Source organism: Sphaeramia orbicularis, chromosome 16 (genome assembly GCF_902148855.1).
Source record: "Sphaeramia orbicularis chromosome 16, fSphaOr1.1, whole genome shotgun sequence".
In the NCBI taxonomy this organism is placed as follows: domain Eukaryota; kingdom Metazoa; phylum Chordata; class Actinopteri; order Kurtiformes; family Apogonidae; genus Sphaeramia; species Sphaeramia orbicularis.
The window spans coordinates 11,211,611-11,499,968 of record NC_043972.1 but is presented as its reverse complement, the minus strand read 5'-3'; the positions used below and the strand labels follow the sequence as shown (position 1 = coordinate 11,499,968).

The 288,358-nt window shown below is 36.9% G+C and overlaps 2 protein-coding genes and 1 long non-coding RNA gene across 3 annotated transcripts; all 3 read right to left on the bottom strand.

Annotated features, from left to right (window-relative positions):
• Positions 1–49,064: 49,064 nt before the first annotated feature.
• rspo2 (R-spondin 2) lies at positions 49,065–204,500 on the bottom strand. Its single transcript, XM_030158927.1, has 5 exons — positions 204,388–204,500; positions 142,305–142,493; positions 114,976–115,119; positions 112,621–112,809; positions 49,065–50,234 (listed from the first exon to the last, which is right to left on the bottom strand). Exons 1-5 carry the CDS (start codon positions 204,485–204,487, stop codon positions 50,119–50,121), a joined length of 738 nt encoding a protein of 245 aa, XP_030014787.1. The 5' UTR covers positions 204,488–204,500; the 3' UTR covers positions 49,065–50,118.
• LOC115436168 (uncharacterized) lies at positions 71,279–88,930 on the bottom strand. The gene is made up of 3 exons (XR_003937780.1): positions 88,815–88,930; positions 85,098–85,101; positions 71,279–71,290 (listed from the first exon to the last, which is right to left on the bottom strand). It is a non-coding gene; the product is annotated as an uncharacterized LOC115436168 (long non-coding RNA).
• Positions 204,501–216,979: 12,479 nt separating the features above from the next.
• eif3ea (eukaryotic translation initiation factor 3, subunit E, a) lies at positions 216,980–286,472 on the bottom strand. Its single transcript, XM_030158918.1, has 13 exons — positions 286,359–286,472; positions 283,543–283,660; positions 282,408–282,525; positions 278,568–278,610; positions 276,106–276,210; positions 262,736–262,861; positions 262,284–262,408; positions 253,526–253,652; positions 251,586–251,687; positions 237,879–237,988; positions 226,885–226,987; positions 223,537–223,671; positions 216,980–217,158 (listed from the first exon to the last, which is right to left on the bottom strand). Exons 1-13 carry the CDS (start codon positions 286,446–286,448, stop codon positions 217,123–217,125), a joined length of 1,338 nt encoding a protein of 445 aa, XP_030014778.1. The 5' UTR covers positions 286,449–286,472; the 3' UTR covers positions 216,980–217,122.
• Between the last annotated feature and the right edge of the window lie 1,886 nt (positions 286,473–288,358).

Sequence of the window (288,358 nt, the reverse complement as noted above, 5' to 3'; positions counted from 1 at the left end):
ATCAAAGTCTGAATAAATAACAAATATAGGTTGAAATGGAAGTAGATTGTACAATTTCTGAATAATTAGGAAAGCTGGAAAACTTTAAAATCAATATCATATTTAACATGTTTTGTCGTTGTTTGTCTTGATTTCTATGTTTTTTAAAGCAAATGTGAACCTTTATTTATCAGTGTCAACTTATAAAATCCTAACATCTACCATCGATCAAAACCATCTACTGATCTAAACTGTTTAATACCTGCTGATCCACTAATCCTATCAATACATGGAAATAAATGGTGTAAAATACAGTTCTTCATCTTTTAATGGTCATTAGATATGACCCATTTGGACATTCAGAGGCTCCGTAGTTACCGTGGAAACACCATCATCTTCTACAACATTGATTCACCAGTAACACCCAGGGAGTTGGATCAGTGACAGTGGATGGACACACTGGGTTTATGTTCAGATAATGCAGTGGTTTCCAGCCTTTTTTGTCTTGTCACCCCATTTTAACAGCACCAGTTTCTGGCAACTTCAGATATTCGAAATGGAGACATTGTTTTTGGTTTTTTTTTTGCTAAAATTAATTTGTTTTTGATCATGTAATAGTTTGCTATACTCTGTTTCAAATCCAGGTTCATTTTAGAGGACATTTAGTCTATATAATGTATAGTATTCTGGACAGAGGCAGTAAATCCAGGTGTAGATTACTGCACAAAGAGAGAATTGGATTTTCCTTGGTCAGCATATGTACAGTCAGTCCAGCTGTGATTTACAAAGCTGACAATTAATACTGAACAAACAAGAACTCAAACTATGAATTATGAAAGAGCTGCAGCATCTGAAACCGACCACAATGAACATGTGAAAGACAAACAGAACCACAGATAAACAGAACCACAGATGAACAGAACCACAGACAAACAGAACCACAGACAAACAGAACCACAGACAAACAGAACCACAGATGAACAGAACCACAGATGAACAGAACCACAGATAAACAGAACCACAGACAAACAGAACCACAGATAAACAGAAACACAGACAAACAGAACCACAGACAAACAGAACCACAGATGAACAGAACCACAGATAAACAGAACCACAGACAAACAGAACCACAGACAAACAGAACCACAGATGAACAGAACCACAGATAAACAGAACCACAGACAAACAGAACCACAGACAAACAGAACCACAGATTAACAGAACCACAGATAAACAGAACCACAGTGCTGCAGTTTCACAACCACAGTTTGTTTGGGATGGATTGAGATTGTCTCTGTCAACTCAACATAGATTTTTTATTAATGATTTTTTTTTTTTTAATCAATTACTAGAAATTCCAGGTGACCCCACATGGGGTCCCGACCCCAAGGTTGAAAAACACTGAGTTCATTACAGATTTTACAAAAAAAGTCACTTTTTCTCAACTTTTCTCTGTTTTTGGTCTGATAACCCTCAAATGTAATCTCAGTGTGATGATTAAAGGTGCAGGAGACTTTTGTCACCAATGTTTCCTCAAATCTGTCAAACTTCAGTCATATCCTCAGTTTCATGAATCTGTAAGTCTGTCTGTCATTACTCACCTGAATCTCTTGCATAATGGTGAACAGTTTCTTAGTGCCATCCACCAGAAACAAAACATTTGTTTACAAACAGAGCTGGGAGGGAACTCTGGCATCTTCAGAATTTTGTCGCGACGTGCATTGTGGGAAACGGAGGTTCGTGCAGCGGCAGTGGCAGTACAACCATATTATATTTTATAGATGAAACAAACACGACACGGAGCTCCAGCCGTTTCCGTGTTTCAGCCGTTTCTGCGTCATGTTTGTTGCATCCATATAATATCATATGGTTGCACTGCCGCTGTGCGAACCTCCGTTTCCCACAATGCACGTCACGACAAAATTCCGAAGATACCTGATTTACCTCCCGGCTCTGAATGTAAACACATGGTTTGTTTCCAGTGGATGACAGTTCAAAACTGTTCACCGTGATGGAAGAGATTCAGGTGAGTAATGACAGACAGACTTATAGATTCATGACACTGAGGATATGACTGAGGTTTGACAGATCTGACGAAAAGTAGGTGACAAAAGTCTCCCACAGCTTTAAAGCACATGATCAGTAAAATAAACATAGGAAAATACCTGATTTTCACTGAAAAAATGGAAAATAGAGAAGATAATATTATGAAAATCTGGTGATCAATCACTTAAGAAAGTTTAAAGAGAGAAAAATTTATTTGAGAGCTGACACAAAAGTAGCTCTGGGTCTGTATGGGATAAAAGACAGAAAAAAAAGATTCACCAGTAAAACCCATGGAGTTTGATAAATGACAGTGGATGGACACACTTGTATCTTCGTTAAAAAAGTCATTCTTTCCTCAGTTTTTACTATTTCTGATATAATAACCCTCAACTTTAATCAGAGTTTTTATGAACATTTACATGATTAGTGAATTAAATAGAGGAAAATACATGATTTACACTGAAAAATTTAACACGTAGAGGATAATATTATAATAACTGATAAATCACTTTACATGAATTCATTTACAAAGACATTTCTAGGTCTTTAAACGTCACAGAAACACTCTCTTGGGTTCATATCTGACTTAAATTCCTTTTCCTTGTGGGTGATGTTCTCTTTTCCATCCACCAGATGGTGGTGCTGTCGTATCAAACACCGCTTACTGTGGCAGCAACCAAGGGAAAACAAGCTCACATCATTATCACAATATCTGCAAACTGTGGTGATGGTTCAGTAACTGTGAACGCTGATATGCTGCACATTGTTTCAATTACTCCAAACGGTTCTTCCAGAACGTTCCATAGGAAAATGCTCAAAATACTCCATGTTTGATCTTGTGGGCTCTTGTGAAACTGGAAATGAACGGTGATTAAGTATAATGATGATCATCATGGTCAAAGGTTTAGTGCCACAGGTTATTTGACTGTGAGACGCTCTATGTCAGGGTGTCCAACATACGGCCCGTGGACCAAAACTGGACAGACAAACGGTCCAGTCTGGTCCAATGAGGAATCTGTGCTAAACAAACCACTAACATTAAAGATTAAAGGTATTGGACTGATTTTATTTCAGGGGCCTGATGAGATCTCAAGTAAAATAATAACATAAGAATTTATAAAAGTTATGACAACTCTGCACTGCAAAAAAATTAATATCTGACCTAGATAAACTGACTTGAATGTCGGATATTTAACTGAAAGATAATTTTTTTTAGATTTATTTCCTTATTTAGACTTAATCCTGTTCATATTACTTGACTTGTTCCAAGAATTTTCATCTTGTTCTACCCCACTGAGATATTACAACTAATTTTAAGCAACATGTATGAGAAAACCAGCTCCATTGTTGGAGGATGAGTATGGAGGACACAGGAACTGTTTACCCTCAACACATTTGGACTGGTTTATGCAGTTTTAGCCATAATTACATATCTATGGAGTCATTACATCTTCATAAGACCATATACTGTATGTGTATACACACACACACACACACACACACACACCACTGATTAAAAAAAAATTACTATGAAAACTTGAAACACATATATCCTGTTTAAAATAAGGATTTTAGTATTCTATAATCCTTAGATTATATTTTCTTATTTTAAGAAAATTTAAGTGCAATTTTCTTGCTGCACTGTCAGGTAATTTTACTTGAAATAAGACACTTTATTCCAATAATGAGCTTAAATTTCTTATTTTTGTACAGGCCATTTTTTGCAGTGCAAATATTGTCCTTGGTTTGTTATGAAAAAAGTAAAATTACATTATGAAAAAAATTTACATTTTTCACACTACAATGTGAACAACTTGAAATTTCTTTTAAAAAAATCTATGTAATTTTACCAGTACTCCACCTGTTTCTGTATGTTTTGTGTATTTGTAGATCTACTGGGACCTATAAGTTGTGTTATTAATAAGCTGAGACATAATATTGTTGAAATTGCACTTATTTTTCTGAATACGTTATACGTCAGGTTATTCACATTTTCAAATAGTAAATATGCTTGTTTTTCTACTCTAAAAGTATTTATTTATAAATATACCAATATTATTTGACTGCTGTATGTTGGCCCTGAACTAAAATGAGTTGGACACCTCTGCTTTACGCCGACCAGGGGAAAAAAAGACTATGACTGTTAGCGACGATTTAGGACTCGACTATGTTAAATAATTATGACACGATAAATGTTTGAGACAAATGCATAAGAGCATCCCATCAGAGGTAAATGTCCCAGTGTTTTTCCTTCTGACTGTACGTGACAGTCGTTTGTTCTGCCTCTGTTTGTGTGTAGTAGTGTTGTAAAGGGAGGTTCCGCGGCGTCGACCGAGAAGACGAAGGATATGGCTATGATTAAAGCAGGCACTAAAGCAAAGGTGGTAATTGGGATCATAAACACTCACTTACTTACATTTACCCTCTAGTGAAGTGTTCTGTTTATTCTGAGCAGCTGCTTCATCAGAAAACACATCATCCACCCTGAGCGGAGAGTTTAGACCAGCCTTCATTAGAAGGACGGTGGAAGTACACGACAAAAACAGGATTACCTTCAAAACAACACACAAACAACTTCTCAAAATTGTGAATAAACTTTGTAGACATTGTCCCAAAGATACAAATGAAATTAGAAATGAATCCGACCAGTAGTTTCAGAGATGTTTGAAGAAATTGCTAACAAATATGACAATGATGGAGACGACAATGAAGAAGGCGATGATGATGAAGACGACTATCGGTGATGAAGATGACAATGATGAGGATGATGACGGGAATGATGATAACATGACGACGAAGACGATAATGGTGAAGACGGCGATGGCAACGATGATGAAGATGATAAAGATGAAGACGATGACGACAAAGAAGGTAACAACGAAGATGACGATGATGAAGACGACAATGAGGATGATGACGGCAACAACGATAACGAAGACGACGATGACGAAGATGATAATGACGAAGACGACGATGACGAAGACGACAATGAAGAAGACGACAATGATGAAGATGACGACGATGTAGACGACGATGATGAAGATGACAATGAGGATGATGACTGCAACGACGAAGACGATGATGACGATGATGACGAAGATGATGAAGATGACGATGACGAAGACGACGATGATGAAGATGACAATGAGAATGATGACTGCAACGACGATGACGAAGACGATGATGACGAAGACGATGATGACGAAGATGACCATGATGAAGATGACAATGAGGATGATGACGGCAACGACGATGACGAAGACGATGACAATGATGATGAAGATGATAGAGATGAAGACAATGAAAAAGATGTCGACGATGACGAAGACAACTATGATGATGATGAAGATGATGATGACGAAGATGACGATGACAAAGACGATAATGATGAAGATGACGATGATGAAGACGACAATGATGAAGACGACAATGATGAAGACGACAGTGAGGATGATGACGGCAACGACGATAACGAAGACGACGATGATGATGAAGATGATGATGATGAAGACGACAATGAGGATGATGACGGCAATGATGATGACGAAGATGACGATGACAAAGACGATGATGACGGAGATGATGGCGATGAAGATGATGACGATGAAGATGACAATGAGGATGATGATGGCAACAACGATGACAAAGACAACGATGACAACGTTTATGAACAATGAGGAAGATGAAGACAATGACAAAGATGATGACGAAGACGGCGACAACAATGACGAAGACGACAAAGGCGAAGATGACAATGACAAAGACGGTCAAGACAACAAAGACAAAGATGACATAGATGAAGGCGACGGCAACAAAGATGACGACGACAACAAAGACAAAGGTGACGACAACGAAGATGATGTGACAATAAAGACAACAACGACAATGACGAAGACAATTATGAGGAAGGTGATGAAGACGACGACGATGATGAAGACAGAGCGCCTTCATAATAACTCGTGGTGCATCAGCCAGTGAGATAAAGCTCCAGTTTCAGCTTCATGACTCTAGTCGTGTGCACAGTCATGACCACCGGCTCCTCATTTTTCTAGTGACCTGTTGACATTTGAACGGCGTCCCCAACACTAAGCCTCTATGGGTTTCAGACATACTCCATGTGAGGGTCCTCATGTTCTCTTCCACTTCATGAACTCATTGACTTGGACATCAGCAGATCTGCAATCAACCACTCCAAGTACTTTCAGGATGTACTATTTGACATAAATTATAAAAAACTTATTGAACCTGAAACAATACTGACCTGAATTTACTGTTTATAATTGCTAAACTTACAGAACCACGTGTCAGAGTTAGTACCAGGTAAAAGGAGGGATCAGCGTTAGTACCAGATAACAGGAGGGATCAGAGTTTGTACTGGATAACAGGAGGGATCAGCGTTAGTACTGGATAACAGGAGGGACCAGCGTTAGTACCAGGTAAAAGGAGGGATCAGTGTTAGTACCAGATAACAGGAGGGATCAGCGTTAGTACCAGATAACAGGAGGGATCAGCATTAGTACCAAATAACAGGAGAGACCACAATTAGTACCAGATAACAGGAGGGATTAGAGTTAGTACCAGATAACAGGAGGGACCACAGTTAGTACCAGATAACAGGAGGGACCACAGTTAGTACCAGATAACAGGAGGGACCACAGTTAGTACCAGATAACAGGAGGGATCAGCGTTAGTACCAAATAACAGGAGAGACCACAATTAGTACCAGATAACAGGAGGGATTAGAGTTAGTACCAGATAACAGGAGGGACCACAGTTAGTACCAGATAACAGGAGGGACCACAGTTAGTACCAGATAACAGGAGGGATCAGCGTTAGTACCAGATAACAGGAGTGAACTTTGTGGTGGTGTCTTTCCTCAGGTACTCAGTTGTCACTGTGGACATTGCTGGTTTTCTGGCTGATGTAAAGTCGACAGTAGCTGCTGTAACGCTGGGACTCGGACAGAGCAGATCTAGAGCCAGCCTGACTGGCAGCTCAGAATCCTAAATATCAGGAGGGAAAATTCACAGCTGCTTTTCTCATCAGGACGAGGGTGTTTTTCATTAGTGGAGAAAAAGTCCCACGTTCTATTACGACATTAACCCATAAAGACCTGGTGCTACTTTTATGTCAGTTCCCAAATGAATTTTTCTCCCTATTTAACCTTTTCTAAGTGATTTATCAGCATTTATTATAATATTATTCATTGTAATTTTCTTTTTTTTTCCCCAGTGAAAATCAGGTATTTTCTTATATGTAATTCAATGATCATGTAGATGTTAAAAAAAACTTTGATTCAAGTTGAGAGTTATTATATAAGAAACAGAAAAAACTGAACAATGGAACCGAGGGGCAGCAAAGAAAACAGGGTCCAGAATAGAACCCTGAGGCACCCCAAAGCCTTCAAATTCAACTGTTATTATATCAGAACAGAAAAAAACGGAAGCAAAAGTGATGACATCCTGCAGATAGTCCAATAGAACCTGCACAGAGGCTTTAATATTTACTTCAAGGGGCAAGTAGATTAGCACATCATCCGCAAAATAATAAAATTCGATGTTGCAATGTCTAAAAATGGAACCCCATCAATTGTAATAATATCCTCTGAAGTTTGTAATTCTCTCAATATTTATTAATTTTTCTGTATTTAATTCACTGATCATCTAAATGTTCATAAAATTTAGGTTATTATATCAGAATGAAGAAGTTACTTTTTCAACACTCTCAGCAGCATATACAAAGAAAACAGGATCCAGAACAGAACCCTGAGGCACCCCAAAGCCTTCAAATTCAACTGGTATTATATCAGAACAGAAAAAAACGGAAGAAAAAGTGACTTTTTCAGCAAAAATATCAAGTAAACAACCAGTTGTGTCCATCCACTGTCATTGATCAAACTCCATGGGTTTTACTGGTGAATCAATGTTGTAGAAGATGACGGTGTTTCCATGGTAACTACGGAGCCTCAGAACGTCCAAATGGGTCATATCTGATGACCATGAAAGATGAATAACTGTATTTTACACCAAATATTTCAATATATTTCTTAAATTTTCTTCAGTTTGTGGCTTATTTTGTTCTTGTTGCTTTTTTTTTTTTTTTTTTTTAATTTGTACGTTTTCTTGATTACTTTGGCTGTTCTGGTTCATTTTGTTGGCTATTTAATTAATTTTCCTTCATTTTTGTTTGTTTTTCTTGATTATCTTGCTTATTTTTCTACATTTTCTTGCCTATTTAATTATTTGTATATTTTTTCTCCCCATGTTGTTCAGTTTGTGGCTTATTTTGTTAACGTTCCGTTTTATTTTGTTGATTGATTATTTGTTTTTATTCTTTTATTCATTACTTTGACAGTTTTTGTTCATTTTGTTGCTTAATTTATTTATTTTAGTACATTTTTTTTCTTATTTTTTCACCTTATTTATTATTTTTTAGACTTTTTTTCTTCATTTTTCTTCATTTTCTCCACTGTCATTGATCTAACTCTATGGGTTTTACTGGTGAATCAATGTTGTAGAAGGTGACGGTGTTTCCATGGTAACTACGGAGCCTCTGAATGTCCAAAATGGGTCATATCTGATGACCATGAAAAGATGAAGAACTGTATTTTACACCAATTATTTCAATATATTTCTTCAATTTTCTTCAGTTGTGGTTTATTACCTCCACCAAGGAGGTTATGTTTTTGCCAGGGTTTGTTTGTCTGTTTGTTTGTTTGTTTGTTTGTTTGTTTGTTTGTTTGTTTGTCTGTCCATTAGTGTGCAACATAACTCAAAAAGTTATGGACAGATTTGGATGAAATTTTCAGGGTTTGTTGGAAATGGGATAAGGAAGAAATGATTAAATTTTGGTAGTGGTCGGGGGTGGGGGGGCCCACGGGGGGGGGGCCACTGATCAGCCTTGGTGGAGGTCTGCGCTCTCCGAGTGCTTCTAGTTTTGTTCTTGTTGCTGATTAATTTTTCATTTTTTTGTTCATTTTATTGATTACTTTGGCTGGTCTGGTTCATTTTGTTGGCTATTTATTTAATTTTCCTTCATTTTTGTTCACTTTGTTGATTATCTTGTTTATTTTTCAACATTTTCTTGTTTATTATTGACGATGAAAAGTTGAAGAACTGTATTTTACACCAAGTATTTCCATGTGTGGATAGGATTAGTGGATCAGCAGGTATTAAACAGTTTAGATCAGTAGATGCTTTTGGGTGTTTGAGGGTTAAACCAACCTTTTAATGAAACGTGTCCTGCATCTTGAATGTTATCGATATGAGAAGCTGCTCATCATCCACGGGTGTATTTACTATGGTTTGACAGCTGTTTTATTATGACTGGATGTGTTGAACTAAATATTCCGCCCACCTTCTGGCTGCTTCCATGGGGATCTGGTTAACGTTCTTCTCCCTTAAATGCACTGGTGTCAAACTCACTTTAGTTCAGGTTCCACATTCAGCCCAGTATGATGTAAAGTTGGCCGGACCAGGAAAATAAGAACACAGAAGTAACTAGCGTGTTGACCTGTGGTTCCTCACAGGTTCTAGATCCTCTGATCCAGTTCATTCTCTCCTTTCTTGGTAAATTCCACAGTCTTTTTCAGTTGAATAACCTCTCAGCTGACATGTCTGTTTCTGCACAGGAAATCTGACACCATGGCAATGTGGACATATTGTTTATCTGTTGCTAGGTAGATGTTCATGAAAGCTCAGATTAAAGTTGAGGGTCATTATGTATTATATATGATAGAAAATGGTTGGGTTTCCTGGTGTGTCCACACATACCACGACACGTTTCTTTTAAAACTCTTCTTCTTCTTCGCTTGTTGTAACATCTGTCAACATCCAGGTTTTTAATTCACGTGTCTCTAGTTGCGGAAAAAAGTCATTCCAATGCAGTTTTGTGTGATATACCATTTGTGCTACGAAATGCACCCGAAAAAGCACCTCTTGCCGGTGCAAAAACTTTTAATAAAATAAACGAGAGTTTTGGCGAAATTGTCGTTTTTCCGTTAGGAAAATTTTTATGTGCAAGTTATATTTGCGCAATTTGAGGGTCAATGGAAAAGCAACTACTTTGACTATTTTTATGCAGTTTTGCCTATAAATACATATCTATTGAATAAATAAGAATAATAAATAAGAATTGTATCAATCTATAATCCTTAGATAAATATTTTCTTATTTTAAAAAAAACTTTATGAGTGTAATTTTCTTACTGCACTTTACTCGAACTAGGACATTTTAACCCGATAATGAGTTGAATTTCCTTATTTTTTTACAGTGTAGGTCATCTGCATTTCCAGTCAAACCTACTTTTTGAGCCTAATTCTCTTCAACTTTGCCGCTCACCCCGTACAAGAAAACATCAATTTCTCGTAATCCTTTTGAAGAGACGACCTGGAGGAAGAGTCTCTCCAAGTCCAAATGCTCCGTGGCACTTGCGAAAAAAGGTCTTTCCATTACAGTTTTGTGTGATATACCATTTGTGCTACGCCTGAAAAACCACCTCTTGCCAGCGCAAACATTTTTAATTAAAAAATGAGACTTTTGGCGAAATTGTCATTTTTCCATTAGGTAAATTTTTTTGCCAAGTTATATTTGCGCAATTTGAGGGTCAATGGAAAAGCGACTATTTTGACTATTTTTATGCAGTTTTGCCTCTAAATACATATGTATTGAGTCATTACATATAAGAATAATAAATAAGAATTGTATCAATCTATAATCCTTAGATAAATATTTTATTTAAAAAAAAACTTTATAAGTGTAATTGTCTTGCTGCACTTTACTCGAACTAAGACATTTTAACCCGATAATGAGTTGAATTTCCTTATTTTTTACAGTGTAGGCCATCTGCTTTTCCAGTCAAACCTACTTTTTGAGCCAAATTCTCTTTGACTTTGCTGCTCACCTCATACAAGAAACGTTAATTTATCGTAATCCTTTTGAAGAGATGACCTGGAGGAAGAGTCTTTCCAAATCCAAATGCTCCGTGGCACTTGCAAAAAAAGGTCTTTCCGTTACAGTTTTGCGTGATATACCATTTGCGCTACGCCCGAAAAACCACCTCTTACTAGTGCCAAATTTTTAATCGAAAAATTAGACTTCTGGCGAAATTGTCATTTTTCCATTAGGTAAATTTTTATGCGCAAGTTATATTTGCGCAATTTGAGGGTCAATGGAAAAGCGACTATTTTGACTATTTTTATGCAGTTTTGCCTCTAAATACATATGTATTGAGTCATTACATATAAGAATAATAAATGAGAATTGTATCAATCTATAATCCTTAGATAAATATTTTCTTATTTAAAAAAAAACTTTATGAGTGTAATTTTCTTACTGCACTTTACTTGAACTAAGACATTTTAACCCGATAATGAGTTGAATTTCCTTGTTTTTTACAGTGTAGACCATCTGCATTTCCAGTCGAACCTGCTTTTTGAGCCTAATTCTCTTCGACTTTGCCGCTCACCCCGTACAAGAAACGTTAATTTCTCGTAATCCTTTTGAAGAGACGACCTGGAGGAAGAGTCTTTCCAAGTCCAAATGCTCCGTGGCATGTTTGACACGACCAATGAAAGGAATAACACAGACTGTCAGGTAGGAAAGAGCCAGGACGGCGAGGCCACGGCAATCAGCACAAACTGGGTCCGGCACCAGGCATGACTTCAATAAAATACCTCCAGTCCTCCTTTTAAAAGCATTAGTCCAGGGCAAATTAAAAAGTAGAGTGCAATTAAAAGAAATCACTGTGTAAATGTTAGCATGTGGAAGTTTTTCTTTTCCTTTTCCTTTTTTTCCCTTCCTCCTAGCTGAACAAAGAATGCCCCAGAGGCAGAACGGTGCAGCTGCTGAATATTACTACGTCCATGTGTTTTAAATAAGACACCATTATAATCAAAATCATAAAAAAGGTAATGTGGTTCTCCTAAACGTTCACATTTAACTTAACCAGTGGAGAGTTCAAGACTTTGGGAGCTTTTTTTTTTTTTGTTGCTCCTAATTGAATAAATCTTTGGAAGAAACCGATAGAGTAGTCGTTATTTGTTACAGTCGTATTATTCTATTGAAAAGGTTTAAAGAAACAGTATGAGTTAATGAAACCGAAGGAGTTTAAGGCTCTGCAGTGAAAAAGTAGGATTTAAAGACAGTTTAGAGATAAGAACAAAACTTTTTTCTTGTCCAGCCCTGACAAATTTTTGGCTATTTTCTTTCAACACCATGTCCAAGGTATTTTTGAAAACTATTGACACTTCACCACACATCGGTATTTTTGATCTCCCGGAAAAGTAAACCCAATACCCTGCTGAAGAATTGGAAGTAATAGCTTTTACCTCCCTGAGGTTGTGTCCTCTTTAAAAGTAGAGAAAATTAGATATTCAAAACGGGGAAACTTGAACAAATTCTACAATAAATGGCAACCGTTTATGGATATTTTTGAGATAATGTAATCCCCCCCCCCCCCCCATTATTATTTATTAATATTTATTTATTTTCTTATGTTTATGTCACCAGTTTAATTATTTTATTCAGACTGTGTCTTAGTTGCAGTGGCCCAGAGGTGCAACAGCCCAAAAAATTATGCATATAAGAAAAAAAAAAAGAGAACAGCCCAAAAAATTATACAAATGAGAAAAAAAAGAGACCAGCCCAAAAAATGTATCCGCTAGCCCAAAAAATTATCCACTATAAGAAAAAAAAAAAGAGAACAGCCCAAAAAAATTATCCACTATAACAAAAAAAACCCCATCATCCACCTTTTCAAATAGGGGGGGGCGCTGTTTACCCAAAAGGTCTCTTGCTTTAAAATTAAGGCCACCAGAAAAAATAAAAGCATAGGCTGAAAATTTTTAAGGCCTTGAGCTAATGTGGCAAATGCTAACAAAGTAACCCACCGGAAGTGGATAATTTTTGGGGCTGTTCTCTTTTTTTTTCTTATAGTGGATCATTTTTTGGGCTGTTCTCTTTTTTTTAAAGTGGATCATTTTTTGGACAGTTGCACCTCTGGGCCACCGTACTTAGTCTTCTTTTCATTGTATTGTTTGTCGGGTTTCATTGTTATTTGTTCCTAAAAAATATGCAAATGTAAAAGTACTGGTGTTTACAAACCTTATTAATGTTAACATCAGTGTGCCATGGTATAGGTATGCACCTTTAATTCTCTTGTATACACATCAATAAAAGTATGAAACAAACAAAAAAAGGTAAGTACGAAACAACACAGACTCTGTAGCTTCACAATAAAAACATGTAATTGTTTTGCATCATTTCATCAGGTATATATTTACCTATGTTTTATTTGTTTTGTACTTCCTAGATATATAGTTTTGCACTTGGTTTTGTATCTATTTTGTATTCATTTTGCATTATCTTTGGATGTAGTTTGTTTGATTTGTCTGACTTTATACAGTGTGATTTTTTAGTTAGTTGTGTATGGCTAACCATTAAGGCTATTATTATTTAGAAGGGGGCAGGAAATGTACGATTTTCTTCATCCTGTTCCTTTTCAAGCATGGGTGTGTACATGTTTGTTCACTTGATGATTATTGAATGTCTGCTGATGAAATGCGCAACCATGAATGAAATAAATGAAATGAAATGTCGTTAGCCTCATAGCGTAATCGGTTGACCCACACACAAATAGACAAAAGTATGTGGACATGTTGAATTCAGGTGTTTCTTTTCTAACAGAGGTCTGAAATACAAAATAATAATGACTAATGACAGAATGTATAATATCAAACTCTATGGGTTTACTTGGTGAATCAATGTTTCTATTTTTTAATCATTTTTGTTAATGTTATCACTTATTTTCTCAGTACTATTTATTACTTTGTAACTTTTCTCATCTGCTTTTGTTCTTTTTGTTCATTTTAGCTATTATTTTCTTGTTTTTGTTCATTTTCTTGCTTGTTTTTTCTTCTTCGGTTTCAGTTTTTTTTTTTTTTTTTTAAATTTAGTTTATTTCAAATATGCAACAAAAAAAAGTAATCTTACTTAGACCTTAGAAATAAAACAGGTAGTAAGAAGTCATGGATTAAAAAATAAATAAATAAAAATCAAAACTGATACATACATGACTTCATTTGCATATCTGAAAAGGAGCAGGAGGAAGTAGAATTTATTTAATCCCAGTTCAGTTTGTGGTTTATTTTGTAAACGTTACTTATTTTTGGTGATTTTTTTTATTCATTTTGTTGATTTTTGTTCATCATGTTGGCTTGTTTTTATTTATTTATTTTGTTGCTTATTTATTCTCTTTTACTTAATTTTAGTAATTTCTCTTGCTTATTTTTCACATTATTATTTTGTAGGGTTTTTTTTGTTTGTTTGTTTTTTTTTGTTTTTTTTTTTGTTTTTTTACAAATTTTTGTTACCTCTCAGCTGAGGGGTATTGTAATTGTTCTGTCGTCTGTCTGTCCATTCGACAACATGATCGCATTATCTGTAGAATGCACTGACCTATCGGCACCACATTCGTACTGTGGATGCATGTTGTCATGGAGCAGAAGAATATTGAACATAGGTGACCTGTGACCTCCTGTTTCCAGGTCCAATGTCCTTGTGCAGTTCTAATATCTGAGTACTTTTAAATATAAATATATATGTAATAAGTTTTACACAAAGACAAACTAATATAAATTATAGGGCAGTAACTTTAACAGAATCTTACACTATATTTGGCCAAAGGGGATTAAAGGTGAAGAGCACATTATGTTTCATTTTATCCACTGTCATTTATTGAATCAATGTTTTAGAGGGATTCTCATCTGGTCTGACTTCAGGACCCACTATCACCCCTTAATGACCCAAACCGATAAAAGTTAAACTTCTCAAATGTATTTAATTAAAGACGATGTGTTTTGAATTTGAGATAAAACAGAATATCCTCCTGAAATGCAGGAAGGTAAAAGTTTTGGCTTTTTTACATGAAATAATTGTCTTGATCTGAAACAGTATGATGCAACAGATTCCAGATACATTTTTTCTTCTTTTTTTTTTAAGGAATGTCCTTTGCAGCAGACAGCATTTGTTTTTTTGTTTTTTAACTAAAGCTGTGAAACTTTTATCCACTAAAAAGGACATAAATGCATGGCTGGGTCTCAGGAGGAAATCACAGTATGTAACAAGTGTTCAGAGAACGCAAACCTCTGCCAAGCCCCCCGAACGGTGTGCATGTGTGGATCAACTATTTATTTTTAAATTAAACAGTTTCAAGGTTGTTCCATACAGCAGAAAAAGTTGAAGCCTGGTACCACTCATTGTATGTCAAATTATATTCAATTCCAATCAATATTTGTTGAGTTATAATGAAAAATGTGTCGTAAATGGGATTTTCAATGTTAAATGTAAATGTCCACAGAGTCCACATTCCACTGTGGATGTGGACAATTTTGTGCCAGATACAAGATATTGTTATAAGCTACAGGTGGATCAAATTGGAGGCTAATCGGAGTCGTTTTAAATTTTGTATGAATTTTTGAAAATTGCTCAATGATGAGAGATAGGAAAACTGTAGATTTTGTGACCTTGCTGTGACCCTGAACTTCGGCCTACTTGGTCCAAAATTTAATGGGTTGGTCCCAGGGCCTAGGCCTATCTGTGGGGACAGTTTGGTAAAAATGGTTGGAATAGTTTTCCCGTAAATTTGCTAACAAACAAACAAACAAACACGCAAACAAACAAACAAACAAAGCAAAGTCATCACAATACCTCCTGGTGGAGGTAAAGACAGAAGACCAGTTTAATGATAAACCAAAATGACCAGCAGGTGGAGACGATAAATATGGAAATATTCACTTAAACACTAAATTAAGTCCATTTGACCCAAAACTAAACAGTGAACTCAGTTAAAAAGTCAAAGTGCATTCAGTCACTCATTCAAACGTTAATCCTAAAACTGACATAACTATCAGAACATTTCAGTTACAGATATTTTTAAAACACTGTGTTTTCATGCAAAATTAATTCAGTTAATGACGTGCAACTAGTGTTCATTAACATTATTTTTTACCCCAAGGCAAAAATAAAACCCACTGAAAAGAGGTTTACGACCCACCAGCTGAGAATCAGTGAACCCGTTTACATTGACACCAATACTCCGATCATTATCTGATATCTGGATTTATCAGATTATTATTGATTATGTACACAGGATAATCTGATCGGATTTATCTGATAACAGCAGTAATCTGATTATGACAAATCAGATTAACACACTTAGATTTGACCCCAATACTCTGATGTCTTCACACATCTGATTTAATTTTTTACATCTGAGCAGGGAAAAAAAACAAAAACAAAACAAAACAAAACAAATATATATATATATATATATATATATATATATATATATATATATATATATATATATAAACAGAGGTCACATTGAGCCGAAGGAAAAAGACAAACAATGAAATGAAGGATAGCAGCAACATGTGACCTGTTTTGTAGTCTTATTAGCTTCTCCCACAGTAGGATAGCTAACGCTGACACCATAGGTGTTGCCATGGGCAACAAGACAAGACCAGATGTTTTGAAAATGGCAGGAAGTGAACGTCTTATGTCATAAGGTACGTATGTACTCGGAAAGAAATTCAATAATGGACTGAAACATGTAAACCAGGGTTTTTCCATTATCGCATTTTGGAAGTGTATGTAAACGCATCGCATCTGATTACAGCAATTATCAGATTACTGCCATTTATCAGATTTTTATGGTCATGTAAACAGGCTCAGTGTTGGAGAAGATGATTCTCATTCATTCATTCATTCATTCAGATTCAGATGTGTTAAATGTAACCCCCCCCCCAGAGGAAGGTCTGCCTCAGTGATGCTGAGGCTAATACGGATCGAAATAAACTAACCAATAATCCAGTGGTTCCAACCTTTTTTGGCTCGTGACCCCATTTTAACATCACACAAAACTGTCATTTTTGCATTAGGTAAATTTTTATGTGCAAGTTATATTTGCGCAATTTGAGGGTCAATGGAAAAGCGACTACTGTTGACTATGGACTTCATTCATTCCATGAAGTCAACACTGTTAGCATCGTTAGCATCATTAGCATAGTGCAATTTGAAAAACGCTGGAATAGTCAAATGTTCAGGAGTTTCTTCACCGATGCATAAAGAACACGCTGACTTTGACAACCTGTTCAGAGATGGGTTCTTTATTTTCGTTTTTTTTTTTTTTTTTTTTTTTTTTTTGGTGTGCAGCCGTCAGCTCTAACCTCCTCAACCCTTCAGTTCAAGTCGCCGAGGGTGTCGCCTCACACCAGGGCAGATGAGTTTCCATGGGAGGAACGCAGACGTCTGGCCAAATCCACTTTTCCCCCCTTATTAAAATGGATATTTCCGAGCTGTCAGAGGGTGAAGTCTGGGTTTGCAGAATTCTCCTCTCCGAGCGTGTGCTTCCTTTTCCTATAGGTTCGGTATCTCCCGCGGCGCTCCCGCCCACCGTGCGGTGCAGTGGCTTCCCTCGCCGACTTCTGGCACGCTATTCACTTTTCACTTAGCGGCGCACGCTAATTTACTGAGACTCGACACTGTTTTGCGTCCGCGGTGCAATTCCCACGTTCCAGCTGAGAAAATATATCATTAGTCCCTCATCGTGTAATGCTTGCCACGTTACGTTATAAAAGCCGGGTGTAAAGCGACATGGATAAAACAGGAGCGATTTCCAGCGCGCCTCATTCTGACCGCCTGAACGGAATAAGTGGTGGGTGTTGAGGACTGAGAAGGGGACGAGATGCGGTGTTGAAAAGGCCCTTTTGCTTTTACTAAATACTCCTGGGTGGCTGTAGACTAAGCGTTTCCATTGCAAACGTCTCCAACTACCAGAGCAGGTCTTTACGAGCCCGTCTTGAAAGTTATATGGATTAATTAACTTTCCAGGCGCATTAACATTCTGTGCTAATTTTAGTCTTAGCTTAACCCTTTATAAGGCAAGTGACTATCTTTGGTAATTTCCACATACATTACAAGACAGTGAGTCAGCAACCTCAGGTCCAATGTGGTCTGCAGGGTCTGTCAGGTCCACCTCTGAGGTCTAATGTGGTCTCCAGGGTCTGGAAGGTCCAATGTGGTCTCCAGGGTCTGGAAGGTCCAATGTGGTCTCCAGGGTCTGGAAGATCCAATGTGGGCTCCAGGGTCTAGAAGGTCCAATGTGGTCTCCAGGGTCTGTCAGGTCCACCTGTGCATGAACAGTGAGTGGACCTGCTTTGTTCGGTTCCATGAAGTAATGGAACTAATATAAGGAATGATGTTCAAAGGGACCATGTGGATGTGGACAGGGGTCTGGACCAGCACGCATGGGGGTCTAATGGAACAAAAGGCAGGTTCTAATGAGACCAAAGGTGGGTTCTAATGGGACCAAAGGTGGGTTCTAATGGGACAAAAGGCAGGTTCTAATGGGATCAAATACAGGTTCTAATGGGACCAAAGGCAGGTTCCTTTCACCTTACATATGTTTTTCTTGTATTTTTTTTATTTTGCCACTTATGGGTAAGGAACCAAATATAGTAACTTCATTAACCTTGATTTTCTACATGACATATACATAACAGTCATGTTGTTGTCAGGTGGAAACCTCTTATGTCCAAAATGGTAATTTTTCAGGAAACTGGAAAAACTATATATGTTCTGAATAAATGAACGGAGTTAAGAGATGTCGTCACAAGCCATTTTCAACACTTTTCATTGGTTAAATATTTACAGACTGACCAACAGAATCATTTTATGACAAAACAAGACCAAAAAAAAAGGAAAAAAAAAAAAGAAAAAATGGACTTAAGAGGTTTCCACCCGACAGCAATGACATGTTCCTTTCACTTTACTTGTGTTTGTTATAATTTTCATACTTCTTGGTAATACACACACACACACACACATATATATATATATATATATATATATATATATATATGTATACTGTTTGTGAAGATTTTGTAATAAATTGATTGATTGATATATATTTTGCAACTTATAGGTAAAGAACCAAATATGGTAACTTCATTAACCTTGATTTTCTACATAATAAAACATTTTGAAAAATTTCACAAACCTACAATAGTCCTTCAATAACACACTAAGGGTTAATCAGCTCTAGATTGGACAAAGTATTGCACAGATCAGCTTCTTCTCCAGATGTTTCAGTCTCATTGATGTCGGATGTTGAAGGCGAAACCAAGCGACTTCACTTGAAAACGTCGTCCGCGTCCGTCACCGAGCGCCTGACGTGTGGCTCTGTCATTACACAGTGGATGAAGAGCCTTTTTTTGGCACCAGACCACAGTTTTCTGGGGTTTTCACTTCACAAACATTTTTACAGGCGTGACAGGCTGCGACTGAGTGGGCCGCAACAGACGCTTGTGTCACCTCAAAACAACCACCACGCAGCGCCACACATGAGGCGCCCAAATATACGAGCGAGCAGGAACAAACAGACCGACAGTTATCTGAGGAAGAACCCAGAAAGACCCAGAAAGGCTTTGATCACAGTTCATAAACAGATTTATCTGTATTTAACCTTTCCTAAGTGATTTATCACCTTTTACTATCATATTATCTTCTGTATTTTGCAGGTTTTTCAGTGTAAATCATGTATTTTCTTATATTTTAATCACTGATCATATAGATTTTTATTGAATCTCAGAGTAAATTCAAAGGTTATTACATCAGAACATTGAAAATTGAGGCACACACTGGAAAAAATCTAAATCTTGCTAAGTGTATTTTTCTTAAAAAAAAAAAAAGACAGAATCACCTACAGAGGAACTTTTCAGTGAGATATTAGAGCTGATTTATAGACAATAGATCTGGAAAATCTGATTTCAAGAAATCTGACCAAGATCATTTTCACTTGTTCCACTGGCAGATTTTTTTTTCTTTATTCAAGATTTTTTGGCTTAATTCAAGATTAATTCAACTTAATTGGTCTCAGGAGGATATCAGAACAGTGAAAACTGATGAAAAAGCCACTTTTTTTGACAAAATCTATCATTAACTGAACATAAACCCAGTGTGTCCATCCATGGGCACTGATCCAACTCCATGGGTTTTTTTTTTGTTTTTTTTGTTTTTTTTGGGGGGGGGTCCCCAATTTTTCGCTTCGTGTCTTGTTCCTTATTATTATTATTACTTGTTGCTCATTTTATCGCTTATTTTTTCCTTGTTATTTATAATTTTGGTAATTTTCTTATTCACTTTTGTTCATTTTATTTATAATTTTATTGATTACTTTGAGTGTTTTTGCTAATTTTGTTGCTTATTTTATTCTTTTATTTTTTTAAACGTTATTTTACTGCATTTTTTTTGCTTTTTTTCATAATATTTACTACTTCTTAAGGTTTTTTTTATTCAGTTTTGTTCATTTTCTCCACTGTCATTGATCCAACTCCATGGGTTTTACTGGTGAATCAATGTTGTAGAAGATGACGGTGTTTCCATGGTAACTACGGAGCCTCTGAACATCCAAATGGGTCATATCTGATGACCATGAAAAGATGAAGAACTGCATTTTACACCAATTATTTCCATGTATCAATAGGATTAGTGGATCTACAGGTATTAAACAGTTTAGATCAGTAGATGGTTTTAGTCGGCAGTAGGTGTTTGGATCTCTGTGGGTTAATTAATGACTACAGGATGAGGACGGGGCTAATTAAAGGCCGACGGTAGATTATGACTGGACCGCGATGCAAACGTCCGTCCAGCTCCTACCGATCTGAGACCGTCCTCCTCCATGTTCCTGTATTTATCTGATCACATGTGGCAGTGATTTGGTCCGGCCGACACCCAGTGGAGAAGGGGCCTGACCCCCTCTCAACACCCTCTGCAAAGCCACATCTATCAGGAGCGTTTGGGGGGGCCCCGGTGGCGGCTCCAGCCCATTAAAGCCCAGCGTCTGCGTAGGCCGGCGTCGCACTTTTAGGCCAGTATGTGACCTAACAAGCCCTGGCTGTTCCGTAATGAACACGGCAGACTTAATTTAACATGTAGAATACCGGCAGAGTGTTCTAATCCTTTTAAATAACACTCAGTTTTTTTGTTTTTTGACGGAAAAATCAGAGCTACATCTTAAAAAAGCCTTTTTAGACTTTTTTAGATTGTGTTTCCAGTGCCACACATCCACCATCTTTGAAATGAACTCTAGAACTGTTTGTGCTATTGACAAAATTAAAACAGCATCTTTTATCCGTGACTGAGTTCTTTCGATTGGTCTAGAACACATTTGGGTAGAGACCTGCATTGGCTGAGGGGGAGGGGTGAAATGGGCGGAGCTGAGAGCAGCAGAGTGCATTCGGTGAGAGAGAGTTGGAAGATTTGTATTACTTTTTGCAGCATTTTAGCAGTGAATTCATGTTAATAATTGTGTATAATAGTGATGGGGGGAGGGGTGGAAGTGGGTGGAGCTGAGAGCCAAGGTTCTAATAGTTTTGGATTTTTCATTATAGTTTAATTTTATTTAGTTGTGACTTTTTTTTCTCTAATTCCGTTAGTTTTAATTAGTTTTTAGAGCAGGTTTGCTAGTTTTTATTAGTTTTCATTTTTTTTCTAAATGCTTAGTTTTAGTTTAGTTTTAGTATTAATTTTAGTTTCTTTATATCTTTTCTCTTCTTCTCCGTCACATTCAAATAAATCCCAGACAGGACTCTGCTGCTTTCTCCCAACTTTAGCCTCCATGTTTCCAGGTAGAGTGGGGACCAGAAGACGACTGGAAACCACAAGTGACAACAAGTGATGGATCATGAAGTGTGGTATGGTGCCGCTAGCTAAAATTGCTAGAGCGAAATAAATCGCTTCCGTATCAATCCGACATTGACAAAGACAAAAACGGAGGGAATTTTACCCATAATTTTTATACGTTGTAGTTGGTTTTGTAAGCACACAATACAGTTCCAGTTAGTTATGTTTTTTTTTCTTTTAATTATAGTTTTTATTTATTCCAGTTAAAAAAAAAAACGTTTTTACAATTCTAGTTTTCATCATTTCGTAAGTTTTCATTAACGATAATAACCTTGATCCACACATCCATTGTCTCCAGAACTGTTTGTGCTTTTGACAAAATTAAAACGGCATCTTTTATCTGAGATTGGGTTCTTTCTATCGTTCTAGAACACATTTGGGTAGAGGTCTGCATTGGCTGAGGGGGAGGGGTGGAAATGGGCGGAGCTGAGAGCAGCAGAGTGCAGTTGGTGAGAGAGACATGGAAGATGTGTATTACCTTTAGCAGTGAATTCATGTAAATAATTGTACATACTAGTGATAGTGCTGTTATGTAATGGTCCATTAGTGTGTTTTGCCATGTTTTTGTTGACACATTTTTCATCTTTTATCACTGTTTTTATCTGTATTTTTGCAGTTTGTATAATTCATTGATAGTTGTATTTTATCTGTAAATATTATACAAGTCAATGTCTACTGCCACAGTAATGGGGCATGAAGTATCAGTTTGTCTATTGTCCCAGAGCCAATCACAGATACTGTTCCATTCACTCATCAGCCTCTCCAGAAAGCCTCAGATCAGCTGAAGCACTCAGTTTATGTAAATCCAGGTTAAAGACCCTTTTTCTCATCTGCATTTGAATAGAGTTTTTATTCAGAAGTTCAGATCTGCACTGTTTCTATTAAGCTTAAAGTTTTTTTAAAAAATCTTTTTATCTGTTTTATCTATTTATCTGTTGTTTTTTTCTTCTTTTCTTTTTTCCTCTCATGCCTATACTTTTTATTGCTTCCCTGCGGCAATGCTTTTATGCTTTTACTTTATGTAAAGCACTTTGAATTGTCTTGTACATGAAAAGTTCTATAGAAATAAACCTGCCTTGCCTCTTGTTGCCACTGCACTGTGCTCATATGTGGAGTATGTCAGTCCACAAAAGTTTGATATGGTTTGGTCCTTTGGTCACATGACACCGGTGTTGTCGGTGCTTTGAGACAGTATTTTTGGAGAACGGGTCCCAGAGCAGAAACATCTTACAACGCAGCCCTGGCATTGGCGTATGGATAGACACAAGACCACTGTATGTGATGGTCCTGTCAACAGGGGGACAGGTTACCAGTCTACAAAGGATAATAATAATAATAGTAATAATAATAATAATAATAATAATAATAATAATAATGAAATTACATTTTATTTATAGGCACCTTTCTTGGCACTCAAGGATACAATAAACAGGAGAGTAAAAACAAGCAATAAAACAGTAAAAAGTAAAAGGCAGGTTAAAAATTGGACAATGCAACTGTGTTCACATAGAGAAAGTGGTCCTAAACAGAAGTGTTTAGAGTTTGGATTTGAAGAGAGGAAGTGAAGTAGCATTTCTGAGCTCTGGTGGCATATCTGGTGGATAGAACCAGGGCGTTGATCGGCTCTGAGGTAATAGACAGATGAGAAAGTTAGTCCCACAGGACTGTGGTAATAATCACTTTGATTCTATAAATGTCTGTATATTTGTATATATGTGTAAATCTATTTACAGATCTCTCCAGTTCATACACAGATGCAGTGTGTGTATTTGAATCATATGGTGAATGTTTTTGTCAGTGAAATGAGGGGCTCTGTCTACAACTAGACAGAAAGTGAACACAGACTATCAACAGGATCCAAATGACACTAAAGAACCAGAAAGAAGAAGAAGAACATGGACACACAAAATGATCTAGAACAACTACAATGGATAAACACAGAAAATAGTTGGAAGTTTACTTCTATAATCTTATAAAGATTTTTTCTGCACATTAAAGTTTTTTTCCTACGATAAAAATTCAAGTCCGTTTTAAGCATTTATTACATATAATAATGATAATTAATGGACAGATATTCCCTTAATGTGTAAAAGAATTAGCAAAAAAGACATTTTTTTGACACTTATTGCAAAAACAACATAAAAAAACTAGGCCTGTTATAATCTTAGTCCTTAAAGGGTTAAAGTCCGAAACAGCCATATCTGTATTTTATATTTATTGTCGAGTATTGTATGGAAAACGCTGTAATTGATGTACATATTAAATCTTCATAGTAGGAAATGAAGCCGCAGTAGCAGAACATAGGTTTTGTTGGTGCAGAGGTTCCTCTTAAATGGTTTCAGTGCCACAGAAAAGCAGTGGCCTTTGACTCTGCTCAAGACAATCCACTTACAAACTCCTACAATAAAACCCCAGTGGGCCATAATAAGCCCCGCTTTGTTTCTAATACGTCCAAATGAAAACATTTATTGGACTAATTACAATGAACTCCCATTGGATTTTTTCCCCCTGCGTTACACATGCTTTGGCAAAGTTCCCAGCATTGTGTCGTTTCACTGTTCATGACTCTGATATTCAATGAAAAAAAAGAAGAAAATAGTGCAGAGAACAGGGCCATTCAAGAGCAGGCGACGTTTGTTCTACAAGATTAGCACAAATAGAAGTCACAGATTTAGTGAATTTTAACCCAAAGACCCAAAACCATCTACTGATGTAAACTGATGAATACCTGTTGATCCATTAATCCTATCACTACATGGAAATAACTGATGCAAATGAAGTCATACTTTGCTTCATGTATATGAATAAGTTTCGTTTTTTTGTTTTTTTTTTCATGATTTCTTACCATGTTTATGTCTAAGGACTAAGTAACATTATTTTTTGTTGCATATTTGAAATAAACTAAACAAAAAAAAAAAAAAAAAAATTGGTGTAAAATACAGTTATTCGTCTTTTCATGGTCATAAGATATGACCCATTTGGATGTTCAGAGGCTCTGTAGTTACCGTGGAAACACTGTCATCTTCTACAACATTGATTCACCAATAAAACCCATGGAGTTGGATCAATGACAGTGGAGAATATGAAAAAAAATGAACAACAACAATAACAAAAAAGAAAACTTACGAAGTTGTAATATATTGTGGAAAGAATAAGCAAAAAATTTACTAAAATAAAGGTTTAAAAAAAAGAATATAGCAACAAAATTAACAAAAACACTCAATGTAATCAATAAAATGACAAACAAAATGAACAAAAGCGAAGAAAATTTGCAAAATAAGAAATAACATGGAGAAAATAAGCAATAAAATGAACAAAATGAATAAAAAACATAAAAATAATAAGCAACAAGAAGAAAGTAAAGCACAAAGTGACCCCCCCAAAAAAACAAACAAACAAACAAACAAACATGTACTTGGATCAATGACAGTGGATGGACACACTGGGTTTATGTTCAGTTAATGAGAGATTTTGCTGAAAAAGTGTCTTTTTCTTCAGTTTTTACTGCTCTGATCCTCCTGAGACCCAGCAATGCATTTGTGTCCTCTCTAGGGGACAAGGTTTTCACAGCTTTACTTAAAAAACAAACAAACAAACAAACAAAAACCTTGTCCACTGCAAAGGAAAAACTGTTGTGTCATGATGTTTCCAATATGGGCAATTATTTAATGTAAAAAAAGACAAAACGTTTACTTCCTTTGTCTCAGGAGGATATAATACCAGGTGAATTTTAAAGCTTTGGGGTGCCTCAGGGCTCTATCGTGGATCCTGTTTTCTTTGCATATGCTGCCCCTGGGTTCATGTTCAGTTAATGATAAATTCTGTTGAAAAAATAACTTTTTCCTCTTTTCTTCAGTTTTATTTTAATTACCTTTAAATTTACTCTGAAATTTTAGGAACATTGCTTTTTGTGGAAGGATTTGTGCGGTTGAACACACCTCATATTTATGTTGTTTCATACTTACCGAAAAGGGAAACTCCAGCGGTTGCAGAACTGTTGGCCTGAGAGTTTTGGGGAAAAGAAAATGTTGCAACAGTTTCCTGACAGAAGATACAGAGTGGAGTCCATGATGATGCAACAGTGATCCAGCAGCAGAAGATCTGGAGAAGAAAATGACCAAAATATAGATTAGAGACACCTGTTCCTGGTTAAAATCAGAATACTTTATTAACCCCTGCAGAAATTAGTGTTACAGTTGCTCTGTTGTTGTTATTGTTATTATTATTATTATTATTATTATTATTATTATTATTATTATTATTATTTCATTTTCAGTGCTCATCATTTAGGTTTTCAATTGTTTAAGAGTAAAAAGAACAGATATTAATGACTGACATTTGATGGTTTTATTAGTGCCGCTGCATCAATAATGAAACAGGAGCCGATATGTGAAAATATAATGTATGCAAAATATTTTATTCCATGTAAAAGGAAACACACTGTAAATAACCAGAATACTTTATTAATCCCAGGGGAAATTGTTGTGTTACGGTTTGTTTGTGCAAATATAATTAAAGTAGCAGGAAGTAAATTATCAATACAACAAAACATATATTATTATTATCATTATCATTATCATTATCATAATCGTTTTGATTATTATTATTTCATTTTCAACTAGAATACTTTATTAATCCCAGGGGAAATTGTTGTGTTACAGTTACTTTGTGCAAATATAATTAAAGTAGCAGGAAATAAATGATCAATACGACAAAAACATATATTATTATTATCATTATCATCATCATTGTAAAAACATATATACACAAAGCTCCAAATATCAAATGTACAAATTAAAACTATTAAAACACAATTAGAACAACAGTTTGTATAACATGTAATAGACAAATATTAACAATATAAGAATTCATGTACGTACACACATATGTCGTTTTCAGTAGAAATATATATAATTTCTCGAGCCCCTTTGTTCTTTTGTTTTGTTTGTTTGTGACGCATCCAAAAAAGCGCTATACAAGTGTGATGTATTATGTATTATTTATTATTATTAAATACTACATTCAAAGATTTGGAAGTTATAGCGACCTGGAGTTGGTGGAACAACTCTTCTTTCTCTTATTTATTTCTAATTCATTTTCCTTTTACTGTTTTTCTGTGTCTGTACACACTTTTATCTCATTGTGGTAAATAGTGTTTTAGATATAAAAGTTATTAAAATGACACGTGTTGACATTATTCCAGAAGAACCCAGTAAAACCCATCCTATACATGAGAGTTTTAATGTAATCCCACAATCCTCTGCTTTAAATTTTGTTCTTTACCAACTAATTAAATAAATGAAAGGATTGTGTTGTAACTGTGTTGAGTTCAACATGTTTGACTCAATATATGAGCTTTGACGTTTGTTATTTTTTCATTTTGACTGAAAACAGAGGAATTTCCCGTTGTCATGACGCAGGGTGGACACCAGTGTTTTGGAAATAGTACATTTTGTAACTTTGTTCCTCAAAGCGTGTTCTGCCTTCGATGATGCAACAGTCGAAGTGAGTATAAAGACCAGCAGGTTTCAGACATTTGACCGTCAGACAGAAGAACGATCTGAAAGAATCGACTGAAACCATCCAGAAACCTCCAGGATGAGGCGCTTAAGTGTCGTGGTTGTTTTCGCTGTTGTGTTCGCCTTTATTTGGATCCAGGAGAGCTCCGCCTCCTCGTCCACCGAGGTAAGAACTGGACTAAAATACAGGGGTTTTGTTAAAATACTAGACTGTAAAAAAAAAAAAAAAATTCTACACAAAAAAGAGAAATTAAATAAATGAATAATTGTTTAAAATATTTTAAAGAAATTTTAATTTTTTTAAAAATTTATTTTAAATTTCAAAAATAAATAAAAAATATAGAAAAACAAAAACATTTTTAAACAATAAAAACATAGATAAAAATAAAACAATTTAAAATTCCCCAAATAAATGATTTTTTTAAAAATTAAAAATATAGAAATAATTCAAAAAAATATCTAAAAATGGACAAAGAATATATATTTTTTTCTTTTATTCAAATTTTTACTCAGAACAGTCTCATAAGATATTATACAGAACATCAATGGTACAAAGAACACTTTTTTTTTTTTTTGCAAAGAGAAAAGGGTATTAATAATGCTCACTGAAAGGAAGAAAAAGAAAGAGGAAAAAAAGAGTAATTTAAATAAAGTAAATAAGTAAGTAAAAAATGGATGATAATAATAATGATATTAACAAGTTTGTACACATAGCCAATCACACTTTGACGAAATAAAACAAAGAAAAAAACAAAAAAATTTTTCATTCAAAATTCACCCATTATAATCCAAAAGAAGAACATCTGATGATCATCAATAACAGTGAAGGTGTCCGTATATGACACATAGACCGATGGAGGGAAGATAAAGACCAAAGGAAATGAAAGGAAAGCAGCGAAAAGAGACAACAACAATAAAACTGAACTGTTCAACCACGAATGATAATAAACAAATAAACTGAAAACATGGAATGAACTAAAACTAAAAACACAGGCTGTAATTCAAGCATCCTTTTCACAAAACTCTGTAAATGTTTGAAAGTTTATTATTGACAAGAAAAAAAAATACATACATAAAAATACTAGAATGTGTGTCCATGATGTGAATAATCTGTGTGTTTTCAGATTCAAAAGGACGAACCAATGGATGATGTGGAGTTAGCTGAAGCGCATGAAGCGCTGGTCGACTCGGAGACGGTGAGAACGAACGAATGAACAAACAAATGAACGAATGAATGAACGAATGAACGAACAAACAAATGACTGAATGAACAAATGAATGAACAAACAAAAGACCGAACGAACAAATGAACAAATGAATGAATGACTGAACGAACAAATGAACGAACGAATGAACAAATGAATGAATGACTGAACGAACAAATGAGTGAATGACAGAACAAACAAATTAATGAACGAACAAATGACCAAACGAACAAATGAACAAACGAAAGAACAAATGAATGAATGACTGAATGAATGAATGAACAAATGAACAAAGGAACAAATGAACAAATGAATGACTGAATGAACAAATGAACAAATGAATGAATGACTGAACAAACAAATGAATGAACAAATGAATGAATATAAATGTTGAGACGAACACCTCACTCGTGTCTTTTCTCGTCCACAGATTCACAACCATCGACAGAAGCGTTACGCTATCAACATAAAAAAAAGGCTTTGTTCCCGTTTCTGTAAAAAAGAGTGTAAATGAAACCACTGGAAATGTCACTGTGTTTGGTTTGAATGTTTCATGCGTGAAAATTATGGAACATATTTGAAAAATGTAGAGATACGAGGTTTTACTGCAATAAAATCAAACCTCAACACTATCTCATGTTGTTATGGGTTGATTTTAACAAATGTTTCTTAAAAAGTTTTGGCTGTTCCGTCTTTAATATGAATATTTGGTTAATTTTTCTTCCTGCAACTTTAATTATATTTACATGGAGCAACTGTAAAACAATACTTTCCCCTGAGATTAAGAAAGTATTTTGTTAGTCAGTGGAGCTTCTGCTTTTACAGGCAGGTTCACAGTTCATAATGCAAAAAACCTGCAAAAATAATGCAAACAAACTGACTCTTACAGGATTTTAATGAGAAAATACAGTTAACATGGTTGAGTTTAGAGCTGAAACGATTAATCGATTAGGTGCTTGAAGCGAATGCAAAAATTCAAGATTCGATTAATCAACTCCAATTGATTGAAGGGAAATATTCTACTGCAGTTTTCCTGAATTGAAGCTTCTTTGTGCGTCATAAGTGTCCGTGTGAAACATAACAGTGGAACCAATGTTTAACAGCAGAGAAATGAAGGAAACAAAGCTTTGATTCAGTTGTGGTTGAATGATTTTTTTTTTTTTTTTATCACTTTGAGTCGATTAATCGTTTCAGCTCTAGTTGGATTTGTTCTTTATTTCCTGAATTTAAGAGTAAATATTAGATAAAAACTTGTAAACATTCATCAGACATGCAAAATACTGTCAGATTAATTATTAACTAAAGTGTTAACAAATAAACAAATAAACTGAACAAACAAATTAATGAACAAATGACCGAATGAACAAATGAATGAACAAACAAATGAATGAACAAATGAACGAACAAATAAATGAATGAACAAATGAATCAACAAACAAATGACTGAACAAAAATGAATGAATGAACAAATGACTGAACGAACAAAGGAATAAACAAATGACTGAACGAACAAATGAATGAATGAACAAACAAACAAATGAACAAATGACCGAATGAACAAATGAATGAATGAACAAACAAATGAATGAACAAATGAATTAACAAATAATTGAGTGAACTAATGAATGAACAAATAACTGAACGAACGAATGAACAAATGAAAGAATAAATGATCAAATGAACGAACGAAATGATCAAATTTTCTGAAACAACTCCATGCAAATAGAATCCATCAAAACAGATGAATAAAAGGAAATGAAAACAGAAAACTGATGAAAAAATCAAAAGGACAGAGTGAAGGACTGAACTGACCTTAAATTCTGTCCAGTTTCGTCCACAGGTTGGACATCGTCTGCGGTTCGGTCCAGTTTAAAGTCCATTTTCTGACAGATTTAGTCCAAATGATGATAAACAACATCTGAAAGCTGAGCACCATGGGAAATATAAGACACTCAGAGGCAGCATGGGGTTAATGCAGACACAGGTGACAGACATCAGGACGTCAGAGGAAGAGGAAAGGACAGAACTAACACTAAGATCTACAAAATAAAACAGGAAACACAGAAAACTTCAAAATAAAACACAACCATCACATGGAAACAGTAGAAGAACATGTCTGTTTGATTCAGTTCAGATTCATTAAACACATCAGATCAGAGTACACGTGTCCAGACTCCCAGACTGGAGCCAGGTGGGTGGACTCCAGACCTGATCCCACCCCCATGCAGCCTCGCAGGGGGTCGAACCCAGTCCCAGGCCCGGTACCAGACCCGGTGCCAGACCTTGCCCCAGACCCGGTACCAGGCCCACCTCACACCCAGTCGGATGCCCGTTGAACGCCCCCGTACCAGCACAGCGTCATCTGCCAAACCACACAAGGAGATAGTAAAGGAGACCAGAGGGTTCTGTTCAGGTTCTACACACACATTCAGCATGTGGTTTATTTTATCTGACTCACACACACACACACACACACACACACACACACACACATACAGAAACACAACGAAGCACAGGCTGCAGTTCTAGGCCTGTTCATCTAAACTCCATAAATGTGTAAGAGAGTGTGTCTTAAAGAGTCCAACACACACACACACACACACACACACACATACTATTATTATTAGGATTATTTATTTTATTAATATTATTTATCAATTATATATCATTGTTACAACTACTATTACTGTCATCACTTTATTGTAACTTTATTAAACACACACACTCTCTCTCTCTCTCTCTCTCTCTCTCACACACACACACACACACACACACACACACACTAGGTGGTGAACAGGAGGATGTGTTCAACAGACCCCATGACACAGAGTTACGACGTCCAATGAAATATGAATAAAAGATGAAGATGGAGAACATGTACCTGCACTTTGAGCAACGCAACAAATAAGGAAACCGGACCGTACCGTACCATACTGTACCTTACCGTACCTTGCTGTGCCGTACCATACCATACTGTACCACATCGTCTTCATCCTCTTATCCAGTTGTGGGTCTTGGGGGCAGCAGCCTCACCACAGAAGCCCACACAGCCTCTGCTCAGACACTTCCATCAGCTCTTCCAGGGGAATCCCCAGGCCTTCCCAGTCCACAGGTAGACCCCCAGGCCTTCCCAGTCCACAGGTAGACCCCCTCCAGTACGTCCTGGGCCGGCTCCTTGGTCTCCTTCCAGTCCACAGGTAGACCCCCTCCAGTGTGTCCTGGGTCAGCTCCTTGGTCTCCTCCCAGTCCACAGGTAGACCCCCTCCAGTGTGTCCTGGGTCAGCTCCTTGGTCTCCTTCCAGTCCACAGGTAGACCCCCTCCAGTGTGTCCTGGGTCAGCTCCTTGGTCTCCTCCCAGTCCACAGGTAGACCCCCTCCAGTGTGTCCTGGGTCAGCTCCTTGGTCTCCTTCCAGTCCACAGGTAGACCCCCTCCAGTGTGTCCTGGGTCAGCTCCTTGGTCTCCTTCCAGTCCACAGGTAGACCCCCTCCAGTGTGTCCTGGGTCAGCTCCTTGGTCTCCTTCCAGTCCACAGGTAGACCCCCTCCAGTGTGTCCTGGGTCGGCTCCTTGGTCTCCTTCCAGTCCACAGGTAGACCCCCTCCAGTGTGTCCTGGGTCGGCTCCTTGGTCTCCTTCCAGTCCACAGGTAGACCCCCTCCAGTGTGTCCTGGGTCAGCTCCTTGGTCTCCTTCCAGTCCACAGGTAGACCCCCTCCAGTGTGTCCTGGGTCAGCTCCTTGGTCTCCTTCCAGTCCACAGGTAGACCCCCTCCAGTGTGTCCTGGGTCAGCTCCTTGGTCTCCCCCCGTATGGTAACCCTCTGGGCCGGGTACACACACTCTTCATCTTGTCTGTCATCCGGGTCTTCTGAACCGTTCTGTGTCTGGCCCTTCACCTAGAACCAGTCTGCCATGGGAGACCCTACCAGGGCCAAAAATACCCCCCATAACACAGGTCTGAGGGTCATTAGGGCGGTCACAGTCCTCCGCCACAGTCAGGTCAAGGGTCAAGGTTCAAAGAGGAGCAAAGGATGAAACTTCTATTAAACTGAAAAACAGACGATAGATATTTAGAACAGTTGAACAGTGCATCCATATTATACATATGTATAGGATTTAAATGTACAGACATAAATATTTACATACATAACAGATTCACACTGTATATTTTCAACCTGTTTTCCCTGTTTTTGAACTTAAGGTTAGTTTTACTTTTGTTTGTTGCTGCTGTGAAACTTACCCACAACGGGATCAATAAAGTCTTATCTTATCTTATCTTATCTTATCTTATCTTATCTTATCTTATCTTATCTTATCTTATCTTATCTTATCTTATCTTATCTTATACTTATACTTATCTTATCTTATCTTATCTTATATTAACTGATCTTATACTTATCTTATCTTATACCTATCCTATCTTACCTTATCTCATCTTATACTTATCTTAACTTATCTTAACTTATCTTACACATATCTTATCATATACTTATCTTAAACTTATCTTTAACTCATCTCATCTTATATTATCTTAACTTATCTTATAAATTCCTAATTTTATACTTATCTTATCTTAACTTATACTTATATTAATCTTATACTTATCTTATCTTACCTTATCTTATCTTAAACTAATACTAACGCTGACTACTTAAATATTATAAATGTTGCATTAAATGCATTAAAACATTATTATTATTATTATTATTATTATTATTATTATTATTATTATTGCCTTTTATTGTTTTATGTGTTCCCTGTCTTCGTTGACAGATTGTTGTAATTATTTTCAGCCTGTGCAGTAGAAGTTTCAGTATCAGATTCTATTAACGCTGGTGCTGATTGGATCCATACGGTTCTGGGTGTGATATGGCATTTGACTGCGATTGTTTCAGACTCTAAACCAACAGATTAGTCACTTTGTACAGTTAATCAGTTAAACCAGCAACAGCACACAACAGAGTGTGAACCACAGGCTGCACTGCAGGTCACACTGCAACGACACACACACACACACACACACACACACACACGGAGATGCAAGGACACGCGCACACACACAGACACACACAGATATGAACAGTCACAGACAAACACACACATATGGACAATCAGAGACATGCATAGACACACACATGGACATACACACATATACACAAGCACACAAATAGGCACACAAAGACACACACAGACAGACACACACACACATACACACACACACACACACACACACACGCACACACACACACAGAGACACACAATCAGGGCTGGGAACCACTGACATGAGGTCACGCCCTGGACTTCAGCTGATGATTAAACACACACTGAGCAACACACACAAACACACACTGACCAACACACACAAACACACACTGAGCAACACACACAAACACACACTGACCAACACACACAAACACACACTGAGCAACAAAAAACACAAATACACACTGAGCAACACACACAAACACACACTGACCAACACACACAAACACACACTGACCAACACAATCTTCTGTGGAGGATGATGATCCCAGTTCACTGAGAGAATCTCACAAAGAACCTGGTCCAGTACCCAGACTACAACCCAGACTAGAACCTGGTCCAGAACCCGGACTACAGCCCAGACTAGAACCTGGTCCAGTACCCAGACTACAACCCAGACTAGAACCTGGTCCAGAACCCGGACTACAGCCCAGACTAGAACCTGGTCCAGTTACCAGACTACAACCCAGACTACAACCTGGTCCAGTACACACTAGAACCCAGACTACAACCTGGTCTATAACCCAACCCAGAACCTGGTCCAGAACAGGACCGGTGTTCCACATCCTGATGCTGCAGCGGCTCCACTTCCTCCACCTACAGCCCCTGAGGGCATCCATCAGCAGGTTCTTATGGGGGGGTTAGATTATTGTGTGTGTGTGTGTGTGTGTGTGTGTGTGTGTGTGTGTGTGTGGGAGGCTGCTGTGTATTTTTATTGGATGGGGGGGGCCTGATGTGGGCGTGTCCAATGCAAACATGTATGAATGAACGTCTCAGACCCTCCAAGTGGAGCCAAAGGTCACCTCTGAAACACTTCAACGCATAATCCTGCCCTGAACGAGCGAGGGGGGAGAGATAAACATTCCTGGACAATGAGACCCTCCTTTACCCCCTACTGTACGCATACCCACTTAAAATCTGCTTACCCACAATGCAACACTTGGCTGGAGAGAGCGGCCCCCCCCCCGGAGCCGGCGTAGCGGCACTGCCGAGTGTCAGCCATGGCTCAGGTACAACCCCTCTGGGCCCCCACCCCCACATTACATCCACTTCCACTGGTCTTAATAGACTTTAATAAGACCTGTTTTGGATTAATTCTCCCTTGAAAGCGGTAGTAACACGGCTACTAGGCACATATAAAAACCCACTGAATGGAGCCGGGCTGCCAGGGAGTTGGGGGGGGGACAACCCCTGGTGGATTTGTCCTCACCAGCCCAATATAACGGCCGTGCCCACGAGTCTCCGAGCACCAGTAAGAGGAAACATTAGCCCAGCCTGTAATCGCTAATATGTTTTTTAAAAGGGGCGCAGTATGATTCCGTTCAGGTCGTAAAGCTGTTGCGTGTCACATCCTGAAGCGAACGACACAGCTGCTCTTGCCCGTACGACCCCCGAGCGAACGAGGACAATGGTTTTGTGTCGGTGTTCGGATTCGAACGTCGACCGAAAGCCAATCGTTCCGACGGAATATGGGGTTAAATAAAACAAAAATATACTTATAGCACCCATAGGATCCAGCGCACAGAGAGGCCTGTCTGTTCCACGAAATGGACGGTGATAAACCACCCCCCCCACCACCCCTACAGACCCCTACCCCCACTGCACCTGCTGTTACAGAGCCGATTCCCCTGAACCCCCCCCCACTCATAAATACTGCCCCATTTATCACTGTGGAATGAAAAACAAACTGAACCACGGTGCGCTAATGTTAATACACAAGGTGAACGTTAAGACCGTGAATGCTAGCGCTTCCTGTCCGACAGGTGAGGCCGCTGTGGAGCTGCGGTGGTCTGTGATTGCCATCAGCTCTGCACCAAGGTTATAATAGTTTTGGATTTTTCATTATAGTTTAGTTTTATTTAGTTTTGACGTTTTTTTTCTCTAATTCACTTAGTTTTAATTCGTTTTGCTAGTTTTTATTAGTTTTTGTTATTTTCTAAATGCTTAGTTTTAGTTTAGTTTTAGTTTTGTCGTATCTTTTCTCTTCTTCTCCATCGTATTCCCATAAATCCCAGACAGGACTCTGCTGCTTTCTCCCAACTTTAGTCTCCATGTTTCCAGGTAGAGTGGGGACCAGAAGACAACTGGAAAGCACATGTGTTAAATGTCATATGGTGCCACTAGCTAAAATTGCTTGAGGGAAATAAATCGATTTCGTATCAATCTGACAGTGACAAAGACAAAAACGAAGGGAATTTTATCCATAATTTTTATACGTTTCAGTTAGTTTTGTAAACACACAATACAGTTTCAGTTAGTTATCTTTTTTTTTCTTTTAATTATAGTTTTTATTTATTTCACTTAACAAAAATGTTTTTACAGCTCTAGTTTTTGTCATTTCATTAGTTTTCGTTAACGATAATAACCTTGGTCTGCATTAATCAGGGGTTTTCTTGTATCTAATTCACTGATCATGTAGACATTCATGAAAGTTCAGATTAAAGTTGAGGGTTATTATAGATTATATTATATATGATAAAAAATGGTTCAGTTTCCTGGTGTGTCCACACATGCTGCGACATGTTTCTTTTAAGATTCTTCTTCTCTTGTAACATCCGTCAACATCGGGTTTTTAATTCACGTGTCTCTTGTTGCGGAAAAAGGTCTTTCCATTGCAGTTTTGCATGATATATCATTTGCACTACAAAATGCTCCTGAAAAACCACCTCTTGCCAGCGCAAAAATGAGAATTTTGGTGAAACTGTCGTATTTCCATTAGGAAAATTTTTATGCGCAATTTATATTTGCGCAGTTTGAGGATAAATGGAAAAGAGACTACTGTTTACTATGGACTTCATTCATTCCATGAAGTCAATACTGTTAGCATTGTTGGTATAGTGTGATTTCTCCTTAGTTTTCTCATCTTTCTTCTACCACACCTAGAAGTCCTAGTTTTTGTCATTAGTTTTCATTAACAATAATAACCTTGCTCTGCACAGCTCCCAGTGTTTTTTTTGTTTTTTTTTAACAGTTTCTCGTTTGAAACGTTTCTGCAGCAAAGCAAATAACTGTCACGGACAATTAGCTTTTACTGAAGAACATATTTATTTTTGGGATTAACTTGTTACCTAGCAACTCCAGATGAAGCCAAAGTGTGTGTTCGGAGTTGTTTTTGGAATGCATTTTTGCAATTAGGAGCAAGTTTTTGCCATAAAAGTCACCCATTAATGCCACCATTTAGCAGCAGGCTTGTTCACAACATGATGGCTAACATATGGCCCAGATCTGCTTGTCCTTTGACACCAGTATGTTCCGACCCGGTCTCCAAGGCCAACCCGTACCGAGGCTAATGATTCCAGATTTCCTTCAACTCAAAGGGCAAAGTGATGCCTCATTATACAGTTATTAAAAACAGCAAATTATTACAACATTTATTATCCCGGGCAATCTGATTTGCCCGACCAATGTCATAACTTCCATGTCCGTCGTGTGCTTTGGAATCAGTGTGTCACCGCGGCCCAGAGGCTGCAGCAGGAGCCCCTCCCCTCACTGTTGGACACATGTCAGCTGCATAAACTGCACAAAAAGGAATATGTGATGTAGATAAACTGACTCAAATTTGGAATATTTTCTTGAAAGATCTTTTTTTTTTTAGACTTATTTACTCACTGAGACTTAATCTTGTTCAGATTATTTGATTTGTTCCAAGTATTATCATCTTAAGGTGATCCCCACTGAGATATTACAACTAATTTAAACAATATTTATAATAAAACCAGCTCCATTTTTGGGGGATGAGTATGGAGGACACAGGAGGTGTTTACCCTCAACACATTTAGACTGGTTTATTCAGTTTAAGCTGTAAATACAAATCTGCTGAGTCATGACATGTCCATACGACCAGAGAGAGAGAGAGAGAGAGAGAAAGAGAGAAAGAGAGATAGATAGATAGATAGATAGATAGATAGATAGATAGATAGATAGATAGATAGATAGATAGATAGATAGATAGATAGATAGATAGATAGATAGATAGATGTGCCAATCCCAAGTGACAGCAATATCAGACAGAAAGAACACAAGAAGCTAAAAAACAAACAAACCAAGGGCTGAAAGAGGAGATGGGGGGGGGGGGGGGGCGCGCTAGGGGCAGTGACCCCCAAACTGAGAGGATGGAACCAGCAGATACCAGGAACAACATCAGAGAACTGAGTCCAAAATGGAACAGTTCAAGGAACAGAGAAGAACCTGAACCCTCAGAGTCTCAGACCTGGATCAAGTCTGAAGGAGACCCCACCCAGGTGGACCAGAAAAACATATATGCTGACTTTGAGAGACGACAGCAGCCTCACCACATCCACCCGCCCACTGTAGCAACAACTTCACAGTGGAGGAGCACCAGGTGAGGCGAACACTGGGTACTGTGAACCCGAGTAAAGCTGTGGGTCCTGATGGTGTCTCCGGACGAGTGCTGAAGGACTGTGCAGCTCAGCTGGCTGGCATCTTTACTCAGATTTTTAACCAGTCCCTGAGTCAGGCCATCATCCCTCCCTGCCTGAAGTCTTCCATCATTGTCCCACTCCCCAAGAACAACACCATCAGCAGTTTAAATGACTACCGTCCAGTGGCACTTACACCTATCATCATGAAGTGTTTTGAGAAACTGGTCCGGACCCACATCACTTCCAGTCTACACCCTGGATTTGACTCCCACCAGTTCACCTACAGGGCTAACAGGTCCACAGAGGACGCCACAGCCACAGTCCTGCACGCTGCTCTATCCCACCTGGAGCAGCGGGGCAGCTACGCGCGGCTACTCTTTGTGGACTTCAGCTCAGCGTTTAATACAATCCTCCCTGACAGACTGGTGTCAAAACTGTCCCACCTGGGAACATCAGACTCTATCTGCCTCTGGATCAGGGACTTTCTGACAAATCGCTCCCAGAGGGTGAGAGTAGGTTCCCAAGTCTCCTCAGCCATCAGCGTCAGCACCGGCTCCCCTCAGGGCTGTGTGCTGAGCCCCCTACTCTACACCATCTACACACATGACTGCACCCCATCACACCTCAGCAACAGCATCATCAAGTTTGCTGATGATACCACTGTGGTAGGGCTCATCTCAGGAGGGGATGAGTCCGCTTACCGGGACGAGGTGGAACGGCTGTTGGTGTGGTGCAAGGACAACAACCTGATCCTGAACACCAGCAAAATGGAGGACATTTTCTTAGACTTCAGGAGGAGAAAAACAGACATTCAGCCCTTGTTTATTGGTGGGGAGTGTGTGGAGAGGGTCTCCAACTTCCGATTCCTGGGCATGCACATCGAGGATGGCCTGACCTGGAGTGCCAACACCAGAGCCATCATTAAAAAGGCACAGCAGAGGCTTTATTTTCTGAGGACTCTCAGGAATAACTATCTCTCCCAGAATCTGCTCGTGTCTTTTTATGGATGTGCTATACAAAGCATCCTAACATACGGTATGTGTGTGTGGTACTGGAGCTGTACGGCAGCGAAAAGGAAGGCGCTCCAAAGGGTCATCACCATGGCTCAGAAGACCACCGGCTGCCCCCTTCCTTCCCTGGAGGTCCTCTACAGTTCACACTGTCTCAGGAGGGCGCGGAATATTATCAGGGATGCAGCGCACCCTGGCTTTCCACTTTTTGAACTCAGACCCTCTGGCAGACGTTTCCGGACACTAAAGGCCAGCACAAACCGTCTGAAAAACAGTTTTTATCCCAGGGCCAGAATTGCACTGAATACTGCTGGACATTAACTAATTGTGTGAAATGCTGAATGTTGTCCAGAGTAAATGATGTTTTATGTGTCTTTTATACTTCTAGTTACACTTTTTTTTTTTTTTATGCTGCTTTTTAGATATTTATGCCGTCAGGGTTTTCTTTCTATATTTTAATTTTTATACTCTTTTATATACATTATTTATACTTTTTTTTATGGCACCTAAGACAACTGCACTTTTTAATTTTGTTGTACCTGTACAATGACAATAAAGACATTCTATTCTATTCTATTCTATTCTATTCTATTCTATTCTATTCTATTCTATTCTATTCTATTCTATTCTATATACAGTATATATATACAATGCACACAATATGGCACCAACATTTGGTAACAGGCTGAATACTGTTAAAATGAAGGAGTTTGGAACTAAAAGAACAATTTCTACAATATCACGTCTCAGCTTGTTATTAACACAACTTACAGATCACAATGGATCAACAAATGCACCAGACAGAATACTGAAATTGGTCGTTTCAGGTTGTTCATATTTGTTTTTATTTATGTATTTCTTTGAAAGGATAGTTTGTAAATGGAAATATTTTCATACAGCAATGTTATTTTTTTTTTCCACATTCAACCAAAAAACCATTTTTTTTTTTTTGGCTTAATTCAAGATTATTATTATTATTTTATCATTATTATTATTTTTTTTTTTGCATAATTCAAGATTTGTTTGTTTAATTCAAGATTTTTTTTTTCTTAATTCAAGGTTTTTTTTTTTCCTTAATTCAAGATTTTTTTGTTTAATTCAAGATTTTTTTTCTTAATTCAAGATTTTCTTTCTTTAATTCAAGACTTTTTTTTGCTTCATTCAAGCAAAAAAAACCAAAACAAAACAAAAAAAACCCCAAAACAAATCTGCCAATGGAACAACTAAAAATTATCTTGGGTCAGATTTCTTGAAATCAGATTTTCCAGATCTATTGTCTATAAATCAGTTCTTATATCTCACTGAAAAGTGACTCTTTAGGTGATTCTGTCTGATTTTAAGTGTGATGAGATATTTCATACATTTTTATTGTGCTTTTAGTCTTCTGTGCAGCACTTTGGTCCACTGTGGTTGTTTTAACCTCCTTAGACCCAGGAAATGTCTGCAAAGTACCAGCTTTTTTTGTTTTTTATTAAATAAGTGCCTATATTGGAAACATCATGATGCAACAGTTTTTTCAGATGCAGTTTTTAAAATTTTTGTGGAATGTCCTTTGTGGTGGACAGTTTTCTTTCTTTTTTTTTTTTTTGTATAAAGTTGTGAAACTCGTGTCCACAGATGTGGACAGAAAACCCATAGCTGAGTCTGAGGAGGCTAAAGTGCTTTATAAATAAAGTTGGACTGGATTGATTTGGACTAGAAATGTGAAAAATGTACTTGGGAGGAGTTTTAGTTTTTCCAGTGTAAATCTTCAGTGTTATTATTTGCACTTTCGTGGTCCGGATCAGAACTTTCGGAGGGCCGGATTTGTCCCGTGGGCCGTGTGTTCGACACCCCTGATCGAGTGTGTACAATGGCTGCACTCGGGCGCCGTAATGACCTGCTGTAAACGTCCAGATTGCTATCGGTGATCCGTCCTGCGCCGCTCCGAGCCCACTGGGTCATTTCCTGTTGGTGGTTTCACTTGTTGTGCCTTTGAAGCAGGCTTTAATAATAGGACTGAACAGAACTAATGAAAATGCTCTCTGTCAGATTAAAAGGGAGCTTCAGTCTGAGCCACCTAACCACACACACACACACACACACACACACACACACACACACACACACACACACACAGTTTACAGAAGTGGTTTTCACAGGCAGTGCCACTGGTTCCCTCTGATGTGTGGAAGACTGCTAACCCTCTTAACAACACTACGAATACCATCAGTGTCCCGTTTCTCATACAAGAAAGACCGATCAAAGGGTCAAAGGGGAAAGGTGAGGGAGGGGCGATCGAGAAGCAACAAACCGTGGATCCCCAAACCTCCACGTCTGTCTGCTGTCCTGGTTCCGCCTTAGTGGTGTTGGTGTGTGCGTTGGTGTGCTTAATGAATCCACTTCAGTGTCAGTTCCTCTGTTGTAAGCCTGTCTCTTTAATCCCCAGTCTGCAGCACTGATAGTCTGGCCCAGGGGATGACATCTGCCAAGCCTTCATTAACTTGTAACCAGCAGCAGATGTCTTTAAAAACAACTCACTGTATCGACGCTTCGTTTAATTCCCCGCACAAGTCATTTTTACTCCATTCACTTATTACAGAAGTGAACAGGAGTAGACCAGTGGTTCCCAACCTTTTACCCCATTTTAACGTCACAAATTTGTGGCGACCCCAGACATTCAAAACAGAGACTTTTTTTTTTTTTTGCTAAAATTAATTTGCATTTGATCACGTAGCTCAGGGGTGTCAAACTCATTTTGGTTCAGTTCCATATTCAGCCCGATTTGATCTCAAGCAGGCCAGACCAGTAAAATAATGACTTAATAACCTATAAATAATGACAAATCCAAGTTTTTCTTTTTGTTTTAGTACAAAAAAACCCAAAAACAATTAAATTATGAAAATATTTACATTTTACAAAAAAGATGTGAATAACCTGAAAAAACAGAAATTTCTTTTGAAAAATTCATGCAATTTGAACAATATTATGCCTCGACTTATTATTTATACATGTACATTTACACATAATGTTACATAAACATTTGGTAAAAGGCAGAATATTGTTAAAATTTTGGAGTTTGGAACTAAAATAAGAACAATTTCTACAATATTCCATCTGTTATTATTAACACAACTACAGATCACGGTGGATCCATAAATGCACCAAACATTTTGTCACAGGCAGAATATTGTTAAAATTACACATTTCGGGTTGTTCATCTTTGTTTTTATTTATGTATTTATTTGCATTTTATTGTGAAAGAATAGTTTTGTAAATGTGAATATTTTCACCGTGTAATGTTATTTTTTTCACTTCAATTTTTTCCCAAAGAAAATTTATTTGATTTATGGGTTATTGTGTTGTTATTTTTACTGTAGATCACACTGGTCTGTATGTGGAACCTGAACCAAAAGGATTTGGACGACCTCAGGTTAATTTTTACACTTTCAACCCACGGGCCACAATGGGCCCTTTGGTGGGTCAGATTTTGCCCCTGGGCCGCATGTTTGACACCTGTGATATAGCTAATATTTTGTTGTACTATGTTGCAAATAAACATTGATTTTAGATGACATTTAGGCTATATAATGTATAAAATGCAGCTTTTGTATTTTTATTAAGAAAAATGTGAGGTGTTTTAATTATAATGACATATATATTGAATTATTAAATCATATTTTTATTAGCAATTTTTTTTTTAATCAATTACTAGAAATGTCAGTTGACCCCATTTGAATTCCAGGCGACTCCGCGTGGGGTCCCAACCCCAAGGTTGAAAAACAATGGAGTAGCGCTTTGGAGGTATGAAACTCCATATATTTTAGTGTAAAAAAAAAAAAAGGAAAATGACATTATGAGCATGTTTACATTTACAAACTCTTCTTAAAAAATTGCGAATAACATGAACAACCTGAAAGTTCTTTAGAAAAATGAGTCAAATTTTATCAAAACATCACAGACTCCAACACAAACTCCAGACTCATAAGGACACACCGGTAAATCACTAATATTAAGCTGCACTCACCATATTTGTAAATTCAGTTATTTGCTTGTATTTGGCTGGTGTACATCGGAAACACCTGGAAAAAACAGTAAAAGTGAAGTCTGTGGTCCAAAACTAATGATGTCCAAGAAGTGCCCTTAAAAAAGCAACATGCTTAGTTTTATTGTCAATATAAAACATAGAAGATAGAGCACATTTTAAAGTTATTTAACCATGTAAAGCAGGATTTTAGGATCAGACCAGTAAAATAATAACACAGTAACTTATAAAGAATGACATCTACAAACTATCCTTGAAAAAAAGTGTGAATAACCTGAAAAAAAATTTCTTAAGAAAAATAAGTGTAATTTTAACATTATTCTGTCTCATAAAATAAATAAAAAGGATAAATCTATCAACCAAAAGCAATAAAGCAGTAAAATTACATCATGAAAATGTTTACAAACTACAAACTATCCTTTAGAAAATGTGAATTTGGCAGTGGAAAAGAAGAGCTGTACAAATATTTTTCAGTTTAAGAATTTGTATAGGGAAAGAATAGAGAAGCTTTTTAAAAGCATGTAATGACATAATTCAACTTATGGATGGTGGATTTATTTTATTTGCACAGACTATCAGGTAAAATGTTTTCTGTAATAACTGTAATGGCAATGTATCTGATGTAAGCAGATGTTTCAAGAAAGGGGCAGGTATTATAAGTTTTCTTCATCCTGTTCCTTTCCAATGATTTAGATTGGAATGAATGAAAAAAAATGTAAAAAATAAAATGAATAACATGATCAACCTGATATTTATTAAGAAAAATAAGTGTAATTGTACCAATATTATTCCTCAGTTTATCATTTTCATGTGTTCATTATAACGTACAGATCACAGTGGATCTACAAATACACAAAATATTTAATAACAGACAGAATATTGGTACAATTACACTGAGGAAACATATTTTATGCTACTATAAATGAAAACTCTCAACATCTTCCATCTGTTTGACAGGAGGAAATAAAAGGAATGGAGACACATTCCGAAGTCGTCCTTCAGAATGTTTGAGAAAAGACCGGATGTTTGGAAAATGACAGGAAGTGTACGTCTTACCTCATAACCTACGCACTACAAAATAAATCTAATAATGGACGGACACATGTAAACCAGGGTTTTTCCATTATCGCATTTCTGAAGTGCATGAAAAACGCGTCGCATCTGATTACAGCAATTATCGACTTATTGGGGTGACTGTCAGTTGGTAAAGCGGGTCGTCCAATGACCAAAGGGTCGGCGGTTCGAATCCTGGCTCTGACTGGGCTCCTTGAGCAAGGCACTGAACCTTAAATGGCTCCCAGTACGGTCTGGCAGTGCCTTCCATGGCAGCAGCCGCCCACTGGTGTATGAGTGTGTGTGAATGGATGAATGTGAGGCACTGGACAGAGCTTGAAGCCATGAAGGTGTAGAAACTGTGCTGTAGAAGTATATTATTACCTCCACCAAGGGAAACAGCGGAGGTTGTGTTTTCATCTGGGTTTGTCTGTTGGCAAGAAAAGTCATGGATGGATTTGGGTGAAATTTTCAGGAAATGTTGATACTGGCCCAAGGAACAAATGATTACATTTTGGTGGTGGTCTGCCTTGGTGGAGGTCTGCGCTCTCCGAGTGCTTTTCTAGTTAAAAGGATACTTTATAGACGTAAACAATAAATGTTCTTTTTTTTTGCTGTTATTATTCTGCTGGTCTGAGAGCATATTGGGCTGAATGTGGAACCTGAACTAAAATGATTTTAACATCGCTGTTATGTGTATTGTACAATAAACTGAGGCATAATATTGTTAAAATTCACTTCTTTTTCTTTAGATGTTTCAGGTTGTTCATGTTATTCATATTTTTTTAAGGATACTTTATAGAGGTAAACAGTTCATAATGTAATGTTCCTTTTCTCACTGTTATTATTCCACTGGTCTGAGATCATATTGGGCTGAATGTGAAACCTGAACTAAAATGATTTTAACATTGTTGTTGCTTGTAATTTACAATAAACTGAGGCATGATATGATTAAAATTCACTTCTTTTTCTTTAGATGTCTCATGATGTTAATTTTTGTTCAGATTATTCCAAGTTTTTGTAAAAGGATAGTTTCTAAATGTAAACATTTTTGTGTAATTTTACTTATTTACACTAAAACAAAGAAACATTTGTACTTACTATTTATAGGTTATTATGATAGTATTTTACTGGTTCTGATCCACTTTAGATCCTATTGGTCTGTATGTGGAACCTGAACTAACAGGATTTTAACATTGTTGTTACGTGTATTCTACAATAAACTGAGGCATAATATTATTAAAATTCACTTCTTTTTCTTTAGACGTTTCATGTCATTCACATTTTTTAAAGGATGTAAACAATAATGTCATGTTCCTTTTGTCACTGTTATTATTCCGCTGCTCTGAGATCATATTGGGCTGAATGTGGAACCTGAACTAAAATGACTTCGACATCCGTGTTGTAAATGAACGAGCCGCCGCCGACTCACACGAGGATACGTCATCGTGAATTACAAACCCTTCATGCTGTTAAGGCCCAATTGACCATGTCCAATCCTCTGGCCGGAGGCAGCGCTTGTGTCATGCACTACTAGATGGATTTCACAAATGTTTTAGGCTGCGTTAATACGGCAGGAGAATGTGGCTCAAATCTGATTTTTTCGCCCATATGTGACCTGTATCTGATCTGTTAGGGTGAACACGCACCAACCCGACTGCTGAACGTCTCCAGAAAAGGAAGCCTGACTGATCAGTCGACTCCTGTCTCCCCGACACAGTCAAAAAAGAGTGAAGAACCAAGGTCATTATCGTTAATGAAAACTAACGAAATGACAAAAACTAGAATTGAAAAAACTGTTTCGTTAATTGAAATAAATAAAAACTATAATTAAAAGAACAAAACTTTAACTAACTGAAACTGTATTGTGTGCTTGCAAAACTAACTAAGATGTATAAAAATTATGGAAAAAATTCCCTTCGTTTTCGTCTTTGTCAATGTCAGATTGATACGAAAGTGATTTATTTCACTCTAGCAATTTTAGCTAGCGGCACCATATGACACTCCACGGTCCGTCACTTCTTGTCACTTGTGGTTTCCAGTCGTCTTCTGGTCCCCACTCTACCTGGAAACATGGAGACTAAAGTTGGGAGAAAGCAGCAGAGTCCTGTCTGGGATTTATTTGAATATGACGGAGAAGAAGAGAAAAGATACGACAACACTAAAATAAATACTAAAACTAAACTAAATCTAAGCATTTAGAAAAAATAGGACCAATGGCCCTGTAGCTTACTGGCCAAACAAAAAGCTTTGGGAAATGCATCCAGATGCCATTTATTATCACCCAGTTCTGTGTATTTATTATATTACAGAAATAGCCCATGTTTTGGTCATATTCCGATCAGATCTGTACAAAATTCAAATTCCAAGTTGATATCATTGATACTGATTTATTGGATCAATCCACTTCCTATCTGTTATAATGGGAAAATTTTTCAAAGTCGCACCAAATCCAGAATCAGATCTGGATCAAAATAATTGCAATACCTTGTGTTGACATCATCATACAGAAGCTGTATACCAAGTCTGAAGTCAATCAGAACTGGAGTTTGGGAGAAAAAGACGATTGAAATTTTTTCCCCATAAGAGCCCATGTTAAATTTTCCGTAAGTTCCGGATCCAGAAGAAGATCCTGATCAGCATGTGAACATTATGTTTTGGTCATCTCCCCATCAGGGCTGGACTGTAGAAATTTACACTGGATATCATTTATATTTACTGAGTTATTGCATCCATCCACTTCCTATTTCTTATAATGGGGAAATTTACTTTTCTAATTAGAAAAAAAAAATAATAATAATGGGGAAATTTTTCAAAGTCGCACCAAATCCAGAATCAGATCCGGATCCAAATAATTTCACAAACTTTTGTTGACATCGTTATAAAGAAGCTGTATACCAAGTTTGAAGTCAATCAGAATTATTGTTTCGGAGAAGAAGACGATTGAAATTTTTGTAATGGACGACAGACGACGACAGATGCCGCATGACGACAATATCTTACAGTCTGTTGGCCGGTAAGCTAAAAAAGAAAACTAATAAAAACTTGCAAACCTGCTCTAAAAACTAATTAAAACTAACTGAATTAGAGAAAAAAAAGTCAAAACTAAATAAAACTAAACTATAATGAAAAATCCAAAACTATTAGAACCTTGATGCAGATAAAATGCAAAATACAGACGATAATATTAAATGGTGACAAAGGTTAAATAAAGAGAAAATTTCATTTGGGAACTGACATAAAAGTCACGCTGGGTCTTTATGTGTTAATGAAGACACATAAAAATCAGATTTCACCCCAGAATCCGACCTGCTATCTGAACGTAGCCTCAGAAATCACATAATCTTACGCCGAATTGAGACACGGAAACGGTCATTTCATATTTTAGCCACATATATTAGACAATAATGAAAGGCTTCATGGTACAGTCACATGAAATGTAATTTAATAAAACACAATGTACACATATGCAGTCCTATGACCATACATTTGCTGGATCCTAATTATTAAACCTAGAATATGTCAAAGCATACTTAAGTTTGTCTTTTCCTTAAATTCTTCAAAACATTGAAATCAGTAGATGAGGTCAAATGAATGTAATACAACACTCTGCGTGACGCGTTAAAGATATGCACAGATATGTTATAAGGAACTCAAAGAATATTTCAGCATATAAGAGTAACAGCTCACTGAACAAAAAAAAAGTACAAAATAGAATTAATAAATAAATCAAATATATACCATATAAATGGAATAGCTATGTGGCGGCTATGTTTATTATTTGTTTTTTAATCATTTTAATCTGTAGCTTGGTATTACAACCTTTTTATCTCTAAAACATTTAGAACGGTGAACGAGTCAATACTGAAAATACAGTAATAAGCTTTTCATTATAAGATCAACTATGTACACATGAGTCTGTTGCCATGCTAGTCGAACAACTAAATTCTTTTTTTTTTTTTTATCCACACTATACAGTTAGAGCATTACGACGGCGTATTAGGACCACATAAGAAAATAAAAACACGGTCACTATGAGAATAAGGACTTAAAAATATCGAGATAAAACCCGTAATTTTATGAGAATAAAGTTGGATACAAAAATAGTAATAATTTTACGAGAATGAAGTCATCAAAATTGTGAGAATAATGCCATAACATTACGAGAATAATGTTGTAATTTAAAAACAGGCTGGAAAAATATCATCACTTGGAACATTTCGTGAGGTTCTACTTACATTTGGGCTTTACACTCAAAGGCCAAATACTGAGCCTATTAGCCCCGCCCACCATCAACACGCTAGCGTTAGTAGTCCGCTCCAACAGAAGTGAAAGTTGTTGCTTCGTTTGTTGCATTTGCTGTAACTGGAAACTCTGTCATCAACGAGGATTAAGGCTGACAATTTATAAATTATGACATTTTATTGCACTATTGCAAATTTATTTTCAAAATATTTTGACTTTAATCTCATAAAAGTACGACATTATTTTCATTAAATTATGAGTTTAAAAAAAAGATGACTTTATTCTCATATTACGACTTTAATCTCATAAAAGTATGACATTATTTTCATTAAATTCTGATTAAAAAAAAAAAATACAACTTTACTCTTGAAATATTACGACTTTAATCTCATAAAAGTAGAACAATATTTACATTTAATTATGATTAAAAAAATAAGACTTTATTCTCATAATATTATGACTTCAATCTCATAAAGTACAACATTATTTTCATTAAATTATGATAAAAAAATTATGACTTTATTCTCATAATATTATGACTTTAATCTCATAAAAGTACATTTTTTTCATTACTTATGATTTAAAAAAAACGACGACTTTATTCTCATATTACGACTTAAATCTCATAACAGTACGACATTATTTTCATTAAATTATGAGTTGTTTTTTTTAAACTACGACTTTATTCTCATAATATTAAGACTTTGTTCTCGGAAAATTTTAACTCTTTTTGTATTCGACTTTATTCTCATAAAATTCCGTGTTTTATCTGAATATTTTACGACTTAATTCTCATAGTGACAGTGTTTTTATTGTCTTACGTGGCCCTAATGCGCTGCCGTAGAGCATAAAGCGGTCTGAACGTAAACAGTTTGTGCTGAGAATAAAATACTTTGCATCTATGCATGGTAATTTCTTTAATATTACTCTCAAAAATGTACATAACATAAAGGCCACACATGGGAATACTCCGCCTCCGTGTACAGGGAAGGTGAGGGTAGCTTCGACATAAATATAGGAACAAAAACTGTCTCTTTCGGGTCCAGATGCCTTTTTTTCATGTCCATCCGCATCGTTTTGCATCCGCCAAAACTCTGTCGCCCTCTCATCCTCCATCTTTTTTTTTTTTTTTTCATACTCCCTGGTTTCCTCCCCCACCCCCGCACAGTTTAGTCAACTCTCTTTAGACAACTTCCTTTAATTTCTCCCACCAGTCAGGCCCCGCCCACCTCCCCTCTGGGCTCCGCCTTCCATCACCCTGGACGGTTAATGACATTGTTAATGACAGGAAATGAGTTCGGTAACTTCAACTGTAAAGGCCAAGGCGGGTGGGGCCTGGGTGGAGGTCAGGGCGCTGGTTGCTGTGGCAACAAGAAGGGGGGGGGGTTGGGTCGGGGGGGCAGCGGGAGGCAAAGGCATGAAGCGTTGTGTACTTAGTGTGTTGATATTGATATCCTAGGTTAAACATATATAGTGATGATCTGTGAGTCATGAGCGTCCTAGTGGGCAGTGGGGGGGCACATGTGAAGGGGGCGGGGTCTGTCGGGGCTGGGAGGTGGGGTCGGTGGTGGTCGTCGGTCAGAATATGGGTGCAGCAGTGGCTAGCAGCTTTGCGTTGGTTCTTTTTGTTGGGTAGTCCGTGGTTGGAGTCCTCACTGACTGGAGCGAGCAGAGGCCAAGTGGTCACTGTGCTGGTTCTGGGCCCGAAACCGCAGTCTCTGCTTGTTCTTCTTCTTTGGTTCTTTGGATCGGTGCTTCCCTGATCCACCTGGAGGTAAAGACACAAACACAAGCCATTAGCACAAGGCTCAGCTGTTAGCGGAAAACATCCTCCAGACTCTAAAGCAGTGATTCTTGGTGGACTTTATATCGCTCTGTAGGTAACGCCCCCCTCACCTCATCATTAACCTCCTTGTCACCCCCCCCCCCCCAAAAAAAAAAAAAAATCTCCCCCCCTTCACATTGTTGAGCGGAGAGGGGGGGCATGTGTGGTGACAGTGCAGTAAGTCAGTAGCGCTATGGACCTCAGTGTTATTTTATTTCAGGTTCTACTGGTCTGTCTGTGGAACCTGAACTAATATGAGTTCTACGCCCTTCACTGTTAATATCTTCATTATAATTTTTGCACTTTACAAATTTATCCCGTGGGTCGGATTCAGTGGTGTAATCCAGGGTACACGGCGGTATACGGAGTATACCTACTTATTTTTCAGTCATCATTGCGTATACCCACTTCTAAATCCCCCCTAATGTGCTCCTTTCAGTCGTATCTGCCGCCAAATTACCCAATTTTTCCCCTCGGATGATGAAGCCATGACCTGCCCTACTCCGCCTCTAATTGGTTAGTACTCACTGCCTTCACTGATTAGATTGGTTAACTTTAGGTATGAGGACAGATGAGCCAATCAGAGGCAGAGTAGGGCAGGTCATGCCGAGGAAAATATTGCTAACTTAGTGCCAGAGCCGGGGCTCTGCTTAGCACTGACCACCTCTGGAATCTGACTGGACTCCTCAGGTGACACCCCAGTTGATTGACAGGTCGCTGCATGTCTCGTTGAAAGATGCGCGATTATTGGAAATGTGAACGAGAAAGGCAGAATAAACGTCTTTCAAATGAGTGACACATATCGAGAGAACCTACTTTGGTGGAATACATAATTCTGAGGTAAGTTTTAAGGTGGTTTCAGAATGAGTCACTGTTTTAAACGACTGGACATGTGACTGCACATTTAGAGGAGAAGAGATTTTGTCACCAATAGTTCAATTATGCGAGTAGGCTAACGTTATGAAAGGCTAACGTTAAGAAAAGCTAATGTTATCCTGTGTTTGCCTCATGTTGAATCCATTTCCATTCCTGCAGCTGTTTGTGTGTCCAGTAAAACCTACAAACTGTTCCTGATCAAGTCATGCTCATTTTATAAAAGTAAACAAATACTACTAATGAATTTTTGGGTAAACTAAATAGAGTAGTCTGACATGTCACTGTTTCTAAATCAGCGCTTTTCTGGACTACTTAAAAAAAAAAAGAAAAAGGGCAAAAATTCAGAGTATACCCACTTCTTCAGGAATGACTACACCACTGGCCAGACTGTAACCTTTAGTGGGACAGTTTTGGCCTGCGTGCCACATGTTTGACCCCCCAGCTCTAAAGGGCCCAGATCCAACACACTGATGAGTCCAATCAATGGTAGAAGATGAACAGCAGTGACTTTACAGTAAAAGTGAAGTCTGTAAAAGTGCAGTCGGCTGCTGTGGAATGGATTATGTAAACTCAGTTTGCTTATTTTGGGCCGAGATGCACAGGATTTGGGACCTGAACTTGGACTGGACCACAGAACTGTGCAGAAGTTAGGGAAAAGGAGATGGAATAGGTAGTTCATCAGACGAAAAAAGTAGTTTAGTTTATGTGCACGTGAAATAATACGATAAAAACAGTTCCAGTGTCTCTGTATGTCAGTGTCATGTTCCATGGGAATCAAGCCCCAATGCATTTGTCAGGTTGTCAGGTTCTGTCTCTAAGGCTACTTTCAGACTGCAGGTAAATTTGGCCCAAATCCGATGTTTTTGCCCATATGTGTCCTGTATCCAATCTGCTAAAGACAGTTTGAACAGCTCTAATCTGATTTTTCCAAATCAGAAAAGACCACTTTGACTAAATTCAGACAGCAGGTCTTAATGCACAATTCAGATTTTTTTCAGTGAGATCCGATTTTTTTGTGTGCTTGTTCATATTCCACATTAAATGCGACTTCTATCAGTTTTGAGTCTGAACTGAATGTGACCCTGAAGTGACCCACATGCACTAAAGAGGTCCTGATGGAATACGTGACCACGCAGACACACACTGTGTTTACGGAAGTAAGTATGTTTTTCCCTCCGTTCCTCCTCCTGGGACGCAGAATTGTAACATTTGTCGCATTTCAGTGACGTAAAAGTTGGATAAATGCGATCTGGCCGTTCAGACTGAAGTTGCATTGGAAAATATCAGCTACGTATCGGATTTAGGACCACACGTTTCTCATGAACCCTTTAAGGACTCCAATCATAACAGACTAGACTTCTTGACGTAATTTCAATGACGTAAGGGTCAGATAAATGTGACCTGGCTGTTCAGACTGAAGTCACATTGTAAAATATCAGATACGTATCAGATTTAGGACCACATATGAAAGTGGTATGTGTCAGATTAGTGCTGTTCAAACTGTCGTTAAAGGTGAAGACACACCAAACCGATTTTTGGCAGTTGGATAACATCAGGCAGTCTGGCGAGGTTGGTAACATGAGTCTGTTTGGTGTGTTCTGTGCGATCGGCTGTCGTTTATGTCCGATACAGGTCACACATGGGCGAAAAAATCAGATTTGGGCCACATTTGGCTACAGTCTGAACCTAGTCTTTCATATGTGGTCCTAAATACAATACGTATCTGATATTCTACAATGCAACTTCAGTCTGAATGGCCAGGTTGCATTTATCCGACCTTTATGTCATTGAAATGAGACAAACATCCCAATTCTGCATCCCAGGAGTGTTACTTCCGTAAACACAGAGCGTCACTGTGTGGTCATGTACCTCTTTTGTGCATGTGGGTCACTTCAGGGTCGCATTCAGTTGCATTGCCAGAGTCATTTTGTGCTGCAGATGGGTTAATTGCGTTACATTTTTAATCAGATTAATCATGATGATGGATTAATCTGTGTTAATGCGTTAATTTTGACAGCCCTAATTTTAAGTAAAGAGGAGTTTAGAAAATATCGAATGCTAAAATGGCACAAAAAAAAAAAAGACAGTCATGAGCGTGAACGACTCGTATGGATCGAGAAAAGATTCTTATTTCGACGTTTGAGCCGTTATTCGACTTTTGCCAAAGAAAAAAGCGTCTGGACCCAAATGTGAGCGTCGTCTGAGGTCACATCACGTATCAGGTCTGGGTTCGTACCAACGCTCCGAACCAAACCTCAGCTTCAAACAAACGTCGTTCACACCAACACTCCTCACTGTCAGACCAACGCAGAGGGGAGATGAGTACGGGGAGTTGCATAACTGTGTTTCCAAGTTGGAAACATCCCCCAGCCCAAGGTTAATACATCCCAGGTTTCACTGGGATGGGCAAGGCATGCTGGGAACTGACTTCCTGCTCTCATGGAAGCCTGTGTGGTGGAGGTTGTGCACCCCCGGCTCTGTGTGACAGAGAAAACTCTGGCTACCGAACCGCAAGGCAGCAATCTGACTGCCAAGGCCACAAATAAGATAACGAGGTGTGTGTGTGTGCGTGTGTGTGTGTGTGTGAGGGGCAGCGAGTGTGAGGGAATTTAAGGGAAAAGAAAATCTAATGGAGGGAAAAGTGGAGTAAGGCTTTGGATGATGAGATCTGGATTCTGATGGAGAACACAAAGAAACAAGCCCTGCTATGGTTCGCTGAGGGGGAAACACTGCACGAAAACAAATCTGCAGCGTCTGATTACGCCCGCTATTACTGCACTTGTTCTAACGTTTTCTCTCACGACAATAGGTAACAGTGTGTGAAATGCGATGTTATCTTTAACCCTTTAAAACCATTTGAATCATATTTGAGACCTCTACCTTATCAACAAGATTGATACTTTCCTTTAACCCATGAAGACTCAGAGCTACTTTTCTGGTGGTTCCCAAATGAATTTTTCTCTCTATTTAACCTTTCTTATGCTTAATGGTTTATCACCATTTGTTGTAATATTATCCTCTGTATTTTGCATTTTTCACCACTAAAGCCACTAAACCACTTTTCTACGTGAGATTTATTCAGAGTATGACTATTTCAAGCTCAACTACCTATAAATCATATAGAAAACTGACTTTTTCAGCACAATAGGATCCAAAATAGAGCCCCGAGGCACTCCAAAACCTTTACATTCAACTGTTATTATATCAGAACAGAGAAAACTGAAGAAAAAAATACTTTTTCAATCAAACCAATCAATAACTGAACATAAACCCAGTGTGTCCATCCACTGTCATCGATCCAACTCCATGAGTTTTACTGGTGAATCAATGTTGTAGAAGATGACAGATGATGACATCCTGCAGGTAGTCCAATAGAACCTGTACAGAGGCTTTATTATCGACTTTAAGGGACAAGTAGATTAGCACATCATCCGTAAAATAATAAAATTAGATGTTGTGATTTGTATAAATGGAACCCACGGGCAGCATATACAAAGAAAACAGGACGCAGAATAGAACCCTGAGGCACCCCAAAGCCTTCAAATTCAACTGTTATATTCTTATTATTTATTTATTTACTACTTTGCCACTTGTCTTTACTAGTACTCATTCTGTGATTATTAATATACATATATCTACACACTTTTTGCAGCAAAGTCTTTAGTAATTTTCAAAATGTTACATTAAGATGAACATTTGTATCATTATTCTTTTTACTTCATATACTGAAAAAATACATGGTTATTTGATTGATTGATGTTTGATGTATTTATTTCAAATATGAATGTCAAAACAGAAGAAAATAAATAAACAAAACACTTAAACATAGCTTGAACATGGCTGCTTATTGTAAAGCGTATTTGAGTACTTAGAAAAGCACTATATAAAACCGATGTATTATTATTATAAGACATATAATACATATTCAAAAAGGAGTGAGAGGAAGTATAACTTGCTTTTGTTTGATAACTGATTCTTCACAGTACAGTTAAACTGTGTTAAAAATGTGTGTATCAAATGTGATACTGCATGTATATAAGGTGCTTTATCATAAACTAAATAATATGTAAAAATGTTTTGTTTGGGTTTTGTTAAATACTGTAATAAACATCTACATTCTTAAAAATTTGAATTTTGTGCCTAGTTTTTAATGGGTTTGTTTTTACGGGGTTAATTACTTTCTCATATGTGCTGGTGCTATGCTTGTCCTTTAGAACACCCCTCAAAAAACACCCATAGGCGAAGTGGTTCTGGGCACCGTGAGGTCGATCTGAAAATATTCACTCGTTTAAGCCGACACGCATGAGAAAGCAAGATATTACTCTGTTAATAGGGTCTCTCAATGAATAATACAGACTCATGCAAACATCAAACCGTTTCAGAGCTATTTCCTGCAATTAATCTAATCTTGTTATTTTCAGTCATTTCGCCAATCGGAGCCATGGCAGTAAAGTTCCTCGCACACGGCTGCTTGTTAAAGCGCACTTTCAAAAGAACTTTCACATCTACTCCATCGAAATCTCACGCCCTTTAACTTCAACACATTATGAAAAGACTTTGTTCACTTGTTAAGCTGATGCCACTTTGTTTTTAGGGACCGAGCCAGCCAGCTTTTCAAAATAAAAGCCTTATTAAAAATACTAAATAATGAATGTCAAGAACTTTTCCCCAATGTACATGTACAGAGAGAGAGAGAGAGAGAGAGAGAGAGAGAGAGAGAGAAGGGTTTTTCAAAATAAAAGCTTTATTAAAAATGCTAAATCATGAGTATTAAGAACTTTCCCCCCTTTTATCACTAAACGCTCAACTGCTCATACAATTTTAATTCATTCAAACTGATTCTGGATTTTGGATGAAACGATGAACTCTTTTTATAGATACATTATGGTAATTTTAAGTTTTTATGTTTGAGTTGATGTTTTCTTGAAATCTGTGTTTTTTTAGGCACTCAAGTAGGATTATTTTGTTTATTTTGCATCTTGAGCACCTGGTCGAACTTGAAAAAAGCAGTTACATGGTGAAAAAACAGTCAAATAAATCAATAAACAAATAAAGGAAAGCCACCACCACACTGCAAATAACAGGAAAAACCAAAAAACAAGAAGGAAAATGGTGTAAAAACAACAAAAAAAGCCCAAACTGTCTATTTTTATAGTGAGTCAGTCTCACTCACTGCTCTGTGTTTTAACCCCCCATTCCACAGATGGTGGGAGGTGAACTGAGCATGCTCAGATGTCGATGGAAAGAACAAGGTCTATTCTATCAGCACGATTTGAAACTTTTCTTATTGAGCAAACGGTTGAATTTTTATAAATATTTAAAATAAATCATACATTCAGAACGCTCACCACAGACACGTCAGGGGTTAAAGGGTTAAAGGGGTCGTTTTAATTGAAAACAGTGTTGCTAGGTGCCTGAAAAACACGGCTTTCAGTGCAATCAAGTCTAGATGAATTAGATTTGACGGCAGTAAAGCCCACAGTGCAGCAGCGTTAACCTCCTGGTGCAGCCACTCAAACCCTCCTTGGACACTAGTTCAACTCAGAAGGTCTGTATTTACAGCAACTGCTGAAACACAAATAAATACGTGAGAGTTTAGTTCAATAACAAGTGGTTTTCCTGGCGGGTCCTGGACTGGGCAAGAGATCTGTAATCCAAAGGGTTTAACAGCAGGAAAAACTCAGGAGGTTGAGCGTAAAGTGCAGATAGATTTCATTACAGCTCTGATTAATCGTCTTACATTTTATGTCATCTTTAAACTTGATGATAAACTTCCTCCATTCATGAGCCTTTTTACCTTTTTCCAAACTTTTCTTCCTTCCTTTACTAATAAACTGTGCACACCAGGGAAAACAGGGACTTGTTTCCAGACCTTTTTCTTGTTCCTTGTTTTTCTTTTTTCTCTAAGCTGATGACAGATGTACAAGTCATATTACATGGTACATACAGACCAAAGTTCCACTACTACGTCTGTAAAGGCAGAAACAACCTGAAACAGCCTCACAATGATTAACCCTTAGATCCACAAGTGGGTCAAAACGACCTGGTGAGGTTGTTTTATGACAAATATCTTTATACGGAAAAGTTATTATATCATATTCCCGGTGTTCCTCAAAAACATGTTATTGGCATCATGATAGTTAAATTTTTATCCACTTTTCACAGATTTTATGTAACTGTACTTTTTGTTTTACTACCCCAAGTTTCCACAGGCAGGTCAAAATGACCCCCATTCATTTCCAATGGAATTTCTCGCCAACTCCTGTTGTTTACAGTCATATTGTATGTTTACAGGTATATTCTATGTTGTACTGTCTTCCTTGTCGTGGGCCTTAGAGGTTTTGTAATTCCAGTTTTCTGGAGCTGTACATCTGGTAAAAACAGACAAAAAAAGTCAACTTTACATTGAAAAATTTCATCTGAACCTTTGATTCATTCAACAGTAAAACCAAAGCACTCACCCATAAATTGACATTGACACTGTTCTATTGCTCTTATACACTATATATTATATGCTGTGTGTGTATATATATATACACACACACACACACACACACACACACACACACACACACTTTGTTTTACCCATTTTAACCCATAAACAACCAGTGCTACTTTTAAAGTAGTTCACAACTTCTCTATTTATCACCATTTATTATATTTTCCTTTATATTTTGCATTTTTTTCTGTAAATCATGTATTTTCCTAAGCTTACTTTCCTACATTTGAGTTAGATGTTCATTCAAACTCAGAGTTAATTCAAAGGTTATTATATCAAAACAGAAAAAACTGAAGAAGAAGTGAGTTTTTCAGCAAAGATATCAATAATTGAATACAAAAACAAATGTGTCCATCCACTGTCACTGATCCAACTCCACAGGTTTTACTGGTGAATCAATGTTGTAGAGGATGACAGTGTTCATTTTGTTCAGTTTGTGGCTGATTTTGTTAATGTTACTAATTATTTTGTTAATTTCTTATGCATATTCTGTTCATTTTATTAATCAGTTTGCCTCGTTTTGCTGATTTTATTCTTTTTTGACTTTATTTTAGTAATTTTTCACTTTTTTTTTTTTTTAACATTATTTTTTATTTTGTAGGTTTTTTTTCTTCTTTTGTGTTCATTTTCTCCACTGTCATTGATCCAACTCCATGGGTTTTACTAATGAGGGAATGTTGTAGAAGATGATCCATGATCCATGGTAACTATGGAGGCTCTGAACGTCCAAATGGGTCATATGTGATAACCATGAAAAGATGAAGAACTGTATTTTACACCAATTATTGACATGGATTGATAGAATTAGTGGATCAACAGGAATTAAACAGTTTAGATCAGTAGATGGTTTTGGTCGATGGTGGATGTTTGGGTCTTTATGAGTTAAAATTGTTTAAAACAAAAAAAATCAAACATGGAATCATTCTTTTATGGACCAAAATATGATTCCAAATGATTATTTTTCACATGACAAAATGATAAAAGTGTCTGATTTTAACACTTTTAACCCATTTATGGAAGAGTTTAGGGTCCAGACACTCGTTCCTCGAAGGGTTAATGTGATCGAATCCCTCATTGGTTTTATAAAGACGCACCGGATCACAGTTAATAACCTCACCCTCACAACCATATTTCATAACCATAAGTGTTCTTAAGGCCGACAGCTAGAGGGCAACCCTTCCCCACGTACCGCCAACCCCTTCCCCTACATGTGATCCCACTGAGACGCTCTATCATATCTACCCCACAACTCCCATTTAGCCTTTCCTCAGGGCACTACACACTGAGCTTTCATCATCTCATATTTACGACCGATGTAATCACTTAAGCTGATTACCAGGGTTCACAGAGGAAACAGTTTAATTTGCCTGGAAAGAAATGATTAAGTCATCTCAATTGCTTTCAAAACCAAGAACAAATTCATAAATCTTAGAGCATGTAGAGATAATTTTGTCTTGGAAGGAGCAGCGGCTTTTCAAATCTTTTTTTTTGTCTTTATGGTCATTGTTTTACGTCGCAGCTGGCACGGTAAGAGCCCCAACCAAATGAGAACGGCTTTTATCAGAAAATCATGACGCTCTTTTATACTTTTCTTTCCGTTCTGGCTGTATTTACTATCACTAGAGCAAACCATAATTTCACCAATGTTTAGTTTTCCCCCCGGTAGATACCATCTTCTTCTGCCCAGTTTGACATTTGTGTTTGAGTTGGAAATTAAAGTTAATCAAACAAACAAACAAAAGAACCCGAGAGCAAATCAAAATGTTTTGCGTCTGCGAATCCCGAGCAGAGTTTGCGGTGGGATGGTTGTTTATCGCTGTCAGAAATGACCTTTTGTGGAATTCTGCGCCGACGTGCATGTGAACGAGGCCGGACTTCGGTAATTGGGAGCTTCTATATCACCTATGTGAGCTTGAGAAATACTTAGTGTCATTTCCAATCTTTTCAGCTGCCAAACCAGTGAGCGAAGAAATATTAAACTCCTGCACGCACTGTGGTGGACGCTCCTCAATAACCTCCCCAAGCCACTCCACATCCAGCGCTCTCTTTTTCTTCCCTGTAGTTCTGCTTCTCCCTTTTCCTCCCCTAGTCCCTGCGATGCTATTTGAGGCTCACAGCAATAATGGAGATGACTGCATGGTGGAGATCCAACTACGACTGAAGCGCTATTAGATATATCATATTATTAGGTTTGCGCTCCACAATAATATCTCCTTGCGGGGCGGCAATATGACGACTTGTCCAACTGATGCACTGAAAGATAATCAGTCAAATCCATATCCAGGGGAAAGAAGCCAAAGCCAAAGCGCTCTTCATCTGTGTCAAAGCTAATATCTTTGTTTTGGAAAAGTGGACCAAACTCAAGAATATGTATAAGTTTATGCAACAGAGCGTAGTCTTTGAAATCAGGCTTATATGGAGCTCTGTTCTTACTCTGACAAACGAACACAAAACAAGAAATCAGTGACGTCCAAGTAACAAACATGAGTTAAAAATAGTTCCAGCATCAGCGTCATGTTCTATCTGAATTAACCCCCCCAGTTGAATGGTTCTGTCTCAACATTTGGAGAAAAAATTCTTAAGACCACCCCTTGTTTTCTTACATTTCTTGTTCATTTTAATGCCCGGTCTGACTAAAGGTACATTTGTTTGGAAAAACAGGGTGCAGTTTGTTGGGGGGGTATCAACCCCCCCGCCCTTTGGTTTTTACATCCCTACTTCTGCTCAATGAATTTCATCCATGGGGGGCAACCAACTAATGTACTGCCGCGTTTCCACTACATGGTATCGGCTCAACTCGACCTTTTTGCGTTTCCATTACAAAAAAGGACCTGGAATCTGGTACCTGGTACTAGTTTTTGGTATCACCTCCGCTGAGGTTCCAGGACTGGGGACCAGATACTAAAACGTGACGTAGAAACACTGCAGACCACTGATTGGTCAGAGAGTCGTCTCTGTGACCCACCGTTTTACAAAAAACGGATATGGAAGTTTATAGTAAATATAGCTGTAGGTTAATCCACATGAGAACAGCCCGCAAAACTACACCGTGGTTTGTCGAGGAGGTTCAGACGTAAAAATTCAGCATGAGCTTGACGAGACAATACGCAACGAGTGAGTTTATCAGCAACTCTGAGCAGACGACACAGAAGTAACGCGCCGCATCGCTATGACGTCCAGGTACTGTAAAGTTGGTAGTATCCTGTAATGGAAACGGTCTCCAGGAATAGGGCACGGTACCAGAGCCGGTTCCACATAGTGGAAATGCTGCATTAATAACAGCTGGTTGTGACAGTTTTCTTCCACCTACTGTATATCCTACATTACTGACACTAACGTTCACCTGAACTGAACTTTCGGGAGTCTCAGAATTCACAAACATCCCCATGCATTGGGGCACCATAAAAGGGGGCGGGTGACAAATCCATGGTGCCCAGCATTTGTGGGGTGCCAACAGAGCAGTGAAGGGGGTCCAGTGGATACAGGTTAGAAGTTGTGAAAATTTCATGTAAGATCCGTTGAATAATAGAGGAATAGAACCTGGGAGTTGGACGTTGAAAGTATGTAAAGTTTCATTTTTGTTTCACGCCAGCGTTAGTTACGTTAGTTATGGACTGCACCCCCACATAAAAAACTGCTGCATTAGTTTGGACAGATATTTGAAAAAACTGCTAACAACGATGGACACAACACCTTCACAACAGCTCAAAACCTGTGAAGTGGTTTTGTGGAATAGAAGGAAACTACATATTAAAAAAAGAAAAAAACTGAAAACATCACAAAATTTAAGAAGATGTTTAAAAAATAAAATATTTTCCATGAATATAGTACAGCAGTAATGGGATGTTATCAACAGTTCTCTTTTTCAGAAATTTAATAACTGATCTATTCTTTTTTAATGGACTGTACTTTAGTCATATAAAATTGGTGTAGGATATAAGCTGGGCTTCTCTCTATGCTAATTCAGACATAAATTCTTATTAATAATAAAACACAACAGATCTGTATTGTCACTATTACAGCAACAATGAAAATCCATTTAGCCACAAAACGCTTAAAGTGCAAAAAAAGACCGTATATATAAAAAAAAAAAAAATCCCACAACATACTGAAAAATATAGGGAATATACAAAAACTACAGTTAAAATATTAAATGTACAAATACTACTAAAATATTAACTGCTACTAAAATATACAAAAAGCTAAGAAACATGTACGACATAAAGGATATATATAAGGTAAAATTAAAGTTAAATATTTAATATCACGGTTATTGTGACCAAAATTATCACGGTTATCATTATTATCGCAGTATTGTTTAAATTGTGCTCAAAATGTTCAAAAAGTACTTATACACATACTGAAATAAGGTAACCAAGTTGTATTTTGAAAAAACATAAATTAATAAAATAAAATAACAGCACAATGTACTTTCTGTTAGCAGAAACATTCAAATATTAACATGTAAACATTAAACATACAAATGTGCATTAAAGATGGCACTTTATGGCCACTGTTTGACCATTTTCCATATCAAGTTTGAGTTGTTTAAGTTTCGTTTTTCATAGATAGATAGATAGATAGACAGACAGACAGATGAAACTGCAGTAATCAAACACGGTTATCATGATAATTAGAATTTAAATGGTAATACTAACTTCCAGGAATTTTACCGTGGTTTATTGTTATATCGGTAATCATTACATTTCCAGTTGTGATTTTTTATTTTACAATTATTTTTTGGTTAACTTATTGCCTTTAATATTCTGGAGCATTCCGTTTAAATTTGTAATTTTGTTCACCTTTATATTTTATTCCTACTTGTGTTCAAAATAAAGCTCATCCTTATCATGACTGTACTCAACATTTCTCCACACAAGAGCAGAAGTGCAGGTTTTCCTTGCGGCTGTGATTGTTCCGTTTCCCTATAATAATCACAAAGGCCGTGACCTGCTAAAGACGAGCCGAGCACCAACTGTCGGCGCAGGCCAAGTGATTTCATCCACTAACGGCTCCGGCGGCAGTGCACCAATCGAAGGCCTAATCTTATCTCCATTGCTTGTGGTTTGAGAAAAATCGATGCGTGACCTCGAGAAGGCATTAAGACATACGGTAAAAGGGATTCTATACTCTCCTGTTACCCCCCCCAGGCCTCCAGTCCACGCACACGCTCAATTAATAACCTTTACAGGATACACAGAGGGAGGGAGGGGCACCAAACATGGGAATAATGTCAAAGAAGATTCGGACGGAAATTCGGACAAAAAGGTAAAGCTGCAAAAAATTTTTTGGCGGCTGTTTTTTTTTCATAAACGGGCCCAAACAGAGGCCATTATTTGTGAGGGAAGGAGAGAAGTACTGGCGCCAGTGAGATTTGATTTCAGTGGCAGAAATTGGATTAGCAGCCATTAAGGGCCTCCTCACACATACATTTATAATGTTGTGAAGGGGAAAGGATCTGCAGCCAGCCAGTGCTCTGGACTCTGAAAACACCCACAACTCCTCTGTCTGGGAAAAGGTTGCATTCACTGACACTGGCCTACACTACTGAACTGAGCTGATTTATAGGTGGGACGCAGTTCTATGACCTGGACTGACCTGCAGTTTATTAACTCTTAAAGACCCAAACAGCCACTGGAACCAAAACCATTCCCTGATCTAAAATATTTAATACCTGCTGATCCACTAAGTCTATCAATACATGTCAGTAATTGGTGTAAAATACAGTTATTCATCTTTTCATGGTTATTAGATATGACCCATTTGGATGTTCAGAGGCTCCGTAGTTACCATGGAAACACCGTCATCTTCTACAACATTGATTCAATGACAGTGGATGGACACACTGGGTTAATGTTCAGTTAATGTCAGATTTTGCTGAAAAAAAAAAAAAATCACCTTTTCTTCAGTTTTCTCCTTTTTTTACATAACAAGCTTTGAGTCTACTTCAGTTTTCATGAACATCGACATGGTCAATGGTCAATTAATTAGATATAGGGGAAAATACATTATTTACACTGAACAGTGCAAAAATACATAGGATAATGTCATAATAAATGGTGATAAATCACTTAAGAAAGGTGGAAAGGAGAGAAAAATCCATGTAGGAGCTGCCATAAAATCTACAAAAAACTAGCAAAATGAGAATAAAATGAGCAAAACATTTGAAAAATAAGGATGAATTCATCATTTCATAACATCCCGAAAAACTGAAAACCAAAAACATCTAGTGATCTAAACTGTTTAATACCTGTTGATCCAGTAATCCTATCAATACATGGAAATAATTGGTGTAAAATACAGTTATTCATATTTTCACGGTCATCAGATGTGACCCATTTGGACGTTCAGAGGCTCCGTAGTTACCATGGAAACACCGTCATCTTCTACAACATTGATTCACCAGTAAAACCCATGGAGTTGGATCAATACAGTGGATGGACACATTTCTTTTTATATTCAATTATTGATATCTTTGCTGAAAAACTCCCTTTTTCTTCAGCGTTTTCTGTTTGATATAATAACCTCTGAATTAACTCCGGGTTTTCATGAACATCTAAATTAAATACAGCAAAGTAAACATAGGAAAATACATAATTTACAGCTCCGTAGTTACCGTGGAAACACCGTCATCTTCTACAGCACTGATTCAGTGGATGGACACACTAGGTTTATGTTCAAAAAATAATATATTTTACAGAAAAAGTCACCTTTTCTTCAGTTTTGACTGTTCTGGCATAATAACAGTTGAATTTGAAGGCTTTGGGGTGCCTCAGGGCTCTATTCTAGATTCTGTTTTCTTTCTATATGCTGCCCCTAGGTTCCATTACACTGCAAGATTTCATCTGTCATCTTCTATAACATTGAATCACCAGTAAAACCCATGGAGTTGGATCAGTGACAGTGGATGAACACACTTGGTTTTACCTTCAGTTATTGGTATTTTTGCAGAAAAAGTTACGTATTTCTTTAGTTTCTATTGTTCTGATATAATAATAGGTGAATTTGAAGGCTTTGGCTCTATTCTGGATCCCATTTTGCTGAGCCTTTCTTCATTTTTCACTATTTCTGATATAATATCCCTCAATTTTACTCTGAGTATTCTGCCCTTCCTACTAGCTAGACAGATAGATAACTGCTCCTCACCTATTGATGATGACTCAAGATGACTCAAAAGAGATGAAAAACTGAAACAAACACATAGAAAAAGTTTACACGTTTGCCAAATATAAATAACACTACCATGCTCCTCTAAGATGCCATATAACTAACAGTAGTTGGAGCTAGCATGCTAATGCTCGCGGGCTAACGCGCTAATCGCTAGCTTAAATGCTAACCGGAAATAAAGGTATATTTTAGCGTCTTTCATGACAAATTCTCAAACCGAACAAACTTCACTAAGTCTACACATACCACACAGAACATTTATACACACGTGCAGGCTGTGCTTCGCTCAGGACACACAGCTGCAGTCATTTTAGCGTTGTTATTTGGACAGGACGTTAAACAGGAAGTGCCTCGCGCAACATCCGGTTTGCTTTTCACAATAAAAACGTAAAACTTAAAACTCTTACAAAGTAAGACAGCTCTGAAAATATACAGGAAGAAAAACATCTACACGATCAGTGAATTAGATATAGGAAAATACCAGATTTTTACTGAAAAATGCAAAATACAGAAAATAATATTGTAAAAAATGGTGATAAATCACTCAACCCTGTAAAGCCCGAAGCATTAAATCACTGACAGAAAATTATTTGACACTGGAGCCTTTATAGGTCCTTCTGAACAACCAAAAAATGTTTTCAAATATCAATTTCCATATATGAGTTTCAATTTTGTATCATATTTGATACATCAGGTCTCAATGCTCAAATATTATTTCTGAATAAACAAAAACATAATATAACACAAACATGTCTAACAAGTTGGTAATTCTGTTTCAAAATGGTCAAAATTCTTCCTCCTTCCTCATTAGTGACAGTCTTGTAGTGTCACTGGAAAGGCCTCTGGAGAATTAACTCCTCCCCCTGGTGGATTATCTGTGTATTACATGTATCTAATTGTATACATCAGGTTTTTCAAGACAAAAAAATACCACACTGATCATGAAGAGGGCTTCAAAACTCATGTATCAAATATGAAATGTTTGGCATTATAGGGTTAAAAAAAAAGGTTAAATACAGAGAAACATTCATTTGGGAGCTGATATAAAAGTATGTCTGGGTCTTTAAGGGTTAATTCAAGGGTTTTAAAGGGTGCTTTGTGCTGTTTTCTGTAGTCGAGATGATTAGAAACCTGAGGCAGAAGAGAACACTATATTGATGAAAATAAGGCTTTAGTGTTAAATTTGGACAGACCAAGGTTATTATCATTAATGAAAACTAACGAAATAACGAAAACTAGAATTGAAAAAACCTTTTTGTTAACTGAAATAAATAAAAACTATAATTAAATGAAAAAATCGATAACTATATTGTGTGCTTACAAAACTAACTAAAATGGATAAAAATTATGGATAAAATTCCCTTCGTTTTTGTCAATGTCGGACTGACACGAAATCGGTTTATTTCGCTCTAGCAATTTTAGCTAGCGGCACCTACGACACTTAACGGTCCGTCACTTGTGGTTTCCAGTCATCTTCTGGTCCCCAGTCTACCTGGAAACATGGAGACTAAAGTGGGGAGAAAGCAAAAGAGCCCTTTCTGGGATTTATTTGAATACGACGGAGAAGAAGAGAAAAGATACGACAAAACTAAAATTAATACTAAAACTAAACTAAAACGAAGCATTCAGAAAAAAACGAAAACTAATAAAAACTAGCAAACCTGCTCTAAAAACGCATTAAAACTAACTGAATTAGAGAAAAAAAGAAAGTCAAAACTAAATAAAACTAAACTATAATGAAAAATCTAAAACTATTATAACATTGGGACAGACTGAAAAAGTGACAGTATTTTTTTGGAGGAAAAACTAGTGGGAAAGAGAAGCAGCAGAAACACAGACGTCAGATGTTGGAAAAACGAAATCAGCCTTTTGACGTTGAAGACAATCATTTAGCAGAAGCTCATCCTGCCAACGCTCTGACATGAGGCTCTCTGCACAGCGTCAACTCCGACCTAACAAGGTTACCCCGGATTACACTCCTTCACTCTCTCTTTTATTCTGTCCCCCCCTCCCTTGTGTTCTGCTTACTATCACGGCGCCCGCTATAGGTGAGAATGATTTAAAACATGCACATTCCGATTTAAACAGCTAATGTTGGGATTAGATCGGTCATTATTTTCTCATCTACGATCTGCGCGGAGATTAAAAAAGCAGGTTAGCTCAGCGCTCCTCCACTTTGATGCTCAGCTTCACTGACAGTAAGTTAAAGTGAAAACCCGAGTCGGAGATTAGCGTCTCTAAGCGGCCAAGTCCCGACAAAACATGCATGACTGACACGGTGATTAATACAGCCGATGGTCGGTGCAGACAGCCGGGTTTTCCCCCTCGGCAGAAGGTGGATTTCACCGGTAAGAAGCAGAAGAAAAGGCTCCAGATAGAGCAGATGATGACAGTGCACATTAACGGTCCTCTCCATCAGTCTGGGTTCCACTGGGTTCCACAATAAACCCACTGTTCCTTAACCCACAAACACCCAGCGCTACGTCTGCGTCAGGTCCCAAATGAATGTTTCTCTAGATTTAACTTTTTTCAGTCATTCATTTCCATTTATTATAATATTATCCTCTGTCTGTTCATGTTTTTAGGTGAAATCATGTATTTCCTTATATTTAATTCACTGATCATGTCGATGTTCATTAAAGCTCAGATTAAAGTTGAGGGTTATTAAATCAGAAACAGAGAAAACTGAAGCTGAAATGGGATCCAGAATAGAGCCCTGAGGCACTCCAAAGCTCAGAAACAGAGAAAACTGAGGAAAAAGTGACTGTTTTTTTTAGCAAAGATATCAATAACTGAACACAAAAACAAGTGTTTCCATCCACTGTCATTGATGATTAGATTTTTTTTTTCTTCTTCAATTTATTTCAGTTTGTGGCTTATTTTCTTTATGTTACATATTATTTTGTTCATTTATTATTCACTTTTGTTCATTTTACTCATTACGTTGGCTGTTTTTGTTCATTTTGTTACTTATTTTATTCTTTTTTACTGTATTTACTGTATTTTTTTGCTCATTTTTTCACTTTTTTAAAATTGTTTCTAGGTTTTGTATCCATTTTTGTTCACTTTACTTTTTACATTGGCTGTTTTTGTTCATTTTGCTGCTTATTTTATTCTTTTTTTTTTTTTACTCTACTTACTGCTCATTTTTTCCACATTATTTATTATTTTCTAGGTTTTTCATTCATTTGGGTTCATTTTACTCATTACGTTGGCTGTTTTTGTTCATTTTGTTGCTTATTTTATTCTTTCTACGATATTTTTTGCTATTTTTTCCATGTTATTTATTATTTTCTAAGTTTTCTATTCATTTTTGTTCAGTTTCTCCACTGTCATTGATCCACCTCAATGGGTTTTACTGGTGAATCAATGTTGTAGAAGATGACGGTGTTTCCACAGTAACTACGGAGCCTCTGAACGTCCAAATGGGTCATATGACCATGAAAAGATGAAGAACTGCATTTTACACCAATTATTCACATGTATTGATAGGATTAGAGGATCAACAGGTATTAAACAGTCTAGATCAGTAGATGGTTTTGGTCGACGGTGGATGTCTGGGTCTTTATGGGTTAAAAAAAAACACTTTAAAATTGTTTAAAAAAAAAAAAAAAAAAAAAAAAAAAATCAAACATGGAATCATTCTTTTACGGACCAAAATATAATACAAATGATTATTTTTAACATGAAAAAATTATAAAAGTGTCTGATTTTAACACTTTTAACCCAATAATGGTTATGGTTTTGGTTGATGGTGGATGTTTGGGTCTTAATGGGTAAAAAAAAAAAAAAAAACACTTTAAAACTGTTTAAAAATGGTGTTTCCACGGTAACTACGGAGCCTCTGAACGTCCAAATGGGTCATATCTTATGAGTATGAAAAGACGACAAATTGCATTTTACCTGAATTATTTCAAAGTATTAATAAGTTTAGTAGGTTAGAGGTCATTGAACGTTTGAGATCAGTAGATGCTTTTGATCACCAGTGGTTCTTTGGGTCTTTAAGGGTTAAAAATGTCAAATAATGGAACATCACCAACCGCTACTCCTTCATTTGTCATCCTTTTTGTCTGTCCTGGTTTCTCATCAGCTGTTGTTTCCTGATACTACACACAATGACCAAGAACATGACCTTATACTAACCAAAGTAAATCTCCATGAGCCCTTGCTGCATCATTGAAACACAGGCCACACCATCAGTTCTTTTTATAACCTCTGTAACCGTAGAACCTCTGACGTTGGATCCGAAGCCTGTTCTTTTTTTCCAGTTTTTTCTGTTGATTCCTTCTCATGTCACCGGTTTCTCTGCTGTAAAACTAACTCAGGGCTCTCAAACTCGTTTTCTTTCAGGTTCCACGTTCAGCCCGATTTGATCTAAAGTGGGCCGGACCAGTAAAATAAAAATATAATAACCTATAAATAATGACAACTGCAAATTTTTGTCTTTGTTTTAGTGCAAAAAAACCCATTAAATTATGAAAATATTTACTTTTATAAACTACTCAAGCAAAAGAAGATGTGAATAACCTGAAAAAACTGAAATTTCTTTAGAAAAATAAGTGCAGTTTTAACAATATTCTCCCTCAACTTACCATTTGTACATGTGCATTATGGAACCGAACTACAAAGACACTGAACACTGAAGAACAGGCAGAAAAGAGTTCAAATTGTGCTTGAATTTTCTTCAGATATTTCAGGTTGTTCATATTTGTTCAGGTTATTCACATTTTATTGTTACAGGATAGTTTGTGAATGTAAATGTTTTCATAATTTAATGTTATTTTTTGCACTAAAACAAAGACAAAAATTTGAAGTTAATAATTCAAGATTTTTTGCTAAATTTAAGATTTTTTTTTTGCTTAATTCAAGATTTTTTTTGGCTTAATTTAAGATTTTTTTTACTTAATTGAAGATTTTTTTTTTTTTGCTCAATTCAAAATTTTTTCCTTTATTCAAGCAAATTTTTTTTTCTTTTTTTTTTTTTTGCTTAATTCAATTCAAGACTGTGGAATTTTTGCACTTTGCAAATTCATCCCACGGGCCGGATTAGAACCTTTGCCGGGCTGCATTTGGCCCCCGGGACGCATGTTTGAGACCCCTGTTTTAACATGTTTTCTTGATCATAACCAAAATCACACGTTGTTCACATTTTATTGTTACAGGATAGTTTGTAAATGTAAATATTTTCATAATTTAATGTTACTTTTTTCCACTGAAACAAAGAAAAAAAAATTGAACTTGTCATTATTTATAGGAGAGGAAAATCTGAAGTCATTCTTTTTTGTCGGTTATTCTGCTGTTATTATCTGACTGTAGATCATATTGGTCTGCATGTGGAACCTGAACTAAAACGAGTTCCACAGCCTTGACTTTGGAATTTTTGCACTTTGTAAATTCATCCCAGGGGCCGGATTGGAACCTTTGGCGGGACGCATTTGGCCCCCGGGCCGCATGTTTGAGACCCCTGCACTAACTTCTACAACTAGGAGGGTAAGTTTTATTAGCGTAGAGTCATTTCACTCATTTAGGAAAATTAATTTTTAATGAGTTTCATATTCGCCACACGCAGGAAGAGAGCGGCGCTGAGCATCATGGGTTTCATTTTCCTCATCGCTGCGGTGGTTCGGCGGTTCAGCCATTATGTCGAAAATGCCTGGTGGGGGTACCAGACACCGACGCAGAAATTAGGTCTGAGGACTTAAACTGGATGACGTTATCCTGTTTCTGGGCATTGACATCCTGCCAACTTTTACAGTTTTCCCACTTCCACATGGAGCTGCCAAAAAGGCTTCAAAAAAAAAAAAAAAAAAAAAAAAAAAGGCTGCAGCTCCAAACCTGGTTCATATTTTAATGCACAGTGTATTTTATTATTTACTTATTAACCTTTATTTCACCAGGAAAAAAGATTCGAGAATAAAAATAAAATCCTTCTGCAAGAGTTTCCTGGCCAAGACGTCAACAGAACCTACAGACAACAGAGAATCCATCCACACATCCAACTAAAAACAGAAAACACATTCACAGTGAAAAAAAACAAACACATAAAACTCAGTTCTAATTGTATTTAATAGTGTTTTAACCCATAAAGACCCAGTGGTTCTTTTGTGGCGGTTCCCATATGAGTTTTTCCTCTAAATTTAACCTCTCAGAAGTGATTTATAACCATTTATTGTAATATTTCCCTCTGTATTTTACATTGTTTCAGCAAAATCATATATTTTCCTATATTTAATTCACTCATAATAAAGTAAAGTTGAGGGTTATTGTATTCGAAACAGAAAACTGAAGAAAAAGCCACTTTTTCCAGTAAAATCTCTCACTAACTGAACATAAACCTAGTGTGTCCATCCACTGTCATTGATCCAACTCCATGGGTTTTACTGGGGAATTAATGTTGTAGAAGATGACGGTGTTTCCATGGTAACTACGAAACCTCTGAACGTCCAAATGGGTCTATCTATCTATCTTATTTGTTAATCGTGCTACTTATTTATGTTTATTTATAATGTTCTTGGCAATTTTCTTGCCTATTTTGTTCAGGTTTTTTTTTGTCAATTTTGTCTCTTTTTGTTCATTTTTCACAAATTTTATAGCTTATTTTTTGTTTTTAACTTGTTTTGATGCTAATGTTTGTGCATTTTTGTCAATTTTTTCCAAATTTTCTTTTTTTTTTTTTTTTTTTAACTCATTTTTGTTTATTTCATTAATTATCCATCTATCAATCTGACATTTGTTTCTCTTTCTGTCTCTCTCTCTCTCTCACTATCTTTTTTGTTAATCGTGCTACTTATTTATGTTTATTTATGTTTTTGTCAACTTTCTTGCCTAGTTTGTTAATTTTTTACTAATTTTTTAGCATATTTTTGCAAAGTTAGCAATGATTTTTCAGCAGTAATTTACTGCTAATAATTTTGATGCTAATTTTCGTGCATTTTTGTAAACTTTTTCCTCATTTTCTTTTTTTAAACTCATTTTTGTACATTTTGTTAATTACCTATCTATCTATCTATCTATCTATCTATCTATCTATCTATCTATCTATCTATCTATCTATCTATCTATCTATCTATCTATCTATCTATCTATCTATCTATCTATCTATCTATCTATCTATCTATCCTTTTTGTTAATTGTGCTACTTATTTATGTTTATTTACAATGTTGTAACTGATGATCTCTGTCCTGTTACTTCTACTTGAATGGAGCGACTGTCACAAACAAAAACTTCCCCCTGGGTTTAATAAAGTATTCTAATCTGACTAAACTAAAACCATATTCATATAAACCACTGGTGCTCGGTGTCGCCCCCTGCAGCACAAACAGGAAACAGATGTCAGAGTTCAAACCCCAGCCTGCTGTTAATGTCGCTCGACCGCAGAGAGAATGTGCCGGCTCCTGACTTATGATGCACACTTTTCATTTTTCACTTTTGAATTAAGACCTAGAAGTGATCATTATCGACTTTTTCCACCGACTGGAAGCTCGCAGCGCCGCAGCTTTGCTGAGCTTCGTGTTGTCATGAGGTAACGTCAGCAGCGAACAGGCTTTCACGAGCGGCCTGCACAGTGCGATGCGCCTGGAAACCACAGCCCCCTCTGCGGTTTGCTATCTCCCGACTGACTCATCGACACATCTGGGCTTAAGTATATGGGGCTCTCCTGCCCCACGGCCTCTTGGGTAAATGAGGGATAATTAGCTTTAGTTGACTTTAATGAATGGCTTAATGTTGTGTTTCATTTTTGATGAGAAAAATAGAAGCTCAGCATTTATCAAAGGGAGGCCCGCCGCTGGTGTGGGTCTGTTTGTTTTTGCATTTGTTGTGTGTATGGGGGGGGGGGGGCAGCAGAGTAGTAGAGAAAACAGAGTGGTGACACTTCCATAGACTCCCATTGGAAACAAGTGGTGAAAGGAATTCAACAAGTTTGTCAAGAAGCATCTATTGACCGTAAATGATTGATAATTGGGTTAATTTAATATATGTACTCTGGAGTGCCATGGGGGGGGACATGATAAATTCATGGGGTCCAGCCTTCCCAGGGGGCTCAGTGGATATAGAATATATAATTAGAAGTTAAAAACGACTAGTTTTATATTTTGTCCCCACTAATTTTTTTTCCTGTTTTTTTTATTTTTCCCCACTAAATTTTTTTCCTGTTTTTTTCCCACACCATTTTTTCCTGGGATTTTTTTTTTTTTTTTTTTTTTGCCCACTAAATTTTTTTTTCTTGTTTTTTGCCGACAATTTTTTTTCTCTTTTTTTCCCCACTAAATTTTTTTTCCTGTTTTTTTTTCTTATTTTTCCCCACAAAAATTTTTCCAGTTTTTTTTTCCACAATTTTTTTCCTGTTTTTTTTATTTTCCCTGCTAATTTTTTTGCTGTTTTTTTTTCCCCCACTAAATTTTTTTCCTTTTTTTTTTTTTTTTTTGGCCCACTAATTTTTTTCCTGTTTTTTTCCCCACTAAATTTTTTCCCTTTTTTTTAAATTTACCCCACTAATTTTTTTTCTCATGCTTTTTTCTCCTGCACAAAATTTTTTTTCCTGGGTTTTTTCCCTACTAAATAATCTTCCAATTTTTTTTTCCTGGTGGCAAATGTGAATAAAAGTATGAAAATATGAAAATGAAGTGGAAGAGCATTATATTTCTAACCATATCTTTGTCCCTTTTTGTCCTTTTTCAAAACGGAAAAAAACTGGCCAAATCTGTGGATTCTAATCCGTAGACTGCATTAGCATTAAAGGTAAGGGTGAGAATGACCTCCACCTGAACAGGATGGAGAAATGCCTAAAGATCTGCTTTTATGTGAAATATTTGAGTATAGTTTTAATTTATTACCATTTTGATTTCATATACCTAATATTTGGAACCAATATTCACTTTTAAAGTCTTTGAAAAGGTTTGTTACGCATCTTTGTGTTATTTATGCAATAAATTATATAAAATTTTCAAATCAGATTTCAAATTTTTGTGTGTTTTTTGTCCTTTTGTGTTGATATTGAAGGTTAAAGTGAAAAAATAATAGACAGATGAAATAGATGAAGTTGTGCTGACAAAAAAAAAGATACCAAACATGGGTATGGTAAACATTGTTTTATATAGTGTATAAAGGCCAAATCAAAAGTACTGAAAAACAGCCAAAATAGGCTTAGACCCCTAAGGGTTAACAAACAAACAAAACAAAACAAAAACAATACTCCTTGCCCCCCCCCCCCCCTTCAGGCGACATGACCCCTAAAGTAAAATGATTGGTTGTTCATATCTTCAGTGTAACTTCTGCATTTCATAAATTCATCCCTCAGCCCAGATTGGACCCTTTGGCGGGCCGGTTTTGGCCCCTGGGCCTTATGTTTGACCCCCCCCCCCCTCAGCCATAAAGGCTTTGATCCGTCTTATAGCTCCCATATGCGACGCCATACACCAGGAAGTGTCTCCCAGAGTTATGACAGTCATTCATCTTAGTTTCCGATAAGTGTATTGCACCGAGCTGATGAAATTAATCTTCAACAGACAAAAAACATCCAGGATTTATTTGTTCTGGACGGTTTTTGATAACAAGCGTCTCTCAGCGGCGTCTGGTGTAACTGTCATCTGCATTTCCCGTCTTCACGTAAATGCACAGAAGTCACCGCCGCACTTCAGTACAGTTGGTTTTGTTGGCTGCGCCGTCCACGAGTAAAAAGCTAATAAAAGCAGGAGTTGGCAGTTGACTTTAGTGTATGTTCACACACACTACCTCTGCCTTTTACAGCAACTCAGGCTGGGCATAGTCACAAAAACACACTGTAAAAAAAATCTGTAATTAACAGAATTTTCACTGTTTATTTTACGGATTTTTCCTGCATTTTTAAGATACAGGAAAATATCAATGAAATGACAAAAAAAGACTGGGATTTTACACGTCAAATGTAAAATAACACGAAAAAAACCTGTGAATAACCATAAAATTTCAATTTTTTAAAAGAATTGTTTTCTTTTTTCACAGAAAAATACAATTAAAATACATTTGCAAATGTATCATAATTTCACAAATATTTATTTTCTATTTATGAGATTAAACTGGTAATTTAAAGTTTAATACTGTAAAAATAAATAAATAAATAAAACAAGATAAAATTACTGACAATTACCAGTAAAAGAAGTATTTGTTCTGTAAGTTTAACAAGACTTGTTTGTTAATTGACAAATATCTTGTGTAGTTATGGGAGGTTTCACAACAAAAATGTTGAATAAATGTATTTTTGTGAATGTATAACATGTATAAGCACTGATAAACTGTCAAAATATAGCTTTTATCAGTGGATTGTACTACTGAGTCTCACTGAAAATTATTTATATATATATTTATAGGCAATTTGATTGTTTTAATACATGAAAATATTCTGTATTAAACATTAAAAAGTAAAAAAAATTGCAAAATCTCATGTAAAGTTAGGGCAAAAAACTGTATTTTAATTATGGAAAATTACCGTATTTTTATGAAATGGTTATTTTCTGTTATTTAACAGTATTTTTTTAGCACCTTTGCTGACAGAATATTACCGTTTTTTCATGTTTTTTTTTTTACAGTGCAGAAAGAAACTCACAACAAGCAAACACTTCTTTATAAAACTCAATCTCACTGAGCTTGAGCGCTACCTTCTAAATGATCATCAGTACACTGTAAAAAAGACAACTGGGCCTATTTGTTGGGTTAGGGCGACTGATAACTGGAGTTGTTGTGATAAAAACTTATATACGGGTTAAAAATGGTTCAACTCTTAACCTGTAAATCCTGTTTTAACTCAGTAAATTCTGTCAACTTAACTTGAGTGACAGTTCAGGAGAGTGGGCGGAGTTAAGCCCAGCATCATCACGTTTTGGTGACGTAAAATCCAAATGCAACACAGACAGTTATCACACTGGAAAATAGAAGTATTGTGCGTAAATATTAACCTGTGTTAGAACAACAAGAGATTACTTGACATGCTAAAAATAAAATGCAAGTTAAAAATGTCTCACAACATTGTCGTACTTGATAACGTCATTATTATTGAGATCGTTATTATTATATCATTTTCGTTATTGATATCGTTATCATTGATATCATTGTTGTAATTGATATCGTTGTCATTATTATTGATATTGTTATTATTATTGATATCATTGTCATTATTATTGGTATTGTTATCATTGTCATTATTATTGACATTGTTGTTATTATTGATATCATTGTCATTATTATTGATATTGTTGTCATTATTGATATCATTGTTGTTACATTTTCAATGTAATGACAACCACCTGGAGGAGGGAGGGGGTGGGATTGGGGGATAATGACCTGTATAATTAATGCATTTTTGTCCATTGTAAAATATGCTTATAAAATGATAAATCAAGTTGTAAAAAAAAAAAAAGAATTGTGACATTTGTTGCATTTCAATGACATAATGGTCAGATAAATGCGACCTGGCCGTTCAGACTGAAGTCGCATTGGAAAATATCAGATACATTTCGGATTTAGGACCACATATGAAAGTGGTCTGGGTCAGATTTAGGACCACATGTGAAAGTGGTCTGGGTCAGATTTAGGACCACATGTGAAAGTGGTCTGGGTCAGATTAGTGCTGTTCAAACTGTCTATAACAGATCGGCTACAGGTCACATATGGATGAAAAAATCCGATTTGGGCCACATTTACCTGCATCTGAACAGAGTCTACGAGTTGTCCTTTATCCATAATTCACGAGTTGAGTTACAAAGTGTGAATTAAAAACCATATCAACCATCAGGACATAAAAGCATCCGTGTCTGTGTGTGTTTGTGTGTTTTGTGAATAATGTTGATAATATGTTCATATGGTCTGTGTTCATCCGCCTGTGGAATGATTCAATAGTTACTTTTCTACTGGACATATGCGCAAAACTTTACAGATATTTACTAAATGTCAAATTTAGGATCTAGGACCACATATGATTGGGTCGGATTTGAAAAAATCAGATTAGTGCTGTTCAAATTGTCTTTAACAGATCGGATACAGGTCATGTATGGGTAAAAAAATTGGATTTGGGCCACATTTACCTGCAGTCTGAACGTAGTCACAGTACTATTATCTAGATATTCCAGATTCTGTATGAAGAACTGAATCTAAATTCCAGAGTCTGGGGCTCAGGTGACTGGGGGTCAACCCCTGACCAAGGCCCTGGTCCTGTGTTTTACCTGGCTCTGCCGCTTCCCTCCAGTCTCTGGTTCTTCTCGAATAATCTGCCTGCATTATGGCACCCCACCACCACCACCACCACCACCACCACCACCCAGTTTATGGAGAGGAATAAAATGGTTGTTAACACAGCCGTGAGGGGCCATGCAATAAGTTGGACTGAGCAGGGGGCTTTTGCATCCCTGTGGGGTGGAGGGGTATAAATAGGTGAGGTTAAACAAACACTTTGTCAGCTCTGTAAACTACCAGCACACGCTTCTGCACATACAACAAAACCACGGACCAACGAGTGCAACACAGCAGAATAAACATGTCCACTGATGACACTGATGACAGCATCTTTAACCCAGAAAGACCCAGTTCTACCTCTGTGGAATCTACCAAATTAAGTTTTCTGTCTATTCAACATTTCTTAAGTGTTTTATCACCATTTATTATAATATTATCCTCTTTGTTTTGCATTCTTTTCCACATAAATTATGCATTTTCCTATATTTAATTCACAGATCATGTAGATGTTCATAAAAACTCAGAATAAAGTTGAGGACTACCATATGAGAAAAAGAGAAAACTGAAGAAAAAGTGACTTTTCAGCAAATCTCTCATGAACTGAACATAAAATGATGTCTCCCTCCACTGTCATTGATCCAACTCCATGGGTTTTACTGGTGAATCACTGTTGTAGAAGATGACAGATGACATCCTGCAGATAGTCCAATAGGACCTGCACAGAGGCTTTATTATTAACTTTAAGGGGTAAGTAGATTAGCACATCATTCGCAAAACAAAAAAAGTTGTGATTTCTAAAAATGGAACCCAGGGGCAGCATATACAGAGAAAACAGGATCCAGAATAGAACCCTGAGGCACCCCAAAGCCTTCAAATTCAACTGTTATTATATCACAACAGAGAAAACTGAAGAAAAAGTGACTTTTTCCACAAAGTCTATCAATAACTGAACATAAACCCAGTGTGTCCATCCACCGTCATTGATCCAACTCCATGGGTTTTACTGGTGAATCAATGTTGTAGAAGATGTCAGTGTTTCCACGGTAACTACGGAGCCTAATGAGTCATATCTGATGACCATGAAAAGATGAAGAACTGTATTTGACCCGAACTATTTCAATGTAGTAAGAGGTTCAGTGGTTCTGAAGTCATTAACCCTTTCATGCATGATGTTCACATTTGTGGACACATGGTTTAACTCACTTTCCAAAGGGTTCTAAAGGCTATATTCTCCAAACAACATGGGGGCAGTCTCTAAAGCAATACAATGAAAAAAAGGATCATCTTAGTTGTAGAGTTTGGACTGATCTGTGATCTCATAAAGTTAACCTCCTAAGACCCACCTATGTGTTCACTGTCCATGTCTGTGGATAAGAGTTTCACAGCTTTATACAATAATAGATTTAAAAAAAACAAAAAAACTAAAAACTGTCCACTGCCAAGGACGTTCCATAGGGGCACAAAACAGCATTTGCAAATTCAGCATTCTCATGTGTGGCCATGCAACGGGGGAACACATGACCAACAGAACAACTAAAAATTTCAAACTATCATACATTCCCCCACATAATGAAAAAACAGCGACTCTCAAACCAAACCTGTAGATATAATGTAATGTAAACATGCTTAGAGTGTGTGTGACAGACTGCAGTGGGACCAATAAGAGTGAATGGTTGGATGGGAATAATTTTTATATATATATATATATATATATATATATATACATATATATGGAGTTATAGAAATGCATTTTTTACTGCTTTTTGTATATTTTAGTTTTTATTAATGTCTTTTTTTTAATGATAACATCAGTCTGCCCAGGGACTGCAGGCGGAAATTAGCGCTAGTGCTACAACCTGGTACACTACATCTGTCCTTTTTAAGGTTAATGTATATCGTGCATTGTCCCTGTCTAAACAAATATATAAAATGAAAATGTAAAATACAATTAAAAACAAAAAAAAAATGCATCTGAAAAAACTATTGCATCATGATATTTCCAGTATATTCAATTATTGAATTAAAAAAGCCCAAACTTGTACTTTCCTGAGACTCAGGAGGTTAAACATCTTCTTAATAAACCATATTAAAATAATAATAATAATAATAATAATAATAATAATAAAATAAAATCTAAATGCTTTTCAACTTTAGCCTAATTTTTGAGAAATAAAATCAATCAATCAAAAAAAAAAAAAAAAATCTGGATCCTTTTTTTTTTCATAACTCATGCATGAAAGGGTTAAACCTCTTAGATCAGTAGATGGTTTTGGTTCTTTCCTGAGACTCAGGAGGTTGGATATCTTCTTAATAAAACCATATTTAAAAAAAAAAATTAAAATGAATTTCAACTTTAGCCAAATTTTGAGTAATAAAATCAATCAAAAAAAAAAAAATCAAGTTTTTTTTTTCTCATAATTCATGCATGAAAGGGTTAAACCTCTTAGATCGGTAGATGGTTTCAGTTGCCAATATCTGTTTGGGTCTTTGAGGGTTAAGATACATGGTGACCATGTGCGATCCGTGTAGTGGTCCTGTCCATCACACACACACACACACACACACACACACACACACACACACACATACAAGCACACACACACACACACACACACACACACACACACACACTCACACACACACACTACACACTCTAAATCCACCTGGTCTACATCCTCCTGGTCTCTGTGGGTCTGAAGGGGAACAGGACCGGATATGGGAGGAAATTGTCCAGCATGATTCCCTCTTTATATCTCATTTCTGCAGAAGTCCTTTCATCCGTCTTTGGCCGTACTGGGAAACTCCAGGAGGAAATCCCTCACATGTTTGGACACGGTGCACAACTGTCCCAAAACAGGACCAGACCCTAACGAGTGGGGAGCCAGGCTAAGTCAGATGGGCTTAGACACTCAAACAGAGACAGGGGCCATCAGGATCATGCACCAATCCCCACGCGATGGACGGTGATGAGGGGAATCAAGTCTGGCCGGCGCTTATTGTTATCTTTGATTGTTCTGCTAACTCTGGCAGGGCACTGTTGTTCAGTCCCCGTTTGATGATCCAACGAACTTCGCATATTTTTTGATAAAAATAGTTTATTAGTTCACGGAGATGAGCGGAAGAGTGGGGGAGGGGGGGTGCGTTTGATGTGTTAGCAGATCTCCTGTTGCACGACCCAGAGAGGTAAAGCCAATTCAGGAAAGGGCTTGATCCTCTTTAAGGCCTGTGCTGCATCAAACACTTGTCAAAGCCCAGGCAGACGGACAGCTGAGTGGCTCTGACAGATCTGATCACAGACACCGGCAATAAGAGTCGCTCGCACACTCTCGTCAATAATCCCCCTTCTGACCGGCCCGGAGCGCAAACGCACAGCTTCGGGGCATATGGCAGACATTTTCTTGTTGTTTTTAGCAGCGTGTGATTACAGTGCAATTTGAGCGGTGGTTTCGGGGTCTCACCTTGCAGACGGTGGAGGTTTGTGTACTCCAGAAGGCAGCAGCATCTGTCAAAGATGCAGCCGGGCAGGAGTGAGGAATCAAATCAAAGGCAGACTTAAGCTCCCACTAATCCCAAAGAACTGTCTCAAGGCCTGTTGGGATCACGGTCCTGAACCCTGCCACCCAGCGGGACGGAGTATTTATGTTTGAAGGGATTGGATACGGTACCTGGAAAGGGTTGAGTTTCATGACACCGACCACTCAATCATGTCTCCCATTTTTTTCCTCTGAGAACCATCAGGTTCTGTAAAAGCGCAGCGAAAATAATGGATTTCATGGAGGAACATTACATGCAAATATCACTTAAGTAAGTTAATATGAGTTGAGAGATGGATGCAAATTCATGTCACAAAAAGCTAAAAAAGAAGTTAAAAGAAGACGGATTTCTTTTAAAGGGGTTCAACTGAGGAATAGAGCTAATTTAAAACTTACGCTACTTCCATTGTTAGGTTCAAAAAATGCATTATATATGCATCTATATTTGACAGCTATGGCTGTAACTGAAAAAAAAAGTGTATATCTTTCTGAGACCCAGCGATGCATTTTTGTCCTCTGTAGAGGGACAGAAGTTTAACAGTTTTACAAAAAAAAAAATGCTTTCCATTGCAAAAGACATTCCATTAAAAAAAGATAAATAATAATTTTTTAAAAATGTATCTGAAAAAACTGTTGCATTACGCAGTTTCCAATCAAGATGACTGTTTAATGTAAAAAAGCTAAAATTTTCACTTTCCTGGGTCTCAGGAGGATATTTGTATGTGTGTTTGTGTGTGTGTGTGTGTGTGTATATATATATATATATATATATTTTTTTTTTTTTTTTTTTTTCTTTCTACTTGACTTAATAAGTTTTGCTTCTGCCTGAGCCTTCAGTCAAATTGTATTATTTATTTATTTGAAACTACACTACCTACCTACCTAACTAACTAACTTATTGAACAGCTACACATGGGGTGTGAGTGGGAAGGACTTCATAAGACTATTATGCCGCGTTTCCACTATGTGGTATCGGCTCGACTTGACTTGACTTGGCCTTTTTGCGTTTCCATTACGAAAAAGGACCTGGAATCTGGTACCGAGACTGGGGACCAGATACTAAAACATGGTGTGTAAACACTGCAGACCACTGATTGGTCAGAGTTGTCTCTGTGACCCACCGTTTTACAAAAAACAGATGCGAAAGTTGACAGTAAATATAGCAGAAGGTTAATCCACATGATGACAGCCCGAAAAACTACACCATGGTCGGTCGAGGAGATTCAGTCTTTGGTGGCCAACGTAAAAATTCAGCATGAGTTTGACAAGACAACACACAACGAGTGAGTTTATCAGAAACTCTGAGCAGATGACACAGAAGTAACGCGCCGCATCCCTATGACGTCCAGGTACTGTACAGTCAGTAGTATCCTGTAATGGAAACGGTCTCCAGGAATAGGACCTGGTACCAGAGTCGAGTCAAGTCAAGCTGGTTCCATGTGGTGGAAACGCAGCATTAGGCTCCGTTCAGATACAGGTAAATGTGTCCCAAATCCCATTTTTTCACCCATATGTGACCTGTATCTGATCTGTTAGGCAGTTTGAACAGCACTAATCCGACCCAGATCACTTTCACATGTGGTCCTAGATCTGATACGGATCTGATATTTTCCAATGCGACTTCAGTCTGAACGGCCAGGTCGCATTTATCTGACCTTTACGTCATTGAAATGCGACAAACATCACAATTCTGCGTCCCAGGAGTGTTACTTCTGTAAACACAGTGTGTGTCTGTGTGGTCATGTATTCCATCAGGACCTCTTTAGTGCATGTGGGTCACTTCAGGGTCACATTCAGTTCAGACTCAAAACTGAGAGAAGTCGCATTTAATGTGGAATTTGAATGAGCACACAAAAAAAATTGGATTTTACCTAAAAATCTGAATTTTGCTTTAATCTGAATTTTGCTGAACAGAGCCTTAGTGACTCTAAAACTAGTAGATTTTTGTCACACACTGAATATTTATTTATATTAACCTATAAGGACCCAGTGTGACATTTAAGATAAGATAAGATAAGATAAGATAAGATAAGATAAGATAAGATAAGATAAGATAAGACTTTATTGATCCCACCATGGGGAAATTTAACAGTTTACAGCAGCAATATGCAACACACCAGTGCAAAAGAAAAGGCAGGTAGAAATAAACGTTATTAAAAGTATAAAAATTTAAGTATAAAGTTTTTTGTGGCAGTTCCCAAATTAATTTTCTTCTATATTTATCCATCCTTAAGTGATTTATCACCACTTATTGCAATATTATCTACTGTATTTTGTGTTTTTTTTAAATGTGAAAATCAGGTATTTTTCTACATTTAATTCACTAATCATGTAGCTGTTCATAAAAGCTCAAAGTAAAGTTGAGGATTACCATATGAAAAATAGAAAGAATAGAAAGAAACTGAATTAAAAGTGACTTTTTCAGCTAAATCTATCATTAACTGAGCATAAACAGAGTGTCTCCATCCACTGTTTTTTTTTTTTTGTTTGTTTTTTTTTGTGAAACTCCATGGGTTTTACTGGTGAATCAATGTTGTAGAAGATGACGGTGTTTCCATGGTAACTACAGAGCCTCTGAACGTCCAAATGGGTCATATCTGATGACCTTGAAAAGACGAACTGTATTTTACACCAATTATCAACATGTATTAGTGGATCCACAGGTACTGAACAGTTTAGATCAGTAGATGGTTTTGGTCGATGGTGGATGTTTGGGTCTTTATGGGTTAATAAAGAAATTCAGCAAATAAAGAAACATGTAAATTGAAATCCTGGAAACACCAAAGACATGTGGCGTTCAAAGACCTCTCCACAGTGCTGTATATTGGATGCATCCCCTGTCCTGGTTCTCAGGAGACTTTTGCAGACCAGTCGGGGCACGTACTGTACTTCATGCATTCTGAAATGAGTCAGGGTCACTCACTTATGTGAAGGTATGTGTGTTTTCTTGATGGTAGTTCACTTGTACCTTGTAAGTCGGCCCAGGCCTTTACTTAGCGCTGTAATGGCTCTGCTTTTAGTCTGCATCCCCCTGTATTTGTCAGCGTTCACACACTCAGAAAAACAGAAAACACACAGATGTAGACAGAGCCACAGCGGCAGGCCTATACTTGCTGCTTTGTTTTGTCTGCACGTCTGTGATTCTGGGTCCACGTTCACGGACATGAGTGGGTCAGCAGCCACAGCCTCCTTCTAAATCATTGGCGGTAATTAACCCTTAAAGGCCCACGACTATTTCTATCACAACTCCCAAATGATTTTTTTAATCTTTCCCAACTGATTTAACACCATTTATTATAATATTATTCAGTGTATTTTGTATTTTTCAGTGAAAATCTGGTATTTTCCTATATCTAATTCACTGATCATGTAGACGTTCAAAGTAATTTCAAGTGTTTATTACATCAAAACACGGAAAAACAAGAGGAAAAAGTGAGTTTTTCAGCACAATCTATCAATAACTGAACATAAACCCAGTGTGTCCATCCACTGTCATTGATCCAACTCCATGGGTTTTACTGGTGAATCAATGCTGTAGAAGATGACAGATGACATCCTGCAGATAGTCCAATAGGACCTGCACAGAGGCTTTCATATTTACTTTAATAGGCAAGTAGATTAGCACATCATCTGCAAAACAATGAAACTGGATGTTGTGCTTTTAAAAAATGGAACCCAGGGGCAGCATATACAAAGAAAATAGGATCCAGAATAGAACCCTGAGGCACCCCAAAGCCTTCAAATACAACTGTTATTATGGTAGAACAGAGAACACTGAAGAAAAAGTGACTTTTTCAACAAAGTCTCTCACTAACTGAAGCTTTTTTTTTTTTTTGCTTAATTCAAGATTTTTTTGCTTAATTCAAGCCAAAAAAAAAAAAAAAAAAAAAATCTCTCAATGGAACAAGTGAAAATTATCTGAGTAAGATTTCTTGAAAGCAGATTTTCTAGATCTATTGTCAATAAATCAGTTCTTGTATCTCACAGAAAAGTTACTCTTTAGGTGATTACATCTTGTTTTAAGTGTGATGAGATATTTGGACAAAAAATGAGAAAAATACACTTGGTAAGATTTAGATTTTTGCAGTGAAAAAACAGGCAAACCAGCACTTTGTTGTCATTTGTTTTCCAATTAATCTGATTAAAATACGTAACATTTATCACATTTAATCTCTGAAGCAGATCATTTCTAAAAAAAATTGTAGACATGTAATATCCGATGCTGAATGAATATTGTGTTTTACCTCAATTATTTCCATGTATTGATAGAATTAGTGCATCAGAAGGGTCATCCCATGGCAATTCAACCAATGGTCCCCACATGATCCCCTCAGAAAATTCTGAAAAAATTCACACTTGTTCACCTTCCAGATAAACGAGCACATCCAAAATTTTAATGTCATATCTGTAATAGTTTAGGAGATACAGCCCTTTGAAAATGTATGTTTTTTTTTTTTTTTTAATTTATTTTGCAAATTTGTTTTTCGGCCAAATTTGAGGAGCTATATCTCCTTAGGCATTCAAACCACACTGCTGAAACTTACTGTCTGGGGTGAAATCCCCCTGAAAAGAGCATATTTTGCATCAAAATAATTGTAGGTGCCTTCATGTTTAGTCCATGAGGCCTTGAAATCAGGCGAAAAGGCTAATTCTTCAAAATATCCTCTCTCTTCAGGCTTGCACTGTGGGGTCTACATTCATCCATTATGGCAAATTTGTAAAATTAAAAAAAAAAAAAACATTAATTTTCAATGTGCTGTATCTCCTAAACTATTACAGATATGACATTAAAATTCTGGATGTGTTTGTTTATCTGGTAGGTGAACAAGTGTGAATTTTTTCAGAATTTTCTGAGGGGGTCATGCAGGGCACTTTTTGATATCTGGTTGATTTGGGATGGAATGACCCAGAAGTTATTCAGCATTTTAGATCAGTGGATGCTTTTGGTCGACAGTGGACGTTTGGGTCTTTATCGGTTATAATCTGTGACGTCTCAGTAAAAAGACAGCGTCAGAAATGGAGGAAAGGAGCAAAGGAGTGTGTCTGGAGGTGAGGGGAGGCGAGGGTCTGGTGGTGGCTCGGTCGGTGCAACTGTGCACCAGATGTTTGCAGCCTCCCCTGTTCGCCTACTCGCCTTCTTCTTTCCTGCTGTAGAAGGAGTCCTCCAGTGTACACAAGGCTGATTCAAACAATGTGCGCCACGCGAACACATCCTCCTCTGTGGCATGCACATTGTTCTGGTGCTGTGATATGCGATACATGAGTGAGAGAGCGTCGTCTGATTGCGAGACAGGGAAGGAAAAAAGTAGGAAAAAGAGTAGATAATGCGGTGACTTGTTCTGCCTGTGAGGTCTGTTTTATTGTTTGTTGGTGTCTATTATGTGTTTCTCACACTGTGTCTGGCTCAGTGTTGCAGATCTGGAGGTCTGGCAGACGGGGATGCAGCGTGATCAGACACATCCCAGTCCAGACCAGCTCAGGTTATCTAAATATGAAGTGAGAAACCTCAGTGTGACGGAAAACTCCAGACTAGAGCCATAGTCTGATACTAGTGCTGGATATTTTGGACTGGAATGACACAAAAAAAACAAATAAAAAAAAACAGATGATATTTTATGCCTGTGTAGGTTTTGTTGAATTTCATCTATAAACCAGTGGTTCTCAACTGGTCTGGCTGCAGGACCAAGGTTATTATCGTGAATGAAAACTAACAAAATGACGAAAACTAGAATTGTAAAAATATTTTCGTTAACTGAAATAAATAAAAACTATAATTAAAAGAAAAAATCAATAACTAACTGAAACTGTACTGTATGCTTACAAAACTAACTAAAACATAAAAATTATAGATAAAATTCCCCTTGTTTTCGTCTTTGTCAATGTCGGATTGATACAAAAGCGATTTATTTTGCTCTAGCAATTTTAGCTAGTAGCACCATACGGTACTTCACAGTCCGTCACTTGTCGTTTAGAGTCATCTATTCGTTCCCACTCTACCTGGAAACATGGAGACTAAAGTTGGGAGAAAACAGCAGAGTGCTGTCTGGGATTTATTTGAATATGACGGAAAAGAAGAGAAAAGAGATGACAAAACTGAAATTAATACTAAAACTAAACATCTAGGAAAAAAACCCAAAAACTAATAAAAACTAGCAAACCTGCTCTAAAAACGTATTAAAACTAACTGAATTAGAGAAAAAAAGTCAAAACTAAATAAAACTAAACTATAATGAAAAATCCAAAACTATTATAACCTTGTTCAGGACCCACTATCACCCCTAAAAGACAAACTGTGACACATGGGCTACGTTCAGACAGCAGGTCTTAACCCTTAGGGGTCCACGGTCTGCTGGGCTGTTGTCTTTTTTTTTCTCCTTATAGTTGATTATTTTTTGGGCTGTTCTCTTTTTTTTCTTATAGTGGATCATTTTTTGGGCTGTTGCACCTTCGGGTCACCGTAATTCTAGGATTGGTTTGTTAACATTATTTTTTGTCCAGACAAAGGCCCGTGATCCACTGGAAATGAGTTTGAGACCCCCTTTTGGGCCATGACCCACCAGTTGAGCATCACTGCTATAAAGTCCAGTGGACTATATTTCAGTCCTTCCAGAACCGGACGGCCTCTGAAAGTGTGTTCCGACGCTGCAGCAGAGTCCAAATCCATCCTAATAAAAGGTTTTAAAGCCAGGTTCGCAGGTTTCATTACAGCTTTTACAGATTGCCACCCCTGAAGCCGTTGAATAAAAACCCTTCACTGTATTTATTTCTGTGCTCGGCAAAGCTGATATAAAAACCAGGAAATCTTCATCGCTATCATATCACCGGCGGGTCGCGGCTGGCAGATATTTTATAGAAGACCGATGAGAACTCCATATATCACTGGAACTGGAGTTTAAGGTTCTCATCACAAGCTGTTCCCATCCATCCCTGTAAAAGACACAGGCCGAGGCTCAACCGCTGTAAAAAATCACAGGGTGTAACGGCACAAACTGCCCGTCCAGGTCCGTTTTATGGCTCCGACCATGTCATGGGCAATATCAGCCCCACAACTGCACACAGTGGGGGGAAATAGCTCCCATTTGTGGGGCATGAGAACATGAAAACATTCCAGCTCCTGAACAGTATTACACCCCCCCACCCCCACCCCTCTCTCCGGTTTTGCTGCCACTTTGTTTGTTTGCGTACGTCTGTTTTTGATGGGGCTGTTGATGTCGGCACATATGCCTCATTTCCTCCACCAGAACACGACATCGGAAGCTTTGTGAGCAACACAGTTCCCCTTTTCTCCCAACACTGACGATATCCAGGTTCTTCAGGCTTCAATCAGCGACTCTACAGGTAATAGTTGGTGATTAAATGCACTTTCTGCTGCCAAATCTACACATATTGAACCCTGACACATTTAGACGTCCCACCACTGACGTACACTTCAACAGCCAAACAAATAATCAATCAATCAATCAATCATAATTTATTTATATAGCGCCAAATCATAACAAAAATTATCTCATGACACTTTACATATAGAGCTGGTCGAGACCAACAAAAAATACAAACAAAAAAATTAAACTGCCAGAGGTGGTGCATTTGCCAGAGGCCTTTGAGACAGAACTCTGGCTGATATTTTCACACTTTATAACCAGATACTAGTCGTTTTTCTGCAAAAGTGAGAGAGTTATGATCAAAAACGGGGTGTTTTGAAAATCATGACCTTGAGTTTAACCTTTCAAGGTCATCGAAAGTCAACAAAATAAGTACCAAATAAAAGACCATATCCGACTTCCTATAAGTCAGTTGTCACGGCCTGTGAGTCAGTCTGTTGCCATGACAACATTTGTCCAGGTACTAGGAGGCGGGAACAGTTATCAGCTAATTGGAGGCATGTGGGCCCGCTGCTTCCACTGGAGTTTAAAAGAGCCGCTGTTCCTCATTCCAGTGGGACTCTCCGACGCCACATCCAGCCATTTCACCGTTTTGTTGCAGACCTCAATCCGAATACAGTTCTGTTAACTTGTATTGTATATAGTATGTAAAGAAATAGTGAAACCTGCATTTTTCATCTCTTTTGCAGCGTCATAAGCCAGATGTAACATAGATAGATAGATAGATAGATAGATAGATAGATAGATAGATAGATAGATAGATAGATAGATAGATAGATAGATAGATAGATAGATAGATAGATAGATAGATAGATAGATGGATAGATAGATAGATACTTGAAAAATAAGGGAAAAAATTACTAAAAAAACCTTGAAATATGGCAAAGACTTTTTGCACAACTACAGTCACACGAACAAAAAAAACGGATGTTGATGGATGTTACAACAAGCGAAGAAGAAGAGTTTAAAACAAACATGGTGAGTTTTTTTTGTTTTTGTTAATGGAGAAGGTTAGTGTAGTTGTTCTTGAGTTTATTTGTTTTGTTTTCGTATACATGTAAAAAAAAAAAAAAAAAAAGAAGGAAATTGTGCAACAATTCCTTTTCAATTGATTTGTCACACATGATACAGTGTTTGTATTGCCCAATTTCTGCAAAACTCCAAATAAACAAAGGTTGAAAAAAAACCCAAAACCAAACATGTCCTGGTATGTGTGGACACACGAGGAAATCCAATAATTTTAGAATTTAGTACGAGATAGAGCACTATAGAGTATAGAGCACTATATATCAGTGAATCAACGTGATATTTATGTTCATCGCCATGTTTATAGAATGACTTCTGACATCTCGTCATAATAAATAAACAAATCATCGCATTAGTTACATATTTAATGGAAAAACCGACATTACGCACTTCTGTTTTTTCCACATTTAGTAAATATCGGTAAAGTTTTGCACACATGTCCAATGAAAAAGCAGCTACTGTTACATTTGCAGTTCACACTGTTAAATGGATGTTTACATTGTTTACACTGTTACATTTGCACTTTTTTATACTATTAGCATTCTTAACTCTACCTTTCCTACAGTATATCTGCTATTTGCACATATTTTGATTGTACGCTACTTTATATCTTATATTTTCGAATATATGTCTATTTTATTGTTCTGTTATTTAGATGAGTCGCTGGTAGAAACCACCTGCAATTTTGTTGCACAACTGGTGTCATGACAATAAAGTCTATTCTATTCTATTCTATTCTATTCTATTCTATTCTATTCTATTCTATTCTATTCTATTCTATTCTACTTTATTCTGTTCTATTCTATTCTACTCTATTCTATTCTGTTCTATTCTTTTCTACTTTATTCAATTCTATTCTACTCTATTCTACTTTATTCTATTCTGATCTATTCTACTCTACGTTATTCTATTCTGTTCTATTTTATTCTCTACTCTACTTTTTTCTATTCTACTCTATTCTATTCTATTTTTTTCTATTCTATTCTACTCTATTCTGCTCTAGCCTATTCTATTCAATTCTATTCTATTCTATTCTATTCTATTCTATTCTATTCTATTCTATTCTATTCTATTCTATTCTACTTTATCTATTCTGATCTATTCTACTCTACATTATTGTATTCTGTTCTACTTTAATCTATTCTACTCTATTCTATTCTTTTCTATTCTACTCTATTCTACTGTATTCTGTTCCATTCCATTCCATTATACCTGTTCTATTCTATTCTATTCTATTCTATTCTATTCTATTCTATTCTATTCTATTCTATTCCACTTTACTCTATTCTATTCTATTCTATTCTATTCTATTCTATTCTATTCTATTCTATTCTATTCTATTCTATTCTATTCTATTCTATTCCACTTTACTCTTTTCTATTCTATTCTATTCTATTCTATTCTATTCTATTCTATTCTATTCTATTCTATTCTATTCTATTCTATTCCACTTTACTCTATTCTATTCTATTCTATTCTATTCTATTCCACTTTACTCTATTCTATTCTATTCTATTCTATTCTATTCTACTCTACTCTACGAGTTGACGGCAGAACCTCAGAAAAACCTCCACTCCATTGGTTCCACAGAGTGTGAAAACCCCTCCCACCCTCCTCTTTCTTCCTGCTTGGAAAAGACCAGATGACAATAATGTGGAGTGTGGAGCCCCAGTGAGCGGCGCTGACCCCTCCTCTTCCAACCCCCCCCCCCCCCCCCCCCCCCCCCCAACCCCCATCCCCTGGTCTTTGAAAGGCCTCCACATGTTTATGGCTCATGCCTGTGGTATGACGATGGATTCTCCATATAAAAGCCAGCAGGATCATGGGGTGTTTCAAATATTGCTCTCTGAAGACAGTTGCTGACAAAATGACAGCAACCATATTTATTTTGGTCAGAGACCGGGGGCACTTAGTGGGAAATTAATCAGAGAACCCGCCCCCCTCCCCTACCCCCCCCTTCAACCCCCCCGATAAGGAATGTACAGAGGGCAGACAAGTCTCAGACACTACTGGTAATGACTTTCTCCTCCGATGGAAGATTTAACACTGCGAAAACTGTGCAAACGGCAGAAAAATAAACCCTGGACTGGGGGTTTGAGAACATCAGTATGAAGCAAGTGTTGATGGCCTGTCCAGACATGAGCTGAGATAATCAATTTTCTTCTGGTTAGGAGGAGATATGAAGGAACGACAAGCATATGGGGAGGAAAAAAAAAGAGGAATATATTAGATAGCTGAAACAGAGCTCATGTTAATTTGCGAGTACAACCGCGGTGGCGACTGTAACCACCGCTGGCATCGGGACGGCGAGGACTCGGCCAAGTCAGTGACAGGTTGATGAGTCTTTCCTCGTCATCCATATTCTTATTCATTACAGCAAAGAAAAACTCCAAAAGCAGCAGCAGCAGCAGCAGCTCTGGATGCCAGATCAGGAAAACTGTCAATATATTCAACGTCTGTGTCAATAGTCACTTTTCAATCGGACATATACGCAAAACTTTACTGATATTTACTAAATGTTGAAAAAACAAAAGTGCCTAAGTCAGTGAGATGTCAGGAGAAGTCATTCCATAAATGTCGACGAACATACAGTCGCGGAAAAAATTATTAGACCATCAAAAGTCATCAAAAACAATGGTTATGCAGTCCAGTCCTAACTCCTGTGTGTGTCATGTGACTAAAACAGACAGAAAAGAAAACATGGAATGAATAAAAGCACTGTTTTTGTCAGTACAATGCCATAGATACTGATGGAAGAACTGAAGTGATTTTGGTTTTTATCAAGAAAACATGTTAAATGGATAGATATCAGCTCTGAAGTTAAACTACTATGAGCTATTTTTGTTGGTATCATTATATTTGTCTGAAAAAATGGACCTTTAGTTGGACCAGGCATTAAAATGAACAAGAAACTGAAGAAAACAAGGGTGGGCTAAGAATTTTTTCCACGACTGTAAATATCTGTTGTTTTGAATCTAGAATGCTCGTTACTCCTCTATCTTGTACGAAATTCAATAATTATTGGTTTTCCTGGTGTGTCCACACATACCCCAACATGTTTGTTTTAAACTCTTCTTCTTTGCTTGTTGTAACATCCATCAACATCTGTTTTTTTTTAGTTCACCTAACTCTAGTTGCACAAAAAGTTGTTTCCGTTGCAGTTTTGCATGATATAGCAATTTTGCTACGCTCATAAAACCACCTCTTGCAAGAGTAAAAATCACTTAAGTGATTTTGTTTTTTATCAAGAAAACATGTTAAATGGATAGATATCAGCTCTGAAATTAAACTACTATGAGCTATTTTTGTTGGTACCATTATATTTGTCCGAACAAATGGACCTGTTGTTGGACCAGGAATTAAAATGAACAAGAAACTGAAGAAAACAAGGGGTGGGCTAAGAATTTTTCTGTAAATATCTGCTGTTTTGAATCTAGAATGCTCGTTACTCCTCTATCCCGTACAAAATTAAAAGTAACTGGGTGTCCACACATATATTTGTTTGAAACTCTTCTTCTTCTCTTGTTGTCACATCCATCAACATGTGGTTTTGTTTGTTCATGTGACTCTAGTTGCACAAAAAGGTCTTTCTGTTACAGTTTTGCACGATTTACAAATTTCACTACTCCCAAAACACCACCTCTTACCAGCACAAAAACTTTTCATCCAAAAATAGAGTTTTCCATCAGGCACAGTTTTATATGTAAGTTATATCCACTCATTTTGAGGGTCACTGGAAAAGCGACTAGTAGTTCATGGAAGGTATGCAAATGACTTTTTTTTTAAATTTTGTTTAAAATACATCCAGCTCTTTATAGATTTTTTTTTTTTTTTTTTGAGACAATGTAACCCCCCCATTTATTAATTAATTAATGTATTTATTTATTTATTTATTCATTCTTATTATTTATTATTATGTATTTATTTTCTTTTGTTTATGTCACCAGTTTAATTATTTTATTCAGACTATGTCTTAGTATTGTTTTCATTGTATTGTTTGACGGGTTTCATTGTTATTTGTTTCTAAAAAAAAATATGCAAATCTAAAAGTAATGGTGTTTACAAACCTGGTTAATGTTGACATCAGCGTGCCATGGTATTGGTATGTACATTTAATTCTCTTGTATACACATCAATAAAAATATGAAACAAAAAAAAAATACATCTAGGTCAAGGTGAGGTCATTCTATTCCCACCTCACCTGCCCATTATCGTACCCTTCTCTCCACCAACAGAGATATGTATATGTATTTGTCTTATTTTATATTTGTATGTGCAAATAAATAAATAAATATCAGAAAGAAAAAAAATCTATTGATCGATGATTTTTGGTGTCAGGGTAGGGGGGGAAATAGCACCAACCAAGACCGGTCGTCTGTCCACGGCGTCCAAAGGAGGCGGGGCCCTTCTGAGGCCTTCTCCCCAGCTACTGTGTCGGCCCCTACGGAGCGGGCTTATTAAATGAAGATTAAGCTGTGACTCCCCCAGTCACAACAGGCTGCAGAGTGAGGCTCCAATAATCACTATGACAGGACGGCTGCCAATTAGCGCTCTACTTCTGTCCTGGGAAAACACACCTCACTCTGCTCCCGCTGGCGGGAAGAACTGATCCGGATTGTCCGTGATATTACCCAGGCCAGAGATCACCGTTAATCACCACCTGTCAATACGCCGCAGCAAAAAAAAAAAAAAAAAAAAACTCCAAAACTCTCGACTTCCCATCGAGCGCAGCCTGGGAACCAAGGTTATTATCGTTAATGAAAAACGATAACTAACCTAAACTGTATTGTGTGCTTACAAAACTAACTAAAATGTATAAAAATTATGGATAAAATTCCCTTTGTTTTCGTCTTTGTCAATGTTGATATAGGACAGAACGTGAAAATTTCATCTAAGATCAGCAGTATAAGAGAGGTATAGAAGTCGGGAGGCCAACGGTGAAAGTTGCAGTTTCGTTTACACGTAAGTGACGTTGCACATGGATCAAGGTTCTAATAGTTTTGGATTTTTCATTATAGTTTAGATTTATTTAGTTTTGACTTTTTTTTCTCTAATTCAGTTAGTTTTAATTCGCTTTTAGAGCAGGTTTGCTAGTTTTTATAAGTTTTTATTTTTATTTTTTATAAATGCTTAATTTTACTTAGTTTTAGTATTAATTTTAGTTTTTTCATATTTGTACTGATTTTCTCCATCTTATTATTTAGTAAATTTTTGTTATTCGCTTTTGTTCATTTTATTAATTTTGTTTATTATTTTACTTTGATTTTTGCACATTTTCTTACCTGTTTTTTTCTTCACTTTATGTCAGTTTGTAACTTATTTTGTTAATGTTACTTATTATTTTGTTAATTTATGATTAATTTGTGTTCATTTTATTCATTACGTAGGCTGTTTTTGTTGATTTTGTTGCTAATTTTATTCTTTTTTACAGAATTTTTTGCTCATTTTTTCATTATTTGTAAATTATCTAAACTATAATTAAAAATCCAAAACGATCATAACCTTGCTGGGAACATTAATTGGAATAATGAGATAAATACATGGAGGAACAGAAGTGCAAACCTCCGTTCCCAAGTGCTTTTGGTTAGCGTTCAGAGGGCGGTTCGATGGAGCTGGATTATTGTTTGACTTGGACAAACTGCAACCGTGAGCTCTTTTGCTGAGACAAGAAGAACACGCTCCATCAATTAGCCTCAAGTTGAAAGCATGCATCTGTTTTAGAAAAACTGCTGGCCTTATGGTAGAAGGCCGCATCTGACAAAAACACATCCAGAAATGTGTTTGGATGTCAGGTTTCCAAGCCAAACACAGGCCAGGACTCAGATGGGATCATGCTGAGTGCGTAACTAAAACGCTCAGAAGTGAATTGCATCTTTCGCCAGAGCTTAAACCTCTTTGGCTGAGTGAGTATAAACACTCAGACGCATGCATGCACATTAACAGGACGCCGGTCCGCACAGACTGACAGAACCCCGGGTCGTTCGTCGTCTGGGCGGCGGCGCTTCCTCCGGAGTGGATCTGAGGCGATGGCCGTGTCTCTGTGCGTGGTTTTACAGGAGCAGAGACGTTGGAGCAGATGGTTTGCAGACAGCGAGGACCAGGAGGTCCACAGCGCTGCAGATTCACCGCAGAACCAGATTGGCTTCAGACGGAACCTGGCGTACTTCCCACCAGTCCACCAAAACCCTCCGGGGTCCTCGTTGATCCGGGGCAGATCTGAGTTGACTTTGGTTCCTGCTTCAGATGCAGGTTCATGTCAGTAAATTAAACAGTGGAACTCCTCCTCCACCCATGGAGGTCTGATGTGGAGAACCGGTCTAAGGACACGTTCAGGTCTAAACCCACAATTTGGATTTTGTTGATGAGGGAAAACTCCAGACTAGGGCTATAGCCTGATACTAGCACCAAGGTTATTATTGTTAACGAAGATAAAGATATGAAAAAACTAAAACTAAACTAAAACTAAGCATTTAGAAACAAATCTGAACTAATAAAAACTAGCAAACCTGCTCTAAAAACTAATTAAAACTAACTGAATTAGAGGGAAAAAAAAAAAAAGTCAAAACTAAATAAAACTAAACTATGATGAAAAATCCAAATCTATTAGAACCTTGATTAGCACTGGATATTTTGGACTGGAGTGATGCAAAAAAAAAAAAAAACCAGATGATATTTTATGTCTGTGTAGGTTTTGTTGAATTTCATCTATAAACCAGTGGTTTTCAACTGGTCTGGCTTCAGGACCCACTATTGCCCCTCAAAGACGAGCCACAACACATGGGCTCTGTTCACACAGCAGGTCTTAATGCACAAATCGGATTTTTTGGTGAAATCCGATTTTTTTTGTGTGTTCATTCATATTCCACCTGAAATGCGACTTCTATCAGTTTTGAGTCTGAACTGAATATGACCCTGAAGTGACCCACATGCACTAAAGAGGTCCTGATGGAATACGAGACCACACAGACTGGGTTTACGGAAGGAAATATGGTTTTCCTCCACTCCTCCTCCTGGGATGCAGAATTGTGACGTCTGTCACATTTTAATGACGAAAAGTCGGATAAATGTGACCTGGCTGTTCAGACTGAAGTCACATTGGAAAATATCAGATCTGTATCAGATTTAGGACCACATATGACAGTGGTCTGGGTCAGATTAGTGCTGTTCAAACTGTCTGTAACAGATCAGATACAGGTCACATATGGGTGAATAAATCCGATTTGGGCCAAATTTACCTGCAGTCTGAACGGAGTCTTATTTACCCAAAGTTTTTCATTAAGGAGGAGGGGGTGCAGTGTGATAGAGCTGTCACAGTTACAGTAGAAACATAAACTGCACAGAAGTTCTGACAGAATTATCAGTGGCTGGATCCCAGCTCTGGACTGATGACTGATGGGATGAAGGGCTTGGCCTGGGCCCAGGGGTCTCTGGTTCCAAACTGGACCAGTACCCCCATAAAGACCTGCAGACCTGCAGAACTACAGAACTACAGGTAGAACAGCCAAAGACTAGAACCATTCTGGATGTTTACAATTCAATAACCTTCTGTTCTGAAATAATAATGCAATATTTATCAAATATAAATGTACTGTTTTTATATAGACATGATTCATAGGCATACATACTGTTAACGCTGTTAATATACATAATATAAATACTGTTAATACATATACACACTGTTCATATACTCTAAATACTGTTAATATACATACTGTTAATACTGTTACATAGATATAAATTCATATATATATATATATATATATATATATATATATATATATATATATATATATATATATATATATATATATGTATATATATATTTTTTTTTCCATAGATATACATACTATTAATATTGTTCATATATACATACTGTCACTGTAAATTTGCATTGCATCTATTTATATTTTATTCATTTTTATTTTTTATTCTACTCAGCTCTATTCTTATGTTACTTTGTATAATTATCAAATTTATATTCTATTTTAATGTATTCTATTCTATTCTATTCTATTCTATTCTATTCTATTCTATTCTATTCTATTCTATTCTATTCTATTCTAACAGACCACAGACACCATTTAACTGCAGATTGAACTGTATTGTTCAGGAAAACCGGGTCCACCATTTGTGCTGTTCTACATTTTTTCAGTATGCGATCAAACTCCTGTTCTTGTTTGGGTTCACCTCAGACTTGGTCCTGAGTTTGGTCCTGTTCCAAAAAACCCTTTTTACCTTTGAAAACCAGCGATGGGAGCTGTACAAACAAATGACTTTAGTGGCGTCTGAGAAAGTCCAATCGGATTTGTCAAAGTGGTTGGAATTAGCCCGAGCCGTTGTGCTGTGTGTTTGTGTTGGACTTTACTCCTTCAATCCCAAATCAGCGGATTACAAAGTGGAAATTCAACAGACTTAACATTTGAAGTTGTTTACACACCAGCTGATGTCAGTGACACAGAAGCAGCTGTTGTTGAAAGATTACGATAAAGGGTGTGGGCGACGGAGAAAGAACGCGAAACGCACAGATGGGTTGATTTAACTCGGAAAGATCCAGTGGTACTTTTGTGGTAGTTTGCAAATATTAAACCTTTACTAAGTGATTTATCACCATTTTTTACAATATTATCTTCTGTATTTTGCACTTCTCTGTAAAAATCAGGTATTTTCCGATATTTAATTCACTGATCATGTAGATGTTCATAAAAGCTCTGAGTAAAAGTGAGAGTTGTTATATCAGAAATAGTGAAAGCTGAAGGTGAAATGGGATCCAGAATAGAGCCCTGAGGCACTCCAAAGCTCAAAAACAGAGAAAACTGAGGAAAAATTGAGTTTTTCCGCAAATATATCAATTAACTGAACATAAATCCAGTGTGTCCATCCACTGTCATTAGTCACTTTTCCATTGGACATCTGCGCAAAACTTTACCGATATTTACTAAATGTCGAAAAAACAGAACAAAGTGTAGAAAAAACAGAGGTGCATAGTGTCGGTTTTTCCATTAAATGACAAATGCGATGATTTGTTTATTTATTATCACGAGATGACACGAGAAGTCAATCCATAAACATGGCAACGAACATAAATATGGTGTTGATTTACAGATATATTCATTATTTTTATATTTACCTCTCTATCTTGTACTAAATTAAAAAATTATTGGGTTTCCTGGTGTGTCCACACATACTGACATATGTTTGTGTTAAAACTCTCTTTCTTCTGTAACATCCGTCAACATCCATTTTTTTTTTTAATACACGTGACTCTAGTTGCAAAAAAAGGCCTTTCCATTGCAGTTCTGCGTGACATACCAATTGTGCTACGCCTGAAAGACCACCTCTTGCCAGCGCAAAAATTTTTAATCGAAAAGTGAGAGTTTTGGCGAAATTGTCGTTTTTCCATTAGACAAATGTTTATGCTTAAGTTATATTCGTGCAGTTTGAGGGTCAATGGAAAAGTGACTATTGATCCAACTCCATGGGTTTTACTGGTGAATCAATGTTGTAAAAGATGACGGTGTTTCCATGGTAACTACAGAGCCTCTGAACGTCCAAATGGGTCATATCTGATGATCATGAAAAGATATGAAATGATGAATTCCTCCTCGTTTTTCAAGTATTTTGCTCATTTTCTCCTCACTTTAGAAGTATTTATTCACTTTTTTGCCATATTTCAAAATTTTTTGGTTAATTTTTTTCCTTATTTTTCAAGTATTTTGTGCATTTTTATTCTCATTTTGCATGTTTTTGTACATTTTATCCTATGAATAATTGAGGTAAAACTGCATCTTACACCAATTATTTCCATGTATTGATAGGATTAGTGGATCAACAGGTATTAAACAGTCTATAGTAGATGCTTTTGGTCGGAGGTGGGTGTTTGGGTTTTTATGGGTTAAGCGGAAAAACAGATGAAAAAAAAAAAAAAAACCCAAGAGGAATTGCAGTTGTCACATACGTCTCTTTATAAACCAGTGAATCTGATGACAGAGGATGCTGGGAAATGTCCGTAGGGAGTTCCTTAATGGCATCAATAAAGCGCTTCGATGCCCAGTTGGGGTGGGGTGAGGTGGGGGTCTGTCAATGCTGATAAAGCCGGAGCTGCTATTAATAAGGTCTTTTTATTGTTTATAGCATCTCTCCAGGGATGCAGAAGATAAAAAAGGCACTTTATCATGTCAGGTACAAATGTTTGGCAGTAACATTAACCCTTAAAGACCCAGTGCCCCTTTTACGGCAGCTCCAAGCCTTATTTAACCTGCCTATAGTGATTTATCACCTTTTATTGTAATATTATCCTCTGTATTTTGCATTTTTTCCTGTCAAAATCATGTATTTTGTTATATTTAATTCATTGATCATGTAGATGTTCATGAAAACTCACATTAAATTTGAGGGTTATGACATAAAAAACAGAGGAAAACTGAAGAAAAGGTGACTTTTTCAATGAAATATAGCATTAACTGATAATGACCTGAGATTTTTTTTTTTTATTCATTTTGTTCATTTTATTGTTTGTTATTTATTATTTTGTAATTTTTCTTCAGCACTTTTGTTCATTTTATTTTATTATTTACATTTTTTTGGTTCATTTTCTTACCCTTTTTTTCCTTCTCATATAGTTTAGTTGTTTGTGGCTTATTGTGTTAAAGTTACTTATCATATTGGTAATTTATTATTAATGTTTGTTCATTTTATTCATTATGTTGGCTCCTGTTTATTTTGGTGCTTTTTTTTTTTTTTTTTTACTTCATTTTAGGAATTTTTTTTTGCTAATTTTCCCCATGTTATTTATCATTTTGTAGGTTTTTTTTTATTCATTTTTGTTCATTTTCTCCACTGTCATTGCTCCAACTCCATGGGTTTTACTGTTGAATCAATATTGTAGAAGATGACAGATGACATCCTGCAGATAGTCCAAATAAGACCTGCACAGAAGCTTTAATATTTACTTTAAGGGGCAAGTAGATTAGCACATCATCTGCAAAACAGTGGAATTGGATGTTGTGATTTCTAAAAATGGAACCCAGGGGCAGCATATACAAAGAAAACAGGATCCAGAATAGAACCCTGAGGCACCCCAAAGCCTTCAAATTCAACTGTTATTATATCTGAACAGAGAAAACTGAAGAAAAACTGACTTGTTGTGCAAAATCTCTCATTAACAGAACATAAACCCAGTGTGTCCATCCACTGTCACTGATCCAACTCCATGGGTTTTACTGGCGAATCAATGTTGCAGAAGATGACGGTGTTTCCACGGTAACTACGGAACCTCTGAACATCCAAATGGGTCATATCTGATGACCATGAAAAGATGAAGAACTGTATTTTACACCAATTATTTACATGTATTGATAGGATTAGTGGATCAACAGGTATTAAACAGTTTAGATCAGTAGATGGTTTCGGTTTTTGAGGGTTTTCAGACTAAATACAAAGTTCTGGATGTTATGAAATGATGAACTCATCCTCATTTTTCAAGTATTTTTGCTTATTTTCTCCTCACTTTAGATGTATTTCATCACTTTTATGCCATATTTCAAGGCTTTTTGGTTCATTTTTTCCTTATTTTTCAAGTATTTTGCTCATTTCATTCTCATTTTGCAGGTTTTTGTCGATTTTATTCTGTGAATAATTGAGGTTAAACTACATTTTACACCAATTATTTCCATGTATTGATAGGATTAGTGGATCAACAGGTATTAAACAGTTTAGATCAGTAGGTGGTTTTGGTTGATGGTGGATGTTTGGGTCTTTATGGGTTAAACCACCTCATTCCTTAAAAACATTGTACAGTTTCAGTAGAACATGAACATTTGATGCTTGAAATGGTAAAAAATGTCAAAGATTTTAATCAATATTACCAGAACAGTTTCCCAGTGACTTAATGTTTTCAGAGCTAATGTGATTATAGCAAGTGGAGCTTTTCTCCCACATAAATAAGGGAGCAGGCGGTTTAATGTTCCTGCCAAACAATTCAACAGGCACTCAGGGCGGACTCGTACTCGCCACGGTTGGGTTGGACCGTGCCCGGCGCTAATTGTCCCCACCCCCCTGCTGGTCTGCGCTCACATTGCACTTCACTTTCCAGTCCAGTTACATCATCAGCTCAGGGTTTATTTGGAGCCGTTTTGTATGATTTATACGTTCATCCTCCCGTTTCCATGGCTACACATATGTATATACGTCTATCTACAGGACCAGTAACAGACTGGACACATCTTCTCATTCACTGGTTTGTCTTTAGTACTTTCTACATTGTGGATTAACCCTTCAGAGGTCCTTCCTAATCACCGAAAGCACATCATCTGCACAGCCCGGTAGTAATGGAAAAAAAAATTTAAACTTTTTTTTTTTTTTTGTACATATTTTGTCATCAACTTCAGCCATAAACAAAAATATTAAATACTCAATACTTGTCATATTTTTTTAACCCTTTAAATGCCATGTTTGTAATGTGAACAAACTATATTTTTTAATATAAAAAAAGTGAGTCAGTTTTTTTCATTATGAATTAATGAAGAATTCAGACCCAAGCATAGCATTTACAGTTTATACAGACCACAGGGAAATGTTTGAAATGAAGAATTCCATTTAAAAAAAAAAAAAAGCTAAATATCACTCCTTTAATAGAAATCCACCAGATACCGATGTCATCTCTGCAGATCTTCAAACCTGGTCTGAAATATGTTTGACTGGTTCTTTCAAGTACTTTGCTTTACCAGCTAAAATCAATTGAGTACAGCTTCTCATTTACAATGTTGACCTGGGAAGAGGCCAAAACAGACAAAAACAAAGACAAAATCAAACAAAACAGAAAAAACAGATAAAAGGAAGCAGTACAGATGAATCCAAGACTCGAAAGCAGTGGTGAAGAGACTATGAACTTCAAAACAACATATATGTACAGTAAATATACAGGAAGGGGCCTCTCCAAACTGCCCAAAATGTAAGACTATTATAGGGACAAGACTTCACTGCCTCTGGGAATGTGAAAAGATTCAACAGTTTTGGCAAACCATATGTGTTGAAGTTAGTGTGGTAATTAAGCACTAATTCCAGCCCAATCCATTATTGTGTCTATTGGGATGTGTCCCTGAATCACTGAGATCACATAAGAAGACTGTCAATTGTTTGATTATGTCCGGCTAAAAGGCTGTTATGACCAAATGGGTAGGACAAGCACCTCCTTCAAAGCATCTGTGGAAATCTTTGATATCAGACTGTGTTTCTATGGAAAGACTAAGATTTTGTATTGACGATCGGAGGGACGTCTTTGCAGCGGAGATTGGTGGGGTGTTGGAGTATCTGGGAGCTAGGACTGCAACTACCTGAGATAGACTTAGTGGGAACTTTTGATTTTGGATTTGCTGTGTGTTTTGTGCAACCTGTGTGTGCTGTGCTGGACTGTATAACTTTGAAAATGTTCAATAAAAAGAAAGTATAAAAAAAAAAAAAAACATAAATAACTACTAGAGCAGGGGTGCCAAACTCCTTTTAGTTCAGGGGCCACATTCAGCTAAATTTGATCTTAAGTGGGCCAGACCAGTAAAATAACATAATATATATAACAATATAACATAATAATTTATAAATAATGTCAACTCCAAACTTTTCTCTATGTTTCAGAGTGAAAAAACTAAATTTACATTATGAAAAGGTTTACATCTACAAACTATCCTTTCAAACAATGTGAATAATATAAGCAAAATGAAAAAATAAGTGTAATTTTAACAACATTCTGCCACAGTTTATCATTTACACATGTACATTATAACTTACAAATACACAAAACATGTAGTAACAAACAGAATCTTGTTAAAATTTTATGTACTTGTCCTAAGACATTTCAGGTTGTTCATATTTGTTCAGTTTATTCACATTTTTTGCAAAATTGTACTTTGTTTTAGTGTAAATACATGAAAATATTTACATTTTGAAAGAAAAAAAAAATTGGAGTTGTCATTATTTCTATGCTATTATGATAGTATTTGACTGAATCCTTCCCTCTTGAGATTGAATTGGTCTGAATGTGGAACCTGAACCTGTGTTGCTTTGTTTTGTTTTATTCTGTTTCTTTGCATGTTTGAAATTAAAAAAAAAAAAACATCAGATACGGTTTCCACCAGTGTCGGTGTTTGCTGTGAAAAAGCCTCTCCTCCTGACATTATCTGGGCTTTGCTTTGGCTGCTTGTGTGTGTTTCACTGAGGGATTAGATCTGCACAGACACAGGAAAATCATTTGTGTCCTTGTGCTTCGGTTAAGCTGGGACACAGGGATCCGTCAATGACGTGGATCTGTAGAAATGCAAGCCAGTGTGATCAGATAAGCGTGGCCAGAAATAGCGTATATACCTACATGCTGCTGCTTCCTCTTATTTCCTGTCTACATTTAATCCACAGCATCTTTACGGTCTGCAGTTAAACAACCCTGTTCTTATGCTAAACATCGGTGTCTGGTGTCCGCCGAGAGCAGCTGATGGAGAAAATGTTCATTTCAGACTGGCTTGAGTTTCAACTGATCATTACATGTAGAATTCTATCTGAACATCTGAACCGTTTAAGTCTGATGACAACTTTAAACCCTAGCATTAGTTTCATGGACTTCCAAATACATTTTTCCCCGACATTAAAAGTTTTCTGTGTGATTTATTGCCGTTAATTAAAGATATCGTGAGTGAAAAGCTGGTATTTTTTTTATATTTAATTCACTGATCATGTATTTATTCATAAAAACTCAGAAAATTAAAATGTTATTATATCAAAACAGAGAAAACTGAAGAAAAGGTGAGTTTGGGGGCAAAATATATCAATGAAATCAATGTTTTAGATGATGATGGACGGAAGATACTCCAATAGGATCTGCACAGAGGTTTTATTATTTACTTTGAGTCAGTAGGTTTGCACATCATCCACAAAACAATACAATTTGATTTAATAAAATTAGATTTTTTTCCTGGTAGTTCTTCTCGGTTCAACTGGACTGGTTTAGCTATTTTGAAAATGTTTCGTATCTTATCCAAGAAAAGATGTTTGAGATGGACGAGAGATGAAACATTTTCAAAAGAGCTAAACCAGTCCAGTTGAACCGAGAAGAACTACCAAGAAGAGCCATGACCTGGGCAAATGAGAATCTGTACAGACAATGAAACTGGATGTTGTGATTTTAAAAATGGAACCCAGGGGCAGCATATACAACGAAAAAAAGGAACCAGAATAGAACCCTGAGGCACCCCAAAGCCTTCAAATTCAACTGTTATCATATCAGAACAGAGAAAACTGAAGAAAAATTGAGTTTTGGGGCAAAATATATCAATAATGAAATCAATGTTGTAGATGATAATGGATGAAAGATAGTCCACTAGGACCTGCACAGAGGCTTTAATATTTACTTTAAGGGGTAAATAGATTTGCACATCATCCGCAAAACAATGAAATTTGATTTTTTCTTGGTAGTTCTTCTCGGTTTAACTGGACTGGTTTAGCTCTTTTGAAAACGTTTTGTCTCTCATCCAAGAAAAGATATTTTGTGTCTCATCCAGTTTTCAAAAGAGCTAAACCAGTCCAGTTGAACCGAGAAGAACTACCAAGAAGAACCATGACCTGGGCAAATGAGAACCTACACAAACAATGAAAATGGATGTTGTGATTTCTAAAAATGGAACCCAGGGGCAGCATATATAAAGAAAACAGGATCCAGAATAGAACCCTGAGGCACCTCAAAGCCTTCAAATTCACCTGTTTTTATATCAGAACAGAGAAAAGTGAAGAAAAAGTGAGTTTTTCAGTCAAATCTCTCATTAACTGAACATAAACCCAGTGTGTCCATCCACTGTCATTGAACTCCATGGGTTTTACTGGTGAATCGATTTTGTAGAAGATCGCCCCTAATCAATCTATATTGTTTAGTTGCTCTTTACGTTCATTATCTTTTTTATTGCAATATGATGATGTTGTTGTTTGTCATTTTGTTGTTTTTGGTTTGTTTATTTGCTTGACTTTTCTTTTGCTTATGTGTTGTTGTCATTTTTCTGTCCACTATGTCTCGTTAACTGTGTCACTAATAAAAATATTGCAGAAGATGACGGTGTTTCCACGGTAACAACGGAGCCTCTGAACGTCCAAATATGGTCATGGTCATATCTGATGACTATGAAAAGATGAATAACTGAATTTTACACCAATTATTGACATGTATTGATAGGATTAGTGGATCAGCAGGTTTTCAACTGTTTAGATCAGTCGATGGTTTTGGTCCCAGTTGCTGGTCAGGTCTTTAAGTGTTAAAACTCACCAAACTGCAGCACATAAAGTATTATTTTAAAGGCGCCAAGGGCCTATAGTTTCAAAATCCTTGAAATTTCATTTCATTAACAGTCGCACAGTGATTTTATAATGAACCCGGGTGTACCGAGCTCCTCCACTGAACCTCTGGGTCCGTTTCCACAGGCTTCAACCCACTTCCTGGCCTCTCCTCGTATTGAACTCCGCTTTATTATCACTCAAAGGAAGTGATTATTTTACGATGTCAGTCTGTTGAGCTTCCATATGACAGTGTTGGGTCTCTGAAGTATTTCCCTTTTCCTTTTTGGCTTCTTCATCCTGTTTCACTCCAGTGGCTCAGAATTTTACATTATATTTATTTGAACTAAAGAGTGTTACGTTTCACCGGCTTTTGCCAAGTGTGGATTTTTCACTTGCGGTTAAATGGAAGGGAATTAACAACACATGCCTGAGCCTGAAATTTACCTTTTATTAAATGGGCCACCATAGCTCTGCTTGAGTCTGGAGAGTCCTGAGATGAACAGAGTGACACTTTTACACACACTGGAGGCTGGAGAACAGGGGGTCAAACATATGGCCCGCGAACCAAAACCGGCCCGCCAAAGGGTCCAATCCGGCCCGAACAATCAAAGGTGTCAAACATGTTGTAGTTCAGGTTCCACATACAGACCAATGTGATCTTACACTTAAATCACTGTTTCACTTTATATCAATGTCCTGAAATGTGTAAAAACAATCAGAAGTCTTTATTTACAGTACTGTACAGGAAGCTCTTTTAGAGGTAGTTCTTTAGTGAGTGTCCTTTAGAGTATATACAGTAACCTTAATGTCAACCTGGTACTAACCCACTGTTGTGTTCTGCTCTGTTTGTTTTTTATCTTGTTGTGCTGTGTGTAAAGCTGATGAATACTGGAATTTCCCTCAGGATTAATAAAGTATCTATCTATCTATCTATCTATCTATCTATCTATCTATCTATCTATCTATCTATCTATCTATCTATCTATCTATCTATCTATCTATCTATCTATCTATCTATCTATCTATCTATCTATCTATCTATCTATCTATCTATCTAGTCACAGTCTAATTTTCTTCCCATGACAGATTTGATGGGATTTGTTGTAAATATTGGTGGTTCAAGCTGATGTCAAATGGGGCTGAGTTCAGCTGCTGCTGGAACAGACTGATCTCATGAAATTGCATTGTGTCACGCAAGGTTACTATCAGTAATGAAAACTAACGAAATGAGGAAAACTAGAATTGAAAAAACATTTTCGTTGACTGAAATAAATAAAAAACTAGAATAAAAGAAAAAAAAAACGATAACTGAAACTGTATTGTGTGCTTATAAAACTAACTCAAATTTATAAAAATTATGGATAAAATTCCCTTCGTTTTCTTTTTTGTCGATGTTGGATTGGTGCGAAAGCGATTTATTTCGCTCTAGCAATTTTAGCTAGCGGCACCATACGACACTTCACGGTCCGTCACTTCTCGTCACTTGTCATTTACAGTCGTCTTCTGGTCCGCACTCTACCTGGAAACATGGAAACTAAAGTTGGGAGAAAGCGGCAGAGTCCTGTCTGGGATTTATTTGAACACGACGGAGAAGAAGAGAAAAGATACGACAAAACTAAAATTAATACTGAAACAAAACTAAAACTAAGCATTTAGAAAAAAAAAAGAAAACTAATACAAACTAGCAAACCTGCTCTAAAAACTAATTAAAACTAAATGGATTCGAGGAAAAAAGGTCAAAACTAAATAAAACTAAAATATAATGAAAAATCCAAACTATTAAAACCTTGATGTCACGCCAGTTTGTCCTTTTCGCGTGTTATTCAGCGCTATTTGATTGGGTGTCAATTTATGTCAAGATCTCTGGTTTACATACCCATAACCGCTAACCCTGACCGCTAATTGCGTGGTATTTGATGTGGCGTGAACATACATGTGGAAAGCTAATTCGTACAGATAACACGCCAAATAAAAATGGCGTGTATATTTACGCAGTTCATGATATCACATTGGCTGCGGCAGCATCTGGAGGTTTAGATAGTTGGAGAAGATCAATATATGGCATCAGAAGATGGAATCAAACATTCAACTATTTCTGAGTACGTCTATGAAAATGGGACAGATAGGGACAGGAAGGACAGGAAGCCTTTAAAGCTAAACCCACTTTTCTTAGTCTGTGGTTCATTTCTTTGTGTATTTGGACCCTAATAGTTCATACAGTTTGACTTTGAACCCTCCAGCTGCTGCAAAACTATCTTTAGATTCATTACGGCAAAAATCCAGTGGATTTCTACAACCTGTTTTAATTCTTTCTTAATTAGTTATGTTTTTTAACTAGTTCCGTCTCCACATTTGCTCATATCAGGTCCAGACTTCAGACCAACATTTCTCCAGTATTTCTCCATAATTGTTTGTCAGCAGCAGTGGTTGTAGTCCATACTGAAAATATGTCCAAACTTGGAGCCCATTATCTAAAACGTTCAGTTGTTGGTTGAATGGGACAGAGCAGCACAGCCAATAACCTGGAGGGGGCGGGGCCTGAAATGGCTCATGTGCATTTAAAGGGCCAGCGCTCCAAACCCCTTTTCTGGTGTCATTACTCAGAAATAGGGTTGAAGATGGACCTGTGGAGTTGAATGAATGAAGAATTCAGACCCAAGCAGAGCATTTACAGTTTATGGAGACCACAGGGAAATGTGGGAAAAGGAAGAATAACATTTAAAACAGCTAAATATCACTGCTTTAAAAAATGTGAATAACATGAACAAACATGAAAAAAAAAGAAATTTAGACAGAAAAATAAGTGGGATTTCAACAATGTCCTGCCTCTGTTTATCATTTACACATGTGCGTTACAACTTACAGATCACTGTGGATCTACAAATACACTAAACATTTAGTAACAGGCAGAATATTGTTAAAATTGCACTTATTTCTCTTGTATTTGTTCAGGCTATTCTCATTTTTTATGAAAGGAGAGTTTGTAAATGTGAACATATTTATGTAATTTTACTTTTTTTGCACTAAAACAAACAGAAAAATTTGGAGTTGTCATTATTTCTATGTTATTATGATAGTATTGTACTGTTCTGTATGTGGCCCCTAAACTAGAAATAATTTTAACACCACTGATTGTTAATATCTTCAGTGTAATATTTGTATTTCACAAATTCATCCCATAGCCTGGATTGGACCCTTTAAAGGACCAGCACTCCAAACCACCTTTCTGGTGTCATTACTCAGAAACAAGGTTGAAGATGGACCTGTGGAGTTGAATGAATGAAGAATTCAGACCCAAGCAGAGCATTTACAGTTTATGGAGACCACAGGGACATGTGGGAAAAGGAAGAATTACCTCCTCTAAGGAGGTTATGTTTTCATCAAGGTTTGTTTGTTTGGATGTTAGCAAGATAACTCAAAAAGTTATGGACGGATTTTGATAAAATTTCCGGGAAATGTTGATAGTGGCACAAGGAACAAATGATCAAATTTTGGCGGTGATCAGGGGGGACTGATCTGCCTTGGTGGAGGTCTGTGCTCTCTGAGTGCTTTTCTAGTTCCAATTAAAAAACCTAAATATCACTCCTTTAACCTCCTGAGACCCAGGAAATGTCAGCAAAGTACAAGCTTTTTTTGTTTTTTATTAAATAAGTGTCTATATTGGAAACATCATGATGCCACAGTTTTTTCAGATGCAGTTTTTAAAATTTTTATGGAATGTCCTTTGTGGTGGACAGTTTTCTTTTCTTTTTTTTTGGTATAAAGTTGTGAAACTCTTGTCCACAGAAAACCCATAGCTGGGTCTTAAGAGGTTAATGGTTTTCATTGTGCTAAAACAAAGAGGAAAAGTAGTCATTACTCATAAGTTATGTTATTATTTTACTGGTCTGGACCCACTTGAGTCCAAATTGGGCTGAATGTGGCCCCTGAACTAAAATGACTTTGCCCCCCCTGCTGTAGATCTTCTCCTCAGGCATTAGGAACTGTACTGAGAGGTTTTACTAGAACCACATTCACCAGGGAACAGTAGCTTTAAGCAAGATAGACATGGGGAGTCTGCTGTCGGTTTCTAAAGGCCTGCTCAGCTATGCGCTCAATTTAGACTTCACAACAACTTCCCATCAGCGACTTCAAGCTCCAGATAATTGACGACAGTAACCATGCGCAACAATGCCAAATTTTAATTAAAGAAGGTCATAAAATTCAAGAGTGCGTGGGGGCTGGGGAGAGTTTCCCTGACAAACAAGACAGGCATCGAGGAACTAAATGTGCCATGGAATCACAGTTTCCACCCCAGACAGCAGCGACGGCCTCGGTAGTGCTGAAATATGAGAAACTATCAGGGGTTTATTTCAAGTTTATTTACTCTTTCACCACTTCACTCAATGATCCTCCAATTCAGCCCTCCAGGCCAAAAATGGAAAAAAAAACCCTCGAGGTTAGAATATTTTCCTCTTTCTGTTAAACAATGTTTTCTTTTTTTGACAGGCTGAATGATATCTGCCACCGTAATTGCTTCCTTATTTGGCAAATTAAATATTTACACTCGGCCCGTACTAATCCAAGGTTTATGAGAGACGTAAAAGTACATTAAGGGAAAAGACATTTATTTTAAAAGCACTGTGAACTGAGGCCCTCACCCCCAAATGGTGTGTTTGGACTGTCTGGGAAAAATGGTTTACTTAAAAAAAAAAAAAAAAACGTTAGCTGCATTCACACAGAAATTCCAGATTGCACTTCTCGTTTAATGGCCTGACATACATGCTGTGTACACCGCAAATATCTCTCAAACTGACGGGAGGAAACAGAGACGTCCACTGAGGAAACCTGCAGTACGTACTTTGAAGAATTCCACTGAGGACAGGAAGAGAGATGGGAGTGAGGGGGAAAAATATACCTCAGAAAAAGAGCTGGCTCGAACAAAACTGCAATGGAAAAATACTGATATTTCAAGCACGGAAACACCAGCATGCACCTCAAAAAACAAAAAAAAAAGCTGAGTGCAAGGTACAAGGTTACATGAGACAGGTGGAAAGAGTTCCCCTGTGGCATAAAGGGCCTGTTTGCTTTAGTATTCACCGAAGTAGAGGAAACTTAAAGTGAAAATGGATGGAGTGGAGACTGACAGAAGGGCTGAGACTACAGTTACATGAAGCCCAGTGGTTCTGAAAACAGAGACTTTTCTATGCGTTTGTGCTAGAGTTAGGGGTTAGGGTTAGGGGTTAGAGGTTAGGGGTAGGGTTAGGGGGTTAGGGTTGGGATTGGGGGTTAGGGTTGGGGTTAGATGTAGGGTTGGGGGTTGGGGTTTGGGGTTAGGGTTAAGGGTTAGGGTTAGGGGTAGGGTTAGGGGGTAGGGTTGGGGGTTAGGGTTGGGGTTAGATGTAGGGTTGGGGGTTGGGGTTTGGGGTTTGGGGTTTGGGGTTAGGGTTAAGGGTTAGGGTTAGGGGTAGGGTTAGGGGGTAGGGTTGGGGGTTAGGGTTGGGGTTAGAGGTAGGAATGGGGTTTGGGTTGGGGTTAGGGTGCACAATATATCATTTGAGCATCGTTATTGCAACGTACCTGTGTCTAGTCTTGTGTGTTTCTATTGTGTGTTTTTTATTGTGTGGGCTATAGCTCTTTATTTTTCTGTTTGTGTCTTATAGGCGATGTCACTTTTATTTTTATGGCTATGTCACTTTTATTCTTATTCTTTTTTGTTGTTTCTCAGTGTTTCCATTCGGGGGTCATTTGGAACGAGAGAGCTGAGAAGGGGGCGCTGAGACCAAAATGGAGGGCGTTAGTTTGTTTAAGTATCAGTTTCTATCGCCATGATCTTCAGCGGTAACAACTTGTTACGAAGCACTATATCAACCTTCATCGCTAAGTTTTTTCCGGGGAGGCGGCAGGAGGCTCATGATGACGTAAAGGGGCGTTTGTTCAAAAAAGGTTGAGAAAGGCTGGTTTACAGGAAGAGGATGGAGCTGATACAGGAAGTTACAAATATTAAATGAGAAAAAAAGGAAGTTTGATGCTAGCGAATGTTAGCATCTTAGCTAATTAGCGCCTACTACATCTGCTTAACAGGATCTTTGTGTATTTACTTGATATAAAATAAGGCTTTTCCACATCGTCATATTTCATATTTTGTTTATCAGTCCTTTATTTGTTCTGTCCAGTTCAGTCGAAGGCAAATTTAGTCATAATTTATGTCCGTGCACAGCGGCCTTCAAGAACTAAAGACAAAACCTGACTAAAAAAACAGACGCAGCTGTAAACAACTACAGAACTAACACGGTTGGACTCAAATGTCAAACCCTGCGTCATCTGCTCAGACACATCAGAAAAAAAAGTCTTGGTCTCAGATTTGTTTGGACCCGGAACCAGGAAAACTGTACTGACAGTCAATAGACACTCTGAGGTAGAAATGTCTGCGTATTTCTACTTGTAGGAGGGCTGTAATTATTCATTGTGGATTTATTGATGACTTAGTGTTCGGGTAACTCAGATAATGATGAGTTGTCATGTTGTCATGGTTCATTGCACATGGGTTGGTCTCTTTGCAAAAGTGGACCAAATACACATTGAGCAATACTCAGTGGGTATCTGCACAATTTGAGGATTGGTTTTGAAGGCCTATATAAAGGCCCAAAAAGGCCACCATTGTTAGTCCAGTGAATGGCATCATGCCATGTCTATCATGTGAACAACGTCTCTGGGCACTGGGTATGGTGGAGGCCGGTTTGAGCTACAGTGATATAGCCAGGCGTATGGGCTGGGCACTACAGCAAGAGCGGAATAGGATTCTGCAGGACACCATCCGACGCCTAGTCCGAAGCATGCGCCAACGAATCGGCGCCTGCATCGAAGCAAACGGAGGCCATACCCAGTATTGACTGTTGTGACTTCGAGTTTGGCAGGTGCCATTTTCTTTTGTTAAGTTTTTTGTTTTGAAATTATTCTTGAAACTTTAAAATTTTTGTTTCTGTATGCCAATATTCTAAACAAATGATTCATATGAAAAAATTCCAGTTTAGGGTTTCCAAATTAAAATTATGTCGAACAATATGGTCTCAAAGTTTTCATTGACTGTGAGTGTACATCTCCATAGTTTCATAGCGGAAGTAACGTTTTGTTGTGATTCTTCTCAGGTTTCTGATTGGTTAATGGTACTCGACGGTCTCACCACACTGCCATCTACAGGTCAGGTGTGGATATACGGAGCTGTGTAAATGCAGATTTTTCTGAAAATAGTCACATCTGGACATAGTTTTTTTTAATCGGAGAGGGGCAAATATGGGTTTTCAAAAGTAACCGGGTCCATGTTAACGTAGCATGAGTGACGTAGGAACACCCTTACCTCTCCTGCAGTGCCTCATGGCCATTTTGCACATCCTGGACTCAGCGATGGTGGGACAGGGTATCGTGTCCTTGGGTGGTTTCTTTACGATGTGCCGCGTCCGGGTCTCCAAACCCCACTTATAGCCACAGGTTTTGTTTCTTCTGGTGCAAGCACCCCATTCGCTCCACTGGCCCACCTCGCAGCCTTCTGCAAAGACACGCCCACAAAGATGAGCAGTGAAACCACAGCAGAGGAACCTTTGGAGGTGACCCCAAGACCCCGGGTCAGGTTTAAATACAGGGGGAAGGGACTTTATTAGGACACTGTAACCCCTGTGTGCGTGTGTGTATGTGTGTGTGGGGGGGGTCCTGTTGAAGCGTTTGTTCTAGGTGTAAAAGGAGGATAAACTGAGATGTGACAGAAAACTGAGAGCAGGTAGAAGCTGTTTTGGGTTTGTTCTTACTGAAGCGGGTCTTTTAAAACAGTGGTTCTCAACTGGTCTGGGTTCAGGACCCCTCAATGACGAGCCCTGACCCAAACTGATAAAAGATAAACCTCACAATAATAATAATAATAATGCAGGATATCACAGTACGAAAATACAGAAGACAAGTTTTGTTTTTTCTTTTTTTGTGTGTAGTATTACGTTTTGCTGCCTTGAATTTTCATTTCTATATTATGTTATGAAAATTAATCAATTAGTAGCAATCAGGAAGCTTGTACCGCTTCCATATTCAAAATAAATCAATTTTAAAAAAAAGTTTAACCCTGTACAACCTGACACATCAAAAAGTTGCCACAAAATTCACATTTTTTAGAACTGAGATGTTTATTAGACCTTTTAATAATAGGGGCATTTTTATAAAGCACTTCATAAACCTGCAGTATCAAATTTGATACACAATTTTACTTCACTACAAAAAAAACCAATAACAACTTTCAAGTACCTATGCATTATTTTAGTCTATGAAGTACTTTTCAAAAATGAATAACAAGTTAAATGTTCTTCTTAACGTAACTTTTTGAAAGTTACCAAAGACTTTCCTGTGTGTGGACAATTTTTAAGGAGATTATTGATCCTGGTTATTAGATAAACACTCTGATACAAATGGTTTTGTAGGGTTAATGACAAACTAAAATGCCCAGTCGGTGATGATACTAAAGAGTGAAATATGCCCTTTAACATTAAATTAGGTCCATTTGAACCAGAACCAAAACATGTACTTAGTTAACCCTGTAAAGTCTGAACCATTGAATCATTGACAAAAAATTCCAGTTCTTTGAAACTGGAGCCTTTATTGGTCCTTCTGAACAAATATCAATTTCCATGTATGCGTTTCAATTTTGTATCATATTTGATACATCAGGTCTCAATGCTCAAATATTATTATTTTTGAACAAACAAAAACATAATATAACACAAACATGTCTAACAAATTGTTAATTCCTTTTCTAAACTGTCAAAAGTCTTCCTCCTTCCTCATTAATGACAGTCTTATAGTGTCACTGGAAAGGCCTCTGGTGAATAAATTCCTCCCCCTAATGGATTATCTGTGAATTGCATGTATATAATTGTATACATCAGGTTTTACAAGAAGAAAAACAGACTGTTCCAATGAAATTGTGTTATATGTGACGCCAGTTTATTGCATTTGGCGTGCTATACGTATGCATTTTCATCCTTTCATGTGTTATTTAACGCCATTTGATGGCGTATCAATGCGCTAGTCGCTAATTGCACTAATCGCTAACATTAACCGCTAATCGCACTAGCTGCTAATTGCACTAATCGCTAACCCTAACACTAAACCTAATCACGCTAATCAGTAATCGCACTAATTGCTAACCCTAAACCTAACCCTAAACCTAATCGCACTAATCGCCAACCCTAAAACTAATCGCGCTAATCGCTAACCCTAACCACTAATTGCGTGCTATTTTACACAGCGTAAATATACACGCTGAAAGCTCATAAAGCGTACAGATAACACGCCAATTAAAAGTGGCATATTATCTGTACGCAATTCATGATATCATGTTAAAGAAAAATATCACACTGATCACGTAGAGGGCTTCAAAACTCATGTATCAAATATGGTATGTTTGGCATTATAGGGTTAAAATTAAAAGTGCATTCAGTCACTTATTCAAGCATTAATCCTAAAGATGACATCACAATCAGAACATTTCAGTAACAGCCATTTTTAACACATTTGGTGTTTTTATGCTAAATCAGTTCAATTAATAAAGTACAACTAGGGTTTCTTAACATTATTTTTTCCACAAGGCAAAGGCCTGCGACCCACTGAAAAGGGGATTGCAACCCACCAGTTGAGAACCCCTGTTTTCAAACCTGTCAACAGTGTTCCGTACCTCCACACTCCATGGTGTCGTCCAGCGGGGCGAAACCCTCTGGGCACTTCTCGAAGCAGCGCCCTTTGTGTAGGTAAAACCCAGATTTACACTTGGTGCAGAAGTCTTTACTGAAGCAGGACTCGCAGTTCTCTATCCTGCACCCTGGAGGGAGAAAGAGGAAAAAGACAAGAGTCATCAGGGTCTGAGCAAACTTCTCATCTGGAGTTGATCGAAAGCTAAGAGGTTTGTGGAAAGGGGGTTCTTGAAAGGATTATACTGTCTCTGCCACAAAAAAGGAACCGGAGCTGCCAGTGCCCGGCTCTTTCTGGGGCTCAAGTGGATTTCACTGAACTTGTTTTTACCTGACACAGTTTTTAGTCAATACCGCTCGTATTTTTCAGGGCATAAATGAGACGAGTGAGGAACTTTGTCATGACGACCTCTTTCAACAGATGACACTTACATCCAACAGTCTGGATGCAAACACACAAGGGCACATGTTTTCAACTAATGGTGCGGTGCAACGGGAACAACCCGTCCAATCAGGGTTCGGAACAGTGCCGTCCATGAGCCGTCTAAACACTCCATACCGATCCGGTCCGAGCCTGTTTCTATGACTGTAAACTATGAGAAGGCAGGTTTTTATTAACCCTTCAAGACCCAAACTGTGACCAAAGCATCTACTGATCTGAACTGTTTAAAACCTGTTTAAAACAAATAATTTAGACTGATCTCAGGAAATCACATTACATGTCATACCAGTTCTTATGGCATTTGGCGTGCTATACGTACGCATTGTTGTTCTTTCACGTGTTATTCAACGCCACTTGATCGCGTGTCAATTTATGCTAAGATCTCCAGTTCACATAACCCTAAACCTCAGTGCCTGGTATTTGACACAGTGTGAATATACACACGGAAAATGTATAATATGAACAGATAGCATGCCAATTAACGCTAATCAAAAGTGGCATGCATTTTTATGTGATTTCATGACATTAAGTTGAAATAATTGGCGTAAAATACAGTTCTTCATCTTTTCATGGTCATCAGATATGACCCATTTGGATGTTCAGAGGCTCCATAGTTACCGTGGAAACACTGTCATCTTCTACAACATTGATTCACCAATAAAAGCCATGGAGTTGGATCAATGACAGTGGAGAAAATCAACAAAAATGAATTAAAAACAACCCAGAAAATAAATAATGTGGAAAAAGTAAGCAAAAACTTACTAAAAGTTAAAATAAATAAATAAATAAATATATAAAATGAGCAACAAAATGAAGAAAATGAGGCAAAGTAATTTCTTAAAATGAACAAAAATTCAAAATTAATCAACAAAATAATAAGTAACTTTAACAAAATAAGCCACAAACTGAACAAAATTGAAGAAAAAAAGAGAAAATGAGCAATAACAAGTATTGATAAGCATTGATTCACCAGTAAACCCCATGGAGTTGGATCAACAACAGAAGTTGTAGATGGTTGTTGTTTACCAGAGGGTTAGCATATTGGTCAGTTCATGTCTGTCTGTCTGTCTGTCTGTATACACTGTAGCGGTCACATTTCAAACATTATTGATATCAAACCATGAACAAATGATTTGCCATGGTCTGTAGTCCACCTGGTTAGTTTTTGTCAATAGTCAGCTAAAGTACAGCTGAGCTATCGGGCAAAGTTGGAGTCAAGCGCCTCATTTGCATATTCAGAAAACAGCTTTTATCTAAGAAAACTAAAACAGATACCAACAAACTTTGTATTATCGACCTATAGGAAGTCAGATATGACCTTTCATTTGGTACCAATTTTGTTAACCTTCGATGACCTTGAAAGGTCAAACTCAAGGTCATGATTTTCAAGATACTCCATTTTTGACCGTAACTCCCTTCATTTTGTGCATAGAAAAAAAACGACTGGTATCAGGTTATAAAGCATGAAAAAGGCCTCTTTCCATAAATAGCAATACTTTTCATAGAGCGACTGTATGAGTGTGAGTACTATGTACTTTTGGGGTAATCCTACAACAGATTCCCTTCCAAGCTACAAAGTGTTTGTTTTTTCATCTGAAACAGGCTTTAAGACTAAATTCAATGATGAATTATTTTTTCCAATAAGTACCTCATGAATTCGGTATTTTTGGTATTAGTACTTCATATACTATTAGCACAAATACTATGAACTACTTTTACTGTGTACTTTGAGTAATCATACTCCAGAATCCATTCCACACTGCACTTCTGTTTGTTGTATTCAGTGGTTGTAACAGATAAAATGTAAAAAAAGATTAAAACTTTTAAAAGTTTATAAGCTGTTATTTTTTGCGACTCCAGACAATTTTTTTTTTGGTGAAAGAGGGGGCAAAATGGCTCTGACTGATAATAAAGGTTGCAGACCCCTGATCTACATGATAAGTAAATTAAGTACGGGGGAAAATACTGTGTTTACAATGAAAAATGCAAAATATAGAGGATAATATAAGTGCTGATAAATCACTGAAAAAGGTTACATAGAGAGAAAATTCATATGGGAACTTCCACTAAAGTGGCTCTGGGTCTTAATGGGTTATAGTGTGAACGAAAGGTTTTGGCTGTGAAATGAGAGGGGGAAGCGGGGTTATGAAGGGTTATGAAGGGTCAGGCGGTGGTGGTGGCGGTGTGTGGGGGGGTGACAATATTTTGCGTTGCCTCACCAAACAAATGGTGTCGCATTTAGTCTGTAAACACCGCGGCACACTTACTGTATCCTCCCACGCCACACCCTGCCGCTGCGCTCAACACACAACGGCGCTCACAAAGAAAGGCTCAGCGATGTGTCATCAAGCTCTGACTCTGCAAATAGCACGTCAGGCAGCGCCAAATTACACCGACCACACCAACGGGGCGACGCACAGGCCCACATGATTAGAAGGAGCCTCCCACAGCTGTCTAATTTATGACACTCCTCGGCAGCAGCGTGGTGACCCTACTGGCCAATCAGCTTCGAGCGTCAGGGACACCCCCTCCCCTCCCCTCGGTGCCCGCAGGGGGCCTCCAGGTATGGTGTCCTCCAGGCCTCTGATTGTGTCTCCGACAGGGACGCAACTGTGCATTAGCGTTCGTCGGCGTTAATGTACGCGGCTGTGATTTTCCACATGTGAGTACGACGGAGGCCGATGGCTGCTCTTTTATCTGTGACCCTCGCTGGGCCCGGGGAAGGGAAGGTTCTCACAATCACACCCCTTAATTACACCATCTCCAGCTAACCATCAGGCCTCCTCCTCGACATTCCTCCAAAACGAGCTGGGGGTCCCTCCCCGCTTTACTTTGAACCCTAAAGTATGGCCTCTGCCCACTCACTCTGGTCTCACGCTTTCCAGTCTAAACAAACTGTGGACACACACACACACACACACACACACACACACACACGCACAAACACACACACATACCAATCAGATATGGCTGCAGATACGAGCTGCTGCGTAAAGACGCTGTTCTGCACATTCTTCACCATTAGACGCACTAATCACCTCCTGCTTTCACTCATACATTTATGCTAATACACCTCTGATCTGACAGGATTTATGTGGAGTTCCACAGGTCAGACCCAACTGTCAGGGCTGGTACGGGGGCTTGAAAGGGCTTGAATTTCAGTGTTGGGTTTCAAGGCTGGAATTTCAGTTTAAGTGTTTGAATTCTAGTTTAAATGCTTGAATTGTAGTTTAAGTGCTTGAAAGTACTTGAATTTTAGTTTAAGTGCTTGAATTCTAGTTTAAGTGCTTGAATTGTAGTTTAAGTGCTTGAAAGTACTTGAATTGTAGTTTAAGTGCTTGACTTTTACTTGACGTGCTTGAAAGTACTTGAATTCTAGTGTCAGTGTTTGAAAGTGCTTGAATTCTAGTTTAAGTGCTTGAAAGTACCTGAATTTTAGTTTAAGTGCTTAAATTCTAGTTTAAGTGCTTGAATTCTAGTGTAAGTGTTTGAAAGTGCTTGAATTGTAGTTTAAGTACTTGAATTGTAGTTTAAGAGCTTGAAAGTACTTGAATTATTGTTTAAGTGTTTGAAAGTGTTGGGAATTCTAAATCTGTGATTTATGTATTTATGTACTTATGTATTTATTTATTTATTTTACTATTAACTCCAGCCAAAGCTACTTATACAGAGGTCATACATTTTGAAAAATAAAACTTTATGTCCAAAATGTACATTTCCAGGTGTTCTCAGGTCGACTCCAGGTACGTTTTTATCTTAATCTTTGTTTCAGTGCGAGTGTGTCTGAAAACACCAATAAGTGGCTTCCCTTTTTTTGGTTCAAACTGTGCTTTCCTTTAATTCCTACACTTTTTTCTCTTATGAAACATAATTTTACATGTTTATAGTTTAATGCAATGTACATCATTGTGATAAAAAGTGACAACAGTATATGTATTCCTGTACGTATGTATTTTACCTGAGTGATAAGATGAAAATAACCCTTAAAAGTGCTTGGATTTGACTTTGAAAAATGTGCACGAACCCTGAACTTTGATGTGGACCGAGCTGAGGACAAGGTAAGGATCTATTTTTCTGTGCCGTTTCCTCTTTTCCTCAGAGTCAAACTGAATGAGGTTTGGATTCGATATGTTGAGTCCCATACAGGCAGCAGGGCTAATAAATCACTAGGCTAATTGGAAAGCACAAAGCTGTGTTTTAGCCTTCACGCTTCCCAGGCCTGTCATCACCTGCAAGACTTTTAGCTCCCAAACAAAAAAATAAAAGACCAAGACAGGGAACGAGAACATCTGGCAGTACTCACTCCACTGGTTTGTTGTGCAATCCTCGAGTACTGACAATAAATACGAGAAACGAAGATGCGAGGAACGCTGCAGCGGTAGCATCTGACAGCGAGGTTTTTTTGTTTTTTTTATTAAAACACTGCTTTTGGTTGGAATTTCTTATGTGGGTGCTTCTCTGAAACTGGTCCTAAAAACAGGACAGAGGGGCTAAAGATTCAAACTAATGTTATGAAGCAAGTTTGGAAGCACTTTGAGCCTATTTTAAAAAGAAATACTTACTGAGATAAAAGAGAAACTATTTTTCAGATAAAACATGTTTTTAAAAATTATTTTACATATATTTACTAAAAAAAAATCTGCATGTAACGTGGTCAAAAGGACACGAAAATTACACGCTACTATTTTTTTAAACTATCTTTTTATTCTCTCACGGGTACATTTGTGGAATCCAAGTAAATATTCAAGGCAAAGTATTTCACAAAAATAATGTGCAAGGTCATTTGCGATTTATTAGTGTTTAAATGTTCAGGTTCTGCATGTAACTCAAGTGGACACGATGGGTTCCACACCAAACCTGGAATGAGACTGAGATTGATGAAAAACCCACGTGTGGATTAGAAAAACCACTAGGATCAACACATTTAACACAGTGTCTTTATTTAGAGTCTATAGAAGAGCATTTACACACATGTTTACATATCTTTCACATTTAATGTCCCATTTTTGGTCCAATATTTTATTAAAAAATTCTTTTTTTATGGGATAGATCAGAGCAGGAGTATAATTTTTTTTGCATTTATCTGAGGTCATCATTAGGTCCATCCTGGGGGGAAATATGTCTACATTTACCTTTTATTATTGGGTCTAAAAAGATGGAAAAGTGTCAGATACTAAAATAAACCCAGTTTCACAGAAGTGTAGGTTGTCGGTCGATGGAAGTTGTGTTTTGTAAATAGGAGATAAGTAATAATGTCACTGTGTAAGATGGATGAGGTGGATGGCACATCGTTGTGGCTCCATGGGAGTTAAAATGCAGGGAGGCGAAGCTTAAGGGTCAAAGGTCACCAGAGATTGGGCCGGGTAGGAAGGGATCACTACAACAGACATGTATCCATCTGTCTAGCTATCAGGAAAGGGCTATCTGGGACACCGCGAGGCTATCTGTGTCACCGGAGAACCTCCCTCACTGACCGCCGAACACTCAGTCGGCCAAGTTGGCAGCCCCGGCAGCCAGTCCAGCAGCTCCAGAACAGGGGAGTGGGTTCATTCCCCCTGCAGGATTAACCTCTGGACCACCTTTAAAGTCTTCATCTAGGTGCCTCAGGGAGACTAATGAGAAATAATGAGGTCATCAGATCCCATTGAAGGCCTGGTGTTCCCGGGACTTAAACGTATTATCATCATTATCTCTCTCCTGGTTCTGGCTGTGAAGGAGGAAAAAAGCTTTCAGAAAAAAAAAAAAAAAAAAAAAAGCGCATGATTTCACAGGATGTTCTCAGTCCTGCCAAGGTTCTAATAGTTTTGGATTTTTGATTCTAGTTTAGTTTTATTTAGTTTTGACTTTTTTTCCTCTAATTCACTTAGTTTTAATTAGTTTTTCGAGCAGGTTTGCTAGTTTTGATTAGTTTTCATTATTTTCTAAATGCTTAGTTTTAGTTTAGTTTTAGTTTTGTCATGTCTTTTCTCTTCTTCTCCGTCGTATTCAAATAAATCCCAGACAAGACTCTGCTGCTTTCTCCCAGCTTTAGTCTCCATGTTTCCAGGTAGAGTGGGGACCAGAAGACGACTGGAAAAGACAAGTGACAAGAAGTGACGGACCGTTAAATATTATATGGTGCCAGCCACTAAAATTGCTTGAAGGGAAATAAATCGATTTCATATCAATCCGACACTGACACAAATGAAAATGAAGGGAATTTTATCCATAATTTTTAAACATTTTAGTTAGTTTTGTAAGCACACAATAGTTTCAGTTAGTTATCTTTTTTTTTTTTTCTTTAATTCTAGTTTTTAGTTTTCGTTAACGATAATAACCTCGGTCAGAACCAGTAGAGTTCAGTTTTCGGTATTTGAAGCCACGCGACTAAAACATCTATTTATGACATTTAAGAGGTTTTTACCATTTACTGAGGGATGTGATGTCTGATCTTTCTCCTAGTGTCACAGGTGTGTTTACATACAGTTTTAAAGGTGTTGTATTTCTCTGAACCCACTTTTCTTAGTCTGTGGTTTATTTATTTGTGTATTTGGACCAAGGTTATTATCGTTGCTGACGGATGTTACAAGAGAAGAAGAAGAGTTTTAACAGAAACATGTCACGGTTTGTGTGAACACACCAGGAAACCCATGAAAAGGTCTTTACAATACAGTTTTGTGCGATATACCAATTTCACTACGTTCGAAAAACTACCTCTGGCAAGCGCAAAAACTTTTCATCAAAAAATAGTTGCTTGAGTCCTTGAGTCCTGCACGGCATCCAGCGCTCTGCCTCGTATCTCAGCTACAGTTTTTTTTTTTTTTTCTCACACGTTTTATTTTGATTTTATGCGGTTTTCATGTCAAGTGCATTTGAAGTTGAAGGGATGAGTCACACCGAGCATCGTGAGTGATCTAATGGCGCATGCTTGGCAGGAACCCGGTCCCTCAAACTGTGGTCTGGATGCAGAACCCACCGATTTTATCACGGACGCTCAAAAACCTCATGTCAGATCCAGTCTTAACCTTGTTTCTCTGCAGGGCTGACAGCGCCACATGTAATTACTCCATTTATTTAACATGAATAATGCCCGTGTGAAGAAAGGGTGCTAAATCATTTCTGGTCTGGGGATGGGGTCTTTTCATGTTATCGGAGCGAGAGGTGGGTTGTCAGACCACTCGTCGGTGCACCACCAGAGTTTCAGCCTACTCCAGAAAATTAAACCAGCCTCAATGTTGCGCAGCAGGAGTGTCCATGTCGTAAAAAAGGCCTGGCAGAGCGAAGGGGGAAAACAAGCCCTGTTTTTCCATCCTTTGCCTCCAAAGCTGAGTCGAGTCGAGCAGCTCTGACCTACTCTCTAGGCTCCGGGTTTGGCTGACATGGAAGCTTTGCTCGCTGCCACCCAGCCATGTCATGTGGAGCTGCAGATGGCAGAAGTTCATGGCAGAGGCCGAAGCTGCCATGTTCTTCCCGGCTTCACTCCGTGCTGTTTTTTCCACACGGGTGCACCTACGCACCTGGGTGAAGCAGAGGTGGTGTTCCTGTCAGTCAGCATCTGATAAAGGATGACAGCGGTGGGAAGTCTTCACCCTGTGGAAAATCTACACATACTACTAGGGATGTACCCATACCACTTTTTCCAGACCGAGCACAAGTACGAGTACTTACATTTGAGTACTTGCCGATACCGAGCAAGGTTAGTATTGTTAACGAAAACTAATGAAATGACAAAAACTAGAATTGTAAGAACATTTTCGTTAACTGAAATAAATAAAAACTATAATTAAAAGAAAAAAAGATAACTAACTGAAAGTGTATTTTGTTTTTACAAAACTAACTAAAACGTATAAAAATTATGGATAAAATTCCCTTTGTTTTCGTTTTTGTCAATGTCGGATTGATAGGAAATCAATTTATTTTGCTCTAGCAATTTTAGCTAGCGGCACCATACGACACTTCACAGTCCGTCACTTGTCATTACTTGTGGTTTCCAGTCGTCCTCTGGTCCCCACTCTACCTGGAAACATGGAGACTAAAGTTGGGAGAAAGCAGCAGAGTCCTGTCTGGGATTTATTTGAATACAATGGAGAAGAAGAGAAAAGATATACAGAAACTGAAACTAAACTAAAACTAAGCATTTAGTCACTTTAGTCTCCATGTTTCGAGGTAGAGTGGGGACCAGAAGACCACTGTAAACCACAAGTGACGGGCCGTGAAGTGTCGTATGGTGCCGCTAGCTAAAATTGCTAGAGCAAAATAAATTGATTTTGATAATTTTTTATACATTTTAGTTTGTTTTGTAAGCACTCAACACAGTTTCAGTTAGTTATTGTTTTTCTTTTAATTATAGTTTTTATGTGTTTCAGTTTACAAAATGTTTTTTCAATTCTGGTTTTCGTCATTTCGTTAGTTTTCGTCAACGATAATAACCTTGGTCAGTAATAACAAACATGGAGACGACAGAGGTAACACTAATGTGATACTAATGTTGCAGCGTTTTCACTGGTAAGGTTTAAAAGCTTTGCTTTAGCAGGTAGAGAAAAGAGAAATAAGCGATAGGTTTGGTTTTCATGTCCGCACCGCTCCGTACCTCGATAGTATTATAAGTAGGATGGAAACCGGCCCAGCCCTGGGTAGTTGTCTTAAATGTGTCAGTAGTTTTTCTCTAACTCACACAGTTGCTCTTTGAACAGATCCTCTGCCTCCACGGTTCCGCTGGTATTCTCCGTTTGGGTACGAATCCACCAAACACCTGGAAAACGGATGGAATGTACGCAGAGGACGGACAGAACGCTGCGTCCGTATCTGTCTGTGTCTTTAACGTTACTTGCAATCAGCGTTACTTTTATCACCGTCATTTATTTTGAAAAATCTCCACACTCTTCACACTCCCCACATATTATTCCACCGCTGTGTACCTGCTGCACTAACTGTGAATGTCACACAGTCATAAGTAGTATCGGTGCAGTTGTATCGGATTACTTTTACGAGTACAAGTACACACACTGAATATCGGCGCCGATGCCGATACTTGTATCGAAATCGGTGCATCCCTACATATTCCGATCTGCTGTGGTATCTGTTCAGCTGCTCAGGCTTCAGACAGTGGTCAAGCTCAGACAGTTATTCCACAAACACCAGAGTGTGTGAAATTATGAAGTGTTTTGAGGAAGAAAAAAAAAAACAGTTCAGTGCAGTGTCTGGTTGTAATGTCCTGGGAGCAGGGCTTGGTTTGGTGGGTCCATTGTATTGTCTGGCAAATCCGAAGGTGCGGTTAGTAAAGCTGTGATGATTAAATGTCCCTCGGCAAAGCTCAAAGGCCAAAAGCAACTGGTCTTTTTGTTGGTTAGACTGTGCAATGGAAATACCCACAAACACAGAATTAGAGCGAGGACCAGAGAGTTTGAACGGAAGGGAAACACAGATGGAGAGAAAGAGCTGCCAGCGTTGCCAACTTAAGGTTGCAAAACCCGTGGTAATTCCTTCACACCGCCCCGGTACCCATTTGGCTGATGCCCGTGATGCATGGCCCCCACCCAAGTCAAACTCCACATATTCCCATGATGCACTTTAAAACTCAAATGATCTTTGAGAAGGAACAGCCAATTTACCTCCGACTTCCAGCCACTAATTTGATTTGACAAAGCAGTGAAAAACGCAACAATAAGACTTGGGTAACTGATTTCCTCAGTATGAGAAAAGCAGTAAAAAATAAATCACACTGGCAACGCACAAAAATTACCCTCGACAGAAGAGTCTCCGGTGGCACATTACGCTGGCACCGAGAGCTGTGATATTTTAACTGCACTTCCAGGATATTGGCAATCTCAGCCTTCATCAGACGGGCTGGCAGCGAACACAGCTGGGGTTTCTGTGTGTTTTCAGTCATGTAGTGGTAGGAGTGATGCGATACAAAAGTAATGCATTACAGTAAAGGATTACTTTTTGCTGTAATGCAGTAGTGTAAGGCATTGCTAATCAATTTTCCGTAATGTCTTTGTTCGTTCTCATTTGCCTAGGTCAAAGTTATAATCGTTTTGGATTTTTCATTATTGTTTAGTTTTATTTAGTTTTGACTTTTTTTTTCTCTAATTCAGTTAGTTTTAATTAGTTTTTAGAGCAGGTTTGCTGGTTTTTATTATTTATTTATTTTTTTTCTAAATGCTTAGTTTTAGTTTAGTTTTAGTTTTGTCATACCTTTTCTCTTCTTCTCTGTCGTATTCAAATAAATCCCAGACAGGACTCTGCTGCTTTCTCCCAACTTTAGTCTCCATGTTTCCAGGTAGAGTGCGGACCAGAAGACGACTGGAAACCACAAGTGACGGATCGTGAAGTGTCGTACGGTGCCACTAGCTAAAATTGCTAGAGTGAAATAAATCGATTTCCCATCAATCCGACATTGACAAAGACAAAAACGAAGGGAATTTTATTCATCATTTTTATACATTTTGGTTAGTTTTGTAAGCACACAATACAGTTTCAGTTAGTTATCTTTTTTTTTTTAAATTATAGTTATTTATTTCGGTTAATGAAAATGTTTTTACAATTCTAGTTTTTGTCATTTCGCTAGTTTTCTTTGACAATAATAACCTTGGTCAGCAATAACAAACATGGAGATGACAGAGGTGATACTATTGTTGTGACTTCTTCAGTTCAAATTAATCAATCAATCTTCGGTTGTAATCATTAGAACAGAAGAAGTCTCTTGGATGAGAGACAAAATGTTTTCAAAAGAGCTGAACCAGTCCAGTTGAACCGAGAATGATGACCTGGGCCGAAGTTATTATTGTTAACGAAATGACGAAAACTAGAATTGAAAAAACATTTTCGTTAACTGTAATAAATAAAAACTATAATTAAAAAACAAAACAAAATGATAACTAACTGAAACTGTATTGTGTACATACAAAACTAACTAAAATGTATAAAAATTATGGATAAAATTCCCTTCGTTTTCGTTTTTGTCAATGTCGGATTGATATGAAATCGATTAATTTCACTCTAGCAATTTTAGCTGGAGGCACCACATAATATTTAACTGTCCATCACTTCTCGTCACTTGTGGTTTCCAGTCGTCTTCTGGTCCCCACTCTACCTGGAAACATGGAGACTAAAGTTGGGAGAAAGCAGCAGAGTCCTGTCTGGGATTTATTTGAATAAGACGGAGAAGAAGAGAAAAGAGACGAAAAAACTAAAACTAAATTAAAACTAAGCATTTAAAAAACCCCAAAAACTAATAAAAACTACCAAGAACTGTCAGTAATATTTTTTACTTTGTACATGTTCAATAGCGCCTGCATTACAACACATTTTTTTGCCCATAATTTAATTGCTCAAATGAAAAAAAAGAAAAGAGCAAGACTGCGAAACCTTCAGGAATCAAAAATGCGTCTGTAAAGTTCTATTTCCTGTTGGTGTTCAGCCAATGGGTGCAGACGGCAGAAGACAGTCCACTGTCCACATGGACGTATGCTCAGTACTAACCCTAACCCTGCTTTATAGAAGCTCGTTAGCATGATCCCTGTGATCAGCGATGACAAGGTAAGCTAACATTTCTATGACTAGTTAGAATTCTTTATCGATTGCAGATTTATCTACCGGCGTCCTCGGCCCCGCCCCTTGTTTGAACATGTGAAATGCTGAAAAAAATGTAAACGTTCCTGCTGGGATTCAAACATCATAGATTGTAGAGTTACTTACAGAGCTATCGTCCATATGTACTGCACAAATGTATGCATCCCAAGGCTTTTCTATGTCTTGTATTGGGGGGGGACCATCTATGTCAAGAGTCTGTATGTAACTCACAAGTAAAACAACTAATAATAATAATGGATTAGATTTCTATGGCACTTTTCAAGGTACCACCTTACATTATCGATCCATTATTTTACATTTTTGATCCATTATTCATTCACTCACACTCTGGTGGTGGTAAACTACCTTTGTAACCACAGACTGACCAAAGCGTGGCTGCCGATTCACGCCAAACAGCCCCTCCCACCACCACCAAACATTCATACACCAGTGTAATTAACACTGAAGGCAAGGAGGGTGAAGTGTCTTGCAACATGTCGTGTCGTGTGTCGAGGACAGAGCGGGATTCGAACCAAACAGTCGAACGGTTATTGGACGACACGCTCTACCTCTGGGGTCTCAAACTCATTTTCTTTCAGGGGCCACATTCAGCCCGATTTGATCTCCAGTGGGTCGGACCAGTAAAATACTAGCATAATAACCTATAAATAATGACAACTCCAAATTTTTGTCTTTGTTTTAGTGCAAAAAACCCCCACTAAATTATGAAAATACTTACTTTTATAAACTATTCAGACAAAAAATAAGTGCAATTTTAACAGTATTCTGCCTCAACTTATCATTTCTCCATGCGCATTATGGATCGGATCTACAAAGACACTAAACACTGAGGAACAGGCAGAAAATAGTTCAAATTGTGCTTAATTTTCTATAGACATTTCAGGTTGTTCATATTTGTTCAGGTTATTCACATTTTATTGTAACAGGTTAGTTTGTAAATGTAAATATTTTCATAATTTAATGTTATTTTTTGCACTAAAACATGACAAAAATTTGAAGTTGTCATTATTTATAGGCATAATGTAATATTGTTTTCACATCAAACTGAGAAGAAAATCTGCAGTCATTCTTTTTTGTCGGTTCTTCTGCTGTTATTATTTGACTGTCGATCATATTGGTCTGTATGTGGAACCTGAACTAAAATGAGTTCCACAATGTGGATTGTGGAATTTTTGCACTTTGTAAATTCATCCCAGGGGCCGGATTGGAACCTTTGGTGGGACGCATTTGGCCCCCGGGACACATGTTTGAGACCCCCGCTCTACCTCCTGAACCATGGCCCCCCCCTCAAGTAAGTAGTCATCAGTCATGTAACACATTACAATTCTGTGACTGTAATATTCTAAGGTAGGGAATTACTTTTAAATAACAGTAACAAGTAATCTAATGGATTACAGTTTGGAAGTAACTAACACAACACTGGTGGTGGGGTACAGGCCGGGTCGGGGGGGCTGAAACTGTGATATTTTAACTGCACTTCCAGGATATTGGCAATCGCAGCCTTCATCAGACGGGCTGGCAGCGAACACAGCTGGGGTTTCTGTGTGTTTTCAGTCATGTAGTGGTGGGTAGTGGTGGGGTACAGGCCTGGGTGGGGGGGGCGGGGGGGCTGAGGCTGAGTGCATGCACGCTGAGTGGTGGGGGGTCCGTAATTCATCCTGAGGGAGGGGGGCTCTGAACACTGGTGCTGACCCTCTCAACACTTTGGCTGTAGTAAAGACAGCTCCGATAGTCGCCTTTCAGCTCGTAACTCTTTCAGCCAGAGAGCTCGGCTGTGATACGGAATGACACAATACGCTTTGGCTTGGGAATGCGTGTTAAAACCCAGCCGTTATGAAATGTGACTGAGGACAGAGCATGCCCACACCGCATTCACACACATAAAGCAGCGCACTGTGGACGCCTCGCTACAAGTCTTCCCTGCAGAGCGGCGGGTTTGACACCCACAGTCACTGGTGTGAGGCCTCGTCTGGGCGGCTGACAAGAGCCTCCGAACGCAACACTGGAGTTACCAGGGGTGTAAGAAAATAACGGTATCGCAATATATTGTGATATTTCACTTCGCAATACTGTATCGATATTAAAAAGTACTGTATCGGTATTTCTAGGTATTTATTCAAATGTAGATATGGCAGAGATTCATTTTTGTTTTTCAAAGTCTTATTTCTATATTCACATGGGTATTTTGCTCTGTTGTTTGAGTGATATCGCAATATATTGCGATATTTCACTTGACAATACTGTATCAATATTAAAAAGTACCTGTATTGATATTTTTAGGTATTTATTCAAATGCTGATATGGCGGAGATATTTGGTTATGTGAAATTGTTAATGAGTCAGCATGACAACATGAATTAAACAAGATTTTAAAGTGTATTGTATTTGAGCATGTGAGACCTAACTTTAGAAGTGTGATTTTTTTTTTGTTTTGTTTATTTTTTATTTTATTTTATTTCTGAACCCGCTATTCATTTTCTGAACCCGCTATTTTATTTTATTTATCTATTATTTTTCAAATTTTTTTAAATTTATTTAATTTATTTTATTTTTATTAGTAGTAGTAGTATTTTTTTAAATACGTTTTGTTTTGTTTTTCCTCACACCTCCCTCCTTCAGGTCATTAAAGTGATTGTATGAAGGTGTGTGACTCACTAGTGAAAAAAGCCCTGATGAAGACCAGAGGTCGCAACACATTGTATTTTAAAAAATTGCCATGGAGTAATAAAGGCATTTTATTTTTACACAAATCCTACAGTGTGGCTTGGAATATTTTTTGAAATCTTGCATGCTTATGTGAATTTTTTTGACTCTAAATAGTAAGACACACCTCAAGTTTTCAAAAAGCACCTGTGGATAATCACCAAGAAGAAGACCCAGCAGCACTTCCACTCTGCTGGTTTAGAAAACAAAAAATATCACCTTGTTAACAGTATCGTGATATATCGTATTGGGATCCTAGTATTGTGATTTGTATTCAGCTAAAGTCTGCTTAGAGGTCTTATTTATTTCTGTCTTTGTGCGTAAGAAATCAATCTAAGTGAATCCCCAAAGGAACTTTGTGTTGGTAAATGCAAGTTATGCAAATTTACAGGATTTCAGTTCTGTTCAACATGTTGATGGTCATATGAACTATGTTTTCAGCTCAAAAATGTCTAATTTCATCACAATTAATGCTATATTTTCATGTCACAAATGGCCAAGTTATATTTGAACTGAATTTACCTGAAAAACAAATATTGTATTCTTTTAGATTCCCCAATTTTTCTTACAAGATTCTCTCCTACATATCACATGTTTTATTTTTACAGGTTGAATATGGAGTATGGTGCTGATCCATCCTGCTTATGTTACGCCAATACATACATTAAGAATGTCACACGTCACTTTTTAAATCAACAGTTTTCTAATAATAAGCATTTTTTTAAAGAAATAACAATTCTATATTGTTATTTACTCTTTAGTCTGATGATAAACTATACAATAAATAATTCTGATCCTAGTTTTTGCACAGGGATCATTAGTGTAAACGGTGACATGGCTGCTGAGCATCAGTATGATGGGATCCAGAACAACCATGTCACATCCGTCCACTGCCACATTTTGTGTTTTTGTGTCAGCTGTTATTGGTTTAGATCCACAACACTAACATTTATGAATAAGAAGAGAATTAGCAATAGTAAGTATATAAGTTTATTACTAATAAAGTACTGGTACTGACCAGAGCATCATGGGTAATGTCACGTCTGTTCACCAGCAAAAGTTTTCACATACACGTGCTATTCAAAATCCAATATTTATGAAAATAGAGCTTCCGCTGTCAAATAATATCAGTAGTCTGAGCACAAATGGATTAGCATCATTTCAACACAGTTCTATGCATTTCTTAAAACTTTTTTTTTTTTTGACAAAAATGGCCACTCATTTGACCCCCTAAGGAAATTTTAGCCGTATTGCATTGCCAGATTCTTGCCAATACACACCCCAGGAGTTACTGCGAATACTTTATGACCACCAGCCCCCTCTGTTAGCTGCCCAAAGACCCAGGGACATAATATCTGGATGTACAGAAAGGTCCTGTCCGACACTACAATACTTCTACTGAGTAGGACTTAGCGCTGAGGCTCCCACGTCCAGGGCCTCTTTGGAATCCAGTTGGAGTGTGGCTGTAAATGGGCTTCCGGTTACGTTATGTTTCGGAAAAGTATAGTTCCCATTGTTTTTGGCTTGGAAAAGGCTGTTATTTTCTCTACAGCCGAGGGAAACCCCCTCAAACAGAACGCCTTAAATCTAAAATTCATCATGTGAGGCACAGCTCTTCAATAAGTCAAAGCAAATACTAGGTTACAGAAGGCATTGTGTACACGCAAACGAGGGCGATGAAGCTTTAAACAAACGATTATGGTCTTTTATTTGCTGCTGATATAGTTGTACATCATTTACTGGGTTCCTTCTGACGTATTACAAGTTTCCTGACGGATGGATGTTTATTTCTTTGCATGTATTTTTGGTTAGTGTTTAGTAGGGCTGCAATATATCACGATATTTCATTTCACAATACTGTATCGATATTAAAAAGTACTGTATCAATATTTTTAGGTATTTATTCAAATGTAGATATTGTGGAGGTTCATTTTTGTGTTTTGTTTTTCCTTATTCTTTATATCTTATTTATTATTATTTAACACTGTTTTATTAAATAATGGTTATTTAAATCATCCTAAAAGCACTTTTACTGTCTGAGAGGCAGATGGTAGTTCCTTTGTTGGGACTGAACCAAAATAATGTTGTGATGTTAGTTCTGAACTAATAGAATATGAACATGTGAACAGGATCTTAAACTGTAATGTCTGGAAAGCATCATTTCAGTTAGAACACAGGAACATTTTGTGATATAGCATTAGATCCTGTTGGGATCAAATATAAATATGTTTAGTATTTGTGCAGATTTCTGGTGTAATTCAATTCTTCCAGGAAAAAAATCATTTTTAAAAAAGAAACAAGCAAAAAATTGCATTTTTTACACTATCATGATATATCGTGTTGTGATTTGTATCGTATCACCAGATTCTTGACAATACACAGCCCTAGTGTTTAGTGATTTACGTTGCAAACTGCATACGTGAAAACACTTTTAATTACTTTATTTTATTTTGCTCCTCTTCATTATCAGGTATTTCATAGTTTCCCTCATAGGCTCCGTTCAAACTGCATGTAAATGTGGGGGGGGCAGATTTGGCCCCTGGGCCGCATGTTTGACACCTGTGCACTAGGAGAATGATCAGATGTCACATCCTTCAGTAAATGGTAAAAACCTCCTAAATGTCATCAATAGATGGTTTAGTCATGTGGCTTCAAATACAGAAAACTGAACTCTACTGGTTCAGTCACACAGCTGTGAGAATTATTCCATTAAAACTGTGTAATTGTGAGACTTTCCTGTTTTTGTATCACTCCATTCACTCCCAGTGTAAAAAGTACTGCCCCCCCCCCCCCCCCCCCCCCCCGTCGCTGTCACATGCCTGTGGATCCTCCAGAACCCCTTCAGGAAAACTAAAACTGAGCTTTGAGCCAGCGAGTGGCTGAGTGTAGAAGCCTCTTGCTTGTCTAGCTCTTGTTTTCCTTTACCCATGCAGTCCACACAAAGTTCTTGAATGAGATAAGATCACACAGACAAACTCTGGTGTAATAATAAGCAGCTGCTCCCTAAGTGATTTCAGAGGCCGGGTTGAAAACGCTCATGATAACACAGACGTAATGCTACGTTCCAGGCCTTTTTCAAACCAGGAGCACACGGCAGCTCCAACTGCGTCCACGGCGACCACCCCCATCCCCCCCACCGGCCCACCTTAAAGCCCAGGCATGCCAGCTGTTAGTGCCAACCTGCAAATAATACTCAATAATCCAATGACAAATAGCTTCCAGCTCGATAAAACATCTCTTTTTGGTCTTTTAGTGAACGTCCATGTAAATATGTACAAAGTTCAAGTTTATTTGGACAGATCTGGATAAAAAGATGCTAAAACTTACTGTATTTTACGTTTTCTTTTCTTTTTTGTTTTTTTTTTACTAATGTTTAAGTTCATTTATTTTAAGGATAAGGTGACAAAAAAAACACATAGTAAACTTCCATGTAAATATGTCCAAAGTTCAAGTTTACGAAAAGTTATGCAATCCAATATGGCCACCGCTCTGTAACCTCACAATATGCAAATTAGATGAGTACATTTACTTCCATCATACCTAATATGAACCTGAACAGAAATGAGTTTGACACCCCTGCATTAACCCTTTAAGTGCTAAAGTTGCAAAATTGTGACAAGCAAAATAACTGACTGAAACTGTGTCATAGCTGCGGATAGAATTATCAAATGTTGTCACCACCTCCCACCAACAGGTGGCGGGCATGTTCCCCTTCAATCCTAACACCATTACAAGGCATGTTTCTATTGGAAATGAAGAAGAAAATCCAGTTTAAAGTTGTGTTTTAGTAATAAAGTAAAGTTTATGTAGTTTTAGTTTGGATAAATAAGGACAGATTTGGATAAAAGATACTAAACTTACTGTATTTTACTTTGTACTAATATTTAAGTTAATTGTTTTAGTTTATTTTAAGGATAATATCACAAAAGAACCAAAAACACAAAGTAAACATCCATGTAAAGCTGATTTAGTTTTAGTTTGAATAGATGAGGACAGATTTGGATAAAAAGATGCAAGATACTGTATTTTGCTTTTTTTTTTTTTTTACTTATTTACTAACTCTACTTATTTTACTTTTTTTTTTTTTTTATCTAATGTTTAAATCCATTTACTTTAAGGATAAGATGACAAAAGAAGAAAAAAAACACACATAGTAAACTTCCATGTAAATATGTCCAAAGTTCAAGTTTACGAAAAGTTATGCAATGCAATATGGCTGCCACTCTGTAACGTCACAATATGCAAAAATTTATGCATTTACCTTATCTCAAACCACTTCCAAGATACAGCTTTTTAAAATCTTGATATCAAAATTAAATATTTAACAGAACACCCCCCACCACCCCCACCAGCCCACCTTATTAGTGCCAACCTGTAAATACTCCTCGATGATCCAATGACAAATAGCTTCCAGCCCAATAACACATCTCTTTTTGGAGGTTTTGACCTGTTCCGTTCAGTGAAAATGACATGCAGAGCTCAGCTGAGAATAAGGGTCAAATAGGAAACTGGATTAGAAATCCATGACTGAAGCAGCGATCACATCAAAGTAGGTCTTACTCCGAGATCTGATGCTATGTGACAATACAAGATGTTGTTCTACGAGCAGTTTGTACGGAGAGGGGATTCAGATTAACTTGCCACACATCAGGATCGGTTATAGTCAAAATTCACCCAGCGTGGGGATACAGCGGTTAACAGAGCGGGGTTCAAGCAAAAAACAAAAAAAAAAAGGCTTTTTTACCAGAGAACAAGATGTCTTTCTCTTCCAATTTTCTCTGAGTTATGAAAATAGGGTGAAATGACTGTAGGGCCTTTCAGATCCGCCTCTAATGTGGGAGATTTGATGAACGTGTACCGTATGTGTGGGTGTATATGAGTACGCAGAGAGTAAGCGTTTCATTTGGGGAAATCCAATTGATACCATCAGTTTACTAAAAGAGACTTCAAAAGTGCAGTAGCCAAGAAGTTTCTGCAAATGGTCTGTGATCGTATCTGAGTGAAGAGCATCCTGTCACGGCCCAGCAAACCTGACCTGATTGGCTAAAATAAAACTGGAGTTATGTAAAGTTTGAGCATTGGAATTATTTCTTCCTACGACGTAACATAATAGAAAGAAAAAGTGTCTGTTTTTCCTCTTCCTCTTAAAGAATCACATTTCCTCTGAATGAAGTATTCATCAGGTAAACATAGAAATGATGTGCTTGGAGTGAGTCATCGATGCTGTGTTGTACTACTCAGATCAGACATGTTTTATGTACATTTATTCAGCCTCATGAGGTGATTTTTGTCATTTTTTGCCAAAGAGTAAACTTTTTTTTGGTGGCAAAATTCTGTAAATTTTCTGGTGTTTCTATAAACATTTTCTAGTGTGAAATGTCAAAATGTGTATTAAAAGCTACATAACAGGTGCATTTCACCACATTTCATTGGAATTATTTATTCCAACGATGTAAAACAATATATATATATAAAAAAAAAAAAAAAAAAAAAAAATATATATATATATATATATATATATATATATATATATATATATATATATATATATATATATATATATAGAAAAAGTGTGTATTTTTCCATTTCCTCATAAAGAATCACATGCTTTCTGGTTTCCTCTGGCTAAAGAACTCATCAGGTAAACATGGAAATGATGAAGTGAGTCATCTATGTTGTGTTGTACTACCAGCAGGAGGCGCTGTAAGTTACATTAAAAATGACTGTATATAAACAGAATAGAAGACGCAATCAAAAATGTCTGCGATGTCCTTTTTCGTGGATGAAACATCATGACCTGTCGGATCAGACATTTTCTCTATGTACATTTATTCAGTCTCATGAGGTGATTTTTGCCTTTTTTTTTTTGCAAAGTTCAATAAATTTTCTGGTGTTTCCATAAACATTTTCTAGTGTGAAATGTCAAAATGTGTATTAAAATCTACATATACATATAACAGATACATTTCTGAGAGTTGAGCATCCTGTCACCGCTAACAAAACCTGACCTTATTGGCTAAAATAAAACTGGAGTTGTGTAAAGTTTGTGCATTAGAATTATTTCTTCCCACGACGTAAAAAAAAAAAAAAGAAAAAGTGTGTATTTTTCCTTTTCCTCTTAATAGAATCACATGCTTTCTACTTTCCTCTGTATGAAGAATTCATCAGGTAAACATGGAAACTGATGGTGAATTATCTATACTGTGTTGCACTACCAGCAGGTGGCGCTGTAAGCTACGTCAGACAATATGTTAGACAATTTGTCTTTACGATCTGTCAGATCAGACATGTTTTACACCTGGAAGATGATAATATAATAATAATAGATCAATCATGTGACTTAAATGTTCCCTACAACAGAATTTATTCAAAAAAGTGTTTCCATGTTCTCTATGTACATTTATTCAGTCTCATGAGGGGATTTTTAAACATTTATTGCCAAAGAGTGAGCTTTTTTTGGGGCAAAATTCAGTAAATTCTCAGACATTTTCAGTGTGAAATGTCAAAGGACACATTAAATGCTAAAATGGAACTGGATTGGTGTAAAGTTTGTGCATTAGAATAATTTCTACCCATGGTGAAAATGGAGCGGCTCTACTTTCAGAGTAGAGCCGCTACTCCTCCACATCGAGAGGGGCCAGCTGAGGTGGCTCGGGCATCTGTTTCAGATGCCTCCTGGACGCCTCGCTGGGGAGGTGTTCCGGGCATGTCCTGCCGGAAGGAGACCTCGGGGAAGACCCAGGACACGCTGGAGAGACTATGTCTCTCGGCTGGCCTGGGAACGCCTCGGGGTCCCCCCGGAAGAGCTGGAGGAGGAGTCTGGGGAGAGGGAAGTCTGGGCATCCCTGCTTAGACTGTTACCCCTGCAACCTGGCCCCGGATAAAGCAGAAGATAATGGATGGATGGATGGATGGATGGATGGTGAAAAAGTAGTCACTTTTCCACTGACCCACAAATTGTGCAAATATAACTTGCACATAAAAATTAGCCTTAATAGGAGATAGACGAGTAACATATAATAATAATGAACATATCTGTAAATCAACACCATATTTTCGTTCGTCACCATGTATATGGAAGGACTTCTCCTGACTTCTCATAATAATAAATAAACAAATCATTGCCTGCGTGATTTAATGGAAAAATCGACATTACACACTTCTGTTTTTTCGACATTCAGTAAATATCGGTAAAGTTTTGCACAGATATCCGATGGAAAAGCGATTATTGTCTCTTTCGCCTTTTCCTCTTACAGAATTAGATCTACAGGCCAAGGTTCTAATAGTTTTGGATTTTTCATTATAGTTTTATAGTTTTATTTAGTTTTGACCTTTTTGTTCCTCTAATTCAGTTAGTTTTAATTAGTTTTCAGAGCAGGTTGGCTAGTTTTTATAGGTTTTCGTGTTTTTTCTAAATGCTTAGTTTTAGTTTAGTTTTGTCCTATCTTTTCTCTTCTTCGCTGTCATATTCAAAGAAATCCCAGACAGGACTCTGCTGCATTCTCCCAACTTCAGTCTCCATGTTTCCAAGTAGAATGGGGACCAGAAGATGACTCTCAACGACAAGTGACGAGAAGTGACGGACCATGAAGTGCGAAATAAATCAATTTCATATCAATCCTGCATTGACAAAGACGAAAACGAAGGGAATTTTATCCATAATTTTTATCCGTTTTAGTTAGTTTTGTAAGCACACAATACAGTTTCAGTTAGTTCTCGTTTTTTCTTTTAATTATAGTTTTATTTATTTCAGTTAATGAAAATGTTTTTTCAGTTCTAGTTTTTGTCATTTCGTTAGTTTTTGTTCACGATAATAACCTTGCTACAGGCACAAACAGAACCGACTGATGCTGCTTTAATGTGTTTTTAATTTTCATCATCAAACGGAGCCGGTGGACATATTCGCATGGACGTTCGGGTAAGAATCCTGCTTTCTTTCTTGCTGCGGTTGCTTCTTGTTCATATTCTCGGGCCTTCAGGTTGGAGCTCCGTCCTCTGGGCCTTCACTTCTGAGCGTCTGTCAGAGGTTTGGCTCACGGACCCAAACGGGTTCAGGTTCCTCCGTGTTTTCATAGGAAACGCTCGGCCAACACCTCGGGCTCCGTGTAAACACACAAAGGTCTCAGTCTCTCTCTCATGGTTAAAATAAGGTTATGAGACCAAAGTGACACATAAGGAGAAGAAAACAGCAGGGACTGAACTTTGGAGATGTTCCTCTGAATCCTGAGAACATTTCACTTTCTGAGTGTGTTTTGTTTCCTAAAAAAATCGACTTTTACTACTGTTAACTGGAGCGCCAAACACTGGTCTACGAGTAAAAAACCTCCAGAATAAAAAGAGGGAAACATTACTACATTTGACTCATTAACCCACAGGTGTCAAATATAAGGCCTGCGGACCAAAACTGGCCCTCTATGTGGTCCAGTCTGGCCCACTTGATGACTTTCAGAAGTCCAAAAATTAAGGGCATTCAGGAGGCACATTCAACTCAATGTGATATCAAATAAAATAATAACATATTAACCTATAAATAATGACAACTCCAAATGTTTTACTTGGTTTAATGTGGAAAAAGTAAAATTACATTATGAAATTATTTACATTTACAAATCCTGTGACAATAAAATGTGACTAACCTGAGGAAATATGAGAAAATACCATGTACATTTAGACACGTACTTGAAGATAGATTCTGTTCATTTAAATATTATTTTGTATTTGGCTTATTTTGCTTTGTTTTGTTTAATTTTCTTTGCATGTTTGAAATAAATAAATAAGAATAAACCTGACGTTTCTTAAGAAAAATAAGTGCCATTTTAACCGTATTCTGCCTGTTACAAGTGTTTTCCTCATTTGTAGATCGACTGTGATCCCTAAACTGTGTTAGTATTAAGCTGCGACACAATATTGGTAATTTCACACTTATTTATTTTAAAGATATTTCAGAATGGACATGGTTGTTCAGGTTATTCAGATTTTCATAAAGAAATTTAACTTTCACACCAAAACAAAGAGAAAATTTTGGCTTATTTATAGGTTATTATATAATTATTTTCCAGGTCCGGCCCACCTTAGATCCCATTGGCCTGAAACTGTCCAGGCTGGCATTGTCCGTTGAGAAAATGTAAACAATGGAACATGTTTTTAAACTAGATCTGACTGGTTGGATCTGAAGAGGGCGTGTCATAAATAATGATACTATTCTGTTATGATGCAGGTTTTGTACAAATCCCATCGAGACCACTACGTCCGAGACCAAGAAGAGACCGAGACCAAATGAGTTGAGTCATTGACAAGACCGAGACCACAAAAAAACTGGTCTCAAAAACTACATCAGTAACAAAAATAAGAAAATGAAAGTCATTATTGAGTTAAAATGTCTTACTTTAAGTATAATTATCTGCCAGTGCAGAAAGAAAATTACACTTATTAAGTTTTCTTAAAATAAGAACATATACCGTCATTTCCAGTCTATAAGTCTATATATTTTTCCACACGCTGTGAACCTGTGGCTCAAAAATGATGCGGCTAATTTATGTTTTCTGGGCTAATGATCAATCCGGCTGTCGAAGAAGGAAATGGAGCTGCTGCACGTAAACTTAGCATCAATGAATCAATGGTGAGACGTTGGAGATGGGGTGGGTGTGGCTTACAGTGAGGTGCAGCCAACAGTCCAGAAAGTACGGTATGTTAGGATTATAGAATGATAACATTCTTATTTTAAGAAAAATATACTTGTCTCAAGTCTTCATAGTATGATTTTTTTTAATCTATGGGATTATATATATATCCAATCCAATTTTATTTATAAAGCACTTTAAAACAACCACAGTGGACCAAAGTGCTGTACAGAAGACTAAAAGCACAATAAAAATTAATAAAAGCATAAAAAAAAACGTTAAAATCAAATTAAAATAAAAAAATTAAACAAGTTAAAATATAAAAACAGAAACAAAATGTCAACATTGCACAAGTGTTAAAGGGAGAACAGTGGAGGAGAACAACAATACAACTATATATGTATGTATGTATGTATGTATGTGTATATATATATATATATATATATATATATATATATATATATATATATATATATATATATATATATATATATATATATATATATATATCTTCATGATACTGTATATATATTAGTCTCATGAAGATGTAATCACTCAGTACGTATGTATTTATAGTCAAAACTGCATAAAACAAGTCAAAAGTTCTTGGGGGTAAACAGTTCCTGTGTCCTCCATTAGCTGGTTCTATTATAAATATTGTTTAAATTAGTTGTAATATCTCAGTGGGGTTCAGCTAGGGATGGAAATTCTTGGAACAAGTCAAATAATCTGAACAAGATTAAGTCTCAATAAGTAAATAAATCTAAAAAAATTATCTTTCAAGATAAAAATTCCAAATTCAAGTCAGTTTATCTAAATCAGATATTCCCTTTTTTCAGACCAGTGCAATAAAACGACTATTATACGACCGTTTTCCACTATATACTATAATATGAGTCTAATCTTACACCAGATGCATGACTTCTATGCGTTCCTTACCGTTCGACATGTAAACAGTGTTCATATTAGGAGCTAATGCCTTGTTTTTGATGCTCATAATCCCTTGTTTTTTTCTCATCAAAGTTCAATCAACAGTTTTGCTGGAGCTGAACTTGTGCTGCGACTGCTTCTCTGTTCAAAGTCAAAAACCACTTTGAGCGCCAAGAAATTACACTGTCTGGTGAGAGTCTGGATCCACAAGCCCCAGCAGACACTCAACCAGAGCAGTTAGTTTCATGCCCTAATGCTAATATATAATCATCTTTGTAGTTCAAATGATATTGAATGTCAGGACTGAAAGTGCTGGCGTTTCCATGTTGGCCTTAGCGTGAGGATACACGTCTGTGGACCGGCTTTGTCCCAGTCTTTTCGTGCATCTTGGTTGAATTTCCTCCTGGATTTCATGCCTTCGACATTCCTCGTAACTATAGGATGTTTGATAATGCAGGTGGAAGGGGAGTGCGAGGGAGAAATGAGAAACAGGGCTGGTGGTTGTGGGAGTTGTCGGTTAAATCCCCAGTGAGACGCCGCTAACAGGACGCTGGACTCCTCACATCCACCTGCGTGAACAGATGAGCCGCTCAAACTGTGAAGTATGTGTGTCTGCTTCCCATAATTGACAATAAATCATGTGTTGTGAGAAAAGGGAGCGTAGAGGGAGGTTGGATGGGTGTCTGGGGATGAAGGGGGCGGAGTCAGGGGTGTCTGGGGTTAAAGGCGGGTGGTGAAAAACATTCTACAGCGTTGGATTTGGGATGAAGCCCCCTCAGTTAAAGGATGGTATAAGATAGAAATGGAATCCATCTGACCTGAGACCTGCACCACAAGACCAAGACCTTTGAAAGAACATGGAATATACAGATACTAATATACTACTAATAATAAATATTATTACTAATAAACTTGACTACATTAATGTGAATGTATCTGCCGTAATGACTAGAGCATTTGTATAAAAGTGGTGCTTTTTTTTCTCTTTTTTATCAAACTCCCATTGTATTATATTGAAAAACGATTCTTTTGCTCAGTCTTCTACGGAAGCGTATTGCATTCACACAAAAAAATAAAATTCGGCTCTGTTTAGTCTTCACATTGGTCTGGCGGTTTCAGAAATATTTAACCAATGAAACATGTTGAAAATGGCTTGTGACGACATCTCTTAACTCCAGTTATTTATTTAGAATATACATCGTTTTTCCAGTTTCCTGAAAAATAACCATTTTGGACATAAGAAGTTTTCGTCCGACAGCGACAATACAGAATATTTATTTATTTATTTATTTATTTATGGGTTCTAGATGTGGTAGTTTTTGTCGGGCAGAGCTGACTTTTGGGAAAAGATGTTAGTCCATATTTTATAAGTACTGACATATAAATTGTTTGGTAAACCATGATATTTATTATTTTACATATGATAGTCGATGTATTTCGATTACAACTGTCTGAATTATGATAGTTACTATTACTGTTATTCTGTTTTCGTGACTAGTGTTGTTTTTGTTCACCTGTTTTCATTTTAGTTTTAGTCTTGTCTTTGTGCCAAACTCTTATTTCAGTCTTTATTAGTTTTAGTCCCGTTCATAGTTTTTTCATCTTACCAAGTTTTAGTTGACTAAAACTCTGAGAATTTTCGTCGTATTTCAGTCAGAATAATACATGACTATTATCATCTAGTTTAAGTTGACGAAAACTGATGACATTTTAGTCGTATTTTAGTCAATGAAATTTGTATTTTAGTCTCTTTTTAGTCGTGCAGTTCTATTTAACCTGGTCAATATAGTCTGGACAAAACCGACATTTTCTTTTTCGTTAAACCCATTTTAGTTCAAACAAGGTAATCTGATCGTTCTGTTGGACTCAGAAATATATTATATACTGTGAATTACCATAACTGGATGAATATTCATGAGGGTCAGTCTAGTGAGTCTGTGGTCGGTCACAGTAGTAGTAGTCTATGTCTGGACAAGCCTTAATGGTTTTATGTGTGTGTTAATAAAAAAAAACACATTTAACAAACCAAAGGTGGGTTATGAACTCACGTGAGCACATGTTGACTTCGGGGCTGCGCATGCCGTAGTACCCGGCCGGACAGTCGTGAAGACACTCCCCATACTGCCTCATCCTCTCCCTCCGCAGGAACAGGAAGAGTTTGGGCTGGCAGTTTACGCAGCCGTTGTCCCTGGAGCACACCGAGCAGCCTTTACAGATCGGATATGCTCCATAGCTCGCTGGAGGACGCAAAAACACAAAACACACACGATTAAAAAGACGATCCCACCGAGGTGAGTATCCAACAAACAGGCGTTACTCAAGATTTTCTGCTGTTTTATCTTTTTTCACACTGTGGGAAGCAAAGGACAGGCTCTTATTAACCCTTTAAGGACTACCATTATAACAGGAGTACACTACTTTATGTTGTTTTTGCAATAAAAAAATCCGAACATGTATTTTTAATAATAATAATAATAATAATAATAATAATAATAATAATAATAATAATACATCACACTTATACAGCGCTTTTTGGACACTCAAAGGCGCTTCATAAACAAACAAACAAAAGAACAAAGGGGCTCAAGAAAATGCAAGTTTGAACAGGTGAGTTTGAGAGTTTTTTCCAATTCTTTTTTCAGGAAGGGCTTAATTTTAAATATCTGGCCATTAATTATCATTATTATATGTAATAAATGCTTAAAACAGTGCATGATAGCAAAAAAAAAAAAGTGACTTGCATTTTTAAAAATCACATTTATTATGAAAAACGACTGTAAATGTGCTAAAGGAAAATTTATGAGATTATAGACATAAACTTCCAACTATTTTCCATGTGTTCATACATTTTTGTTTGTCTACATCATTGTGTGTCCATGTTCTTCTTGTTCTTTTTGGTTCTTTTCACACACTGCATCTGTGTATGCCCTGGATAGATCTGCATATGGATTTACATATAAATACTAATATACAGACATTTAATTACAGCTAAAATGTAACTATTGATGAACTACACAAACCATAAAAATACAGATAATATATATATCACGCCAGGTGTTATGGCATTTGGCGTGCTATACGTACGCGTTTTCGTCCTTTTGCATGTTATTCAACGCCATTTGATGACATGCCAATGTACGCCAAGATCTCCACTTTACATATCTGTAACCGCTAACCCAAAGCCTAACTGCTAATTGTTAGAGTGGTGTGTTATCTGTATGCAATTCATGATATCGCGCTGTCGTATCGTTACTCATGTATGGTTGACCTCCACTTCAACTGATGACGAGAACACAGGAAACTGGACGTAACAAAGTCGACTGTGGGAGGGCTGACCAGCAGAACACAACCCAAGAACAAAAACCCAAACAATCGTAATAGAAATATCAACAGGATATTCTTTAATTCATAGTAAATATGTCCAATTCAACAATTTGTCATTCATGCAAACTCTGGTTCCCCTCTCTGTACTCGAAGGCTGATTGGTTGTGAATGTGAATATTGCATTAATTCTGGTCAGAGCTGGCCTTCTGTAACGATTGTGTTGAGACAGCCGATGAAAGCCCCTAAAACCACAGTGGCTCTGGACTCGGCTCCAGTTCCCTGCGGAAGACAAAGGAGCCAGTAAAAAGACGGTCCGTTCCACAATAAGCCACTTTCACTGTAAACTTCTTAACATCCCGTTTACAGGAAAATGTCCTTGGGCGAATCCAATCTCTCCCAACGAAAGACACTTCAATTGATGTAAGCCAAGTCTTAAATATCACAAGCAGGGACCGGGTAAGAGCGACCGACGCTCCGACGCAGCGACCTACCACAACGCTTAATAAAACACTGAGCGGCAAACTGGACAAATCCTCAGAGACAGGCTGCGTTACTGGCCGCGGATTCGCATATTAGATTTCTCCGAACAGACAAAAGTAAGCGCTAAGTGGGCCCAGCGCAAGCATCAGTTTGTAATCATGTGAAAATCAGTCGGCGGATGTCGGTGGCTGCCTTGGACCCGTCTTTTTTTCCTTTCTTTTGATGGAGCGGTGGGAGGTTTCGGAGAGGTACGACGGCCCTGCCAAACTACTCCCGTCCTCCTGAAGCCGAGCCGGTGGAAGTAAGATGAAGTGCTAATCAGAATGTGTCTCTCATGGCCTTTAGGGATGAGGTTTACAGGGACACCCCATCCATCACGGCAGCCAGGATGAGCGCTCCAAACCCATTCATCAACCACAGCGGTGATTGCTCATCTCCAGTTCTCAGTCTGTACGACATGAAGGAGAAACGAAAAACCCGATTTATTCACGAACGGAAAAATGTGTCTTATGTTCAACTGTCAATCCGGTGTCTGAGCTGTTATCATTTTGAGTTCGGCCAAAGCAAATTGTCTGTAAATTTAATAAAACCTCAGTTTGCAGCTGATTTACTCATTTTTCTTTTACTTTATCTGATCATATTTGATTATTTCATTCCTCAGTAGCAAATATCACTGTGATTATTTTCAGTTTCTTTTTCCTATCACTTAACTCCCAAACTCAGCGTCTGCCCTGGATAACACTCTGCATAAATAAATATATAATTTGCAGCTAGAACACAACTATCAATGGACTATACAAACCACAAAAATACAGATTAAAAACAGTGAAAAAAAGTGAAAAACAGTTAAACACACTATTAGAAGACTCCAAAACAACACTATCACTGTTATATACAATTATTTACAAGAATTCATCACAAAAATACCGCTCAAACGTTGCTAAAACTAATACAAATCTTCCATGTCTCTCTCACTGACTGCACTCTGCTGCTCTATGCTCCGCCCACTTCTACCCATATAGAAATCAAAAACTCTGAATCTCCAGTACTTGGTCTGCACGTCATGAAGGAGAAACGCAAAAACCCGATTTATTCACAAATGGAAAAATGTGTCACAATAAATTCAATAAAACTCCACAGAACAGGTCTGAAGCTGATTTACCTGTTTTCCTTCTACTTTTTCTGATCGTATTTGATCACTTCATTCCTCAATGGTAAATATCAGTGTAATCATTGTCATACTTTTAAAGTTTCTTTTTCCTGTCAGTTAATTCACCCCAAACTAAACTTCTAAACCATGACGTCTCGTCTCCCGTTTCATTCTGTCAATCGTTCCATTCAGTAAAAACTCAAGTGAACATTGGACCAAACCTCAGTCCTTCACCGTACACTTATGTAGAGTATACAGTCTGGATGTGTTTACAGCAAACTGACATCTACATTCACTCAGTCACATTCAACTCCCTCCACCCTCTCCAAACTTCAACACAACTCTGACTGAAAAGCAAAGCCAACTTGGCAAAAGTCAAAGAAGTGTGAGGCTGGAGAGCGTCTTCCTCTGTTTTCAGCTGAATCCACTCTACAGCCGTTAACAGTCTGCGAACAACACCATCCCAACAATAATAGAATAATACAATCTGGGCCTGTGGTCATCGTAGCCCACTGTCCGATCAGTCAGCGGTAAATTCCAATCACTGAAACGCTCCTTTATGAGTCTGGTTTCAAACTCAACCGTCGTTGTTGTCAAACATTTGTTTTGCCAGTTGCTAATCTCGCAATGAGCGATGATTGAGGATAACATAATCACACGGCGTTTGAACGCAGCAGATCCCACATCCTGGAATTAGTGCAGGACTGATGGAAGGAGCTGCAGCACAGATCTGGTAGATCTGCCCCAGTGAGTGTGTGGAAGGGTTTGGACGTTCAGGCCACAGGTATGTGAGGAAACAGGCCACCGCCACAGCAGCAGCAGAGGCAGCGTCCTCCACAACCAACACAACGGCCCGCGCACTTTACATCAATCTGCGAACTGCCAGCAGGTTTGAGCAGCGCTTAAAGAAAACACTCCTGTGTATGAACTGGATATTTTAGACAAGAAGAAACAGAAGAAGCAAAAAACCCTGGAGAGAAGCATCTGGAAGAGGAAAGAGAGCAATTTAGAGCCGAGGACGAGGAAGAATCGAAAACCATATGGATCACACTGCATCCTAGAACCAAACAGAACAGAATAGAATAGAATAGAATAGAATAGAATAGAATAGAATAGAATAGAATAGAATAGGACAGAACAGAATAGAACCGAACAAAATAGAACATAATAGAATACAATGAAACATAATAGAACAGAAGATAATAGAACAGAATAGAATAAAACATAACATAATAGAACAGAAATACTTTTTTTTAATAACTTTTTGTTATTCTTCTTCTTCACTTGTTGTAACATCCCTCAACATCCGGGGGTTTTTTGTTCACGTGACTCTAGTTGTGTAAAACGGTCTTTCTATTACAGTTTTATGTATCGATATCAATTTTGCTACACTCAAAAATGAGAGTTTTGGTGAAATTATTGTTTTTCCATTAAGCAAATTTTTATACCCAAATTATACTTGTGCAATCTGAGGATCAATAAAAAAGCATCTAGTGTGTGTGTGTGTGCGTGTGTGTGTGTGTGTGTGTGTGTGGGTGGGGGGGGGTCTCTATAGATAGAAGTCTCTATAGATCCTCGTAACTTAACCTAATTTTGTGTGAAATGTGTTCTCAACATAAAACCGTATGTTTAGTGTTGAACATGCGGTGGTTGTTTTTCATACTACATGGTGTTTTTCTGCAGATTCTTCCCAAAAACGACCCGTGTTTTGACACATGCAGGTCTGCCTTCCACGGCTTCTCCTCAAACCCACAAATCCTGTCATGCCTGGGCTCCTCTGGTGTTTCTTCTGTCAGTCAAGCTGAAACAGAAGTGACCCAGACGTAGGGAGAAGCCGCACATAAAGTGGTCATTGTGAGATCACAGAGTCCAGGTTCGGCAGGCGTTGTTCTTCAGACAGGAGACGAACGCAACCGCCATCACAACTGCCACTCCGAGCGCACGAATAACCCACGGCCGTTTACAGTTTCAACCACAGAATACATATTACGTGAAACAAAACAAATCCGCAGTTCCCACTTCTGACAGCAGAGTGGAGACACTTCTGAGGCCGGAGTATAACGTTTTCAAAAGCCAGGGTCCATGTGAACGTCAGCGAAGAAGAAGAAGAACCCATCACACAGACGCTTAATGACGGCCTCGGCGTGTCATTTCTACACGACACAGGGTCGGTTACAGACGCCGCTGGAACACAGGAACCACATGAAGAACCTTCAGATATCCTCCAACTCCCATCAACAATACGACAGAAAAAACTGAGGCGGAATCTGGTGGAAAATGTCATTTTGAATTTTAACCCTTTCATGCACAGTGGACAGTTATTCTACAGCTGTTTTAGTTCCATATCAGCCAACACAGTGGACGCTTCTGCACTATCCCATAATACACTGACATTCATACCATTACTGTAACTGTATGTTCTTGATAAACCTGATCTGCACTAACATGTTTGAATGTAAATCAAATGCTAATTGTTATTAGACTGTAATTAACAGGGTTTTTTTTTTTAACCCTTAGTGGTCTGAGCCGATTTTGGCCGTTTTTCAGTACTTTTGATTTTGCCTTTATATACTATATAAAGAAATGTTTACTATACCCATGTTTGGGATCGTTTTTTTTTTCAGCACAACTTCATCTATCTCATCGGCCTATTATTTTTTCACTTTAACCTACTATGTCAATGCAAAAGGCCAAAAAAACACACAATGAATATTAAATCCAATTTGAAAAATGTACATAATTTACTGCATAAATAACACACAGATGCAGAACGAACCTTTTCAAAGACTTTAAAAGTGAATATTGGTTCCAAATATTAGGTATATAAAATCAAAATGGTAATAAATTAAAACTATACTCAAATATTTGACAAAGAAGCAGATCTTTACATAGGCGTTTTCTCCTGTTTTTTTAAGAAATCCAACCAACAGTTTTGGAGAAGACTGTTGAAACATAGACACTGATGACTTTGAGTTTGACCCTTCAAGAACACTCGAGGTCGAAGGTCATGGACCCAAATGAAAGTCCATATGTGACTTCTATCAGTGATCATAGGAACTATACTGATATCTCTAACAGTTTGCATGTTATAAACCATCAAAATATGGACCATTAGAAGCCACATTTGTAATAATTCAAAAATTTGTCAAAAATACAAGAATTCAAAATTCTAAAAACTGTGAAAAAAACTTTGCAGACATTGTCCCAAGGAATTTTTTTTTTTTTTTTTTTTTTAATGAATCCAATTAGTAGTTTCGGAGAAGCTTGCTGAAATCTAGACATTTGTGACCTTGAGTTGGACCCTTCAAGGTCACTCAGGGTCAAAGGTCATGGACCCAAATGAAAGTCCATATATGACTTCTATCAGTGATCAATAGGAATTATATCGATATCTGTAACCATTTACATCCAAATATGGACCATTATAAGTAAAGGCTCATTTAAAGGCAGAATGAATCCAACCAGTTGTTTTGTTGGAGAAGATGTTTGAGGAACTTGCTAACAAAGACGACACCTTCACAGTAGCTCATGTCCCATCGACTGGTGAGCTAAAAAAAGAAAAAAAAGAGCGACGCACATTTCCATATTACATTTGACAAATTGAATCGTCATAATGTAACCCATGAAATCCCCATTCTATGGTCCATGTTCCAGTATCCACAGACCAGCATCTGTTCTGCTCAGGTGAGGTTCTGGTTCTCCACATGAGGAACCATGGCGCGTTTGGAGAGCAGAGCGTTCATTCTCAGTCTTTCTGGGAGGTTTGTTCAAAATGCAGCTCAGGAGCAATTAGAGCCTTGGCCAGTTCCAGCAGAAACCTAAACTTTGTCTCAGGTAGGTTTTTATGAGTCCAGAGCGAGCGTGACAGGCGGCGCCGAGGTCTGCCAAAGCCTCCACGAACAACGGTTCCACCCACGGACCCAGAACTTCCTGCCTTCCACTCACCTACCGTTACCCATGAAATCATTCACATTGACCTGTTCCAACTCTGCAACCCGAAACCCTAACAAGGCAAATTGCACATATTTTTTCTGTTGCTTTTAGAGCCTGAAGTCAACGTTGAGAACAAGAAGACATTCTTACGTAGGGTCGGTCTTCGTGGGCCAATTTCAATTTCGGGAAAGAAAAAAAAAAAAAAAAAAAAGGAAAAAATCCAGCTGGTCCTGCTGAAAACTGATACTGCTTAAACCGTTTTCACTTCTTTAAATTTGACATTTTTATTGAAAAGTTACAAAAGCATCATTAATCACGTACAAAATTGGGCAATAATCATGCGATGTATGTATAACATCAGCGTCAGTACGACCTGGACTGAGTTCTATTTAATAAAAGACCGACAAATTCCTTAAGTTTTCTTCACCCATTGCATATTTTAGGAGGAAAACACCAGCCCTCTCTTCTATTACACTGTCCACTTCTATAAACCTCCTTCTAATCAGCATTTCCTACTAAACTAAACAGATCTTTAGCTTCTATATTATTAAAGAGTCATTGCAAATAAATGGGAAAAGGATAAATGTGGATGTAGATGTTTTTACAACTGATTGAATCAGATTCTGCTTTGAGATGCTTTTAACCCTTTATTGGGCAAGTGACTATTTTTGGTCATTTCCACATATATTTCAAAACAGTGACATCAACAGTTCCATTGAGGACAGTGAGTCAACAATCTGAGTAGAGCTGAAACGATTAATCAAATCAAAGTGATCAAAAAAAAAAAAAAATCATTCAGCCACAATTCTCCTGAATCAAAGCTTTGTTTCCTTCATCTCTCTGCTGTTAAATATTGGTTCCACTGTTGTGTTTCACACGGACGCTTATTGTGACGCACAAAGAAGCTTCAATTCAGGAAAACTGCAATAGAATATTTCCCTTCAATCAATTGCAGTCGATTAATCGAATCATGAATTTTTGTATTTGCTTCAAGCATCTGATCGATTAATCATTTCAGCTCTAAATCTGAGGTCCAATGTGGTCTCCAGGGTCTGGAAGGTCCAATGTGGTCTCCAGGGTCTGGAAGGTCCACCTTTGCATGAACAGTGAGTGGACCTGCTTTAGGGATGGGAATCGATAAGAATTTAATGATTCCGATTCAATTATCGATTTTGCTTATCGATCTGATTCCTTATTGATTCTCATTGGGTGAGGGAATAGAAGAGTACAAAGGGGTGTGTTTGCATCAGCTGTCTTTTATATTTCCATCTGCACAGAAAACTTAAGACACTTTACTAATTCCTCTATGTCTCCTGTTGTTGTCCACCTCATTTCCTTTCCCCTACCTTCGGAAACTTTATTTGAGGGGGCAGGACGTTTGTTGCCCGCACCAGAACTGGGTTCAGATGACGGCCTGGTGTTCACTCTGCCTCTAGATTCACAAGTGTCGCTAAGTAGCAAATCAAATACATGACATTCCCATACATGAACCAAATGCTGTGGACAAAATGTTTGAGCAGATTGGAGGGATTTCACCCTTTTGAAGACGTGGAAGCTGTGACGGTGTTCCAGTGGACCTGGTGTCGTCTTTACACCTGAAATATCATCATACTTTGGAGCGTTTCTGCCTCAACACCATGTTGGCCACATTCTGACCAAAACAATGCAGTGTGTGTGTGATGTCATCGTGCATGTGCAACGAAGGTGAAATCGATAAGTAGAATCATTAAGCAGGCAGGCAAACGATTCCAAGGAATCGAGCTACTGGGAACTGGTTCTCAATTCCCATCCCTAACCTGCTTTGTTCGGTTCCATGAAGTAATGGAACTAATGTAAGGAATGATGTTCAAAGGGATCACATGGATGTGGACAGGGGTCTAGACCAGCACGCATGGGGGTCTAATGTTCTAAAACTCATGTTCTAATGTTCTAAAATACATGTTCCTTTCACCTTACATGTGTTCCCAGAGGCAGTGAAGTCTTGTCCCTAAAATAGTCTGACATTTTGGGCAGTTTGGCAGCAGTCTGTGATTGTCAGAGCGGTACAAAGTGAAAGTGAAACTGAAGACGCTTTACTATTCCTCTAACCCCACACTCAGCCATAGGTGTGGATCCAACTTAATATTCCTAGAATGACTGGCTTCTGCGACCTGCCTTGGAGAGCCTCCGTACTATAATGGAGGAAGAAAAGTTTTTTTTGTGTTTTTTGCATCCAAAAATCAGTTTTGTTTACATTACAAACACGGCATTTAAAGGGTTAATAATACGACAGGTATTGAGTATTTGGTACTTTTGTTCATGGCTCAAGTTGCTGAAATTAAAAAAAAAAAAAACTGGAAAAAAAAAGAAAAACACAAACTAGAGCCACACGATATATCATTTGAGCATCGTCATCATGATGTACGTGTGCGTAATAGTCGCATCGCAGGTCCTGCATTGTAGGAGGCAAATGAACTCAACATGTTCTCAATTAAGTTCATCCTGGGTACCTGACACACACTGCACACAGCCATCCACCAATCACAATCGTTCTTAATCAGTTTGGAGTGAGTCGCTGGTAACAACGCTGAAAAATGAGCAACGAACAAGAGAAAATCACCGAAAACAAAGACTTGATGCCAAAAAGAAAAGCAACGTTAGTAATCTGGAATTATTTCAGCTACAAGAAGGATGAAACTGAAACATGTGCTCTTTAATGAGAGGAAACAACTAATTAGTTTGATCATTTACGTCGGCACCGCACAGATATTAGATCCTGAGTATTTTTTTCATATCGCATAGAAGTCCCGAAACTTTGCACAAGACAGTCCAGAGCACCTCCTGTCCCAGCACTTTCAAACATTCCATTTTAAATGTATTATTATGTTTATTCTGTTGTTTTACTTGGTATTCTTATTTCACTGATTTTAATTGCACAGCTGTTTTTTTTTATGTCTTTTTAATCGATTCTTGTATTTTCGTCTATCATTTTGCTTTTTATTCTTCTGTATGACACTGTTTTTAATTGTACAGCTGTTTTTTTATGTCTTTCGTGTATTCTTGTATTTTATTCTTTTATTTTGGTTTTTCCCCTGTAAGTTGCTTTGGAAGAAAGCATCTGCCAAATGCATAAATGCATAAATATAAATGTAAATATCGCAGGGTTAAAAAAAAATGGCAATGTCAATTTTTTCCCAATGTCATGCAGCCCTAAAACAAACTATGAAAACCATTTGGACATTACTACAACACTGTGCACATTATCTGGTGGTTAAAGGACCTCTATGGGCCAGACAGCGACAGGACAGGTTTGTAAACGACCTTTTTTTCCACATTCAATAAAAATGTTTCTGCCCAATACCATCAGGACGAGGTGTATGAGCCGATATCTGCTGACGTCACCTGGACATGCATCTGACATGTGACACCGAATTCCAAACACAGCGAACAGGATCGAACAGCTTTATGGAAACACAACAGTTTGTATTCTGACACTTGTGCGTTTCTGCGTGGGCCCCTGGTATGTAAATCTAATAACACAGACGCTGAATGGCACTAAGCAGCAGCCACACTGACCATTGTATGGAGAACATATGTACAGTACAGCGGAACGTAGGGTTGGATCCACTACGTTTCCTCAGTACGTCTGTGTTCGACGTAAATGTCCGACGGTAAAGAAGCGCTGGAGTCTGGGTTCAGGATGTGGAATAAAGCAGAAGGTCACAAAGTATCAACAGAAGGGGACGTTTTCCGTCTGATAATTATTGTTTATCGTCTAAACTCATTTATGTGCAGGTTCAACATTCAGCCTAATATGATCTGAAGTGGATCAGAACCAGTAAGATAATTTTAAAAAGCCTATAAATAATGAATATTACATTTTTTTCTTGTTTTAGTGCAAAAAATTTACAAAAATATCCTTACATTTACAAACTATCCAAACAAAAATCATGTGAATAATCTAACCTTAAGAAAAATAAGTGCAATTTTAACAATATATGCCTCAACGTAGGTACAAAACATTTATTAACAGGCAGAATTTTGTTAAAATTGCACTTAATTTAAATTTTCTTAAGACATTTCAGGTTGTTCAAATTTGTTCAAGTTATTAACATTTTATTGTTAAAGGATAGTTAATTATTTTCATAATTTAATGGTATTTTTTGCACTAAAACAGAAAAAAATGTGGAGTTGTCATTATTTTAAGGCTTAATCTAAGATTTTTTTTTTTTTTTTTCAAATTAAACCAAGAAGAAAATTTGTTGTCATTATTTGTAGGTTATTATGATATTATTTAACCTCCTGAGACCCAGGAAATGTCAGCAAAGTACCAGCTTTTTTTTGGTTTTTTTTTTTTATTAAATAAGTGCCTATATTGGAAACATCATGATGCAACAGTTTTTTCAGATGCAGTTTTTAAAATTTTTATGGAATGTCCTTTGTGGACAGTTTTCTTTTCTTTTCTTTTTTGTATAAAGTTGTGAAACTCGTGTCAACAAATGTGGACAGAAAACCCATAGCTGGGTCTGAGGTGATATTAACTGGGTCTGAAGTTAATATCACAATGAGTTGTTTGTAGCCCCTGAACACTCTTAACTGTTAGTGTCTTCAGTGTAATTTTTTGCACTTCTGAAATTCATTCTGGGGGCCAAATTGGAGGGTCAAAACACAGTAATGTCCTGTCAGAGAGAAAACTTTAATTGATTGCCATTCCAACATTTATTTCAATATAAAGCAGCTCCTTGTTTTGGATAATCTCTTATGGTCCAACTAAAGCAAAAATGAGTTTAAAAGTAAAAATGTGGGTCATTAATGCAATACTAAACTGTCAAATTGTCTCTAAAATGTCCCGTCAGAGAGATTTCCAACACTGTGTTTTGACCCTGGAACATTTGGTGGCCCAGTTTTGGCCCACCGGCCTTATGTTTGACACCCCTGCTGTAAATGGGTTCTTCGATGGAGCTGGTCCTAAAAGCAGGACATGGGGCTAAAAATCCAAACCAGATGTAGACGAATGTTATGAAGCAAGTTTGGAAGCACTTTGGGTCTATTTTAAAAATAAATATTTACTGACATAAAAGAGAAACTATTTTTCAGATAAAACGCGCATACAAGAATCTGCATGTAACACAGTAAAAAGGACACGAAAATTACGCACTACTATTTTTTAAAAATATCTCTTTATTCTGTCACAGGTGCATTTTGGGAATCGAAGTAAAAATGCAAGGCAGAGTGTTTGATAAAAATGACCGCTGTTGCAAAATCACTCACGATTTGTTTGTGTTTAAATGTCAGGTTCTGTATGTAACACCAGTGGACACGATGGGTTCCACACCAAACCTGGAATGACACTGAGATTAATGAAAAACCCACGTGTGGATTAGAAAAACCACTAGGATCCACACATTGAACACAGTGTCTTTGTTTAGAGTCTATAGAAGACCATTTACACGCATGTTTTCACATCTAATGCACTGACACCTAGAAAGATTTAATGTCCATATTTGGTCCAATATTTTATTAAAAAATTAATTAATTATGGGATGGCTCAGAGTAAGAGTACCATTTTTTTTGTATTTATCTGAGGTCATCATTAGGTCCATCCTGGGGGTAAATATGTCTACATTTACCTTTTATTATTGGGTCTAAAACAATGGAAAAATAACAGATACTAAAACAAACCCAGTTTCATGGACAGACCCAAATAAATATGGGATACGTTCACTGTTGGTCCACTTTAGAGGAAAAAGACAAAGCTGGGAGTCCTGCAGCCACCAGCTAAAAACTCTGTCGACCCCGAGTTCAGCCGCCGCTGCAACGGATCAACAGCGTTCACGCTTGTTAAAAGCTCCTACATGGAAAATGACATCAAACCCACCGCGATTCAGGCTTTTGACTGTATTTGTCGAGGATCTGGAAGTCGCACTTAGCTCAGAAGTTGAGGAGAAAAAGCAGAGTTAAGGAGGTAAAACGGTTGGGCGGGGGGGGGGTGGACGTCGGCATATTTCTGTTCCAATTTAGCAGAAAATATGTTGGAGTTGCCTCCGACTCTTTTCCAGCTGGAAATAGTCAGGTTTTAGGATCTATGTTTTCTCCCCCGGTTTACTTTAACAGATCGTACTGTAAGCACATGTTTATAATTTAGGAGCGTCCTGCTTTTTATAATGATTTTGCAGCTTGAGACGGAGCGAACACATTGGCTGTCAGACGTATTAGCTTAGTCAAAGTGTTCCTGGGATGTACATTCACCGGGCGGGGTGGGGGTGGGGGGTGGGGTGTTCAGATCTGAATCCTCACTTTGAAGGCGGTTTATGAAGCAGGGAACGGGTTAAACAGACGCAAACGGATCCAACAGCGAGCCACTGGAAAACAGGGGCCACTTTAAGCCTCACTCTGAACCTCCTAAGACCCAGGAAATGTCAGCAAAGTACAAGTTTTTTTTCCTTTTTTATTAAGTAAGTGTCTATATTGGAAACATCATGGTGCAACATTTTTTTCAGATGCAGTTTTTAAAATTTTTATTTGTAGGTCACAACTGTCACAATTTAGTCCAGGGGTCTCAAACATGCATCCCGGGGACCAAATGCGTCCCGCCAAAGGTTCCAATCCGGCCCCTGGGATGAATTTACAAAGTGCAAAAATTCCACAGTCAAGGCTGTTGAATTTATTTTAGTTCAGGTTCTACATACAGACCAATATGATCTACAGTCCAATAATAACAGCAGAATAGCCGACAAAATAGAATGACTCCATATTTTCTTCTTGGCTTGATATGAAAAAAAAAAAAAAAACAACTTACATTATGTCTATAAATGATGACAACTTCAAATTTTTGTCTTTGTTGTAATGTAAAAAATAACATTAAATTATGAAAATATTTACATTTATAAACTATCCTGTAACAATAAAACATGAAGAACCTGAACAAATATGAACAACCTGAAATGTCTAAAGAAAATTCAGCACAATTTCAACTATTTTCTGCCTGTTCCTCAGTGTTTAGTGTCTTTGTAGATCTGATTCATAATGAACGTGTAGAAATGATAAGTTAAGGAATAATATTTTTAAAATTGCACTTATTTTTCTTCAGAAATTTCAGTTTTTTCAGGTTATTCACATCTTTTTTGTTTGGATAGTTTATAAAAGTAAGTATTTTCATAATTTAATGGGGTTTTTTTGCACTAAAACAGACAACAATTTGCAGTTGTCATTATTTATAGGTTATTATGCTAGTATTTTACTGGTTCGGCCCACTGGAGATCAAATCGGGCTGAATGTGGAACCTGAAAGAAAATGAGTTTGAAACCTCTGGTTTAGTCTGAACCGTGGATCAACAAACGGCAACTTAGCAACAATAAGAACATCCCATAATGACTTTATACCTTCATAAGCCTCGGAATTAAACTCATCCATGTAGAAGAAACGATGCTATTTCAGAATCAAACACCTTTTTTTTTTTACATTTACAGCTGAGTCCAGGGGACAAAACTTCTTTTCTTTGACTCTTGACGATTGTTTCTTTCTGGTTCTCATCCTCAGAGTAACTCACTACTCCCTCTAGTGGTCAAATAAATGCCCCGGTTCATCAATGGAAATAACTTCCCTTCATATCTGTTCAATCCAACAGATCACCATCTTCGAAAGAACTTCACAGACCTTTATTCTAAACACTACAATTAGAATTTTAGCTCATTTTTTACCATTTCAAAGTAAAAATGCGACATATAGACCCATTAAGGTGATTTTTCAGGTTGAGGTCACAGTTGACAAGCGTCACCACTGTGATAAAATCATCTACTTGTTGAAGAAATGTATAAATATCCTCCATCCAGTCCGACCTATGTCACTGAATAATAATATTTTCAAAATATTACAATGTTAATCTCAGCAAAGCACAACATTATTTTCATTAAATTACGAGTTTTTTTTAAACTTCGACTTTATTCTTTGTAATATTGGCTTTATTCTCAAATTTATTATTTTAATCTCATTGTGACAGGTGTTTTTATTTTTCCTACATGGCACTAATACGCTGAAATGTCAGCAAAGTACAAGGTTTTTTTTGTTTTTATTAAATAAGTGTCTATATTGGAAACATTATGATGCAACATTATTTTCAGATGCAGTTTTTAACATTTTTATGGGATGTCCTTTGTGGTGGACAGTTTTCTTTTCTTTTCTTTTTTTTTTGTGTAAAGTTGTGAAACTCTTGTCCACAAATGTGGACAGAAAACCCATAGCTGGGTCTGAGGAGGTTAATGCACAATGAACCACCGCCACAATAATACTAGCATATTAGACTACTGGTATTATTATTATTATATATTTTTGTATTATTACAACAATTATTATCCCCCCCCCTCTTTTTCTCACTGTCATTCACACCCCCCTCTTCCCCTTTTCCCTGTACCCCCCAACCAAGCTATATTGTTTCGTTGCTATTTACATTTATGATCTTTTTCATTGTAATATGATGTTGTTGTTGTTGTTTGTCAGTACTCCGTTGTTGTTGTAGGGATGGAACCCTATGAAAATTTCATATCACGGTTATTATGACCAAAATTATCACGGTTATCATTATTATCATGGTATTGTTGAAATTGTGCTCAAAATGTTCAAAAAGTACTAATACACACACTGAAAGAATTGAACCAAGTTGTATTTTGAAAAAAAACAAACAAACAAACAAAAAAAAAAACAAACAAACAAAATAATTAGAACAATGTACTATCTGTTGCAGAAACATTCAAATATTAACCCTTGGTGGTCTGAGCCTATTGGGGCTGTTTTTCAGTCCTTTTGATTTTGCCTTTATATACTATATAAACAAATATTTATTATTCCCATGTTTGGGATCTTTTTTTTTTCAGCACAACTTCATTTATATCATCTGCCTTTTATTTTTTTTTCACTTTAACCTACTATAAAAACATAAAAGGACAGAAAACACAAAAACTTATGTAAAATCCAATTTGAAAAATGTATAGAATTTCTTGCATAAATAACACACAGATGCTTAAACGAACCTTTTCAAAGACTTTAAAAGTGAATATTGGTTCCAAATATAAGATGTATCAAATCAAAATTGTAATAAACTAAAACTATCCTCAAATATTTGACATAAAAGCAGATCTGTACATGGGCGTTTTCTCTGGAAAAATGCAGTAATCAAACACAGTTATTATGATAATTACAATTTAAACAGTGATACTGACCATCTGCAATTTTTACTGTGGTTTATCGTTATACCGGTAATCATTACATCCCTACGTTGTTGTTGTTGTTGCTTTTGGTTTTTTTATTTATTTGATTTTCCCTTTGTTTATGTGTTGTTGTTGTTTTTCTGTCCACATTGTCTTGTTAACTATCACTACTAAAAAAAAAAAGAACACATTGGCTGTCAGACGTATTAGCTCAGTCAAAGTGTTCCTGGGATGTAGATTCACCAATGCAGGGGGGGGGGTCCTCGCTTTAAAGGCGGTTTACGAAGCAGGGAACGGGTTAAACAGGCACAAACGGATTCGACGAGCCACTGGAAAACAGAGGCCGCTTAAAACCACACTCTTAATGCACAATAAAAACAGAAAACCTGAGGTGACCGACTCTGGTGCCAGTTCACAGGTTGAGACCCGGGTGCAGGCAACTCGGTGGAAGACCACATCAGCCCACATCCAAAGTAAATGTTAAAGCAAGACCAGATCTTTTTTTTCAAAACAGTGGCCACTGCGGCTGCAACTGGCAATTATGAGGTTATGCTAAATGCTAAACTCCTGTCTAGCATTTAGCTAAAATGCATGGAGCTGGACAAGAATCATAAAGGCAGCAAATTGACTCAGACATGCAGTGAAATGTGCATTTAGTTTAGTAGTTAATACTGGATCCACAGGCCAAAGGAAAGGCCAACTGAGGCTGAAGGACTTAAACCAGGGGGGGTCAAAGTCATTTCGTCACATTCAGCCCAATTGGATCTGAAGTGGGTCAGACCAGTAAAGACATAGCATCAGAACCTACACTACAAACAGACAGTTAAGGATACGTGTTTTTTTTTTTTTGTAATTTTTTTGGTGAATAAAACTACGACAGCGTATTAGGGCAACATAAGAAAATAAAAATGCTTGTCACTGCTAGAATAAAGTCATTAATTAACAAGAATAAAGTCATTAATTAATGAGAATAAAGTCATTAATTAATGAGAATAAAGTCGTAGCTGTAAAAAACTCATTTAAAGCTATACCTACCGATATGGCATTTCTCACACCACTCAGTAAAAGCTGGAACATGAACAACCCGCCTCCTTCCAAAGCCACGCCCACTTCCCTCTGCCTGAGCTCTGACGCTCTCCTCCTCTCCCCTGATGCACATGGTGGAAGCGGAAGCGGAGGTGGAGGTGGAGGTCCGGTCCGCTTTGGCGTGTCCGCAGACCCCTCCCTCAGTAATCAGATACATCATCCACCTGCCGCAGCTCCTGTTCCATCAGTAGAGCTTGTATTTAAGGGTGTGGTCTGTGCAGCGCAGGGTCAGGGTCTTCACTGCACCTCAACGCCCAGACGATCGGCACGTGCACTGTGAACGCACGGCCTCCGCGAATTTTCCGTGGACATTTCAGGTTTCATAATTCATACATTTCTCATCCTACATCAGGGCTGTCAAACACATGTTCCACATTCAGCCCAGTTGGATCTCCAGTGGGCCGGACCAGTAAAGTAATAACAGTGAAAAAAGTAAAATTATGATCAGGTTTATGTCTACAAAGTTTCCTTAAAAATCTGAAATAACACGAACAACTTGAACTGTCTTAAGAAAAACAAGTGTAATTTTAACAATATTCTGCCTGGGTTTATCAGTTTATCATTTACACATGTGTGTTACAATCACACAAAACATTTAGTAACAGGCAGAATATTGGTAAAATTGCATTTACTTTTCTTAAGACATTTCCATTGTTCATATTTGTTCAGGTTATTCACATTTTTTGTAAACATATAGTTTGGTAATGTAAACATTTTCATGTGATTTTACTTTTTTACACCAAAAAACAAAGAGAAAATTTGGGGTTGTCATTATTTATAGGTTATTACTATAATATTTTACCAGTCTGACCCACTTGAAATCTGATTGGAATGTATGTGTCTGTATGTGGAACCTGAATTAAAATGATTTTGACACCACTGATTGTTAATGTCTTCAGTGTAATTTTTTTGCAATTTTTCACAAATTCATCCCAGGGGCCGGATTGGACCCTTTGGTGGGCCGGATTTGGCCCCCGGGCCGTATGTTTGACACCTGTGTCCTACATCATCCTGCATGGTGTGACACCAAGTACATGTACCTGTATGAGTCCCACTGTCATAAAAGCTGACCTTTGTACAGACCGGTCTGTTTAGTCCAGTACACCAGACTACTGGACTTTTGTCTCCATCCTCCATTCATCATACTCCTGTTTGTTCCCCTCAGTTGTTGTTTCTGTTAATAAATCTGTTTTTTCCCTTCCACATGTGCATTTCAGTCCTATCCAAACACATTCTTAGACAGTAGACTGTGGTCAGTGACAGGAGAAGCAGCGCCTGTGAAGCGTCAGATTCAGAGGGACACAAATCAGATGCGGAAACGGCGATAATGGATGATTGACAGGAGGCTCAGTCAGGTTCGGCCAATTGTTTCATTCGGACGAATAAAATGATTGGTCAGAATTTTATCAGAAATATATGAGAATTAAACATTTTTGAGTTTCAATACCAGGTGGATTTGTTTGACATTTTAGTTTGACACACGCTTATTAGGAGCATTTTAAGATGACAAAAGAAAAGTGTCAAAATGCCACATCATACGGTATAGCTTTAACGCCACACTGACGGACACTCAAACCGAACATGTGACATCCATGGAAAAGCTGCGGGCCGTATAAAAGCCAAACGCCGGGGGAACGGCCTTGATGTGGTGGTCAAGTAACAGCATCGTGTCTTCACTGTGGTCTGCGGTCCCATAAAAGGTTTTACGGCCGAGCCTCGTCATGAAAACAACACAACCCCTGTTCAGTCAGTGTCAACATCAGCGGAACAATGCACGAAAACCACGCAAACCTCAAATCAGGTTAAACACTTATTTCAGGGAAGGAAAAAAAAAAAAAAAAATAGTCTTTAAAAGTGGCAAAAATAGTTGCTAGTAATGCTACGTGGGGATGTTTGAGCTTTGATGGTGTTTAATTTTTTCTATTTTAGAGCAGGGATGTCAGAGTCATTTCAGCCCAAAGTGGGTCGAATCATATATGTAAAGATTTAGATCATCTATTTTTTTTTTACTTTAGATTATTATTTCAGTTATATTGTATTTTTAAATCTTTTTTTTTTTTTTTCCTGTGTATTGTTTATTTACAGGGAGGTTTATTTTGGCTTCTATCCTCTCCGGCGCAATAGTGTTACTTGCATGAAAATTTATTTATTTATTTATTTATTTATTTATTTTTCTTGCTGTTTGTGATGTGTACAGAAGCGTATTGCATTCACACAAAAAATGTAATTTGGCTCTGTTTTTCCGAATAAATGAGATAATTATCTCATAAAAACAGAGCCAATTTTTTGTTTTTTACTTATTTTTTCTCGTAATTATGAGATAATTATCTCGTTAATTCAGAAAAACAGAGCCGAATTTTATTTTTTTTGTGAATGCAATACACTTCTGTAGATGTGCAAATAAATACAATACGATAAAATAAAGCAACTCCAAACTTTTCTCTATAGTTTTGAGTGGAAAAAAAAAGGAAAATTACTCTAAGAAAAATGTTTACATCTACAAACTATCCTTTAAAAAATGTGAATAACATGAGCAAACTGAAATTTATCAAGGAAAATAAGTGCAATTTTAACCATATGAATTTTTTTTTCTTGCTGTTTGTGATGTGCAAATACATAAAATCAATCAATCAATAAATAATATCAACTCTAAACTTTTCTCCATAGTTTAGAGTGAAAAAAAAAAGTAAAATTACACTAAGAAAAATGTTTACATCAACAAACTATCCTTTAAAAAATGTGAGTAACATGAAGAAACTTAAATTTATTAAGAAAAATAAGTGCAATTTTAATCATAGGAATTTTTTTCCCTTGCTGTTTGTGACGTGCAAATAAAATCAATCAGTCAATCAATAAATAATATCAACTCCAAACTTTTCTCTACAGTTTTGAGTGAAAAAAAAAAGTAAAACTACACTAAGAAAAATGTTTACATCTACAAACTATCCTTTAAAAAATGTGAATAACCCGAACAAACTGAAATGTATTAAGAAAAATAAGTGCACACACACACACATGCTAGAAGCAGTGGGCCCAGGGAGCAAATAGGGGTGTGTTACGTGCCTTGCTCAAGGGCACATCAGCCAACAACTCTCCGCCAGTCTGCCAGGGAACTGAACTGGCGACCCTTTGGCAACGAAAACGGCAAAATAATGGAGGACAAATCCAGAACTGGTGCTTATTGTCTTTGGTGACCCAGTTCTAAACCTGCCACTTACTGTCAGGTGGTACGGGTCAAACCCCACCCCCCCACCCCCCTCTAACAGCGGCGTTCAGGTGCAGAAGGACTTTAGGACGAGCAGGAATGGAACCACAGGAGTTAATGGATGATTCATAAGGATGCACTTTCTCACCGTCTGGGACACCGACATGTGTTTTCGGGTTCGGACCGGCTCTGTTCGCACATGTTTTCAGGTTTTTTTGAACTTCCTTGTCAAACATGCAGGTCATGTTCCACTCAGACCACACCCACCACCAAAGCAGATGATCTGAACTCTGTCATTTACAGATTCAACGCAGATACGAACAGGAAATACAGGCAAACATGAAGGTGGTCACAGTAAACCCTAAGAACAGAGCCCATAAATCACCTCACCTCAGAATGAAAAATACTTCAAATCTTTATGGACGACGTCGCATCTTTTACAGCGCATTTGGAAATGATCGGATCGGCGTCCAGAAGGTGTTCATTTAACCTTCAGTTTACCGTCGAAAGACAAAGGAAAATCCATCTGTCTGTCCTTTTATGGGTTTTGGTCCATTTTTGTGCCTATTTCATTCAGTTTTTGTTCATTTTTCACTAATGTTGTTGCTTATTTTTTTGTCTTTACTCATTTAGATGCTTGTGTTTATCCATTTTTTTAATTTATTTTAAGTTTTTTTAATGAATGTGACATTTTTTCATCATCTGTCTGTCTTTTTGTCCATTTTCTTTCCTATTTTGTTCATTTTTGTTCATTTTTTCACTAATGTTGCTGCTTATTTTTTGTCTTTACTCATTTTGATGCTTATGTTCCTCCATTTTTTCCTTATTTTATTAACTTTTTTTAACAATCTGACATTTTTTCTATCTATCTGTCCATTTTCTTGCCTATTTTGTTCTTTTTTTTTTCTTAATTTTGTCTCAATTTATGAATTTTTCACTAATTTTGCTGCTTACCAGGTTTTGTTTTGTTTTTTTCATTATCTGTCTGTCCTCTTTGTTTATGGGGTTTTTTGTCAGTTTTTTTGCCTAATTTGTTTTGTTTCCATTAATTTTGTCTCAATTCGTTCATTTTTCACTAATTTTGCTGTTTATTGTTTTGTATTTGCTCATTCTGACGCTTATGTTCTTCAATTTTTTCCTCATTTTGTTAACTTTTTGATAGATATTTTTCCTATCTATCTATCTATCTATCTATCTATCTATCTATCTATCTATCTATCTATCTATCTATCTATCTATCTATCTATCTATCTATCTATCTATCTATCTATCTATCTATCTATCTATCTATCTATCTATCTATCTATCTATCTTCTTGCCTGTTTGGTTCAGTTTACATTAATTTATTTTGTCTTTACTCATTTTGATGCTTATGTTTATCAATTCTTTCCTGATTTAAACTTTTTGAATCAATCTGACTTTTCTTTTTCCATTATCTGTCTATTCTTTTTGTTCACTGTGCTACTTAGTGGGATTTTTTTGTCCATCTTTTTGCCTGTTTTGTTCAGTATTTCTTAATCTTGTCTTAATTGGTTATTTTTTCAATAATTTTGCTGCTAACTGTTCTGTATTTGCTCATTTAGATGCTTGTGTTTGTCCATTTTTTCCTCATTTTGTTCACTTTTTGAATCAATCTGACCTTTTTTTTCCCCATTATCTGTCTGTCTGTCTGTCCATTGTTCTACTTATTCATTGTGTTTTGTCCATTTTCTTGCCTTTTTTGTTCAGTTTTCATTACTTTTGTCCTAATTTGTTAATTTTTCACTAATTTTGCTGCTTATTTTTTGTCTTTACTCATTTTGATGCTTATGCTCGCTCATTTTTTCCTTATTTTGTTAACTGTTTGAATCAATTTGACATAGTTTTTTTCATTATCTGTCTATGTCTGTCCTTTTTGTCCATTGTGCTACTTATTTATGGTGTTTTGTCCATTTTTGTGCCTATTTTGTTCAGTTTTCATTAATTTTGTCCTAATTTGTTAATTTTTCACTAATTTTGCTGCTTACTGTTTTGTATTTGCTCATTCTGATGCTTATGTTTTTCCATTTTTAACTCATTTTCTTAACTTTTTGAGTTAATCTGTCATTTTTTCTATTAATTATCCATCCATAAATTACACAAGTCAGTATATTTACAAAAAAGACAACTTAATGACGTAGGTCGTGTAAATGATGCTCTGCCAGTTTTTTTTTTTTTCCAACTGAGAGAAATTCCTTGAAAGAGCAGAGAAAATGTGTCTGAAAACAAAGCCCAGATGGGTGTCAGTTTTATGATGCGTCGTATATCACATTTATCTGCTCCGGTCCCTGAAACATCTCGGATTTTCCCACAGGTTCATGACACTAACCCACGATTAGGATGTTTGTATAAAACAGCAAAGTACGGAAAAGATACGAGAGAAACGAAAAGGGGAAAGTTTTTTTTTTTTTTTTTTTTTTTTTTAATTTACACCATCTTAAATCTACTCAAGCTGTGAGAGAAACGCCCTCGGAGCAGAAAGAAGGAAGGTTGAAGGAGTAAAAGGTGGGTGGAGTGGCTCCCATTAGCCCACATGTTGGTAATTTATCACACATAAACCTCACACCTAATTTTCACACCTGTAGCTCAACGGGCTGAAAAGTCTAGTAATTCATTCAGTGGCGCAGCCCCTCCCCCTCCCGCTGATCCACGCCACCATGCCTGGCATATTTGCACCCCATGCAGCCCCCCCATGTTCGCTCTGCCTTCACTATTTGTCATCACCTTGACTAAACTCATCCCGACTTCCAGCTCACACATCTGAAAAACAACAGCGGCTGGAGTTTAGACCTCACAGAGCTGCCAGAAAGAACCAACCCAGCAGCCACTGCGCACATCCAGATGGGAGATACCTCTGTTCAGGTGCCACGCCAAAAACAGATACGAGAAAAAAAAAAAAAAAAAAGAAGATATAATGTGAAAAATGTGTGGGAAAAGTAACCAATAAACCAATAAATATTACTGATGGATTGCATTTTTCCCTTCTCTTCTACTGTATTTATCTCCGAGTTGCAGCAACTGGAAGTTCTGCTTCATTTCTATCAGCTGGGGGAGGTCACGTTAGAGCAAAGGGGGGCAAACATAAGGCCCGTGGACCAAAACCAGGACGCTAGAGGTTCCAACCTGGGCCGCCAAGTTCAAAAATGACACTGATGACATTATTAATTGTAATAACCTGTTCTACCTCCCAGTACTTTAATTCAAATGTGCAATAACTTGTTTTCACCTTCCAGTACTTTTATTTATTATTATTACTTTTTTCTGGTCAGTCCTCTATTTTACAAGTGTGTATTTGTGTTTGTCTGTGCAATAACTGTTTTTATATGTTTTAGCTGTGATCATGTTTTGTTTCTGTTTTTGTTCATGTCTTTTTTCTATGGATTCTGTGACCCAGAGAAACACAAGAAATCCAGTGTACCTGTACTGCAATGTATCTGTGCAAATGGCAAATAAAGTCTAGTCCAGTCTAGTCTAGTCTAGTCTAGTCTAGTCTAGTCTAGTCTAGTCTAGTCTAGTCCAGTCCAGTCCAGTCTACTCTACTCTACTCTAGTCCAGTCTACTCTACTCTACTCTAGTCCAGTCTAGTCTAGTCTAGTCCAGCCCAGTCCAGTCCAGTCTACTCTACTCTAGTCCAGTCTACTCTACTCTACTCTAGTCCAGTCCAGTCCAGTCTACTCTACTCCAGTCTAGTCTAGTCCAGTCCAGTCCAGTCCAGTCCAGTCTACTCTACTCTAGTCCAGTCTACTCTACTCTACTCTAGTCCAGTCTAGTCTAGTCTAGTCTAGTCTAGTCTAGTCCAGTCCAGTCTACTCTACTCTAGTCCAGTCTACTCTACTCTACTCTACTCTAGTCCAGTCTACTCTACTCTACTCTACTCTAGTCCAGTCTACTCTACTCTACTCTAGTCCAGTCTAGTCTAGTCTAGTCTAGTCTAGTCCAGTCCAGTCTACTCTACTCTAGTCCAGTCTACTCTACTCTACTCTAGTCAAGTCTACTCTACTCTACTCTACTCTAGTCCAGTCCAGTCCAGTCTACTCTATCACTGACTCTATCACTGACATCCACTGTCAACCAAAATCTATTGATCTAAAATGCTTAATACCTGTTAATCCACTAATCCTATCAATACATGTCAATAATTGGTGTAAAATACAGTTATTCATCTTTTCATGGTCATCAGATATGACCCATTTGGACGTTCAGAGGCTCCGTAGTTACCGTGGAAACACTGTCATCTTCTACAACACTGATTCACCAGTAAAACCCATGGAGTTGGATCAATGACAGTGGAGAAAATGAACAAAAATGGATTTTAAAAAAACCCTGCAAAATAATAAATAATGGGAAAAATAAGTTTTAAAAAATTGACTAAAATAAAGGGAAAAATTAAACTGAACAAAATAAGCAAAAAGAACCCATTTAAAATAAATTAACAATGTAATAAGTAACATTAACAAAATAAGCCAGAAACTGAACTAACTTGATTTTTTTTTTTTGAAGGCAAGAAAATGAAGAAAAACAATTAAAATAATAAATAAAATCAACAAAAAGAACAAAAGCTAATTGGAAAATGTACAAAATGAATAAAAAATGTAAGAATTGATTCACCAATAAAACCCATGGAGTTGGGTCAATGACAGTGCATGGACACACTGGGTTTATGTTCAATTAATGAGAGATTTTACTGAAAAAAGTCACTTTTTCTCTGTTTCTGATGTAATAAAATACTACTTTAATCTGAGCTTTTATGAACATCTGCATGATCAGTGAATTAAATATAGGAAAATATATTATTTACCCTGAAAAAACACAAAATAAAGAGGATAACATTACAATAAATGGTGATAAATCACTTAAAAAAAGGTTGAATATGGAGAAAAAAATCATTTGGGAACTGACACAAAAGTCACATTGGGTTAATTTTACAGTTTGTCCAATGTGCAGGATACTTTGCTCTATAATTAAATGTATTTTATTGTTAATTTTTACTGTATTTATATATCAAATGCTTTGCTAACAGATGGTTCATGGTGTTCATACGGTGGAATGGGTCACAGTTTGGAGCCAATTAGTAAAAGATATGTGACTTTGCTAAACATCCTGTGTTTTGATATTTTTTCTGTGACAATAAACCTCTGACAGACATGAAGTGGACTTTCATTTTTTGGATTTGTTTGCAAAAGTAAAGAAGAACCAGGTGGAGGAAACAAACGTGAGCTACCGAAACAACGTTTAAATTTCAATAATAGAAATAATTGGGAAAAGGAAAGTGGTGTGTTTTTCCGGCTGAGCTTCGAGAAACCCAAAGAGCTTAAAATTAGAGGAGACAAAACAGAAAAAGAAAAACAGGAGCTCGGGCAGGTTTCCTTCCAGATCTGGAGAATCCAAGATGTGAACGTCTGCTGCAAAGTTCTACCTCATTAACCCTTTAACAAGATACAAGCTCACAGCGCTGGTCGCCCGCCGAGGCCAACGGGGAGATCTGAGGTGATCAGCGGGGTCAAAAGTGGAGGTCTCCACAGGGGATGCATGGTCAAGACCTGGTCTCACTTTCACACATGCTGTTTGTCGCAAAAAACCCCAAAAAAACAGAAACATCAAAGCCTTATTTTTCTCCTGTGAAAAAAATGGCCTGGATCCAATATCTACATTAGGTCCTTCACGGGAAGAGAATCAACCTGGTTTTTGTTGGTTCTTGTGAGTGACGTGCCAGGGCCATTAGCGGTTTTTAGAAGGTTAAATAATGAAAACCACAAACGAAGATTATTTTTTCAGGTCAATATATTTGTAATGAAGATCCGGATCCAGCCACTTGTGTTTAAGTGTGAATAATAATAATAACCTGAAGGACGAGCAGAGAGCAAACATCTCCACCGAGTCAGACCTTTAAGTCAACCACATCCCATAATAAACAAAAGTAGGTTTTAATGGACCTAATCCTCCTAAACCAATGGCCTGCTCTTCCACAAAGTTTAATGCAAATTTGAGTTTTTACAAAAACACAAAGCACAAAAATAGTTCCACTGTCCTTGTATGTCAGCGTCCTGTTCTATCAGGTATCAATGCCCAGTTGATTTTGTGAGGTTGTCAAGGTTCTATGTTCCAGTCCTGTGGTCTGGGTGCAGGAGATCAATCTCCAAATAGAAGTGGGCAGGACATTCACTGGAGGAGAATGAATGAATGAATGAATGAATGTTTTTATTTTTGTGTCTTGCATAAAAACCTGCCCAGCCCTCACATGGGCTTATAAGACACCAAAAATACAAACCAAAGATCAAATACCAGACAATAAGAACTCAGCTAATTCAAAGTCCATATATGACTTCTATCAGTGATCAATACAAACTAGACTAATATCTGTAACCATTTATGTTACAAAACCATCAAAACATGAATATATTAGAAGGAAAGGGAAATTTATAATCACTCAAAAATTTGTCACAACTTTAAAAATCTAAATTTGTAGACATTGTCCAGAGGAAACTACATAAAAAATTTGAAATGAATCTGACCAGTAGTTGCGGAGAAGATTGTTGAAATCTAGACATTGGTGACCTTGAGTTTGACCCTTCAAGGTCAAAGGTCATGGATCCAAATGAAAGTCTATATATGACTTCTATCAGTGATCCATAGGAACTAGATTAATATCTGTAACCATTTACATGATATAAACCATCAAAATATGGACCATTAGAAGGAAAGGAACATTTGTAATATTAAAAAAAAAAAAATTGGCTGTGACTACATGAAGCTCAAAGAGACAAAAGGTGGAATAAATGGACCTTACAGAACTCAGAATGGTGGAAAGACTGGATAATGCGAATGTGTGTAATGGACCCAAACAATGTTGTTTGTTCGTTGTTTTTGTTAAATAAGTGTGTAGAAAATTTCAATAAAAACTTACACGGAAAAAAAAAAATGGAAATCTAAAATAATCTAGAAATTCAGAATCTAGAAATCTAATCTAGAAGTTTAGAAATCTAAATTTCTCAAAAGTGTAAACAAACGTAAATATTTTCCCAAGGAAGATACATTAAAAAATGAAATTAAATGTCAAGTAGTTTCGGAATAAGGCTAATGACATTCATTTTATCTTCTGTTTATGTAATTATACTTTCCTTTTTTTTCTTTTGTTCAGACAAGGTGTAGTTTTTTAGATGTTACGTGCTTGACAGTTTTGACGTTGTCGGATGAGGAAGAGTTAGGAGGAAGACTGGAGTCACAGTCAAAACTGTCAAGCAGGTAACATCTAAAAAACTATACCTTGTCTGAACAAAAGAAAAAAAAAAAAGGGAAAGTATAAGTAGTTTCAGAGATGTTTGAAGAAATTGCAAACAAAGAGATAAATATTAGTCTTTTATGGACCTAATCTTCCACAGTTTGATGAAAAGTTGAGTTTTTTGCAAAGACACAAACAGTAAAAAGTGGAAAAACAGCCTCCTGGAAATGCTCCGTTGGATGCATATCACACATTCATGAGTGACTCCGAGTCAAACCATAAACATTGACAACAGGAAAGACTGTAGAAGTTCATGTGAGGTTGTGCGATTGGACCGGTTCTGGGTCCAGATGAGTCCGGGTTTCGGCAGGTGTCTGGGTCACATCTGGCCTCTGCTTTTAACACCACAACAACACGAGTGCACCTGAAGCACTGGCACTCCCAGACTCCTTAACAGGAACCGGCTTGTGTTGGCTCTGGAAACTCCACCCTTGGGAACCATCTTTTTTCCCTACAATCCTATGTGAGAGTTCTGGGGTCAGATGGTTTTCCAAAGGCCAAAAAATGTCCGAACGGAGCCCATAATGCAAAATGAATGCAATGTGTGTGGAAAGTTCATTTCCTGTTGTGAGCTCTGCGCTTCTGGGTGTAGAAATGTTATCTGCCGCCACACAAACGCTCCTCCTCGGTATGTGGGTGAGCTAAGGTTTAACACTGGTGTTGGATGTTGCAATGAAATGAACTTTTGGATGAAGAAACAGCCACTTGGATCCAAAACCCCTGGGTGGCATGAGGTCGCCTCGTGTTTAATTACACGAAAGCGACAGAGTCAGATGCGCTGAGCTGTACCTGTCTTGTTCATACACGCCGCAATGTTTACGGTTACAAATGAGCAGCAAATTGGCTTGTATTGTGTTGTAATGTATTGGCTGTTGTTACAACAACGTTCGACGGTGCTACGCAATGGGACGACCACAGGAGGAGCGGCGTCTTCTCTAAACAGTCAAAATGATGCCAAAAAAAAAGAAAACAGACCTGGAGGCAACATGTTATTTGAGTTCTTTGAGAGCACAGCTGCCAAATATAGGGTCTGTGGACCAAAACAGGTCCGCTAAAGGGTCCAATTGGGATGAATGTGTGAAACGTTTGATCGTTTTGTAAAATACTGTCAAAATAACCTATAAATAATGACAACTCCAACTTTCTTTCAGTGTAAAAAGTGAAGTTACATATGTTTACATTTGGGTGTTTCCATGAAACTGGGTTTATTTTAGTATCTGACACTTTTCCATCTTTTTAGACCCAATAATAAAAGGTAAATGTAGACATATTTTCCCCCAGGATGGACCGAATGCTGACCTCAGATAAATGCAAAAAATTATACTCTTGCTCTGAGCCATCCCATAATTAATGAATTTTTAATCAAATATTGGGTCCAAAAATAGGACCCAAATATGGACATTAAATCTCCCTAGGTGTCAGTGCATTAGATGTGAAAACATGTGTGTAAATGGTCTTCTATAGACTATAAATAAAGACACTGCATTCAATGTGTGGATCCTAGTGGTTTTTCTAATCCACACGTGGGTTTTTCACCAATCTCAGTGTCATTCCAGGTTTGGTGTGGAACCCATCGTGTCCACTGGCGTTTATTGACAAAGTCACTTTTTCTTCAGTTTTCTCTGTTCTGATATAATGCCAGTTGAATTTGAAGGCTTTGGGGTGCCTCAGGGTTCTATTCTGGATCCTGTTTTCTTTGTATATACTGCCCCTGTGTTCCATTTTTAGAAATCACAACATCCAATTTCATTGTTTTGCGGATGATGTGCCAATCTACTAAGTAAGACAGTACTAAGAAGTAAATAATAAAGCCTTTATAATAAACTTTGAATTTACTCTGAGCTTTAATGAACATCTATTTAAACAGTGAATTAAATTAAATATAGAAAAATACATGATTTACACTGAAAATTGCTAATTGTAGAAGATAATATTGTGATAAATGGTGACAAATCAAGTTAAATGTAAAGGAAAAATTCATTTGGAAGTCGTCACAAAAATAGTTCAAAGTCTTTAATGGTTACAAAAGCGATTTATTTATTAGGAATGTAATTGTACAAGGGTCAAAACACGGTATTCGAAATCTCTCTGATGGAACGTTTTAGAGACAATTTGACAGATTAGTGTAGCTAAATGACCCACATTTTTACTTTTAAATTAATTTTTGCTTTAGTTGGACCATAAGGGATTATCCAAAACAAGGAGTTACTTTTTATTTAAATAAATGTTGGAATGGCAATCAATTCAAGTTCGCTCTCTGACGGGACATTTAATGTGTTTTGACCTAAAAAAAAAAAAAAAAAAAAAAGATAAATCACTGAAGAAAGGTTAAATAGACAGAAAAATTCTTTTAAGAATGGCCACAAAAATAGCGCTGGGTCTTTATGGGCTAATGTAATTTAACTTTTTTTCACTGTAAAAACATAGAGACAAGTTTGGAATCGACATTATTTATACCTTATTATGTAAATGTTTTGACTGGCCCCGCCCACTTTAGGTCCTATGGTTCTGAATGTGGAACCTGAACCTGTTTTACAGAATATCCATATATAGATACTCATATGCAAATTCTTGTATGGATTCAACTCATGATGAGAACCAGCTCCATGTGGTCCGGGACATTCGCCGCCGTCCGTTCCGGCTCGGAGGCGGTGCCATTGGAGCCGTTAGCCTGTTAAACACGTAAACCAGCGCTGACCCCTGCATTCAGATGCCTATTAGTTACGACTCCTGCTGGTGACAGATGTTTACACAGCGAAAGGCCGGAGCTCCGACGCCCTGGACCCCATCCAAATCAAATAATATCCAGTTTAAGGAGACATGAGCCAAGATGTAATACAAGTGTGAAAGTGGAGGGAAAAACGACTGAAGGAATGTCAGAAATGTGAATGGACTTATTCTTTGAAAGCTTTATACATGTGGGGCTACATTTGTCTTCACCACAGGCTTGTTTCATTGTCTGGGCTTTAAAATAAGATTAGTGAAAAAGCCCAAAGTCAAAAAACAAAAAAACTTGACCAAAACAACAGTGAAACGCACTCACCGCAACTGAAGGAATAAAAGCGCTTACAAATTTACCCATAATTAGCCTTTTATTTTGACTTTTTTAAAATTTAATTTACGGCATGTGAGCGCAGATCCGAGTCTGTTCGGCCCGAAGCCAAACAAGCAAAGCACAAAAACACACATAAGTCACTGCAGACGGCAACAAACGAAACAACAACCACCACCACAACGACAAAACATGGAGGGAATCACAGCTGCGCCGACGTCTGGCCTTCACACAGGAAACGAAACGAACTGAAACAAAGCATTATGCATTGTATAGGTTTAACACGGGGGGGTCAAACATACGGCCCCAGGCCTAAAACCGGCCCGCCAATGTGTTCGATCCGGACCACGGCATGAATTTATAAAATATTATTAGAAAAACTGCAAAAGAGAATTAAACTAGAAGCACTCAGAGAGCGCAGACCTCCGCCAAGGCAGATCAGTGGGCCCCCCTGTGCCCCCCCAATCACCACCAAAATGTAATCATTTGTTCCTTGTGCCAGTATCAACATTTCCTGAAATTTTCATCCAAATCCGTCCATTACTTTTTGAGTTATCTTGCACACAGACAGACAGACAAACAAACAGGCAGACAAACCAATGCCGGCAAAAACATAAGCTCCTTGGCGGAGGTAAATATTAAACAGAAGACACTGACATGAATGATTATAAGGTAAAATACTATAGTTTTCAGTTCCAGATGCAAAATGTGAACAATCTAAAAAAAAAAAAAAAACTATGAACCTGAAATGTCTTAGGAAAAAGACATTTAATTGTACCAATATTATTCCTGTTATTTAATGTTTTATGTATTTGTAGATCCACTGTGATCTGTACGTTATAATGTACTTGTGGAAATGATAAACTGAATACTGTTCAAATTGCACTTATTTTTGTTAAAAAATGTCGTGTTTTTCAGGTTATACACAATTTTTTAAAGGACAGTTTGTAGATGTGAACATTTTCCTTAAAGTAATTTGAGTTTTTTCACTCAAAAACATAGAGAAAAGTTTGTCTTTGTCATTATTTCTAAGTTATTGTGTTATTATTTTGTTGGTTTGATCCAGTTTAGATCATATTGGGCTGAATGTGGAACCTGAATTAAAATGAGTGTAACCCATAAAGACCCAGTACTAGAATTATGGAAGTTCCCAAATTGATTTTTCTCTCTCTTTAACCTTTCTCAAGTGATTTACCATCACATTATCCCCTCTATTTAGCATTTTTTAGTGAAAATCAGGTATTTTCTTATATTTAATTTACTGATCATGTACTTTAATCACCATGCTGACATTATATCTGAGGGTTTTTTTATTGCTTCCCCTGCCCCCTGCTGTGATGCTTTTATTTTTTTTATGTAAATCTCTTTGAATTGTCTTGTACATGAAATGTGCTATATAAATAAACCTCCCTTACCTTATATGTGGAAATGATAAACTAAGGCAGAATATTCATAAAATTACACATTTTTCTTAAGAAACATCACCTTTTCATAAAGTAGTTTAACTTTCACACTAAAAAAAAAGAGAAACATTTAATTATTATATCCATGTGTCTCTGTCCCCAGTCCTGTTGGACTACCTTTGTCATGTGTCTGTCCCTCAGGTCCAGTCAGTGTCCTGGTTCTTTCCTGGTTCTGTCCTGGTTCTGTCCTGTGTAGACTGGTAACCTGTCCTCCTGCTGACACAGGACTGTGGACAGAACCATCACCCATGGGCCGATCCAGGTCCAGAAAAAGGAGAGGGGACCAGTTACTGGATCTTTTGTGGATTCTAAAAGTTTGTCGTCCGTACACGTATGGTTTCCATAAATATGTGCGTCCAGGTGGAAACGGGAAAACTGGGTTAAACAGTGTAATAGGTATGCCACACCTGTATGTGGCGCTGTACACAAACACAGACAGAGCCTATGGCAGGATACACTCAAACCACAGAAGAATGAACTGAGCATGTGCAGGAGGTCCTTCTTAAGCGCGTTGAATACAAACATAAACACAAGAAGAAGAAGACAAAGAAGAAGACGAAGAAGAAGAGGAAGAAGAGGAAGATGAAGAAGAAGTAAAAGAAGAAGAAAAAGAAGACGAAGACGAAGAAGAACAAAAAGAAGACGAAGAAGACGAAGAAGAAGATGAAGAAAAAAGAAGACGAAAAAGAAAAAGAAGACGAAGAAGAAGATGAAGAACACGAAGAAGACGAAGAAAAAGAAGATGAAGAAGAAGTACAAGAAAAAGAAGATGAAGAAGAAGAAAAAGAAGGCGAAGAAGAAAAAGAAGACAAAGAAGAAGACGAAGAAGAAGATGAAAAAGAAGACGAAGAAGAAGAAGGCAGGTTTTGTTGCAGTAGTGCTAATAAACTTAGCAGCACCTGCAGCACAAACACAACTCTGTATTCCGTTGTTGTTGTTGTTACGTTCAGGGTTTTCTTCTTCTGGTCACATGGTACTATGACATCATCATTTCCATACAGTGGTGTTGGTCCTATCCATACGCTAACACTAGGGTGGAGCTGGGACGTGTTTACGCTCTGAGACCTGTTCTACAAAAATACTGTTTCAGGCACCGACAACACCGGTGTCATGTGACCAAAGGACCAAACCATAGTAAACTGTAGTGGATTGACATAGTTTGGTTGTGTGGTGTGTATGGGGGTGGGGGGGAGGTATACTCCATATATGAGCACAGTACTGTTGTGGACACAAGAGGACAATGAGTTCATGAAACAGTGTCCATGATTGGATCTGGGACAACATGTCCTTACTGCTGATTGGAACAGGACAAATGACAACATCTGACTGGCTCTGAGGAAATAGACACACCCATATTTGGTGCCTCAGTACTGTGGTATTAGACGTTGCCTTATTATTTATAGGTTATTATGCCTGTTATTTATTGATCTGGTCCATTTCAGATCATATTGGGCCGAATGTGGAACCTGAACCTGAGCTAAACTGAGTTTGACGGTCTCTGCTTTAGAATTCTGTTGGTGTCCATCAGCTCCTAAACATCTTCTTGGACTTTAAAGGTTCATATTTGTGGAGAAACTCGCCGTTTTACTTCATATGTTCATATGTTAACCCTCTGGAACTGTCTGAACTTCACTGATTTTTAGGTAAAACACACATTTTCCAGTCAAATCCTGCAGCTGACTCCTGACTTCTGCAGTGTTTTCACCGACCACCACCGACGAACAAACCACCGGCTCTGAAAACAACACAGACTCCAACGCAAACTCCAGGCTCATGAGGACACACCGGTAAATCACTAATATTAAGCTGCGCTCGCCATATTTGTAAATTCAATTATTTGCTTCTATTTGGCTGGTGTACATTGGAAACACCTGGAAAAACCAGTAAAAGTGAAGTCTGTGGTCCAAAACTAATGATTTTCAAGAAGTGCCCTTAAAAAAGCAACATGCTTAGTTTTATTGTCAACATAAAATACAGAAGATAGAGCATATTTTAAACTTATTTAACCATGTAAAGCAGGGTTTTAGGATCAGACCAGTAAAATAATAACACAGTAACTTATAAAGAATGACATCTACAAACCACCCTTTAAAAAAGAACGAATAACCTGAAAAACATGATATTTCTTAAGAAAAATAAGTGTAATTTTAACAATATTATCCCTCAGTTTATCATTTCTACATGTGCATTATCACGTACAGATCACAGTGGATCTACAAATACACAAAATATTTAATAACAGACTGAATATTGGTACAATTACACTGACTTATATGAAGACATTTCAGGTTATTCACATTTTTTGTAAAAGGACAGTTTGTTAATATAAGCATTTCCATGTAATTGTACTTTTTTACACTAAAACAAGGAGAAAAAATTGGAGTTGTCATTATTTATAGGCTATTATGAGAGTATTTTACTGGTCTGACAAGAGACCAAAGTACGGCTGGATATTCTATCAAAAAACAAAAAACAAAAATACAAAACAAAACAAAAAAACAACTACAGTTTCCCAGGTTGGGATGAATAAAGTCTGTCTGTCTGTCTGTCTGTCCTGTCTGTCTGTCTGTCTGTCTGTCCTGTCTGTCTGTCTGTGTCTGTCTGTCTTTGTCCTGTCTGTCTCTGTCCTGTCTGTCTGTCCTGTCAGTCTGTTTATCGCTGTCTGTCTCTGTCTGTCTGTCTGTCTGTCTGTGTCCTGTCTGTCTGTCTGTCCTGTCTGTCTGTCCTGTCTGTCTGTCTGTCCTGTCTGTCTGTTTGTCTCTGTCTGTCTGTCTGTCTGTCTGTTAAACTAAAATGTCTGTTTCTTCATCTCTTCAGTGTCATTTTTCCGTGTCATAAATCCCTCTCATGGACCTGACTGGACCCTTTGGCGTCCCTGTTTCAGCCCCCTGACCTTATGTTTGACACCCCCCACCCCCCAGTGTCACATGACTGACCTCTGACCTTACAGTTTTCCTCTGATAACAGACAAACGCTGGTGTCGCTGAATCCAACCTGGGTCGCTCTGTCCATCCTCTGCTACCGTCACTTTCCCTCTATCTGCGTCCGACCACATAAACCAGCAGGGATGACCCCCCAGGACCTCTGCACGACTGACATGCACGCCATAACCCCCCACCCCCACCCCCATCCCACCACACCCCCCCATCGTTGCAGAGACAATGAGCTCAGCATGGAGGCCCAGTAATGACTCCCAGCCTGGATCCTGATTAAAACCACACCAGGGGCTTGTGCAGGCCTTCCCCTCCTCGCACCACAACGCCTGACGAATACAGTACGAGGTAGAAGCGCCCACCCGCCTCCGCACGACCGCACGAACCCACCGTACGCTATACCCGCTCCACTGTTCAAAGCTCATGCCTCGACTAGTCCAAACCCAAGTCTTCCTTTAGCATACGGGTGCCCAATTACCCACATTAAGCCCCAGCCCCAGCCAAGAACCAGAACAAAGCCAGAACAGACCCTGGGACCCACGCCGTCTGGGGGCGGGGCCTAAACGTCTGCTCACATATTTGCATATCTGGTCAAGTCTGTCGGAGTTATCTGTCACTGATAAACCAGTCAAGTTCCACAGATCAGGGGTGTCACACATAAGGCCCGGGAACCAAAACTGGGACGCCAAAGCATCCAGTCTGGTCCAAGAGGTTCAGAAATGACACCAATGATATTAAAACACTGCAAAAAATGTAAATCTGATCGAGTGCATTTTTATAATTTCTAGTTCAAATATCTCATCACACTTAAAATCAGACAGAATCGCCTAAAGAGGAATTTTTCAGTGAGATATAAGAACTGATTTATAGACAACAGATCTGGAAAGTCTGATTTCAAGAAATCTGAACAAAATAATTTTCACTTGTTCCATTGGCAGATTTTTTTGTGAGAATAAAGCAAAAAAAAAAAAAAAAAATCTTGAATTAAGCAAAAAAAAAAGAAAATCTTAAATTATGCAAAAAAAAAAAAAAAAAAAAACCCAAAACATTGTGGATGAAGCCAAAAAAAAAAAATTTGAATAAAGCCCCAAAAAAATTATGAATTCAGCAAAAAAAAAAATTCTTGAATAAAGCAAAAAAAAAAAAAAAAAAAAAATCTTGAATTAAGACAAAAAAAAATCTTGAATTAAGAAAAAAAAATCTTGAATTAAGAAAAAAAAAATCTTAAATTAAGCAGAAAAAAAAAAACTTTGTGAATAAAGCCAAAAAAATCTTGAATGAAGCCCAAAAAAAATTTTGAATGAAGCAAAAATATCTTGAATGAAGCAAAAATAAAATCTTGAATAAAGCAAAAATGCAAAAGCAAAAAAGTTCCTCTTTAGGTGATTCTGTCTTATTTTAAGTCTGTTGAGATATTTGGACTAGAAATGAGAAAAATACACGTGGTAAGATTAAAATTTTTTCCAGTGTAGAAGGTGACGGTGTTTCCATGGTAACTGCGGAGCCTCTGAACGTCCAAATGGGTCATATCTGATGACCATGAAAAGATGAAGAACTGTATTTAACACCAGTTATTTCCATGTATTGATTGGGTTGGTGGATCAACAGGTGTTTTAGATCAGTAGATGGTTCTGGTCTTTGGTGGTTCTTTGGGTCTTTATGGGTTTGGGTGCAGGGTTTGGTTTGTTTTATCCACATGAGGCAGGTTTTTGATCATTTTATAGAAATTCTGAAAATCGTTGACAGGGTGGCTGCTCTGAAATTGTACAGTCTAGTTCAATTTCAACCTATATTTTTTGTATTTTACACCAATTATTAACATGTATTGATAGGATTAGTGGATCAACAGGTATTAAACAGCTGAGATCAGTAGATGGTTTTTGGTTAAAGGTGAATGTTTGGGTCTTTAAGGGTTAATCTGTTCTGCACTTTGTGAGTTTTTCTTTGTGATAAGTGCTACATAAATACATTTAACTTACTAACATTAGCTGATTTAACGCTGGTAATTGTAGGATGTGCATTTGTTGTTTCTATAATAATGAGTTTTGATGATGAAATCCGATTACTCGCTGAAATATTCAGTAAAATACTCGACTTCAAAAAGAATCGATAGCTGCAGCCCTAACACACACGCACACACACAGACGGTAATTTGGCATGAGGCCCGTTTGCACCAGTGCATGATGGGATGGCTGCTGCTCTAACATCAGGGAGGCATGGGGCTGTGATGGCTACCCCCGTACCCAGCCCTTAACACTCGACAGATGGACAGGGCTCTGTTTTCCCCCTCTCCCTGCTTTTATGGGACCTCTAATTACGCTTACACGCCACATCAAAATAAAGCTCAGCATGCGATGCCTTCGGTATGGAGAGGAAGTGAGTTGGTCACATGTTACAAAGCGTCTCTGCGGAGCTCGCCTGTAATCTGTCGGCCCAGATATGGACGTGGAGAGGTAAAGGTAAAGCTGCTGCAGCCCCCACGGTCACCCACCGACGGGCTGGTGGTGGTGGGTGGTGGTGGGGGGGTCAGGGGCCACATTCAGCCCAGTCTGACCTCAAACAGACCAGACCAGTAAAATAACAGCATAATTATCCATAAATAATGACACAACTCATCATTATTCATCTTAGTTTTAGTGTAAAACAGTAAAATTAACCCATAAAGACCCAAACATCTACTGATCTGAACTGTTTAATACCTGTTGATCCACCAACCCAATCAATACATGGAAATAATTGGTGTAAAATACAGTTCTTCATCTTTTCATGGTCATCACATATGACCCATTTGGATGTTCAGAGGCTCCGTAGTTACCGTGGAAACACCATCATCTTCTACAACATCGATTCACCAGTAAAACCCATGGAGTTGGATCAATGACAGTGGATGGACACACTGGGTTTATGTTCAGTTAATGAGAGATTTTGCTGGAAAATGTCACTTTTTCTTGTTTTTTCTGTTTTTATATAATAACTTTTGAATTTACTCGAGCTCATAATACACCAGTTTTATACAGTGCTTTTCTAGGTACTCGAAGACATTTTACAATAAGCAGCCAAGGAACAAACGCACAACAAAAGGGCAAACACAGTTATGACAAGATTCTCTGTTTTTTTAAGTTTGACATGTATGGAAGGAATTCTGTCTCATCAGATGTTGAATTATAAAAGCCATTGAATTTCTAACACTGAATTTTTTTTTGCACTGAAATTAAGTATCTAAATTTTTTATCTCTCAATTTAACTATGTTCATAAATTTAGAATAAAAAAAATTCAGATGCAAAAAATTCAGATTACACACCCAGGACACAAAGGAAAAGCAATCAATTCTATCTCAAGTTGAACCGACAGCCAGCCAATCGAGCTACGTTAGGATGGTCATGTGACACCGATGCAGGAAGGCATGGATGTGTGATCTGAATTTTTTTGCATCTAAATTTTTTGCATCTGAATTTTTTGCGTCTGAATTTTTTTTTTATTCTAAATTTATGAACATAGGTGAATTCAGAGACAAAAAAATTGAAACACTTAATTTCAGTGCAAAAAAAAAAAATTCAGTGCTAGAAATTCAATGACTTTTATAATTCCAAATCTGATGAGACAGATTTACTTCCACAGACGTGATCCTAACCTTCCGACATATCTTTTCTTTTGTCGACTGTCTCCTCGTTCTCTTCCATCGAACCAACTTTTTGACTTGTGCGTCACTGTTTACAGTCCGTGTAGAACACCATCCCCAGTGCGGAACATAAGTGACTACTGAAACTAAATTAATAATTAAACCAATACTTTAGTCAAAAAAAGATTACAGGATTTTTTTGTACTCAAATTACTCGAGTACTCATTGCAGCTCTAGTGTGTGTGTGTGTGTGTGTGTGTGTGTGTGTTTGTTTCAACACACATCGGTGTATTTTCTCCAGGGGCCTCCTTCAGTTTCAGATTTCCAGGCCTCACAGATCAATGCAAAACAGGTACAAGTCTGCACGCACACACAGGAACACACCTACACGGCAAACAGCATGTCCTTACAACACGGGCAGTGGGGGGGCGGAGGGTGGTGGTGGTGGTGGTGGTGGGGGGGGGGGTTAGATGCATGTTGCAGAGTTAAGGCTCATTTGTGCTCATTTTACGTACATTAATAGGTCCGTCCGTTTCTAACATCGTCGTGCGTCACTGCCTTCATACTTCCATGCATCCAATGCATTGGAATGAGCGTTTCTCAATCAATCCACCAGAGGGCGCCATTCTTAATTGACATACTGGACAAATACCATGAGGAAGAGTCAAGTTTTTTGAGAGGAAAAAGAAAGTCAACAATAACAAGTGTTTCCAACCACAACAAACCCTGCCCCTCGCACATGTTTTTAAAAAAATTATAAAAATGTGAACTTTGACCTGCTTTCCCTAAAATGTTATCACATCTATCCTGGGTCACTGGCAATCTGTAAACCCAATGTGGTATGAATTCAACCAATGGTTTTGCTGCTAAAGTATTAACAAACAAACAAACTGAACCAAAAACAAACCCCTTGCCTCCCCTTCGTGGGGGCGGGGTAACAAACATGGTGACGACAGAGGAGGTTTTACTAATATTAATATTCAGAAGGGTAGTTTTCATAAATATGTCGGTAGTTTTTCACTAACTCGCAGTCACTCTTTGAAAAGTTCCGCTATTTCTGTAAATTCTTCTGTTCAAACCTCACCACTGCCCCCTGTGGTTCCCGGTGGTACTGCTCCGTATCCTCTGTCTGGATTCGCATCGTCAATCTCCCAGAAAACGGAAAGAATTACCTACAGAATGTACGCAAAGGACGGACAGAACGCTGCGTCCATATCTGTTAGGGGTGTGTATTGGCAAGAATCTGGTGATATGATACACATCACAATACTAGGATCACAATACGATTAGAGGTGTAAGAAAATATTGTTTCCGCAATATATTGTGATGTTTCATTTCATGATACTGTATCGATATTTAAAAGTACTGTATTGATATTTTTAGGCATTTATTTAAATGGAGATATGGCGGAGGTTCATGTTTTTGTTTTTTATTATTTTTTTGAGAATCCTGCAAGCTCTTTTATTTCTATATTCACACAAGTATTTTGCTCTGTTTGTACTAAAAAAGTAGCACTGTGATACTGCAGGTCATGCATGCGGTTTTGTTAAACTGATAACACTGTTTTGTTAAATAACGGTTATTTCAATCATCCTATAAGCACTTTTGACTGTCTGAGAGGCAGATATTAGTTCCTTCGTTGGGATCGTACAAAAATAATGTTATGAAGTCGGATGATTCAGGGACTGTCCACTATGCATTCTTTTCACATCTAATAGAATATGAACATTTGAGCAGCATCTGAAACTGTAATGTCTGTAAAACATTATTTTATTTATTTGTGTATGTTTTTTGTACTTGTAATTTTATTTTTATTTAGCCTATCTTAAAAAAATGTTTGTTTTTACAGAGGAAAGTTTTGTGATATTGTATTAGATCCTGTTTTGATCAAATACAAATTTGTTCAGTATTTGTTCATATTTCTGGTATAATTGAATTTTTCTAGGAAATAATCTCTTAGAAGAAGAAACAAAACAAAAAAATTGCTAACAGTATCGTGATATATTGTGATATATTGTGATATATCGTGATATATCGTATCGTGGTCGTAGTATTGTAATTTGTATCATATCGCCAGATTCTTGCCAATACACACCCTAAATACGATATATCATGATACTGTTAAAAAGGCCATTTTTTCTGTTTTTTAAATGATTATTTCTTTGAAGAACTGAATTACACCCGAAATCTGCACAAATACTAAACACATTTTTATTGGATCACAACAGTCTGTTATATCACAAAATGTTCCTGTGTTCAAACTTAAATTCTGTTTTACAGACGTTACAGTTTCAGATCCTGTTCAAATGTTCATATTCTATTAGTTCAGAACTAACATCAGAACAGTATTTTAGTTCAATCCCAACAAAGGAACTAACATTATTTAATTAATGAGTGTTAAATAATAATAAATAGAATACACTACAAACAAAAAGTTAAGGATATTTCTTTTTTTGTCATTTTTTGTTATCTTTTCCATTTGTAAATAAAACTATGTCTGGTCATTTTTTAAAAAATGTGTTTCAATTTAATTAACGTGCAAAAAAGTAAAAAGTGCTGTGCAAGAATCCCAACTGAAAAAAATAGCCCCAAAAATTAAAAATACCCTTTACTTTTTGTTTGTAATGTATAAACAAAAAACAAAAATCAACCTCCACAATGTTCTGCATTTGAATAAATACCTAAAAATATCGATACAGTACTTTTTAATATCGATACAGTATTGTGAAACGAAATATTGCGATATATTCCAGAGCCGATATTTTCTTACACCTCCACTATCCGTCTGCGTCTTTAACGTAAATGAGCCCTTAACACGCTCGACGCCAACATGTTGTACAAGTTTGACTTCGAAGCTTGAGGGAAATTGGTGGTTTTTAACAACTCCCCTGATCGCACTCATTGAGGAAAAACACAATGGACGCCTGTTGTATCCACATCATTACCTCCAAACAGCTCTTCACTGGCTGCTCTTCGAGGTGTGTATTAGTAATGTGAGAGCTAAGCATTCTGGGATTGCATTTGGGTGGAAGCCTCAGGGCGTCTTCTCCGGCTTTAGGCAGCTCTCCTACCTGTGAAGCCTTTTGTATGAGTCATTTTTACTTAAAAAAAAAAAAAAAAAAAAACGCTGCTTTTGTGTTGTTATTTTATGTGTGGCGCTTAGAAATGATTCCCACATTAGAGTTTTATGACCCAATAAACTTGAGAGAATTGGACCAAATTGGCTGGTCATGTTTGGTAGCTTTATAAGGAAACATATTAAGGTGGAATTGCTTGAGGGGGAGTGTAAGTGTGAGTAGGTAAAGTTAGAAAATCACCCTCACATTCAGGACGGACACTACACTGTTTGTCTATAGAGTCTATTACAATATAAACATAAGTGCGTGTTATTTCACATTTCCGATATATGAGGTTTTACAGCGTGGTAAAACGGAGCCTGACATGAAAACATCTGTTTGGCATTTAGCTTTGCCAGCGTATGAGGTCTGCTGATGACAGTGATTGAGGATAGAATTGAACATACCCTCATGTAACCCCCCCCAAAGTAAAAAAAAAAAAAAAAAAAGCACAGTGAAGGTTCTGTGATGGCTGTGGCTCAGTAGACGTGCTAGAAAACATCTCCAAAACCGCAGAAACACCCAAAGAAATGACTACGAATCCCCTCAGCACCTCCAGAGGCTCTGCAGTTACCGTGGAAACACCATCATCTTCTACAACACTGATTCACCAGTAAAACCCATGGGCTTGGATCAGTGGCAGTGGATGGACACACTGGGTTTATGTTCAGTTAATGAGAGATTTGACTGAAAAAGTGACTTTTTCATCAGTTTTTACTATTTTATCATAATAACAGCTGAATCTGAAGGCTTTGGGGTGCCTCAGGGATCTATTCTGGATCCTGTTTTCTTTGTATATGCTGCCCCTGGGTTCTGTTTTTAGAAAGTAAATAATAAAGCAAATACAAAACATCTAAAAAAAAAAAAAAAAAAAGGCAGAAACATCCAAAGAAATGACTACAAATCCCCTCAGCACCTTCAGAGGCTCCATAGTTATCGTGGAAACACCGTCATATTCTACAACATTGATTCGACAGTAGGAGTTGGATCAGTGACAGTGGATGGACACACTCGGTTTTATGTTCAGTAAATGAGAGATTTGTCTGAAAAAGTGACTTTTTCCTCAGTTTTTACGATTTTATTATGATAACAGTTGAATTTGAAGGCTTTGAGGTGCCTCAGGGTTCTATTCTGGGTCCTGTTTTCTTTGTATATGCTGCCCCCGGGTTCCATTTTTAAAAGAAAAATAATAAAGCAAATACAAAACATCTAAAAACTGCAGAAACACCCAAAGAAACAACTATGAATCCCCTCTGCACCTTCCTACGTCACTTATTTCACAAACTTAACCAAACACAGCCACGTTAAATTTCGACAATATTAATTCACACTTCTGCACATTTTTTAATGTTCAGTCAAAGACTAATAAATACTAACTAATAATAACTGATAAACTAATTTTAAAAAGTGCTGAAAAAGTGACTTGTTCTTCAGTTTTTACTGTTTTATTATAATAACTGTTGAATTTAAAGGCTTTGGGGTGCCTCAGGGTTCTATTCTGGGTCCTGTTTTCTTTGTATATGCTGCCTCTGGGTTCCATTTTTATAAGAAAAATAATAAAGCAAATACAAAACATCTAAAAACCCACAGAAACACCCAAAGAAATGACTACGAATTCCCTCTGCACCTTCCTGCGTCACTCATTTCACAAACTTAACCGAACACAGACGTGTTAAATTACGACGATAATAATTCATTATCCGTAACTGAGTTTGTGGGTTGTGACACGATGCTACAATAGATTTTTTTTCAGTGAGAAAACAAAGACAAACTGAGCCACATCGTCCCTGCTCGGTCACGTGGGCTCTGAAAGAATCTCTCTGTGTCTCCCTCGCCAGTAGAAAGTTCATGCCACTGCATGTTTTTTCCTCTGCCGGGCTTTTTCAACAGGGTAACATGGCATGAGCGCACTGAGGAGCCTTTCAGCCGCTTCATCTGATACCGCTGTGACTCGGAGCAGTGTGTCCGTTACAGGCCAGGATCGACATGCATGGGTTAGTAGGTCAAACAAGGAGCTAGTCTTTCCCCAGAGTTCGGAGGCTGGGTCAGACTAATGTGATTTATCAATACAGAACAGAAGTGAATCATTGTCTTTAATGGCCGTGATAATCCCGACGACAGGCGGCGGTCGCGATTGGCTGAGGAGCCGGAGGGGGGCGGGAGGTGGAGGTGAAGGGGGCGCTTGTCAAAATGAGCGTGAATGTTGTTCGGGAGCTGATGTCTTTGTCGGAGCAGCAGGAACATGCACCTGCAGGGTGTCGGCGTTTCACTGCCTCTTTAACCCGTAAAGACCCAAACATCCACCGACGACCAAAAACATCTACTGATGTATGTTTAATACCTGCTGATCCACTAATTCGATCATTACTTCAACATAATTGGTGTAAAATATAGTTTTACCTCAATTATTCCTAGAATAAAGTATAGAAAATTTTGCAAAATTAAAATAAAATTAGGAAAATCTAAAAAAATAAAATAAAAATAGGAAGAAGAAAAAATGAGCTAAAAAACCTTGAAATATAGCAGAAAAATGAACAAATATACCTAAAGAGAAGAAAATGAGCAAAATACTTGAAAAATGACTTTGAATTCATCAAAGTCAAAGAAATAATTGGTGTAAAATACAGTTTTACCTCGATTATTCATAGAATAAAATATAGAAAAACTAGCAAAATGAGAATAAAATGAGCAAAATATAAAAGAATAAGGAAAAATTAGCTAAAAAAAAAAACTTGAAATATGACATAAAAGTGAACAAATATATTTGAAGAGAAGAAAAAATGAGCAAAATACTTGAACAATTACGATGAGTTCATCATTTCATAACATCCAGAACCCTGTATTTAGTCTGAAAATCCTCCAAAACCAAAACCATCTACAGATCCAAACTGTTTAATACCTGTTGATCCACTAATCCGATCAATACATGGAAATAATTGGTGTACAATACAGTTATTCATCTTGTCATTTTCATCAGATATGACCCATTTGGACATTCAGAGGCTCCATAGTTACCATGGAAACACTGTCATCTTCTACAACATTGATTCCCCAGTAAAACCCATGGAGTTGGATCAATGACAGTGGATGGACACACTGGGTTTATGTTCAGATAATGAGAGGTTGGACTGAAAAAGACACTTTTCCTTCAGTTTCTCTGTTCTGATATAATATAATTTCTCTGTTTTTGATATAATTAACCTCAAATATAATCTCAACATGGTGATTAAAGTACATGATCAGTAAATTAAAAATATAAGAAAATACCTGATTTTCACTGAAAAAATGCTAAATAGAGGGGATAATATGATGATAAATGGTGAAAAATCACTTGAGAAACATTAAATAGAGAGAAAAATTAATTTGGGAACTTTATGGGTTAAACTCATTTTAATTCAGGTTCCACATTCAGCCCAAAATGATTTCAAATGGATCAGAATCAGTAAAATAATAACACAATAACCTGTAAATAATGAAAAATCCAAACTTTTCTCTGTGTTTTTGAGTGAAAAAAGTAAAATTACTTTGTGGAAAATGTTCACATCTACAAATTATCCTTTAATAAAGTGTGAATAACCTGAAAAAAGAAAAAAAACAAAACATTAAATTATGAAAATACTTACTTTTATAAACTATCCCAACAAAAAAGATGTGAATAACCTGAAAAAAATTACATTTCTTAACAAAAATAAGCGCAATTTTAACAATATTCTGTCTCAGTTTATCATTTCCACATGTTCATTATAACGTACAGATCACAGTGTATTTACAAATACACAAAATCTTTAACAACAGGCAGAATATTGGTACAAATACACTGATTTATATGAAGCAATCTCAGGTTATTCACCTTTTTTTGGGAAAGGATCGTTTGTAGATGTAAATATTTTCATCATGTACTTTTTCAAGCTAAAAAAAACCGAATAAACATGTGGAGTTTTCATTATTTCTAGGTTATTAGCACAATAACCTAGAAATAATGAAAACTCCAAACTTTTCTTGATGTTTTTGAGCGAAAAAAGTCAAATTACTTTAAAGAAAATGTTCACATCTACAAATTATCCTTTAAAAAAGTGTGAATAACCTGAAAAACATGACATTTTTTTTTTAACAAAAATAAGCGCACTTTGAACAATATTCTGTCTCAGTTTCTAATTTCCACATGTTCATTATAACGTCAGATCCCAGTGAATACAACTGGTTAAATTACACTGATTTTTCTTGCGAAATCTCAGGTTATTCACCTTTTTTTTTGCGAAATGATAGTTTGTAGATGCAAATATTTTCATCATGTAAGTTTACTTTTTCAAACTAAAACAAAAAAACAGAATAAACATGTGAAGTTGTCATTATTTCTAGGTTATTGTGCTCTTATTTCTACTTGTCTGAACCACTTTAAAATGAAAAGTGACTGATTATTGATAATGACTTTGACACCTTTTGTATTTAATCCGTCCCACTGGGTCGGACTGGAGCGTTTGCCGAGCCAGTTTAGGTCCACGGGCCACATGTTTAACCCCCCCACCCCACCCCCGTCTTGAACACAGATACATGTCCAGGTCTCCGTGTTTTCCGGGGATCTGGGAGGGAAAAGACGGAGCTGTGTTCCGACGCCGGAGATCGGGCTCGGGTCAGGACTCGGCTCACTGTAATCCCTCTCAGGTGATGCTGTTCACATTCAGCCCTTTCCAGCTGATCTGCTTAAATATGCCTTCCTCATCCCCTAAAACACCCACACCCCCCCCTCTAGGAGGACTCGGAGGAAGTGGGGTGGGGCGGGGGGGTGGCAGCCACTCCGTCAAACTTAAGATCAATTTTCAGAATTTCTACAAAATGATCAAAAACCTGCCTCATGTGGATAAAACAAACCAAACCCTGCACCTGAACCCACAAAGACCCAAAGAACCACCAAAGACCAGAACCAGCTACTGATCTAAACTGTTTAATACCTGCTGATCCATTAATCCTATCAATACACGGAAATAATAGGTGGAGAATAAAATATAGAAAAACTTGCAAAATGAGAATAAAATGAGCAAAATATAAAAGAAATAAAGAAAAATGAGCAAAAAATAAATAAACAACCTTGAAATATGACATAAAAGTGAACAAATATGTCCAAAGAGAAGAGAAAATGAGCAAAATACTAGAAAAATGAGGATGAATTAATCATTTCATAACAACCAGAACCCTGTATTTAGTCTGAAAACCTTCAAAAACCAAAACCGTCTACTGATCTAAACTGTTCAATACCTGTTGATCCACTAATCCTATCAATACATGGAAAGAATTGGTGTAAAATACAGTTTTACCTCAATTATTCATAGAATAAAATATTTTAAAAAACTTGAAAAATAAGAATAAAATGAGCAAAATATAAAAAATAAGAAAAAATGAGCTAAAAAAAAAAAAACAACAACCTTGAAATATGGCATAAAAGTGAACAAATATATCTTATGAGAACAGAAAATAAGTAAAATACTTGGAAAATTATGATGAGTTGATCATTTCATAACATCTAGAAGTAAGTAAGTAAATTTTATTTATAGAGGACTTTTCACAGACAGAGTCACAAAGTGCTTTATCAAGTCAAATCAAAATCAAATCAAATTTACAGAAACCCCACAGAATCCTCCAGAACCCTGTATTTAGTCTGAAAACTGTCAAAAACCAAAACCATCTACTGATCTGAACTGTTTAATACCTGTTGATCCACTAATCCTATCAATCCATGGAAATAATTGGCGTAAAATACAGTTTTACCTCAATTGTTCATAGAATAGAATATAGAAAAAGTAGTAAAATGAGAATAAAATGAGCAAAATATAAAAGAATAAGGAAAAATTTGCTAAAAAAAACTTTAAATATTGTATAAAAGTGAACAAATATATCTAAAGAGAAGAAAAAATGAGCAAAATACTTGAAAAAATTATGATGAGTTCATCATTTCATAACATCCAGAACCCTGTATTTAATCTGAAAACCCTCAAAAACCAAAAGCATCTACTGATCCAAACTGATTAATACCTGTTGATCCACTAATCCTATCAATACATGAAAATAATTGCTGTAAAATGCCGTTATTCATCTTTTCATGGTCATCAGATATGACCCATTTGGACGTTCAGAGGATCCGTAGTTACCATGGAAACATCGTCATCTTCTACAACATTGATTCACCAGTAAAACCCATGGAGTTGGATCAATGACAGTGGAGAAAATGAACAAAAATTTATTTTAAAAAAACTTACAAAATAACAATGTGGAAAAAATAAGCAAAAAACAAAGACTAACAAATACTAACTAATAATAACTAATAAACTACTAAAAAAGTGCTGAAAAAGTCACTTTTGCTTCAGTTCTCACTGAAAAAACACAAAATACAGAAGATAATATGAGAATAAATGGTGATAAATCACTGGGAAAAGTCAAATATAAAGTAAAATACTTGTTTTGGAACGGCCATAACAGTAGTTGTGGCTGTGTATGGGTTAAATAACAGGGTCCAGATCCAGGGTTCCCATCACCTGGATTAGAGGAGCATCATGTGAGAAGGCCTTGTTAACAGACATGCCATCTGCACGGCTTTTTCACTTTTTCCAAAGGCCAGAATGGCAAAGCTGGTTTAAAAGCCGCCTCTTGGAGCCTTCCCTCTCCTCCGTTAGCCACTTAATCAACGTATTATATTGCGCTCAAGTGCAGCGTTCCAACATTAACACTTACACCCTCAAACCTGGGACTGTGTGGGAGCTTTCAGCACAAAAGACCTGGTTTTCCACCGCTGAGAAAGACGCTCTGTGGCCGAGGATTTACACCAGGGTTCTCAAACTCATGTTCTTTCAGGTTCCACATTCAGCCCCATTTGGTCTAAAGTGGGCCGGACCAGTCAAATACTGTAAGAGCAGAATAACCTAGAAATAAAGACAACTCCAAATTTTTGTCTTTGTTTTAGTGTAAAGAAAAAAAACAAAACATTAAATTATGAAAATACTTACTTTTATAAACTGTCCCAACAAAAAAGATGTGAATAACCTGAAAAAAATTACATTTCTTGAGAAAAATAAGTGCAATTTTAACAATATTCTGCCTCAACTCATCATTTCTCCATGTGCATTATGGGTCAGATCTACAAAGACACTAAACACTGAGGAACAGGCAGAAAAGAGTTCAAACTGTGATGAACTTTCTTTAGACGTTTCAGGTTGGTCATATTTGTTCAGGTCCTTCACATTTTATTGTTATAGGGTAGTTTGGAAATGTAAATATTTTCATCATTTATTTTTGCACTAAAACAGAGAAAAACATTTGAAGTTGTTAATTCAAGATTTTTTGCTTGATTCAAGATATTTTACTAAATTTAAGATTTTTTTTTTTTTTTTGGCTTCATTCAAGATTTTTTTTTTTGGCTTAATTCAAGATTTTTTGCTAAATTCAAGATTTTTTTTTTTTTACTTAATTCAAGATTTTTTGCTAAATTCAAGATTTTTTTTGGCTTAATTCAAGATTTTTTTGATAATTCAAGATTTTTTGCTAAATTCAAGATTTTTTTGGCTCAATTCAAGATTTTTTTTGCTAAATTCAAGATTTTTGGGGGGTTTAATTCAAGATTTTTTGCTAAATTCAAGATTTTTTTTGGCTTAATTCAAGATTTTTTTTGATAATTCAAGATTTTTTGCTAAATTCAAGATTTTTTTGGCTGAATTCAAGATTTTTTTTTGCTAAATTCAAGATTTTGGGGGGGTTTAATTCAAGATTTTTTGCTAAATTCAAGATTTTTTTTTTTTTTGGCTTAATTCAAGATTTTTTTTTGCTAAATTCAAGATTTTTTTTTTTTGGCTTAATTCAAGATTTTTGGTAAATTCAATTTTTTTTTTTTTTTTGCTTAATTCAAGATTTTTTTTTTTTACTAAATTGAAGATTTTTTTTGTTAATTCAACATTTTTTCCTTAATTCAAGCTATTTTTTTCTTTTTTGCTTAATTCAATTCAAGACTGTGGAATTTTTGACTTTGCAAAAACATCCCACGGGCTGGATTGGAACCTTGGGTGGGCCACATTTGGCCCCCTTGCCACATGTTTGAGACCCCTTATTTAGAGTTTATCTGCATCCAAAGGTGGTTTAACGTTCTAGTGCAGGGGAGTCCGACTCAGTTTGGAGGAGTGACTAAATGGACGTGTTTGATATTTGCTGATAAATTTGGGACGGTGTTGTTTTCAGTCAGTATGGAAACATTTGAAGGGGTTGGAGTAGATACGTTTAGACTTGTTTCTACTCCTTTTGTAAATTTTGAGGCTTAAGACGTTGCAGTTTTAAGTTGTGGTTTTGTTTTGTTCTCATTCCAGCAGTGTAGTCCAGAGTATAACTACTTATTTTTCACTCCTCATTACGTATGCCTTCTTCTAAATCCCCCTGATGCTCATCATTCAGTCGTATCTGCAGCCACATTGTCCATTTTTTCCCCAGGATGGTGACACCATGACCCGCCCTACTCTGCCTCTAATTGGCTAGTACTCGCTGCCTTCACTGATGAGATTGGTTAACTTTAGGCATGAGGACTGAGGAGCCAATCAGAGGCAGAGTAGGGTGGGTCATACCGAGGAAACTATTGCTAACTTAGCGCTGACCACCTCTGGAACCTGATTGGACACCTCCTCAGGTACCAGTGTCACTCCAGATGATTGACAGATCACTGCAGGTAAATGTGGCCCAAATCTGATTATTTTCACCCTTATATGAGGATATTTGATGTTGTTTTTAACTGTACAGCTTTTTTATGTTTTTAATTTATTCTTGTATTTTATTCTTTTATTTAAGTCTTATCTATTCTTCTGTATTTTTATTTATTTATTTTTATTTTATTTAATTTTTTAGAGTTGTTCTATGTCTTTTAATTTATTCTTGTATTTTATTCTTTTATTTAGGTTGTATCTATTCTTCTGTATTTTTATTTATTTATTTATTTATTTATTTATTTATTTATACAGTTTACAGTTCTGTGTCTTTTAATTTATTCTTGTATTTTATTCTTGTATTTTGGTTTTATCTATTCTTCTGTATTTATTTATTTATTTATTTATTATTATTATTATTATTTTTTTAAATTATTATTTTATTTTATTTTTATTTTTTTTACAGTTCTATGTCTTTTAATCTATTCTTGTATTTTATTCTTTTATTTAGGTTTTAGCTATTCTTCTGTATTTTTATTTATTTATTTTTATTTTATTTTATTTTTTCCAGTTGTTCTGTGTCTTTTAATCTATTCTTGTATTTTACTCTGTTATTTTGGTTTTTATTTATTCTTCTGTACAGCACTTTGGTCCACTGTGGTTGTTTTAAAGTGCTTTACAAATAAACTTGGATTGGATTGGATAAGGTGTCATTTTTGAATTTTAACCCATTCATCCCACTGGACCAGACTGGACCAGGCAGCGGGCCGGTTTTGGACCACAGGCCTCATGTTTGACACCTCTGTTCTAATATAAACCTAAAAGAAGAGCTTTAAAGTCAGGTTTACTCACCTGTTTTTTCAGTGAAACCACTGTTGACATGAGCCAAATACCTGAGAATATTAAGTTTCTCCCATTATCGTTGTGACGGATCAGAGAAAAATGCTGTAATGGTCGTGAACTCGACTCCATAATCACACACACACACACACACACACACACACACACACACACACACACTCTGGTTATGCAGCGTCACCAGTGCTACAGCGTCATGTGACCTCACCACCTCCACCCTGTCCTCTGGTTTCATCTGATCCACTGGTGTCAAACATAAGGCCCGTGGACCAAAACCGGACGCCAAAGAGTCCAATCCGACCCATAACGCAATAATTACACTGAAGAGTTTAACAGTCAGTTCAGTTCAGGTTCCACATCCAGACCAACAGGATCTAAAGTGGATCAGAACCAGTAAAATAATAACAGAATAACCTGTAAATAATGACAAATACAAATGTTTCTCTTTGTTTTAGTGTTTAAAAAAAAAAAAAATGGAAAATTACATGAAAATATTTACATTTACAAACTATCCCTTAACAAAAAATGTGGATAACCTGAAAAAAATCTGAACAACCTGAAGTGTCTTAATAGAAGGAAGTACGATTTTAACATCATTCTGTTCATGTTTCTCAAGTTTTTGTTCATTTTTGTGCATGTTTTGTTCCTGTTATTGATTAATTTGATCATATTTGCTGCTTTTTGATCTTTTTTTCTCACAATTTTGTTCATTTTCCTTTCGTTCTTTATTTTGTCCATATTTCTTGTTTTTTTTATGTCCTTTTTTCTGTTAATTGTGATCATATTTCTCAAAATTACTAAATGTTTTGTATATTTGTAGATCCACTGTGATCTGTACGTTATAATGTATATGTGGAAGTGATAAACTGAGACAGAATATTGTTAAAATTACACTTACTTTAAGAAATTTCAGTTTGATCATGGTTCTTCTTGGCATTGATATGTATTTAAAAGGATAATTACCTCCGCCAAGGGGGTTCTGTTTTTGCCAGCGTTGGTTTGTCTGTCTGTCTGTCTGTCTGTCTGTCTGTCTGTCTGTCTCTTAAACTAAAATGACAGTTTCTTCATCTTTTCAGTGTCATTCTTCCATGTCATAAATCCCTCTCATGGACCTGACTGGACCCTTTGGCGTCCCTGTTTCAGCCCCCTGACCTTATGTTTGACACCCCCGCTCCCCTGTGTCACATGACTGACCTCTGACCTTACAGTTTTCCTCTGATAACAGACAAACGCTGGTGTCACTGAATCCAACCTGGGTCTGTCTGTCTGTCTGTCTGTCTGTCTGTCTGTCTGTCTGTGTGCAAGATAACTCAAAAAGTTATGGACGGATTTGGATGGAAATTTCAGGAAATGTTGATACTGGCACAAGGAACAAATGATAAAATTTTGGTGGTGATCGGGGGACTGATCTGCCTTGGCGGAGGTCTGTACTCTCCAAGTGCTTTTCTAGTTTGTAGATGTAATTTGACTTTTTTCACTACAATGTTTGTAGTTAAAAAGTTTGACAGATATTGGAAATGATCTAAAACTAGACGTGGTTTAACTTGATCATATTTGTAGTTGCTTTTTTTTTGTTTATTTCTGTTCATTTTGTTCAAATGTCTCCAACTTTTGTTCATTTTGTACACGTTTTCCTCTCATTATTCTTTAATTTGTCTGTATTTCTTGTTTTTGTCATTTGTCTGTCCATTTTTTACATATTTCTCAAAATGTGTTCATTTTTACATAAGTTTTCCTCTTGTTATTCTTTACTTTTTTCCTTTTTGTTTTTTTTTTTGTCATTTTTTCTGTTAATTGTGCTCATACTTCTCTAAATGTTATCACATTTGTCCTTAATGCAGTTCAGTAACAGATCACACAATTGGAAATGATCTAAACCTGGACGTGGCTTAATTTGATCATATTTGTAGGTACTTTTTTGGTTATTTTTGTTCATTTTTTTATACGTTTTTCTCTCGTTACTCTTTTTGTCTATATTTGTTACTTTTTGTCATTTTGTCTGTTCATTTTGTTCATATTTCTCACATTTTTTAGTCAGTTTTATACAAGTTTTCCTTTCTTTATTCTTTATTTTGTCCATATTTGTTGTTATTTTTGTCATTTTTTCTGTTAATTGTGTTCATATTTCTCTAAATTTGATCAAATTTGTCCTTAATGCAGTTCAGTAACAGATCACACAGTTGGAAATTATCTAAACATGGATGTGGCTTAATTTGATCATATTTGTTGGTGCTTTTTTTGGCTATTTCTGTTCATTTTTGTATACATTTTCCTCTCGTTATTGTTCATTTTGTCCTTTTTGTTGTTATTTTTGTCATTTTTTCTGTTCATTTCGTTCATATTTCTCACATGTTTGTACACATTTTCTTCTCAGTATTCTTTTTTTGTCTTTTTGTTATTTTAGTCATTTTTTTCTGTTCATTTTCTTCATATTTCTGACATTTTTGTATATATTTTCCTCTCATTCTTTATTTTGTCCTTTTTGTTGTTATTTTAGTCATTTTTTCTGTTCATTTTGTTCATATTTCTCACATTTTTGTATACATTTTCCTCTCTTTATTCTTTATTTTGTCCTTTTTGTTGTCATTTTTTCTGTTCATTTTGTTCATATTTCTCACATTTTTGTACATATTTTCCTCTCATTATTCTTTATTTTGTCCTTTTTGTTGTTGTTTTTGTCATTTTTTCTGTTCATTTTGTTCATATTTCTCACATTTTTGTACATATTTTCCTCTCATTATTCTTTATTTTGTCCTTTTTGTTGTTGTCATTTTTTCTGTTAATTTTGTTCATATTTCTCACATTTTTGTATACATTTTCCTGTCATTATTCTTTATTTTGTCCTTTTTGTTGTTATTTTTTCTGTTCATTTTGTTCATATTTCTCACATTTTTGTATACATTTTCCTCTCATTATTCTTTATTTTGTCCTTTTTGTTGTTGTTTTTGTCATTTTTTTCTGTTCATTTTGATCATATTTCTCATATTTTTGTACACATTTTCCTCTCATTATTCTTTATTTTGTCCTTTCTGTTGTTGTCATTTTTTCTGTTAATTTTGTTCATATTTCTCACATTTTTGTATACATTTTCCTCTCATTATTCTTTATTTTGTCCTTTTTGTTGTTATTTTATTCATTTTTTCTTTTCATTTCGTTCATATTTCTCACGTTTTTGTATACATTTTCCTTTCATTATTCTTTATTTTGTCCTTTTTGTTGTTGTTTTTGTCATTTTTTCTGTTCATTGTGCTCATATTTCACTAAATGTTATCACATTTGTTCTTCGTGCAGTTCAGTTTTGAATCATACCCAGTTGGAACTGACCTAAACCTGTACGTGGCCTGTGTTTTTGTGTTTTTTTATGTTCCTGAACGCTGCAGACGTGGAAGGGTTAACTCCCTCCTTCTTTCCTCTCTTTTCTCCACTCTGCTGCCGTTGCCCACTCATTACCTGTTTCCACATCTGGGGGCCCACAGCCTAGTTGTGTTCCTCCAGGCTCCGCTGGTTCTCCAACCCTGGTTTTATGTAGTCAGCAGGTGGCATCATTAGCCAGAGAATAAAAATGAAAAGTAATCCCCTTGTGTGGAGCGATGATATCATAGCAGGGCTCGTTGGCATCGTTTCCCTGCTTCCAGTGGGAGAGGACGGGGGGTACGGAGGTGTAAATTTAATATGTGTTCTCATCTGTTTTACATGAAATAGCGTTTGTAAGATCAGCGCCGCCAAACAGAAGGTCGGGTCGTACCGTGTCGTATGTGAGCGAGACAAGATCAGGCCCTGAAAACCACAGACAGATCCCCATCTCCACCCAGCGCCTACACTTCACCAACGGCTGTTTTTCATTCCTGACATCCCATAATTATAAGGGCATCTCCATCCCTCACACCTCTGTTGGCAGATGCATCCAGTATATCAAGTGCACAGCTCCGCTCTGTCACGTATGTAAAAATGAAAAGATGTTTGTTCAGCTCTGCAGGATGTGTTTGGTTACGAAGAAAACAGCAACGCCGTGTGCGGGGCAAAAGTTAGAATAGTTTTGGATTTTTCATTATAGTTTAGTTTTATTTAGTTTTGACTGTTCTTCTGTAATTCAGTTAGTTTTAATTCATTTTTAGAGCAGGTTTGCTAGTTTTTATTAGTTTTCTGTTTTTTTTCTAAATGCTTAGTTTTAGTTTAGTTTTAGTATTAGTTTTAGTTTTGTCGTATCTTTTCTCTTCTTCTCCGTTGTATTCAAATAAATCCCAGACAGGACTCTGCTGCTTTCTCCCATCTTTAGTCTCCATGTTTCCGGGTAGAGTGGGGACCAGAGGACGACTGGAAACCACAAGTGACGGACCATCAAGTGTTGTATGTTGCCGCTAGCTAAAATTGCTAGAGCAAAATAAATCACTTTCATATCAATCCGACATTGACAAAGACGAAAGGGAATTTTATCCATAATTTTTATCCGTTTGTTAGTTTCATAAACACATACTACAGTTTCAGTTAGTTATTGTTTTTTCTTTTAATTATAGCTTTTATTTATTTTAGCTTCCAAAAATGTTTTTACAATTCTAGTTTTTGTTATTTCGTTAGTTTTCGTTAACAATAATAACCTTGGTACGGGATTAGATTGGTGTCAAAATACTCATGTGCTTGTATCTGAACCAATCTGAGCCAGTTCTGCCCACCAATAGTTCGTTTCTTTTCAGAGATCTTTGAAACCATAATAGAATGTCATGTTCTCACTGCGATATTTGGAGTGATTCCACAGAAAACAACTCAATCAACAGAAAACTAGTGGTTAATTCATTTTCATTTTAAAATACAAGAATTAAAATTGAAAATCAAGGCGTTTTTCTTTTTCAGTGTCAAAACGGATAAACCACATTTAAAAAAACAAATTGATTTTCATTTTCTCATTTTAATAACAAAAAGAAAGTTACTACCTGACAGAATTGGAAAAACAAACATTCTTAAGAACGATGGGTTTGTACGAATCTTCCAGTTCGTAAGAAATCTGGAGTTCGTTGACATTCGTGTAGGGTGCATGTCTACGATGTCCAGATTTCTTACGAACTGGAAGATTCGTACAAATCCATCGTTCGTAAGAATCTTTGTGACCTCGATGGCATTAACGCTCTTTCCTTAAAAATGACAACATCCGGTGTCAGAAAATTCAAAAACCCAGCCGTTTTTGGTCAGTTTTTCCATTTCTGTCAGGTAGTAACTTTCTTTTTTGTTATTAGAAAGAGAAAACAAAAATCAAGCCTGAATACTGAAAAAGAAAAACACCTTGAAATTCAATTTTGATTCGTCTAGTTTAAAACGAAACTCAATTTGACCACTAGTTTTTCTTTTGTTTCTGAAAAGAAAATTCAATCACCAACAGATCCACGGACCATTCGTTCTTTTCATATTCAAGTGAGAATCCACAATCGGAAAGTGAAAAAGTGACTCATTATTCATGTACAAATCAAAAATCAAAAACCAAACGACGAGTTGTTTTTCATTCTTTTGATTTTCATTCGTTTTTCATTCTTTCGATCGTACACACAAATTAAAAATTGGAAATAAACAAAAGGACCAAATGTGGGGTCTCACTTCAAGCAAAAAAAATCTGCCGATGGAAGAAGTGAAAATTATCTTGGTAAGATTTTTTAAAATCTGATTTTCCAGATCTGTTGTCTATAAATCAGTTCCTTTATCTCATTGAAAAGTTCCTCTGTTGGTGATTCTGTCTGATTTTTAGTGTGATGAGATATTTGGACTAGAAATGAGAAAAATACACTTGGAAAGATTTAAATTTTTTGCAGTGAATAAATAAGTTTTGACAAGAATTACAAACACGAAATACAATTTTACTATTGTTCTTTCTCCGATATCACCAATACGAATTCACCAACGTGACTTAAAAATCCGTCCCCACTTCACAGACATTATTTACGGAGCAGAGGATCCATGGATTCACAGACTGACCATAAGTTCAGGTCAGATGAGGTCCAGTTCAGGTCAGGCTCATATGCACACATATCTGTCTTATGCACATGAATATTTCGACACCTTTCTTCCTCCGTACCAGAGGCCAAATTGAGTTTCAAATGTGTCTGGGTCTCAACACTGCTGATGGGTTTACACGTTGGACAGACTGTAAATAAAGCTGTGACAGGAACCTGGAAGCCTAGAAAATATTCAAGCGTTTCTGCGTTTATCGGATGACGATCTGCGACACGCTGCTGTCGATAGAACCGCGATAAATAAAAAGGAAGGAAGCGAATACCCAAAACTTTGGCCGAACGCCACCGCCGGCTAGAATGGCACTTTTGGCCCAAAGTGGTGTTTCCAGCACACACACACACACACACACACACACACACACACATATACAAACACACTTTCACCGTTACAGTTAAACCTGCACATATTTGCATGGGATTAGTTTGACAAGTGTAACATCCGTTCTGAAAGCTCGCACTAACAATGTAAAGAGCTGAGCCTAAAGCTGTTCTAGGGTCAAATGTGCAAGTTAACCTCTTGATCTCACCCCCGCTGCCCCCCACCCCCCACCCCCTTCACTCCTTCCTCTCACAGACTCTGAGACCAAGCACAAACCGACTTCGACTAAAACCCCCGTCAGATATGAGCCGTTCCCACATCGCACTAATACTAAGTTCAGACTGTAGGTGACCTGTATCCGATCTGTTAAAGATAAAAGATACAAATAGACTAAAACTAGATGAAAATTAAACTAAAACTGAGCACTTAGAAGAAAAAAATAATAATAAAAACAATCAAACCTGCTCTAAAAACGAATCAAAACTAACTGAATTAGAGAAAAAAAAAAGTCAGAACTAAATAAAACTAAACTATAAAGAAAAATCTAAAACTATGAGGACCTTGCCTGTATCTGATCTGTTACAGACAGTTTGAACAGCCCTAATCTGACCCACTTTCAACCCAGACCACTTTCATATGTAGTCCTAAATTTGATACGGATCCGATATTTTCCAATGCGACTTCAGTCTGAACGTCCAGGTCGCATTTATCCGACCTTTAAGTCATTGAGTTTTTATGAACATCTGCATGATCAGTGAAATAAATAATGGAAAATAGCTGATTTTCACTGAAAAAAACACAAAAAACAGAGGATAATATTGTAATAAATGGTGATAAATAAGAAAGATTTAAGAAATAAACAAAGAAAAATTCATTTAGAAACTGACAAAAAAGTAACACTGGGTCTTTATGGGTTAATTTCTCTTTTAAGTTGATGTTACATAATTGATTGCTATTTCTGACACATTAATATACTTATTCATTATCAGTCACTTGTTAGTTTTTAAAAATACTATTAGGTTATGTTCAGATTGCAGGTAAATTTGGCCCAAATCTGATTTTTTCACCCATATGTGACCTGTATCTGATCTGTTATAGACAGTTTGAACAGCACTAATCTGACCCAGACCACTTTCATATGTGGTCCTAAATTTGATACAGATCTGATATTTTCCAATGCGACTGCAGTCTGAACCGCCAGGTCGCATTTATCTGACCTTTACGTCATTGAAATGCGACAAATGTCACAATTCTGCGTCCCAGGAGGAAGAGCGGTGGGAAAACCATATTTCCTCCCGTAAACCCAGTGTGTGTCTGCGTGGTCACGTATTCCATCAGAACCTCTTTAGTGCATGTGGGTCACTTCAGGGTCACATTCAGTTCAGACTCAAAACTGATAGAAGTCGCATTTAACCCATAAAGACCCAGTACTACTTTTGCGGTAGTTCCCAAATAAATTTCTCTCTAGATTGAACCTTTTTTTAGATGATTTATCACCATTTATTATAATATTATCCTCTATGTTTTGTGTTTTTTCACTGAACATCACATATTTTCCAGTATTTAATTCACTGATCATGCAGATTTTCATTTAAACTCTGATTAAAGTTGAGGATTATTATATCAGAAACTGATAAAACTGAAAGGTTTTTCTAGTTTTAGCCACTTCATACAAGCAGAGAAGTCACATTTATTGTAGAATATGAACGAGCACACACAAAAAAAACTGGATTTCACCAAAAAAATCTGATCTGTGCATTAAGACCTGCTGTCTGAACATGGGGGGGTGGGGGGAGTCAAACTCATTTTAGCTCAGGTTCCACCTTCAGCCCAATATGATCAGAAACAGTAAAATAATAACAGAATAATATATAGATAATGACAAATACAAACTTTTCTCTATGTTTTAGAGTGAAAAAAGTAAAATTACATTTAGGAAAAGGTTTAAATCTACAAACTATCCTTTAAAAATGTAAATAATATGAACAACAATAAGAAAAATCTGTTTAGTTTACCAATATTCTGCCTCAGTTTATCATTTCCAGACAGAATATTGGTCCAATTACACTGATTTTTCTTGTGACATTTCATATTTGTTCAGGTTATTTACATTTTAGTGAAAGGATAGTTAGTGAATTAAGGATGTAACGATTACCGGTATAACAATAAACCGCAGTAAAATTGCCAACGGTTAGTATACCACACTTTTCCAGAGAAAACGCCTATGTAAAGATCTGCCTTAACGTCAAATACTTGAGTATAGTTTTAATTTATTACAATTTTAATTTAATATACCTAATATTTGGAACCAATATTCACTTTTAAAGTCTTTGAAAAGGTTCGTTAATCATCTGTGTGTTATTTATGCAATAAATTATACATTTTTCAAATCGGATTTCATATATTTTTTTGTGTTTTCTGGCCTTTTATGTTTTTATAGCAGGTTAAAGTGAAAAAATAATAGCAGATGAGATAGATGAAGTTATGCTGAAAAAACAGATCCCAAACATGGGTATAGTAAACATTTGTTTATATAGTATATAAAGGCAAAATCAAAAGGACTGAAAAACGGACAAAAAAGGCTCAGACCACTAAGGGTTAATATTTGAATGTTTCTGCAAAAGAAGGTGCATTGTGCCAATTATTTTATTTGTTTTTTTTGTTGTTGTTTTTTTTTTTTTTTTTCAAAATACAACTTGGTTAAATTCTTTCAGTGTGTGTAATAGTACTTTTTGAACATTTTAAGCACAATTTCAACAATACCGCGATAATAGTGATATATCGTTACATCCCTATAGTGAATCTAAACATTTTCAAACATTTTACACTGAAACAAAGTGGACAACACTTATATTTGACATTATTTACAGGTAATTCTATCATTATTTACAGGTTATTCCATCATTATTTACAGGTTCTTCTATCATTATTTACAGGATCTTCTATCATTATTTACAGGTTTTTCTATCATTATTTACAGGTTCTGCTGTTCTTATTTTCCTGGTTCTGATCCACCTGAACCAACAAGACCGGACCCTTTAGTGCGGTCCGGTTTGGGCCCACGGACCATATTGTTTGACAACCCTGAACTAAGACCATTAACTCCCACAGTGGGATCTGAATCGTCGGTGTTGGACTGTGGGGTGGGGGTGAGGTGGGGGGGTCTGAATGTGCCAGTACCTCGCACCGACTGGCTGATTATTTGCAGATGGGCAGTGGAGGGTTTGCAGTGTGTGGAGCCCCCACCCCACCACCACCACCACCACCACCACACCGGCACGCATATGATTAAATCTGTGATTGCCTTACAATTTACAAGCCACCCCACCCACCCCCCTTCAACCCCTAACCCCCCCACCCCCCTTTTCCTCTGACTGTAGGTGAACTTTTCTACTTCTGGATGTGGTCTCCTGAGGACTTTGGAGATGTGTTATGTCACACATCTGAGGAGGAGGAGGTGAAGGTGGGGGGGGGGGGGGGGGGGGGTTGGAGTGTGTGTGTGTGGGGGGGTCAGTTCCTAATCCCACTGTCTCCTCATTCATTCAGACCATACACCAGTATTTACCAAAGGGCTGATCCCCCGCAAAAACTCCTGCGCCTCCGCTGAGTGATTGTAGTGCGGGTTTTCCTCCAACTGTTCAAAGTGGTGATGAGATCAATTAAAAGCAGCTTAAGAGGCTGGAGTGGAGATGTGCGATTCAGAAGTCAGAGAGAGAGAGGGGGGGGGGGGGGGGTCCCTATCTATTCATTAAAGAACTCCCACGATCCGACCCCCTCCCGTTCGTCCGCAGCAGCAGCTTTTTTTTTTTTTTTTTTTTTTTTTTTACAGATTCACGGTGATGTTTGGACTCAGACTGGGTTCATCTTCAGACTCTGACGTTTTAATATTCTTTTTTTTTTTTTTTTTTTTTTTTTTGGACAGAGACGCGCGCGTGTGGCCAATTTTTTTACGCACATTTTACGCATTAACTCCAGTCCTCTGAAATCATTACATAATCTGGAAAAATCTATCTTTCAAGGAGGTTAATAATGTTACATGAGATGATGCGATACTGAGTTTGTGGCTTTAGAAAAAAAAAAAAAAAGAAAAAGAAAAAAAAAGAATGAATAACTGAATGAATTCCGTTCAACTTGAATGACCGGAATGTTCCGATAATAACCGATGTGACATTCGGGATTTACTGTCAGATCACACTTTTTTTTTTTTGGGGGGGGGGGGGGGGGTTCCTGACCTCGTGCGTGGACTCTGAGAAGCTCCAGACAAATGTCGGAACCAGAAACAAACGGACTTTTTTCTTTTTTTTTTAACAGAATGTGCAGCTCGGTAACGTGGAGGGGTTCCACGACCGCGCGCAAACTCATCTTGTTAAAGTCCGTCTGTTGGATGCTGCGGGACTGGACCTGGGGGGTGTGGGGGGTGGGTGGGGGGTTCTAGAACCTCGTGTTACCTCTTTTGTTTCGTCTCCAGCGGTGCGAAGGCGCCTGACAGTTGCTGTACTCCATACAGTTCAATACGATCAGGGCAAATGAGAAGAGTCGAAACTGCATCTGGACGGCGATCCGGGAATTAAAAAAAAAAAAAAAAAAAAAAAAAAAAAAAAGGAAAGGTGCCGGTGGGGGACTCGGGGGGCTCGGGGTGGAACGCTGTGACTTTAGAATGTCCTCCTCCAGTTTTCTTTGAGTCGATCCTTGGATGTGTCAAACATCAGACGGGATGCGACGACACGGCATCACGTCGCCAGATCGGGATCATTTTTATGAAGCGCGCGGAGCCTCCGGTCCGGTCACACCAAAACAAAAAAAACAAAAAAAAAGTGGAACCGAATCAACACCTTCCTAAACAGTGATGCGTGGAGGAAGGGGGGGTAGGGTGGGGGGTGGGGGGGTAGGTAGTAGGTAATAGGTAGGGGGGCTTTTCTTCTGTGCGTTAATGTGCAGATAGATGCAAAGGCGGTGCGTAACTGCTCCAAAAATGAGCGCAAAACGTGCGTAAAAGTCGCCAAAAAACGCTCCGTGGAAGAACGTGGGAGTCTGTTTTAAGTGTAATTCCGCTCCGGTTCGGTTCCGGTCCACTTTTAGGTTCCCTCTGAGTGCAAGTGCGGCTCGGGAACATGCAGCATCCCTCTGTTTTGGACGAGACAAACTTGTGTCTTTGAAGCAGAAACAGAACAGAGGTCCGAAGAAGAAGAAGCAGAAGAAGCAGGGGAAGGTGGTCGTGTCCGTGGAAAAGCGTTTAGAATCCGTGTACCTGCGTGTTTTCCCCCCCGACTCGAACTGATCTGATCCGCGTTCCTGAAGAAACAAACTCACATGCGTGTGTTGTGCGTGGAAGTGGAAGTGGAAGCGGAGCAGCCAGAGCTGGAGCCGGTGCGTGCGTGCGCGTGGAGGAGCGGTGACTGAATCCAACTGGTCCTGATGCTCGTGCCGTTTTCTCATATAAGCTCCGTGGTGCTGTCACGTGTGGAGAGTGTTGGAGTTTTGTGTTTCTTCTTATTTCAGATGTTGAAGATGACATTTCATGTAGTCACACACACACACACATACACACACACGCACCTACCCACCCCCACGCCGTCCACCCCACCCCCTCCAGCCTATAGGAGGCGGCCACTGGGTCCTAGTGTGCGTAAAAGCTGTGTTTTTTTGCGTGTCGTGGAAAACATCTTAACCCATAAAGACCCAGCGATACTTTTATGGCACTTTTCAAATGAATTTTCCTCAATCTGTAACTTTTCTTAAGTCATTTATCACCATTTAGTTCGGATTTTTTCTGTGTATTTTCCTATATTTCATTTATTGATCATGTAGATGTTCATAAAAGCGGTTTAAAGTTTAGGTTTATAATATAAAAAAAACAGAAAAAAAACCCTACAAATTTAAGTAAAGATATCATGAACTGAACACAAAAACAAGTGTGTCCATCCACTGTTACTGATCCAGCTCCATGGGTTTTACTGGTGAATCAATGTTATGGCTTATTTTGTTCAATTACTTCATATTTTGTTGATTTATTATTGATTTTTGTTCCTTTTATTGATCACTTGGAATGTTTTTGTTCATTTCGTTGCTTATTTTATTCTTTTTTAACTTCATTTTAGTTTTTTTTTTTCCACATTATTTATTATTTTGTATTTTTGTTTTACTAGTGAGTCAATGTTGTAGAAGATGACGGTGTTTCCATGGTAACTGCGGAGTCTCTGAACATCCAAATGGGTCATATCTGATGACCATGAAAAGATGAAGAACTGTATTTGACACCAGTTATTTCTATGTATTGATAAGTTCAGAGGCTCAGAGGTTATTAAACACTTTAGATCAGATGGTTTTGTAGATGTGTTTGGGTTTTTCTGGTTTAAAAAGGAAAAAGTTCATGGAATGTTTTAAGGAATTACAGTTCAGAGTTAATTCCAGGTCAGTATATTTATATTTATACTTTATATCCACGGAGAAAGCCAGTGATTTCAGTAGACGCAGGTGTTTTAGCGTCTTTCAGGCTTTCTTCTTCAACCTGAACAGTCAGGACCCTTCAGTCAGGGTCTGGGTTCGGCTTTGTTCCGCTGACGAAAGCCCTATTGAATAATTAGAGGTTCCCCCAAAAAAACCAATTACGTGCGTAATGTGCGTAATGAGGTGGACCCGCAAGTCAACCATCCCGTCACGCCTCTTTTATTGCCCCCCCCCCCCCCCCCTTTTCCTCCAGAATTAATGCTAATCTTTGTAGAGGCTGTAATTGTGGAACATGAATAAACCATTGGATGAATGGGGGGGTTCAGAGGAGGCCTATGACCCCGGTGACCTCTGCAGCCGGAGCCACGTGCGCAGGTCCGCCTCACTCCGTCCGTCCGTCCTTGTGACCCCCCCTCCTTACCTTCCGCAGGGGGGTATAAAGAAGCCCTGGCACTGCTCCTGTCTCCTCTCCACGGTCACATTCACACGCTGGCTGCTCGTCAACGCTGCAGATCATCATTACGAATCACCACCAGGGATACGCATGCGCACTGACGACGACGACGACGATGATAGACCCAAACTTCAGGTCTTCAGGACCCTTCTGGACCCTCCAGGACCCCTTCCACCGGTGCCGGTGTTGTGCCAAAGTACGGATCCCAGCTCAGGATTGTATCCCCTGGCCTCGGGAGCATAAATTCGACTATTTCATAATTATGACTTTTTACCTCATAATTTTGACTTTTATCTCATAATTTTGACTCTTTATTTCATAATTTCGACTATTTATCTCATAATTATGGCTTTTTACCTTCATAATTTCAACTTGTATCTCATAATTTTGACTTTTTATTTCATAATTTCGAATATTTATCTGATAATTATGGTTTCTTATCTCATAATTATAACATTTTACTTCCATAATTTCAAGTTTTGGCTCATAATTTCAAGTTTTAGTTCATAATTATGGCTTTCTTATCTAATAATTATACATTTTTACCTCATAATTTCGACTTTTATTTCATAATTGTGCCTTTTCATTTAATTATTTTTGACTATCTCATAATTATGACTTTTTACCTCCATAATTTCAACTTTTAGCTCATAAGAATGACTTTTTATCTCATAATTATGACTTTTTACATCAATTTCTACGTTCATCTCATAATTTCAACTTTTTATTTCATAATTTCAACTATTTCATAATTATGGTTTCTTATCTCATAATTCTGACTTAACCTCCATAATTTCAACTTTAAGCTCATAAGTATGACTTTTTTATCTCATAATTATGTCTGTTTATGTCATACTTATGACTTACCATGGAGATTTTTTATGACCAGTGGTGGCAACAGGCTTCCATACATAGGAAGTTAGAAAAAAAACGAAAACACTGAAAATAAATAAATAAATAAAATTCCCCATTGTAAGTCATAATTGTGAGATAAAAAGTCAAAATTATGCTCCCACAGCCAGGGGATACGTACCTTGGCCCAACACCTGTTTAACCCATAAAGACCCAGTGGTACTTTGGTGGCAATTGTTCCTCTATTTAATCTTTTATCATAATATTACACTCTGTGTTTTGCTTTTTTTTCCCCAATGAAAACCATGTATTTTCTTGTATTTAATTAAGTGATCATGTACTTAAATCATCATGTTGATAATACATTTGAGGTTTATTATGTCAAAAACACAGAAAACTGAAGAAAAAGTGACTTTTTCAGTAAAATATACCACAACTGAATATAAACCCAGTGTGTTCATCCACTGTGGGTTTTACTGGTGAATCACTGTTGTAGAAGATGACATTTTGGTGACTGTTTTATTCTTTTTTCTTCCATTTTGTGGCTTATTTTGTTAATGTTACTTATTTTGTTGATTTTTTTCATTAATGACTTTTCCTCTATTTGCTTATTTTGTTGTTTGATTATTTTTTCCTTTATTTTAGTCATTTTTTTTCTTATTTTCTCACATTATTTAGTCTTTTTTTTAATTCATTTTTGTTCATTTTATCCACTGTCACTTCTCATACTCCATGGTGAATCAATGTTGTAGAAGATGACGGTGTTTCCATGGTAACTACAGAGCCTCTGGATGTCCAAATGGGTCATATCTGATGACCATGAAAAGATGAAGAACTGTATTTTACACCAATTATTTCCATGTATTGATAGGATTAGTGGATCCACAGGTATTAAACAGTTTAGTGCAGTAGATGGTTCTGGTCATGAGTGGATGTTCGGGTCTTTAAGGGTTAATCAGTGCACCACAGCCTGATTAGAACAGTTGTGAATGCTCTACCCCCTTCAGCCACTAGGTGTGGCACTTAATCTTTTATTTATTTCAGGAAATTATTTTCATGAGAGTTTCAAGTGCATTGGCTGTAATCCTATCTGAGGAGAAGCGGTGTGAAGTCAGGACAAATACTCATCTTTTTTAAACACAAGGACAATAATAAACCCAAGACATGTGGATTAAATGTCATATTGAGGATTGAAGGTAAATGTAATAAATCTAGCAGAGTGGTGGCCTGTTACATTATTAAATATTATATTGGTGATTTCAGTGATGTCCTCAAACAAACCTTTAACATCAGGTTTAAGTCACACAAGAGAATTAAAGCAGGGTTCCTACAGGTTTCTACAAGTTCAATTTAAGACTTTTTTTTTTAACCCTTAAAGACCCAAACATCCACCATCAACCAAAACCTTTACTCATATAAACTGTTTAATCCCTGTGGATCCACTAATCCTATCAATACATGGAAATAATTGGTGTAAAATACAGTTCTTCATCTTTTCATGGTCATCAGATATGACTCATTTGGACGTTCAGAGACTCCGTAGTTACCATGGAAACACCATCATTTTCTACAACATTGATTCACCAGTAAAACCCATGGAGTTGGATCAATGACAGTGGATAGAAATGAACAAAAATGAATAAAAAAAACATACAAAATAAGAAATAATGTGGAAAAAATAAAGAAAAAATTGACTAAAATAAAGGAAAAAAGAATCAAACAAGCAACAAAATGAACAAGCAGAGGCAAAGTCATTAATAAGAAATCAACAAAATAATAAGTAACATGAACAAAATAAGCCACAAACTGAATAAAATCAAAGAAAAAACCAGTAACAGTTAAAATGTCATCTTCTACCACATTGATTCACCAGTAAAAACCCATGGAGTTGGATCAATGACAGTGGATGGACACAGGGTTTATAAGAGATAATAAATAAAATGAACAAAAATACATACAAAAACTAATATTGTAATAAATAATGTGGAAAAAAATGAGCCAAAAATATACTAAAATGAAGTAAAAAAGAATAAGCAGCAAAATTAACAAAAACAGCCCAAGTGATCAATAAAATGAACAAAAATTAATAATAAATCAATAAAACATGAATTGAACAAAATAAGCCACAAACTGAATAAAATTGGAGAATTAAAAAAAAAAAAAAAAAAAGATTAAAATAATAAAAATGAACAAAATAAAAAAAAATCTTTTTCATGGTCATCAGATATACGACCCACTTGACTCCATTGTTACCGTGGAAACACCATCATCTTCTACAACACTGATTCACCAGTAAAACCCATGGAGTTGAATCAATGACAGTGGATGGACACACTGCGTTTATGTTCAGTTAAAGAGAGATTTGGCTGAAAAAGACACTTTCTATTCAGTTTCCTCTGTTTTTGACATAAAACCCTCAACTTTAATCTGAGCTTTTATGAACATCTACATGATCAGTGAATTAAATATTGGAAAAAAACGGATTTTCACTGAAAAAATGCAAAATACAGAGGATTATTTTACAATAAATGGTGATAAATCACTTAGGAAATGTTAAATATAGAGAAAAAAAAATCCTTTGGGAAGTGCCACAGAAGTAGATCTGGGTCTTTTTTCCAGATTCTTGAAAAATTGTTTACAGAAGATGGCTGATCCCATTGGTCCATCTTCATCTTCAGGCTGTTGGACTAAAAAAAAAAAAAAAAAAAAAAAAAACATGGGGGGAAAACCTTCAACGGTAAAATAACAGGAGGACTCATGGTTGTTTCCTTGTCCAACCCTGTGGTGACCTTTGTCCTGCCGTTGTCGGGGGGGGCAGTGACAGACGCTGTGGTGGAGGCGGTCGTCCACAGACCTGAGCTGGTCTGGACTGAGCTCTAAAACAACATCTGAGGAGGGACTGGAGGGGGGACGGGACTCTGGAGGGACTATGGAGGGAGGACGGGACATCCCAGCCAGCATGTCCATGTGGGCCCCAGAAGGGTTATAATTGGGCTGCACATAAGGGTCCCATGTGGGTTTGTCTGCAGTTTCCATGGTGACCCCACGAGTTTGTCCATATCAGAATCAGAAATCTGAATATCTCATTATTTTTTCTTTACACTATTTATCCCATATTCATCTTTCATGTCATTTGCACTGCTTAAATTCTATGTTTTACAAATATGTTTGCAATAGTTTTTATTTTGTAATGTAAATAACTGTGCCTTTTACTGATATTTGTTGTTTTACTGATATTTACCTCCGCCAGGAGGTATTGTGATCACTTTGCGTGCGTGTTTGTTTGTTTGTTAGCAAGATAACTCAAATAGTTATGGACAGATTTTCATGAATGATTTTCATGCCCACATGGACACGCTGACTGGGATTAGGTGATGGACGAGACACCAGAGGGTGGACGGGACACCAGAGGCCTCCGCTGGTGTTTGGATTTTCATGTGTCATGGACAAGGAGGCCAGTAAAACCAATCACTTACACCCCCACACCCCCACCAATACTACCTCACCTCCCTACAACTGGAGCTGTTGCCGTGGTGACGTCAGCATTTGGATGGTCTGGCTCCGAGCCTTTAACGCTATAACAGCAATGAGCTCTTCATCATCATCATCATCATCATCATCATCATCATCGTCGTCGTCCCCCTCCTCCTCCTCCAGACTGGACAGTCCTTTACCCACTGAATAGGGTCCAATACTTTTTTTTTTTTTTTTAAACACTGAACTAGTATAGTTTTTATTTCTATCACAGATTTTATTACATGCATTATTCATTTATGGATATTTGTGTATTTTTAAACTATTTTATTCTGTTTACAAATGTTTTATCTGTGTTTTTATTTTTTGAGGCCAATGCATCATCATTTCATTTTTACATTTACATCTATGATGGAAATATTTAAGTGACAAATAAATAATCTGATTCTGATTCTGTTTCCCCTTCCAGGGTCTGGACCCTCCACTCCTCCAGAAATGGGTCAAAATGACCCATATTCAGATCCATGTGTTTTTATAACACTTTTGTCATTTTGTCGTGTTAAAAATAATTTGTATTATATTTTGGTCCATTAAAAACTGATTTCATGTGTGAATTTATTTTTTTTTTACATTTATTTTATACCAATTTTAAATGTTTTTTTTTTTAGATCTTTAGAAATTTTTAAAAGCAAACTATATATATAATATATAGTGTATGTAACAGTAAGAGAACACTGTCTACATCCATTTAGTGAGTCCTTTGGTTTTACTGTTCTATTGTAAGTTTTTATTACAAAGATATTACAAGAAAACCACCTCACCGGGTTATTTTGACCCATTTATGCATCAAAGGGTTAAAACAAAAAAAAAAAAAAACAAGAAAAAAAAAAAGCGGTCGTCTATGTCTCAATCTGAAAATGTCAGGGAGAGGATAAGAATAAGAAAAGAGAAAGTTCGAGCTATAATTAGAAACTTTCCATGTTTGTGGCTCCACGTTGGGCTTCAGTATCCGTAAGTGACGTAATGTAACATTCACAAACTCAAACCTGAAAGATCACAACTGTAAAATAACACGATTTGTCGTCTCCATAAATCTGATAATTTGCTGAAACATGTAAACCCAAATCTAAAACAGAATAAAACTCTGGGTCCCAGTGGGATCCCAACGTGGCTGGAAAACATTTCCGAGTGTCTTCACAAAGCAGAGGATCTTCACAGCGGTTACAACCGATTCCACCACGTCAAAGCGGAAAAGTGTCAAGATGTCCAAAAAAACAGACTGACTGTAGGGGGCGCCGTTTCCTCCTTTGGGGTTTCATCACATACAAAGGCTTTTAGTAGAGCTGCAACCGATTAATCGACTCAAAGTGATAAAAAAAAAAAATCATTCAACCACAATTCTCCTGAATCAAAGCTTTGTTTCCTTCATTTCTCTGCTGTTAAACATTGGTTCCACTGTTGTGTTTCATACGGACACTTATTGTGACGCACAAAGAAGGTTCAATTCAAGAAAACTGCAATAGAATATTTCCCTTCAATCAATTTGAGTCGATTAATCGAATCGTGAATTTTTGCATTCGCTTCAAGCACCTAATCGATTAATCGGTTGCAGCTCTAGTTTTTAGGGTTTATTTACTGTTTGATTCCAGGTTATTTTTAGTTTTTACAAGTGCATAAATAGTGTCATTTCTATTTTAAGGAGTAAAAAAAATGAACTAAAGCAGGTTATTGTGTAGTCGTTTTTTTTTTTCTTTAACGTTGAAAAGCCCTGATTCATAAAATGCATCAGATTTAATATAATTTACTTTAATTACTTTAAACATCATTATCTCAGTCTTATTCACCGTGGACGTTTACTGGTGCTCCACCTACAGCAGAGCTCTGGAACTGGAAAAAACAGGCTGATGAATAGTAAAACTTCAACATTAAACTAAAACAGAACTGATTCCATGTGAACTTTAGTTTGTTCTGTTTTTAGTTTACCGGCCGATAAGCTGTAAGCTGTTGTCGTCTGTCGTCCGTTACAAAACTTTCAATCGTCTTCTCTGAAACTACAATTCCAATTGACTTCAAACTTGGTATACAGCTTCTGTATGATGATGTCAACACAAGGTATTGACATTATTGTGATCCGGATCTGATTCTGGATTTGGTGCGACTTTGAAAAATTTTCCCATTATAAGAGATAGGAAGTGGATTGATCCAATAAATCAGTAAATATCGATGATATCAAGTCGGAATTTGAATTTTTTACAGATCTGATTGGAATATGACCAAAACATGGGCTATTTCTGTAATATAATAAATACACAGAACTGGGTGATAATAAATGGCATCTGGATACATTTCCCAAAGCTTTTAATTTGGCCGGTAAGCTACAGGGCCATTGGTCCTATTTTTATTATTTCAGTTCAGGGATGTTTTCGTCTGTTTTACGTTGGGTCTTGGTTTCTGTTCACTTTAATAACCACGGTGGTGGAGGAAAGGTCCGACTCCTGACATCTGCATCGGACAGCTGAGCCTGAACATGGATTTGCGTCTTGACCGGAGACATAAATTCCGCTGCATGTGAAGGATATCGACTGAAAACCAAGCCAGGCCTCCAGCTTTAATCACTCTGACAAACAGGACGGTCCTCTGAGATTTTATGTGTATTTACAGGATTTCTATGGTTAAACACTAAGGTTATGTAATGCCGTCCAACAGGCCTGATCTGTAAAATAAACACATACTATGTAATAATAAAGAATACAATGACAACTCCAAATTATTTTCTTGTGTTAGTGCAAAAAAGTAACCTTAATTGTTCAGAATGTACATTTGCAAACAACAGTGTATTAGGGCCACATAGGGAAAATAAAAACACTTGTCACTACAAGAATAAAGTCGTAATATTATCAGAATAAAGTTGCAGCTTTAAAAAAAAAACTCAATTTAATGAAAATATTGTACTTTTATGAGATTAAAGTCATAATATTTTGAAAATAGGAAAAATAAAAAACACTTGTCACTACAAGAATAAATTTGTATTTCAAGAATAAAGTCGTAATATTATCAAAACAAAGTTGTAGTTTTAAGAAAACTCAATTTAACAAAAATAACATAATTTTATGAGATAAAAGTCATAATATTTTGAGAATTAAGTTGTAGTTATAAAAAAAACTCGTAATTTAATGAAAATAATGTACTTTTATGAGATTAACGTCATAATACTTTTAAAATAGGAAAAATAAAAACATGTAACTACGAAAATAAAGTTCTAACATCTCGGGAATAAGTCATTATTATAAGAATAGAGTCGTAGTTAAAAAAAAATCATAATTTAATTAAAATAGTGTTGTACTTTTAAGAAACTAGTCATAATATTTTGAAAATAAATTTGCAATAGTGGGATAAAAAGTCCTAATTTATTAATTGTAAGCCTTAATCCTTGTTGATGACAGAGTTTCCGTTTACAGCGAATGCAACAAGTGAAGCGGCGGCCTTCACTTTCACTTCTGCTTCTGTTTCAAGTCCGCACTTTGAATGTAATTGTCCGCAGTGGTCTACGTGACCGACTTCTGACGCTACGATGTGTTGAAAATGTCATGTGATTCAGTTACGGGGGCCGTGACCGTGGACCCTCAAGGGTTAACAGATCTGATACAGGTCACATTTGGGAAAAAAAAAAAAAAAAAAAAAACGGATTTGGGCCACATTTGTCTGCGTTCTGACCGTAACCATGGAGACCAACTACAACCAGGTGATGCTTCGTGTCCTTCACATGCTCCAGACTTTCGATTGAGGCTCGTAACGCAGATGTAATTACATAAAATTCTTCTAAGTATGTATTCTGTGCACGAAAAGACGAAGAAAATTAAAGACGTGAGGGAACGAAAACCTGAGTTTTGCCGAAATTGTTGTTTTTCCACTAGGTACATTTTTAACATGCAAGTTATATTCGCGCAATTTGAGGATCAATGGAAAAGCAACTATTGTAGCCTTGAGTCTGCCCACCTCCATGCATTGAAAACTAATAAAGTATTAGAATGTGAGGAGACCAAACAACAAGTAAATCATAAAACCTTTCAGATTTGAAGAAAAGTGATAAAAATAGAAAAAAATTGCTGTTTCCACTGAAGACGAGTCAAATATGGATGTAATTATTAAGTAACATGCAAGCTTTATTCGCGCAATTTGAGGGTCAATGGAAAAGCGACTAATGTCTTTAACAGATCGGATACAGGTCACATTTGGGGAAAAAAAAAAAACCACAAACAACAAAAAAAATCGGATTTGGGCCACATTTGTCTGCAGTCTGACCATAACCATGGAGACCAACTACAACCAGGTGATGCTTCGTGTCCTTCACATGCTCCAGACTTTCGATTGAGGTTCGTAACGCAGATGTAATGACATAAAATTCTTCGAAGTACATAATCTGTGCGCGAAAAGACAAAATTGAAGACGTGAAGGAATGAAAGCCTGAGTTTTGGCAAAATTGTCGTTTTTCCACTAGGTACATTTTTAACATGCAAGTTATATTTGCACAATTTGAGGATCAATGGGAAAGCAACTATTGTAGCCTTGAGTCTGCCCACCTCCATGCATTGAAAACTAATGACAAATATTAGAATGTGACGAGACCAAACAACAAGTAAAACGTCATAAAAACTTCCAGATTTGAAGAAAAGAAGTGATAAAAATAGAAAAAAATTGCTGTTTCCACTGAAGACGAGTCAAATATGGATGTAATTATTAAGTAACGTGCAAGTTAAATTTGCGCAATTTGAGGGTCAATGGAAAAGCAACTATTGTCTTTAACAGGTCATATTTGGGCAAAAAAAAACCAAAACAAAAAAATCAGATTCGGGCCACACTTGTCTGCAGTCTGACTGTAACCATGGAGACCAACTACAACCAGGTCATGCTTCGTGTCCTTCACATGCTCCAGACTTTCAACTGAGGCTCGTAACACAGATGTAATGACATAAAATTCTTCGAAGTATGTAATCTGTGCGTGAAAAGACAAAGAAAATTAAAGACGTGACGGAATGAAAGCCTGAGTTTTGGCAAAATTATCGTTTTTCCATTAAGTAAATTTTTAATGTGCAAGTTATATTTGCGCAATTTGAGGATCAATGGAAAAGCGACTTCTGTCTTTAACAGATCGGATACAGGTCACATTTGGGCAAAAAAAAAAATCAAATTTGGGCCACATTTGTCTGCAGTCCGACCGTAACCATGGAGACCAACTACAACCAGGTGATGCTCCAGACTTTCGATTGAGGCTTGTAACACAGATGTAATTACATAAAATTCTTCTAAGTATGTAATCTGTGCGCGAAAAGACGAAGAAAATTATAGACATGTGAAGGAATGAAAGCCTGTGTGTGAGCAGTTGTGATAAAGACGGAGCGAAGGAGGGAAGGAAAGAGGGAGGGAGGGGCCGAGGACTGAGTTATGAGGAGGTGGGAGGGGCTAGGGGGTGGGGGGGGCATTAAACAGATTGTGTCCGTCTGGCTAATGGTTCTTTATGGCTCCCTCATGTCGTCGATGACTGGCAGAGAGTGTGACCGCCGGTAAGTGAACATCACCTCCGTTTGCCCCCGTGAGCCGCCGCTGAAGCGAACCGCTGAAACGAACCGCTGAAACGCCATAAAACCGACAGACTAAACAGCCGTTCATCATCAGCGCGGCCTTCAGCGTCCCACTCGGTGACTCAATGCACACATTAAAACTTCATCAAGTATTACCGATACAGAAAAGCCCCCGCCGCTCCAACCGCAGCCACCGTCGGTCAGGTCCAGAAATAAGCCAGTCATGGGTGAAAATGGTTTTGTTGGTCACTTTTATTGAAATCGCTGATGACTTACTTTGACCCGAGTACAAAATGGTACCGGTCCAGTCAGAGAAACAAGTGTGGAAAAAATGATGTAACACAATGAGTCGGATGCATTTGTCTTCCGTGGCGTTGCTAAAATCCTGTTTCCTGACCGGCCCAGTTTGGAGTCTGGAAGGAAAAGTGTGAAGAAAACATCCAATTAGAATGAGACATGGAGAGGTATGTTCCAGGAGATTCTTTTTCCACTGGTTTTATCTGTATCTTTCCCATTTAGTTCATTGACAATTGATCACAGGCTACAAATGATTAGAAATAACTAAAAATAAAAAGCTGGAATATGGACACAGAACGATCTACACAAACTAAAATGTTTGACCACATGTAAAATAGTTGAAAGTGTATTTGTATAATCTCGTTAACTTTCCTTATGCACATTTGCAGTTGGTTTTCATAATAAATACAATAAAAAAAATCACATCTAAGTTTAACTCTAACACACTATTTTAAGTATTTATTAAATATAATAACGAGAATGGTCAGATATTGAAAGCAGCAGAGTGCAGTCAGTGAGAGAGAGATGAAAGATATGCATTACTTTTAGCACGATTTTTGCAGTGTTTTACAGGTGAATTCTTGTAAATAATTGTATATAATAGTGATAGTGCTGTTTTGGAGTGTTCTACCTGTGTGTTTTGCTGTTTTTGTCAAGTTTAGCCTTTTTTTTTTCTTTTTTCCACTGTTTTTATCTGTATCTTTCCAGTTTAGTTGACAACACTGGTCAACAACAAATTTATTGTTTAAGTTTTTTGAGCTGATTTAGGATCATTTTGGTGTGCTGAATCCAAAAATCACATTAATTTTGCTCAGTCAGGTCAACTTTCTGAACTATGCTACACATTGGCTTTTTAACATTTTTGCTTACATTTATGGGCATTTTCACATCATATGATACAAAATTCTTTCATATTTCTTGCAATAAACGAGTTCTGAAGATTTTACTTTTGCCAATTTATGATTGTTTTTTTTTAATATTACAGGTGAATGAAATGGCTTCGACTAGAAGATCTTGCAAAAATAAGCCTGACGTATTCTGCTACATCTGCAGTGAATATACCATTGTACCTAACAGGAATCCTGTTAGAAAATGATTTTTTTTTCTCTTAAAACCTATTTAGGGTGAGAACTATATAAAATCAACTGATAAAGTCACAAAAATGTAATCAATTTTGTGAGAAGATCAAATTTTTCAACATCAAATTAGCAAAAAAACCTGACCTGATTGAGAAAAACATGTCATTTTTGGATTTAGCGGTGCAAAATGGTCCTAATTCAGTTGAAAAAACCTAGACAACTTGCAAAAAACATTTTTTTGTAACCCAGTGTAATTGATCACACAGGCTAAAATGATCAGAAATAACTGAAAATAAAAAGCTGGAACACGGACACAAAACGACCTTGACAAACTAAACTGTTTGACCACATGCAAAATAGTTTAAAGTTTATTTCTTGAATCTCATAATCTTTCCTAATGCACATTTACAATTGGTTTCCATAATAAATACAATAAAAAATCAAGTCTGTTTCTTTTATTTTTAACTATAACTCTATTTTAAGAATTTATTAAATATAATAATGAGAATTAATGGACAGATATTGAAAGGTAACTTGTTCCTAAAAAAAAATGTGCAAAAGAATTGACAAAAAAGACATTTTCTGACACTTATTTTACACTTTTAGGGCTAATTTAAAAACTATTAGCCCAAAAATGTAATATAAAAAGCCAAACATTGACGTCCCTTGGTCTCAGGAGGATATAAATATGTTAATATCAGTGAATTACCTGCTGCAGAATGTGGACATGGTAAAAACCCAGCAAAACAAAAGTATTGCTGTTGATTGTGGGAAACACAAAAATGTAACGTACATGTGCAAGTAGTTAAGTGCTGACGTTTTCCTTGTCGGAGTGTGTGATGTGTGTGTTCTGCTGCCGAGCGTTGGGTGGCGGTGGGAGCTCCGCCCACATGGCAGCCACTTAAACCCTCGATATGTAAGTGATTTGTAGCCTCGAGGACAGAGGGATGTAATGGTGCTCTAAGAGTAGTTTGCAGCCCCTTTTGTCTAATTACAGAAACTCCTTAATGAGGAGGGTGGGGGGTTTACAGGACAGGGTTATGGTAACACTCAGCTGCAGATATTCAGACAGTGGGGGGCGGGAGGGGCATCAAAAGACCCCCACAAAATAGCAGCACAGTTAAAAGGTCAAATCAGTTTGAATTTTAGACTTTTATCCGTTTTAGTGGTGAATTCTTGTAAATAATTGTATATAATAGCGACGGTGTCATTTTGGAGTGTGCTACTAGTGTGTTTGGACCTGTTTTTGTCGAGTTTCGCTGTTTTTTTCACTGTTATTTTTTTTTTTGTTTGTTTTTTATTTGTTTTTTTCACTGTTACCTGTATTTTTCTGTTCTTATACTTCACTGATAGTTGTATTTTATCTGTAAATCTAAAGTCTTCACAACGATAACTTTTAAACCTTTTTAGACAATTGTATCTCCCGTGCCACAATTTTTCATCCACAGTCATTCAAATACCGTAAGTCCTGAACTGTCTGTGCTTTTGACAAAATCCAAAGTGCATTTGAAAGCTGAGTATGGGTTCTTTCTTTTTTTTGTTCAGTGTTTTTATTACACACTGAGTCATCCAGAAAAACATAATACAGCCATCATTTTTTTTAATACCCAAACCCATGAACATTTCCACCCTGTTGCACCAGAAAAAAGATAATTAACAATAATAATAAATAAATAAATAATAAGAAACTCACAGATTCGTATTAATAAGACTGAAATTGGGTTCTTTCTATTGGTCTATAACACATTAAGCCTGCATTGGCTGACTGTTTTTTTTCCACTGTTTTTATCTGTATTTCTGCAGTTTGTATAGTTCATTGTTAGTTGTATTTTAGTTGCAAATATTCTATTACTGTCTGTATATTTATACATATATATGTAAATCTATATGCAGATCTATCCAGTTCATACACAGATGCAGTGTTTGTGTTTGAATTAGATGGATGTTTTTGTTATAAGTTAAACTTCATCCCGCTCTTTTTCAAATGTTTGACTTTCCTTTTTTTTTTTAATAGAATTCTTTTGTTGTTTGATTTTAATGCAATATTCGAAATAAAAAAAATAAATAAACAAACAGTGAAATGAGGGGCTCTGTTTACAACTAGACAGAAAGTGAACACTATCACACCGGATCCAAGTGACACCAAAGAACCAAAAAGAAGAAGAAAAACATGGACACAGAATGATCTACACCAACTCAAATGCTTGAACACATGGAAAATCGTTCAAAGTTTACTTTTATAATCTCATTAAGTTTCATTAAGAACATTTAAAGTTGATTTTCATAATAAATATGATAAAAATTCAAGTCTGTTTTTTTTTTTCTTTTTACTATAACACAGTTTTAAACATTTATTACATGTAATACTGATAATTAATGGCCAGATATTTAAAGTTAAGTCCTTCCTGAAAAAAGTGCAAAAGAATTGGCAAAAAAAAGACATTTTCTGACACTTTTATTGAAAAAACAACATAAAGAAATCAAGGTCTTTTATAATGGTAGTCCTTATAGGGCCAATTTCAACAATATCAGCTCAAAAAGTTTAGATAAAGAAGCCAAATCTTTGACTTTCCTGGGTTTTTCTGACACTTTTATTGCTCTGTGAGTTGTTTGGAGCCTTTTTTGTTTAATTACAGAAACTCCTTAATAAGTGTGTGTGTGTGGGGGGTTTACAGGACAGGGTTATGACAACACTCTGCTGCAGACAGACAATGGGAAGGGGATCAAAGTTAAAAGGTGAACGTTTAACATGTCATGGCCTTGGTGCAAAAAAACCCAACCCATCAATCCAGCCTTGAGGAGTGGTAGGGTGGGGGGGGTGGGGGGTGAAGTGAAGTGAAGCTCCACGTCTAGTTCAGAGCATGTGCGTGATTATGACATTCTGGGAAGTTTCAGTACTTGAGAAGTCGACATACCACTAAAATGCACAAGGTCAACATCAAAAACACAGTTAAATGGGACGCGCGGACCCTGGGCCAGACATCTGCAGAGGGTTCTAAGTGCAGGGAAGTCCAGGTTTTGACTAATGTTCACCAAACGCCGGCGTTGAGGGTCCACCTTATTTATGTAGCGGAGCTGAGTCACCGTGCTCGGGCCGTGTTTTTACGGTTGTTTGGAATCTACCTTGTCATTAGGCCTTTGAAGAGCGACGCGGGGATGAAAGCGTCAGCTCTGTTAAACCTGCTCTTACTGGTTTATTTCGTGTAAAGAGAAGCTTTTGTTGACGGTTGTTCATCAACATTCTTCAGCCTTGTTCTCCTGAGCTGATCATTTGAGTCTCTTTGAACTCCACTAAGTTCACGCTGACCTCAGATCAGGGCCGGGGGGGGGGGCAAGGTTATAATAGTTTAATAGTTATGGATTTTTCATTATAGTTTAGTTTTATTTAGTTTTGACCTGTTCGTCTATAATTCAGTTAGTTTTAATTAGTTTTTAGAGCAGGTTTGCTAGTTTTTATTAGTTTTAGTTTTTTCTTAATGCTTAGTTTTAGTTTACTTTTAGTTTTTTCATATTTTTTTATCTTTGCCATCGTATTCACATAAATCCCATATGGAACTCTGCTTTCTCCCAACTTCAGTCTCCATGTTTCCAGGTAGAATGGGGACCAGAAGACGACCGGAAACCACAAGTGACGAGAAGTGATGGACCGTTAAGTGCCATATGGTGCCGCTAGCTAAAATTGCTCAAGGGAACTAAATCAATTTCATATCAATCCGACATTGATAAAGATGAAAACGAAGGGAATTTATCCATAATTTTCATCCATTTTAGTTTTGTAAGCACACAATACAGTTTTAGTTAGTTATCGTTTTTTCCTATTATTTATAGTTTTTATTTATTTCAGTTAACGAAAATGTTTTTTCAATTCTAGTTTTCGTCATTTTGTTAGTTTTCGTTAACAATAATAACCTTGGGGCCAGATTCAGCCCAATATGTGGATCGGAAGTGGATCAGACCAGTAGAAAAATCTTGTTTGTGCGTACTATTATTTAGTGCTTCTTTGAATTTTCATTTTTATATTATGTTGTGCAAAGAAGTCAATTAGTAGCAATCAGGAAGCTTGTATCATTTCCACGTTCGAAATAAATCAATTAAAATAACAATAATAATAATAATAATAATAATAATCATTATAATAACCTATAAATAAAACTCAGGATTCAAGAAGGTTTATTGTCATGAGGTGTACATGTAGTGAAATTTTGACAGGTGATTCTTGGCTAAGAATGTGAAAAAGACTTAAATATTCAGATAAAATAAAACACATTATAAGAATATGAATACATATGTATAAGGAGAAATGTAGAAACCATATGTACAATGAATGAATACAAATAATGAAGTTTTTCTCTTTCTTTTAGTGAAAAAAATACCAATAAATTATGAAAATATTTACATTAACAAACTATCCAAACAAACAAAGATGTGAATAACCTGAAGAAAATGAAATTTCTTAAGAAAAATAAGCGCAATTTTAACAAAATTATGCTTAAACTTACCATTTAATACATGTGCATTATGGATCAGATCAAAAAAGGCACAAAACATTTAATAACAGGCAGAATACTGTTTATTATAAAATTGCACTTAATTTTCTTTAGACATTTCAGGTTATTCATATTTTATTGTTAAAATAGCATGTTATTGTAAATATTTTCATACGTTAATATTTTTTTTGTACTAAAACGGAGAGAAAATGTTGGAGTTGGTATTATATAGAGGTTATGTTAGTAATAATGTCAATTCCAAACTTCTCTACATTTTAGAGTGAAAAAAGCAAAATTACACTATGAAAATGTTTACATCTACAAACTATTCTTTAAAAAAATAGGAATAACATGAACAACCTGAAATTTCTTAAGAACAAAAAGTGTATTTTTAACAATATTCTGCCTCCGTTTATCATTTACACATGTACATTATAACTTTGAAATCACAATTGATCTACAAATACACAAAACATTTAATAACAGACAGAATACTGGTACAAATACAATGACTTGTATTCAGACATTTCATATTCATGTTCATATTTGTTCAGGTTATTCAGATTTTTTTGTAAAAGGATAATTTGTAAATGTAAATATTTTCATGAAATTTTACTTTTTTACACTAAAAGCAAGAGTCTGAAAGTCTGATCCACTTTAGATCAAAGTGGTCTGAATGTGGAACCTGAACTAAGACAAGTTTAACACCATTTATGTTTAATTATCTTCAGTGTAATTTTTGCACTTTGCAGATTCATCCCATTGGCTGGATTGGACCCTTTGGTGGGCTGGTTTTGGCCCACGGGCCGTATGTTTGACACCCCTGCCTTACAGCGGTGCTATAAGTGGATGGGCATCATGTTTGTTTGTGTGTGTGTGTTGGAACTAATCTGTATGCCTTTATAACATACAGTCTGTGGACACTCACCTCTGTCCTGCCGCTGGACGCCTGCTTCTTCTCGATGTTCATGGCCAACATTTGGCTGCGGAACGACAGGCTCTTGGTCTTTTCGATCACCTGTTGGTACGGTGAGATGGCGTTGTTCCCCATGACCACATGACCCTAGAAGAACACAATAGACACAACGGACAACAGAGTTTATTTATTATTAAATATATAATATAATTAAACAGATGGGTCCACTGAGAACTCCTTCTCATTTGCACTAACGACCAGGCCCAGAGGCAGAACAGGTAGAAGAAACAGTCAAAACAAATCAAATAAACTAATAATATAGTTCTATAAACGAGTAAGAACCTCTTGAGACCATCGTTTGCCTCATACCTTAATTATTCAAGTCATATTTCTGGACAATCTGTCATATCTGTGTAACTTTACTTTTTTAACGCTGTTGATTCAGTTTTCATCATTGGCTATAATCTGAAAAAAAATATGACTTTGGTAATTATGCAAAAACAAAAAACCCACAATCCACCGCAAAAGATATTGCATAAAAAATAATACAGTATCTGCAAAAATGTTTTGTTTTATGCAGTTTCCAATCAAGACAATCACTTAATGTTTACTTTCCTAGATAATGGTGCTAAAACAGAGCATTATTTACACTGACCTATTTTTAAAAGAGGAGCTATTACCAGTAAGAACATAAAGACACATAATACAGTTTAACGACATATTGCATTGATGCTAAAAGGAAGTAACAGGTTACCATAGTAACAGTAACAAGTATATACGACTGAGCAAATGTCTAATGCTCCACCAGTGGGACTGGGCAGTTTATATTAGGGATGCAAGTTATTGATTAATCCCTTAATCATTAGTTGGTTGACCTTATCGATCGATTAATGCTTAATTGATAAGCGGCGATTTTCCTGAGAACCTGATTAGAGTCTTATTATTAGATTAGAGTCTTATTATTATTACAGTTACTTACATTTATATTATTTATATATCATTGTTACGACTAATATTATCACTTTATTATAACGAGGGATGTCCCAGTCCAATCTACAGATCAGTATTGGCCGCCGATCTGGCATTTTTTTAGAAGATCGGATTTAGTCACGAGATCAGGCTGATACAGATCCGGATCCGGTTCTGGGGTAAAAAATTATACTGAAGTTATTAAGAGTCAGAGGTGTCGTACTTGTTTTAGTTCAGGTTCCACATTCTGCCTAATTGTGATCTCCAGTAAAATAATAGTATAATAACCTATAAATAGTGACTTCAAATTTAAATCCAAATTTTATTGTAAAAAGTCGGTATCAGATCGGTATCAGCAGAACTAATCCTAAAAAAAAAAAAAAAAAAAAAAAAAAAAAATCAGATCAGAAGTAAAAAAATCCAGATTGGGACATCACTTATTATAACCTTTATCTTTAACTTACACACATATACACATATGTACATATATTATAACTGTATTGTAATACTGTAACATAATTGCTTATTTATCATTATTTATTATAATTACTACTTTGTTATTTATTATTTTTACTAGTACTTTCTAATGTACAATTGCCTGTTTTTTCATAACTGTTTTTATAGTTATTACCTCCGCCAAAGAGGTTATGTTTTTGCCAGGGTTAGTTTGTCTGTTTGTCTGTCCGTTAGTGTGCAACATAACTCAAAAAGTTATGGAGAGATTTTGATGAAATTTTCAGGGTTTGTTGGAAATGGGATAAGGAAGAAATGATTAACTTTTGGGGGTGATCAGGGGTGGGGGGGCCCACTGATCAGCCTTGGCGGAGGTCTGCGCTCTCCGAGTGCTTCTAGTTGTTTTTTTTTTTTTCTTGTAATATTTCTTATATGTGTACATTTGTTGTTGTGCTGCTACTGGAACCTTAATTTCCTGAATGACCAATAAAGTTCTATCTAATCTAACCTAAAAGAATCTCATGTAATCTAATCTAACGGTATGAACCAGAGCCAATGGGCTTGGACAGAGCAGAGACCCTCCTCCTCTAACCAACCACCAGAGGCTTCATAGGCCTTTGCTCAGATTTGGGCCCATCCAGGTAATTCTATGTCATTCTGAAAACTGGGCTGTGATTTGCTGATTACAGAGAACGGCTGTGATGCCAACGACCAAACAAGCAGCTCTGACACGGAGCCTCACAAACAGAAGCCGCCACAGCCCAACCCACAATTAGGACCAAAATCAGGTCACCCATAACGCCACCTCGCTCTCTGGGAGTCACAGGAAGAACAGCAAAGACTTATGGGAACGTCACCGCTGCCCGACCGCTTTTATTCACCGGTTAAACCTGGGGCGGGGTCAAAGGGGTCACATACTGACCAATGGGATCAAATAAAATAAGAACAGTGAAAAAGTCAAATTATATGATGAAAAGGGGCGTTTATGTTCTGTTTAAATTTTTGCATTCCCTAAATTCATCCCACAGGCCGAAGTGGACCCTTTGACGGGCCATCTGCAATGCACATAAATGATACGTTGAAGCAGATTATTATTAAAATTGTACATTTTTTCTTAAGAAATATCATGTTGTTCATATTTGTTCATGTTATTTACATCTTTTTTTGTGAAATGATAGTTTGGACATATAAAGATTTTCATGAAATTTTTATTTTTACACTAAAACAAAGAGGAAAAAAATTAAGTTCTCATTACGTATACGTTTAATATGTTATTTTACTGGTTCTGATCCATTTTACATCAAACTAATCTGTATCTGGAACCTGAATTAAAATGATTTAAACACCATAAATCCCTTCTTAAAACCCATCTTTTCTCCTTGGCTTTTGAAACCACGTGCGATGTTTGAAGGTATGATTTTTATTCTATTGTTTTTATTTGGCGGTGGTTTATGGTTCTTATTTTTTTTGTTGTTTTTAAATTGTATGACTTTTTATGTTTTTTAATTTATTCTTGTACCTTATTTTTTTATTTTGGTTTTAATTATTCCTCCGTACAGCACTGTTTTTTTTGTACCTTTCTTTGTCATTTAATCTATTCTTGTATTTTATTATTTTATTTGGGTTTTATTTATTCTTCTGTACAGCACTGTTTTTTTTTGGATAGTTCTATGTCTTTTAATCTATTCTGTATTTTATTCTTTTATTTTAGTTTTATTTATTCCTCTGTACAGCACTTTGGTCCACTGTGGTTGTTTTAAAGTACTTTACAAATAAAGTTGGATTGGATTGATTGTTAATATCTTCAGTGTAATTTCTGAATTTCACAGATTCATCCTATGGACCGGACTGGACCCTTTGGCGGTTCGGTTCTGGTCCACGAGCTGCATGTTTGACGTCCCCAAGTTAAACCCTGAACGCATCGCCTGAAGGTCTCACCAGTTTGGAGTCGATCTTGGCATCCAGCCTGGCGTTGCGGATCAGGTTGACGATCCAACGCTCGGCTTCTTCAGGGGACATGTTGAGTTTGTCCGCCAACATCCTGTGAAGACGGAGACGACAGAAAAGACAAGGAGACAAAAATTAGGGAAATACCCACAGATACACAACGCTGGCTGCAAAGTAAATAAAACGTTAATTTAATGGAGCAGCGCTGCCGTCGTAAAATGTTATAACAATTTAACAGCAGCGCATAACCCTCAGTTAAAGTCAGACTAAATTATACAACTGAGAACAGACGGAAAAAAAACAAGTCCACTGGTTCTGCAAAGTATGCATGTAATCTGTCTCTGAATACGACATGTCATAACATATCTGTCATTATTATAGTTTTAATCAATGTCAACAGAACTTATGATAGGTAGGATGGAACAGAGACAGATAAAGGACACAAATTCAGGAGTCATTAAGAAAATCATGAAGAGAATTAAAAAAAAATAAAATAATGACCAACATGAAGAAAAATAATCCAAAAATGGAGAAAATAATCATCAAACTGAGCAAAACTTGATCAACTCAAAGAAAATTTAAAAAATGTACAATAAATAAAATGAATAGAATAAAGGAAATGAAGAAAAATCATGAAAAAACAGAGAAAATAAGGATTAAAATGAGCAAAACTTGAAAATATCATGAAGAAAATACAAAAACAAACAAAATAATGACTAAAATTAATAGAATAAACATATAACATACATCATATACATTAAAAACGTCAGATAAACAACACTTTGGTCATTTTTTTTCTATTCACCATATTAAAGAACGTAAGACTTCACACATTTAACCAAAGGAAGATCATTTATTTTAAAAAAAAAAAATTGTAAACAAGTGAATTATAGGTACTTTAATAGTTTTCTAGACTTGGTAAATAAATCACAAAACACAAAATAAAGTAAAAAAAAAAAAAACAAAAAACAAAAAACAATAAAATGGTGACCAAAATGAAGGGAAATTATAAAAAAAATTTAAATGAATTTTGAGAAAATAATAAGCAAAATAAGCAAAAATTAAGAAAATCATGAAGAAAAATATAAAAATGACTAAAATAATGACCAAAATGAAGAAAATAATAAATGAAGAAAAATAATTAAAAAATACAGAAAATAAAAATGAGAAAAAAAAAAAAAAATTATATATATATATATATATGTAGTGTTATAATACTCTATCATATGTAATGAAAACACCACATTAACAGCACATTGGTCATTTGTTTTACCTTCATTTATTAAAGTATGTAATATTTAACCCATTTAATCCTATTATCTTTATTCAAATACAGATAAATGTAAACCAGTGTTATTTAGACAAATGTATGACTGCGCTGAATTTCTCACTGCCTTATGAGTTTAAACGGTTCCGTATTAAACTTGTTCTAATGTGACTCTATTACAGGTTCTAAAACACACTTGTATTAAGGCGTCAGTGTCTGTTTCTTATTCCTCATTTGCGGGGGGCCTTACGTACACCTGGCTGGAAAAACCTGTCCAGACATACTGGTCCCACTGTCCTCCATGTCAAAGCCGGGTTGGGGGGGGGCGTGGCCGTGGGTGTGGCCATGGATGTGTCATGGCAGCGGGCGGCGGTCCGAGGGTGGCTGGCGTTCTTTGATCTGAACCTTTCCCCCTGTGCAGCTGGCTTTCAAAATAACTAGACCCCCCCCATCAGGACCCCCTTCCCCCACGTTTCCTGTACCCCCACCCCCCACGTCTGACCCCCACCAGACTCCACGCCTACCACGTTTCATACAAGGGCCCCAATAAATATGTTCAACCCCTGAGTGCACTGGCCACAATTACTGCATGGACCCCTGGACCCCCCACCCCCCACCCTTAAAACACCTCAGTAATAAATACACTTAATGAAATACTACAGGTATGACTGTGTGACTGTACACAGCCTCAGAGTGGGTTTTTACTAAATAATGATGTTATAAGGTGTGTGCAGAAAAAACAGATTCTCTACTTCTCACTTCCATGGAGGTCCTTCTATTCACCTACAGCGATGGAGTAGTGAAAAAATGATTTTCATACAATTTTTTTTTAAATTTATTTTTACTTTTTTTTTTTTTTTTAACACTGTTTTTGTATTTCATCACCTTGAGCCTCAAACAAAAACACCAAACACTCAATAACGGTCATATTTGTAACCCAGGGTGTTGCTCTTTAGCCAAATAAAAATTCAATCATTTCAAAACTGCTCCCCCCCCCCCCAGACCTTGACTTCATGGACTTTTATACTTGTGTTCTTACTTTTTTGGTTGACATTGTACCTGTTGTGTGTAGTGGAAAAGTTCGTTTTCATAAATGTATGAATAAATGAATGTATAATAAACGTTTCCAAAACATATGAAAATCACTAAACTGTGTGAATATCACACAAACAAGTTTCACTACAATCATTTCAGTATCGACCGGTTAGTGAAATCAGATCCTTTATAATAACCTTCTGTAACATGAAGTGTAGATAGATGAACACACATACCTGAAGGTTAATCATATTTTTACTGGACAAACCCAAAAATATCCCCCCCTTGGCCCAAAGTGCACAGATTTTCATGCAGTCGTTGCTTCTACAAACACAGATCCAACATCAGCCTCATGAATTTCAACTGTCGCTCCAGAGTGAGACTTCTCTAAAAAACATTCTTTTGGTGGAAACTAATCTTATTTTGGCATTTGTGATAATGTCTGCCATACCTCAGGGCTTAACAAGGAAAAAAAAAAAAAAGAAGAAACTACTACCACTTTCTAACCAGTGGATTTTTGTCAAATGGTGGCAAAACCACATAAAGAAGGGAAGTGAAATGATGTCAGTGTCTGGATGTGGCATTAAATGCATAAATAACAAATAAAAGGCATGACATCAGCATAATGAGCCAAATGGGGTTTGGTTTCCACATGACAGTGCATCTCTCAACACTTTCATTGCAGTGACGATGCAGAGGAGGCGGATATGAGGACGACAACGCGAAGACCGATGAGGTGTCAGTCACTGAAACGCACGACGAACACCGGACAGAATTACACATCACATCATCACGATCCGTGGAAAATGATGCACGACACCCAAATTGCTCCTACAGATAATTACTGGGGACCTAACAAGTATGGAAAAGTGTCAGCTGTCTAATGACGTCAGTTTAGGTTTTGATGGAGAACACATGCCTGTAATCACAGTGACACCATGAACATCCAGGATGCTGGTTGGGTTTGAGTCCCACATGAAGCACATACAGCATCAACAGCTGCAGATCCTCATTAACAACAGAAGATCATGACAATTGTGTGTCTTTGCATCCACTGATTTACATTAAAGGGCTCATATTTATTACATTTATTATATTTATTCATCTTACTCATCCACCTGTTAAAAAAAAAAAAAGTATTAAAAAAACAAAACAAAACAAGAAAAAGCAAAGAAAGTCCATGACGACAAACATCGTCAACATCTAAACAAGATGTGATGAGTTCAGTAATGATTCTACAGTCCACCACTGTCCACTAGGGCTGTGTACTGGCAAGAATCTGGCGATACGATAAAAATCACAATACCAGGATCACGGTACGATATATCATGATACTGTTAAAAAGGTAATTTTTTGTTATTTTCTTTTTTTTAAATGATTATTTCCTTGAAGAATTCAATTACACTCGAAATATGCACAAATATTAAACGCATTTGTATTTGATCACAACAGGATCTGATGCTATATCACAAAAATTTCCTTTGTTAAAACTTAAATGATGTTTTACAGACATTACAGTTTAAGATCCTGTTCAAATGTTCATATTCTATTAGTTCAGAACTAACATCAGAACAGTATTTTTGTGCAATTCCAACAAAGGAACTAACATCTGCCTCTCAGACAGTAAAAAGTGCTTTTAGGGTGTTTCAAATAACCATTATTTAATAAAATAGTGTATTACAATAATAAATAAAATATAAATGAAAGAAAAACAAAAAACAAAAATGAACCTCCACAATATTGGCATTTGAAAAAATACCTAAAAATATCAATACAGTACTTTTTAATATTGACACAGTATCATGAAATGAAATATCGCGACATATTGCAAAACCGATATTTTCTTACACCCCTACTGTCCACATGGTGTTTTATTAATAAAATGTTCAGATATTCCAGCTGTTAATCCATAAAGACCTAGTCCTACTTTTGTGGCAGTTCACAAATGAATCTGTCTCTGTAGTTAACCTCCTTTAAGCAATTTATCACCATTAATTATAATATTATCCTGTGTATTTTGTATTTTTTGCCTGTAAATCATGTATTTTTCTATATTTAATTTCCTATATTTCATTTATATGTTCATGAAAACTCAGCGTATATTTCAAGGACTCGTATTTATCTGAACCCACTTTTATCAGTCTTTGGTTCATTTATTTGGACCCTAACAGTTCATACAGTTAGAGTTTGAACCCTCCAGCTGCTGCAAAACTATCTTTGTATTAATTTGGGCAAAAATCCAGTGGATTTCTACAACTTGTTTGAATTCCTTCTTAATTTGTTATGACTATAAATAAATAAAAATAAGAAGAACATGGACACAGAATGACCTAGACAAACTTAGATGTTTGATGACATGGAAAATAGCTGAAAGTTTATTTCTGCACTCTCAAAAGTTGGGGCGGCCATGGCTCAGATGGTAGAGCGGGTCATCCAATAACCAAAGGGTTGGCGGTTTGAATCCCACTCTGTCCATGCACTGTTTTGTCCTTGGGCAAGACACTTCACCCCCTTGCCTCCAGTGCTGCTACTCACACTGGTGTATGAATGTGTGTGAATGTTCGGTGGTGGTCGTGGTAGGTGCAGACTGACAGCCACGCTTCCATCAGTCTGCCCCAGGACAGCTGTGGCTACAGATGTAGTTTACCACCACCAGAGGGAGAATGTGAGAGCGAATGAATAATGGATCCTCTGTACGCGCTTTGAGTATGCGTTCATAGAAAAGCGCTATATAAATCTAATCCATTATTATTATTAAAATTTCCTTTAGCACATTTACGGTTGTTCTTCATGATAAACGTCATACTTTTTTTTTTTTTTTAGTGTAACACAATGTTTTAAGCCTTTATTACATATAATAATGATAATTAATGGCCAGATATTGAATGTTAAGTTCTTCCTGAAAAAAGATGCAAAAGAATTGTTAAAAAAAAGACATTTTCTCACACTTTTATTGCAAAAAAACCCCTAAAGAAACTAGGCCTGTTATGATGGGAGCCCTTATAGGGTGAAAATATATTTAAAGGGCATTTACAGCTCTGCAAGATATTTTTATCCTATTGCTTTAGTACTTATGTTACTGTGTATTTGTATATTTTTTAGATCCTCTGCTGTTGGAGAAGATCTTGTTACAGTATCATTACTGCATGTGCATTAATCAAATCTGAGGACATGCAGTGTCAGGTCAGGACAATTAACTCAAACAAAATCAGGTTACAAATCCACAAACTGCTTCATACGAACGGAAAACTCACATCTATCCTTTTCCAACATGAACTGTGTCTGAAAGAACATGATTTAAGGTTTTAAAGTCTCCAAAATAGAGGAAAAAATAGTAGTAGAAGCTTCATTGGGTCAAAAACACAAGATGTGGACATTCATAAAGGAATTAGGCATTCATCAAGGACAGAGAGAATGATTCCCACAATGCACTGCGGTTTTATAACTGAGCAAATCTGTCATATGACGTCCTGATGAAGAGTCTGTAGTGGAAATACACTGAGGTATGAAGCCCCTTTAGGTAATAAACGAATCTTGTTTTTATTTTAGAGTGTTTTGGACATGTATGTTGTACATGATAGATTTTTTTTTTTTTTTTAACTTTTTTGTTTTTCATAATTTAGCCAGCCTCTGGTGACCAAAACCATCTACTGGTGTAAAATGATTAAAACCTGTTGATCCACTAATTCTATCAATACTAGTGAATAATTGGTGTAAAATGCAGTTTGTCATCTTTTTATTGTCATCAGATATGACCCATTTGGATGCTCAGAGACTCCGTAGTTACCGTGGAAACATAGTCATCTTCCACAACATTGATTCACCAGTAAAACCAATGGAGTTGGATCAAGGACAGTGGTTGTAAGTACTTGTTTTTACATTCAGCTATTGATATATTTTGTTGAAAAAGTCATTTTTTCTTCAGTTTTCTTTGTTCTGATATAATAACAGTTTAATTTGAAGACTTTGGGGTGCCTCAGGGTTCTATTCTGGATCCTGTTTTCTTTGTATATGTTGCCGCTGGGTTCTGTTTTTAGAAATCACAACATCCAATTCCATTATTTTGCAGATGACATGCAAATCTACTTGCCTGTTAAAGTAAAATAATAAAGCTTTTCTGCAGGTCCTATTGGACTATCAGCAGGATGTCATCCGTCATCTTCTACAAAATTGATTCACCAGTAAAACCCATGGAGTTGGATCAATGACAGGGGATGGACACGCTTATTTTTACATTCATTTATTGATATTTATGCTGAAAGAGTCACTTTTGCTTCAGTTTTCCCTGTTTGTTACATAATAACCCCCAAGTTTAATCTTAGTTTTCATGAACATGATCAGTGAATTAAATACAGGAAAATACCTGATTTAAACTGAAAAATACAAAATGCACAAGATAATATTAAAAGAAATGGTGATAAAGTACTTAGGAATGGTTGGATGTGATGTGAACAATGCATTTGAAAGTCGCCACATTAATAGATGGGGGTCTTTAAGGGTTAAAGCTTTATTGAACGTGATGACATGGATGATTTAACTGCACATTCAACTATGAATCAGCTGTTTTTGATCAGTTTGAGTCATTCGTTCCAAACTATTTAAGTCATCAGGTGAACATTTCTTTAAGTTGGAATGTGGAGTAAAGGACTGGCAGCCCTCCTCTGCTCTAAAATGGCATAAAAATAACATGTCATCACCTGTTAAGATCCTTTATCAAACAGTCAGTGACAGGTAAAACACCCTTCGCTTATTACCGAACAATCACGTAATCACAGGCAAATGCGAATGAAATTTGTTATTGGTTCCGATTTTACACATGCGATTAAGTGATTGCTGTGCAGGGGTACTGGGTGTTTTGTTTGGCAATTCAGTAAAGTGGGGGCACATGTCAGTCAAGTCCAGGTCAGATATGATGATCAAAACAAACACGATCAGATTTCCTCACTGGGGAGTTCAGCTAACCGTCAACCCTGTTAAACGTGATCTCTGTAGCATAACACAGGAACCCGGAGCGCCCCAAACGGCCCAGGGCCTCGGCCTCTACCAGCCAAAGCCCTCTAATCTAATTTATGAAACAAAGTCTGGCAATGTTTTGCTCTCAGGAAGGACATTTGTATATCAGAGAAGGTTCTTTATCTTATTGTCCGAGGGGAAGAGGTCTTCAACATCCACCCCGACAACCCAGAAACAAAGTCAGAGCGAAGGGGAGGAAAAAGCCGGAAGTCGGGAACGGGTCGGACTCAAACGACCAACACTGCCGAGATCCTTCAGCCCTTAAGCCACGAAGACAACCTCCACCACTGGTTTTATTTTACACAACCGTGATCTTGTTCCTTAGGGGACGGGGGATCGCTTTCATTTCGACCCCTTACTCACTCTGGCTCCTGAGCTTTCGACTTCAGGCGAGGGGAGTCCTGCAGGTCTCCATACCCACCTCACACTTGGAAGGGGGGGGGTCGGGCATTAGGTCTGGGGGATCCTTCTCCCAGAGTGGCCCAGCGCTTAACATGGCCTGACCCAAATGAATGCAGCGTTAAACAATAACACATGATCGCATTTTGGAAGACTCCGAGCCATTTGGAGCGACCTCGCTTTCAGCTTGGGGTAAAATAGATTTTTTGGGGGAAACCGAAATGATCATGTGGTTGTTTTAATGACTCAATTGTGAGGTGGAAAGATCTTCAGTACACAAGACACCCCTTCCAACTACCAGTGAGCTGTTGTGTACAAATACGATCTAGTGATGAGGGGGAAAAAAAACTGCCCAAATGATCACGTCTCGAGCATTTACTTCAAATGTCAAGAGGACATGTGTGCAGCTTAAGGTCAACGTAGGGTCTTGCCACTGAAACGTTCGCAGAGGGACTGAGGAAATAAAGCCTTTAAATCAAACAAGAAAAACAAAAAATAAATTGGAAACACACTGGAGGGATACTCAACAGTCTAGACATAAGGATGTGTGTGTATGTAATTACGAGCACAGGCTGAATCTTCCCACTGCCTACAGTACGTTTTACATAAGCTTTTATTGCATAAAACAACTCAATTATGCCAACGTGTGCTCTACTTTTGTCCCGAACCGTGGGCTAAAGCCGAACTAAATATCTGTTAAACCATCATGACCAACAGCTGTAAAAATGTTGGTCATTAAAAACAGCCATCAAATTCATTTGAGTCCACGCTTCGATGCAAAAAAGCTTCTGGGCAGCCGACTAATGACTTGGAATTTGGGTGTGTGTCAAAAAATAGACATGTTCTGTCCATTGTCATAACGCCACCAAAAATAAACATGGAAATCCCTGAAACTGCCCTGACACAGCCTGGGTCTTTCTCAACAAACACAACAAAACACAGAAAAAAGGTGAAAAGGAGGGGGGAGAAAAAAAAAAAAAATCACCATTTGACTTCCTCTTTCAGCGTTACCACTAACCTTTGTGGTCCTTAACAAATAAATGGATCCAATTGCAGTAAGTCTGCCAAAAAGAACCAGCACTGCTAATCAATTCCAGACAATCTGCAACTGGAGATTTCGACAGGGCCCGATCATGTTCCACGGTTCAACCTTGACTACAGACCTCCACGGCTCTATATAACAGTCAATGCAATCATTTTCGTGTCAACAGAAGTAATTCATTCCCCGTTTCCAGTGAGAATCATGTGTTCGCGGACTATATTTGAAATGCAGATCTTCCTCCGATCTTTCAGAGTTCGCCTGAGCTGCGGCGTACGACACAAGGAGCTTTCTGAGAACACTGGGGAAACTAGCGCTGCAAATTAGTGAGGTAATCGCTAATCACATACTCAGCTGGAGATTAATTGCTGGATAGGGTGCATCTTTAATTTTGTAACTCTACAAAATTGATGTAAAGAGGCAGCCAAGTCCTATAATCTCTCTTAATTGCGAACAATTACTATAATCCCCCCCCCCCACCCCACCCTTAATGCTCACCTTAATTAGCGATGACTAAATTTCGTGGTTTTGCTTCGACGTCCAGGGTCAATTTTATTTTATGTAAGTACTCTGAGGTCTGGGCTGAAACCTACAGAACCCTTTGACCTCCATCCGGCCTGTACGAGCAGCTGGGACCGTCTAAACCCTGACCTCTTCCTGGAACAAAACTGTCCACGAATTGGCCTCAGACAGGTGGTCTTAAAAGTTTAGTGAGTGGCGTAACCTGCCGAGTCCTGGAAGCAGTTAGAGCTCACAATACTTAATCTGTGGGATGTGTGGGGTCGGCGTCGCTGTGTGTGTGTGTGGAAGGGGCAATAAACACTTATCAGTTAAGAAAATCACAGCCAGCGTTCCTACTTCCTGTCTGGAGACTTCCTACAGCAGGGATCGCAAACTCGTTTTCTTTCAGGTTCCACATTCAGCCCAGTTTGATCTCCAGTGGCTCAGACCAGAAAAATATCAGCATAAAAACCTATAACTAATGACAACTCCAAGTTTTTAGATAGAATAGAAGATACAATGCCTTTATTGTCACTATACACATGTACAATAAGATTTAAAAAGCAGCTCCTTTCAGTGCAAACATATGCATAGAATAAAAAATTATAGATTTCAATAATAAATATATAATAAATAATAATAATAAATAAATATATCCTGAGATTAAAAAAAATGTTAAAATAAGCTATATATACAGTTAAAGTGCAAAAAACTAAATTAAATTATGAAAATATTTACATTTACAAACTATCCAAACAAAAAAGATGCAACTAACCTGAACAAATATGACCCTGAAATGTCTTAAGAGAAGTGTTTTACCGATATTCTGCCTGTTCTTACATGTTTCGTGCATTTGTAGATCCACTCTGATCCCAAATGACTGGATCCAACCTTCAGTTTTGTAAACACCTTATATTTATCTAAATCTACTGAACTAATCTTTTATTCCTCAAACACTCTGCACCAAAACTTTTTACAAGCTGTGATCCAGCTCTGGCCCCTGTATTTGCACTTAATTTTCTTCAGACATGTCAGGTTATTTACATCTGTTTTCTTTGGATAGTTTGTTGATGTAAATACCTTCATAATTTAATGTTAGTTTTTTTGCACTAAAATAAAGAGGAAAAACTTGGAGTGGTCATTATTTATACGCATAATGTTTTATTTTTTTATCACATTAAACCAAGAAGAAAATTTGGAGCCATTATTTATAAGTCATTATGCTGTTATTTTACTTGAGATTATACTGATCTGTATGTGGAACCAGAACTAAAACCACATCAACACCCTAGACCAGGGGTCTCAAACTCAGATCCTCGAGGGCCGGTATCCTGCATGTTTTGCATGTATCCCTCTTCCAACACACCTGATTCAAATGATAAGCCTATTACCAAGCTCTGCAGAAGCCTGATAACGACCGTCAGGTGTGCTGGAGGAGGGAAACAACTAAAACATGCAGGATACCGGCCCTCGAGGATCTGAGTTTGAGACCCCTGCCCTAGACTGTTATTATCTTCAGTCTAATTTTTGCACTTGGGGCTAGATTGGACCCTTTGGCTGCCCGGTTTTGGTCCACAGGCCACATGTTTGACCCCCTGTCCTACAGACAGTAAATATTACCTCCTGTCCGAACCCTGCTGTGGAAGACTTTTTGCATAGAAAAGGAAATGCAGAGTAAAGTTTCCCCTCATTATCTTGTAATTTTCAGTCGTTTTAGTGGTTTTGACTCACCTGATGCTAATGCACTGGTGAATTCTGCAGAAGGTCTCAAAGATGAAGAGTCGGGCATTCTCAATGAAGTCCTCCAGACAGGCGACCAGGAAGAAATCATTCACTAGAACCTAAAAGAAAACATAGCAGGTCACATTAGAGCAGAGCAAATATTACATCTAGTGGGGAAAAAAGCATCTAGTCCAAGTCAACAGTTAAATACAAGAACTAGTCGAGGCTTTTCTTCAGTCAACAGGACAATGAGCCATCTGACCAGAGAGAACATGGACAATCATGACAAACTCTGAGTCACTCTAAACTAAATATCACTGATCTACAAGTGAATGAAACCTCCAGAATTAAGGTTGCACCAATCCAATATTAGGATGGGATATCGGAGCTGATATCAACATTTTAGCTGGATCGGGGATCTGTAAAAGCAACCGATCTGTAAAACTGATCCCTCTATTTTAAATTTTTACAACATGGGCTACGTCATGCATGTCGAACATAATTCTGAAAATAATGTGACGGACCTGTATGTGGAGGATGTGGTGGGTTATATAGCTCTGTAGATAAAACTGTGGGCCAGATGATATTTATTTATTTCGAACATGCAAAGACACAAAATAGAACAAAACAAAGCAAAATAAGACAAAAACAAAACATTTAAATGAACAGAATCTATCGTCAAGTACGTGCAAGTCTGAATTTTGCAAGAAAAGGAGTAGGAAGAAAGGTTATAACAGTTTTGGATTTTTCATTATAGTTTAGTTTTATTTAGTTTTGACTTTTTTTCTCTAATTCAGTTAGTTTTAATTCGTTTTTAGAGCAGGTTTGCTAGTTTTTATTCGTTTTCATTTTTTTTCTAAATGCTTTGCTTTAGTTTAGTTTTAGTATTAATTTTAGTTTTGTCGTATCTTTTCTCTTCTTCTCGGTCGTATTCAAATAAATCCCAGACAGGACTCTGCTTTCTCCAAACTTTAGTCTCCATGTTTCCAGGTAGAGTGGGGACCAGAAGATGACTCTAAATGACAAGTGACGAGAAGTGACGGACCATGAAGTGTCGTATGGTGCCGCTAATTAAAATTGCTAGAGTGAAATAAATCACTTCCATATCAATCCGACATTGACAAAGACGAAAACGAAGGGAATTTTATCCATAATTTTTATCCGTTTTAGTTAGTTTTGTAAGCACACAATACAGTTTCAGTTAGCTATAATTTTTTTTCTTTTAATTACAGTTTTTATTTATTTCAGTTAACAAATATGTTTTTTCATCAGTTCTAGTTTTCATCATTTCGTTAACAATAATAAGCTTGGTAGGAAGAAGTAGAAACGTATTTAATCCTACCCCTCAAGTGCTTTTACACCTTTATCACTAACTTAATACAAGAATCAAACGATAATTTTTTCCTAATTTTAGTTTTTAACCACAACTAATACATAATGCAGTAATTGAATTATACACAACAATGTGCTATGTGCCAACTGATTTACACTGTTGTGATGTACAGCTGCAGTTTCTAATGCACCCACATGCAGTTCCTCATTTCAGTTTGAACTGAAGAAGTCTCTTGGATGAGAGACGAAACATGTTCAAAAGAGCTAAACCAGTCCAGTAGAACCGAGAAGAACTACCGAGAAAGTCACGGAACATAGTTTACATGTTTGCAGTAGCTTGTGGTAGTGGTGTTAAAGTCTGGAATAGACTGAGGGAGGAGCACAAGGAATGCTCAAACATAAGACAATTCAAAAACACTTATAAGAACATGTTTTTCACAAGATATAGGGAAGAGGGTTATTAATTGTCACCATATGTTCACTGTTGTTTATGTATACATTTCCTTCCTTGAGTTAGTTATTATTTATTAGCTAGCACAACTAAGAAAGGCATTGGTAAAAGATTATATGTGCATTTGTATGTGTGTATATGTATAAACGTATGTATGTGTATATGGATGAATGAGTGTGTGTTTGCGTGTGTGTGAATAGATATATAAATATAGAAGAGTAATGTAAAAGGAAGAGGGACATATATTATTAATAATATTGTAGGGAGAGGAGGTGGGATTAAATAAGTTATACTTCTTCCCACCCCTTTTCGGGCATGTAAATGGAATTATTGTGCTTTTCTTCTGACTAAGATTGTTATGATTCTTGATATTTGTATTATTATGTATGTTTTGCAAGTGCATATATGTTAAATTTCATTGCATGTTCAGAATAAATCACTAAATCAAAAATCACAAAATGATTGTAATATTTTGTTGGTCTGCCATTAGCTCTGCCTACAGGACAGTCATACTTTCTTCCAGGTAACATTTATGCAGCTCAAACATATTCATTTCTGCAGCAATTCTCCAATGGAAGGATCTGATCCAGTTAAATCCAATAGGGGCTGAGCTTCACCACATCCAGATCCACTTTCTGACACCTTTTTCCATCTCTTTTTAATAGTTTATTATTAGTGAAACCTGACTGCTGACTCACTTTATGCTACCTTCTACTTTTCCCTTCAGCTCAGTAGAATCACTGTCAAACTGCACATTTTCCAACTGCCTTCTCAGACATCTACGTCTATGTCGTCGTCTCCGTCCTCTTTTTCCAACCTGTAGAAAACAAAACCTACTATTTTTTGGTTCCGACAGGTTCCAAACCTATTTATTTTTGGTGGAAAAGCTCAGAAAGGCTCAGAATTCGGTTAACAAACCGGAACGTTCCTGGTCTAATGTGGTGGAAAAGGGCTTTGTGTAAAGAAGACTACACTGATCCAATGGAAAAGGAGGAAACCCAGTTGTTGTAACTTTAACCCATAAAGACCCAAAACTCCACTGGCCACTAAAACCATCTACTGATGGAACTGTTTAATACCTGTTGATCCACTAATCCTTTCAATACATGGAAATAATTGGTGTAAATTAGTTATTCATCTTTTCATGGTCATCAGACATAACCCATTTGGATGTTCAGAGGCAACAATGGAAACACCGTCATCTTCTACAACACTGATTCACCAGTAAAACCCATGGAGTTGGATCAATGACAGTGGATAGACACACTGGGTTTATGTTCAGTTATTAAGAGATTTTGTTGAAAAAGTCACTTTTTCTTCCGTTTTCTCTATTCTGATATAAAAACAGATGAATTTGAAGGCTTTGGGGTGCCTCAGGGTTCTATTCTGGATCCTGTTTTCTTTGTATATGCTGCCCCTGGGATCCACTTTTAGAAAGAACAACATCCAATTTCATTGTTTTGCAGATGATGGCCTTTCAAGTAAACATTAAAGCCTCTGTGCAGGTCCTATTGGACTATCTGCAGGATGTCATCTGTCATCTTCTACAACATTGATTCACCAGTAAAACCCATGGAGTTGGATCATTGACAGTGAATGGACACACTGGGTTTATGATAAGTTAATGAGAGACTTTAATGAAAAAGTCACTTTTTCTTCAGTTTTCTGTTTTGATACAATAACCTTTCAAGTAGTAATATTTGTCTTTTTTAAATGGAATTCTTCATTTTCTAACATTTCGCTGTGGTCTACATAAACTGGAAATGCTCTGCTTGGGTCTGAATTCTTCATTAATTCAACTCCACAGGTCCATCTTCAACCCTATTTCTGAGTAATGAAAGGTGGTTTGAAGTACTCGGAGAAATGTTCGTCTGAAGTCTGGACCTTATATGTGCAAATGTTGTGATGTAACTAGTTACAGACATAACAAATTAAGTGGGAATTAAAATATGTTGTAGAAATCCACTGGATTTTTGCCCAAATGAATATAAAGATAGTTTTGCAGCAGCTGGAGGGTTCAAATTCAAACTGTATGAACTATTAGGGTCCAAATACACAAAGAAATGAACCACAGACTAAAGAAAGTGGGTTTAGATAAATATGAGCCCTTTAAAAGTACTCTGAGTTTTCATGAACATAAAAATGAATTATAGGAAATTAAATATAGAAAAATACATGATTGTAAATCGTGGAAAAATGCAAAATACAGTGGATAATATTATAATAAATGGTGCTAAATTGCTTAAGAAAGGTTAAATAGAGAGAAAGATTCATTTGTGAACTGTCACAAAAGTAGCTCTGGGTCTTTATGGGTTAAAAACTGAAATATCTGAGTATTTTATTAATAAAACACCATGTGGACAGTGGTGGACTGTGGAATCATTACTGAACTCATCACATCTTGTTTAGATGTTGACGATGTTTTTCTTCATGCACTTTCTTTGCTTTTTCTTGTTTTGTTTTCTTTAATATGTGGATGAATAAGATGAATAATGATGGGTTGTTTTTTGGTTCCCACACCCAGGATGATCCCTGAACAATCGTTAATGTGAGCTGACACAACATGGAAATGCTGTGGTTGAAATGACATGGAATGAATTAAAGACACTGTTTGGTTGATCATGTGAAGGAATAGTGAGTTTTAACTAGGTCTGCCCTGCTCCATAAGAACAGTAGTACTAGTATGTTTATTTTATTTAGTGTTTTTTTTTTAGCTGTCTTGTTAAAGCTAAAGAAAGCACTATATACGTTATACTGTAGATTTTTTTAACTGTATTTGAGTTACTGTGTTGAGGTGTGGAAAAACACATAAAACCAATATACAAATATATCCATATATGCAGAAAAAAGCCATTAGACTGATAAATACAGCAGTATATACAGACCATACAAATAAACTTTTTTTTTTTTTAAATTATAAAACTAATATTTAAAGCAAGACACAAATTACTTCCAAATAAAATGCAGAAAACAAGTTTAAATGTATATGTAAAATAAATAAATATAAGGATAAGGAAAAGTAGCTGAATCCAGGATGGTAATGAGTTGAATGAAACTTGATTATTTTACGTTTTTGTTCATTTTGTTGGTTATTTTATTCTTTTTTTTGTCCAATTTGATGATTATTTTGTTCATATCATTAATTATTTTATTTTTTTTGTTCATTTTGTTGATTATTTTGTTCATTTTGTGATTAAGTTGCTCATTTTAGTTGTTTTTAAGAGTTATTTTTGTTCATTTATTTTGCTCATTTTGCTGTTTAGATTTTTTTTCCATTTCTGTTCATTCTGATGATTATTGTGTTGTTTTTTGAGTATTTTACTCTTTTGTTCATTTTGGCGATTGTTTTGCTCATTTTGTTGATTACATTCTTTTTTGTTAATTTTGTTGAATATTATGTTAATTTTGTTGGTTATTTTGTTGATTTCCTTTTCATTTCTGTTAATTTAGCTGATTGGGTTAAATTTATTGATTACTTTGTTCATGTTATTGATTATTTTTTCCTATTTTTGTACATTTTGTTGATTATTTTGTTCATTTTGTGATTAAATTGTTCATTTTATTTGTTTCTATGGGTTATTTTGTTCATTTATTTAGCTAATTTTCTGTTTATTTTGATTATTTTTTCATTTCTGTTCATTCTGGTGATAATTGTGTTGTTTTTTTGAGTATTCTACTCTTTTTTCATTTTGTTGATTGTTTTGTTCATTTTGTTGATCATTACATTGTTTTGTGTTAATTTTGTTGAATATTATGTTAATTTTGTTGGTTATTTTGTTGATTTCCTTTTCATTTCCATTCATTTAGCTGATAATTGTATTAATTTGGTTGATTACTTTGTTCATGTCGATTATTTTATCTTACTTTTGTTCATTTTGTCAATTTTTTTGGTCATTTTATGATTAAGTTATTCATTATTGTTAATTTTAGTTGTTTTTGTTGGTTATTTTGCTCATTTTGTTAATTCATTTTGCTTATTTGTGTTCGTGCTGTTGATTATTTGCACAATCAGAGTAAAGCGCGTAAACATGAGCAGCTCCCCCTCTCACATCTTTAAATTCCAGTCCAACCATATGAGCCGACCCGGCAACCACAGCGATGACCACACCGTCTCCGGCTTTCACACCAGTCATCTGCTCTGCTGCTTCAGTGTCAACACTTTTGTAAAGGATCGCCACAACTACAGCTATCCAACAACTGGAGCTCAACCAGTCCAAATAAACCCATAGATGAGCAGTGTGTTCAGGCGTCCGTATAGAGTATCACCTGCGCCGTGTTACGGTGGGAAATAAAAGGCTCGCTTGGACTCTGTGACATGACTGCACATGGACCATTTATCTCCTTCATCTACTGTAAATGTTCGTGACCCAGCTCTGGCCCCTGAGGTACCCCTGTGTGAAACCTTGGCCTTTTTCTCACTGCATTCCAACTCTGCAGTGAGTGAAACTGTCCACATACGGTTTTACAATGAAAGCTTCACATAATGTCATAGATTTTAGAAGTTGTGTTTCCCACAAAGCGGATTACCGCACAGAGTTGCAGTCATGACGCAATAAAAACCTGTTGCACAAACTCCTACAGGTTAAAGCGGATGAATGGTTTTAGTCATTATCGGCTTGACTGAATAACCTGAACAAATACGAACAACTTGAAATGTCTGTAGAGAAGTAAGCGGAATTTGAACATAATTTTGTTCATGTCTCTCAAGTTTTTGTTCATTTTTGTGCATGTTTTGTTCATGTTATTGCTTAGTTTGATCATATTTGTTGATTTTGGGGGTTTTTTTCTGTTAATTGTGTACATGTTTCTCAAATCTGTAGATCCACTGTCATCTGTAAGTTGTAATGTACACGTGTAAATGATAAACTGAGGCAGAATATTGGTAAACTGCACTTATTCTTAAGAAATTTCAGGTTGTTTGTCTTCCTTTTTTTTTAAAGGACAGCTTGTAGATGTAAACATTTCGATCATGTTATTTTACTTTTTTCACTGTAACAGAGAAAAGTTTGTTGTCATTATTTATAGGTTATGATTCTATTATTTTACTGGTTCAGATCACATTAGGCTGAATGTGGAATCTGAACTAAAATCAGTTGAACACCACTATTTTATGAGATGTGAAGAAATTCACTCCCACATGACTGGATTTAACCTTCAGCTTTGTAAACACCTGATCTTTATCTACATCTATTGAACTGATCTTTTATTCCTCAAACACTCTGGACCAAAACTTTTTACAAGATGTGACCAAGCTCTGGCCGCTGAGGTACTCCTGTGTGAAACATTCATCTTTTCCAAAATGTAATTTTACTTTTTTCACTCGAAAACAGAGAAAATTTTTGAGTTGACATTATTCAGATCCAGATAACTTTCTGTATTTCCTGGGGCAATTCAGTACACAAACATGGGCTGCAGCAGGACAGGACATTAGACACACATTCCACAACACAATACACTCAGATCTGTCAGTGAAAAGGACAGCTGAATGGTCCAGCCATGAAGTGCAACAATGACAAAGTGCAACCGTAGCAATAAAGAGATAAAATACATTATAAAAGACATTATTTATATATTATGTTATTATTTTACTGGTCTAACCCACTGGAGATCACATTGGGCTGAATGTGGAACCTGAATTAAAATGAGTTTAACACCACTGCTTTATGAGAAGTGAGGAAATTCACTTCCTCATGACTGGATTTAACCTTCAGCTTTGTAAACACCTCATCTTTAACTTTGTCTACTGAACTGATCTTTTATTCCTCAAACACTCTGTACCAAAACTTTTTCACTTTTTACGAGATGTGACCCAGCTCTGGCCCCTGAGGTACTCCCGTGTGAAACCTTTGCCTTTTTCAAAACCTTATTTTACTTATTTCACTCAAAAACAGAGAACATTTTTGAGTTGACATTATTTGTAAAATACGTTATTATTTTACTGGTCTGACCCACTGGAGATCACATTGGGCTGAATGTGAAACCTGAACTAAAATGAGTTGAACACCACTGCTTTATGGGATGTGAGGAAATCCACTCCGAAATGACTGGATTCAACCTTCAGCTTTGTAAACACCTCATCTTTAACTATGTCTACTGAACTGACCTTTTATTCCTCAAACACTTTGTACCAGAACTTTTTAGTTTTTACGAGATGTGACCCAGCTCTGGCCCCTGAGGTACTCCCGTGTGAAACCTTCACCTTTTTCAAAACATTATTTCACTTTTTTCACTCTAAAACAGAGAAAAATTTTGAGTTGACATTATTTATAAAATATGCTAAACATTTACTGGTCTAACCCACTGCAGATCACTTTGGGCTGACTGTGAAACCTGAACTAAAATGAGTTGAACACCACTGCTTTATGGGATGTGAGGAAATTCACTCCCAAATGACTGGATCCAACCATCAGCTTTGTAAACACCTCATCTTTAACTACATCTATTGAACTGATCTTTTATTCCTAAAACACTGTGTACCAAAACTTTTCACTTTTTACGATGTGACCCAGCCCTGGCCCCTGAGGAACTCCCGTGTGAAACCTTGGCCTTTTTCTCAGTGCATTCCAACTCTGCAGTGAGTGAGATTTCACATCGCAGACCTCCATCTTCAAACGCCCTCAGCCCTTTGTTTGCGTAAGCGTCGAACGCCGCTATCTACGCACAGTTTTGCTTAAATAAGTCTCAACTACATGGCACTATCAGGCAACACACATCTCAGCTATGACAACGCTTATCTAGGGCTGATAAACTTTGAACAGTTAAGTGCCCTAATTGCTGTCATCTGGGATTCAGACCACAAAGCTTAAACAAATTCTGAGAGGGGCCTGAAGAGCTCTTTTATGTGCAATCTGAGTGCCTGAATATAGGTAGGCCTATACTTTTCCGTCATCTAACATCTGACAGTGATTCCAAATTCTGGTGGAGTGGGAACCAAACAAAAAAAAGAACCTTAACAGGACAATTTCAACCCCAGCTAAACTCCCCATTTGAAAGCACTTGGCTCAAACCATTGTAAAGGGTACAGCGAATTGAACAAAAGTGGAGCTGAAAACAATACTCATTTCTTGCTATTACAGCAATCAGTAATGTGTGCCACTCTCCTCAGTGGCTCAAAACTGATGCATTACAAAAGCTCATCAAGATGAGAGTCCGACCCAGAGGGATATCCGCTTACCTCAATCACTTCATGGTCTGAGAAACAGCCCTTTACCTCGGAAATAACGGGCATTTTTTTAAGGCTTGTGTGTGAATTTCTGCAGGAATAAAGTGCTTTACTGACTTCAACCAGAAAATACTAGAAGATGATAAGGCTAGGGCTGGGAAATGGAATTAACCCTTTCATGCATAGTGGTCACTACAGTGGACAGTTACTCTACAGCTTTACTCTTCTATATTCATGGGTTTTGTTGTTTTAGTTCCATATCAACCAACACAGTGGACACTTATGCATTATCTCATAAACTGCAATTCATACCATTATTGTAACTTTGCTGTTCTTGATTGGTTCTTGAGTGGAAATCAATTGTTAATATTTATGTTTTGCATATTATCTCCATGAAGTGAGTAATAACTAGTATTAGAATATGTTAAAATGTGAGAAAACATCAGATTAGCTGCATTAAACATGGTTTCATTTCACTGTTGTCATATCACTTCATGATATTGGGTTTTAAATACATGTTTCTTTGCTTCAAGAATAAAATTCATGGTGCAGCTGAGTGGACATTTTTGTAACTATGAAAAACAGGTTGATTTAAAAAAAAAAAATTCAATCACATTGTTTTTTTTCATGCCTAAAGAGGAATAAAAACACTCAGGAAAAAAAAAAATCTTGATTAAGGTTCTCATAATTCATGCATGAAAGGGTTAAACTTTTATGGTTCATAAAGACAGTAGAATATCAAGGGGAGCCTCATATACTTTATGAAGTTTCCCTTGGCAAAGCAAATTTGTTCAGCACAAAAAGACAGACTACCATTCTGCTGTTATGATGCTGGACAAGACAAGTTATTAAAAAAATTTATAAACTTTTATGACAAAATACATACAATGCACTAGAGCTGCAATCTATTAATCGACTCAACGTGATCAAAAAAAAACAACAACATTAACCACAATTCTGAATCAAAGCTTTGTTTCCTTCATTTCTCTGCTGTTAAACATTGGTTCCACTGTTGTGTTTCACACGGATGCTTATTGTGACGCACAAAGAAGCTTCAATTCAGGAAAACTGCAATAGAATATTTCCCTTCAATCAATTCGAGTTGATTAATCAAATCGTGAATTTTTGCATTCGCTTCAAGCACCTAATCAATTAATTGGTTGCAGCTCTACAATGTACAAACTTAAAAAAAATCAAGATTAGTTCCTTCAAAATTCTTGTAATATATTAATTCTAAAGTGTTTCAAGTCACTGATGCTTCATTTTATTTCCAATAATCATCTTTCATGCAGTGCTTTTGTGGATTCGTGTAGATGTAGCTCATATATTGCATACATTTTTAATACAAAAACAGATTTAATTATTTTGGCCCTCATTAACGGTGATGTTTTCAGGAGATGCACAGAATGAATTAAACATCAGTATAAACAGCTGTAGGCTCTAACTTTAGACAATACAGTCCTGTGTAAAAGTCTTTTTCTTTGTTGTTTTCCAGGGTTGAAATGATCATACATGTGTATTTCTCAGTCTCTTTTTTTCAGATGCAACAAAAAAAAATACATGAAATACGTGCACAGCCTTAAAACACATAAAAAGTGAACTAAATGTGTTGTAAAGGTTAAAGTCACTATTTAGTTTGACCTCTGACCCCATGACCAGAAGAAGCACAAACAATTAGAAACATCTGACATGAGTCGAATCAAACCTGATTATTTTGTTCATTTTGTTAGTTATTTTGGTAATTATTTTACTCATTTTGTTAATTTTTTTTTTTTTCTTGGTTATTTTTTAAGTTTTGTTGATTAATTTTGTTCACTTTTTTCATTTCTGTTCATTTTGCTGATTATTTTATTCTTTTTTATTCATTTTGTTATTTTGTTCATTTTATTGATTTCACTGATTCTGTTTATTTTGTCAATTTTATTATTTTTGCTCATTTTATTGCTTATTTTGCTCATTCTGTGGATTTTCTTTGGTCATGTTTACCCTTTTTGTTAATAATATTGTACAGGTTGTGTCTATTCATATTTTATGTCTATTTTATTCGACTTTTAGTTATATTCTTACTTTACTTTAAGGTTTACATTCAATTTTCTTAATTTACTTTAGACTGTTTTTTGTAATTTTATATTTGCTATATTCTTATTTTCTGATGTGTTGGTTTTTTATGGGTTTTATTTTGTGCTGATTGGAATAGCATTAAATGACAAAGGCCATTCTATTCTATAAATAATTCTGTCCCATTTGTTGCTGTAGTAGAACAAACCGGAACCTTCAGTCAACCGCTGACGTGGTTCTTAAACATGTACTCATGGGAAACAGCCATATGATCAGACCACATGGTTTTCATTTATAGATGAAACAGAGGCCAAACAAGCCCAGCGTTAACCTCGTGTTCTTCTGGAGGTCCGAATGGTCACGACACCGGGTAAAAACATGTTAGGACACATATGCAAACACATACATCACAGTAGATAAAGTTACACAAAAACACTTAGAAGCACAGCATCAGTTCCTTCAACACCCGCTGAGTTACACTTATTCAGACCCACAACAGAGGACGTCACTATTTACAACAAGTAATCTGATAACATTTGTACAATCACTGCTTCCAATTAATCACCTATAATATGTCAGCCTGTTGTAGTCTAACCTGTCTAGACTGGGGGTGTCACACTCATTTTAGTTCAGGGGCCACGTACTGCCCACGCTGATCTGAAGTAAAACAAGGCTTATGCTATTGGGGGGATGAAAGCAAGGGTATATCAATCAATCAAACTTAATTTGTATAGCACTTTTCATACATGTTACATGTAGTACAAAGTGCTTCACATCAAACTCCCACTGTCCCGCAGCTGCAAATAAAAAAATTAAAAAAGTAACAAAGTAAAGCAATGTTTAAAAATAAGAGTTTCATCAAAAGCTAAACTAAAAAGATAAGTTTTGAGTTGTTTTTTTTTTTTTTTTAAATATGAACACTCACACAATCCTCTGCTATAATTAAATTTATCCATGATAATTGTTAGACAATCGATATGAACTCAGTTTGAGTTACATGGACCTGATAGTGTTCATGTTTTTGGTCATGTGAAAAAATATTGAGAAAAATATGGGGTATGACCCAGAGTTTATGATGGCAGTAAATTTACTCACCTAATTTGCATATTGTGACATCACAGGGTGGCGGCCATATTGGATTGCACAATTTTTAGTAAAATTTAACTCTGAACATATTTACATGGAAGTTTTCTTTGTTTGTTTTTTTCATCTTATCCTTAAAATAAAACAATTTAAACATGAGTAGAAAATAAAATGCAGTATGTTTTATTATCTTTTTATCCAAGCAGCTAAAATGCTCAGGGGCCACCTACTGCCCACGTTGATCTTAAGTAAAACAAGGCTTACGCTGTCGGGGGGATGACAGCAAGGGTATGTCCCCCAGAACCCCCCAATCCTCTACTATATATAAATCTATCCACGATAATTGTTAGACAATCCATATGAACTCAGTCTGAGTTACATGGACCTGATAGTGTTCATGTTTTTGTTCATGTGAAAAAATATTGAGAAAAATATTGGGTATGACCCAGAGTTTATGATGGGAGTAAATTTACTCATCTAATTTGTATATTGTGATGTTACAGGGCGGTAGCCATATTAGACTGCACAACTTTTAGTAAAATTTAACTCTGAACATATTTACATGGAAGTTTTCTTAGTGTTTGTTTGTTTTTATCTTACCCTTACAATAACATAACTTAAATATTAGTAGAAAATAAAATGCAGTAAGTTTTAGCATCTTTTTATCCAAGCAGCAGAGTAGACAAATCTGTCATAATAATATAATACATAATACATTTTATTTATAGGTGCCTTTCAGGACACTCAAGATTACTGTACAAAGTTGTTGAAATAAATAAAACACAAATAAAATTACACACATACATATATAAAACACATAGGTACATAAAATGGCAGCAAATAAAAATGAAATTATGGAGTTGAGTAGGTCTGAATAAATAAGTCTTAAACTGGGATTATCTATCCAAATTAAATCAACTTTACTTACTAAACCAGCTCAGGACCACACCTTTAAACTGGATTTTCTTCTTCACTCTCAATAAAAACGTGCCCTGAAATGGTGTTAGGACTGAAGGGGCACATGTCCGTCACCTATTGGTGGGAGGTGGTAACAAGATTTGGTAACTATCTGGAGTTATGGTATGTTTCAGTTAGTTATGTGGAATGTCGTAACACTTCAGCGCTTAAAGGGTTAATATGATCATGTTGACTGTGTGTTGCTTTGTGTTCATCATACAAAGACGAATTACTAGAACTATATTCTCATTTTGTTCTCACAGTTCCAGTTCATTTCACTTGATAAACACTGTGATAGATCTCCCTCTTAAAGCCAGTGTCTGTACGCCTCTGCACTTTAGCGTCGACAGTTTAGCTCATAAAGCTTTTACTGTTAACTACAAGCCTGATGGGTCAATTACAGGCCGTAGTAAAATCTGACTGAAGCCTGACTCATACAGTGTCCGAGAGCATCTCTACATCTGACATTATGATTTCAGACACGATCGTCACTGTTCCGTCTGCGTCACTCCCATGCCAAACAGGAGGTCAGACAGAGATCACATGACTAGTGCAGATGTTTACTACGACGCTGTGTGTGTGAAAGTCGCCCGGTCCGACCACAAACAATAAACCACCATCACCTCCTTCTCAGTTTTAGGAGAAAAGTTGAAATGTCAAAGTGTTTACTCACTGATTCACACTCCCGGAGTTTCTTCTGAGCGCCGTCGAAATCAAAGTTCACGTAGAGGCATTCCACGAACTCTGTGATCGGGTCTTTGTAGGTGTAAGACTCCTGAAAAATAAAGTGTAGAGAGCAATCAGTTATTTATATATACTTATGTAAGCCTCAAAGACCCAGACAGCTACAGGAAATTAAAACCATCTATTAATGAAACTGTTTAATACATGTTGATCCACTAATCCTATTAATACATGTAAATAATTAGCGTAAAATGCAGTTTGTCATCGGTTCATGGTAATGTTTCATTCGCGAAAGAACATAGAAAACATGTTTAAACTGAGAAAATGTGTCATTTTAAGGAAAAATGAGCATTGAAAAAGAAAAACTCCATGTAAAATGAGGAAAAAATGAAACAAAAAAACCTTGAAATGTGATATAAAAGTGAAAAAACACATGCACAATGAAGAGAAAATGAATATACTTGAAAAATGAGCAGAGTTCATTATTTTGTAACATTCAGAACTTCAGAACAGACCTAAGTCTTTAATCCTCAAGGTCAAAACCACCTATACCTGTTGATCCATTAATCATATCAATACATGGAAATAATTGGTGTAAAACGCAAAAAAATATAGGTCAAAATTGAACTACACTGTACAATTTCTGAATAAATAGGATTTTACTTTATTAAAAGGCTGGAAAATGGTATAATACCAGTTCAATTTGAAGGCTTTGGGGTGCCTCAGGGTTCTATCCTGGATCCTGTTTTCTTTGTATATGCTAACCCTGGGTTCCATTTTTAGAAATCACAACATCCAATTTCATTGTTTTGCGGATGATATGCTAATCTACTTGCCCGTTAAAGTAAATAATAAAGCCTCTGTGCAGGTCCTATTGGACTATCTGAAGGATGTCATCTGTCATCTTCTACAACATTGATTCACCAGTAAAAACCCATGGAGTTGGATCAATGACAGTGGATGGACACATTGGGTCAATAAATGAGAGATTTGCAGAAAAGGTCAATTTTTCACTTAGGAAAGGATAAATGCAGCAAAAATAAAGTTACCACAAAATTATTTGTATGTCTTTATGGATTGTTTCTGAAACAGTTATTTTATAAGACGTTACTTATATAGACCAAAAAGTAACTCAGTTGAATGACAATGTTTGCAGACGCTTGTTTTTGCATTCTATTATTGATATAACTCCTGAAAAAGCCAATTTTTCTTCAATTTTCAGTGTTTCTGATATAATAACCCTTTACTCTAGTCTGAGCATTTACAAAGATCCACATGATCTGTAAATTAAATATAGGAAAAAAAAAACAACAGATTTTTACTGACATTAGAAAAAAAAAAAATACAATGGATAATATGATAAATCACTTAAGAATCCAAAGTAGCATTGGGTCTTTATGGGTTAATCTAACAAACATGTTCATAAAGTCAATATCTACTTATAAAAGTTAAAATGGTAGTACAAGCTAATGCCATCAGTGCAGTTCTAATGTAAATCTGGTCACGGTTACTGACATCTGAAAGGTCTTTTACGTGAAAAATGTCCACCTGCTGACACATAAACAAACCCAAAGCTTTCAAAAGGAGCTGAATGAAATCATGGTGAACTCTGAACAGTTTCATACTGTGTTTAGAAGAAGAGTCACAACCCGACCTGAGGCCATACCGCTCACAGCACCGAGCACATGTTTTAGTGATTACCCACAATCCACCAAGACAGTGGTGAGACCTCCGTAGCAGCTACTGTCAGCGGTGGTTTTCGAGGCTTTTCCATCTCAGAGCTAAACCCTAATACACACTTCTGCACTTATAAGGAAACGTTCACAATCGTTCCACGGTCAGTTACTGATCCTTCAAAGCTTCTTCGCATCTGCAGGAAAATGAGAAATGACTTGACAACACTGTGGCCTTTGTGAAGAGGTTTGTTACCTGCTGTATGACCTTTACCAAATCCTTCAGAACCTGCCGGCGCTTACGGACGTCCTTGTTTGTAATAACCGCGGTGGTTAGGTAACGCAAGATGTGGGGGCACATAGTCTGGATCGCATTGAGGTATCTGGAAAGAAAGAGGATAAAAGTAATCACTCACTAGACTGATATTCAGACATGATCTTTACGAAGACACATAATAGAACATTTTGGCTGCTTACAAGGCTCCTGGCATTTAGAATGACGAGAAAAGCCTCTGCAGTTTGTCTGTTTTATTCATGAAAGACCATAGAAAACATGTTTAAACTGGGAAAATGGACCGTTTTGAGGACGAATGAGCACTGAAAAGGACAAAATGCTTGTAAAATGAGGAAAAAATGAAGAAAAAAACTTGAAATGTGGTATAATAGTGAAGAAATGCATATAAAATGAGGAAAAAAATTAAGAATATTCTTGGAAAAAAAGAGCAAAGTACATTTCAGAACCTGCATTTAGTCTTTAACCGTCAAACACCAAAACTATCAATACCTGTTGATCCACTAATCCTATTAATCCATGTAAATAATAGGCATAAAATCCAAAAAAATATAGGCTGAAATTTATCTAGACCATATAAATACTGAATAATTAGGAATTTACTTTGTTAGAAAACTTGAAAGATTTAAAATCAATTCCATATTTACATGTTTGTCGTCATTTGTCTTGATTTCTGTAGTTTTTTAAGCAAATATTAGTCTTTACTTATCAAGGTCAACTAATAAAACCTAAACATCCGCTGTCGACCAAAATCATCTACTGATCTAAACTGTTTAATACCTGCTGATCCACTAATCCTATCAATACATGTCGATAATTGGTGTAAAATACAGTTTGTCATCTTTTCATGGTCATCAGATATGACCCATTTGGATGTTCGGAGGCCCCACAGTTACCATGGAAACACCGTCATCTTCTACAACATTGATTCACCAGTAAAACCCATGGAGTTGGATCAATGACAGTGGATGTAGAGACACTTGGTTTTATATTCAGTTATTGATATATTTTGCTGAAAAAGTCATTTTTCCTCAGTTTTCTCTGAATTTGAAGGCTCTGGGGTGCCCCAGGGTTCTATTCTGGATCCTGTTTTCTTTGTATATGCTGAACCTGGGTTCCATTTTTAAAAACTACAACATCCAATTTCATGGTTTTGCAGATGATGTGCTAATCTATTTGCCCTTTAAAGTCAATAATAAAGCCTCTGTGCAGGTCCTATTGGACTATCTGCAGGATGTCATCTGTGATCTTCTACAACATTAATTCACCAGTAAAACCCATGGAGTTGGATCAATGACAGTGGATGGACACGCTGGGTTTAGTTTCAGCTATTGATAGATTTGCAGAAAAAGTCACTATAAATATAGTTCTAACGCAAGATGTGTAGGATACATAGCCTGGATACCACTGCGGTATGTGGAAGGAAAGAGGATAAAAGTAATCATTTATTAGACTGATATTCCGACATGATCTTTACCAGGACACAGAATAGAACATTTTGGCTGCTCATAAGGCTCCTGGCATTTAGAATGAAGAGAAAGCGTCTGCAGCCAAACAGATAAAAGTCCTAACAGGACTCACTGCTGGACAGGAGTCCCAGCGTTAAGCCGTCTCTTTCATTAGTGTCCGATGAGAGGGAGGAGGAAAAGGAAACCCTGGCAAGAAGATATAGATCAGTGAGCAGGGACCTGCCCAGTAGCTGAAACCCAATCCATCAGGGACTGATGTTTCAACCACAGGTCAACTGGCTCAGAACACAAGAGACAAGACACTGTTACAGGCTCTAATCCCAGCCCGATGCTGGAGACGGGGTTCTGGACAAAACAACATGGAAGGACCGAACATATGCTGCCTTCAGGTGCTGTTGGGAAGATGAGCCTTTCCACTTATGAACTCAAAATTATGAGTAGATTGTGTTTGAAAGCTTTTGTTGTTGTAGTGAAATGAAAAACAGTTCCAGTGTCCCTGTACATCTTGTGTGTTCTTTCTGAATCAGTCCAAGTTGAATGTGTGAGGTTGATCAGGTTCTGTTCTATGTTCCAGTCCTGTGGTCTGGATGCACATCAATCTGCCAATAGAAGTGGGCGGGACTTTCACTGGAGGAGAACTCAACACATTCAGTCCAAGTCCATAGATGGCTTCATATACAATTTTCGAGTTTGTAACTGGTATTTCCCATAATTCCCATAGCACATGAAGGCACCTTCCTCAATAATAGAGGAGATCAGCTACAGTTAAATGTAGAATAGAACAAAATAGAATAGAGTACAATAGAATAGAAATCAGCTGGAGTTAAATGTAGAGTAGAATAGAATAGAAATCAGCTGGAGTTAAATGTAGAGTAGAATAGACTTTTTCGTCATTGTGTTACTCCCGTCAGTGCAACAATATTAATAATAAAACACCAATACTTCAGAAAATAAGAAGAGAGCAAATATAACATTACAAAAACTAAAGATAAGACAGTAGAATATAAAATTTTACCCAAGTCAGATAAGAATAGAGCTAAGTTGAATAAAAAAAAACAAAAATCGACACAAAATATGAATTGACAAAATAACAATAACAGTATGTATAAATCTAATCCTAAATATCTACAGTTTAAAGTGTCCTATATTAAATGTGGGTTTGCGGTTTATGCCCCTCAGATCGCAGATAGCGTGGTCCACATGGAGGCTGCCGACAACGCTTTAATGATCTGGACCAATTAAAGGGACCGGGGGGGGGGGGACCTGTGGCCGCTGTGATGTCGCTCTAAAAACAGCAGTGGGCGACTTGGCAGAGGCTGGGCCGACCTGCTTTTAGGGGAGCGCTCTCCCTCGCCCTCTTTGTAGTTGCTTTGCCTCCCGTGGAAGAACCGCAACGCACCGTGCTGTGTTCCTGATTAACTTACACCTACTCACTCTCCAGAGGGAGCTCCAGTAGCAAGAGATCCTGCATGAGTCGGTGTAGCGGATCTGCAGGCCTTTCACCCCAGCCCACTTAGGGGACCGTGCCGTTTGAGTTATGCTGCTACAAGTATTGTTGTGCTGGTTTACTGAAGATGCTACTGAGGCATGCAGCCAAGAAATCAAATAGGAGCTCAAATATCCACTGTTCTACAGGGTGGGGGGGCAGCAGGAGAATGAACAGGACAGGAAAGTTCCCATTTGAAGAACAGAGAACGTCAGACCTGCTGAGAAAAATTAAGCAGACAATAAGAAAGATACAGATAAACTACAAGGACAAAACTATGTGGGCACGTTGAATTCAGGTGGGGTTTTTTTAAACAGGGGTCTGGAATCCAAAACAATAATGACTAATGTCAGAATATAGTTTTATATTGGGATAAATATCATTGCACTGATTAGTTACCTCCGCCAGGAGGTATTGTGATCACTTTGCTTTGTGTGTGTGTTTGTTTTTTAGCAAGATAACTCAAAAAGTTATGGACAGATTTGGATGAAAATTTCAGGAAATGTTGATACTGGCACAAGGAACAAATGATTAAATTTTGGTGGTGATTGGGGGGGCCTGATCTGCCTTGGCGGAGGTCTGCGCTCTCTGAGTGCTTTTCTTGTTTGGGTTGAAATTGTTATCATTGCTTCCAAAATGAATCAGATGGTTTGGACTTCATTTCTCTCAACACTGATTTTTAATTTTTTTTTTTTATCCATGACAAGGGGTGTGTACTGGCAAGAATCTGGCAATATGATACAAATCACAATACTAAGATCACAATACGATATATTATGATACTGTTAAAAAGGCAATTTTTTGTTTGTTTCCTTTTTTAAATGATTATTTCCATGAAGAACTGAATTACACCAGAAATATGCACCAATGCTAAACACATTTTTATTTGATCAGAACAGATTTAATGATATATCACTAAATGTTTCTGTGTTCAAACTGAAATTCTGTTTTACAGACATTATAGTTTAAGATCCTGTTCAAATGTTGATATTCTATTAGTTCAGAACATCAGAACATTATTTTTGTGCGATCCCAACAAAGGAACTAACATTATTTAATAAAAGAGTGTTAAATAATAATAATAAATAAAATATAAACACAAAAGAAAAACAAAAATGAGCCTCCACAATATCTGCATTTCAATAAATACCTAAAAATATCGATACAGTACTTTTTAATATTGATACAGTATTGTGAAATGAAATATCACGATATACTGCAGAACCAATATTTTCTTACACCCCTATCCATGACAATGATTTTAAATGTTCTACCTCTAAATTTCTACAATATGTTTCCTGTAAATAATAATTTTCTTTCACAACTAACCATCTCATTTCTTCACATCTCACTGAGGAAGAAAAATCTCCAATTAAACTTTAAAGTAATATTGAAATTTATAAACTATATGGACATAAATATTGGGACACATCATGTCTACAGCTGTACAATGTCCTGTTCATGAGGATTTAAGATATAAATGAATAAATAAATTCTGTTTGTGTGCTGCCTCTTGGCCAGGTCAGTATTGGAAATGAGAATCAGTTCTCAACTGACTTACCCACTTAAATAAGTGAATAAAAGTGGAGTTTGATAAATGACAGTGGATGGAGACACTTGTTTTTGTGTTCAGTTAATGGCATATTTTACAGAAAAAAAAAAACACTTTTTCTTCAGTTTTTTTGTTTCTTACATAACCCTCAACTTTACTATGAGTTTTCATCAACATCTACATGATTGTTGAATTAAATATAAGAAAAACATGAAATTGTTCCAAAAAAATCATGGGAAGGAATGCTTCTAGGACCTAAAAAAGTGTTTGTTAAAGGTGCTCTTTGGAAAAAAGAATTCATAAAATAGATGAAACAAACAGGAAGAAAACTCTAAGGCGCTGTCTTTAAGCATTAAAATGCCTTTATTCTGATGGCGTAAGGTCTATATATGACCATGCCATGAGATTAAAGGCATTTTAATGCTTAGGGGTCCACAGTCACAGCCCCGTGACTGAATCACATGACATTTTCAACACGTCGTAGCATCGGATGTCGATCACATATTTGATACTGATAGAGCGAATACAACCTGAGATATGACGTTTTGAAACCGGAGCAAACAAGCAATATAGTTTTATTATAGCGATACAGCGTTATTATAGCGATATAAAGCAAGCATTACATTTCTGACCATATCTTCATCATTTTTTGTCCCTTTTCAAAACAGAAAAAACTGGCCGAATCTGCGGATTGTAATCCACAGACTGCATTAGCATTACATGTAAGGGTGAGGATGACCCCCACCTGAACTGGATGTGGAAACCTGGAGGCGGGTGAGAAAACTGGAGAAAACGCCTGTGTAAAGATATGCTTTTATGTCAAATATTTGAGTATAGTTTAATTTATTACAATTTTGATTTTATATACCCAATATTTAGAACCAAAATTCACTTTTAAAGTCTTTAAAAAGGTTCATTAAGCATCTGTGTGTTACTTATGCAATAAATTATACACATTTTTGAAATCGGATTTTATATTTTTGTGTGTTTTTTGTCCTTTTGTACTGATATAGTAGGTTAAAGTGACAAAATAACAGGCAGATGAAATAGATGAAGTTGTGCTGAAAAAAAGATACCAAACATGGGTGTAGTAAACATTTCTTTATATAGTATATAAAGGCAAAATCAAAAATACTGAAAAACAGCCAAAAAAGGCTCAGACCCTTAAGGGTTAAAGAGAGTGCCTTAGAGTTTTCTTCTTGTTTGTCAAAAGAAAAACATGATTTACACTGAAAAAAAACAAAACAAAACACAAAATATAGAGGAAAATATACCAAATGGTGATCAATCATTTAAAAATTAAATATCTTTGGAGCTGCCACAAAAGTAGCACTGGGTCTTTATGGGTTAAATATTAGTTGTCGTGTTTTAAACTGAATCTGGACATTTTAGAGTTTGTAATGAGGACGGTGTTGAAGCACCAGATGCCCAAGGTACTGGGTTACCGAGCACACCCCCAAATCGTGGCAGCTCGACAATAACACACAAATAAGGCTGGGGCCGACATGTGCTGACTGCAGGGGTAAAGGAGGTCAAATGTGGAGCTGAAGGCCAGCCACTGGTCACCGACTTCAGCCAAAGGAAGTAATGGTCAAGAAATGGGATACAAGAGCAAAGCCAAGCCTCAGCGGGGAAAACATGAGGTTTCTAGACTGTGAAACTGCAAAGCACACAAAACTACCTCAGTTTGTCCACACAGATGGTTGGGTGAGCTTTTCATGAGTAATTATTGGGCAGGCCTCCTTAATCATCCACAATAAAATTAAAAACTGAGTAAAATTCAGGGAAGCAGACATTTGAGTGTGCTGTGTTGTGGTGGCCTGTCATACTGTCTGTGGAGCCCAATCATCTGTAGAATTATACAAGCCTGCAATCAGAACAGGGGGAGGGAGCAAACACATCAAAATAGGTGGTGTGCAAATTTTAACGCAGTGTATAAAGTTTCCGATCTGCGATGCACATGGCCTCCTTCTCAACTTGGAGAGTAAACAGACCACACGAAAACACACACACACACACACACACACTTCTGAAACCACTTAAAAAATACCAGCAGGGTTCATGAAGAAGCCCACCGCCCAAAATGTGTTATTAAAGCAAATGGTTTTCTCTAAATCAAGTTCGTTTAAAAAAAAAAAAAAAAAAAAAGACGAAGGCAGACGATTCTTATTCGCTCCCGATTGATTTATATCATTGACACAAAAACTCACATTGAAGCATAATAGTAGAATTTTTTTAATTTCAGCTTTTATTTATTGTATTTTATTCTGTTGGGTCATCAAATGTAGCTTTCAATTTTGTTAAAGCTGGAAATAACTTAGCGATGACTACTATCATTCTAGAATGGAGGGACACAGCCATGTGCAAATACATTGTAAATATGTATATATTTAATTTAATCTAAATCTTTATATAAATACTTCTTTTTTGTCTTCCTATCTCATGTTGCACAAGTGTATATTTTCTGTTTTCTGACTTTCCTGTACTTTATTTTTGTATTTACTGCTGTAAACTGACAACTGTATCCATTGTGGAATCAATAAAATCTATCTTATCTGAGAAGAGAACTTTATTGATTCACTTATTATTATGGTACAAAGAGAAAATGATTTAGCAGCATCCTCCTCTGCAGTCACAGTAAAAGAATGGTAATAAAAATCAATCTAATAAAACAAATACTAAAAAACACTAAAAATGCAGTTCATATACAGTAAATAGACAATGATAAACGCAATGCTACAAACTGTCTAAAAAATGTTATGCTATGTTATGCCATGTTATGCTACACCATGCTATGCTATGTTATGCTATGTTGTTCAATGCAATGTTATGCTATGCTACGTTATGCTACACCATACTATGCTATGTTATGCTATTATTATTATGTATTTATCTATTCATTTACTTTTATTAATCTGTTTTCTAGCTGGCATATTTTTCTACTTTGTTATTTATTTTATTATATTTTAACTTATTTATTGGTTGATTTAAAATTGCTTTTTATTTTGAGTTTATATCTTGCCCCTGGTGTTTCCTCAGTTATGCTAGCACTTCCTCAGCTCCCGTCTTTTTGTATGAAGGCTGTTTTTATTTTAGTCTTTACCACTTCAAAGTCTTTCCTTGTGTGCGTGTGTTTTATTGTTATAATTGTGCGAAGCATTTTGTGTTGCACTCAGTATGACAAGTGCTATCTAAATAAAGTTTGATTGATTGAGCTATGTTATGTTATTTTATGCTATGTCATGTTATGCTAGCTTATGCTAAATTATGCTATGTTATGCTATGCTATGTTGTGTTATTTTATGGTGTGGTATGCCATGTTATTCTATGCTACGCTATGTTATTTTATGCTATGCTATGTTATTTTTTGCTATGTTATGTTATTTTATGGTATGCTATGCTATGCTATTCTATGCTATGTTATGTTATTTTATGCTATGCTATGTTATGCTATTTTATGCTGTTATGTTATTTTATGCTATGCTATGTTATGTTATTCTATGGTATGCTATGTTATTCTATGCTATGCTATCTTATTTTATGTTATGTTATTTTATGCTTTGTTATGTTATTTTATGGTATGCTATGTTATTCTATGCTATGCTATTTTATGCTATGTTATGTTATTTTATGCTATGCTGTGTTATGCTATTTTATCGTATGCTATGTTATTCTATGCAATGCTATCTTATTTTATGTTATGTTATTTTATGCTTTGTTATGTTATTTTATGGTATGCTATGTTATTCTATGCTATTTTATGCTATGTTATGTTATTTCATGGTATGCTATGCTATGTTATTCTATACTATGCTATCTTATTTTATGTTATGTTATTTCATGCTATGTTATGTTATTTTATGGTATGTTATGCTGTGTTATTCTATGCTATGCTATCTTACTTTATGTTACGTTATTTTATGCTATGTTATGTTATTTTATGGTATGCTATGTTATATTACCTTATGCTATGTAATTCTATGTTATATTAGCTATTATTTCACTTGAGATCACATTGGTCTACATGTGACCCCTGAACTAAATCCAGTCAGACATCCTTTACTGAGAATGTCTTCAGTGTAATTTTTTAATCCTTACTCCATAACTAATACAGGATTTAACCACAACTGGTAAAGAATAGACAGTAACTGCAACATCAACCCTCTTATTCTGGATGTGAGGCAGACTAGATACAACAGTAGAAATAGTACTTACTGAGGCTGATACAGAAACAGCTCAATGATGTTGTCTCTGCCCTTGGGGTGGTTGAAGAACACGAACAGAGACCAGTGAATGAGCCACGTCCTCTGCTGAAGAGACTGGAGAGGGGAGCTGACAGACTGGACGGACAAACCCAAACCCAGACAGAAGGGGAAAAAAAAGAACAGAAAGATGGTTCAAAATGAGCCCAGATAAGACGAAGATGTAATAAAAACCTAAAACAGCAACATCACTTCGATTAAAAGTTAGGCAAAAGTAGTTCTGTCCTCCGCTAGGACTCCAGAAAAAATCATTTCTACTCAAATTGGGGTTTGTGAAGGTGGATCAGTGTGTGGGGAAGGAATAAAACGCCACCGAAGAGCTGTACCGAAAGTGAAACGTCAATATGAGCGTCTATGTAAGGTAATCTAAATGCAGTATCAGATTCTGAGAAGTGGGGCATTTACGTTGTTATCGATAGTCTCCCTCAGGCGGGTCAGGTCCTCCATGGCTGCCTCCCAGTTCTGCATCAGGATCTCAGAGGCCAGTTTCCCCCACAGAGAACTCAGAGCATTTCTGTCTGTAGATGGAACCTGGATGAGAAACGACAGAGAAATGATTAAAACCTGAAGCACAAACGGCTCGAACCGATGGACAACCTTTAACACTGATCCTACAGGTCAGTGGATTGGATCGTATCATCTGCAGGACAAAGGAAATAAGCAGTCACACTCTGATTTACACTGGATAAATTAAATTATGTCACTCTATGTCATATTAGTTCAGGTTCCACGTTCAGCCTAGTATGATCCCAAATGGGCCGGACCAGTAAAACAATAACATAATAACCTACAAATAATGACAAATCCACACTTTCCTTTATGTTTTAGGCTTTGTTTACATGTAGCTGGTATCTGCTTTTGTGCCTATAGTTTACCTGACAACGTCGGCCACGCCCACCGAAAATGGTGGTTTCTAAAAACTGTGGCCAAAGTAGATTTCGACAAATTTCACGTTTATGTGCAAACAAAGGGAAACGGATCTCGGACAGATGTGACAGTTTGACAGAAATATATTTGAGTCACGTGTGAAGTAACGGAAGCAGCGTTTTAAGGCTAATGACATTAATTTTGTCTTCTGTTCATGTAATTGTACTTTTCCGTTTTCTTTTGTTCAAACAAGGTAGCATAAGGAAGCAGTGTTTTGTTGTGATTCTTCTCAGGACTCTGATTGGTTAATGGTACTTGATCGTTTCACCACACTGCCACCTACAGGCTTGACATGCTCTTAACGGTGTAGATAAACGGGGCCGTGTAAACCAAGAGTTTTTCAAAAACGGTCAAGTGTGCACAAGGATTTTTTGTTTTTAAATGGAGAGGGGAAAATATCTGTTTTCCAACATACCCGATTCCATGTAAACGTAGAGTGCAAAAAAGTAAAATTACATTATGAAAATGTGAAAAATCTGAACAGTCATATACAGCCTGAAATGTCTGAACCCTTTAACCCCTAAGACATTATTTCTGCTGTGAATCTGCATCTGTTTCAGGTTCATTAAAGTTGCTGTGAGTATGTGCTTGTGTTCCTTTTCTTCAGTGGTTTTGTTTTACTGTGCGTTTTAGGGTCAAAACAGGTGGAATAACAGAAAAAAAACAAAGAGAGGAATTGAAGTTTGACAGGTTTAGACTAAATAAGGCACTAGAATGTACATCAATAACAGATTTAGGATGTTGAACATCAGCTGTGAACTGGAACACACTGAACAACAACAAGGATTTGAATTTGGGCCCAGTAGTTTATGTTTTGGGCTATTTTTTTCTATACAAGTCCAGCTGCTTTTTGACACCTGGTTGAACTCCAAAAAACAATTACACGGTAAAAAGTCAGTAAAAACAAAAAACGACAAAGAAAATGGTGTATTTAAAAAAAAAAAAAAAGCTTAAATGTCTATTTTTATAGTGAGTCGGTCTCACTCATTGCTCTGTTTTACCCCCCATTCCACAGGCGGTGGGGGGTAAACTGAGCATGCCCAGATGCCTATGGAAAGAATAAGGTCTATTCTATCAGCACGATTTGAAATGTTTCCTATTGTGCAAATGGTTGAATTTTTATGAATCCTTAAATTAAATTATAAATTCAGAACGCTCACCACAGACACGTCAGGGGTTAAAGGGTTTAGAAAAATAAGTGCAATTTCAAGATTAAATCAATTAGATCAAAGCTTATTATTATTATTAGCACAACCTACAGAAAACATTTACTAAAAGGCAGAATATCCTTAAAATTGCACTTACTTTTCTTAAGACATTTCAGGTTGTTCACATTTCCACAAGCTGTTAGAATGTTGAATTGCTGATATGCACATTCTGCACTTTAATCTAATTTTAGTATTTTAACTTTAGTTTCAGTATTTAACTTATTTATTATTCCAAGCTTGTAACTGCTGTTGGTTTGGATCCTGGGGAAACGCCCTTTCATTTTGTCTGTCGCGTCAAAAGGACAATAATCTTGAATTGATTTGTTCATTGTAAATGAAATGTCTTAAGAGAGATAAGTGCAATTTCAACAATATTATACTTGTTATTATATGTTTTGTGTATTTGTAGATTCACTGTGATGTGTGAGTTGTGATGTACATGTGAAAATTATAAAATGAGGCATGTGAAAGAGAAAGAAAATATGTCCAACACAGTGTCCAACCTGTAAATATGCACTTTAAATGTCCAAAATGTGTTTATTTTGTGGACTTTCTGAAAACTTGCTCAACGTTGCTCCACTGTTTTCTGTAGTTCTCTCCTTATCACAAGGTAATTAAGCTGAAATACAACCTGACGCTAACAAGACACATCTCTGTGAGGATAATCACTGTCCTGAACTTTGCAGGCTACTGTTTCGGACTTCCAGAACACACTTAAAACAAACAAAAACACAATCAGGTAATGAAACCCAGGTTGGGAATGCCTCTGAACCTCTGCAGGGCAATCACTGGGCGGTGGACACCGGGCTACACCCTAAGGCTCATGGGAAGGTTCACGATAACGCCGAACGCCAGACGCAGCGACATGAGTCAAGCAGGAAGTGGATGTGGGTGTCTGTTGAGCGGCCGGCGAAACCTAGATGCAAACCACACACCCAGCGACAGATGTACGAGTAGAAACACTAAAAAAAGAACAGGTTTCCGCTGGACCCCCTCAAACTGGGACGATTATCCAGATATAAAGCTGGTTTAAAGATCACCGGCCTATAGGCAACGGGATACTGTGAAGGCACTGGGCCAAGCGTGGTCATGAGTTTGGAATTTTTGACAAATTTTGTGAAATATTGAAAATGTTCCTTTCCTTCTGATGGTCCCTAGTTTTTTTTTTTCTTCCCACAGTTATTTTTTGAGCTTTTTACAGCAGTAGTGCAAAAATATCTAAGAAATAGGAATTGTTGTTTTTATACAGAACATATACAAAACACACAACAAAACAAAAAACAAAAACATCACAAAGCAAGCCACCTATCGTCCTGAACAAATGTAACAGAGTTTGTGAGACGGATGCATACATACATACATACCACAACACCTAGTCTTTATGAAAATAAGAATATGAAGCTGTTAGAAGATAAACAGAGTAAGAAAAAAAGTAGACCAATCCAACATGAAGCCAATAGTCCAAATTCTCATAAACTGTCCCTTTGAGGAATGAAGTAAACAGGTCAAATATTCCACATGAAAGAATTCCATAAAGATTTTATGCTATTGGTCCATATTTTGATGGTTTATGACATGTGAATGGTTACAGACATCAATATAGGAAGTCATATATGGACTTTTATTTGGGTCCATGACCTTTGACCTTGAGTGACCTTCAAGGGTCAAACTCAAGGTCCCCAATGTCTGTCAACATTTCAACAACTTTCTCCAAAACTACTGGTCGGATTCATTTCAAATTTAATATGCATCTTCCTTGGGACAATGTCTACAAAGTTTATTCACACTTTTGAGAAATTTAGATTTTCGGATTTTTGAGAATTTTGGAGTTATTGAAAATGTGCCTTTACTTATAATGGTCCATATTTTGATGGTTTATAACATGTAAATATCGGTCTAGTTCCTATTGATCACTGATAGAAGTCATATATAGGGGTGTGTATTGGAAAGAATCTGGTGATACAATACAAATCACAATACTAAGATCATGATACAATATATCGCAATATATCACAATACTGTTAACGAGGCAATATTTTTTTGGTTTGTTTTGTTTCTTTTTTTTTTTTTTTTTTTAAAGATTTCCTGTAAAAATTCAATTACGCCAGAAATATGCACAAATACTTAACACATTTTATTTGATCAGAACAGGATCTGATGCTGTATCACAAAATGTTCCTCTATAAAAACTTAAATTATGTTTTACAGACATTAGAGTTTAAGATCCTGCTCAAATGTTCATATTCTACTAGTTGTGAAAAGAATGCATAGTGTTCGGTCCCTGTGTCATCCAACATCCTAACATTATTTTTGTGCGATCCCAACAAAGGAACTAACATTTGCCTCTTTTAGACAGTAAAATGTGCTTTTAGGATGCTTGAAATGCTGTCATTTAACCAAATAGTGTTACATAGTAATTCATAAAATATAAACAAAAAAGAAAAACAAAAATGAACCTTCGCCATGTCTGCATTTGAATAAATACCTAAAAAATATCAATACAGTATCATAAAATTAAATATCGCAATATATTGTGGAACCAATATTTTCTTACAGCCCTAGTCATATATGGACTTTAATTGAATTGGTTGAGTTCTCCTGCAGTGAAAGTCCCGCCCACTTCCAAATTTAGATTGATTTCCTTCATCCAGACCACAGGACTGGAACATAGAACAGAACCTGACAACCTCACACATTCAACTGGTATTGATTCACATAGAACATGATGCTGACATACAGGGACATGGGTCCGATTTTTTTCCCCTTGGCAGAGACATGTTACACTCTGCTAACGTTTCAATGAACTGTGATAATATGAGACGGTGGCAGGTAGAAGGAAAATATTTGGAAAATCTCTTGTGGTATTCTACCGGCGGAAAACACAGTGAAATGGGGTGTCGATCTGTCCAATCGGAGGAGAGCGTTTCCTTTGATCACACAAAACACCTCGAGTCCATTTCACCCGTAAAGACCCAGTGCTACTGTTGAGGAAGCTCGCCTATGAATTTTTCCCTCTATTTAAAATTTCATAAGTGATTTAACACCATTTATTATAATATTATGTCTGTCTTTTGCATTTTCTCAGTGTGAATCATGTATTTTCTCATGTTTAATTCACTGATCATGTAGATGTTAATTAAAACTCAAAAGGTTATTATATCAAAACAGAAAAAAATTTAAGATAAAGTGACTTTTTCAGTCAAATATATCATTTAGTGAACATAAAAACATGCCTCTACAACCTTATTTAGTTAATGGCACTTTTTTATTCATTTTGTTGTATTGATGACTGACTGTTTTTGTTAATTTTGTTGTTTATTTTGTTTGTTTTTGAGATTTTGTTGCCAAGTTTAATATTTTTTCTTCAACTTCATTCAGTTTGTGGCTTATTTTGTTCATGTTATTTATTATTGTGTTGATTTGTTTTTCTTTTTTGTTCCGTTTATTCATCATTTTGGCCGTTTTTGTAAATTTCTTACTTTTTTTTTACATTTTAGTACATTTTTGCTTATTTTTTTTTCATGGTATTAATTCTTTTGTAAATTTTGTATTCATTTTTGTGCATTTTATTCATTATTTAAAACACATAAAACCCAGAGTGTCCATCCACTGTCACTGATCCAACTCCATGGGTTTTACTGGTGAATCAATGTAGAAGATGACTGTGTTTCCACGGTAACTACGGAGCCTCTGAAAGTCCAAATGGGTCATATCTGATGACCATGAAAAGATGAAGAACTGTATTTTACACCAATTATTTACATGTATTGATAGGATTAGTGGATCAACAGGTATTAAACAGTTTAGATCAGATGCGGCAAAGTTGACACTGACAAACGTTAAAATGTGCTTAAAAAAAACAAAACAACACAGAAATCAGGTCAAATGATGACAAGAAATGTAAATATGGCACTGATTTTAAAGTTTTCCAGCCTTCTAACAAATTAAATCCATAATAATTCACAAGTTATTCAGTTTAGTTCTATTTTATCCTATATTTGTTATTTTTCCATACTTTATTTAGTAGTTTACAGTTTTATCATCTATATCTGGACTGATCAGACTTTAACAGTCATAGTCACTGTAGTTTTAATGTGAAAAAAATAACATTATATTCCCTATGTATTAAGTTATTCATAAGTTGTTTGATTTGCACTAAAAAACAAAGAAAATTTTAGAGTTGTCATCATTAATTATGCTATTATTTTAATAGTCCAGCCTGTTTCAGATTAAATTAGGCTGAATGTGGAACCTGAACTAAAATGACTTTGACACCCATGGGTTAAAGGAACTAGTTTTTACACAAGTCACAGGAAAGTATTGTTACAGTATGAGAAGGTTCTGGCTGCGTTTCCAGTCTGAGAGGTCAGCATTTCAAGTGTTGGCCTGTTTTGTTGTGTTTGTTATTTTCTTCCCTCTCCTGGAAGTCCCTGCCTGCTGCGTTTGGCTGACCTCCAGGTCATTATGGCAGCTTTCGACGCACACACAGCCTGGCTTTCACTAGTGGCCACGCTAGACAAGTTTCAATACCTGGGTTTTTCCAGCAGTTACCTTAAGTTTCCATTGGTTTGTGAAATGGGCACATTTTCGCTGACTGACCAGCAACAATAAATTTACTGTGCTGGGGATCCGTCGGGATACTCAATCTTTATTCTTAACATTCAATCCCTGCATTAAGTGATGATATGAATAAGTTGCTCTTTTCGGGCTAGGCCGCACTGTAACAAGACCTGAGGCATGGATTTTGCAAGGCTGGCTTCCTTCGTTTAATTGACTGGGTTTCCCACGTTAAATGACTTTATGGAGCCTCACCTCTCTCATACAGGGGAGGGGGGGGAGGCAGACAAGGGGCCTGTGAGGATGGGAGGTCCGAAAACACTGAAAAGAGAGGAGGCAGAGTGGTGCACAGAGTCTCACTAATGAAATCCATTTCTACCTTTCCCCCCCATCCGTCTAAAAAGCCTCTTGCATTGTCAAGAGTAAGCAACAGATATCCTGTTACAGAGCCTGAACGAGCTGGAACTTAAAATGAGAGGTCGCACGAAAAAAAAAAAGAAAAAACTGCTGGACTAAGAACAACATACCTCATTTAGAGCAATTTTGGTTTATTTAGACTGAGTTGCAAACCCATAAACAACTGTTGTTGGAACAGGGCGACGTATCCGCTGTGAGCTTTTGAAGAGTTTTCTTAAAAAGACATTTTTTGGGGGGAAAGAGTGCAAGTGGACAGCTGGGGCGAATTCCACTATGATCATCATCTTGTCCAGGGTGAAACTCTTCCCTCTACAGCGTGGATGTCAAAGTCATTGCAGTTCAGGTTCCACATTCAAACCAGTCTGATCTACAACGGGCCGGACCAGTAAAATAATAACAGAATAACTTATAAATAATGACAATTCCATATTTCTCTGTGTTTTAGTGCAAAGAAACATATCCAATGATGAAAATATTTACATTCACAAAGTATCCACACACAAAAATCACAATCCTTGCCACCACACCAAACATTTCATACATAAAAAATCATCACTGTCGCATTAGATGTATTATACATAAAATATATAATAGGTCAGGACAAACATCCTGCCCCCTCAAATAAAAGTTTGCAAAGCTCCAGGAGGTAGAGAAAAGATAAATGAGCACAAAGTTTCACTTTCACTTCTGCAGGGGGCACGGACTGCACCGCCCCATACCCCCATAGTATTATAAGTAGGACGGAAACCGAAACACACATGCTGTAACTGACCAAAACACATATGCGTGCACCCCCCCACCCCCACACCACGCATTCATAAGTCACATGATCAACAGGAAGTTGCATTAAACTAAATTCCTCTTCACATTTCCCATCCTCTATCAGTTTGTTCCCAAATTGTAATAATGGATGTTTTTCCCGATCAATTCCTCAGGCCGGATTGGACCCTGCGACGGGCTGGTTTTTGGTCCACAGACCATATGTTTGGAGCAGCTCAGTGTAAAGCCATCAGATGGAGAATCCAACTGCTTTGGGTTAAGAGGGTTGTTTGTAGTGTAAAGGGTTGATCAGAGCTCGGAGCTGGTGCCAAGTCTTTCAGGACGGGACACAACAGTGAATGTGCATGACTAGTCTGAGTCACTGTCCTCTGAAAGACAAGAGGCGGCTCAGAGGAGTATCAAATGCCAATTAGAAAAGAAACAAAGGATGGTTTTAATGTTTTCACTTTAATGAACAGACAAAACGGTTCTCTTGCCCATTCTTTCAGGGCTCGCTTTGGCACGAGCGCTCGCCTCACCACAGAGCTAAATGCTGAACCGAAGACAAACAAAAGCAGGAGGACAAGTGAGTGACACTTGGAAACCACCGACTATGCAGCCCCGTCCCACTGGTCATTACCAGACATTCAATTGGGTTGAACTTGCTAACACTTGATGTTAGATAACGCCAGACGGAGCTTCATTATGGTTTTATTCCAAGTGGCGCAGTTCCCCAAATCTATAGGGCGGAGCTTGGAAGGAAGCGAGCGCCAGAAAAAGTCATTTATGAGAGGTGACGCCCCAAAAGTGACCTGAACCTCAGAGGATGTTTACGCCAAAAAGGTCAAGACGGTTCACACTGGACTAAATTAGAGATTAAACTTAGATACAAACTTAACTAGTGGTCAGATGTAATAAAACACCAAGTTAAACAGTGAATAAAGATACTCAGTGTACCTCCGAACCAACTGGTTTCTAATTCAAGAGGAAAATACATTGGTTTTGTGACAAATTTCATATGAAACCAAAGCCTTTACAACTATTACACAGCTGCAGCAATTAACCCATGAAGACTAAACATCCACAGACGGCCAAATCCATCTACTGATCTAAAATGTTGTCTTGATTTCTGTGTTTTTTAAGCAAATACGAACCTTTCATTAAGCATCAGATATTCAGCAGTTAAAGTAAAACACATGAAATAAAACACATGAAAGAATGATGAATACACCAGTCGGATAAAGTCTGATTGGTTCAGATATAGAGGATAAGATGGTAAACTATGAAATAAAGTCCGAATAAATAACAAATATAGGTTGAAATTGAACTAGGCTGTACAATTTCTGAATAATTTGTACCAGTTTTCCTCCGCCTTCACAGGCCTGATCACCGCTGAACTCGCCAAATGAATAGAAACATTACCTGACTATCTACTAGGCACAATTTTATGTCCGTATTCAAATGTTGTGAGGTATGCTGGGTGATTTTAACAGGGTCCCAGCTCACCACAGACCGGGTCCCAGCTCCTGCCACCATACTCCATTTTTGGAAGTGGTTATCAGCGTTGGGAATAACAGCATTAAAAATAACTGCGTTACTAACGCCGTTATTGTTTTCAAGTAACGGGTAATCTAATTCATTACTACTTCAAACATTACAACGCCGTTACCGGCAGTGAAATGTGGCGCACTATGCACTGATATCCAACAGCTGTTATCCATCCTGGCTCAGCTAGGCACGAGAGATGTGATGCTCGCGGATGAGTCGAGTCTTTTGAACGGCTCTTTTCAGAGAACGATAAGAACCGATTCATTGCGAGCCATTCGTTTACAAGCCGTTCTTATATTGAAATTGCCCACACTGTCTTCATGCTTCACCTGTGTGCCACATGGCTTTGAACTGTCCCCGCTGCCTTCACCTGAACGACTAATGACATGTCCAAGTTTAAGCAGCACACCACATTTACTTGAACACAGCTAATTTAGGGGAGGAGTTACCAGTGAGTCCGACTGACCAGACTGGAGACATTTACTGCTGTATCCAGGAGGAGCAACTGAAAAAAGTGGAGATGTGAGGTATACTGGAGGAGCATTTTCTTCCTATAAATGCACATAGGCATTCATGTGGTGGAAAAGCCGGGCCCTGGTGGACCCTAGCTGGGCCCTGGTGAACCCAGCCGGGCCCTGGTGGACCCCAGCCTCACCACAGTTATGGTATGAAGTACCTGTCTGCTGTTCTACTCTATGCAACGGGCCGTGAAACACACTCAAAAATCAGTTTCCTTTTACATATTTGAAGGTTTTTCAAAAAAGTAACGTAATAATTACTTTCCCTGGTATCTAATTACATTTATGAAGGAGTAATTCTGTTACTCATTCTATTACTTTTTGGGAAAAGTAATTAGTAACTATAACTAATTACTCTTTTAGAAGTCATTTGCCCAACAATGGTGGTTATGCTGCCGTTCATGACATTTCTGCTCCTACCAGACCATGCTACAATGTGAAGGCTGCAGTTCACTACCACTGTATGAATTTAATCATGCTTAACAGACCAAACAAATACATGCTCTTCCCTTAATGCCTCACATTTTAGCTCAAATTATTACCTGCACAATGCATGATTAAATGGTAGTTTACAAATGGATAGCGGTGGCAGACAAGTTCTACTTATGCTATCGTACAATGGCACCACAGGTACAATGCTGCTAGTCCTATCAATACATGTAAATAATCAGTGTAAAATACAGATATTCATCTTTTCATGGTCATCAGATATGACCCATTTGGATGTTCAGAGGCTCTGTAGTTACCGTGGAAACACTGTCATCTTCTACAACATTGATTCACCAGTAAAACCCGTGGAGTTAGATCAATGACAGTGGGTGGAGACACTGGGTTTATGTTCAGTTAATGAGAAATTTTGCTGAAAAAGTCACTTTTTCTTCAGTTTTCTCTGTTCTGATATAAAAACAGGTGAATTTGAAGGCCTTGGGGTGCCTCAGGGTTCTATTCTGGATCCTGTTTTCTTTGTATATGCTGCCCCTGGGATCCACTTTTAGAAAGAACAACATCCAATTTCATTATTTTGCAGATAATGCCCTTTAAAGTAAATAATAAAGCCTCTGTGCAGGTCCTATTGGACTATCTGCAGGATGTCACCTGTCATCTTCTGCAACATTAATTGACCAGTAAAACCCATGGAGTCGGATCAATGACAGTGAATGGACACACTTTGTTTATGTTCAGTTTTTGATGGATTTTGTGGAAACAGTCACTTTTTTCTCGAGTTTTCTCTGTTTTCATATAATAACCTTTGAATTTAATCTGAGTTTTTATGAATATCTACATGATCAGTGAATTAAATACATGATTTACACTGAAAACTGCAAAATCCAGACGATAATATTATAATAAATTATGATAAATCAGTCAGGAAAAGTTAAATGTCGAGAACTATTCATTTGGAAGGCGCCACAAAACTCCCTCTCAGTCTTGAAAGGTTAAAACATATTTATTCGTACGGTTACCTTCATACTCAGCCCCAGGGCTCGTTTCCAATTGCTGCAAATGTGTGAAGTCATTGATTTATGTTGGATAAAAGTCATCATAAAGTCTTGAGCCGTAAATGCACTGTGATTTGTGGCTTTTTCCTTGATCAGATTATGTACCCAGTGGTTGTCTTTGTCTACGTGTGATGGCTAGTGGGTTTTTTTGTTTGTTTTATTTACCACAGAGTTTTATCACAGAGTGACTGAATAAAGGCTGAAGAACTGACTGAATAATCAGCTCCATGATGGGACAGTACTTATGACAGTAAAACAACATAACTCATATTTACTGGAAATTATTTATTTTCCAATTATTTGGCTTATTAACTAATTAACTTTAAGGACTGATGTGAGGACTGTTTGACAGATAAATGTATAAATGTATGATAAATGTATTGTGCTTTTCTGGATGACTCAATATGCAATAAAAACACTTTGAACAAAAAAATATAGTTTCTTGGTATTTAAAGGCTTAAAAAAACATGACAGTTATTGAGTATTTGGTATTTTTGTTAATGAAATGCAAAAACAATGTAAAAGAATTAAAAACAAACTGTATTAAAACATTCTGACACTAGTACAGCTCTGTGCAGATTCTGCATTTAGGTGATTACGTGGACCTCTATGGGCGGACACTGAAGGGTTAATCCAAACCCTGACTTCATCCTCAGTCCGTTCTATTTACTGACCCCTCATCATATCCACAGTCAAACCTTGGAGAACATGCAGAACCCTCTTGGCGTTCACTCAGAGACACCTCGCATAACTTAAGCGCATCAGGAGCTCAGAAGTCGTGACGAGGGAATCTCTGGCCACAGCACTCCAATCAATAAGCCGTCTACCAAGGCCGGCCTCGTGAGAAGACTACAGACAGATTATGCAGTCGGCCCGCTGATCACTCGGCCCAGTAAAACATCCCACTCAAGTCGTAGAGCGGCAGTCGTCCGCTAATACAGAAGACGTGCGGGGAATTGAACAGGCCATGACGTAAGCTTTTCACATTCAATTACTTCTAAGTGTTCTTTTCCTCTGCTGTGCAGGCATTGGCCTTTTGAGGAATTAAAGCAATCTGGCAAACATAATTTGATGTTCAATTTTAATACATCACAGAAACGTCTTAAGCCAGTATATAAATAAAAATAGTCAAACATTAGAGGTACAGTATGTGGACAAAAGTATGTGGACATGTTGGATTCAGGTGTTTCTTTTCCACTAGAGGCCTGGGATACAAAACAATAACGACTAATGTTAGAATATAGTTTTATATTATGGGATAACTATCATTGCATTGGTCAGTTTGGGTAAAATTTTTATCTTTGTTTCCAAAATGACTCAGAGATGGTTTGGACTTCATTTCCCTCAACATTTTTTTAACCATGACTATGATTTTAAATGCTCTACCTCTACATTTGTTAAATATTAGTCATGCTCTGACTGAAAATAATAATTTTCTACCACAACCAACCATCTACTTTCTTCACATCTCACTGAGGAAGAAAAATCTACCATTAAACTTTAAGGAAATACTCATGTTTAGAAACTATATCGACATAAGTATTGGGACACATCATGTCTACTACAGCTGTAAGATGTCCTGTTCATGAGGATTTGAGATAAAAACATCAATATTTCCTTAAAGTTTAATGCGAGATTTTTCTCTCTCAGAGATGTGAAGAAAGTAGAAAAGAAAACAAAATCAGTAAAATGAACAGAATAAGCAACAAAATTCATAAAATTCAACACCACTGGCATAAAAAATTAAGAAAAATAGAGAAAAAAGCATCATAATGAGCAAAAAACATACACAAAAGAAAGTAGATTTAAAAAATGAACACCACAGGCATAAAAAAGAACAAAGGATCAAAATGAACAAAAATGACCAACACAAGCATCAAAAATAAACCAAAAAAAAGCCTGAAACTTAACAAAAATTGAGACAAGAGCATCACAATGAGCAAAATACTCACAAAAAAACAATAGATGGTTAGTTGTGGTAAAAATTATTTTTAGTCAGAGCATGAAAAATATTTTAGAAATTTACAGGAACAACATTTACAATCATTGATGAAAAAACAAAAACAAAAATCAATGTTGAGAGAAATTCAGTCCAAACCATCTGTGAGTCATTTTGGAAGCAAAGATAACAATTTAACCCAAACTAACCAATGCAATGATATTTATCCCATAGTATAAAACTATATTCTGACATTAGTCATTATTGTTTTTGGATCCCAGACCCCTGTTAAAAAAGAAACACCTGCGAAAGAAACACCACCACACATCCAACATGTCCACATTCTTTTGTCCATATAGTGTACATGTATAGACATACTGTTACTGTATCAATGAAAACTCACCAGGACACGGAAGAAGTAGAGGTATTCAGCTGCACCAGAGTAGTTTCCACACTCGTACTGGAACTTGGCGTATCGGTACAGCGTGTCCAAATACTCCTGACGAAACTTCACAAGGAAATAGAAATGGATTAATAACATTAACAGGGAAGAACTGTTAAAAAAAACAACACGACAAACACAGCGTTGGCTCTGGAATTATACACAGCCGATGTAATTAAAGAACACTTCCAGATTTTTCACCTCTGTGTGTTAATGGTATGATATTTTTATTTATCAAACATCAGGTTTAACCCATAAAGACCCAGAGCTACTTTTATGGCAGTTCCCAAATGAATTTTTCCCACTATTTAACCTTTATTTATGCGATTTATCACCATTTACTATAGTATTATCGTCTGTTTTATATTTTTTCATGTAATCGTGTATTTCCCTATATTTAATTTAAATGTTCATGTGTTAATTCAGAAATTATTATATTAAAACAGAGAAAATTGAAGGAAAAATGACTTAAAAACTGGACATAAAACCAAGCGTCCTCAACCAGTCTGTCTGACTGTTGTATTAATTGTTTTTTTTACCTCCGCCAAGGAGGTTATGATTTTGCTGGCGTTGGTTTGTCTGTCTGTCCGTGTGCAAGATAACTTAAAAAGTTATGGATGGATTTGGATGAAAATTTCAGGAAATGTTGATACTGGCACAAGGAACAAATTATTAAATTTTGGTGGTGATCCGGGGGGGGGGGGGGGGGGGGGGCACTGATCTGCTTTAGCGCTCTCTGAGTGCTTTTCTAGTTTTTAATGAGTTTTATTTAGTTTAGTTTATACGTCTCAAACTTTGAAGTTAAAAAAAAAATAACGTAAAAACCAAGACGACAATTACATATACACCCATCAACGGTCATTAATCGCAGAAAAAGTAACAAAATACAATAAATTTAACATAAATGTACAAATGAATCAACTCAAACTGTTTGAGAAGAAACAGAAAGAAGCAAAGGCTTATCAGTGTCAGATTCATAACCAAATATACTTCCTTCATCAGCTATTTATCACACCAAAATAGATAATGAACAACTAGTTATAGCACCTTTGTATTATTTCTTTAACTGCTGAATATCTGATTCTGAATGAAAGGTTCAGATTTGCTTCAAAAACACAGAAATCAAGACCAATGATAATAAAAAAATTTAAATATGGCACTGATTTTAATGTTTTCCAGCCTTCTACCAAATTAAAACAATAATTATTCATAAGTTATTCCATTTAGTTCCATTTTATTCTGTATTTATTTGTACTTCGTTTACTGTTTTATCATCTATATGTGAATCGATCAGACTTTATCTGACAGTTGTAGTCGTATTTTCATGTGTTTTACCTAATTTATTTACATGTATCGATTTAATTTGTGGATCAACAGGTATTAAACATTTACATCAGTAGGTGCTTGTGAATGTCCAGGGTTTGTCTGTCTGGTAAAGACTTTTTTTTTTTAAAGAATTAATTACATTATTGTGGTTCAAACATGTTCTACAGTATACATGAAATCACCTGGTATTACAAAAATGCCTTCATTAAAATTAAGTTACAACTAAACTGACACTTTGGCAATATTGTTTTTTTTGTTTGTTTTTTTGTTTTTTTTTTTACAGTAAATAAGCTCAACTTTGCCATAATAAGAATCTGCATGAACTTATGAATGAGCCTTATTACTTTACAGGACTAAACAGTCAGTTGAGTTTTGGGTCTTTCTGGGTTAAATGGACTATTTTAGTCTTTAAATCTGCCAAACTTCTTCCATATTTCCTGCAGCCATGATATAAATTCTTCACAGTGGGTGTAAAAACGCTGCTACATCAGCTGCCATACGATATTTGGCCATGAATGGGAAGAGAATATTTAACTTGTGTAACAAATACACCAAGAAGTGGTCATGTGAGCTAAATCAGAAAAGCTTTTGTATATATAGAGCTATCATTTCAACCCGACTTCTCTTCCTATATTTAACCGTCCTTCCGGAAGGACCGACGTCACCGGACCGAGTCCATTTACACAGATCCAGGCCCCGGGGCCAGAGCTCAGATCCAAGAGGCCGAGGTCCCGGAGGCCGGACGCCGGTCTGCGAGGAGGTGCACTGAGGACAGCGAACAGGTCATCTGGATACCGGAGTGGGAGGCAACCGGCGGAGTGGAGGGGAAGAAGCCAAACATCACGGTAAATATAGAACCCCCGGCATTCTTGCGGCTCAATCCACGAGTCCCGAGTTACTCCGTTTATTCTTAACTATTCACCACAGAATGTAAATGTCCGCAGAATTTGTGCAAGCCGTACAAACCCTGAAAATGAGTTAAGGGTTTTGGGAAGCCTGCCCCTCCCACTTCACCCCTAAAACAACCGTGGGTTCACACAAGAGCCATGGGAAAAGCAGCAAAAGAAGTGAGATGTCAGCAAATCAGGCCAACTTACGTTATGTTTGTCTGCCAAATAGTCAAAGAGCATTCGTCCATCCCTGCAAAAAAAAAAAAAAAGACAGTTCCTGTATTTAGAGGCCGTTTAAGTTGAGTCGCCATTTGGCCGACGTCCTGGTGTTTGGAGCCACATTCAGGTACATTTTTCCACTTCTGGTCTAAATCAAGAGCTGCACATAAATGAAGACCATTTCACTTTAAAACAGTGTGATGGGCTGTTTATTACATTTGGTTTGGCTACCATAAATCTATGCTAGCCACGTCTAACAAATCAGGGCTGCAGGATCGAGTCAGCGCTGATTTCTTTCGTCTCTACGGTTTTGTCAAAATACAGGAACACGCTGCTTTTTTCAGCCTTGAATGGGATCTTAAATCTCTGTACTTACATGACGCCACATTACAAGTATGTGTGTGTGTGTGTGTGTGTGTGTGTGTGTGTGTGTGTGTGTGTGTGTGTGTGTTTTAGGATGTGAACCAGTGAGTGTGCATTTGACGGAGTGTATTGATGTAGACCAGGGGTGTCAAACATACGGCCTGTGGGCCAAAAACCAGCCGCTCCAAAGAGTCCAATCCCTCCCATAAAATGTATAAATTACCCTGAAGATATTAAAGGTGACGTAGGAGATGTTTTCCTGGAACATTTTTATTATATTGCTTAAAATCCCCTTCAAACCCCGACTGCAACCAATTAATTACATGCTCTAAAACAAAAATAAAACATTTTAGTCACCTGTGGAATGAACAGGACTGAAAAAACACCATCCAATCATTTTAACCGGTCCATCAAAATGATTGAATGGTGATATGTCTATCAAACTCAACTGCCATTTGTTGAGGGGGGAGGGGCAAATGCCGGCATTGTTTTGTAAATATTGGTTCCATTTCTGATAACACATCAAATTTCATAAGGCATTTCAGACCCACACAGTCAAATAAAAACTTCAGCTGTTGAGTGACACTTAATTGTTCAGAATATGTTGCATTTTTATTTCAATAAAGTTTTTTTTTTAATGAAATTGGTCTCCTTCACTGAACCGAAAACATACCGAACTGAAATGTTTCGGTACCGTTACACCCCTAGGAGCTGAATAGATTAGGTGCTTGAAGCGAATGCAAAAATTTACGATTCGATTAACCGACTCAAATTGATTGAAGGGAAATATTCTATTGCAGTTTTCCTGAATTGAAGCTTGTTTGTGCGTCACAATACGCATCCGTGTGAAACAACAGTGGAACCAATGTTTAACAGCAGAGAAATGAAGGAAACAGAGCTTTGATTCAGGAGAATTGTGGTTGAATGATTTTTTTTTTTTTGGATCACTTTGAGTCGATAAATCGTTTCAGCTCTATATCAGCCTAAAATTCCATTTGTCAAGGGGGGAGGGACAAATGCCAGCACTGTTTCGTGAAGATTGGTTCTATTTCTGGTCACATGTCAAATTTCATAACGTATTTCAGACCCACAAAGTCAAATAAAAACTTCAGCTGTTGAGTGATACTTAATTGTCCAGAATGTTGCATTTTTACTTCAATAAAGATTTTTTTTGTGAAATTGGTCAACTTCACTATACCAAAAACATATCGAACCTAAGTTTTTCAGTACCGTTTCACACCTAATTATCATAATACCAACTCCCATTTTTTGTCTTTGTTTTATCATAATAATAAAAGTAAAATTACATAAAAATATTTACATTTACAAACTATCTTATCACAAAAAATGTGAATAAACTGAACAAATACGAACAATATGAAAGGTCTTGAAGAAAAATAAATTGTAATTTTAACAACATTCTGCCTGTTTCTAAATATTTTGAGTATTTGTAGATCCACTGTGATCCACAGGCTATGATGTACATGTGTGAATGATAAACTGCTGGCAGGATATTGGTAAAATTTTTACATATTTTCCTTAATACATTTCAGGTTGTTGATACTTTGTAGATGTAAACCTTTTCATAATGTCATTTACTTTTTCACTGTTATTATTTTACTGGTCTGGCCCGTTTCAGCCCATATTGGTCTGAATGTGGCCCCTGTACTAAAATAACTTTGACACCCATGGTCTATAAATTGCTGAATAATGCTGCATTTCCACTACATGGAACCGGCTCAACTCGGGTACCAGGTCCTATTCCTGGAGACCGTTTCCATTACAGGACACTACCGACTTTACAGTACCTGGACGTCATAGCGATCCAGCACATTACTTCCGCGTCGTCTGCTAAGAGTTGCTGATAAACTCGCTCATTGCATGTTGTCTCGTCAAGCTCATACTGAATTTTTACGTCTGAACCTCTTTGACAAACCATGGTGTAGTTTTCCAGGCTGTCGTCATGTGGATTAACCTACCACTATATTTACTGTCAATTTCTGTATCTGTTTTTTATAAAACGGCGGGTCACAGAGACAACTCTCTGACCAATCAGTGGTCTGCAGTGTTTACACGTCACCTTTTAGTATCTGGTCCCCAGTCCTGGAACCTCGGCGGAGGTGATACCAAAAAACTAGTACCGGGTACCAGATTCCAGGTCCTTTTTTGCAATAGAAACGCAAAAAGGCCGAGTCGAGTCAATACCAAGTAGTGGAAATGCGGCATAACTTTCAAAATCACAAATAACAACTGTGCTAAAATCTCTAATGTTCTTGGTCAAACCTGTGGATGCAGAGTATCATCTATCATGTTACAAACTAGTACAACTGAGTTAAATTGTTCTTTCTCAAATCAGCTGCTGAAATATCCATCATCTGCGACAACAAATCCAAACAAATAAGGACATAAATCATCAAAGTGGTCATAATCCAGCCAGTGTCTACTGGTGACAGACTGTAGATCCATCATCATAAGACGTGGTCCGCTTTGATAGCAGGGCTTTGGTTCTGGCTTGGGTTCTGGTCCAAATAAAGCCGGCTGTTAGGTCTATGAGTGTTCAATAAAAGCACTGAGACCAATAGTTTATGTTACCTTTTCAAATGCTTTGCAGATCTGTTTATTAACCTCAGTGGGTGAGTTAATAAGGTTCAAATATCAACCCTTTCTCCTTTTCAGCGCAGGACGATGGTCTAATCCAGGAATAATGTAAAAAACAAAGGCTGCGTCGAGCATTATTTGGACCGTACTTGTGGAATTAAACTGTTCCTCAGCTTCCTCCTTCTGGCTTCAGACGCTCCTTTTATTGACCCCAGATGAGTTCGCTATTGTTTTACAAATGAAATGGTACCAAAAAAAAAAAAAAGTATAACTTAAGACAGACACATGACTCCTCATCCAAAAGGAGGATTTTCATCTTTCTCCGCTTTGACAGCAGTAGATGTTGCTATTATCAACCTTCAAATCTCACAATTCCTTCACATGTATAACTTAAATAAACAAATGTTGACAATCCTACTGAAACAATAGAATAAAACGGAGCGAACTGAAAAGGGGACAAAAGTGGAAAATGCTTTTGATTAACTGTACGTTCTCGCCAAGATGGAAAAGAAAGGATAAAGACTGGATACGAGCAAAATATTTTAATCGCTGTAGACGACAAAAACGTCTAAATAAAGTTAACCACATCATCTTGTGTTTGTCTCGTATCACTTCTGTCTCTGCTGACTTTGGTCAATGAAAGCCTGAGAAGACAGATTTGATTGAAAAGACACTTTCCTCAACTCTTCACTTTCAGAATCCCTTCGCAGTGTCTTCTGTTTCAAATAACAGGTTTTACTAATCCAACATTCATAGCACCAAAAAGCAATACATTTAAAAACCTCAGGCTTTTCAGGTTTTTTCGTACTTAAAAAAATCTGCTTCTGTTGAGGAGAAAGCGACTGTGACAGGAAAAACGAGCTTCACCTGGTCGACTGCATCTGCCTCGTCGTCTCCGGGTCCTCGAACATTTTCACGATGGGTTCGGTCTCGGACTGAAGCTGCTTCAGCTGAGCCACCACCTCGGTCCTTTTCTCCCTCAGAGCTGAAATGACGTGGATTAAAAGGGCGTTATTAGACGCAGAAACGTGATAAACCAACATAAACGGTCTGTAAAGGTGAGTTTACTGTTGTACCAAGTCCATCAGACTGTTTAATTCCACATCATTAGAATTACACACAATATTTTGAACACTTTTTTACATAGATTTCATTTAATTGTCATATTTGTCTAGTATTATTGTACAAATTACTGTTCTACTTATCTGCGATGATCATTCTGAATATGTGACTTAGTTTAAATATTCATAAAAATTCAACCATTTGCTCAATAGGAAACACTTTAATCATGCTGATAGAATAGACCTTGTTCTTTCCATACAAATCTGAGCATTCTCAGTTCACCCCCCACCGCCTGTGGAATGGGGGGTAAAACACAGAGCAGTGAGTGAGACCGACTCGCTACAAAAATAGATGGTTTGGGCTTTTCTTTACACCGTTTTCCTTGTTTTTTGTTTTTCCTGTTGTTTCCAGTGTTGTGGTCATTTTGTTTTTTCTTTTATTACTTTTTCTTCACTTTTGTTCAGTTTGTGTCTGATTTTGTTCATGTTACTTATAATTTTGTTGGTTTATTACTCATTTTTGTTCATTTTATTGATCGATTTGGCTGTTTTTGTTCATTTTGTTGCTTATTTTATTCTTTTTTTTGACTGTAACTGCTTTATCGAGTTCAACCAGGTATCAAAAAGCAGCTGGACTGATTTACAAAAAAAGAGGTCAAAACATAAACTACTAGGCCCAAATTCAAGTCCTTGTTGTTGTTGTTCAGTGTGTTCCAGTTCACAGTTGATGTTCAACATCCTAAATCTCTTATTGATGTACATTCTGAGTGCCTTATTTAGTCAAAACTTGTCAAACTTCAATTCCTTCTCTTTGTCTTTTTCTGTTATTTCACCGGTTTTGACCCTGAAGTAAAGTAAAACCACTGAAGAAAAGGAACATAAGTGTGTTTGTACGAGGATGAAGAAAGTGTCGGGACATACGAGGCCTTTTCAACACTTACTATGTGGGATTTCCTTATCAGGAAACAGGTTTTTGTGGACATCCATGGCAAAGTCCACCATGTTTGTGTCGCTGAGGAGGTCCAGCTTTCCATGAAGCAGCTCCTGCTCATTGTAGATCTAAGAAACAAAGAAAACAGAGGTAACCGATTACATGCTGTCATTTCCCAGTTTAGGATAAATAAAGTACATCTACCTATGCATCTATATCAGGGGTCACCCATCCTATTCTGCATGTTTTAGATGTATCCGTCTTCTAGCACACCTGATGGTCATTACCAGGCTTCTGTAGCAGTTAATGATAGGCATTTGAATCAGGTGTGGTAGAGGAGGGATACATCTAAAACATGCAGGATCGTAGATCTCAAGGACTAGGGTTGGTGACCCCTGATCTATATTTTCACACAGAAATAGGACGTAGCATTATTTATCCCAAACTGGGAAATTACAGTGTGGCAGCAGCATGACACACATCGGATGAAAATAGAAAACCACAGCAAACACGTGTTTAAAAAAAAAAAAAAAAAACAATAACACAACAGCAAACACTATACGCTACACAAAAGTTAGAAGTACAAAAAGACTTGGGTAGAATCTGGATCATAACTGCAATGTGCTAAAACATGTTAAAATAGAAGTGTAGTTATAATACATAAATATCTAAATATCCACATGTGTGCATTTTTTCCTGCTACTTTAATTCTACTTGCATGGAGCAACTGTAACACAATAATTTCCCCCTGGATTAATAAAGTATTCTGATTCTGAAGAGTTGATCCTATTTTTCAGTCCTATTTTCTGGCGTTGCTTTAGCTCCAGACCACCATGGGAATACTCTCATTCTTTCAGCATGGATAAATGTTGGAATATTTGTGTCGAACAACCCAAAACAACACACGAGCTAAGCAGTATTTGTGACAATGTTCAAATTATGCTCAATACTTGCTGTCATCACCAGCAAGGACCATTCAAGAGCATTTAAGGACAACTGGGAACAAAAACAGTTCACTAAAAAAAAAAAGCCTGTGTATGCAGTTGGGAATATTTTAATAAAAATATTGACTGACTTCTCAACAGTTCTGCTGCTATTAATAAAAATCTACAACTATTGCAGCTTCTGGGGGATATGTAGCAACACTGAACACTCGACCATGATCTGTGAACCACTAATCCACACATGGTTTAACATAGTGAAGTTCTTCATCTTTTCACTGATATTATAGTTTTCATTTGTTCATAGAGCGGCTCCATAGGCATTGTGTTTAAACCCTAACATTGCGTACCACTGATTCATTGGCGTCTCCTACTTTGGGCCAGTAATTTATTTAGAGTCTAAAACATCTACAGTTCTGTGTAAAAGTCCTGGTTCAACATTGTGTTTGTTGGTTTAGTAAACTTCTAATATCCACACATCTGCATTTGTCTCTATATTTAGATCCAATTTGGATATATATGAAGTATGTCCAGCAGGAAAAACTACAGTTTCACGTTAAAAACCGCTTCTATAAACCATAGTGGTCATATTTAGTGTGACCTCCCCATGATATTTATGGAATTACCTTACTGAAGTTTTAAACCAGTAACAAATTGAACAAAAATAAGAAAAATGGGCCATGAATGAAAACCAAAATCCACATGAAACAAAATGAACAGAAAAAAACAACAACAAATTGATCAAAATTTAAAAAAAAAAAAAAGGATAGAATAACAAACCAAATGGAAAAATTAATCAATGTAAAAAACAAAAATAAAACACAAATTGAACAAAAATGCCCAAAATAACTAACCAAATGAACAAAATAATACACAAATTGAACATAAATGGCCAAAATAACAAACCAAATGAACAAAAATTAACAAAATAATACACTAATTGAACAAAAATGGCCAAAATAACAAACCAAATAAGCAAAAGGGAACAAAATAATCAACAAACTGAACAAAAATTAACAAAATTGGTTCTGATCGTTTGTGCTGCTTTTTGTCATGGGGTCAGAGGTCACACTAAATAGTGACTTTACTGTTTACAACCAATTTATTTCAGATTATTGTGTGTTTTTTAAGGCTATGCATATGTTTCCTGCATTTTTTGTTATGTGTGAAGAAAAGAGAATGAGAAATTAATGTGTAATCATTTCAACCCTAAAAAACAACAAAGATAAAGACTTTTACAAAGGACTGTATAGTAAGTTTTCTGAATACAGGTACTGTCTTAAGTAAAAGAACATGAGAGCTTTTCCTGAAAACTGTGGCTTTAAATTAAGTGGATGAAATGTAAAGACCCTTAAACCAGATGATGTTTGACTCCTGATTCCATAAAAAATAGATTAGAAAAACTACATAAACTAATCCAGATCAGGTAAAACAACACTAGTTCTTAGTCTGAGTTTAACTATTACATTCGGGAGTGTAAAGATAATCACAATGAACTGCAGGGTTTCCGGTTACGTTAAAAAATAAAGTGTAACGTGTAATTTTCGTGATATTTCTGCGCTATTTACATGTTGTTTCCATGTGATTTCCTGTTCCGTGAGTCCTCATATGTGCCTCTATGTTCCGTTCCGGTTTCTGTAACTCTGCACTACACGGTAATTCTCAACATGTGTCAACAGTGACACTTTTTTGCTTTTATTTTGATCTCAGGACACCACATTTCCTGCCCACTCCGGTAGAGCGTGAACTCTTAACACAGCTGCGAAGAACGTGACCAGCACCTTTTACACACGGAGGCTCGAAAAGTCCACAAAAACCACACCTAAACCTCCCAAAAATAACCCCAAACTGTACCGAAGTGTTCGCTTATTCAGATTATCCGTACCTCTTTGACAGACAGGAACTCCAGCAGAGGAAAAACAAGATGACGATCTAAAAAGTGGGCAATGCTGGTAGTGAGGTCGTATTCCGCCATGTTGGCTCCGGGAAAACGGAAGTGGAGAAGGCCACATGGGAGGAAGTGACCAATCATCGACGAGCACAGCCTCCTCAAAAGGATGCCGGTAAATAGACACCGCGGGCTGATTCCGCCAACAGGATGAAGAAATAAAATAAAATAAAATCACAAGTTGATGACAAAAACAATATAAAGTAAAAATTACAAGATGATGACAAAAATAAAATAAAATAAAAATTACAAGATGATGACTAAAATAAAATTGTAGGACAATGACAAAAAATAAAATAAATTTAAAAAATTACAGAATGATGACAAAAAAAATGTGCAGGATGATCACGAAGAACAAAAAATAAATAAATTGCATTATGATCACAACAAAAAGAAACATACAGGATGATCACAAAAAACAAAGCAAAAAAAAAACTTACAGGATGATTATAAGGTGTAAGTAAATACTGTGAATTTGTGAAAGAATACACCAATCATCTACTACCTGTTACAGGATGTGTAGCTTTGTAAGAATGCAAGCTGTTTTAATTGTAGACTGATTCCTCCCTTGTTTCTCAGAAAGATGCCTTACTGTGATTTGTAAACCCTTCAAAACCCCCATAACTTCCTTGTGGTGTTGATACAGTGAAACATTTCATTTATAAAGAGGAATCCATGTGGACGTTTTGTTGAATCAGAAAACACAGGCTTTCCTCCAGATACAACCACTATTTCTCTTGAAAGCATGCGTATGAGTGTGTCTTTATGAGGCTGACACCCACAGCGAACCCCCCCACTCACAAGCCTGCTAAATGTTAAAGAAAACAAGCCCATCATTTCCAATATTTTCATTTTTCCACAAGGTTTGAGCGCCGTCGTTGTGCATCCTCTTTCCTCGTCCTTCGCTTCAGCCCAATTACATGAAGTATTTTATCATTAGAGGTGTTTTATCATATGCACAGCTTGTCTGGACTCTCTCAAGTGTTTGTAATAGGTGTATTTTCTAACTCCAGTACTCCCAGTGTGATGAAATCAGCCTCCAGTGCAATATTTATGAATGGAGGCTGGTTATTTAACCCTTAAATACCTAAAAAGAGCACCAGCGACCAAAAGCATCCACTGATGTAAACTGTTTAATACCTGTTGATTCAGCTAAGTGTGATGTTTTTAAGTTTACCTCTTAACCCATAAAGACTCAAACATCCACCAGCAACCAAAAGTATCTACTTATATTTAATAACTACTGATCCACTAATCTTATCAATGCACGTAAATAATTAGTGTAAAATACAGTTTTACCTCAATTTTTCCTGAATAAGATGTACAGAAACCTGCGAAATGAGAATAAAATGAGGAAAAGAGTTGAACAATAAGGGGAATCTTGACCAAAAAACTTGAAATATGGCATTAAATTAAGTAAATACTTCTAAAGTGAGGAGAAAATGAGCAAAATACTTGAAAAATAAGAATGAATTGATCATTTTATAACATCCAGAACCCTGTATTTAGTCTCATAACCCTCAAAAACGAAAACCATCTACTGGTGTAAAATATTTAATACCTGTTGATCCACTACCTATCAATACATGTCAATAATTGGTGTAAAATACAGTTATTCATCTTTTATGGTCATCAGATATGACCCATTTGGATGTTGAGAAGCTCCGTAGTTACCATGGAAACACAGTCATCTTCTACAACAATGATTCACCAGTAAAACCCATGGAGCTGGATCAATGACAGAGGATGAACACACTGGGTTTATGTTCAGTTAATGAGAGATTTGCCTGAATAATTAACTTTTTCTTCAGTTTTCTCTGTTCTGATATAATAATAGTTGAATTGGAAGGCTTCGGGGTGCCTCAGGGTTCCATTCTGGGTCCTGTTTCCTTTATATATGCTGAATTTTCTCTGAGCTTTAATGAACATCTACATGA

What these genes read in the sequence shown, in the direction of transcription:
- rspo2 (XM_030158927.1), bottom strand. Translation starts at nt 204,487, where the DNA reads ATGCAGTTTCGACTCTTCTCATTTGCCCTGATCGTATTGAACTGTATG. An exon ending in CGAAGTCAACATGTGCTCAC is followed by an intron (nt 115,120 to 142,304) that starts GTGAGTTCATAA and finishes TTCTCCCTCCAG; the next exon opens with GGTGCAGGATAGAGAACTGC. An exon ending in CATGAGGCACTGCAGGAGAG is followed by an intron (nt 50,235 to 112,620) that starts GTAAGGGTGTTC and finishes CTTTACCTCCAG; the next exon opens with GTGGATCAGGGAAGCACCGA.
- eif3ea (XM_030158918.1), bottom strand. Translation starts at nt 286,448, where the DNA reads ATGGCGGAATACGACCTCACTACCAGCATTGCCCACTTTTTAGATCGT. An exon ending in TGATAAGGAAATCCCACATA is followed by an intron (nt 282,526 to 283,542) that starts GTAAGTGTTGAA and finishes ACGTCATTTCAG; the next exon opens with CTCTGAGGGAGAAAAGGACC. An exon ending in AGGCAGATGCAGTCGACCAG is followed by an intron (nt 278,611 to 282,407) that starts GTGAAGCTCGTT and finishes TTTTTTTTGCAG; the next exon opens with GGATGGACGAATGCTCTTTG.